Raw genomic sequence first — 260363 nt, forward strand, 5'->3', positions numbered from 1 at the left:
ATTCCTTCCTTAATATCCAAAACTAATTTAAAAAAGATTTGACTATAGTTATACTTTAACTACTTCTCAGTTCCTTCTTAGTGTGCAGCTTAAATCCCCTCAATAGATACAGCTTAGCCATCTGTATGAATGGAAGAGAATGCATTTTCTGTTATTTGGTGATTGTGCTCTCTAAAATACCTTTTGAATTGCTGCCACATTTTTCTTTTTCCACGCTATATGGCATATGTTCACATGGACTTATAAGTTAATGAAAAGTCACTGCAACAATTGAATCTTAATGCAGTGGTATGCTAAATTTGCTTGTGGTCATTACACTAATCCTACACTCAATAATAAATTGACACAACACAAAACTGAATATGCCACTGTGTAAATTTAATTTTAATACTGTACAGTGTTTGTTTTATATTAATTTATACTTAGACCTTTGAACATGAAAGCTATTTTTAATATGTTTAAAAAACTGGAATGGTGGTAGTGATCTGAATATTTGCTCTTTGGATAGATACATGTAATTTATTTGTTTTATCACAACACCTTAAAGTAAAGTCTATCTATTAAATAATTTACATATCAAAATTTTCTCCTGCAATTAGGGTATTACGGAGTTACTATGTACTGTGGTTTTGTGTAAATGCTGTCTACATGTCTATTTAAAGTGGGCCTACAGAATATTAAATCTTTGTCTGAACAGTCGAATGTTATTCTAGAAAGATGTTACTGTCTAAAGATTATGAGAGAAGGTCAAAATGGTTATTATTATGAGCAATAAGCACAGACACTCTCCACATTATGCAACACTGGGTTCATACACTGCTCAAAAAAATTAAAGGAACACTTTTTAATCAGAGTATAGCATCAAGTCAATGAAACTCCTGGGATATTGATCTGGTCAGTTAAGTAGCAGAGGAGGTTGTTAACCAGTTCCAGCTGCTTTGGTGTTATTAGAATTAACAACAGGTGCACTAGATGGACAACAATGAGACGACCACCAAAATGGGAATGGTTTTACAGGTGGAGACCACTGATATTTTTTTCCCTACTCCTCCTTTCTGACTGTATGACCCTAGCCAAATGCAAAACTAGTGAAAGTGTCACTGCTGGTAGCATGACGCAATATCTGGACCCTATAGAGGTTGCACAGGCAGCCCAACTCCTCCAGGCCCTACAAAGTTACCTCCAGCAGGCCACTGGTGGGAATGTCTCTAACCAAACCAAATTAACGTGTAATCTGTTTTTAATAACAGTATAGTGGCATTGGGCTTCTTACTCTCATTTAATGAAGCACTCAAAAAAAAAAAAAGGAACAGCAGGGAGAGGGTCCATTTAATGCAATGTTGCGGTTGACCTGGAAAAACTCCAACCCTTTACCCTTTGTGTTGCCCATTCTGTAACTACTACATCGTTGGTGGCATAAGCATGTAGACAATCTCTAAAGAGATCAGCTGGGAGTTTTTTTTTTACTCCCAGCTGCTCTATCATAGTGCTTTTGCCATGTCGATTGCCACTTTCTATGTCATACAATACCTGGTTAATCCTGCCTGTTCCTGTTCTCCCCTGTTTAAACTGATCACACTTATCATGGCTGCTGATCCATGTTAGCTTGGTCAGATTACGTGCCTCCATTATCCTGCTTTCTCCTCAGCGTCTCTGCATCTCTCCCTCCCTCTCTTGCTGTCACTTCCATAGTCTGTGTGAGAACCTGACTATGGAAGTGACAGGAAGAGAGGGAGGGCCAAAACTGAGTCCTTGGAAAAGCTATCTCAATTAAAGCAACCACTGACCACCCAAAAGTAGACCCTTTTCTAATGGGCCGAAACAAAAATAGCTCTTGTTGCCAAGAGTGGAGTATCTGATGATAATAAGAATGAGAAAAGGGGAAGTAACAAAGTAACAATGGCATTCCACATAGTAAAGTTATTTTGGTCACATTGCAGACTTTCAAGTGTCAAATTTTTGTACGACAAAAAGAAGACTGTGCCAGGCCAAATAGGTATCTGTCCTGCGTCAGAGGCCTTACAGCAGTAAATTGACATTTACAGTACATATATAAAAGCCTAGCTAGGTAGAGCTTTACCACTAGTTAATAATAAGTGGTTAATACATTCAAAATAATATCAACACGGTATAATTCAACCGAATTGCAGGTCTCTTATCATCTGTAAAAGAACAGAGTTAGCACACAAACATACACACTACAATTCAAGCTCAAAGCACTATCTCCTCAGAGATAACCCTCAAGCAAATCAAAGTGTAACATCCTAAATATAGTATAATAAAGCCTACTGACTTATATTGCCAGCTACAATCCTAAAGATTATTATTTAGAGACCAAAATGTACTCTATTATCTTGCCACCTTATGGCCTAAAGGCACTATGACACCCCTAGCAGGCATACCTGTAGATATGCACATAAAACCTACTTTGTAATAAACAGAATATGTACAATGAATACAACAGTCTTGACTTGTCATCATCCTTCCAGAGCTCTGGAGAAAAACAGAGATACATCCTACCTAATCTAAAAACTAACTACAGTATCTACATTTTCTGCATTACCAGTACTAATTCCTAAGGGCAAAAGATTGTTTTGCAGTAACAATAAATTGTCCATGAACACATTATCAAGTTCTTGGCTCTGCAAGCCCAGCGTCCAAACAACAGAAAAAAATGTAATGATGCAAGAAAACGGGAAATAAATTTTTTTACCTGTAACTAGGCATGAGCTTCGAGTTTGAGTCGAATGTATGTTCCACTCGAACATTGGCTGTTCGCTCATTCTTCGAGTGACGAACAAATGTGCTTCTTCGCGGGACGCGACGCGTGCAGTGCGTTACGTGATTGGCCAAAGCAAGCACCCTGACCTCCATGCTTTGGCCAATCAAATCATCTCTTCCATGATTGGACAAAGGCGGGCTGCCTTTAGCCAGTCATGGCTCAGGGGCTAAGTACACGCCCCACACTCGTACCAGTACCACAGCGTGTAGTGTGACTGTGCAGGCGTTGAGATAGCAAGTGATTGAGACAGGGAGAGGAACGTGATTGAAGCAGGGAGAGAGCAGTCATTTGCAGTTTGTTAGACAGTGCAGTGTAGTCTAGAGACATTGCTAGCAGTGAGTTAGGCAGGGAGAGAGATTTGTGCTTTTTATAGGTTAAGAGATCAGATAGTGAAGTATATTCAGTAGTGCAGTATATACCATAGACCATATAACATACATTGATCTCTATATATAGGGCAATTGATTAGATATAAGGCCATTGAGTATCTATCGGTCAGTTCCGTATACCCTATATTGATCTCTCTCTATATAAAGGGCAATTGATTAGATATAAGGCCATTGAGTATTTATCGGTCAGTTCAGTATACCCTATATTGATCTCTCTCTATATATAGGGCAATTGATTAGATATCAGGCCATTGAGTATCTATCGGTCAGTTCAGTATACCCTATATTGATCTCTCTCTATATATAGGGCAATTGATTAGATATCAGGCCATTGAGTATCTATCGGTCAGTTCCGTATACCCTATAGGGATCTCTATCTATATATAGGGCAATTGATTAGATATCAGGCCATTGAGTATCTATCGTTCAGTTCCGTATACCCTATATTGATCTCTATATATAGGGCAATTGATTAGATATTAGGCCATTGAGTATCTATTGGTCAGTTCAGTACATGTCATCAGTGCATTATATATATATACAGTATATTATATATTGATCAATAAACCCCCCCCCCCAAAAAAAAAAATTCACATCATGTCTGAAAGGCCAACAAGGAGAGGCAGACGCTCACAGCCCACGAAAAGAGGGCAAACAGCCTCTGTGTCCACAGTGAAAAGTGTTAGTCCCAGTCAACATGGTGCATCTCCTGCCGGCGGGATGCGCCCTGCCTTTTTTTCCAGTGCTGCCCGTCTTATTCAGCCACAACATGTAGAAGAGTTGGTGGAGTGGATAAATAAGCTGTCCTCATCTTCCTCTTTCTCGTCCTCTGACACCCATGCTCACACTAGTTTGCCTTTCACCGCAGCTACCAAAGTGGCCCGTTCCACAGGCTTCTTCTCCACAGCTACTCCTTCTGTCGCCCCACCATCATGCACGGAGGAGTCACCTGAACTATTCGATCATAGTGTCAGTGACATGCTTCTGGAGGATGTGCAGCAATTTGAATGCTGTGATGTTGGTTCCCAGCTTGATGAAGGGAATAACATGAGCCTAGAGAGAGGGGGTGACAATGATGGACAGGAAACTAGCAGTAATTTTGCCACAGCTGCAGCATACTGCCAAGTTTGCTCCAGTGACAAGGAGGGAGGGGATGATGAGGTCACTGACTGTACTTGGGTGCCTGACAGGATAGAGGAGGGGGAGGAGAAGGAGGAGACACAACTCCAACGAGGCAGGATGTGCTTCAGGGGCCGCCATAGGAGTAGCCAACCAATTGCATCACAGCACAGAGCTCCCCAGGTGCAGGGTGCTGAAAACTCCCCGCGGAATTCCAAAAGTTCATTAGTGTGGGCCTTTTTCAGCACATGTGCAGTAGACCGCAGCGTTGCTGTTTGCAACTTATGTTTGAAGCGGATCAAGCATGGCCAGAACACCAGCTGCTTGGGCACCACATGTTTGACAAGGCATATGACGACCTGCCATGCAGTCCATTGGCAACAGCACCTGAAAGAACCACAAGATAAAAACAAGCATACTTTACCTTGCTCCTCATCTGGGATTTCTAACCCTACTATACCTCTTGTCTTCTCAAATGCCTGCATTGAGAGGGATGATGGTATAGCAATGAGTGCCACAGAGATTTGCACCCAATCTGCTAGCAGTACACCACCGCTTGATTTGAGCAACAGGCAAATTTCACTACCCCAGTTGCTGAACCGTAGAAGGAAATACTGTCCCAGCCATACACATGCTCAGCTAATTTTTTATTTTTTTTTGAAAATCTGTTTATTATTTCAACAAAAAAAACAACATACAAACAACAGGTGCAAAAGGTTCACTAAGCAGCCGTACAACACATGGCCATCAACATGGAGAGCATTCAAAAGCATGGGGTGCCCACGCAGGGGCGAAATGACATTGGCATCAATAAATCAACAGCACAGTAATAAATAGCATGAGACAGAGAGTGCAGTACGGGCGGCAGTTCAGCCAACTCTCAGTCGGCGGCTAGGTAACCCCCGGGCCACCCCCACCAAGGCAGGCAGCAAGCAATGGGATGGAAGAGTCCGCCAACCACCTGGCCCAAACTCTGTCATGCTTCTTGGGGCACCTCCTATGAAAGTACGTGTCCGTGTACAGCGGTATCGCTGAAGCGGGGGGGAGGGGGGAGACCGCTGTCTCCAGTGAAGCAATATATTCTTCCTGGCAAAGGAAAGAAGGAGACCCATAAGAGTGTGGTCCGCCACTCTAGGCCATCCAGGAGGCCCAATAGAGCTATTTTAGGCGAGGGGTCAATTGAAACCTGCAAAACGCCGTTGGCAGCAGCAAATACCCGCGACCAATAATCTGACAGATCCGGGCGGGTCCAGAAGATGTGAATAAAGTCCCTGGGAGTGCAGCTGCACTGCCAGCGCTCCGGGGAGTGGGAACCATGTATCTTATGTAGGCGATGGGGGGTGAGGTAGGCCCGGTGAGCAATCTTATATTGAACCATACGATCCCTGAGAGAGACCAGGATCTTAAAGGGGGAGTCCCACACCTGCCGCCAGTCCTCTGCGTCCATGTCCGGGACATCCCGAGTCCACCGATCCCGGAGACCCGAGAGCTCCGGAGAGAACACCCGAAAGAGATGGGCATGCAGGACAGAGGCGGCACGAGCGGAGCAGTCAAAACGGAGGACCCGCTCCAGATCCAACTGCACTGCCCCCACCCCCCCTTGTGGGAACTGGGCTCTGAAGGCATGAGACAACTGTAGATAACGGAATAAGTGAGATGGGGGCACCCTGTGGGAATCTAGGAGCTGATCAAGCGTAGGGAGGGAGAGGTCCGAGGACAGATCCGAGATCTTTTTAATACCAAATTTGGTCCAGGCCGCTGGGTCAGGAAGGGAATACAGATGAGGTAGGGTAGGATTAATCCACAGCGGTGCATTAGGGGAGACCGCGGTGCTCGGGTACGCCTCTAACGCCAGGCCCTGAGCGTCGTTCACATGGAAGAAGTCAAGGGATATGAAGCCTTGGGGCCCCGGAATAACAGATGTGACAACGCTTCCATGGACCCCAACACCGCTGCCTCCGTCACCACTGCGGAATTGGAAGCGTCAGGAGACAACCACCATACCGCGGAGACCAACTGGGAGGCCAAAAAGTACTTATGGCAGTCCGGGAAGGCCAAGCCCCCCTGGGACTGAGGTCTCATCAGCGTGGAGAATTTGTATATGGGGGGGAGGGGCGGGAGCCCCACAGAAAGGAGGAGAAGATTTTGTTCAAATTAGTAAAAAAAAGATTTAGGGATCCATTGGGGCGAGTGGCGACAGAGGTAAGTCAATTTAGGGAGGATCTTCATTTTTACCAGGTTCACACGACCCAATAAGGAGAGGGGAAGGTTCTCCCATGCCTTCAGCTTGGCCCGAATGTCCCTCACCACTGGGTCCAGATTGAGGGATATGAACTCTGTGGGATCCTTGGAAACTCTCACCCCTAGATACGTAAAGTTGTCAACCCACTGTAGCGAGAGATCTGACGGGGCATCACTCCTGGCCGCCCCAGCGATCGCGAGCAACTGGGATTTGGTCCAGTTTACCCTCAGACCCGTCACCCTGGAGAAACCGTCCATTATAGCCAGAGCCCCCCGAAGGGAGGGACCCGCATCTTGCAAAAATAAAAGGAGGTCGTCCGCGTACAGCGCCACCCTCTCCTCCAGCCACGCCACCCGAAGCCCCCGAACCTCCGACGAAGTCCGGAGTGCCTCGGCCAGTGGCTCCATGGCAATGGCAAATAGGGCCGGAGAGAGAGGACAGCCCTGCCGCGTGCCTCTGGACAACGGGAATGAGGGGGATAACCTGCCCCCTAGTCGAATAGCCGCCACCAGAGACCTATAGATAGTTTGTAAACACCTTATAAACAGGAGGGGGAACCCCATCCGTCTGAGGACCTCCCACAAAAAGAGCCACTCCACTGAATCAAATGCCTTCTCTATATCCAGAGAGGCGACCACCCTCGTACCGGAGTTCAAGTGCTGTGTTTGCAAATTAGTAAAAAGCCTACGCAGGTTGACATCAGTGGACCTGTGGGAGGATGGGGCGGAGTCTGGAGGCAAGTATCTTGGTGAGAATCTTGAGATCGTTATTAAGTAAGGCTATCGGGCGGTAGGAAGCGCACAGTTTAGGGTCCTTCGGAGGTTTAGGAATCAGGATAATATGAGGGTGGTAGCGAGCCCATCTCCAGACAGTCATTATACAACGCTGCCAAAAGAGGGGCCAGCACACCAGAGTTGGTTTTGTAAAATTCGATGTGCAGCCCATCAGGGCCAGGGGCCTTGCCTCCAGGAATAGAACGAATCACAATCTCCACCTCCTCCTCCGTGACCGGCCGAACCAAATCAGAGCGCTCAGAATCTGATAGCCAACCCAGGGCCACTGGGTCAAGGAGCTGCTGCAGGTCCTCCGGCCGGAGATCAGCGGGCAGGGTAGTGGCATATAATTGGGAATAAAAGTCCCGAAAGGTCCCCAAGATCTCTGCCGGGAAGGTGACAGCCTCCCCAGTGGGGGAGGTGAGCTCCGGTACCAGGGTGAGGGGGGATGAGACATAACTGCCAATAGTTTCCCATTCCGATCCCTATGTTCAAAAAACCTTTGCTTAGATTGGTACATGGACAGCCTGGTGACCTCAGACAGGTGGAGATGTAAATCTCTTTTGGTCGCCTGCATCCCCTCGAAGTTGGCAGCCGAGGGGTCCTATCGGCCAGAAGCCTCCTCAACCGCCGCCTCCAAGGCAGACACAGCAGCAGCTTGCTGCACCCGGACAGCCTTAATAGCCGAAATGTAGTGGCCTCTAGTAACCGCCTTAAAAGAATCCCACACCAGTCCGGGAGAGGACGTACCCGCATTAATATTCCAATAGTCCCGTTTTACAGACGGAGTCTGAGCCACAATCTTGGGTTGGTTAATCCATTGGGTACCAAGACACCACATGGAGCTGCTGCGATCACATCCCGAACGGACGACGACCTGCAGGGGACTATGGTCCGACAAGCCGCTGGGGGGGTATGAAATGTCCTCCACATCAGTTAACATAGACGGGTTAGCGAAGCCATAGTCTATCCTGGAGGACGTCTTGTGGGTAGCGGAAAAGCAGGAGTAAACCTTCCCCTGGAGGTGTTTCCAACGCCATACCTCCTGGAGCCCTGCAGCCGTGGACCAGTGAAGAAGGTCACCGGAGAAAGCCTTGGGAGGCGTGGGCCTATCAAGATCCAGGGAGAGGATGGCGTTGAAGTCCCCCAGGAGAAGCAATTTGGCCGGTCAGTAAGCGGAGATCCTCTCCAGGATGGTGTATAAGACCTCAGCCTTAAACGGTGGGGGCACATAAATGCCCGCCACCACATACCTTTGCTGCCACATGGAGAGCACCAGCATGACAAATCTACCAGAAGGGTCAGTGTGAACTGCCTCCACCACACAGGGCAAGGACTTCCGGATTAATATGGAGACGCCTCTGGCATATGTAGAGTAAGAGGCATGGAAGGACCTCTGCACCCATGTTTTTTTCAGAGATAGGAGCTTGCTGCCCACCAGGTGGGTTTCTTGTAGAATCAGTATGGAAGGGATGTAACGTTGTACATATTGAAAGAGCAATGCCTGTTTGAACTTTGAATTGAGACCCCATACGTTCCAGGATAGCACGGAAAAGGTAGGTGGTTTATGTGATGCCATCATGGAAGGTTATGAGAATGGACACCCCAGAAGAATCACATGTAGGCTCTGTTACCTGGGGAGCAGCAAGGCAGAGCAAACCCATGAACCTAACAAGAACACACACAGACAATGTAAGCTCTCCAGAAGGGAGAGCACAACACCCCAAACACATAGTTCTTACCCTACTGTACCCCGACACCCCCAAAAACGTATGGGGAGGGCCCGGGGACAGTTTAAACCCAAAACTGAGAAGAAAAAAACGTGACTAGGCACCGGCCGTTTAACCAACCTGGCCTATCGCGGGAGCGAGTCCAGTGACAGTCCGTCCAAAATTGTCCACCAGCCTACAACAAGGCTAGCGAGCAGCACAGGGCAGAAAATAGTCCAAAAAACAAAATATATGGCAAAAAGGAGAGAAAAAAAAACACAGTCCACCCGAGCTCCTTGGTGAGTCAATAAGGACATATCGGGCGAAAATTGGGGAATAGATCTGCCACAAAAAATCGTTGAAAAGATGTCCAGCTGTCTCCATCCCTAATGGTATCGAACAAAAGGAAGGAAATATGGGACTTTACATGAGTACAGCTGGACATATGATATTTAAATGAGTATATAATATATAGCCTATAAGATCCCAAGTATTGGGAATCCGTCGGCAATTGGGAATTAAATAAATACTTAATTATATAGAGCCTGACAGATGTAAGTCTCAATAAGGACATCCATATAATAATAGGTATATAAACAGATACATGTAATAATAACATATCTAAAATTAATGTTCATAAATAACAGATTTATTGTGACAGCAGATTTTCCATGGGTACTCAGTCTTAAAACATATAAAATTTGATATACAAAATTTAATATGACCCAAAAAATGGGGACCCGTAGGATGTTGACACATTTAATCATTCAATTTAACATTCATAATCTAGAATATGACATATACAGATACACATATCGAATCTTGTACACAGAGTATATAATTGAGGATAAATACATTGATATTAAATCCATGAAAGATAGTATATAGAGAGCAAATTCAATATAAAACTAGATTCTTCATAGGTATAAATTTTTTTTTTTTTTTGGAATAACTGGAGCTTGAAAGAATATTTCTGATTGGAATGCTTGTAGGCTCGACGCGTTTCGTGGATCTACGTCCACTCATCAGGAGCATAAAAAATATATTGGTTGTGTATCTGAAAAAATGAATATATATTATACCAAAATATTAGTATAAGAAAAGAGGGGAAAAGGAAAATAGAATAATTATATATATAGAACAGTATGGAGTGAACACTACCTTAGGTGGTGTTATACTTCCAAAACAGTCCACTTCCAGAGAGGAGGTTTCGGGCCGAGCCGGGAGAAGCCTGACCCGGGGCTGAGGCATGGACAACATCCAATGGAATGGGATAAAGCAGCAGGGAGGTGTGAGCCCAAGGTGGAAATAGGAGGACATTGAGTTGGCATATATAAATTTTTCTCATCAGAGATTGACATAATAGGTGCTCCAAAGTCAATGAAATCTGAAATCATATATATCATATATACTGTATTATATTACATGTTAGTTATAATCTTTCTTATCAGAAAAGAAACTGATGTTCATAAAGAAAAGAATATTTGCCAGATGTTCAAAAATAAGACCAAAGGAACAGACCAACTAGAGAAATCTCTGTTATGAGCTAAGAAGAAAAGGGTGAAACAACAAGATAAGTACCAGGGATATACATGTATCGGGAAACTGGTCAGTTAGAGAGAGTGCCAGAAAAAGTGATAAGACTGGATAATTGTCTTAACCCAGGGGAATACCAGCGAAGGAGAGTAATATTAAGTGAGGAGAAATAATATGCTCCCGGTATGGAAGAAAAGAAGGGGAAAAGGATATAAGTGAGAGAAGAGGTCAATTGGAAGACCACAGTAAGGCTCACACCATAGAAAAAATTTGTGCCGTGAATGAAATAGTTATGTAAGGAAGTAGTGAGCCAGGTGAGCCCACATCTAATATAATCGCCGCATTTTGGACGCTATAGGAGACAGGTAAGATGGCGCCGGAAGAACACGTGACCCGTCCCTTTCCCGGGCGCTGAGGCTTCGGGTCTTTAGGTAGCTTACCCTTCGGTTTAGCCGACATGGCAAGAGGACCAGGGGGATCCGAAGGAGGAGGGCAAGCCTGCCAGCCAACTTGCGGGGACAGAATCGCCCTAGAACAGGAGGATGAACACGGATGATCACAGAGCTCTGTAGCCACACGTCCGTTCAGGCTCACATCCAGGCCACGCCCCCACATGCTCAGCTTCTTAATGCTAGCTTGGCCAAATTGCTAGCATTACAGTTGTTGCCTTATCATCTGGTAGACTGCTCCCTTTCGCAAATTTATGGAATGTGCTGTACCACAGTGGCAGGTACCAAAAAGGCATTTCTTTTTGCGTAAGGCCATTCTGGCTCTCTACCGTCATGGGGTAGGTAGTGTTTTGGCCTTGTTGGACAGAGCAGTCAGCACGAAGGTGCACATTATTGCTGACTCTTGGTCCAGCAGGCATGGACAGGGACTTTACATTTCCTTCACGGCACACTGGGTAACTCTGTTGGCAGCTGGGAAGGATGCAGGACAGGGTTCAGTGTTGCAGCTTGTTTGCCACCACGCCTTCAAAAAGCTGGTGCTGGTTCTGCCACATCTGGCTACTCCACCACCTCTTCTTCTTCCTCTTCTGCTCAATTGTCCTCTGAAGCAGCAGTGCTCCCTAAGCGTTCAAGGGGCTATGCAAGCAGTCAGGCTAAAAGATGCCATGCCGTGTTGCAGTTGGTCTGTCTAGGGGATAGGAGTCACACCTGTGCAGAGATTCTGTCAGCTCTGCAGAGGCAGGCTCAGAGATGGTTGACGCCATGACAGCTTGAGCCAGGAGTGGTTGTATGCGACAATGGCACCGACCTTCTCTCCGCCCTCCGACAGGGACACTTGACACATGTTCCATGCTTGGCACATGTCCTGAATCTAGTGGTGCAGCATTTCTTGACCAGATACCTGGGCTTCCAAGATCTCCTGAGGCAGGCCAGAAAAGTCTGTGGCCATTTCCGTCATTCACACAATGCCAGTGCTCGCTTATCTGACATTTAACAGGAAATCAACCTGCCCACCAACCGCCTCATTTGTGACATGACCACCAGGTGGAACTCAACATTGGCAATGCTGCAGTGGCTGCACACACGGCAGAGGGCGATCAATGAGTACCTGTGTGAGTATGGCAGTGGCACAAGGACAGGGTAATGGGAGCTTGGCTTTTTTTTCACCACACCAGTGGCTTTTGATAAAGAATACATGCACCGTCCTGTCACCATTTGAGGAGGCCACAAGGATGGTGAGCTGGGACGATGCATGCATCAGTGACACTATCACTCTAGTCTACCTGCTGGAGCATACGCTTCGTGGAATCATGGACAAGGCACTTGAGGCAGAACAGTGGGAGGAAGAGGAGGTCTTCCTTTCCTCACAAGACCCTCTTTATGCAGATATCATTCCTGCAGAGCCACAAACACACAGGAGGAAGAGAAGGAGGAGGATTGCAGCAGCATGGATGTAGAGGATAGCATACAGCAGTTTTCAAGGGATGGTTTTGATTCCCCAGAAACCCCAGAAGTTGTACATGGTTGGGGAGAGGTTGCTCCTCACAATGTCATCCTTAGTGATCCAGAGGACTCAGAAGCTCATGCCTCCTCCAACTTACGTTGTATGGGCTCCCTGATTCTGCAAAGCCTGCGAAAGGACCCGAGGATTCGTGGTATCAACAAGAGGGATAATTACTGGTTGACAATCCTTCTTGATCCATGTTAAAATGGTAAAAATGCAGAGCTCATCCTGCCTTCCCAGAGGGAGCAGAGGATGAAACATTTTGTGGCCTTGAAAAAAAATTGTGTACCACCTTTCCAGACACTGGGAGGTTAACATTCTCTGGACGAGTTTCTGAGGCATCGTTCAGCCAAAGGAGGAGCGGTGGAGAAGGCAGCCGGGTGACCGATGCCTTTTAAACAGTTCTTTAGTCCTCAATAGCACCCAGGGCTGTTAGGTTTAAGCAACCATCGGCAGCGTCTCCATCCTGCATGATTATCTAGGCGCAAGGGCAGACTTTGAGACCTTTCCAGCTGAGCATCCACTGGGTTACTGGGTCTTGAGGATGGACCACTGGGCAGAACTTGCTCAATAAGCAATAGAGCTACTGGCCTTTCCTGATTCCAGTGTGCTTTCTGAATGGACGTTCAGTGCTGCTGGAGGTTTTGTGATGGACAAAAGAGTGCGTCTGTCCACAGACTCTGTTGACCAGCTGACTTTTATCAAAATTAATCAGTCCTGGATCAACAAGAGCTATCAGGCCCCTGATGCTGATGTAACTGATTGAATTTGCTAGGGGTCTGCCATCCCTTGAAGACTGTGTATGCTGCCTATCCTATTCCTCAACCTTGATTCTGCTAGCTTCCAACAATGTTTTTGGCTTAGGTCACCACCAACCCCCAAGGCCAAATTTTTCTGCACTTGTATGACAGGTGCATACAGTTTAAATGTCGTATGTAATTTTTAACAGCTGGCCCTGTCCCTGTGCAAGAGTAACTGTGAGGGGTTACGGTGTTCAGGCACCACTAACACCAAAGGCCCAATTTTTTGCACCTGTATGACAAGTACATGAGATTTCAAATTTATATGGAATTCTTACCAGCAGGTCCTTTTCCTGTGCCCAGCAAGAGTAACTGTGAGGGGTTATGGTGTTCAGGCACCACTAACAGCAAAGGCCCAATTTTTGACACCTGTATGACAAATACATGCGATTTCAAATTTGCATGGAATTCTTACCAGCAGGTCCCGTTTCTGCACCCAGCAAGAGTAACTGTAAGGGGTTATGGTGTTCAGGCACCACCAACAGCAAAGGCCCAATTTTTGGCACCTGTATGACAAGTACATGCCATTTCAAATTTGTATGGAATTCTTGCCAGCAGGTCCTGCTCCTGCGCCCAGCAAGAGTAACTGTGAGGGGTTACAGTGTTCAGGCACCACCAACACCAAAGGCCCAATTTCAGTTTCAGTTCCTGACGATACTAACCTTCCAGGTTCCCATCACTCCAGCAGGTTTGCATAGGCGACACCCAACCTTGGCCAGGTCAGATGACAGCACAGCGCCCCCACTAGATCACTGATAAGAACACATACAACACTTGATCTTTGCCAATTTCAAATTGGTATGGAATTTTTAGCAGCAGGGCCCATTCCTGCGCCCAGCAAAAGTAACTGTGAGGGGTTGCGGTGTTCAGGCACCACCAACAACCAAGGTCCAATTTTTCTGCACCTGTATGACAAGTACATGCAATTTCAAATTTGTATGGCATTTTTAGCAGCAGGGCCTGTCCCTGTGCCCAGCAAGAGTAACTGCGATGGGTTGCGGTGTTCAGGCGCCACCAACAACCAAGGCCCAATTTTTCTGCACCTGTATGACAAGTACATGCGATATGAAATTTGTATGTATATTTGTATATGACATTTTTTCTTTTAGAAATGTCAGTATTGCTGCAGCAGGCTACATACATGTAGAGATGTGCTACTTTACAGGTACATTAAGGGGGCCCCCCCAGGCACGATATTTGAAGGAATTTTTCATTTTTTATAGTTTCACTTTAAGCCTCATTAAAATCAGTACTCCTTTAAAGACGATAATTTTTCAAAATTTTTTTTAGCATTGCTACATGTTCCCCAGGTCAGTACCCGAACCCCCATACACTTTTTTTGGGCAACAACTTGTAATTAAGCCTTCAAAATTAGGCCATTTGATTTTTGACGTTCAAGTCCCATAGACTTCAATGGGGTTCGTTTTCCCCTGTTCGTGGTGTTCTGGTGCGAACTGAACAGGGGGGCGTTCGGCTCATTACTACTGATGAGCCGAACACCCCCCTGTTCGGTTTGCACCAGAACATCTCGAACAGGGCAAATGTTCTAGCGAACATGCGAACTCCATTAAAGTCTATGGGGCACGAACATGAAAAATCAAAAGTCCTAATTTTAAAGGCTTAAATGCAAGTTATTGGCCCAAAAAAGTGTATAGGGACCTGAGTACTGCCCTGGGGAACATGAATCAATGCAAAAAAAAATGTTTTAAAACAGTCGTTTTTACAGGAGCAATGATTTAATAATGCTTAAAGTGAAACAATAAAAATGAAAAATTCCTTTAAATATCGTGCCTGGGGGGCCCCTTTAATGTGCCTATAAAGTAGCGCATTTGAGCAATGTATGTAGCCTGCTGCAGCAATACTGACATTTCTAAAGGAAGAAATTTAATTTAAACTTGCTCGCGGCTGTAATGTATTGTCGGCTCCCGGCAATATAGATAAAAAATGGAAAAAACGGCGCCAAAATTAAAAAAAAAAAAAGGCATAGGGTTCCCCATAAAATCCATACCAGACCCTTATCCGAGCACATAGCCTGGCTGGCCAGGATGGGGGTGGGGGCGAGCAAGCGCCCCCCCCTCCTGAACCATACCAGGCCACATGCCCTCAACATGGGGGGGTGGGTGCTTTGGGGCAGGGGGGCTATGCCCCCCCCACCCCAAAGCACCTTGCCCCAATGTTGATGGGGACAGGGGTCTCTTCCTGACAACCGTGGGCTGTGGTTGTGGAGGTCTGCAGGGGGGAGGCTTATCGGAATCTGGAAGCCCCCTATAACAGATCCCGCCGCCCCCCATGTGAATGGATATCGGGTACATCGTACCCCTACCCATTTACCAAAAAAGTGTACAAATAAAATGAAGACAAAAGCCAGTTTTGGAAAAGTCCTTTAGTAAAAAATAAAAAAATATTGTCCCCTGAAGATCAGTCGCCCACCGGAAAAATAGGAAAAAAATAGAAAAAGAAGCTCCTGCTTCTACGGACGCTTTCCACGCTCTGAGCTGTTTTGATTTTGACAGCTTTTTTATAGGGGCCTGACGTCACAAGCCGCCCCACTATGCACTGCTAAGGTGCAGTGAATAAATTACTGACGTCAGTAATTTCCTGATCATTGGGGGACACAATTTTTTTATTTTTTAATAAAGGTCTTTTCCAAAACTGACTTTTGTCTTCATTTTTTTGTACACTTTTTTGGTGGATGGGTAGGGGTACGATGTACCCCATATCCATTCACATAGGGGGGGCAGGATCTGGGGAACCCCTTGATAAAGGGGGCTTCCAGATTCTGATAAGCCTCCCCCTGCAGACCCCCACAACCACAGCCCACGGTTGTCGGGAAGAGACCCCTGCCCACATCAACATGGTGGCAAGGTGCTTTTTTTTTACATTTTGGCGCGGGGGGTCTGGTATGGAGTTTAAGGGGAACCCCACGCCATTTTTTCAGCAATACTGACATAAACTGATAGAAACTGAAGTGCCTATATATATATATATATATATATATATATATATATATATATATAACTTTGTGGTACACACGGCACTATCTGATCTCAACAAACTGCGAAAAGCAAAAATCTCTCTCCCTGCTAGCAATGTATTTATTAACAAAAGAATTTCACTTATAAATCTCCCGCTGACCAAGGGATTCGAACCCACAACTTCGCAATTAGGAAGGCTGGTGTTCTACCAGCTACACCAGTCGCCAAGCATGCCTAGGTTGAACACACTTTCCTGCCTAACTAACTAACTCCTATCTCACCCTACACACAGTGGATGAGATAAAAGTTAGTGTGTTGAGCTTAAGCTGGCTTAACGGTGGCGATGGTAGAACACCAAGCTTGTAATGAGATGACTGTGGGTTAGAATCACCTGGCCAGCAAGTGATTTATTGAAATCAGAGGTCAGAGTCTCCATAATAATGCAGGAACTTGAAGCCCATTTATTAGTTGAACGAGCGAACAGCCAATGTTCAAACTCGAAGCTCTTCCCTAACCACTACCTTTAACCAATGGTTTTATTCTTCCCGAATAAGTGCTGCAGTTTAGTAATAAATGCAGAGGATCCACCTCTGCAGGATTGAATAGCAACATAGATCAGAAAAGTAGAACAAAGGCAGAGGGTCTTCACCCCCCTGGTGGACTTGGTAAAATAAGTAGGTAGATAAAGATGCAGATTGCCCCCCATATTTTAGGCAACAGTTTAGTTCAGCACCAAAGTGCAACAAGAGGATCCCCTCTTCAGGGTTTAACAGAAATAATAAAGGACCTTCAAATGAGAGTTACTCCTACTTCAGGCAACAATTCTCTTCCAGGGGCACTTATTTACAATGTTCCTCATAAGGGAATGAGGTGGTAAAAAAAAAACTGTGTCCAGCTACCAGAAAAAATAGGGGTCTGGGATCTGAATCATTCTGCCATCCAAACCCCAGATATTTGCAGACCAGACTTAATCCTTGCATCTGACCTTTTTAATCACATCTCTGTCTTTATAAATGGAATGCCCCAAACTCCATTTATTCCTAATGTCCAGGTACCTTTTCCAGAACTTGGGGAATTGTGGATTCTGGCAGGGCTTAGGAATGTGCAATAATTCCCATATACTTTTGTTGCATCATTTTTGGCGACATTCTCCCCCTTTCTTCATAACATGACTGAGTACGTAAGGATACTCTTACCCATACGAAACTTTCTTCTGCACCACCCATTGTAGTCATGCCATGCAGGGAAACTTCTTGATATCACCTTTTCCTGGCAGAATACAGGATTCAGAGAACTTTGCCTGAGCTCCCTATACGCCAGAACTTGAGTGGCCACTTGTGCCCAGGAACTCAGTGGAGATAAATCAATTCTGTGCTCCCCTTAAGATTTTTCCAGGCACAGTCTCTGGGCACTCCACTCATTAACAGCTGACCAGTGGACTCTTGCTCTGCTATATCAGGGTCAGCAATGCTCTAATGCAGGCATGTCCAACCTGCGGCCCGGAACCGCCGGCAATGCGGCCCACTGCCCCCTGACAATTTTTATTTTTTTGCTGGGGAGGAAGGAAGGTGAGTCAGGGGCACAGCCACAGCGGGTTCCAACTAACTGTAGGTAGAGGCTGCCTCAGAGGTGAGGGGGAAGCACTGCTGGATTAAAAGCAGATCGGGGATCTCCTGCTTACCCAGCGGCCGCTGTCATACGAAGCCCCACTTCCTGAACCGGCTCCTATGATAGACAGCACATGAGTGACTACTGTCATAGGAACCGGTCCAGGAGGCAGGACTTCGTATGACAGCGGTCACCGGGTAAGTGGGAGATCCCCGCTCTGTGTAATCCAGAGGCTCTCCTCTCTCTTCATTGCAGACTGCATTGGATGGGCACACACTGGTAGGCTACATTGGATGGACACTGATCAGGCTGCATTGGATGGGCATGCACTTGTGAGGCTGCATTGGATAGGCACTGATCAGGCTGCATTGGATGGACACTGATCAGGCTGCATTGGATAGGCATGCACTTGTGAGGCTGCATTGGATGGGTACTGATCAGGCTGCATTGGAGGGGCACGCACTGGTGAAGCTGCATTGGATGGCACTGTTTGGGCTGCATTGGATGGGTACGCACTAGGCTGCAAGTGCCGTGCGATCCCCTGGCTTCCACGGGAGACTTAGGATGTCTGCAGTCAGTGACAGAGCCGCTGGTTCCTGTATAGTTCCAGCTCTGTCACAAGCGGAGTGATATGAAATGCACTCCGCCTGTGGCAGGAGCCATACAGGAAGCAGCAGCTCTGCTCTCTATTGCAGCTGCTGCTTCCTCCAGCAGTACCCAACGTCATGACCAGCAGTATCCGCATGACCAGCATTACCCACCAGCAGTAACCGCCAGCAATAACCACACCGGTCTGCAAAATAAATAGAAAAGGTATGTGCATTAGCTTGTGTAAATTGTTGCAATATGTTTTTTAATAACCAGTTGTGTTTTGTCATAATATGTCATGTCCTTGTTCATACATGTATGAATAAGGACATTGCATTTTCTGGCTGCCTAAATCATATGTGCTAGGGGTGCAACTAGCCCCCAGCACATAACTGTAAATATCCCAGCATGTGCAGTCTTTCTGACTCCTACCACCATGACCACTTCAAATCACTGAAGTGGTTATGGTGGTTAGAGTGTTTCTTTAATATCTCTCAGAAAAAGTAAACCTCTGTATACTGATTCCATTTAATTTGATCATCCTCTAGTTGTGTTAAATTAGTGCGGAGGGGGGTACGTGAGAAGGACGTGGCACTGTTTTATTACCGTATTTTCCGGCGTAAAAGACGACTGGGCGTATAAGACGACCCCCCCTCATTTTCATCTACTGGTAATACTTATACTTACCTTAGAGATATTATACTCGGTGTATAAGACGACCCCCCATTTTTGGGGGATTTTTTTGAGGTTCAAAAGTAGTCTTATACGCCAGAAAATACAGTACTTATATACCTTAACTATAGTATATATTTTATATGCGGCCCGAGAAAATTTCTCTACACTTAATGTGGCCCAGAGAAGCCTAAAGGTTGGACATCCATGCTCTAATGCTTTTCTCCAGCTATTGGTGATTCCCTATCCATAGTGTCACAACCGTCCCACTCCAACCTCCTACTCTAATGACTCAAACTCTGCCTGGAATTTTGGTGACCTAGGGTCAGTCTTTCCACAACTATCACTTCCCCCAGGCTCACCTTATTTTATCTGGACATCTGGCTCCTCTGGTACAGGGATGGCAAGAACTGAATCCTTGTAAAAACTATGTCCATTAAAGCTACTACTGGCACTTTCACCCAAAGGATAGCAACACACAGTCACTAGAGCCCTGAGCTCAGGTCAGTACTCCACAATGTCACAAGATCGCCGGATGTCTGCTTCCAGTATCTATCGGACACTCTTCAGTGAGGGAGAGGTTAATGTTTACAATGCCACAGGAAAGCTGAATGCATCCTTCCAACTTTTACCTCACACTCTTCAATGACCTCTCCAAAGCAGGTCCTTAGGTAAAATCCCTTGATTAGCTTAAGAAAGAATGTTAGAAATAGGCCCCTCTAGCTATACCACAGCTGGAAACTCGATGAACATGTAGCAACTCCAGCAATCTGCCCAGAGACGCAGAGCCCCTCAGACTGGGGACACCTCCTCAGAAAAGTACAACACACTCCTGCGCTAGAGTCAGTTGACTGTGTAGTGTCACTGGTGCCTAGTCAAATTGTGGATATAATCTCATAGATGCCTTGCTGCCCTCTAGGACTGGGGACGTCCTGATAGTGCTGTGAGAATAGAAAAAGAAAAGAGGGCACACTTGCCTAGTGCATTATCCAACAGACACCTCCTGCAGGACTAGACCCAGGACTTAGAAAAGGGCTGATCCAGGCCTTGGATTGTTTTTTGTGCTCCTCCTACTGAGCACACCTCCCCAGGGATTGGCTAATGCCCATAAATATTCAGGCTGCTCATTTTACTTTCCAGCCCACTATGATTCTAGAATCCTCTAGAATGCAGGGAAAAACAATCAACCCCACAGGCTGTGAAACACAGAACAGTGCAAAGCACCTAACAACTGCCCCAATGATTACACAGGAGCCAGAGAACTAAATTTACCTATCATCCCAACAACCTATCTAGGAGGGTGCTACAAAACTAACAAAACTAAAGCCTTCAACTTCAGATTCAACTACAGATTGGTTAGTGACAAATACATGTGTTGGTATACTTTATGAGCTTCCTTTTTCACAGTACCTAGTGCATTGTCTTAAAAGTTTAAAAAATATCTAAACAGAGTGCACAAAAAACTTCAAAATCATAATTCTATATTGCCTGAACCCTTTGCCAACCCCTTTTAGTGCAGCTCCAGGTAGCAGCAGGCATCAACCACTATCTGGAGTTTCAGAAAAAAGGTACATTATAACCATGCCTTAAGTCTGGATGTGCAAGCCTCACTTTATCCAACAAAATGTCTTTTTTAGCGTGATACTGTCAAAGGAAAGTCAGGCCTACAGGGATGTGGAAAATCACATCTACAGGGATTAAGAACCAGTAACTTTGCTAATTGATAATTATAAAACCACCCCCATACAGACTCACTGTGCACATGGACACAGGTAAACAAACAGCTGTTCCTTCAGAAAAACAAAAGGTAGGAATCTGCAACAAAGTTTGTTCAAATCCTTGCATTGTACATACTGTAGATCACCCAGAGGGGAATGTGTTTTTCTCAACAAAATCAGAGTTACTTTTTCATTTTTTTACATATGTATTTATATATTTTTTTCCCTTCATTTTGGTATTGATTCAGTTGCTGGCTGCATGCAGCAGAGGCTAGGCACATCTGCAATTCTTCTCCTCTTCTACGCTTTTCAATTCTTCTACTTCGCCAGCAAAATATTTCTCCTTCCAGGCACTCAGCAGGCAGTTGTATTTTTTGTTATTTATTTCCAATGATTTTTACTATGTATTTCAAAAGGAAATGCAAAGACGTCAAACATAATTACATATGACAAAAGGTAACATTTGTTGCATACAAAAAAATTGAAGCAAGTGCAGTAACAGGAGGCATAGGCTTGAAACATACAGGATATTTAAACATAGGCTCAGTATCAATGAAATGGTCCCTCCTGCACAATAGGTGAGTGGCAGGTTAAAGGCAGAGTACATGTTAGCTATAGATTATTTATTATCCAACACTCATACTGTTAGATCCAAACCTACCAATTTGAGGAGACACAAGAGCTCCAAACAGCCTGTCACCTTTGTCATGTCATACTCAGTTGAATATCATCAAATCACTAGCATCATAAAGCAGAATCTCCCTATTCTGTATTCTGATAAAACTTTATATGTTTTATCCAATGGTGTTAATTTCTCCAGTCGTCGCGCACCTACACTTAGGTCCATTTTATCTCCAAGTCTTATGTCCCTTGAAAATAAAAAGAAGAAAAAAAACGTGGTTATCCTATCTGGGTTCTTATAAATGTGGACTCAAGACTTTGCCCCACACATACTGTGTCCAAAAGTTTTGTTTCTGATAACACTAAGGAAGCGTTCAAAATACAGGAATACATCAACTGTGGTACAGATTGTGTTGTTTATCTAATCCAATGCACTGCATGTAATTTGCAGTACATTGGTTGTACGATTCATCCCCTTCGTTCCCGCATAGCAGAACATTACTTTGATAGTATAAATGAAAATGCTAAAAACATCTCCACCGTATCCAAACACTTCAGGGATGTGCATAAAGGCAATATGAGTTCTTTCAGTTTTAATGGTTTTGAGAGAGTATTACCGGTAACACTGGGGATAGATACCGTAAATTATTCAGATATTCAGATTACAGACCCGCATCCCTCTTGGTCTTGACCATAGATGGGATGTGGATTTGTATCTGAAATTATGTGTATTTATCCATATATATTGTAAGGGATTAGCTCGGTGGTAGGCGTAGATGACTCCTTGGGGGGTGCGTTTTCACAGAGAAATAGCCCAAAAGTGCTTGCAAACAACAGGTTTATTCTTCAAACAAGTGCATGCAGCAAAAACATCAAAATAAAATAAAACAAAATAAATCCTTGCCTCTGTGGGCGGCTACCTTCTCACAGCTGGAACCTACCTAAGAAGTCTTTCCAACCTACTGTTGGGCCGACACTGCTGATCCTACAGCAGACACTCAAATGTCCATTTGTTTGCTTTTCACACAGCACAAACATTGTCCATTGAACATGTCCCTTTGTTTTCTTTCACACAGCACATGTTCATTTATAACAGGATCCTTTACTCTTCAGATTCTTCACATTGAACACAGTTCATTTAACAGGTCCCTTTACTCTTCACACTCTTCACATGGAACACTTCTCTTCACACTCTTCACATGGAACACTTTGTCTTCTCACCTTTGAGACGTCTTCACTCGTGGTTACCCTCCTTAGCTTCACATCGCTGTAGGGGGTCTTCTCCCATGCTCACCAGCTTGTCGGGAGGCACACATCCGACTGTCCCCCTCTCCCAGCCCACACGGCGACAGGCGGCAGCAGTCCTTCTCCCATGCCCACACGGCGTCGGGAGGTACACGTATGTCTGTCCTCCTCTTCCCAGCTCACACAGCGACAGGAGGCAGCACTCAATAGATTTTCTCTGGACAAATTATAGAGGCCTTGATCTCCTCATTCTGAACAGCTGAATGGTTTTCAACTTCCTGCTGGCTCTTTTTGCAGCCAACACCCTATAGTATCAGTGAACTTTTCAAAGCAGGTGGGAATGTGTCTCCTCTCAGTGACTACATTCCCAGATTTACCTGACTTCCTGTCACATACCCCCCCCTCTTGTTTCAACCCTAGGGTTGGGACACATATTTCCAGGCACGCATGTGTCAGGCACTGCTGACTCACTGATAAGCCTCCTATTATCCTCAAGCTTCCGGATGAAACTGTTTCTGTCATCTTCACTGACAGATTTCTCATAAATGCCACACAGTTTGTCTCTCATCTCATATACACATTCTTCAACTGCATTTTTGGCATAATTTTGCTCCTTCTCGTTTCTGTCATCTTCATTGACAGCTTTCTCATAAATGTCAGACAGCTTGTCCCTCATAACCGTCTGTCCAATCCACCATGGAGGACCGTGATCCATAGGCAACTCAATTGGGCTAGTCTTAATGTCTTCAACATTCTTAAGACGCCTCTCTCTGCAATCCATAAATGTTTTCCACAAAACTTTGAGAACCTTTGCTTCACTAAGCTTTGTTCCAAGTAGGGACTCTTGACATCCCTCTGTGACTTGAGTTGCCTCTCCATACAGCTGTACACAATCATTGACTTTTTGTTGTAAAAGGGAATGATCTTCCTTCTTGAGCTTTGCTTGCTCTAAGATGCTGTGCAGAGGATTTTCCAATTGAGACAACAGGCTGTCACACATTTCTTCAAAGTGACCCCTGTTCCTTTTCCCAGAGATATCAATATCATTCAAACATTTCATATTCATAGGCAGATCTGAAGCATTTGCACTCATCAACTTCTTAAACTTTTCGCCCTCCTGAGCGAGTCGCAGTAAAGGCCTACTATTTGATTTGATATTCAGTTTATATTTCTTGCCAAACTCTTCACAGAAGTAGCCAACCAGAACATCATCAACTTTCCTTCCACCAACATAGGGGTTAAAGGCAACAACACAGTTGAACCCAGCGATCTGGGTGGTATCCATTATAGACCTCCTCTCTGCATCAGTGAAGAAGCATGGAACTGCAACACATTCTTTTACAGGTTTCTTCAATGCACTTTCTGCTGAACTATTTGACCGCTCAAAGTCACCTAGTTCCTTTTCTCTATCTGAATTCCACATGGAATGCATCTCAAGATCACGATCAAACTTCTGCCACCCGTCTTTCACCAGTTCCATTTTGGAAACACTCCCTGAAAGGCACTTATTCATTTGCTTCACGTTTTCATCAACAGCCTTAGTTTTCTCCACTAGGTGGCGTTTGCTTTTTTCTCCCAGATTTATATCACTTGCTTTAGTTTTCTCCGCTTTAGTTTTCTCCACTAGGTTTTCAGCCTGAACTGAGAAAACATCACATTTCTTACACAGCTCCTTTGTTTGCTGAAGTTTTTGAAGGAACGGTTTATTCCACAGGGGTGATTCAAGCCACATGTCATCACATTTCTGAGGCTCACTCAGGACAGACCCCAAAACACTGATCCTTTTAAAAACTGCATCAGGCACACTATCCCCTCTTTGGGACAGATCCTCTGTTGCCTGTAATTCCTCTTCCAGTTCCTGCAACGGAATCTTCATCTCTTCTACTTGCTGTTCTAAGGCTCGTTTAGACTTTTCTAGCTCCTGAACGCTTTTCACAACATCATCCTTGGAGCGGACCAAATCTTCCATTTCTGTACACAGCTGTTGGTTAACTCTTTCTAGTTCAGCCTTACACTCTAGAGCTTCCTCCAAAGAGCGAGCCAAGAACAGGGCTTTGCTCTCGTTATCACGCACCTCCGTTTCTGCACGTGCGCGTTCTTCTGCATATTTTGCAGACACATTCTTCTCTTCACCAAGCATCTGATCAAACTTCTTTTTCACATCTTCAACACACTGTAATGAACCAACGCTTTCTTCCATGCGTTTTTTCATAACCACTATCTGAGCTTGCAATGTTGCGACTTGCTCTGATAGGTTTTTCTTTGCTTCCGCCTCCTCTTTTAATTGTTCCAGGAAGCCATTTTTCTCATCTTCCATTTGTTTGAGCTTTGTGCTAAAACTCAGCCTTTGACACCTCTCTTCCTGTAAGAGTTCCTGCGTGTCTTGCAGCTGCGATTCCAAGATAGAAAAATCTTCCGCAATTTCTCTAGATTTGCTGTCTGCTTGAGAAAGCTGATTTGTAACATTGTCCAACTCAACCTGCAGTCGGTTTGCCTTCTCTGACAGCTTAGCACACAATCGGTCACCTTCTGACACCTTGACTTGCGATTCCAGAAGCTGTGCCTCTACTTTTTCCCTCTTATGTTCACAATCTCCTTTTCCCTGCATAAGAGCCTTCACCTCATTGGCTAGCATCTGGGAATAAGAATGTAATTCTGCCACACAGGCTTCTTTCTCCTTTAACTGCTGCTGGAAACGTTGGGCTTCACCTTTCCAACTTTCACAGTCTGCACGTAATTCATCTACCACATTGCTCAAAGTGGTGAGCTCATACACAGTACTCAGTAATTTAGCCTCTCTTTCACTTTTCTCTTTGTCGCTGAGAGACAATGTCGCTTTCAGAGCAACATTCTGTTCCTGCGACTCCTGCAGGTCTATTTTTGTAGCTCCCAAAGACTGAAGACTTTTTTCCAGCTGATTACGCAACTCCAACATATCAGCCATACTTTGCTTCTGCAAAGTCTGAATTTCACTTTCCTTTTCCATGAGGATGGTATCTTTCTCCATTATAGTCTCTCTGCGTTTTTGCAACTCGACCAAAAGAAGAGCAGTGGATTCTTCCCACTGTAACACATGAGACTTGAGTAGTTCATTCATTTCCTGCAAGTTTCTATGCTCCATTTTAAGCAATTCCAAGGCTTGTTCCTTTTCTTCCATTTTCCGTTGCAAGGCATCCAACTCAGCCCTGCACACATACTCGGTTTCCTCCAAACCGATGGCCTCCATTGGCTGCTGGCGTCTCTGTTTCCAGCCTGCCATGCTCTCTTGATGAGCCTTTTGTTGAGCTGCAAAGCTCTGCTGAAAATCCGCATTTGCCTGCTGTTGAGCTGCATTTGCTTGCTGTTGAGCTGCATTTGATATAATCAGATGTTTCAACATCTCCTCCATTTTGAGTTTACTTTTCATCTGAGCACACGTTTCATCAGTGTTGCTAGGGACAACAACCTTCCTCTTTAGTAGACTCTCTTTAGGCATGGATGGGGCTGGTTCAGACGGCAACATCCCCTCCATCCATAGAATCCGGTCTCTCATTTCATCTATCTTTGCATTTTTCAGGCGTTTGGATCGCCCCATCTTCAATAACTCCACAAACAAATTTTTCACAGTCCAGCAAACAATTTTCAGACCACTGTCTCTTCAACACATGTAGTTTTTCTCTCTCTTGCAGGATCTCTTTTCCTGCGCACACAGTTTGTGCAGTCACTTGCACCAGACACAACAAAGTTTATCAAAAAATTTTGAGACCCCTGTCTCTTTAAAACACTTTTTTTTTTTTTTTTTTTTCTGTCAGGATCTTCTCTCCTGCACACATAGATTGTGCAATCTCATGCACCAGACAAAGTTCATCAAACATTTGCACTTCCTTGCAGGGATCTTGCTGCTTCTGCCCACTGCATACCTCCACCATATGTAAGGGATTAGCTCGGTGGTAGGCGTAGATGACTCCTTGGGGGGTGCGTTTTCACAGAGAAATAGCCCAAAAGTGCTTGCAAACAACAGGTTTATTCTTCAAACAAGTGCATGCAGCAAAAACATCAAAATAAAATAAAACAAAATAAATCCTTGCCTCTGTGGGCGGCTACCTTCTCACAGCTGGAACCTACCTAAGAAGTCTTTCCAACCTACTGTTGGGCCGACACTGCTGATCCTACAGCAGACACTCAAATGTCCATTTGTTTGCTTTTCACACAGCACAAACATTGTCCATTGAACATGTCCCTTTGTTTTCTTTCACACAGCACATGTTCATTTATAACAGGATCCTTTACTCTTCAGATTCTTCACATTGAACACAGTTCATTTAACAGGTCCCTTTACTCTTCACACTCTTCACATGGAACACTTCTCTTCACACTCTTCACATGGAACACTTTGTCTTCTCACCTTTGAGACGTCTTCACTCGTGGTTACCCTCCTTAGCTTCACATCGCTGTAGGGGGTCTTCTCCCATGCTCACCAGCTTGTCGGGAGGCACACATCCGACTGTCCCCCTCTCCCAGCCCACACGGCGACAGGCGGCAGCAGTCCTTCTCCCATGCCCACACGGCGTCGGGAGGTACACGTATGTCTGTCCTCCTCTTCCCAGCTCACACAGCGACAGGAGGCAGCACTCAATAGATTTTCTCTGGACAAATTATAGAGGCCTTGATCTCCTCATTCTGAACAGCTGAATGGTTTTCAACTTCCTGCTGGCTCTTTTTGCAGCCAACACCCTATAGTATCAGTGAACTTTTCAAAGCAGGTGGGAATGTGTCTCCTCTCAGTGACTACATTCCCAGATTTACCTGACTTCCTGTCACAATATATATATATATATATATATATATATATATATATATATATATATATATATATACACACACACACACAGTTGTGCTCATAAGTTTACATACCCTGGCAGAATTTATGATTTATTGGCCATTTTTCCAAGAATATGAATAACACAAAAACTTTTCTTTCACTCATGGTTAGTATTTGACTGAAGCCATTTATTATCAATCAACTGTGTTTACTCTTTTTAAATCATAATGACAGCAGAAACTACCCAAATGACCCTGATCAAAAGTTTACATACCCTAGTGATTTTTGCCTGATAACATGCACACAAGTTGACACAAAGAGGTTTGAATGGCTATTAAAGGTAACCATCCTCACCTGTGATCTGTTTGCTTGTAACTAGTGTGTGTGTATAAAAGGTCAATGAGTTTCTGGACTCCTGACAGACCCTTGCATCTTTCATCCAGTGCTGCACTGACGTTTCTGCATTCTGAGTCATGGGGAATGCAAAAGAATTGTCAAAGGATCTGCCCGGAAAAGGTAGTTGAACTGTATATAACAGGAAAGGGATAAAAAAGGTATCCAAGGAATTGAGAATGCCAATCAGCAGTGTTCAAACTCTAATCAAGAAGTGGAAAATTAGGGGTTCTATTGAAACCAAACCACGGTCAGGTAGACAAACTAAAATTTCAGCCACAACTGCCAGGAAAATTATTACGGATGCAAAGAAAAACCCACAAATAACTTCAGGTGAAATACAGGACTCTCTGAAAACATGTGGTGTGGCTGTTTCAAGATGCACAATAAGGAGGCACTTGAAGAAAGATGGGCTGCATGGTCGAGTCGCCAGAAGAAAGCCATTACTATGCAAATGCCCCAAAGTATCCCACTTACAATACGCCAAACAGCACAGAGACAAGCCTGAAACCTTCTGACACAAAGTCATTTGGAGTGATGAGACCAAAATTGAGCTTTTTGGCCACAACCATAAACGCTACATTTGGAGAGGAGTCAGCAAGGCCTATGATGAAAGGTACACCATTCCTACTGTGAAACACAGAGGTGGATCACTGATGTTTTGGGGATGTGTGAGCTACAAAGCCACAAGAAATTTGGTCAGAATTGAAGGCAAGATGAATGCAGTATGTTCTCAAAAGATACTGAAGGAAAATTTGCATTTATCAGCCCGGAAGCTGCGCATGGGACGTACTTGGACATTCCAACATGACAATGATCCTAAACACAAGGCCAAGACAACCTGTCATTGGCTACAGCAGAATAAAGTTTGTGTTCTGAAGTGGCCATCTCAGTCTCCTGACCTCAATATCATTGAGCCACTCCGGGGAGATCTCAAACGTGCAGTTCATGCAAGACAGCTCAAGAACTGGAGGCTTTTTGCCAGGAAGAATTAGCAGCTTTACCATCAGAAAACATAAAGAGCCTGTCACTGATGTTAAAGGGGGCAATACACGGTATTAAGAACTGGGGTATGTAAACTTTTGATCAGGGCCATTTGGGAAGTTTCTGCTGTCATTATAATTTAAAAAGAGTAAACACAGTTGATTGATAATGAATGGCTTCGGCCAAACACTAACCATGAGTGAAAGAAACGTTTTTGTGTTATCATTTATATTCTCTGAAAAATGTCCAAGAAATCATAAATTCTGCCAGGATATGTAAACTTAAAAGGAAAACTGTATATATATATATATATATATATATATGTTCTCTTGGTCGTTTTTGTTTCATATTTTAAGCATTTTGGTTGGTATACACTTTTTTTCTAGCAGTTTTGCACTGACTGCAGCGGAGCGCAGCGCAGTCAGTGCAAAACTGCTAGACAAAAGCTAGACAGTGGAAAGGATTTGAGTGGAGTGGACAGTCACTAGTACTATACTACTACACTTTCAATACTCCCAGTTAAGTAGAACAATATTATAGTGCAGAAAGCATAATATTTCAGCATGTTTACCAGTTACACGGCTTCTTTTTTTTTCATAAATTGCTGCCACTTCACTAAAAACACACTCACTTGGTACCGAGGAAGGAGGAGCAGAAAGGTATCTTCTAGCACGAGAAGTAAGTCTAAAATGTTAAAAAATTTTGATTTTTACATTTTTTTTGAGGAATTTCATCTAAAAAAGTGTGAAAAATATTGTTATTTTTTTCAAAATTGACGCTCTTTTTTTGTTTATAGTCCAAAAAATAAAAATCGCACATGGGATCAAATACCACCAAAAGAAAGCTCTGTTTTTGGGGAAAAAAGGACGTTGATTACATTTGGGTACAGCGTCGCACGACCGCGCAATTGTCCGTTAAAGTCACGCAGTGCCGAATCGCAAAATAGGCCCTGGTCTTTGAGCAGGAAAATCCTCCAGGGCTTAAGTGGTTGCGCATATATGAAAGAGTATCATTGGAAAACATGGGGAATGACAAGTCGTGCAACTCTGATGTCCAAAGTTGCATGACAAGTTGCACAAATGTGAAAGAAAGCCTTAAGGGCTCTTTCACACTAGGAGTCCGTCAAACGGACTCCGTTTATCTCAGCGGGGGATCGATCCGTCGATCCCCCGCTGAGGAGGATGACAGCTATTCTCCGTGCTGTGTGCGGAGACACAGCTGTCAGGTCCCCATGCATCTCTATGAGGGAATCGGATGGGAACGGACCGTCTGTCCGTTCTCATCCAATCCCATCCAATTCGATCCGCTGGGCAGATGGAAAATAGGGTTTCCATCCGTCCAGATTTGACGGATCGGATGTCAGCGGACATGTCTCCGCTGACATATGAAGCCCCATAGAGATGCATGGGGGGACCGTTCAGATCCGCCAAAAAAAAATGACAGGCAGATCTTAACGGTCCGCCTGTGTGAAAGGGGCCTTAGAAGTCTGCATACTCTATATTTCTGAGCAAGTAATGAACTTGCTCCCACCTGCAGCTGATATAAATAAAGCCTCCTGCTCTTTTGGGAATTCATTACCTGGTTATGTTATTTTCTACATCATTATGACATCTTAGCCAATAAATAATACATCAAAAATTTAAATCAATGGGCACGATTCACTTAGCGATATGTGCTAACATATCGCACAAGTTAAAAAAAAAGAATTGGTGCAGTCCATAAAGAAACTCTTGTTATAAACTCGCATGCGTTATCTAGTCAAAAATACAGCATGAGATCGTGCAGTAAATTATGGCACACATCTAGCATGAAAGTCACATCCTCGCTAGAATCAGAGAAAAAGATGTAGTTTGCTGCTGCTGCAGGGAATCCTATTAGAACTTGGCTGAGACAGGAAAAAGAGGACTGGGAAATTCCCACAATCTCACCTGCAACCACATGGTATGACACCTTTCCAAAAAACTATAAGGCTGACAGAAACTTGGTCATAGCTGGTATGGCATGAGTTCTCCGTGTAGAGTAAGTTGACCAGATTTTTAAAATGAAATCCGGGGACATATTTTTTTTAAATATTGGCAAATGGCACAGCTGCATAATACACAGAGCGCTGGGCAGAGGACTGCATAATCCACAGAGCGCTGGGCACAGGACTACATAATACACAGAGCCCTGGGTACAGGACTGCATAATACACAGCGCACTGGGTACAGGACTGCATTATACACAGAGCGCTGGGTACAGGACTGCATAATACACAGAGCGCTGGGCACAGGATTACATAATACACAGAGTGCTGGGCACAGGACTGCATAATGCACAGAGCACTGGGTACAGGACTACATAATACACAAAGTGCTGGGTACAGGACTTCATAATACACAGAGTGCTGGGCAGAGGACTGCATAATCCACAGAGCGCTGGGCACAGGACTACATAATACACAGAGGGTAAGGGTACAGTCAAGGCCAGTGCAAGGATTTTTTTTTGCTCGGGGTGGGGGAGCGGCAGACGGACCTGGCCACGGATCCCCCCATCACTCCAGAGTCCAGTCCACACCATATCCCCCCCCGGGCACCAGTTCACTTACCTTGAGCAGTTAGCAGTATATGGGGGAGGAGCAATTGGCAGTATACATGGGAGTAGTTAGCGGTATATGGGGGGGCAGTGAGCAGTATACAGGAGAGAGCAGTGGCCAGTATGCAAGGGGGGAACAGTGAGCAGTATACAGGGAGAGAGCAGTGGGCAGTATACAGGGGGGGGGGCAGTGGGCAGTATATGGGGGCGCTATACAGTGGGGGTAGCAGTTAGCAGTATACGGGGTGGGCAGTGATCAGTATACAGGGGGAGAGTAGTAGGCAGTATATGGGAGGGAGCAGTTAGCAGTATACGGGGGGTACAGTAATCAGTATACAGAGGTAGAGCAGTGGGCAGTATACAGGGGCAGTATACAGTGGGGGGGAGCAGTTATCAGTATATGGGGGGCAGCAAGCAGTTAAAAGGGGGAGAGTAGTGGGCAGTATACGGGGAGAGAGAGCAGTTGGCAGTATACAGGGGAGCATTTAGCAGTATATGGGGTGCAGCCAGCAGTATACATGAGAGAGCAGTAGGCAGTATACAAGGGGGGCAGTGAGCAGTATACAGGGGGAGAGCAGTGGGCAGTATACAGGGGGAGGAGCAGTTGGCAGTATACAGGGGAGAATTTAGCAGTATATGGGGGGGGGAAGCGAGCAGTATACGGGAGAGAGCAGTGGGCAGTATACAAGGGGGGGACAGTAAGCAGTATACAGGGGTAGAGCAGTGGGCAGTATACAGGGGCAGTATACAGTGGGGGGGAGGCGTTATCAGTATATGGGGGGCAGCAAGCAGTTAAATGGGGGAGAGTAGTGGGCAGTATACAGGGGGGGAGGGGGAGCGGTTAGCAGTATACAAGGGAGCATTTAGCAGTATATGGGGGGCAGCCAGCAGTATACGGGAGAGAGCAGTAGGCAGTATACAAGGGGGGCAGTGAGCAGTATACAGGGGGAGAGCAGTGGGCAGTATGCAGGGGGGAAGAGCAGTGGGCAGTATACGGGGGGGAGCAGTGGGCAGTATACAGTTGGGGGAGCAGTTAGTGGTATACGGGAGGCAGCGATTAGTATACAGGGGGAGAGTAGTGGGCAGTATACGGGGGGGGGTACACTAAGCAGTATACAGGGGTAGAGCAGTGGGCAGTATACAAGGGCAGTATACAGTGGGGGGGGGGAGCAGTTATTAGTATATGGGGGGCAGCGAGCAGTATACAGTGGGAGAGTAGTGGGCAGTGTACAGGAGGGAGCAGTTAGCAGTATACAGGGGAAGAACAGTGGGCAGTATCCAGGGGCAGTGGGTAGTATATGGGAGGGAGCAGTTAGCAGTATACAGGGGGGGGGGGTTTCAGTAAGTAGTTTACAGGGGGTAAGTTGCACCCTAGGCGGTTACCTAGGTCACCTTACTGGTAGCGCCGGCCCTGGGTACATAATACACAGAGCCCTGGGTACAGGACTACATAATACACAGAATGCTGGGCACAGGACTACATAATATGCAGGTGGGTGTTAGGCATAGAGTGCAGGGTTCAGAAGTTTGCTATGCACAGAGGACACTTCTACCCCACATCCATAGCTCACCTCTGCAACCTTCTCTCACAGATTATCTCTACAGCCACCTCTTAGCCCTTCCCCACAACAGCTAAACTCTCCATCTCTCCATGCAGCTTCATTACCTCTGACCCCTGCTCCCCCACTGCCCTCACCTGAGTACAAACAGACCCCCCCATCTACTCATCTCCAATTCTCAGTCTTCCACACAGTCAATTTTTGTCTCTGCCTCTCCTCCACTGAACAGCAGCAGGAGCAGCAGTGAGATCGTCCAGCAGGGGGTGTCTGCATCTGAGCCACCAGGCTGTTTCTCAGCCAGCATGGAATGCTCTGTCTACATTAATCTGGCCCTGAATCCGGGGAATAAACCGGGGACAGACTTGGCCCGGGGACAATGTCCTCAATCCGGGGACTCTCCCTGGAAACCGGGGACGTCTGGTCACCCTAGTGTAGAGGGTTCAAGGAACCTGATCAGTTGAATATAGAGCTCCATTATCAGTTGCTTGGATAACCTGAAATTCTGCATGCTCTCAACTTCAGAGAATTGGTCCAGAAGTGTGCTCTCCTTCAAAGTTCTTTCCTTCAAAAGGACCACTTGACATCTCCTCCTCCTTTTCTGTATTCACTAAAATTCCAGGAGACTGCAAAGAGCTCCATTTAAATAAGATGTCCTCTGACAGCCTCTTAATAACACTCCTCACTCCTCTAACACTCCACACACCTCCAGCTTACGCTTTCCAGCATATGTGTCAACCAATCACTGGGGGGTTGATATTGATGTGGTTACCGCATAGTTATCACAAGCTCGGAGCAGTGCTTAACCACTTGCCGACCGCCGCAAGTAAATATACTGCGGCGGTCAGCCCCTCACAGGCAAAGTGACGTATATAAACGTCACTAGCCTGTGAGGCTCTGGGGAGCGAGGGCGCGCCGGCGGCGACGCGCTCCCGCGCGGCCACGGACCCCCCCGCGTGTGTGACCGGCGGACCTCATGTCCGCCGGTCACTCGGCGATCATCGGGGGGAGAGGGAGAAAGGCAGGCGGCTAGTGTCAACAAAGCCGCCTGTCAGTTCTCCCTGTGTAGAAACAATGATCAAACAGTTCTACTATGTAGGACCGTTGATCATTGTTCCTACAGCTCAAGCCACAGCCAATCACAGTTAGAATCACGCCCCTAGGGACACACACAGCCCCTCCCTCTCAAATAAAGTTAACCCCTTCTCTGCCAGTGTAATTTTACAGTAACAGTGCATATGTATAGCACTGATTACTGTAGAAATGTCACTGGTACCCCCAAAAGTGTCAAAAATGTCAGTCAAGGGTCCGATCTGTCCGCCGCAATGTCGCAGTACCGCAAAAAAAATCGCTGATCGCCGCCATTATGCGTTAAAAAAAAACAACAAAAATTACAAAAATCTTTCCCTTTGTTAGTAAACGCGATAACTTTTGCGCAAACCAATCAAAATACGCTTTTTGCGATTTTTTTTACCAAACATATGTAGCATAAAACAAATTGGCCGAAAATGTTAAAAAATTTAGATTTTTTTGGGGGGAATTTCATATAAAAAAATGTGAAAAATATTGTTATTTTTGCAAAATTGACGCTATTTTTTTGTTTATAGCGCATGATCAAAAAATCACACAGGTGATCAAATACCACCAAAAGAAAGCTCTGTTTGTGGGAAAAAAAGGACGTCAAATTCGTTTAGGTACAGCGTCGCATGACCGCGCAATTGTCCATTAAAGTCACGCAGTGCCGAATCGCAAAATACCCCCTGGTCAGGAAGGGGGTAAAATCTTCCGGGGCTTAAGTGGTTAATTACTGCATGCATTTATTTATTTTCTTTAGTGAATTGACTTTAATGCCTTTCTATACGTTATTTAAGGAACGTTTTTGATTTTCCTGTTAAATCCTGCATATGAGCGATAGTGAATTGACATTTATCTCATGCGTTAAATGATCACGTGACCGACATAACGCATGCCTTAAGCTTTGAGGAATTGTGCCCAATGTCTTTAATATTACATAAACATTAAAATCCTAGTTAAAAATACAATTCATGGTTGTCAGTGACACCAGAAATAAACACGTTATCAGGAGTTGGGTGACACCAGATACAAACACTGCATCAGTAGTTGGATGCAATAAATCAACAAATAAACTAAAAACAACAGAGGTGAAGTTATCAGCACCAGCTGGATCGAAGGCTGAAGATATATGGCCCTACAACAGAATTTACTGTGGCTGCTCTTACGTTAGACCTTGGGAGAGCCATATAGGTTCTCTGGATCTTGCTCATCCCTGCCCTCATCCAATTCATGATTTCGAAATTTAATATATAGGCCCCTTACTCCTTTCCTAAGTGGGGGGCCGTCCTTTTTTGAAGGTTCCCTGTAGGGATGCTGCAGGTCACCTGCACCATCCTTGGCTTTCCTAATAACTATACCTCTGTTATTTTTAGCTTATTCGTTGATTTATTGCGTCAAACTCCTGATGAAGCTATGATGTGAGACATGTCGAGTAGGAGGCGGTCTTTTATCAAGTTACCAGCTTATAATTATTTATATAGGGTTATATGGATATTGAATATATCTTTTGTTCATTTGTATCTATTGGTCCTTGATAGAGCCTCTTCAGGGTGTTTATTTCTGGTGTCACTGACAGCCATGTATTGTATTTTTTAACTTGGATTTTAATGTTTATGTAAATGTTTACATTTATGTAATGTTTATAATAAAGACATTGATTTTAATTCTTGATGCATGATTAATTTGCTGAGATATCATACCATAAAAGTCCTGTTCTCTATTTTTCATTTTAGGTTCACATCTATGCGGTTGCAGTTGATGCATCATTTTAACTGCGTTTTTGCACGCAATTTTCATGCATTTTGCTTTTTTTTTTTCTCTTTAAACACATTGTATAAAGCTGGTTGCTCAGGAGCGGGGCCCCGCATCCTTAACAACCGATTAATCGTCAAAAATGGAAAAAAAAAAGCAGAAAAAAAATGGCGTGGGTATCCCTTCCAAATACATTCCAGGCCAGACAGTACATACGTTTTTGACAAGTCCTTTTAAAAAAAAAAAATGTCCCCCCCGATGTTGATCCATCATCACAAATTACGATGCCTGCCGCCATCCCCAGACCCGATAAAAGAAAAAAAAAAGCTCCGCTTGCGATGAATGCTCCTTAAAGGCTCTGCCGTGTGACATTTCCTAAATTGCTAGGGGGCAGGGCAACCTGGCGACGTCACCTGGTGACACCGCCCCTGTAACGTCATCGACTGATGCATGCTGGTCTGCCGACGTCACAGGGGGCAGTGCCACTAGGTGATGTCACTGGGTGGTACCGCCCTTTAGCTATTTAGGAAATGTCACACCGTGAAGCAGGCAGACCATGGGAGAGTTCGTAACTAATAAAGATTTTTTTTTTTTTTTGTTTTTTTTTTTTGGTCTGGCTGTTTTCGCGGGCATTGTGATTGATGTTTCATCTACATCGGGGAACATTTTTTAAAAAATAAAGGACTTTTAAAAAACTCTTACTGTCTTTATTTGCTTTTATGCTTTCTTGGTAAATGGGTAGGGATACTATGTACCCCATACTCATTCGCATTGGGGGTGGGGGGGTGGGATCTGGGGGCCCCCTTGTTAAAGGGGGCTTCCAGATTCTGATAAGCCCCCCCTCACAAAACCCCCACAACCACAGCCCAGGGTTGTGTGAAAGAGAACCTTGTCCCTATGCTTTAGGGTGGGGGACAAATAGGAGGGCAGTCGAGGGCCTGTGGTGCTCGCTCGTCCCCTCCCTTTTCTGACCTGCAGGGCTGCATGCTTGGATAAGGGTCTGGTATGAATTTTGGTGGGGACCTGGTATGGATTGGGGGGGGGGGATGTAGTTTATTTTTACAGATTTTCTTTTTTGCCAGAAAATTCTTTTTTACATTCAGCTGTCAGTGGGAAACCCCGTGACAGCTGATGACTCATTGGTTTTTAGGGACACGCCAGCCAGCTTCCCGGCACACTCCTTAGCAACCAGCTATATACAGTGTGTTAAAGTGAAAAAAAAAGAATGCATCAAAAAATGCAACACTTGCGTTTTTTGGTGCTGCTCCATTGAAGTTCATTGCACGCAAAACGCAAGCCGCTGTGGGAAAAAAGTCCCTGTCCCTTTCCAAAAACACCCCAGCTGAAAAACACATAGATGTGAACGTGTACCATAGGAAACCATGTTCAATGGATTGTAGTGTGTTTCCGTAAACTGTAAAATGCACAAAAAAACGCATTGGTGTGAATGTAGGGTTATTATACATTGGGGTGTGGTCTGACATAGTGGCATTTCCATAAAATTCCTTATTCCTTAAGAATAGTTATAGTTGCATTTTTCTTCCACTTTAAATGTATGTGAAATTCTCTATCTGCTGTATATTGTGATGACCTTTCAGTGAATAGCGCTGTTCACATCTCTCTCTGCAGTTCCAGTGCCTATGGCTCAAATGGTACAGAACTCTTTATACACTTATCTTGGAATCATTTGTAATGTTAGTATGTAGAATTTGCCCAGGATCACAGGACAAGAGAGCAACACAGCATTTTTGGATGTAGGTATTTAATTCTAGCAAACAACCTTACACCAGACATAACATTTAATTTATTCTTTATCCCATATAATTATCTGGTAATGGGAACCTATTCATTCTCTTAGCCTTTTCAAGTTTTGAAGGGTTTGAAACTGTGATGGCCTGACCAAATTAACCAATATTACTATGGTTGGTTTTCTTATCCTTTTCTCTTTCTAATGCAGCCTTTTTCAACCAGGGTGCCCATGCATGCTGGGGCACTTTCAGGTTTCTTCAGGGGTGCCTTGGAAAAAGCCTAAAAATTGCCCCAAAATTGTATACAAGCCAGTGGGTGAATCAAGCCTTTTAGTTACACAAAGCCACAGGTTTTTATTGTGCACTATTACAACCTTTCAGCCGCCAGTGTCCTAACAACCAATGATATCATCCAATAATAAGGAGGATGTCAAATACCTGCACAGCATGCTTGTTTACATCTCTCCTGCCTCTCTGTCAGTGCTGAGGTCACATTAGCTGAGAAATGGAGGGAAAAGAGAAACATTGGAGTCATTTTGCGTACCAGTATGCAAAGGTGTATTTGCTTTGGAAGAATATGTAACCTGTAAAATTGGGTATCCCGTGTGTGGGTGTTGCTGTGTTATGTAAAACTGTTAGTTTAGATTTTCACATTTTAGAATGGGGTGCCTCCAGATTATGACTCCAGCATAATGTTAAAGGGTGCCTTGACCAAAAGAGGTTGAGAAACACTGTTTCAATGTATCCAAAACACAGAATCATTTCCTTACCAGACAAACTGGATATTTTTATTTCAAATCAAAAATGATCAAACAATGCATTTATAATTCCAACTTGATACTGGTGTACCAATTTAAATCAAACATTTTTTTGTGTAGGTTTTAATACGCATGATAATATGGCATGGTCAACAGGTAAGTGTATTTTAAATTTAGCACATTTTCTTCTTGTAATAGCTAGGTATAATTACCTAATCAATTAAGATAATAAAAATTGATAATGTTCCTAAAATGTAACTGTACCTATAATATAGTGGGGGATTGGGATGCAGGGGAAAAAATCAATTTCCCCCCTTATTTAGCAGTTTGTATTACAATCTGCTGCAATAGGAGAGAGAAGAATATGCAAAGTAACTGAAAAGTGTAGCATGTTTTGTTTCTACAATAAAAAATCAATTGACATCGACGACCCCACTCTTTTGTTGCTACCTTGCACTACTCTTTAACAAACTTCTCCTTGAATCCCCGCCCCCCCCCCCCCCCCCCCACATCGACCTCACCTATTCTGGGACCAGACTTAATTCTTATTATCAGTTAACTTTATTCAGGTATAAGATTACTGTTTTGCTTCAATAATATTATTGCTGCCCCCCCTTTGACAATTGATACTTCATGTTTGTTTGTTATATTGCATTACTCTCATGCATAATAACGCATATTTTGTTCAATGTCACTATTTAAAGTTTCTGTGATTGCTCTTCTTTTATCAATAAAATCTTTATGGAACAAAAAAAAAAAATAAAATCAATTGACAACCCAGACTAAATGATTGGATAAAATGTCAGCCATGGGCTGAGAAGGTATGTATGCATACAGAAGCACACTGTTTATATAACATCCTGTTGGCCCTGGATGTGTTCCAGGAGGATTAACAGTGGCTGGAATTAAGGGAGATAAACATTTCCCTGAACTGACAAAAACAAAGGTGGCAGCTGGATAGCACTTGCAGACTGCATTTTTCGGCCTGAAAATATTGGATAGTTTTCTCTTTTTTGATCTTCTAATGCTTTGAAAAGGTTGTCACAGCTCTCTTTTGGAATGTTATCTATACTGAAAAGGTTGTGGGAAGGTATAAAAAAATTTAAAAGAGAATACTTTTTCAGGCATTCCTGAAAGAATTTAACATATCTATTAAAGCAAACGTCCAGCTCTTCCAGCTTCCAATCTTCATCACTTGGGTACTTTGTGCATGTGTGTAGTAGAGCAGTCTTAGCATGGTATGAAATAAATTCATTAATTCCTTGCATTCTAGTTTTCTTGAGTTTTTCTAGTAGATTTTTCATCAGTTTAAGACATGGCTTCCTGAAAGACATTTGTACAGTGAGAACATGCTACAAACAAATTTCAAGAGAAGAGAATACTTCTCTTGAAAAAAAAAAGGTGAAAAGCAGGTACATATATCTTTTCATCCTTTGAGTGACATAGAAAATCTTAAACCTTTGGATCATACTATCAAATATATAAAGTAAGTGCTACTCCTTGAAGAATGAAAATCACAATAAAATAAAAGACATTCAGTGACACATGTAACCTTATATTAAATAGTAACCAGTCCATACAAATATTATCCCAGGGACCATGCCTTTAAACAATAGTGTTCAATAGTTCTTCCTTTTCCAAAAGAATGTGACCACCATGTGCAGGTAAAATGCTCACTCACCATTGAAGGTCTATATCACATTTCAGATGCAAACCAAGATGGGGATGGGATAAATCCATGTTCACCATGAACTCCCACACAGGTATTCTCTCATTACCAGTGGCGGCTGGTGAAGTTTTAAGATGGGGGGGCGCAAGACCCCGCCCTTCCATTTTGACCCCTCCCGTTTCTCAGAAGCCCCACCCCTTATAGACTCCACCCATTTTGTCCCCTGTATTTTGCTTGCGTGAACCAATTCTCCCAATATATCACATATTAAGGGGTCCATCAGTACTAGTATATCCCATAATAGGGAACAGGGGCCCTATTATGGGATATACTTTGAGAGACATCCTATTATGGGATAAATGGACTGAGAGTGGCACAAACCCCACAGTACAGACCCCCCCAGCACAAACCTCACAGTACAGACCCCCCCAGCACAAACCCCTCAGGCACAAACCCCGCACAAACAACTCAAGCACAAACCCCACAGTAAGGGCCCCTAGCACAAACCCCACAGTACATGCCCCCTTCAATATAGTGACCAGTATAAATGCCCCCTTTCAATGTAGTGACCAGCATACATGTCCCCAATGCAGTGACCAGTATACATGTCCCCAATGCAGAGCTATGCGTGCGTGGCTCCAGTGCAGCCAGTGACCACCAGTATACGTCCCCCAATGCAGAGCTATGCGTGCGCGCCTCCAGTGCAGACAGTGACCACCAGTATACGTCCCCCAATGCAGAGCTATGCGTGCGTGCCTCCAATGCAGCCAGTGACCACCAGTATACATGTCCCCCAATGCAGAGCTATGTGTGCGTGCCTCAAGTGCAGCCAGTGACCACCAGTATACATCCCCCAATGCAGAGCAATGCGTGCGTGCCTCCAGGGACCACCAGTATACGTCCCCCAATGCAGAGCTATGCGTGCGTGCCTCCAGTGACCACCAGTATACGTCCCCCAATGCAGAACTATGCGTGCGTGCCTCCAGTGACCACCAGTATACGTCCCCCAATGCAGAGCTATGCGTGCGTGCCTCCAGTCACCACCAGTATATGTCCCCCAATGCAGAGCTATGCGTGCGTGCCTCCAGTGACCACCAGTATACGTCCCCCAATGCAGAGCTATGCGTGCGTGCCTCCAGTGCAGCCAGTGACCACCAGTATACGTCCCCCAATGCAGAGCTATGCGTGCGTGCCTCCAGTGCAGCCAGTGACCACCAGTATACGTCCCCCAATGCAGAGCTATGCGTGCGTGCCTCCAGTGACCACCAGTATACGTCCCCCAATGCAGAGCTATGCGTGCGTGCCTCCAGTGCAGCCAGTGACCACCAGTATATGTCCCCCAATGCAGAGCTATGCGTGCGTGCATCCAGTGCAGCCAGTGACCACCAGTATATGTCCCCCAATGCAGAGCTATGCGTGCGTGCCTCCAGTGCAGCCAGTGACCACCAGTATACGTCCCCCAATGCAGAGCTATGCATGCGTGCCTCCAGTGACCACCAGTATACGTCCCCCAATGCAGAGCTATACGTGCGTGCCTCCAGTGCAGCCAGTGACCACCAGTATATGTCCCCCAATGCAGAGCTATGTGTGCGTGCATCCAGTGCAGCCAGTGACCACCAGTATATGTCCCCCAATGCAGAGCTATGCGTGTGTGCATCCAGTGCAGCCAGTGACCACCAGTATACATGTCCCCCAATGCAGAGCTATGCGTGCGTGCCTCCAGTGCAGTGACCACAAGTATACATCCCCCAATGCAGAGCTATGCGTGCGTGCCTCCAGTGCAGTGACCACAAGTATACATCCCCCAATGCAGAGCTATGCGTGCGTGCCTCCAATGCAGTGACCACAAGTATACATCCCCCAATGCAGAGCTATGCGTGCGTGCCTCCAGTGCAGTGACCACAAGTATACATCCCCCAATGCAGAGCTATGCGTGCGTGCCTCCAATGCAGTGACCACAAGTATACATCCCCCAATGCAGAGCTATGCGTGCGTGCCTCCAGTGCAGTGACCACAAGTATACATCCCCAATGCAGAGCTATGCGTGCGTGCCTCCAATGCAGTGACCACAAGTATACATCCCCCAATGCAGAGCTATGCGTGCGTGCCTCCAGTGCAGTGACCACAAGTATACATCCCCCAATGCAGAGCTATGTGTGCGTGCCTCCAATGCAGTGACCACAAGTATATGTCCCCCAATGCAGAGCTATGCGTGCGTGCCTCCAATGCAGTGACCACAAGTATACATCCCACAATGCAGAGCTATGCGTGCGTGCCTCCAGTGCAGTGACCACAAGTATGCATCCCCCAATGCAGAGCTATGCGTGCATGCCTCCAGTGCAGTGACCACCAGTATACACCCCACAATGCAGAGCTATGCGTGTGTGCCTCCAGTGCAGTGACCACAAGTATACATCCCCCAATGCAGAGCTATGCGTGCGTGCCTCCAGTGCAGTGACCACCAGTATACATCCCCCAATGCAGAGCTATGCGTGCGTGCCTCCAATGCAGTGACCACAAGTATACATCCCACAATGCAGAGCTATGCGTGCGTGCCCGACAGAGCAGTGCACTTACCTGGAGGCTCGGCTTCTCCCTCTCCTCTTCTCCGGTCTCCTCTCCGCTCCGCTCTCTGCAATGCCGGTCCACGCGACGTCAGCGGGGTCAGCATGGGGCCATGGGATGTCCTGGATGATGATTGGTCCAGGCTGTAGACTGGACCAATCACAGCCAGGATATCAGGAAAGTGGGGGTGCCCAAGCGCAATGACTTGCGCTCAGGTTACGCCCCCAGAAGGCAGCCAATCGGCGCCCTTCTGGGTCGTAAACCCCACCCCCCCCATAGCCACCACATAGGCCGGGGTAGCGGCGAACACAATTTTTTTTTTTTTCAAAACTTTATTTGTTCGTTTTGTAATTTTTTTTTTCAAAACTTTATTTGTTTGTTTTTTTTTTCTTTTTTTTTTTCTTTTCTTTAGAGGTAGGGGGGCGGCGCCCTGGCGCCCCTATGCACGGGCCGCCACTGCTCATTACCCAGAAAAGCCACAAGCACAATACCATCATAGTAACATAGTATAGTAAGTTTATTAAAAACTGGGAACATTCAAAAAACATACGATAGTGCACTCACATTTAAAAGGTGCTTGAGAAGCACCAACACAGACAGCCTTTGGAAAAGTCAGAGTACCAATGCTTGGATGACAAAGCCAACGTGCATTCCAAGAGACCGAATCGGATGCCAGAGATTACCTGGAAGTGACGATCACAGTAGCATTCACGCAGCCTCAATGCATTTCGCACATGGTGCGTCTTCCAGAAGCAGTGTAGACTGCTTGGTTTATTTAAAAAATGAAAGCTAAAATAACACTCAAAAAGGATCCTGAGAAAGCCTGAATTGGTGATAGGTGTCAGGTGGTCAGTGTAGAGTTATTATTACATGCTGGGCAGGGACTGGGTGCCATCTTGCCGATGCCGATGTCTAATCTGCCATTGTGAGATTATACTGTGCTTATTACCACATATGTGATGTGGCTTTTTATCCTGTGATATTTACTTTCATTTTTTAAATAAAGCAAACCATTAACACTATAAAGCACCTTTTTTTTGTGATTTACATGTTCATTATATGCTGAAGACTGGAGAGCTGGAAACGATATCTGCATGCTAACCAGCTGGCTGCACTCAAAAGCTTTTTCATTAAAGCGGTTCTCCAGCCCCCCCACAGGAAAATTAAAAGTCAATCAGTTAGACTCTTATTGATGTAGTGCATACCATACCACACCTGTTGTTTCTACCTGAGCTGATTCAAGTTTTAGGTCCATTAAGACACATAGGGCCACAAAGATTTTCCCTTTTGCACCTGCTTTTCCAGCTCTGGAGATTAGAAGACCCTTAAGGCTGGGTTCACACTATTGCGAATCGGGTGTGGGTTTCTCCGCATCCAATTCACATGTCAGGAGCCTGTGATGGGCTCTTAATAGAGCTGGTTCACACAGCCCTGGGACGGCTGTGGAGTGAACTGCACAGGAGTCCTGTGCGTCTTCTGGTCCATTTCAGGTCTGAATTCAGACAAAAATTTGGACCAAAATCGGACCTGAAATAGTGAACACCGACAAACCCGTGAGCTGCTCCGCACCGAGGTGTGAACCTAGCATGATACATTTTTTGCTCCCCCTAATTGCCCTACTTAGTATTTTAGTATTTTGTATATTATTATGAGGATTTGCTTCAGAAATGGCCTATTCCAATAATGGATTCTGCTGTGATCGCCTTAAGTGCTCTTTCACACAGGCGGATGGTTCAGATCCGCCTGTCCGTTTTTTTGGCGGATCTGAACGGTCCCCCCATGCATCCCTATGGGGCATCGGATGTCAGCGGAGACATGTACGCTGACATCCGATCCGTCAAATCTGGACGGATGGAAACCCTATTTTCCATCCGTCCAGCGGATCGGATGGGATTGGATGAGAACGGACCGACGGATTGGATGAGAACAGCTGTCATCCTCCTGCTCAGCGGAGGATCGGCGGATCGATCCCCCGCTGAGAAAAACGGACTCCGGCGGAGTATGTGAAAGGGGCCTTACAAGGCGAAAATCATACCAGTGGAGGATTCACTAGTTGACAGTATCATCAAAGAGGCTATTGGTGGAAAGTGAACAAACTGAAAGCAGATCCACTCTTGGCTTTCTCGCTACTAGTACACTACTAAGAAAGTGGAGTGGAGATCTTTTATCGTGCCAGTGTAGCAGCAGGGAGATTTAAGGCCCATTCACACCAGATGCAGTGGGATGCATTTTTGACTGCACTCCAACTGCATCGACCTGGCGACCAGGGGTCTTCAAACTATGGCCCTTCAGTTGTTCAGAAACTACAATTCCCATCATGCCTAGTCATGTCTGTGAATGTCAGTTTTACAATGCCTCATGGGATGTGTAGTTCCGCAACAGCTGGAGGGCCGTAGTTTGAGGATCCCTGGCATAGACAGTTCAAAATCTAGGTTATCCTATTGGATATTGGTATAGTTCACACTTTTGCAGTGCAGTAAAAAAAAGGACAGCAGGCTGCATTTTTCTGCAATGCAAATGTACAGAAATGTATGTAATTGCAGTGCACATAAAAGGCCAAAGAAGAAAGAAGATGGTGATCTCAAAGTGACCACAAAGAAAATGCAAGCTTAGGAAAAATGCACCGCATATGCATGTAAAAAATGCACATCAAATGCACTTGCAAAAACGCACAGTTTCTGGTGTGAATGAGCCCACATACAGTGGCTTGTGCGCTGTCAGATCCCTCTGCACAGAGGACTCGGAGCCAGACCACACAGGAGGACCTGAGATTGAGATATGGCAGTAGTGATATTAGCAGCATTGAGAGCTCTGTGTCAGACCACACAGAGAGAATCAGAGAGCAAAACATAGCAGCAGTGCAGTGTGAAAATACACCAGCTTCTATGCTGTTGCACATGCAGATGCAGTGACAGCGACACTCAGGGCCGCTGATAGGGGGGGACCACCAGCCCTCTTGTAGGGGGCCTGAGCACACAGGGGGGCCCACACAGAGAGGGGGATTAGTGATGGACAACAATTACAGAAATCTTCCTCCAGCACCTTAATCTGATCTGTCCCTCTCCCTGCTATCAGCTTTTATCTGTTGAGAAAGAGACAGTTGTCCCTCACTAATCCCCCTCCCTTGTGTGGGCCCCCCCTCCCAGCACTTATCTCTGCTCAGGAGTTTATTTGTAAATTGTAACTTTGTTTCTCTCTCTCTGTCTCTCTGATCACTGAGCTCCAACTGCCCAGCCTGTATATTTTTCTCATCTTATCTTCTTTTTTATTTAACATAGGTTTTTTTTTTTTTTAGATTTAGCAGGAATTATGTGAGTTATGTTATATTTGTGTCTGCTAATAGTGATTTTGTTGTAATTTTAGCTAAATATATCTTTAATATTTTCTTGAGGGGGCCCTTCCAAGTAGTCTGTACGGGGCCCCGCGATTTCTAACAGCAGCTCTGGCCACACTATCATATGAGGAGATTACTGATTGAGGTTGAGTTACTAAAGGCAAATATACTGTGCACTAGAAGTGCCCTGCAAATGCAGTTGCTCTAGATCTGAGGGGAAGGTCTGCTGATTTCTATCATTCAATTTTTTTTTTTTTCCCTGAGGCCCCTTTCACACTTGGAGTCCGTCAGGCGGACTCCGTTTTATCTCAGCGGGGGATCGACCCGCCGATCCCCCGCTGAGCAGGTGAATGGCAGCTGTGTCTCCGCTGTGTGCGGAGACACAGCTGTCAGGTCCCCATTCTTCTCTATGGGGGAATCGGATGAGAACGGACCGTCTGTCCGCTGACATCCGATCCGATCCGCCAGACGGATGGAAAATAAGGTTTCCATCCATCCGGATTTGACAGATCGGATTGGATCGGATGTCAGCGGACATGTCTCCGCTGACATCTGATGCCCCATAGAGAAGCATTGGGGAACCGTTCAGATCCGCCTGAAAAACGGACAGGTGGATCTGAATGGACTCCCTGTGTGAAAGGGGCATTAATATTACCCTCAGAACTAGAGCACCTGCACTTTCAGTGCACAGACCAAGTCTGGACCAGGACAAAAAATAGGCCCGGGCATTTTACATTAAAGAGGTTGTAAACCTCAGAATTAAAAAAAAAAAAAACGAACACCTGAAAGACAAACACATAATGAGCTAGTATGCATCGCATACTAGCTCATTATGAAATACTTACCTTAGAATGAAGCCTCGCAGTGCCGACCGCTAACCTGTCTCATGGGTGACATGTTCTGTCGCCCTTCTTCCGGGTTTGCGGCATCCGGCCATCTGATTGGCTAGAGCCACAATGAAGTCACTCCCGCACATGCGCCAAAGGTCACGGCACGGGGCTCTGAAGGAATGGCACAAGCGGCCGTTCCTTCAGAGCGCATGCGCCAATAATGTCACTGGCTGCATGCAAAGTAAATATCTCCTAAACGGTACATGTTTAGGAGATATTTACAGTACCTATAGGTAAGTCTTATCATAGGCTTACCTATAGGTACAAGTTGCAGAGAAGGGTTTACTTCCTCTTTAAGCAGCCCATTTTTAAATGTACTGTATTTTCTGGCGTATAAGACTACTTTTGAACATCAGAAAAATCCCCCAAAAATGGGGGGTCGTCTTATACGCCGAGTATAATATCTCCAAGGTAACCTAAGTATAAGTATTACCGGTAGATGAAAGTTAGGGGGGTCGTCTTATACGCCCAGTCGTCTTATACGCCGGAAAATACGGTATTTTATTTGTTTATACCAAATTACAAAACTATTTTTAAAGTAACTATCGGTTTACTGTGCACTTTAAAATGGTAGTAAACTCGGTAAATAGAAAAAAAATAAATAAATTATCCTGCAAGGCAAAGTTATAAAGTGCTAGTATGCATCGCATACTAGCACATTATGTGAAACTTACCTTAAAATGAAGCCCTCCAGCGGCATGCTGTCACTGCTGACAGGGCTTCCATCTTCATCTGGTCTTCCTTGCGGTTGCAAGGCTCTGGTCCTTTTATTGGACGAGCAGCACCGTCATGCTGCTGTTCATGGCATAGGGCTCTGAAGGAATGGCACAAGTATGCCTTTCCTTGAGAGCCCATGGACCGTTGACGTCACCAGCGGCTTCACAAGTAAGTCTCCCCTACATGATGCACGTTTTAGGAGATATTTACTGTATCTACAGGTAAGCTTTATTATAGGCTTACCTATAGGTAAAAATTAACCAAGGGAGTTTAATATAACATGGGATTGAGAAGAAAAAGTAATTGTAATTGGTTGGCAGAGGTTACAGCATTTTATTACCGCTCACTGACTGGTTGCTAGAGGTTACAGCACCCATTACGGATCTCTGATTAGTTGCTAGAGGTTACAGCACTTAATTTCTGATTGCTAATTGGTTGCTAGAGGTTACTGAACATCATTACTGCTCACTAAATGGTTGCTGAAGGTTATATCATCACATTATTTCTGCTTGCTGATTGGTTGCTAGAGGTTACTACACATCCATACTGCTCACTGAATGGCTGCTAGAGGTTACTGCACATTATTACTGCTCACTGATTGGCTGCTAGAGGTTACTGCATATCATTAGATTATTGCACATTACCGCTCACCCATCCCTTAGTTCCAAAACCCAAACAAACTCTCCATAGCCCTGCCCATCACCCCCTGTACTCTTCATAGCCCCACCTGAACCCCCCCCCCATTAGTCTACATTACTCCATAGCCACACCCCAAAATGTCACTTAGCTTTTCAAAAACCCACCCCCAAATGCCACTCAGCTCTCCATAGTCCCTCCCACAAAGCCCCCTCTACTCTCCGTTACTTCACCCCCAAATGGCATTTCACTTTCTTTAGGGATACCACCATTTAAAGCCCTCTAATTTCAATAGCCCCACCTACAGTGAGGACAACCAGTCAGTGAGCAGTGTACGGTGAGGACAGCCAGTCAGTGGGCAGTGTCCAGTGAGGACAGCCAGTCAGTGGGCAGTGTCCATGAGGACAGCCAGTCAGTGAGCAGTATGAGGTGAGGATGGCCAGTCAGTGAGCAGTGTGCAGTGAGGACAGCCAGTCAGTGAACAGTGTGCCATGGGGACAGCCAGTCAGTTGGCAGTGTGCCGTGAGGACAGCCAGTTAGTGAGCAGTATGTGGTAAGAACTTCCAGTCAGTGGGAGGGCTGGAAAAAGTTCTCCAGTTCTTTCTGTGCACTGTAAGGCATGAAGCAGCATAGATGGAGCATAGAGGAAATTCCTGCAGTGCAAGACTTCCCCTCTTCAGCCACTTACCCCATTACTGGAAGTACAAGACTCCCAGGCTGCCATCTCTGCTCCACCCCCTTTCCTAGCCAAAGCAGCAGCCCCGTGTAAGTGTAAAGGCAGGAGAGTTCCCCTGCCCCGCTCACCACCTCCTCAGCCTGGGATGATACCGCACAGCTGAGAGTACCCGCTAACTGCAATCCTCAGCGTGCTGTGTGCGGAGCACTAGAGGAACACTGCAGCTGGGGAAGAAAGTCAAAGGCCGACCTGGTGACAGAGATGGTCACAGAGATGGGAGTGAACCCAAGCACCCCCCTGGATTAGGGTGTGCCCAGGCATACCTGGCATGCCTATGCCCACTATATCTACAGATTTTTAAAAAGGACATTTTGCATCACGGAATGCTTACTTGTCATTCAAGAGGCTTTCAACACAGAAGCTTCTAGGTAGGAATAATTAATCTTCTCCTTCCTGCAGATAGTTCTTGACTAGTGTCTGGCACTCCCCACTATCACTGTTTGGGTTTCTGTCCTATTTTAGTTTCGGTTCACACTAGCACTGCTTCAAAGTCAACTTTAACAGAAGTCAATGCAAGTTACTCTGAAGTCACCCCCAAGTAGTGCAGGAAACTTTTTCTTGGGTCGCTCTGATTAGAACGGTTCCATTGCACTGATTGGGGTGTGACCAGGGCCGGACTGGCCATAGGGCAGACCGGGCATATGCCCGGTGGGCTGAACGGCGCATGTCACTTCCGTGACTGTCTCGACTCCCTCCGAGTCCCGACCGAGGCAGCTGCTCGCTTGCCGCTGGCCTCTCCACGGCCGATTCCGCGGAGAGGGCCGCGGCCGCATATTCTTTTGGCCGGCCGGGTATGTATGTCGCAGGCTCCCAGTCCCCACTCCCCACTAAGCAGCCAGGCTGATGCTGAGCCCAGCGCCGCTCACTGCGGCCGGCTCCGCAGCCATCCAGCCTTCTCTAGGCAGCTCAGGAGGGGTGGACCGTGCTATTGGATACGAGGGGTCAGGTGACTCATGACTGAAGGGGGTGGAGCTAGAGGGGACCCCTTCTGAGTTCTGCTTGATGTCCGGAAGCGGGAAGTGACCGGCGCCGCACCACCCATGGCCTGCCCTGCAAGGTAAGTGAAGTGACCCCCCCCTCAGCGCTGCTACTGACCCCCCCTCAGCACTGCCACTAACCCCCACCCCACATCACTGCTACTGACCCCCCCTCAGCACTGCTACTGACCCCCACCCCACATCACTGCTACTGACCCCCCCCCTCAGCACTGCTACTGACCCCCCCTCAGCACTGCCACTAACCCCCACCCCACATCACTGCTACTGACCCCCCCTCAGCACTGCCACTAACCCCCACCCCACATCACTGCTACTGACCCCTCCCCCCTCAGCACTGCTACTGACCCCCCTCAGCACTGCTACTGACCCCTCCCCCCTCAGCACTGATCCCCTCCCAGCCCTGTCACTGATCCGATCCCCTCCCAGACCTGTCACTGATCCGATCCCCTCCCTCCCAGCCCTGTCACTGATACGATTTCACCCCCCCCCACCCCAGACCTGTCACTGATCCGATCCCCTCCCAGAGCTGTCACTGATCCGATCCCCTCCCAGACCTGTCACTGATCCGATCCCCTCCCAGACCTGTCACTGATCCGATCCCCTCCCAGCCCTGTCACTGATACGATTTCACCCCCCCCCCACCCCAGACCTGTCACTGATACGATCCCCTCCCAGACCTGTCACTGATCCGATCCCCTCCCAGCCCTGCCACTGATCCGATCCCCTCCCAGACCTCTCACTGATCCGATCCCCTCCTAGCCCTGCCACTGATCCGATCCCCTCCCAGACCTGTCACTGATCCGATCCCCTCCCAGACCTGTCACTGATCCAATCCCCTCCCAGCCCTGCCACTGATCCGATCCCTCCCTCCCAGACCTGTCACTGATCCAATCCCCTCCCAGCCCTGCCACTGATCCAATCCCCTCCCAGCCCTGTCACTGATCCGATCCCCTCCCAGACCTGTCACTGATACGATTTCACCCCCCCCCCCACCCCAGACCTGTCACTGATCCGATCCCCTCCCAGCCCTGCCACTGATCCGATCCCCTCCCAGCCCTGCCACTGATCCGATCCCCTCCCAGACCTGTCACTGATCCGATCCCCTCCCAGACCTCACTGATCCGATCCCCTCCCAGCCCTCACTGATCCAATCCCTTCCCAGCCCTGTCACTGATCCAATCCCCTCCCAGCCCTGTCACTGATCCGATCCCCTCCCAGCCCTGTCACTGATCCGATCCCTCCCTCCCAGACCTGTCACTGATCCGATCCCCTCCCAGACCTGTCACTGATCCGATTTCCCCCCCCACCCCAGACCTGTCACTGATCCGATCCCCTCCCAGCCCTGCCACTGATCCGATCCCCTCCCAGCCCTGCCACTGATCCGATCCCCTCCCAGACCTGTCACTGATCCAATCCCCTCCCAGCCCTGTCACTGATCCAATCCCCTCCCAGCCCTGCCACTGATCCGATCCCCTCCCTCCCAGACCTGTCACTGATCCGATCCCCTCCCAGACCTGTCACTGATCCGATCCCCTCCCAGACCTGTCACTGATACGATTTAACCCCCCCCCCACCCCAGACCTGTCACTGATACGATTTCACCCCCCCCCCCCACCCCAGACCTGTCACTGATCCGATCCCCTCCCAGACCTGTCACTGATCCGATCCCCTCCCAGACCTGTCACTGATCCAATCCCCTCCCAGACCTGTCACTGATCCGATCCCCTCCCAGACCTGTCACTGATCCGATCCCCTCCCAGACCTGTCACTGATCCAATCCCCTCCCAGACCTGTCACTGATCCGATCCCCTCCCAGACCTGTCACTGATCCGATCCCCTCCCAGACCTGTCACTGATACGATTTCACCCCCCCACCCCAGACCTGTCACTGATCCGATCCCCTCCCAGACCTGTCACTGATCCGATCCCCTCCCAGACCTGTCACTGATCCGATCCCCTCCCAGACCTGTCACTGATCCGATCCCCTCCCAGACCTGCCACTGATCCGATCCCCTCCCAGACCTGTCACTGATACGATTTCACCCCCCCCCCCCCACCCCAGACCTGTCACTGATTCGATCCCTCCCTCCCAGCCCTGTCACTGATCCAATCCCCTCCCAGCCCTGCCACTGATCCAATCCCCTCCCAGACCTGTCACTGATCCGATCCCCTCCCAGACCTGTCACTGATCCGATCCCCTCCCAGACCTGCCACTGATCCGATCCCTCCCTCCCAGACCTGTCACTGATCCGATCCCCTCCCAGACCTGTCACTGATCCGATCCCCTCCCAGACCTGTCACTGATCCGATCCCCTCCCAGACCTGCCACTGATCCGATCCCCTCCCAGACCTGTCACTGATCCGATCCCCTCCCAGACCTGTCACTGATCCGATTTCCCCCCCCACCCCAGCCCTGTCACTGATCCAATCCCCTCCCAGCCCTGCCACTGATCCGATCCCCTCCCTCCCAGACCTGTCACTGATCCGATCCCCTCCCAGACCTGTCACTGATCCGATCCCCTCCCAGACCTGTCACTGATACGATTTCACCCCCCCCCCCCACCCCAGACCTGTCACTGATACGATTTCACCCCCCCCCACCCCAGACCTGTCACTGATCCGATCCCCTCCCAGACCTGCCACTGATCCGATCCCCTCCCAGACCTGTCACTGATCCGATCCCCTCCCTCCCAGACCTGTCTGTAGGGGGTCAGCCCCTTGAATGACTAACTTCAGTACACTGTAGTTCTATTGAGAAATTCCCACAGACTGTCATGCATCTTCCAGCCACAAGAGGTCACTGTTGTTGCTTTAGGTGAAGGGAGGAAACAGGAAGTTCCAGGAAGTGTGTGGTGTTCGGCTCTCTATGGCTGTGCTGAGCTGAGGAAAGGTACTGCATGCTGTGGCCTTGAGAGGGATATAGACTGTATAATCCTGGGACAGAACAACAGGATCTTGCCAGAGGAGACAGAACTGAACTGTGATACAACGGACAGTAGCTGAGAACCAGAGGAAGAGAGGAGAGAACATCCAAGAGCACCTCAAGCAAATTACAGAGCAAGGGGCCAGACTGCAGTGACCTCCAAGTGACAGAACAAGATAAACTACTTGCAAAGAAACCCAGACCAGTGCATAAGAGACTGCAGCTACAGACAGCAAGGGACAGATCCAGAGACCTGACTGCATCCACCATCACAGAGACTGAGATAAAGCAGCTGTACCTACAGAACTGTGAGTTGCACCGGTGCTAACCTGTGGTAGGGCATAGAACAGGTTTCTGTAGACAGAGCGTTGCAGCAACGTGTCCCGGTTAGCGGGAATCAGATAGGATCATATAACAGAGTAGCCTGTATCTCTGTGTGTGCATTGGCGGGAACGCCATTTTAAGTATCACGTTGCAGTTAACTTTGCTGTAAACCTATGTAATCTGTTTTTACTGTTAACATCATTCTCCGGCCATTATACTCTGTTGGTTAATAAAGCCGGTATCTGCTTCAGCCTCTCTGTCTGCTGTACCGTACTTGAATTCTGCATTGCGGTCCCCTACTCCTCTGACCGCTACAAGTGGCGCTGCGAGCAGGGTACGGTTACAGAGATGGAGGCGGCTGAAGGAAATGTGCATGATGCTAATGTGAGTACCTCAGGCAATGGTGGAACCCCTGCAAGGGCCCTCCCTATGGGCATGCTGTTTAACTTGCTGCCAACATTTGATGGCAAGAACATGTCACTGTCAGACTGGGTGACAAGATTACAGAGCGCTGCAAGAATTTACAATGTCAGCCCAGAGTTACAGGTAGAAATCGCTTTGGCTGCCCTGGAGGGTGAGGCCCGAAAGAATGTGTTTCTACAATCAGAAGCCACACGCAGCACCTTGCAAGAGATTGTGCGATTTCTGGAAGAAATATACGGTGAAACAGCTAGTGCGGGCCACCTCCGGGCGAAATTCTTCTACCGGGTTCAGCAAGAAAATGAAGGGGTCTCACAATATGCGATGGCTCTACAAGAAGTATTGGCTGAGGTACAGAAAAAGGAGGCAGACGCAGTATCTGGCATGGGATCTGCCGACCGAATATTGCGGGAACAGTTTATTCTGGGACTCTTCAGCTCTCCCCTGAGACAGGTTCTGCGGGAGCGAGTCAGGGTGGACCCTACTCTGAACTTTCGGCAAATATTGGCGGAGGCTGTGGCACGCAGTAAAGAAGAAAGTTATGCCTCCGGAGTGATACGGACCCAGACCGCCACACCCTTTGGGGTTGTGGGGAAGGAAGAGGTCCTAGTTAAAGTGGTACAAGACCTGCAAAGCTCCCTGAGTGCTATGCACGAAAAATTGACACAAATGGAAAGGCGAATGGAGTCGAGCTATTCCCCCGGGGCTGCCTATCCGGCCCAACAACCGCCCTATCAGATTGCCCCACTGGTTCCTACACCACAGCATCCTTACCCGAGTTCACCGTCACACCAAGTTCCTCAATATCTTCCAACAAGGCCAGCCAGGGCGCCTCCCGCGCGCAGGCGGAGAGACTATCGTCCAGGGACACAGTGCTGGCGGTGCGGAGAAGGAGGACACTTCGCCAGAGAGTGTCAGAGTGATCTATCTAGACGCTCAGAGCCGGCGTTAAACTACCGGCCCCCGCAGTAGTGGGGCGTACTGCGGGGAAGGTGGAGAGTCAAGACACCCAACACAGCTCTGAACACCTGGTCGCAGGGTGCCCCGTCATACAAGCTGAATTTGAAGGAATTCCAGTCAACTGCTTAGTAGATACCGGATCACAGGTGACGACCATGCCTGAGTCATACTTCAATCGTTACTTCCAAGCACTGGCTAAGCCAGAACGAGAGACATTGGTCCGAGTTACAGCTGCGAACCATCAGCAAATTCCAGTCACGGGAGTCGTGTGGATGAACGTACGGCTGTGTGGAAAGGAAGTGGGAAGAAAAGGCATTCTGCTGGTCCCCGAGACGTTCAAGGAGGATGTACCGGTGATAATGGGCATGAATATTCTACGAGAATTGGATCAGATCATGTTCACTAAACGGGGACCTGGCTATTGGAAGCAAGCCACCCCACACAAACCCACGCAAAAAGCTTTCCAACGGTTGATCCGGTTCTGTGGGACACAGAAGAGTGTCCCAGTACACCAGTCCGTGGGAACTATCCGAGTGCCGGGAAAGGCGACCCTCAGTCTTCCTCCGGGTCGGGAGACTATACTGACCCTGCCTGTGGGAACCTTCCGCAACCTTGAAGGTATGGAGGTGATCATCGAACCAGGGGGTCTAGGAGAACTAGGTCAGGATGCCCTAGTGGCCCGGACACTGGCAGTGGTCCAGAATGGACGAGTACCCATAAGAGCTGTGAATGTGGGACATCTGGAAGTCGCTTTGGCACCTGGAGTAGAACTGGCCCGTGTGTACTTACATCGGGGAGAAGTGCTAAGTCGGGAAGAAGTGACTTTAGCTCCAACAGGCAATGCTGCATGGACACTGGCAGTTACTGCCCGACCCGAAGAGGCTCCGACCCCAGAATGGAATAGGAGAACCATTGTGGACCAAATGGAGATAAATGTGAAGAATCTCGGTCCAGACCGTTTGCGGGCGGTTGAAGCCATGCTGTGGGAGAATCAGGCTGCGTTTGCCCGCCATGCCGATGACTTTGGCTGCACAGATGCTATCACACATGAGATACCGAACGGGGACGCTGCCCCAATCCGGGAGAGATATCGACAGATCCCGCCCAAGTTGTACCAGGAAGTGAAGACATTGTTGAAACAGATGATAGATTCAGGAGTGGTACGAGGTAGTCAAAGTCCTTGGGCAGCCCCAGTGGTGCTTGTCAAAAAGAAGGACGGCACTATTCGATTTTGTGTGGATTATCGGCGGTTGAATGCATGCACCACACGAGACTCATACCCTCTGCCACGCATCGAGGAGTCCCTGACAGCCCTAGGGCGGGCTAAATACTTCTCCACCCTGGATCTAGCAAGCGGGTACTGGCAAGTACCGGTGGCCGAGAAGGACCGGGCCAAGACTGCATTCATACTCCCCATGGGACTATTCGAATTTAACAGAATGCCATTCGGGCTATCCAATGCCCCGAGCACCTTCCAGCGGCTGATGGAGAAGTGTCTGGGAGACCTGAATTTTGAAGCAACCTTGATATACTTGGATGATATCATTGTATACTCCGCTACTTTTCAAGAACACCTAGACCGACTAGGACAGGTACTCAAGCGGTTGCGATCCCATGGCCTGAAGATAAAGCCAAAGAAGTGTCATCTCTTCAAGAGGAAGATAGAGTACCTAGGCCATACGGTGTCCCAAGATGGGGTGCTGCCATCTCAAGACAAAATGGCTGCCATACAACAATGGCCAGCGCCCAGAACACTGCGGGAGTTGAAGGCTTTCCTCGGTCTGACCGGATATTACCGGCGATTCATCAAAGACTACGCAAAGATAGCGGGCCCTCTGAATGAGCTGCAGAGAGGAACAGCTGGGAGGCCCAAGGGTCAAAGTGTCCCCTGGGGACAGAAGCAGGAAGAGGCATTCCAGGCCCTGAAAGAAAACCTGACATCGGCCCCCATCTTGGCTTATGCTGACTTTGACAAACCATTCCTCTTATCGACTGATGGCAGCCTCTATGGACTTGGGGCGGTACTGTCACAGGTACAAGAAGGACGTGAAAGAGTTATCGCTTATGCCAGTCGGTCGTTGCGGGATACAGAGCGAAACCCTCATAACTATAGTTCCTTCCGGCTGGAGCTCCTTGCCCTGGTGTGGGCCATGACAGAAAAATTTGCGGGCTACCTGACAGGGGCTAAGATCTTTGTACAGACCGATAACAACCCCCTGGCCCATCTGGATACTGCCAAGCTGGGAGCCCTGGAGCAGCGTTGGGCAGCTCGCCTTGCCAAGTATGACTTCTCAATCCGCTACCGCTCTGCTACAGAGAACACTAATGCCGATGGTCTGTCGAGGGTTACTTTTGAGACTCCAGTAGGGGATCTGGATGAACAAAAAGAAGAGGATGAAACTCCAGACTTCCGCAGGTTCACACCTCCAGCAGTTGCAGCACAGACAAGTGGGGAGGCCCGAGTGCTACCCAAGGCATTAGGAAGAACCAATGAAGAATGGGGCCGAAAACAGGATGAAGATGTCGGACTGCGGCAGATGAAAGGTTGGGTGTCCCAGCAAAGAAAACCTGACAGAGATGAAAGGACTGAGCTTGATGCTGAGATGAAGTCCATTCTACACCAATGGGATAGACTGGAAATTCATGGAGCTGTTTTGTACCGCAAGTGGCAGCAGCCTGCTGATATAGAGGCAAGGTGGCAGGTAGTAATACCCAGAAGCATGGCACGAGAAGTAGCCAAACAGGCTCATGAATTTGGAGCTCACTTCGGGCCAGTTAAAACCTTCCAGTGGCTGCAACGCTATGTATATTGTCCACGACTGGAGGCCACGGTTGAGGAAGTCTGCCGGCAGTGTCGAATGTGTGAACTCACCAAAAGCACCGAACAGAGGGCACCCATGCAGCCCATACAGACCAAAGAACCGCTGGAAGTATTGATGATAGATTATCTTCTCGTGGGACAATCCGCCAGAGGTCCACAATACTGCCTGGTCATGATTGACCACTTCTCTAAATTTGCAGTGGTCACCCCAACTCGAGACCAGACGGCTGAGTCTGCAGCTCGGGCCATCTGTCAAGATTTCATCCGAGTCTACGGGTGTCCGAAGCGGATCCATTCAGATCAAGGAGCGTGCTTTCAAGGGAAAGTGATGGAGGAGCTACATCGACTGTATGGCATTGAAAAATCCAGGACAACTCCATATCATCCCCAAGGGAATGGGGCCTGTGAGCGCTTCAACCGGACCCTGCTTCAGATGTTGAGGACATTAGAGGAAGACAAAAGGATGCACTGGCCAGACTACCTCCATGAATTAGTCTGGGCTTACAATAATCGGGTTCACAACACAACCGGGTATACTCCGTACATGCTATTGTTCGGCAGAGCTGGCCGGGAAATTGTTGAACTGAATTTAGAACAACCACAGGACTTAATAGAACGATCGACCACCTCATGGGTGAAAGAACACCGTCAGCGGCTCCAGACCATCCGCCGGTTAGCAGGCCAGCGTTTGCAAGAGAGAACTCATACTGACCGTCCTCCCCTCCAGGAGGTTCCGCTGCAACCTGGAGACCGGGTATTGGTGCGGGAGAAACGTCCCAAAGGCAAGTTGAGTGAGCGTTGGGAGGTACAACCTTACAAAGTGATCAGGAGAGTGTACCCCAATGGCCCGGTCTACGAAGTACGGGTGGAAAATGAGGAGTTTGCCTCAAGGATCCTACATAGGAATATGTTACGGCCATGCTGAAGATCCCAAACCTGCTGAAGAGACAACACTTCCTGTCCCGTCCTCAGAACTCATTATCTCCAATGAAAACAATGATGAAGACTGGTGGATTGTTCCTGACACTACGGAAGGTCCCCAGGCCACAGGGGATGAAGCTTATGCTACAGAACCACCACCGGCTCGCAATGAGGAGGAACCCAGGTTGGCAGCTCCCAATGAGGAAAGTCAGTCCCTCACAGATAGTCAAGACCTCCGGAGATCCAATAGGTCTACTGCAGGGGTTCCACCAAACAGGTACAATGCTGATCAGTTCGTTTGGTCCACCTGTATGTGTTGTGGACAATGTTGTGCTGCTGTTAGAGATTGTAATAATCACTTTCTTCCCTAAGGACTATATAGGATGGCCGAGGACGACCATCGTTAAGTGGGGAGGCATGTAGGGGGTCAGCCCCTTGAATGACTAACTTCAGTACACTGTAGTTCTATTGAGAAATTCCCACAGACTGTCATGCATCTTCCAGCCACAAGAGGTCACTGTTGTTGCTTTAGGTGAAGGGAGGAAACAGGAAGTTCCAGGAAGTGTGTGGTGTTCGGCTCTCTATGGCTGTGCTGAGCTGAGGAAAGGTACTGCATGCTGTGGCCTTGAGAGGGATATAGACTGTATAATCCTGGGACAGAACAACAGGATCTTGCCAGAGGAGACAGAACTGAACTGTGATACAACGGACAGTAGCTGAGAACCAGAGGAAGAGAGGAGAGAACATCCAAGAGCACCTCAAGCAAATTACAGAGCAAGGGGCCAGACTGCAGTGACCTCCAAGTGACAGAACAAGATAAACTACTTGCAAAGAAACCCAGACCAGTGCATAAGAGACTGCAGCTACAGACAGCAAGGGACAGATCCAGAGACCTGACTGCATCCACCATCACAGAGACTGAGATAAAGCAGCTGTACCTACAGAACTGTGAGTTGCACCGGTGCTAACCTGTGGTAGGGCATAGAACAGGTTTCTGTAGACAGAGCGTTGCAGCAACGTGTCCCGGTTAGCGGGAATCAGATAGGATCATATAACAGAGTAGCCTGTATCTCTGTGTGTGCATTGGCGGGAACGCCATTTTAAGTATCACGTTGCAGTTAACTTTGCTGTTAACCTATGTAATCTGTTTTTACTGTTAACATCATTCTCCGGCCATTATACTCTGTTGGTTAATAAAGCCGGTATCTGCTTCAGCCTCTCTGTCTGCTGTACCGTACTTGAATTCTGCATTGCGGTCCCCTACTCCTCTGACCGCTACATGTCACTGATCCGATCCCGTCCCAGACCTGTCACTGATCCGATCCCTCCCTCCCAGACCTGTCATTGATCCGATCCCCTCCCAGCCCTGCCACTGATCCGATCCCCTCCCTCCCAGACCTGTCACTGATCCGATCCCTTCCCAGACCTGCCACTGATCCGATCCCCTCCCAGACCTGTCACTGATCCGATCCCCTCCCAGACCTGTCACTGATCCGATCCCCTCCCTCCCAGCCCTGCCACTGATCCGATCCCCTCCCTCCCAGCCCTGCCACTGATCCGATCCCCTCCCTCCCAGCCCTGCCACTGATCTGATCCCCTCCCAGACCTGTCACTGATCCGATCCCCTCCCAGACCTGTCACTGATCCGATCCCCTCCCAGACCTGCCACTGATCCGATCCCCTCCCAGACCTGTCACTGATACGATTTCACCCCCCCCCACCCCAGACCTGTCACTGATCCGATCCCTCCCTCCCAGACCTGTCACTGATCCGATCCCCTCCCAGACCTGTCACTGATCCTATCCCCTCCCAGACCTGTCACTGATCCGATCCCCTCCCAGACCTGTCACTGATCCGATCCCCTCCCAGACCTGTCACTGATCCGATCCCCTCCCAGACCTGCCACTGATCCGATCCCCTCCCAGACCTGTCACTGATACGATTTCACCCCCCCCACCCCAGACCTGTCACTGATCCGATCCCCTCCCAGACCTATCACTGATCCGATCCCCTCCCAGACCTGTCACTGATCCGATCCCCTCCCAGACCTGTCACTGATCCGATCCCCTCCCAGACCTGTCACTGATACAATTTCACCCCCCCCACCCCAGACCTGTCACTGATCCGATCCCTCCCTCCCAGCCCTGTCACTGATCCAATCCCCTCCCAGCCCTGCCACTGATCCGATCCCCTCCCAGACCTGTCACTGATCCGATCCCCTCCCAGACCTGTCACTGATCCGATCCCCTCCCAGACCTGTCACTGATCCGATCCCCTCCCAGACCTGTCACTGATCCGATCCCCTCCCAGACCTGCCACTGATCCAATCCCCTCCCAGACCTGTCACTGATACGATTTCACCCCCCCCCCACCCCAGACCTGTCACTGATCCGATCCCCTCCCAGACCTGCCACTGATCCGATCCCTCCCTCCCAGACCTGTCACTGATCCGATCCCCTCCCAGACCTGTCACTGATCCGATCCCCTCCCAGACCTGCCACTGATCCGATCCCCTCCCAGACCTGTCACTGATCCGATCCCCTCCCAGACCTGTCACTGATCCGATTTCCCCCCCCACCCCAGCCCTGTCACTGATTCAATCCCCTCCCAGCCCTGCCACTGAACCGATCTTCTCCCTCCCAGACCTGCCACTGATCCGATCCCTCCCTCCCAGACCTGTCACTGATCCGATTCCCTCCCAGACCTGTCACTGATCCGATCCCCTCCCAGACCTGCCACTGATCCGATCCCCTCCCAGACCTGTCACTGATCCGATCCTCTTCCAGACCTGTCACTGATCCGATCCCCTCCCAGACCTGTCACTGATCCGATCCCCTCCCAGACCTGTCACTGATCCGACCCCCTCCCAGACCTGTCACTGATCCGATCCCCTCCCAGACCTGCCACTGATCCGATCCCCTCCCAGACCTGTCACTGATCCGATTTCCCCCCCACCCCAGCCCTGTCACTGATCCAATCCCCTCCCAGCCCTGCCACTGATCCGATCCCCTCCCTCCCAGACCTGTCACTGATCCGATCCCCTCCCAGCCCTGCCACTGATCCGATCCCCTCCCAGACCTGTCACTGATACGATTTCACCCCCCCCCACCCCAGACCTGTCACTGATCCGATCCCCTCCCAGACCTGCCACTGATCCGATCCCCTCCCAGACCTGTCACTGATCCGATCCCCTCCCTCCCAGACCTGTCACTGATCCGATCCCCTCCCAGACCTGTCACTGATCCGATTTCCCCCCCCCCACCCCAGCCCTGTCACTGATCCAATCCCCTCCCAGCCCTGCCACTGAACCGATCTTCTCCCTCCCAGACCTGTCACTGATCCGATCCCCTCCCAGCCCTGCCACTGATCCGATCCCCTCCCAGACCTGTCACTGATCCGATCCCCTCCCAGACCTGTCACTGATCCGATCCCCTCCCAGACCTGTCACTGATCCGATCCCCTCCCAGACCTGTCACTGATCCGATCCCCTCCCAGACCTGTCACTGATCCGATCCCCTCCCAGACCTGCCACTGATCCAATCCCCTCCCAGACCTGTCACTGATACGATCCCCTCCCAGACCTGTCACTGATCCGATCCCTCCCTCCCAGACCTGTCACTGATCCGATCCCCTCCCAGCCCTGCCACTGATCCGATCCCCTCCCAGACCTGTCACTGATCCGATCCCCTCCCTCCCAGACCTCTCACTGATCCGATCCCCTCCCAGACCTGTCACTGATCCGATCCCTCCCTCCCAGACCTGTCACTTATCCGATCCCCTCCCAGCCCTGCCACTGATCCGATCCCCTCCCTCCCAGACCTGTCACTGATCCGATCCCCTCCCAGACCTGCCACTGATCCGATCCCCTCCCAGACCTGTCACTGATCCGATCCCCTCCCAGACCTGTCACTGATCCGATCCCCTCCCTCCCAGCCCTGCCACTGATCCGATCCCCTCCCAGACCTGTCACTGATCCGATCCCCTCCCAGACCTGTCACTGATCCGATCCCCTCCCAGACCTGCCACTGATCCGATCCCCTCCCAGACCTGTCACTGATACGATTTCACCCCCCCCCACCCCACACCTGTCACTGATCCGATCCCTCCCTCCCAGACCTGTCACTGATCCGATCCCCTCCCAGCCCTGTCACTGTTCCGATCCCCTCCCAGACCTGTCACTGATCCAATCCCCTCCCAGACCTGCCACTGATCCGATCCCCTCCCAGACCTGTCACTGATACGATTTCACCCCCCCCCCACCCCAGACCTGTCACTGATCCGATCCCCTCCCAGACCTGTCACTGATCCGATCCCCTCCCAGACCTGTCACTGATCCGATCCCCTCCCAGACCTGTCACTGATCCGATCCCCTCCCAGACCTGTCACTGATCCGATCCCCTCCCAGACCTGTCACTGATACGATTTCACCCCCCCCCACCCCAGACCTGTCACTGATCCGATCCCTCCCTCCCAGACCTGTCACTGATCCGATCCCCTCCCAGACCTGTCACTGATCCGATCTACTCCCAGACCTGTCACTGATCCGATCCCCTCCCAGACCTGCCACTGATCCGATCCCTCCCTCCCAGACCTGTCACTGATCCGATCCCCTCCCAGACCTGTCACTGATCCGATCCCCTCCCAGACCTGTCACTGATCCGATCCCCTCCCAGACCTGCCACTGATCCGATCCCCTCCCAGACCTGTCACTGATCCGATTTCCCCCCCACCCCAGACCTGTCACTGATCCGATCCCCTCCCAGACCTGCCACTGATCCGATCCCTCCCTCCCAGACCTGTCACTGATCCGATCCCCTCCCAGACCTGTCACTGATCCGATCCCCTCCCAGACCTGTCACTGATCCGATCCCCTCCCAGACCTGCCACTGATCCGATCCCCTCCCAGACCTGTCACTGATCCGATTTCCCCCCCACCCCAGCCCTGTCACTGATCCAATCCCCTCCCAGCCCTGCCACTGATCCGATCCCCTCCCTCCCAGACCTGTCACTGATCCGATCCCCTCCCAGCCCTGCCACTGATCCGATCCCCTCCCAGACCTGTCACTGATACGATTTCACCCCCCCCCCCACCCCAGACCTGCCACTGATCCGATCCCCTCCCAGACCTGTCACTGATACGATTTCACCCCCCCACCCCAGACCTGTCACTGATCCGATCCCCTCCCAGACCTGCCACTGATCCGATCCCCTCCCAGCCCTGCCACTGATCCGATCCCTCCCTCCCAGACCTGCCACTGATCCGATCCCCTCCCAGACCTGTCACTGATCCGATTTCCCCCCCCACCCCAGCCCTGTCACTGATCCAATCCCCTCCCAGCCCTGCCACTGATCCGATCCCCTCCCTCCCAGCCCTGCCACTGATCCGATCCCCTCCAAGACCTGTCACTGATCCGATCGCCTCCCAGACCTGTCACTGATCCGATCCCCTCCCAGACCTGTCACTGATACGATTTCACCCCCCCCACCCCAGACCTGTCACCGATCCGATCCCTCCCTCCCAGACCTGCCACTGATCCGATCCCCTCCCAGACCTGTCACTGATCCGATTTCCCCCCCACCCCAGCCCTGTCACTGATCCAATCCCCTCCCAGCCCTGCCACTGATCCGATCCCCTCCCTCCCAGCCCTGCCACTGATCCGATCCCCTCCAAGACCTGTCACTGATCCGATCGCCTCCCAGACCTGTCACTGATCCGATCCCCTCCCAGACCTGTCACTGATACGATTTCACCCCCCCCCCACCCCAGACCTGTCACTGATCCGATCCCTCCCTCCCAGACCTGTCACTGATCCGATCCCCTCCCAGACCTGTCACTGATCCGATCCCCTCCCAGCCCTGCCACTGATCCGATCCCCTCCCTCCCAGACCTGCCACTGATCCGATCCCCTCCCAGACCTGTCACTGATCCGATCCCCTCCCAGACCTGTCACTGATCCGATCCCCTCCCAGACCTGTCACTGATCCGATCCCTCCCTCCCAGACCTGTCACTGATCCGATCCCCTCCCAGACCTGTCACTGATCCGATCCCTCCCTCCCAGACCTGTCACTGATCCGATCCCCTCCCAGACCTGTCACTGATCCAATCCCCTCCCAGCCCTGCCACTGATCCGATCCCCTCCCAGCCCTGCCACTGATCCGATCCCCTCCCAGACCTGTCACTGATCCGATCCCCTCCCAGCCCTGCCACTGATCCAATCCCCTCCCAGCCCTGCCACTGATCCGATCCCTCCCAGACCTGTCACTGATCCGATCCCCTCCCAGACCTGTCACTGATCCGATCCCCTCCCAGCCCTGCCACTGATCCGATCCCCTCCCAGACCTGTCACTGATACGATTTCACCCCCCCCCCCCCACCCCAGACCTCTCACTGATCTGATCCCTCCCTCCCAGACCTTTCACTGATCCGATTTCCCACCCCAGCCCTGCTACTGATCCGATCCCTCCCTCCCAGACCTGTCACTGATCCGATCCCCTCCCAGACCTGTCACTGATCCGATCCCCTCCCAGACCTGTCACTGATCCGATCCCCTCCCAGACCTGCCACTGATCCGATCCCCTCCCAGACCTGTCACTGATCCGATCCCTCCCTCCCAGACCTGTCACTGATCTGATCCCCTCCCAGCTCTGCCACTGATCCGATCCCTCCCTCCCAGACCTGTCACTGATCCGATCCCCTCCCAGCCCTGCCACTGATCTGATCCCTCCCTCCCAGACCTGTCACTGATCCGATCCCATCCCAGACCTGCCACTGATCCGATCCCCTCCCAGCCCTGCCACTGATCCAATCCCCTCCCAGCCCTGCCACTGATCCGATCCTCTCCCAGCCCTGCCACTGATCCGATCCCCTCCCAGCCCTGCCACTGATCCGATCCCCTCCCAGACCTGTCACTGATACGATTTCACCCCCCCCCCACCCCAGACCTGTCACTGATCCGATCCCCTCCCAGACCTGTCACTGATCCGATTTCCCCCCCCACCCCAGCCCTGTCACTGATCCAATCCCCTCCCAGCCCTGCCACTGATCCGATCCCCTCCCAGACCTGTCACTGATCCGATCCCCTCCCAGCCCTGCCACTGATCCGATCCCCTCCCAGACCTGTCACTGATCCGATTTCCCCCCCCCCACCCCAGCCCTGTCACTGATCTAATCCCCTCCCAGCCCTGCCACTGATCCGATCCCTCCCTCCCAGCCCTGCCACTGATCCGATCCCCTCCCAGACCTGTCACTGATCCGATTTCCCCCCCCCACCCCAGCCCTGTCACTGATCCAATCCCCTCCCAGACCTGTCACTGATCTGATCCCCTCCCAGACCTGTCACTGATCCGATCCCTCCCTCCCAGACCTGTCACTGATCCGATCCCCTCCCAGACCTGTCACTGATCCAATCCCCTCCCAGCCCTGCCACTGATCCGATCCCCTCCCAGCCCTGCCACTGATCCGATCCCCTCCCAGACCTGTCACTGATCCGATCCCCTCCCAGCCCTGCCACTGATCCAATCCCCTCCCAGCCCTGCCACTGATCCAATCCCTCCCAGACCTGTCACTGATCCGATCCCCTCCCAGACCTGTCACTGATCCGATCCCCTCCCAGCCCTGCCACTGATCCGATCCCCTCCCAGACCTGTCACTGATACGATTTCACCCCCCCCCCCCCACCCCAGACCTCTCACTGATCCGATCCCTCCCTCCCAGACCTTTCACTGATCCGATTTCCCACCCCAGCCCTGCTACTGATCCGATCCCTCCCTCCCAGACCTGTCACTGATCTGATCCCCTCCCAGACCTGTCACTGATCCGATCCCCTCCCAGACCTGTCACTGATCCGATCCCCTCCCAGACCTGCCACTGATCCGATCCCCTCCCAGACCTGTCACTGATCCGATCCCTCCCTCCCAGACCTGTCACTGATCCGATCCCCTCCCAGCTCTGCCACTGATCCGATCCCTCCCTCCCAGACCTGTCACTGATCCGATCCCCTCCCAGCCCTGCCACTGATCCGATCCCTCCCTCCCAGACCTGTCACTGATCCGATCCCCTCCCAGACCTGCCACTGATCCGATCCCCTCCCAGCCCTGCCACTGATCCGATCCCCTCCCAGCCCTGCCACTGATCCGATCCTCTCCCAGCCCTTCCACTGATCCGATCCCCTCCCAGCCCTGCCACTGATCCGATCCCCTCCCAGACCTGTCACTGATACGATTTCACCCCCCCCCCCCACCCCAGACCTGTCACTGATCCGATCCCCTCCCAGACCTGTCACTGATCCGATTTCCCCCCCCACCCCAGCCCTGTCACTGATCCAATCCCCTCCCAGCCCTGCCACTGATCCGATCCCCTCCCAGACCTGTCACTGATCCGATCCCCTCCCAGCCCTGCCACTGATCCGATCCCCTCCCAGACCTGTCACTGATCCGATTTTCCCCCCCCACCCCAGCCCTGTCACTGATCCAATCCCCTCCTAGCCCTGCCACTGATCCGATCCCTCCCTCCCAGACCTGTCACTGATCCGATCCCCTCCCAGACCTGTCACTGATCCGATCCCCTCCCAGACCTGTCACTGATCCGATCCCCTCCCAGACCTGTCACTGATCAGATTTCCCCCCCCACTCCAGCCCTGTCACTGATCCAATCCCCTCCCAGCCCTGCCACTGATCCGATCCCTCCCTCCCATACCTGTCACTGATCCGATCCCCTCCCAGACCTGTCACTGATCCGATCCCCTCCCAGACCTGTCACTGATCCGATCCCCTCCCAGACCTGTCACTGATCCGATTTCCCCCCCCACCCCAGCCCTGTCACTGATCCAATCCCCTCCCAGCCCTGCCACTGATCCGATCCCTCCCAGACCTGTCACTGATCCGATCCCCTCCCAGACCTGTCACTGATCCGATCCCCTCCCAGACCTGTCACTGATCCGATCCCCTCCCAGCCCTGCCACTGATCCGATCCCCTCCCAGACCTGTCACTGATCCGATTTCCCCCCCCCCACCCCAGCCCTGTCACTGATCCAATCCCCTCCCAGCCCTGCCACTGATCCGATCCCTCCCTCCCAGACCTGTCACTGATCCGATCCCCTCCCAGCCCTGCCACTGATCCGATCCCCTCCCAGACCTGTCACTGATCCGATCCCCTCCCAGACCTGTCACTGATCCGATCCCTCCCTCCCAGACCTGTCACTGATCCGATCCCCTCCCAGCTCTGCCACTGATCCGATCCCTCCCTCCCAGACCTGTCACTGATCCGATCCCCTCCCAGCCCTGCCACTGATCCGATCCCTCCCTCCCAGACCTGTCACTGATCCGATCCCCTCCCAGACCTGCCACTGATCCGATCCCCTCCCAGCCCTGCCACTGATCCGATCCCCTCCCAGCCCTGCCACTGATCCGATCCTCTCCCAGCCCTGCCACTGATCCGATCCCCTCCCAGCCCGGCCACTGATCCGATCCCCTCCCAGACCTGTCACTGATACGATTTCACCCCCCCCCCCACCCCAGACCTGTCACTGATCCGATCCCCTCCCAGACCTGTCACTGATCCGATTTCCCCCCCCACCCCAGCCCTGTCACTGATCCAATCCCCTCCCAGCCCTGCCACTGATCCGATCCCCTCCCAGACCTGTCACTGATCCGATCCCCTCCCAGCCCTGCCACTGATCCGATCCCCTCCCAGACCTGTCACTGATCCGATTTCCCCCCCCCCACCCCAGCCCTGTCACTGATCCAATCCCCTCCCAGCCCTGCCACTGATCCGATCCCTCCCTCCCAGACCTGTCACTGATCCGATCCCCTCCCAGACCTGTCACTGATCCGATCCCCTCCCAGACCTGTCACTGATCCGATCCCCTCCCAGACCTGTCACTGATACGATTTCACCCCCCCCCCACCCCAGACCTGTCATTGATCCGATCCCTCCCTCCCAGACCTGTCACTGATCCGATCCCCTCCCAGACCTGTCACTGATCCGATCCCCTCCCAGCCCTGCCACTGATCCGATCCCCTCCCTCCCAGACCTGCCACTGATCCGATCCCCTCCCAGACCTGTCACTGATCCGATCCCCTCCCAGACCTGTCACTGATCCGATCCCCTCCCAGACCTGTCACTGATCCGATCCCTCCCTCCCAGACCTGTCACTGATCCGATCCCCTCCCAGACCTGTCACTGATCCGATCCCTCCCTCCCAGACCTGTCACTGATCCGATCCCTCCCTCCCAGACCTGTCACTGATCCGATCCCCTCCCAGACCTGCCACTGATCCGATCCCCTCCCAGCCCTGCCACTGATCCGATCCCCTCCCAGACCTGTCACTGATCCGATCCCCTCCCAGCCCTGCCACTGATCCAATCCCCTCCCAGCCCTGCCACTGATCCGATCCCTCCCAGACCTGTCACTGATCCGATCCCCTCCCAGACCTGTCACTGATCCGATCCCCTCCCAGCCCTGCCACTGATCCGATCCCCTCCCAGCCCTGCCACTGATCCGATCCCCTCCCAGACCTGTCACTGATACGATTTCACCCCCCCCCCCCCCACCCCAGACCTCTCACTGATCTGATCCCTCCCTCCCAGACCTTTCACTGATCCGATTTCCCACCCCAGCCCTGCTACTGATCCGATCCCTCCCTCCCAGACCTGTCACTGATCCGATCCCCTCCCAGACCTGTCACTGATCCGATCCCCTCCCAGACCTGTCACTGATCCGATCCCCTCCCAGACCTGCCACTGATCCGATCCCCTCCCAGACCTGTCACTGATCCGATCCCTCCCTCCCAGACCTGTCACTGATCTGATCCCCTCCCAGCTCTGCCACTGATCCGATCCCTCCCTCCCAGACCTGTCACTGATCCGATCCCCTCCCAGCCCTGCCACTGATCCGATCCCTCCCTCCCAGACCTGTCACTGATCCGATCCCATCCCAGACCTGCCACTGATCCGATCCCCTCCCAGCCCTGCCACTGATCCAATCCCCTCCCAGCCCTGCCACTGATCCGATCCTCTCCCAGCCCTGCCACTGATCCGATCCCCTCCCAGCCCTGCCACTGATCCGATCCCCTCCCAGACCTGTCACTGATACGATTTCACCCCCCCCCCACCCCAGACCTGTCACTGATCCGATCCCCTCCCAGACCTGTCACTGATCCGATTTCCCCCCCCACCCCAGCCCTGTCACTGATCCAATCCCCTCCCAGCCCTGCCACTGATCCGATCCCCTCCCAGACCTGTCACTGATCCGATCCCCTCCCAGCCCTGCCACTGATCCGATCCCCTCCCAGACCTGTCACTGATCCGATTTCCCCCCCCACCCCAGCCCTGTCACTGATCTAATCCCCTCCCAGCCCTGCCACTGATCCGATCCCTCCCTCCCAGCCCTGCCACTGATCCGATCCCCTCCCAGACCTGTCACTGATCCGATTTCCCCCCCCCACCCCAGCCCTGTCACTGATCCAATCCCCTCCCAGACCTGTCACTGATCCGATCCCCTCCCAGACCTGTCACTGATCCGATCCCTCCCTCCCAGACCTGTCACTGATCCGATCCCCTCCCAGACCTGTCACTGATCCAATCCCCTCCCAGCCCTGCCACTGATCCGATCCCCTCCCAGCCCTGCCACTGATCCGATCCCCTCCCAGACCTGTCACTGATCCGATCCCCTCCCAGCCCTGCCACTGATCCAATCCCCTCCCAGCCCTGCCACTGATCCAATCCCTCCCAGACCTGTCACTGATCCGATCCCCTCCCAGACCTGTCACTGATCCGATCCCCTCCCAGCCCTGCCACTGATCCGATCCCCTCCCAGACCTGTCACTGATACGATTTCACCCCCCCCCCCCCACCCCAGACCTCTCACTGATCCGATCCCTCCCTCCCAGACCTTTCACTGATCCGATTTCCCACCCCAGCCCTGCTACTGATCCGATCCCTCCCTCCCAGACCTGTCACTGATCTGATCCCCTCCCAGACCTGTCACTGATCCGATCCCCTCCCAGACCTGTCACTGATCCGATCCCCTCCCAGACCTGCCACTGATCCGATCCCCTCCCAGACCTGTCACTGATCCGATCCCTCCCTCCCAGACCTGTCACTGATCCGATCCCCTCCCAGCTCTGCCACTGATCCGATCCCTCCCTCCCAGACCTGTCACTGATCCGATCCCCTCCCAGCCCTGCCACTGATCCGATCCCTCCCTCCCAGACCTGTCACTGATCCGATCCCCTCCCAGACCTGCCACTGATCCGATCCCCTCCCAGCCCTGCCACTGATCCGATCCCCTCCCAGCCCTGCCACTGATCCGATCCCCTCCCAGCCCTGCCACTGATCCGATCCTCTCCCAGCCCTGCCACTGATCCGATCCCCTCCCAGCCCTGCCACTGATCCGATCCCCTCCCAGACCTGTCACTGATACGATTTCACCCCCCCCCCACCCCAGACCTGTCACTGATCCGATCCCCTCCCAGACCTGTCACTGATCCGATTTCCCCCCCCACCCCAGCCCTGTCACTGATCCAATCCCCTCCCAGCCCTGCCACTTATCCGATCCCCTCCCAGACCTGTCACTGATCCGATCCCCTCCCAGCCCTGCCACTGATCCGATCCCCTCCCAGACCTGTCACTGATCCGATTTTCCCCCCCCACCCCAGCTCTGTCACTGATCCAATCCCCTCCCAGCCCTGCCACTGATCCGATCCCTCCCTCCCAGACCTGTCACTGATCCGATCCCCTCCCAGACCTGTCACTGATCCGATCCCCTCCCAGACCTGTCACTGATCCGATCCCCTCCCAGACCTGTCACTGATCAGATTTCCCCCCCCACTCCAGCCCTGTCACTGATCCAATCCCCTCCCAGCCCTGCCACTGATCCGATCCCTCCCTCCCATACCTGTCACTGATCCGATCCCCTCCCAGACCTGTCACTGATCCGATCCCCTCCCAGACCTGTCACTGATCCGATCCCCTCCCAGACCTGTCACTGATCCGATTTCCCCCCCCACCCCAGCCCTGTCACTGATCCAATCCCCTCCCAGCCCTGCCACTGATCCGATCCCTCCCTCCCAGCCCTGTCACTGATCCGATCCCCTCCCAGACCTGTCACTGATCCGATCCCCTCCCAGACCTGTCACTGATCCGATCCCCTCCCAGCCCTGCCACTGATCCGATCCCCTCCCAGACCTGTCACTGATCCGATTTCCCCCCCCCCACCCCAGCCCTGTCACTGATCCAATCCCCTCCCAGCCCTGCCACTGATCCGATCCCTCCCTCCCAGACCTGTCACTGATCCGATCCCCTCCCAGCCCTGCCACTGATCCGATCCCCTCCCAGACCTGTCACTGATCCGATCCCCTCCTAGACCTGCCACTGATCCGATCCCCTCCCAGACCTGTCACTGATCCGATCCCTCCCTCCCAGACCTGTCACTGATCCGATCCCCTCCCAGCTCTGCCACTGATCCGATCCCTCCCTCCCAGACCTGTCACTGATCCGATCCCCTCCCAGCCCTGCCACTGATCCGATCCCTCCCTCCCAGACCTGTCACTGATCCGATCCCCTCCCAGCCCTGCCACTGATCCGATCCCCTCCCAGCCCTGCCACTGATCCGATCCCCTCCCAGCCCTGCCACTGATCCGATCCTCTCCCAGCCCTGCCACTGATCCGATCCCCTCCCAGCCCTGCCACTGATCCGATCCCCTCCCAGACCTGTCACTGATACGATTTCACCCCCCCCCCCCACCCCAGACCTGTCACTGATCCGATCCCCTCCCAGACCTGTCACTGATCCGATTTCCCCCCCCACCCCAGCCCTGCACTGATCCAATCCCCTCCCAGCCCTGCCACTGATCCGATCCCCTCCCAGACCTGTCACTGATCCGATCCCCTCCCAGCCCTTCCACTGATCCGATCCCCTCCCAGACCTGTCACTGATCCGATTTCCCCCCCCCCACCCCAGCCCTGTCACTGATCCAATCCACTCCCAGCCCTGCCACTGATCTGATCCCTCCCTCCCAGACCTGTCACTGATCCGATCCCCTCCCAGACCTGTCACTGATCCGATCCCCTCCCAGACCTGTCACTGATCTGATCCCCTCCCAGACCTGTCACTGATCAGATTTCCCCCCCCACTCCAGCCCTGTCACTGATCCAATCCCCTCCCAGCCCTGCCACTGATCCGATCCCTCCCTCCCATACCTGTCACTGATCCGATCCCCTCCCAGACCTGTCACTGATCCGATCCCCTCCCAGACCTGTCACTGATCCGATCCCCTCCCAGACCTGTCACTGATCCGATTTCCCCCCCCACCCCAGCCCTGTCACTGATCCAATCCCCTCCCAGCCCTGCCACTGATCCGATCCCTCCCTCCCAGACCTGTCACTGATCCGATCCCCTCCCAGACCTGTCACTGATCCGATCCCCTCCCAGACCTGTCACTGATCCGATCCCCTCCCAGCCCTGCCACTGATCCGATCCCCTCCCAGACCTGTCACTGATCCGATTTCCCCCCCCCACCCCAGCCCTGTCACTGATCCAATCCCCTCCCAGCCCTGCCACTGATCCGATCCCTCCCTCCCAGACCTGTCACTGATCCGATCCCCTCCCAGCCCTGCCACTGATCCAATCCCCTCCCAGACCTGTCACTGATCCGATCCCCTCCCAGCCCTGCCACTGATCCGATCCCCTCCCAGACCTGTCACTGATACGATTTCACCCCCCCCCCCCACCCCAGACCTGTCACTGATCCGATCCCCTCCCAGACCTGTCACTGATCCGATCCCCTCCCAGACCTGTCACTGATCCGATCCCCTCCCAGACCTGCCACTGATCCGATCCCCTCCCAGACATGTCACTGATCCGATATCCCCCCCACCCCAGCCCTGTCACTGATCCAATCCCCTCCCAGCCCTGCCACTGATCCGATCCCTCCCTCCCAGACCTGTCACTGATCCGATCCCCTCCCAGCCCTGCCACTGATCCGATCCCCTCCCAGACCTGTCACTGATACAATCCCCTCCCAGCCCTGCCACTGATCTGATCCCCTCCCAGACCTGTCACTGATACGATTTCACCCCCCCACCCCAGACCTGTCACTGATCCGATCCCCTCCCAGACCTGTCACTGATCCGATCCCCTCCCGGACCTGTCACTTATCCGATCCCTCCCTCCCAGACCTGTCACTGATCCGATCCCCTCCCAGACCTGTCACTGATCCGATCCCCTCCCAGACCTGTCACTGATCCGATCCCCTCCCAGACCTGCCACTGATCCGATCCCCTCCCAGACCTGTCACTGATCCGATTTCCCCCCCCCACCCCAGCCCTGTCACTGATCCAATCCCCTCCCAGCCCTGCCACTGATCCGATCCCTCCCTCCCAGACCTGTCACTGATCCGATCCCCTCCCAGCCCTGCCACTGATCCGATCCCCTCCCAGACCTGCCACTGATCCGATCCCCTCCCAGCCCTGTCACTGATCCGATTCCCCCCACCACTGTCACTGATCCCCCCCCCCAGCACTGTCACTGATCCCCTCCCAGCACTGTCACTGATCCCCTCCCAGCACTGTCACTGATCCTCCCCAGCACTGTCACTGATCCCCCCCCCCGTACTGTCACTGATCTGATCCCCCCAGCACTGCCACTGATCCCATCCCTCCACCCAGCATGGCCACTGATGCCACCCACCACCAGCACTGCCACTCATCCCATCCCCTCCATGCTGCCACTCCTCCCCTCCCTCCATGCTGCCATGCCTCCCCACCCTCCATGCTGCTATGCCTCCTCTCCCTCCCTCCACACTCACACTACTCCCCTTTCCTCCCTCCCTCCTTCCATGCTGCCTCCCTCCACGCTGCCACTCCTCCCCTCCGTCCACACTGACACTACTCCCTTTTCCTCCCTCCACACTGCCTCCCCTCCCCTCCCTCCACGCTGCCACTCCTCCCATCCCCTCGCTCCAAGCTGCCACTTCTCCTATATCCCCACTCTACATTGCCACTTTTTTCATCCCCTCCCTCCACGCTGCCACTCTTCCCATCCCCTCCCTTCACGCTGCCACTCCTCCCATCCCCTCCCTCCACGCTGCCACTCCTCCCATCCCCTCCCTCCACGCTGCCACTCATCCCACTCCCCAAGCACTGCCACTGATCCCATTCAATTCTCCCAAGCACTGCCACTCATCTGTTCCCCCCGCACAGCCACTGATTCCACCTTCCACATATTGTCACTCATCCTATCCTCCCCTGCAGTGCCACTGATCCCACCATCCCTCCACACTGCCACTGATCCCATCCAATCCCCCCCAGCACTGCCATTAATTCCACCCCCCCAACACTCCCATTAATTCCATCCCCCCAGTACTGCCACTGATCTAATCCCCCTCAGCACTGCCACTCATCCCAACAACCCACCAGCACTACCAGTCATCTCTCGTACTGTCACTCATCCTATCCCCCCCACACTGCCATTTATTCCATCCTCCCTCCACACTGATCACATCCAATCCCCCCCGACATTCATTACACCCCCCCCCCAGTACTGCCACTCCATCCCCCCAGCACTGCCACTGACTCCATCCCCCCCAGCACTGCCACTCAATTCACACACCCCCTCCCCAACACTGCCACTCAATTCACACCCCCTCCCCAGCACTGCCACTTAATTCATCCCCCTCCCCCTCCCTCAGAACTGCCACTCATTCCTTCCCCCCAGCACGGCCACTCAATTCACCCCCCCCCCCCCCAGTACTGCCACTGATTACACCTCGCCCCTTCCCAGCCACCAATGGGTTAGTGCTAAAAATGTACAGTAACCTCTAGCAATCAGAGAGCAGTGACTGTAGCAGGCTAAATAGAGCTAAAAGACAATGAGAAACTGGTAGCTGTCATTATTTGTAATTTGGTTTAAATAAAAAAATAAAAAAAAGGCTGCTCAGTCTAAAATGCCCGGGCCTATTTTTTGTCCCAGTCCGGGCCTGGGTGTGACTTGTCAGGGGACTGACAGTGTGAACCAACTCCTAGAGACCATTGGCTTCTAACTTTGTGATAAAGATCTTTGAACAGGGGTCTCCTATGTGGCTTACCTGTCTGTTTTGCAGTCCTTCAGTGGAATCTAAATATGGTTCTCTCTAAACTTTAGAAATCACCATTTGAACTCATTAGATACATTCCTCCCCACTCTTACTCACTAGTTATTTTTTCTTGTAGCCCTCACCTTTGCGGGGAGTATCTGAACCATGGCCTTGTCTTTAGAGATGGGCTCGTGTGTGTCCAACTTCTCACATGCCTGATCCCGCCAGGAAGCCGACACTGTACTCCGCTAATCACAGGCACGGAGACATTTCCCGGTCCGCAGCTGCACAGATTGGGAAATGTCTCAGTGCCTGTGATTAGCGGAGTGCAGTGTCGGCTTCCTGGCAGGATTAGGCACATGGGAACTCAAACACGCCAGAGCCCATCTATACTTGTCTTGCAAAAAAAGATTTTAAAAAAGGAAAAAGTTTAAAAAAATTAAATAAAAAAATTATAAATACTGTCACCAGTCTGTGTCCCTGATCACTGCCACACCAGTCATATGATGATGCTGTGATGCACTGGTGGCAGGGGGGAAAATTATTTAGTTAATATCTTAATTTTCCAAACAAATGTGAAAAAAAAATGACAACTTCAAAAAACACACCATGCTTCTTGCCTTGCACTGTCTGATTTCCAAAAAAGGGTAATTTGGGAGGTATTTGTAGTTGTACTGTCCTAGCATTTTAGGGCCTCAAAAAATGAGATCAGTCAGTATTGATCGGGATTAATAAAATTTCAAATATACTGTATATACCATAGTTTCTAGACTCTATAAATTTCACACAGACTAAATAATATACAGTGATTTTGGTTATTTTTTTTACCAAAGACATGTAGCAGACAACATTTTGGCCTAAATTTATGACAAAAGATTGTTTGCAAAATTGTATAACAGAAATAAAGAAAAAACATGTTTTTTTAAAAACTTTTCAATTTTTTTTTGTTTATATAGCAAAAAAAGGAAAAAAGACCAGTGGTCATTAAATACCACAAAAAAAAGCTCTATTTGTGTGAAAAAAATGCTATAAATTTAATTAGCGTACAATGTTGCATGACTGAGCCAGTTTAACCACTTACCGCCCGCCCGCCGTCATATGACGGCGGGACGGTGCGGCTATTATCCTGGGCGGACGTCATATGACGTCCGCCCATTCAAGCACGGCAGGCGCGTGATCGCGGGCGCGCCGCCGTGCACTGCCGGTGTCGGCGTGTCCCCGGGACACAGCCGGTCACCGGCAGGGGGGAAACAGCCAATAGGCATGGCTGTTTCCCACGTGATCGGCTGTGTTCCAATGACACAGCCGATCACAATGAAGGCGCCCGGGAGATGACCGCGCATGCGCGATCGGGAGCGCGCAGCGCGGTCATGTCGGTGGCACTGTGTTCCGTAGGAACACAGCTGTCACCGGCGGTAGTAAACAGTCACTGACAGTGACTGTTTACTAAGTGATCGGCTGTGAATCCATTCACAGCCGATCACAAAATGTAAACACAGAGCAGTAACTGACTGTTACTAGCTCTTCTCCCCTCATACAGTTTCCAGTATGAGGGGAGAAGAGCTAGAAATAGTGAGTTACTGCTCTGTGTACCTGTAAAGTAAAAATCACACTAAAATCACACTAATAAAGGTCCCCACACAGTCCTCAGCCCCCCCCAATGTCACCTGTCACCCAACAGTCACCTCATCAGTGCCCAGAAATTGACACCCATAACGTTCACATGTGAGCGCAGCGATCGCGGGCAGAATCACCGCGATTCTGCCTGCGATCCGGAAATCATTGCAAATTGCGGGACGCCTGTGCGTTGCCCGTTTTTTGCAATAGCACCCCAAACACTGTGCGATGTTGCCGCCATTTCAGCCTGCCGAATCGCAGTAACATCGCGCAAACATCGCATGACGCCCAAAAAAGGTACAAGAGTTTCTTTGGGGCGTCATGCGTTGTTTGCGTGATGTTACCTCAATTTGGCAGGTGGAAATCGCAGCAACATCGCACAGGGGTGCTATTGCAAATCACGGGCAACGCACAGGCGTCCCGCCATTTGCAATGATTTCTGGATCACGGGCAGAATCGCAGTGATTCTGCCCGCGATCGCTACGCTCACATGTGAACGTAGCCTAAAGTTCACCGATCACCAGAGACTGCCATCAGTACCGCCGTGCACCATCGCCCGTCACCTGTCACCCATCAGTGACCATCGCCCGTCACCTGTCACCCCATCAATCACCGTCACCTGTCACCCCATCAGTCATCGTCACCTGTCACCCCATCAGTCATCGTCACCTGTCACCCCATCAGTCACCGTCATCTGTCACCCTATCAATCATCGTCACTTGACACCCCATCAGTGATCGTCACTTGTCACCCCATCAATCATCGTCACATGTCACCCGATCAGTGATTGTCATCTGTCACCCCATCAATCATCGTCACTTGTCACCTCATCAATCATCATCACCTGTCACCCCATCAGTCATCGTCACCTGTCACCCCATCAGTCATCATCACCTGTCACCCCATCAGTCATCGTCACCTTTCACCCCATCAGTCATCGTCACCTGTCACCCCATCAGTCATCGTCACCTGTCACCCCATCAGTCATCGTCACCTGTTTGCCATATACATGCAATCACTTACTGACCGCCTAACGACTATATGCGTCGGCCATTAAAAGCTAAATACTGGGGTTATGGCAGCAGATAGCCCCCGTAACCCCAGTATTTTTTGAAACGGCGGGCGGTCGGCTTTCAGATAAGGGTGGTCCCAGTGGCGGATTCGCCGCGGAATTACCCTTACGGTGCAGGGGAAGAGGTGCCCCCCCCCCTCCTGCCGCGTCCCAGACGTTTTCCCAGCTTACCGGACCCGCCGGCAGCGGGGAAAACTATCCGGTCCCGGATCCTCAGAGACAGGAAGTCGAGTGAGGGCAAGATGGCCCTCACTCAACTCTATGGTCTTGGAGGACCGGAGCTACGTCAAAAGACGTTGCCTAGCAACCGGTTTAAAGGGCCGCTTTTTTTTTTTGCTTTTTTTTTTTTTCCTCTTTCAACAATTTTTTTTTTTTTTCTTTTTTAGTGTAGTTGTGAGGTGTGAGGTCTTTTTGACCCCAGATCTCACAATAAAGAGGACCTGTCATGCCTATTTCTATTACAAGGGATGTTTACATTCCTTGTAATAGGAATAAAAATGATCAAAACATTTTTTTTTTAAACTGTGTAAAAATAAGAAAATAATAAATAAAATAAATAGGAAAAAAAAAAAAATTAAAGCGCCCTGTCCCCGTTAGCTCGCGCGCAGAAGCAAACGCATACGCAAGTCCCGCCCACATATGTAAACGGTGTTCAAACCATACATGTGAGGTATCGCCACGATCGTTAGAGCGAGAGCAATAATTTGAGCCCTAGACCTCCTCTGTAACTCTAAGCTAGTAACCTGCAGAAATTTTTAAAATGTTGCCTATGGGGATTTTTAAGTACCAATGTTTGGCGCCATTCTGTGAGCATGCGCAATTTTGAAGCATGACATGTTGGGTATCTAATTACTCGGCGTAACATTATCTTTCACATTATGGAAATTTTTTTTTCTAAATTTACTGTTTTCTTATTTTTTAGATCAAAAAACTGATTTTTTTTTCAAAAAAATCGCATTTGGAAGACTGCTGCGCAAATATGGTGTGATAAAAAATATTGCAATGATCTCCATTTTATTCTCTAGGGTCTCTGCTAAAAAAAATATATAATGTTTGGGGGTTCCAAGTAGTTTTCTAGCAAAAAAAATGATTTTAGCTTGTAAACACTAAGTGTCAAAAATAGGCCCAGTCTTAAAGTGGATAAATGGACAACTTTGTGTAAAGCGCTACTTGGATGTTAGGCCTATGTATGTGGCCAGGCTGTGAAAAAGTGTAACACATGTGGTATCGCCATACTCAGGAGGAATAACAGAATGTATTTTGGGGTGCAATTTTTGCTATGTACATGCTATGTGTTAGAAATATTGCATAAATGGACAGCTTTGTGTAAAAAAAAATGTGTTTTCATTTTCTTTCCACATTTTCCAAAAACTTGTGGAAAAAAATGACATATTCAAAAGACTCATTATGCCTCAAAAATTATACGTTGGGCTGTTTGCTTTCCAAAATAGAGTCCTTTTATGGGGGTTTCCATTGTCCTGGTGCTCCAGGGCCTTCAAAAGTACGATAGGTTGTCAGGAAATTATATGTGTAATTTGTGCTCCTAGAATGCCGGACGGTGCTGGTTGGATGTTAGGCCTCTGTATGTGGCCAGGCTGTGAAAAAGTCTCACACATGTGGTATCGCCATACTCAGAAGGAGTAGTAGAATGTGTTTTGGGGTGTAGTTGCAAGTATACATGTGCTGTGTGAGAGAAATAACCTGTTAATACGGCAATTTGTAAAAAAAAAGAAAAAAAAAAAAAATCTTCATTTTGCAAAGCATTGTGGGAAAAAATTACAACTTCAAAAAACTCACCATGCCCCTTATTAAATACCTTGGAATGTTTACTTTCCAAAAAGGGGTCATTTGGGGGGTATTTGTACTTTCCTGACTTTTTAGTGTCTCAAGAAATGAGATAGGCCTTCAGTACATCAGGTGTGATCAAGTGTGATCAATTTTCAATGATTCCCACCATAGCTTGTGGACTCTATAACTTTCACAAAGACCAAATAATATACACTTACTTGGGTTATTTTTACCAAAGATAAGTAGCAGTATAAATTTTGGCCAAAATTTGTGAAGAAAAATTACTAATTTGCAAAATTTTATGACAGAAACAAAGAAAAATGCGTTTTTTCACAATATTTTCAGTCTTTTTTTATTTATAGCACAAAAAATAAAAAACCCAGTAGTGAGTAAATACCATCAAAAGAAAGCACTATTTATGTGAAAAAAAGGACACAATTTTTGAATGGGTACAGTGTTGCATGACTGAGTAATTCTCAGTCAAAGTGTAAGAGCGATGAAAGCTGAAAATCGGTCTGGGCAGGAAGGGGGTGAAAGTGCACTGTAGGTAAGTGGTTAAGTAGAACAGTGCTGAATAGCAAAAAATGTCCTGGAAAAAGGAAATTTCTCCCCTGATCATCTCAGCACACAGAGAATCTGTCAATGACAGAAACAGAAATGACCAGTTTATAAAAGTGCTCATCTTGGCACCTTACTGTCGATCTATGTGACAATTCTTCCTTTGGGGAGAGACAGTAAAAAGGCCTCCTGCCTTTCACAAACCCCCCCCAAAAAATATATACACACACACTATATCATCTATTGTTTCAAACTATTTTGGTATTTTTCTGGAAAATTGTATTGTCTGCATCCGCCTAATAATCAAACTATTTCTGGTGTGAACATGACTTATTAAATAAATTTTATTCTATTTTCAATAGCCCAGTCCGTATTCACATTGATCCCAGTTATGTTCTTAAAGAATTCTACATTGGCTAGAAAATAACTAAAATTAATTAATTGTTCAGGCATTCCCTGATAGCTCAAAGCATGAGTTACACAAACATATGGTCAGTAGGTACGGGATATACCAACTGCAGTCTACACTTCCACTACCGCATTTTTTTGTTTGAAATTCTATTTTTAAATATGTTTTTGATTATGTTGCTTTGAAGGAAATCTGTCATGACTGACTTCAGCTTTGGAAAATACTAGTTCCCTGGTTGTCGTGCTGATCTACGTGCTTCAGTAGTCAGAGTCACAGACCTAGGACATGTATGCATAAAAGAACTTCTGACTTTGTCAATCTGCATGCTTGTCCTGGTTTGAAAACTGAAAAAGTACAGAGTCCAGTGGGTATGCAATAATAGCTGACAATTAGGCAGGCAGCGAATGCACACCAAAAGTATACTTGGAGTACAGTTAAATTACAATTGCATTTAAAACAGAAAGTGACAAAATTAATTTTTAAAGGATGTTAGGTACACTTATGGAACATTGGAGGTAGGAATGTGTGGAGAGTCAGCATTTTAGCCCACAATGGATGTCACGGTGAGATCAAAGTCACACAAAGCAATGCCCTGGAAGACTATCACATTCTGCAACATTTTACTCAGAGCTAGAAATAAAAACTGGAGTTCCACTGTAAGGAACTGTTATAAATAAGTCTGTAACACTATTTCCATTACCAACCTGCAGCAACTGGTATCTTGACAGTTGGTATTTTTTCTTTCATGATGATTGATCATGATATCCTTTTCAATATTTGAAAAGGAAATACGCCAGGTATCTGTAAAAAGAAAGCAGTCATCTACATGAGCAGGAAGAAAGGATGCTAGAATTATGTGGGGTGGGAGGTTTCTGGCATTTTAATATACAGTGCCTTGAAAAAGTATTCATATCTCTTAAAATTCTCCAAATTTTGTCATGTTACAACCAACGTAAATGTATTTTATTGGGATTTTACGTGATAGACCAACACAAAGTGGCAGTGCTGTATCTTGGCCTAGGCCAACAAGGCCCAGGCCTAGGGCAGCAGTTTGCAGGGGGGCAGCAAAAAAGCTGCACCCTGCACGATAAAAAAACAGCCTCCTCCCGTCTCCTGTACGAAAAGGGTGCCCGCTGGCTTGCGCTACACTTTTAGTATAGTGCCAGTCTTATGGGGCAAATTGGGCCAGAGGGCAGGGTCCAGGAGGCAAATCAGTCTGGCACCCCCATAAAGCAGTTACCCTACTACTTGCCGGTATGATAATACCGACAGGTGAGGACATTCGGACAGGCCACAGGCTGGTGAAATAATCCTATGATTAAAATCAGTGGAAGCAAACAAGTCCAAATATCTTAAAAGAAAGGAAAAATCTTACTAATCCAGTGGCATAAGGCTGCACTGATGGCCACTGATGAGGTGGCACTGAAAAGCTGCACTGATATGTTGCACTGATGGGCACCGATAGGCTGTGCTGATGGCCACTGATGATGCTGCACTAATAAGCTGCACTTATAGACTGCACTGGTGGCCACTGATGGGGCTGTACTGATGGCCACTGATGAGGCCGCAATGATATGCTGTACCGATGGGAATGACTGTGGTTGTGGTCTGTGGTTTACAGATGATAGGGTGGGTAACAGGAAGGGGTGTGGCCTTTACAGGAAGGTGTGGATCATATTTAAATGAGGGGGTGCCCAAGTTTAGTCAGGCCTAGGGCAGCACAAAACCTAAATACACCACTGCAAAGTGGCACATAATTATGAAATGGAAGGAAAATGATAAATGTTTTTCAAAATTTTTTTACAAATAAATACCTGAAAAGTGTGGCGTGCATTTCTATTCTGTCACGATTATTGGGGAGATTAAATAAAGAAAAATAGAATTATTTAAAAGCCATGTATACAGTAAAACCTTGGTTTGAGAGTAACTTGGTTTAAGAGCGCTTTGCAAGACAAGCAAAATTTTCAAATAAATTTTGACTTGGTTTACAAGCGATGTCTTGATATACAAGTAGCCTCAAGTCACAGCTGAGTATAAAAGAGAAGAGAGGCGCCTCTAAGTGTAGCAATATGGTTAAATTTAATGAAGGTACAACATTTAGCAACTCACATGGTTGATGATTGGAACAGGCACATCTAAGTATGCAGGCATCCAGGCTAAAGCTGTCCACATAGACCATCCTCCACACCGCCATCTACGTCATCCCTTCCATGCTGCCCCTCGCTTTCAGATCGCTTTACTGCAGGGTGGTCTTCCCGGTCAGGATTACAGACTGGCAGCCGGCAGTGCAGAAGATAGTCCCTGTGGACAGCTTTACCCCGGATGCCTGCATACTTAGATGTGCCTGTTTTATTCATCAACCATGTGAGTTGCTAAATGTTGTACCTTCATTAAATGGAACCATATTGCTACACTTAGAGGCGCCTTTCTTCTCTTTGATACTCTGTAGCTCCTACTGGATTTTGCTTCTAATCCCCTTGTGGAAGCGGCTATTTGTGGATGGACATTTTATGGTTATATAACCTATCGCAATGCTATAATCTTTTTATATGGACTATAAACTGAAGGATTTATGAATAAATGGTTGTGGAACGAATCATCTGAGTTTCCATTATTTCTTATGGGGAAATTCGCTTTGATATAAGAGTGCTTTGGATTACAAGCATGCTTCCGGAACGAATTATGCTCGCAATCCAAGGTTTTACTGTATTTAGTTCTATATAGAGATTCTGAACAGTACAGCATCCATTTTGTAAGGGGTGACTATCAGTTCATATTCTTTTTAAACAAAACGTCTCTTACAAAAAGGTCTTATATTTTCAACATAAATTTCTGTCTTTCTTTGGTTGTAAATAATGAGGCCCTTTTTACATCTCATCAGATAAGAGTCAGTTAGCCAGACACTATACCAGGCACTAATGACTTTTATGCTTATAATCTTATTTGTGTGAAACAATGAACAATAGTTAAGTTTTAAAGATACATTATAATCATGTGTGAGAAAATATTAGCAATAATTATGTCATTATATTATGTAAAATATATACATATTTAGGAATGCTTTGTATACCACATTTTGGTTTTATATTTTTGCACATAAGAATCTTACTTAGGTGAAGCTAATTACTTCATTTTAGAAACGTTTGTGTTTAAGTTTTTATGGCCGCTATAGATCCTCCATCCCAGACGCTTTTCTTGGCAGCATATGACATGGCCAAGTGATTTACTTACTGTTGCCCAGCCAGGTCATAAAGGTTATCAGTATAATAATAGTGTTATTATATGCTATATACTGAATCTAATAAGTAATACAATACTGCCCCCTTTGGTGACTGCTACTAAATGTAGTCTCTGGGTAAATCAGTAATTTCCAATCTATATATATATTGTATTAATAATATATCCTTATTAAATGGCGTTACCAGGTTCAATCCTTACCTAGATACATGATGGAGATATTAGATGGACACGTATGTACCATGAAAGTATGGATAGATTTTTATTTTGTTTTTATGATTATTCTTAAATGAAGAACTTATCATATAATTCTAATATCCAATATACTGGATGACTAGTAGAGGTGTCGCCCAATGACCTCACCTGTTAATGGATAAGTAATCCCAACCAATGGGGATAAAGTTCCTCCTTTTGGGTTCGGCTTATGGTAATTTTACTGCCCTTTTGTTCAACACAATATAAAAAGGGAAACCCAGATGTAATAGGACACACACACATTACGACAACATTCATTACACTTACAACACACACGCTACTCACATCCATACATATACTCATCAATACATACTCCATCTTGCTCCATCATTTGTCTGAAATTTTGAAGGATGCCAGACGAAACCCCTCCCTAACTGGCCACCATTTTGGAAAGGCAGCTCAAGGACTCTGGTAACGACCGTTTTAAGCTAGCAGCCATTTTAAATGTGTTAAATATACCTTGCTGTTGATCTGATTATTATTTACTATCGTTTATTTCCTTCCTTATATGTTTTATATTTCAAATTTAAGGGTAACGAGATTACAGTCCCAGACGTATAAACCATATTAGATTTTTCTTTAAAAACTGATTTTTGTTTTAATATGTTTTTATTAATATCAATTTTAGCGCAATATTAGCGATTTAGTCTCCCATTTTGCATAGCCTATTCTCACTCCAACTGCAGCGGAGTGACTGTTGGCTGCGCAATTCGCAGACAATTGTGGTCTGATTATATAGAACACTTATCTATGGTTTCTACTATACCTGAGGAAAACGTAATCTTGTTTTCTTTTTAATTTTATCATTGAGCTACATATCACATTGCATTTATCGTTTTAACTTTGTATTTATGTCAGAGTTATCTCTTTGTGTCACCTCAAGTCTAACCATTTATTGTGAATACATGTCTTGTTAATAAATATACTTATATATTCCCTACTGTAGACTGTTTTCACCAAGATTGGTATATGCTGTTAAAAATAAATTATTCGATTAAAAAGAACTCGTTACATATTGATTTGTGGAAATAAGTTGAGATTCTCCTACCTTACAGATCTTTGCTTATTTACATAAATGGAGACACTGTTATATCAGAGCAGTATAAATATTCTGACAATTCAGCCCCCCTCATTTAATACTTTGTAGAACCATCTTTCGTTGCAATTACAGCTTTTTGGGTATGTCTCTACCAGCTTTCCACATCTAGAGAGCAACATTTTTGCTCATTCTTCTTTGCAAAATAGCTCAAGCACTGTCAGATTGGGTGGAGAGCATCTGAACAGCAATTTTCAAGTCTTGCCACAGATTTTCAATTGGATTTAGGTCTGGACTTTGACTGGACCATTCTAACACATGAATATGCTTTGATCTAAACCATTCCATTGTAGATATGGCTGTATGTTTAGAGTCTTTGTCCTGCTGAAAGGTGAACCTCAGCCTAAGTCTCATGTCTTTTGCAGACTCGAAAAGGTTTTCTTCAAGATTACTCCATATTTGGCTTCATCCATCTTTACATCAACTCTGACTAGCTTCCTTGTCCCTGCTCAAGAAAAGAATTCCCACAACATGATGCTGCCACCACCACGTTTCACGGTGATGTGCAATGTTAGTTTTCGGCCACACATAGCGTTTTGCTTTTAGGCCAATTTTGGTCTTATCTGACCAGAGCACCTTCTTCCACACGTTTGCTGTGTCCCCCACATGGCTTTTCACAAACTGGAAAAAGGACTTCTTATGGCTTACTTTCAACAATGGCTTTCTTCATGCCACTCTTCCATAAAGACCAGATTTGTGGAGTGAGCGACTAATAGTAGTCCTGTGGACAGAGTCTCCCACCTGAGCTGTGGATCTCTGCCCCTCCTCCAGAGTTACCATGGGCTTCTTGCCTGCTTCTCTGGTTAATACTCTCCTTGCCCGGCCTATCATTTTAGGTGGATGGCCATGTCTTGGTACAGTAGGTTAACAGTTGTGCCATACTCTTTCCATTTTTGGATGATGGATTGAACAGTGCTCCGGGAGATGTTTAAAGCTTGGGATATTTTTTTATAACCTAACCCTGCCTAAAACTTCTCCACAACTTTATCCCTGACCCGTCTGGTGTGTTCCTTAGCCTTCATGCTGCTGTTTGTTCATTAAGGTTCTCTAACAAACCTTTGAGGGCTGCATAGAACAGCTGTATTTGTAATGAGAATAAATTACACACAGGTGGACTCTATTTACCTATTAGGTGACATCTGAAGGCAAGTGGTTCCACTAGATTTTAGTTAGGGGTATCAGAGTAAAGGGGGCTGAATGCATGCCACACTTTTCAGATATTTATTTGTAAAAAGTTTTGAAAACCATTCATCATTTTCCTTCTACTTCAAAAATATGTGCCACTTTGTATTGGTCTATCACATTAAATCCCAATGAAATACATATTTACGTTTTTGGTTGTAACATGACAAAATTTGGAAAATTTCAAGGCGTATGAATTATTTTTCAAGGCATTGTACACTGAAATGAAGAGAGAGCTGTGATATGCTGGCAATGTACCCATTCAAATGATGTCCCCAGCAATAACAGTGTCAAAATAACATATTTACTGTACCCAAGGAAACCTCTTGAACAAGTATAGAATATGGTGAAAAAAGAGTAAACTTGTGCGCTAAAATGGGGTAAGCGACTTGATGAATGTTATAAATGAGAAACTAGTGATGGACGTGGAACTCCTCCAAGCTAGCAGCTGATTTTGATAGTGTCCCCACGTATCACAATGTAAAAGGTAAGTAAAAATCAGCGCTATACTCTCAATGAGGGGGACCACTCGTTTTACCTACAACCGATGATCTCAAAGACTGTGGATAACATAAATAACATAATGAATAATTGTGTAGGTGTGTAGGTGGATGACTAATCAAAATAGTGCAGAATAAGAAAAGAAAATTGGTGGAGAAAAAAAATCTTCAAAACTTCATCAAATTATGAACAATCTCCTGAATCCAGATCTGCATGATCATAACCATCATGCAGGTTATGATCATGCAGATCTGGATTCAGGAGATTGTTCACAATTTGATGAAGTTTTGAAGATTTTTTTTCTCCACCAATTTTCTTTTCTTATTCTGCACTATTTTGATTAGTCATCCACCTACACACCTACACAATTATTCATTATGTTATTTATGTTATCCACAGTCTTTGAGATCATCGGTTGTAGGTAAAACGAGTGGTCCCCCTCATTGAGAGTATAGCGCTGATTTTTACTTACCTTTTATAGAATATGGTGGCCTCTACCAAGCAAGGAGATGCGTTTTGGGCACATGCCAATTAGTTAAAACAGTACTGCTTTGCTAAAACAATATGTTTAATCCACAAACCATGTGCACAAATGGCTAATGCTAAACAGAGAGACCATGAGTGATTCAATCTGAAGAAACTACCCCAAATTAAATATGGCTTCTAGCCTTTGTTCAAAATCAAATTAGTGTGTTTTAGATGCAGTAAAAAAACGGAATTTCTGTAAAATCTTACCTGTAAAATTCCTTTCTCTGAGTCCTCCGACAGTCGCCGCCTCTTCATATTCATCACATATGGGGACTTTGCTCCGAAGGAGTAGCTAGGCAACAGAATATGTTAACATTAAAGCTTTTAACATATCCCACCCTCAAGGGGTGGTCCCCTCAGTCAATACCCTCCTACTTCCTGCAACCATATCTCAGTTTTAGTGGAATAGCAGTAGAGTATACAACCAAACCCCAAAAGAGGGGCGGAGGCGGCGACTGTCGGAGGACTCAGAGAAAGGAATTTTACAGGTAAGATTTTACAAAAATTCAGTTTTCTCTTACGTCCTCCGACAGTCGCCGCCTCTTCATATTCGTCACATATGGGGACGTCCCAAAGCAGTGCAAACATGAGGGGTGGGAAACGCATCCGCGCCGAAAAGGCAACGCAGTCTCCGCATCAAAGAAAGGAACCTTACCAAAGGAAGGAAACCAGCTGGGCAACAGGAAAAAACAAGTGCTCAACAGGAGCAACAACCCAGGAAAAGACAAAAAACCAGGGAATGTAAAACATATCCCAACAGCCAGAGGTCCCCAACAAGGGACCCTAGGAAAGTGCCGCACTAAGAACCTTGCGGCCAAAGGAAGCAACCGCCGATGCCTGAACATCTACTTTGTAGAATCTTGTGAACGTGTGTACGGTCGACCAGGTCGCCGCCTTACACACCTGGGCTACAGAAGCCCCATGACGACAGGCCCAAGACGTACTCAAAGATCTAGTAGAGTGCGCCTTCACAAGGCATAGGCCTGTTCAATGGTCTGCCTGATCCATTTGGCAATGGTAGAGGCCGAAGCCGCCATGCCCTTCCGAGGACCCTCTGGAAGAACAAACAAGGAGTCCGACTTTCGAAAAGACTCAGTCGATTTAAGGTAAACCCTAATCGCCCGAACAACATCCAGAGAATGCAATCTCACCTTTGGATGTTTAGGCTTCGCGCACAGCGAAGGTAAGACAATATCCTCATTAAGATGGAATTCCGAAACTCGTTTCGGAAGAAAAGAAGGATTAGGTCGCAAGACCACCTTATCCAAATGAACAACCATGTACGGAGACTTGCAGGACAAAGCTGCCAGCTCCGACACTCTGCGAGCCGAAGTGATCGCCACCAAAAAGGCGACCTTTTTGGACAACATAGACAACGAGATCTCCCTGATCTGTTCAAAAGGAGCACGTTGCAACACAGACAGAACGAGATTCAAGTCCCAAGGGGGCAAGGGATCCCTCCTAGGAGGAACCAGATGCCGCACACCCTGAACAAAGGTGCCAACCAAGGAGTCGGAAGCCACGGGACGTTGAAACAGAACGGCCAGTGCAGACACCTGACCCTTTATCGTAGCCAGCCCCAAACGCTGATCAACTCCCGTTTGAAGGAAAGACAGCACACGGGAAACCGAGTACGTGCGGGGTGAAAACCCCCTGGACTCACACCAGGCAAAATAGGCCTTCCAAGTACGGTAATAAACCTTCCCCGAGGAAGACTTCCTCGCGTTGATCAAAGTATGAACGACCTCCGGAGAGAGACCCTTCTCCTTCAGGACCTCGGTCTCAACAGCCAGGCCGTCAAAGCCAGCGACTGTAAAGCAGGATGGTATATCGGTCCTTGAGACAGTAGATCGTTTTGAAGAGGCAGACGCCACGGGGCGTCGACCGCCAGATTCACGAGGTCTGCGTACCAGGACCGGCGAGGCCAGTCCGGTGCCACCAGAATCACCGTGCTGCGTTCCGAGTGTAACCTGCGAAGGAACCTGGACAGCAACTGAATCGGTGGAAACGCATACATCAGACTGTACTGATGCCACGGGGCCACTAACGTGTCCGACGCATCTGCCCGAGGGTCGCGCGTCCTTGCCACGAACCTTTTCACCTTGTTGTTGAGACGAGACGCGAACAGGTCCACATCTGGAAGACCCCACTTCGCGCACAACATCTGGAAGACAGCCGGGTGGAGAGACCATTCCCCCTGATCCAGGGTCTGGCGACTCAGATAGTCCGCCTGCCAGTTCTCCACCCCCGGAATGTGAACCGCCGTTATCGCCGGGACATGAGTCTCGGCCCAAGACAGAATGTCGGCCACTTCTCGAGCCGCTCGGGCACTCTTGGTGCCCCCTTGGTGGTTGATGTAGGCCACCGCCGTGGCATTGTCCGTCTGCACCCGAACCGGGCAGCCCCGCAGCTGGTCCGTCCAGCGATGAAGACAGAGACTTATCGCACGCAATTCCAGAATGTTGATCGGAAGGGAGGACTCCCCCTCCGACCAAGTTCCCTGGGCGGACAGAACGCCCAGAACACCACCCCAGCCCGACAGGCTGGCATCCGTGGTGATCACCGTCCACGAGACAGGACGAAACGACTTGCCCCCGGACACCAATGGGGACTGGAGCCACCACAGAAGGTTTCTTCTGGTGCGATGACTCAACGAGATTTGAAGATCCAGAGATTGAGGCCGCCCGTCCCACCTGGACAGGATCTCCGCTTGGAGACCCCGCGTGTGAAACTGGGCGAAGGGAATCGCCTCGAAGGCCGAGACCATCAATCCCAGACATCTCATGCACGTCCGCAGAGACGAGTGCGGAACGTCCCTGAGGGACCTGACTTCCTCCTGAAGAGTTCTGAGTTTGTCTTCCGGCAGGAAGACCTTCGCCTGCACCGAGTCCAGAATCAGTCCCAGGTGGGGAAGACGAACCGACGGACTCAGTGTCGACTTTGGAAAATTTATCGTCCAACCAAACTCCTGTAGAGTTTGCATCGTGACAGACAGGTCCTTCTCCAGACCCTGGCTGGTCGCAGACCGAACCAGAATATCATCCAGATACCCCAGGACAGAAATGCCCTGGGCCCTCAATAATGCCAGAACCGGTGCAAGCACCTTGGTGAAGACCCGCGGAGCCGAGGCGAGACCAAAAGGCAACGCCACGAACTGGTAGTGATCCTCCGCAATGGCAAATCGAAGGAACCTCCGGTGACCCTCGAAAATGGGGATGTGAAGATACGCATCCTTCAAATCGATGGAGGCCATGAATTCCCCCGGAACCAGGGCAGCCACCACCGACCGCAGGGATTCCATGCGGAACTTGCGAACCCGCACAGAGCGGTTCAGAGCCTTCAAGTCCAGAATTGGACGAACCTTGCCCTCCTTTCTGGGCACGGTGAACAGATTGGAATAAAACCCCCGAAATCTGTCCCGATGAGGCACCGGAACCACCACTCCCTGAGCCCTCAGGTCCCGCACCGCCAGGTGCAGGTCCCGCAAACGCTCTGGAGACAGTTGAAGATTTGAGGGAAAAAATCTGCTCTCCGGCCGAGAGAGAAACTCGATCTTGTAACCAGACCGAACGATTTCCTGAACCCATCTGTCCCGCACACGGGCCAACCAGGGCTGAAGAAAACCGAGCAAGCGTCCCCCCACCCCAAAACTGGGTGAGGGCGCCCCTTCAGGCCGAACTGTTATGGGCTGCAGATCCGGATTGACCGGACTTCTGTTTCCCAGACCAGGGCTTCTTCTGAGAGCCTTGACCTTTGAACGGCTTGCCCTTGTAGTGCAGCCGGAAGGCACGAAAGGACCCCTGAGGGGGCCGAAAATTAGCATGCTTCTTCCCAGAAGCCCCCTTAGCCTTGGGGAAATGGGGCAAGAGAGTGTTCTTACCCCCGGTGATCCCCTTAATCAACACATCCAAGGACTCCCCAAAAAGGCGAGACCCATCATAAGGTAGATTGGCCAAGGTCTTACGTGAGGACTGGTCCACCGACCAACATTCTAACCAAACCAGGCGGCGAGACAACACCGCCACGCTGTGCACACGTGCAGCCAACGGAACCAGGTCCAGGTCCGCATCACACAGATACATGACACCCTGGTGGATTTGATCCACCATATCCAGGGTCGCCGGCGAGGCCGAATCGGCCACTAGGACGCGCCTAAGCATCTGCGTCCAACTTGTGATCGCCTGGGCCGCCATGAGAGAAGCAAACAGAGCCTTAAGCATAGAACCCGTAACAGAATAAGTATGACGGGCAAGAGACTCCAATCTCCTATCCGTGGCATCACGGAACACAGGGGAATCCTCTGCAGGAATCGCAGTGGCTTTGTTTAAAACCGCAATTGCGTGATCCACTGGGGGAGGCACACACCACCTTTCATCAGTGGAAGGGGAGAAAGGATAATGTAGCTTGAATCTACTTGGTACAGCAAAAGGTTTGCGCAGATTGCGCCATTGTTCCTTAACAGCGCGCTGAAAATCATCATTGCAGGGAAAAACCTGCGGCGTCCTGCGTTTTCTCTGCGTCCCATAAGCCGCCAAGGCGGCGGGGGGACACACTTCATCCTGCAAACGCAGCGTTTGCTTTATGGAAGCAATCAATTCATCCATGATTGCAAGCTCTTCAGGCGAGCCAGGGGGAGAATTATCAACCCCCTCAACCTCAGCCTCCACCTCGGACCCCACTAGATCTAGGGAGGAGCGGGACCCCGATAAGGAGGCCCCCGCCATAACAGCCCCATCACCTTCACCCTCAGAATCAGAGGAAAGAGCAACTCTGGGCCTTTTAGTAGATTGAGCAGCCACCAGCATCTGTACCTGAGCAGCAAGGCCAGCCACAATAGTGGCTAAATCCCCCCCTGGGGGGGAAACAGCGGTCCCCTGGCTTTCCACCAAGGCGGTAGGAAATTTGCCCTCCTGAGAATCCATTGCCCCTGTAATGCTGTACAATAAAGGGTTAACTGCCCCTTTAAGCAAGCGCGGCAAGCGCAGCCCACCGCACCACACTCAAGCACAATGAGACCCCCACAGGGAATATGCAAACTGAACACAGGCAATGGATAGCAAGAACAGAAGGATAAAACCTGAGGAGACCCTCGCCGCTGCTGCTGCCTCGATCGGTGTTCCTGGAAAGAGGAAGTGATGCTGCCAGGGCGCTCTATGAAAGCCTATGGAGGCTACAAGAAAATGGCCGCCATGCATGTAAAACATGCGGCCGGAGCGAGTGTAGGCAAAATGGCGCCGTTTGGCGCCGAAACCGCCGCTCCACAGTGCAGTAATGCACACATGACATCCCTGTATAAGAATACATGTCAGATCGCCGCAGTGATCGCTGTATATGCCCAAACATGCCAAAAAAACATGCCCCACAGCACACAGCTTCACACACTGATCAGACTGACACACACAGTGTCACACAGCTCCCCCCCCCCCCCCTTGCAGCCCACAGCATGCAGCCGAGAGATAGGGAGACAAGCAGTGTGAATAGAGGCAGGTTACACAGTCCCAGACTGACACCCCCCCAGACAGACAGGCCCCCACATAGATACACTTACCTTACAATGGCGTGGGGGACCCGCACAGGCGAACAAGCCGCTGCACATGAGGCAGGGAGAGTCACAATTCAAGACGCACAAAATGGGGGTTAAGAAACCGCACAGCGTCCAGTGAGGTAGCCACCTCACCAATCATCCCTGCACCAAACAGGGATGGGTTGTTCACTGTGCCAGGAGCGTTACCTGGCTGAACGCTCGATGGCAGGCTGGGAAGCCACTGACCCACGACCTGCGACCAGGGGGATCAGCCCGAGACCCAGCCCGCATGATTCTCTTCATCAGAAGAACTAACTAACGCTGACAAAAATAACAGCTAAGTAAAGGTAGAGAGAAAACTCAAACAAAATTTCAAAAAGAAGAAAGAGTCTGGGGCAGAAAGCCCCAGCACAGAGAGAGCCATCCACTCCTGAAAAGCTAGACATTAAAACTGAGATATGGTTGCAGGAAGTAGGAGGGTATTGACTGAGGGGACCACCCCTTGAGGGTGGGATATGTTAAAAGCTTTAATGTTAACATATTCTGTTGCCTAGCTACTCCTTCGGAGCAAAGTCCCCATATGTGACGAATATGAAGAGGCGGCGACTGTCGGAGGACGTAAGAGAAATATGTTTTTGAAGCATTCATGATGCAGTTTTCCTCAAAACGTGCATAGAGTTTAGTAGAATGACATGTAAAATTTGCCTTACAATTAGCACAATGCACCACACCACACCTAAACTGCAAAACATGTCAACAAACGCTAGGTCGATCTTATATTTCAATCTGCAAATGTAATTTTATTGTAAATGGCATGGTGAAGGAGAAGGATAGGTTCAAGTAAACCTCTGACATTAAAAAAAAATAAATAAATAACAGCCATGTAGCCATACATTACTGGTCAATGACAAAGTAGGTAACAGAATATAGATGAAGCCTACTTATTTAAAAACAAGTCAGCAATGACAGATTCCATGGCTGTATCTTTCCCAGTTCACTCTGATGAATATTCCCATTTTTTCCCTCACCTTTCTGTCCTAGTGTATGCCATCCTTTTTATGTGCAGGTACAATCGGCACCTAAAGATAATTGTGGTTTGATATGTTTAAGCAATTCTCCATTGTCTAGGCACATATAGAGCCCCATATAATCCAGGTTTTTGTTAATTAAGAAGCAATTATTGTTACATAGTTCCATCAGCTTCCCATCATCTTTTGTACAGCAGCACTTAGACTGAGGGGGCAGCACTCTGAGACAATTAAAGCTATGTTTCTTTCCACAATTCTATCCTTCAAAGCGGTATTAAACCGAAAATCAAAAATGTAACACATTGCAGCTTACCAATCATTAGATGTGATGGCTGCATTAGTTTCCTTTTTTAGGCTTTTTTCCCCTCTGTTTTCACCTGGTGATCTGGCCAGTAACACACCTCCCATATTAGAGTACATAAATGAAGGAGCATAGGGACCTTTGGACAGCAGCATTGTCAGCCTGGAGGGTTGGAGAGTAGAGTTGAGCGAACACCTGGATGTTCGGGTTCGACGGTTCGGCCGAACTTTGTAAAAAAGTTCGAGTTCGGCACCCGAACTTAACCCGAACTTGACCCCAAACCCGAATCCCATTGAAATCAATGGGGACCCGAACTTTTGAGCACTAAAATGGCTCTAAAAAAGTAATGGAAAGGGCTAGAGGGCTGCAAATGGCAGCAAAATGTTGTTAAGAGCATGGTAAGTGTTCTGCAAACAAATTTGTATAGGAAAATAAATTAAAATAACATAAAATACATAAAAATAAAAAATAAAAATCTTGATGCAGCGCAACAAGGCACACAGGTCTCGCATGGAGGCCCAGTTATTGGTGGTGAGGTGGTGCTGTTCCACAGAGCCACTCACGCGTGCATGCTGCAGCTGAAACTCCACTATCACCTGCTGCTGCTCGCACAGTCTGGTCAGCATGTGCAAGGTGGAGTTCCACCTTGTGGGCACGTCATATATGAGATGATGAGCGGGAAGGCCGAAGTTACGCTGCAGCGCTGACAGGCGAGCAGCAGCAGGGTGAGAATGCCAAAAGTGCGCACAGACAGCCCGCACTTTCTGCAGCAGCTCTGACATATCGGGGTCATTTTTAAGGAACCTCTGTACCACCAAATTCAGCACATGCGCCAGGCAAGGGATGTGCATCAAACTGGCTATGCCCAGAGCTGCTACGAGATTTCGCCCATTATCGAACACCACCAGGCCGGGCTTGAGGCTCACTGGCACCAACCACTCATCGGTCTGTTGCTCAATGCCCCTCCACAACCCCTGCACGGTGTGGGGTTTTTCCCACAAACAGGCATGTTTTAAAACTGCCTGCTGCCGTTTACCCCTGGCTGTGCTGAAGTTGGTGGTGAAGGTGTTAAGCTGACCAGATGAGGAAGCGGAGCAGGAGGAGTTAGCAACAGGAGGCAAACTGAAGTGCCCTGCAATCCTCGGTGGTGGAAGGACATGCGCCAAAATGCTATCCGCCTCAGGCCCAGCCGCCACTGCATTTACCTAGTGTGCCTTTAGGGAGATATAACGTCCCTGACCGTGCTTACTGGTCCACGCATCCGTAGTTAGGTGGACCTTGCCGCAGATGGCATTGCACAGTGCACACCTGATTTTGTCCCCCACTTAGTTGTGCAGGGAAGTGATGGCTCGCCTGGAAAGGTAGTGGCGGCTGGGCACGACGTCCTGTGGGACAGCCACCGCCATAAGGCTTTTAAAACACTGCATCTCCACCAGATGGAATGACAGCATTTCAAAGGCCAAGAATTTTGAAATGCTGGCATTCAGGGCCAGGGATCGCGGGTGGGTAGGGGGGTACTTCCTCTTCCGCTCCAGTTTTTGGGAGATAGAGAGCTGAAGGCTTCCATGGGACATTGTGGAGATGGTTGGTGACCCAGGTGGTGGTGTTGCTGGCAGATCCTCTGTTTGCTGGGTGGCAGATGCCACTGTCACTACAGAGGTGGATGAAGAGGCCGAGACTGCAGCAGCAGAAGAGGAAGCAGGAGGAGCCAGAAACCTTTCTTGGTTTTTGAGGTGTCTACTCCACTGCAGCTCGTGCTTTGCACTTAGATGCCTGGTCATGCAGGTTGTGCTCAGGTTGAGAACGTTTATGCCTCGCTTCAGGCTCTGATTGCACATTGTGCAAACCACTTGTGTCTTGTCATTAGCACATTGTCTGAAGAACTGCCATGCTGGGGAACTCCTTGGAGCTTTAGTGTGCTCGGTCCCTTGCTGCATTGGGCAGTAGCAGGCCTATTGTCTAGGGGACAGCCACTCCGCCTTTGCACCCTGCTCCCTCTTCTGCTGAGCTGGTGGCTCTGTGCGACCACCACCTCTTCCTTCGAACTACAAAGGTCACCTGCATGACATTGATTCCATGTGGGGTCGAGGACCTCATCGTCCTCCACATCATCTTCCATCCAGTCTTCACCCCTGCCCTCCTTGTCGGTCTGCACAATTCCGAAAGCCGTAGCAGTTGGCACCTGTGTTTCGTCATCGTCCGAGACGTGCTGCGATGGTCCTCCCATGTACTCATCTTCAAACATAAGTGGTTGGGCATCGGTGCAGTCAATCTCTTCCACTTCTGGGGCAGGGCTAGGTGGATGGCCCTGGGAAACCATGCTCACAGAGACATCAAAAAGCAGAAGAGACTGCTGCATGACTTGGGGCTCAGACTGCTTGGCTGATTTGCAAGGGGGTGAGGTGAAAGACTGATGGACATCGGCTGCAGGTGCCAACTCTGATCTTTCAGCGGGAGACTGGGTGGGAGACAATGTGATGGCACTGGAGGCACTGTCAGCAACCCAATCTACTATCGCCTGTACTTGTTCTGGCCTCAACATTCATAGAGCCGCATTAGGCCCAATCAAATACTGCTGCAGGTTCTGTCGCCCACTTGCACCTGAGGTGTTTCACTTGTGCGTGTAGCTGGCACAGATCAACCACGTCCTCTCCTTGTAACATGAGCTCCACCAGCAGCACTACGACCGGGGGCCACGTCCCTTATTTGACGTTCTCCTCATATTTCTCAAATTTAGGATCTTACCCTAAATTGGTGTTTTTTGAATAGCAGAGTAGAACAACAGTATCTAAATGGTGTATCTCACAGTAACATATGCAGCAAATGCTGCAAAATTATTTTTTTTGCCCTAAATAGGTGTTTTTTGAATAGCAGAATAGAACAACAGTATGTTGTGTATTTTTCCCAAAAAGGGTGTTTTTTTTACTAACACAATATGACAGCAGCTTGAATTCTACACGTACAGATGCAGCAAGCAAGGGCTGTAAAATTGTGTATTTTGCCCAAAAAGGGTGTTTTTTTACTAACACTATATGACAGCAGCTTGAATTTTACACGTACAGATGCAGCAAGCAAGGGCTATACAATTATGGATTTTAGCCCAAAAAGGGTGTTTTTAAAAACCCAGCAAAATATAGCTATATATAGCTTAAAATGCGCACTGAATAATGTGGCAGAGCCCCAAGATGGAGGGTATTGCGAGAAATGGGTGTTTTTTCAAACCCTGAAAATTATTGCAGTATTTCAAGCTTGTTTTTATCACACATGCAGCAAGCAAGGGCTGTAAAATTGTGTATTTTGCCCAAAAAGGGTGTTTTTTACTAACAATATATGACAGCAGCTTGAATTCTGCACGTACAGATGCAGCAAGCAAGGGCTATAAAATGGTGGATTTTAGCCCAAAAAGGGTGTTTTTAAAAACCCAGAAAATTATAGCTATATATAGCTTAAAATGCGCACTGAATAATGCGGCAGAGCCCCAAGATGGAGGGTACTGCCAGAAATGGGTGTTTTTTCAAACCCTGAAAATTATTGTAGCGTTTCAAGTTTATTTTTATCACACATGCAGCAAGCAAGGGCTGTAAAATTGTGTATTTTGCCCAAAAAGGTTGTTTTTTTTACTAACACAATATGACAGCAGCTTGAATTCTACACGTACAAATGCAGCAAGTAAGGGCTATTAAATTGTGGATTTTAGCCCAAAAAGGGTGTCTTTAAAAACCCAGAAAATTATAGGTATATATTGCTTAAAATGCACACTGAATAATGCGGCAGAGCCCCAAGATGGAGGGTATTGCCAGAAATGGGTGTTTTTACTGTATAAACGCTGAAAATGATTGCAGTATTTCAAGCTTGTTTTTAATCACACATGCAGCAAGCAAGGGCTGTAAAATTGTGTATTTTGCCCAAAAGGGTGTTTTTTTACGAACACAACATGACAGCAGCTTGAATTCTACACGTACAGATGCAGCAAGCAAGGGCTATAAAATTGTGGATTTTAGCCCAAAAGATTATAGCTTAAAATGCACACTGAATATGCTGGTGCACTGAGCTTGCATAAAATGCCCCCCCCCCCCTGCCACCTACCTAACTAACAGACGGATAAAAGTATTTTTTCTCTGTCACTGGGATCAAGGCAGGGTAAAAAGATTGTGCACTGCACCCACACAACAAAATATATGTAGATCGCTGTGAGTTCTGATTAAAGATTCTGTCCTCCTCCTATTCTCTCTCTCAAAGCAGCAGCCGCAGCCGCAGCCGCAGCCTTGCCCTAGTACACAACAAAATCTATGCAGATCACTGAGTTAAAGTTCTGATTAAAGAATTATGAATATGATTCTGTCCTTCTCCTATTCTCTCCCTGAAAGCAGCACCCGCAGCCTTGCCCTACACTAAATAGAGGAGAGTGACGTGCGGCGCTATGTGACTCCAGCTTATATAGAGGCTGGGTCACATGCTGCACTGGCCAATCACAGCCATGCCATTAGTAGGCATGGCTGTGATGGCTTCTAAGGGCACACCAGTTAAATGCTTGTGGATTGGCTGCCCTGCATCTTTTTTTAACACGCCATTAAATTGCCGAACACCGAACTCGATAACGAACATACAGTAAGATGTTCGGGTTCGGGTCCGGGTACCAAAAAACCCTAAAGTCCGGTACGAACCCGAACTTTACAGTTCGGGTTCGCTCAACCCTAGTGGAGAGTGTTAGCTGGACTAGCATAATTAAATACACTAACAAACACTAACAAACTGAAGCCAAATTCTAGCTAATACAATATAGTCAGTTACAGCAAAGTGTTTTTTTTTTTCCTTTTGGGATTAAAGTTTTACATAATTAAATAAAAGCTGATCATTGTAAGCACCCATGTCAGTGCTAAATGGCTTGTTTTATTCTTGTAACTGCTACATCTGCGGGGGAGCTTGTCAGACTTACTGGCTTGATCACCAGGTGGAAATAAAGGAAAGAAAGCCTAAAAATTAAAATTGATACAGCCATTACAAATTTGCAAGCTGCAATATAATAAGTTATTGTTTTTAGGTTTAATACTGCTATACCAGTTTGAACATGGAGGAGGGAGCATGACCTCACCAGTGGGTCAATTCTCTTTCATTGTCCATTTATACAGAAGGGACCAGTTTGTGACCAAACTGTATTGCCTTATTGGATTGCAGAAAAGTGAAGTAAACAGCTTGGCTATGCTGCCTGATTCACAAGACTGTCTTTATTTTGGTATGTAAAATAATTATTGTGTATTAAACATTATTTGAAGATGTATCAACATAATGCCAATTAATATTTTTTAGTGCACCTAGGAACACAGGCAGTAGTTTGGTTTTTGTTTTCAAACTAGTTCTCATATGTATTTCTACTGATTCTTTATCTGAACTGAAGTTCAGCTAACATTAACCATAATATAGTATAAGCAAGCAAACATCTTACCTGTATTGTCATTTGTCACCTGGTTGGGTTTTTTGACTACCATGTAACATGGCTCTTTTCTATATTCTTGTTGTTTCCCTGTGCCAAGCCAGCTTTCAATATCACTTCCAAAACTTGCTTTTTCAGGCCATTGCTGTATTTTAAGAGCAAGAACCAGATCCACTGATATATCCTCAGGATCGTTAGAAATAGTGAGCGTAACAGCAGGACTTGAAGATTCTTTCCTCTTCAAGGAGACTGACTTACCTGTTGTAAAAACAGACATATTTGTGCTTGTTGAGTGGTGTCAGGTCGTCACATAAATTAACATATCACAATTGTCAAATTTACCTGAAGGGTCATCTATTGGCGGATTTGAGATTGCAGACCTTTCAAGTAAACATGAAAAAATAGTGCTAAATAATAAGATTAAAAGTTAAATTGCAGGCAAACAGTTAGACACATATGTTTGTGGTATTACCTGCCAAAAGGACTTGTCATTTTTTTATCTAGGCCTTCTAGCACATATGTCTATGTTAACCCTCCTTCTCTAGCTTGTTTACTGGACAAAATATCAGTATTGATCAGCTGTGACTGATTGCTGTGTAACTGTGCTCTGCGACTGATTGCTGTGTAACCGTGCTCTGCGACTAATTGCTGTGTAACTGTGCTCTGCGACTGATTGCTGTGTAACTGTGCTCTGCGACTGATTGCTGTGTAACTGTGCTCTGCGACTGATTGCTGTGTAATCGTGCTCTGCGACTGATTGCTGTGTAACTGTGCTCTGCGACTGATTGCTGTGCAACTGTGCTCTGCGACTGATTGCTGTGTAACCGCGCTCTGCGACAGATTGCTGTGTAACTGTGCTCTGCGACTGATTGCTGTGTAACTGTGCTCTGCGACTGATTGCTGTGTAACCGTGCTCTGCGACTGATTGCTGTGTAACCGTGCTCTGCGACAGATTGCTATGTAACTGTGCTCTGCGACTGATTGCTGTGTAACTGTGCTCTGCGACTGATTGCTGTGTAACCTTGCTCTGCGACTGATAGCTGTGTAATCATGCTCTGCGACTGATTGCTGTGTAACTGGGCTGCGACTGATTGCTGTGTAACTGTGCACTGTGACCGATTGCTGTGTAACTGTGCTCTGTGACTGATTGCTGTGTAACTGTGCTCTGCGACCGATTTTTGTGTAACTGTGCTCTGCGACTGATTGCTGTGTAATCGTGCTCTGCGACTGATTGCTGTGTAACTGTGCCCTGCGACTGATTGCTGTGTAAACGTGCTCTGCGATTGATTGCTGTGTAACTGTGCTCTGCGACTGATTGCTGTGTAACCGTGCTCTGCGACTGATAGCTGTGTAATCATGCTCTGCGACTGATTGCTGTGTAACTGGGCTGCGACTGATTGCTGTGTAACCGTGCCCTGCGACTGATAGCTGTGTAATCGTGCTCTGCCACTGATTGCTGTGTAACTGTGCCCTGCGACTGATTGCTGTGTAAACGTGCTCTGCGATTGATTGCTGTGTAACTGTGCTCTGCGACTGATTGCTGTGTAACCGTGCTCTGCGACTGATTGCTGTGTAACCGTGCTCTGCAACTGATTGCTGTGTAACTATGCTCTGCGACCGATTGCTGTGTAACCGTGCTCTGCGACCGATTGCTGTGTAACCGTGCTCTGCGACAGATAGCTGTGTAACCGTGCTCTGCGACTGATTGCTGTGCAACCGTGCTCTGGGACTGATAGCTGTGTAATCGTGCTCTGCGACTGATTGCTGTGTAACTGTGCTCTGCGACTGATTGCTGTGTAACTGTGCTCTGTGACTGATTGCTGTGTAACCGTGCTCTGCGACTGATTGCTGTGTAACCGTGCTCTGCGACAGATTGCTGTGTAACTGTGCTCTGCGACAGATTGCTGTGTAACTGTGCTCTGCGACTGATTGCTGTGTAACTGTGCTCTGCGACTGATTGCTGTGTAACCTTGCTCTGCGACTGATAGCTGTGTAATCATGCTCTGCGACTGATTGCTGTGTAACTGGGCTGCGACTGATTGCTGTGTAACTGTGCACTGTGACCGATTGCTGTGTAACTGTGCTCTGTGACTGATTGCTGTGTAACTGTGCTCTGCGACCGATTTCTGTGTAACTGTGCTCTGCGACTGATTGCTGTGTAATCGTGCTCTGCGACTGATTGCTGTGTAACTGTGCCCTGCGACTGATTGCTGTGTAAACGTGCTCTGCGATTGATTGCTGTGTAACTGTGCTCTGCGACTGATTGCTGTGTAACCGTGCTCTGCGACTGATAGCTGTGTAATCATGCTCTGCGACTGATTGCTGTGTAACTGGGCTGCGACTGATTGCTGTGTAACCGTGCCCTGCGACTGATAGCTGTGTAATCGTGCTCTGCGACTGATTGCTGTGTAACTGTGCCCTGCGACTGATTGCTGTGTAAACGTGCTCTGCGATTGATTGCTGTGTAACTGTGCTCTGCGACTGATTGCTGTGTAACCGTGCTCTGCGACTGATTGCTGTGTAACCGTGCTCTGCAACTGATTGCTGTGTAACTATGCTCTGCGACTGATTGCTGTGTAACTGGGCTGCGACTGATTGCTGTGTAACCGTGCCCTGCGACTGATAGCTGTGTAATCGTGCTCTGCCACTGATTGCTGTGTAACTGTGCCCTGCGACTGATTGCTGTGTAAACGTGCTCTGCGATTGATTGCTGTGTAACTGTGCTCTGCGACTGATTGCTGTGTAACCGTGCTCTGCGACTGATTGCTGTGTAACCGTGCTCTGCAACTGATTGCTGTGTAACTATGCTCTGCGACCGATTGCTGTGTAACCGTGCTCTGCGACCGATTGCTGTGTAACCGTGCTCTGCGACAGATAGCTGTGTAACCGTGCTCTGCGACTGATTGCTGTGCAACCGTGCTCTGGGACTGATAGCTGTGTAATCGTGCTCTGCGACTGATTGCTGTGTAACTGTGCTCTGCGACTGATTGCTGTGTAACTGTGCTCTGTGACTGATTGCTGTGTAACCGTGCTCTGCGACTGATTGCTGTGTAACCGTGCTCTGCGACAGATTGCTGTGTAACTGTGCTCTGCGACAGATTGCTGTGTAACTGTGCTCTGCGACTGATTGCTGTGTAACTGTGCTCTGCGACTGATTGCTGTGTAACCTTGCTCTGCGACTGATAGCTGTGTAATCATGCTCTGCGACTGATTGCTGTGTAACTGGGCTGCGACTGATTGCTGTGTAACTGTGCACTGTGACCGATTGCTGTGTAACTGTGCTCTGTGACTGATTGCTGTGTAACTGTGCTCTGCGACCGATTTCTGTGTAACTGTGCTCTGCGACTGATTGCTGTGTAATCGTGCTCTGCGACTGATTGCTGTGTAACTGTGCCCTGCGACTGATTGCTGTGTAAACGTGCTCTGCGATTGATTGCTGTGTAACTGTGCTCTGCGACTGATTGCTGTGTAACCGTGCTCTGCGACTGATAGCTGTGTAATCATGCTCTGCGACTGATTGCTGTGTAACTGGGCTGCGACTGATTGCTGTGTAACCGTGCCCTGCGACTGATAGCTGTGTAATCGTGCTCTGCGACTGATTGCTGTGTAACTGTGCCCTGCGACTGATTGCTGTGTAAACGTGCTCTGCGATTGATTGCTGTGTAACTGTGCTCTGCGACTGATTGCTGTGTAACCGTGCTCTGCGACTGATTGCTGTGTAACCGTGCTCTGCAACTGATTGCTGTGTAACTATGCTCTGCGACCGATTGCTGTGTAACTGTGCTCTGCGACCGATTGCTGTGTAACCGTGCTCTGCGACAGATAGCTGTGTAACCGTGCTCTGCGACTGATTGCTGTGCAACCGTGCTCTGGGACTGATAGCTGTGTAATCGTGCTCTGCGACTGATTGCTGTGTAACTGTGCTCTGCGACTGATTGCTGTGTAACTGTGCTCTGTGACTGATTGCTGTGTAACTATGCTCTGCGACTGATTGCTGTGTAACCGTGCTCTGCGACTGATTGCTGTGTAACTGTGCTCTGCGACCGATTGCTGTGTAACTTTGCTCTGTGACTGATTGCTGTGTAACTGTGCTCTGCGACTGATTGCTGTGTAACCGTGCTCTGCGACTGATTGCTGTGTAACCGTGCTCTGCGACAGATTGCTGTGTAACTGTGCTCTGCGACTGATTGCTGTGTAACTGTGCTCTGCGACTGATTGCTGTGTAACCTTGCTCTGCGACTGATAGCTGTGTAATCATGCTCTGCGACTGATTGCTGTGTAACTGGGCTGCGACTGATTGCTGTGTAACTGTGCTCTGTGACCGATTGCTGTGTAACTGTGCTCTGTGACTGATAGCTGTGCAACTGTGCTCTGCCAATGATTGCTGTGTAACCGTGCTCTGCGACTGATTGATGTGTAACTGTGCTCTGCGACCGATTTCTGTGTAACTGTGCTCTGCGACTGATTGCTGTGCAACCGTGCTCTGCGACTGATAGCTGTGTAATCGTGCTCTGCGACTGATTGCTGTGTAACTGTGCCCTGCGACTGATTGCTGTGTAAACGTGCTCTGCGATTGATTGCTGTGTAACTGTGCTCTGCGACTGATTGCTGTGTAACCGTGCTCTGCGACTGATTGCTGTGTAACCGTGCTCTGCAACTGATTGCTGTGTAACTATGCTCTGCGACCGATTGCTGTGTAACCGTGCTCTGCGACTGATTGCTGTGTAACCGTGCTCTGCGACAGATAGCTGTGTAACCGTGCTCTGCGACTGATTGCTGTGCAACCGTGCTCTGGGACTGATAGCTGTGTAATCGTGCTCTGCGACTGATTGCTGTGTAACTGTGCTCTGCGACTGATTGCTGTGTAACTGTGCTCTGTGACTGATTGCTGTGTAACTATGCTCTGTGACTGATTGCTGTGTAACCGTGCTCTGCGACTGATTGCTGTGTAACTGTGCTCTGCGACCGATTGCTGTGTAACTTTGCTCTGTGACTGATTGCTGTGTAACTGTGCTCTGTGACTGATTGCTGTGTAACTGTGCTCTGCGACCGATTGCTGTGTAACTGTGCTCTGCGACTGATTGCCCTGCGACCGATTGCTGTGTAACTGTGCTCTGCGACCAATTGCTGTGTAACTGTGCTCCGTGACTGATTGCTGTGTAACTGTGCTCTGCGACTGATTGCTCTGCTCTGTGACTGATTGCTGAGTAACTGTGCTCTGCGACTGATTGCTGTGTAACTGTGCTCTGCGACTGATTGCTGTGTAACTGTGCTCTGTGACTGATTGCTGTGTAACCTTGCTCTGCGACTGATAGCTGTGTAATCGTGCTCTGCGACTGATTGCTGTGTAACTGTGCCCTGCGACTGATTGCTGTGTAAACGTGCTCTGCGATTGATTGCTGTGTAACTGTGCTCTGCGACTGATTGCTGTGTAACCGTGCTCTGCGACTGATTGCTGTGTAACCGTGCTCTGCAACTGATTGCTGTGTAACTATGCTCTGCGACCGATTGCTGTGTAACCGTGCTCTGCGACTGATTGCTGTGTAACCGTGCTCTGCGACAGATAGCTGTGTAACCGTGCTCTGCGACTGATTGCTGTGCAACCGTGCTCTGGGACTGATAGCTGTGTAATCGTGCTCTGCGACTGATTGCTGTGTAACTGTGCTCTGCGACTGATTGCTGTGTAACTGTGCTCTGTGACTGATTGCTGTGTAACTATGCTCTGTGACTGATTGCTATGTAACCGTGCTCTGCGACTGATTGCTGTGTAACTGTGCTCTGCGACCGATTGCTGTGTAACTTTGCTCTGTGACTGATTGCTGTGTAACTGTGCTCTGTGACTGATTGCTGTGTAACTGTGCTCTGCGACCGATTGCTGTGTAACTGTGCTCTGCGACTGATTGCCCTGCGACCGATTGCTGTGTAACTGTGCTCTGCGACCAATTGCTGTGTAACTGTGCTCTGCGACCGATTGCTGTGTAACTTTGCTCTGCAACTGATTGCTGTGTAACTATGCTCTGCGACCGATTGCTGTGTAACCGTGCTCTGCGACCGATTGCTGTGTAACCGTGCTCTGCGACAGATAGCTGTGTAACCGTGCTCTGCGACTGATTGCTGTGCAACCGTGCTCTGGGACTGATAGCTGTGTAATCGTGCTCTGCGACTGATTGCTGTGTAACTGTGCTCTGCGACTGATTGCTGTGTAACTGTGCTCTGTGACTGATTGCTGTGTAACCGTGCTCTGCGACTGATTGCTGTGTAACCGTGCTCTGCGACAGATTGCTGTGTAACTGTGCTCTGCGACAGATTGCTGTGTAACTGTGCTCTGCGACTGATTGCTGTGTAACTGTGCTCTGCGACTGATTGCTGTGTAACCTTGCTCTGCGACTGATAGCTGTGTAATCATGCTCTGCGACTGATTGCTGTGTAACTGGGCTGCGACTGATTGCTGTGTAACTGTGCACTGTGACCGATTGCTGTGTAACTGTGCTCTGTGACTGATTGCTGTGTAACTGTGCTCTGCGACCGATTTCTGTGTAACTGTGCTCTGCGACTGATTGCTGTGTAATCGTGCTCTGCGACTGATTGCTGTGTAACTGTGCCCTGCGACTGATTGCTGTGTAAACGTGCTCTGCGATTGATTGCTGTGTAACTGTGCTCTGCGACTGATTGCTGTGTAACCGTGCTCTGCGACTGATAGCTGTGTAATCATGCTCTGCGACTGATTGCTGTGTAACTGGGCTGCGACTGATTGCTGTGTAACCGTGCCCTGCGACTGATAGCTGTGTAATCGTGCTCTGCGACTGATTGCTGTGTAACTGTGCCCTGCGACTGATTGCTGTGTAAACGTGCTCTGCGATTGATTGCTGTGTAACTGTGCTCTGCGACTGATTGCTGTGTAACCGTGCTCTGCGACTGATTGCTGTGTAACCGTGCTCTGCAACTGATTGCTGTGTAACTATGCTCTGCGACCGATTGCTGTGTAACTGTGCTCTGCGACCGATTGCTGTGTAACCGTGCTCTGCGACAGATAGCTGTGTAACCGTGCTCTGCGACTGATTGCTGTGCAACCGTGCTCTGGGACTGATAGCTGTGTAATCGTGCTCTGCGACTGATTGCTGTGTAACTGTGCTCTGCGACTGATTGCTGTGTAACTGTGCTCTGTGACTGATTGCTGTGTAACTATGCTCTGCGACTGATTGCTGTGTAACCGTGCTCTGCGACTGATTGCTGTGTAACTGTGCTCTGCGACCGATTGCTGTGTAACTTTGCTCTGTGACTGATTGCTGTGTAACTGTGCTCTGCGACTGATTGCTGTGTAACCGTGCTCTGCGACTGATTGCTGTGTAACCGTGCTCTGCGACAGATTGCTGTGTAACTGTGCTCTGCGACTGATTGCTGTGTAACTGTGCTCTGCGACTGATTGCTGTGTAACCTTGCTCTGCGACTGATAGCTGTGTAATCATGCTCTGCGACTGATTGCTGTGTAACTGGGCTGCGACTGATTGCTGTGTAACTGTGCTCTGTGACCGATTGCTGTGTAACTGTGCTCTGTGACTGATAGCTGTGCAACTGTGCTCTGCCAATGATTGCTGTGTAACCGTGCTCTGCGACTGATTGATGTGTAACTGTGCTCTGCGACCGATTTCTGTGTAACTGTGCTCTGCGACTGATTGCTGTGCAACCGTGCTCTGCGACTGATAGCTGTGTAATCGTGCTCTGCGACTGATTGCTGTGTAACTGTGCCCTGCGACTGATTGCTGTGTAAACGTGCTCTGCGATTGATTGCTGTGTAACTGTGCTCTGCGACTGATTGCTGTGTAACCGTGCTCTGCGACTGATTGCTGTGTAACCGTGCTCTGCAACTGATTGCTGTGTAACTATGCTCTGCGACCGATTGCTGTGTAACCGTGCTCTGCGACTGATTGCTGTGTAACCGTGCTCTGCGACAGATAGCTGTGTAACCGTGCTCTGCGACTGATTGCTGTGCAACCGTGCTCTGGGACTGATAGCTGTGTAATCGTGCTCTGCGACTGATTGCTGTGTAACTGTGCTCTGCGACTGATTGCTGTGTAACTGTGCTCTGTGACTGATTGCTGTGTAACTATGCTCTGTGACTGATTGCTGTGTAACCGTGCTCTGCGACTGATTGCTGTGTAACTGTGCTCTGCGACCGATTGCTGTGTAACTTTGCTCTGTGACTGATTGCTGTGTAACTGTGCTCTGTGACTGATTGCTGTGTAACTGTGCTCTGCGACCGATTGCTGTGTAACTGTGCTCTGCGACTGATTGCCCTGCGACCGATTGCTGTGTAACTGTGCTCTGCGACCAATTGCTGTGTAACTGTGCTCCGTGACTGATTGCTGTGTAACTGTGCTCTGCGACTGATTGCTCTGCTCTGTGACTGATTGCTGAGTAACTGTGCTCTGCGACTGATTGCTGTGTAACTGTGCTCTGCGACTGATTGCTGTGTAACTGTGCTCTGTGACTGATTGCTGTGTAACCTTGCTCTGTGACTGATAGCTGTGTAATCGTGCTCTGCGACTGATTGCTGTGTAACTGTGCCCTGCGACTGATTGCTGTGTAAACGTGCTCTGCGATTGATTGCTGTGTAACTGTGCTCTGCGACTGATTGCTGTGTAACCGTGCTCTGCGACTGATTGCTGTGTAACCGTGCTCTGCAACTGATTGCTGTGTAACTATGCTCTGCGACCGATTGCTGTGTAACCGTGCTCTGCGACTGATTGCTGTGTAACCGTGCTCTGCGACAGATAGCTGTGTAACCGTGCTCTGCGACTGATTGCTGTGCAACCGTGCTCTGGGACTGATAGCTGTGTAATCGTGCTCTGCGACTGATTGCTGTGTAACTGTGCTCTGCGACTGATTGCTGTGTAACTGTGCTCTGTGACTGATTGCTGTGTAACTATGCTCTGTGACTGATTGCTGTGTAACCGTGCTCTGCGACTGATTGCTGTGTAACTGTGCTCTGCGACCGATTGCTGTGTTACTTTGCTCTGTGACTGATTGCTGTGTAACTGTGCTCTGTGACTGATTGCTGTGTAACTGTGCTCTGCGACCGATTGCTGTGTAACTGTGCTCTGCGACTGATTGCCCTGCGACCGATTGCTGTGTAACTGTGCTCTGCGACCAATTGCTGTGTAACTGTGCTCCGTGACTGATTGCTGTGTAACTGTGCTCTGCGACTGATTGCTCTGCTCTGTGACTGATTGCTGAGTAACTGTGCTCTGCGACTGATTGCTGTGTAACTGTGCTCTGCGACTGATTGCTGTGTAACTGTGCTCTGTGACTGATTGCTGTGTAACTGGGCTCTGCGACGGATAGCGATCTGTGACTGATAGCAATCTGCGCTCTGTGACTCTGACTGACTGACCTGCTCTGCGACTGTTAGTGATCTGTGACTGACCGACAGCGATCTGCGACTGACTGTGCCCCGCGACTGACGGTACCCCTGCGACTGACGGTGCCCTGCGACTGACTGTGCCCTGCGACTGACTCTGCCCTGCGACTGACGGTGCCCTGCGACCGACGGTGCCCTGTGACTGACAGTGCCCTGTGACTGACGGTGCCTTGTGACTGACTTAGCGTACTCTCCGACTGAGTACCGGTGAAGACTGGTAAGTATCTTAGCGACTGGTGAGTATCTTAGTGACTGGTGAGTACTCCAGGCTTAGTACCAGGGGAGATAGAGGTAAAGTAGGTAAGGAATAGCAGGTCGTTACCATTATCCCCATAGAGTAGTGGGTAATAATGTCCGACAGGATTGCGGATGCCACTCAGTGCACTTCTTGCACCATGTATGCATTCCTTGATGAACCAATCGAGGGCGAATACTGCTGTGCAGGATGTGAGCGACTTGTTGCTCTGGGAGCCCAGATCCTGGATCTAGAAAACATAGTGGCAACACTGCGTTGCATCAACAACCTGGAAAGGAGCTTGGACATTACCCATCAGGCGCTGGCAGGGGCTGGCATAAAGGAGGGAGGAGTAGAGGAGACGCAGGCATCAAAGGAAGGCAGCTGGGTGACGTTTAGGAAGGGTAGAGGGATGAGGGTCAGGGAGGCCAGTCCTAAATTGGTACACCCTAACAAATTTGCCAAGTTGCAGGTTGAGGGGGATATCAGCTCAGGGGTGGCAGTGCTGGAGCAGGCGCCCTCCCCCAGCTGCCAGGGGAGTGGCAGCTCCAGGAGGAAGGGGGGCCGAGATTCAGGAAAGGTTAGACAGGTTGTGGTAGTTGGGGACTCAATTATCAAGAGGACAGAGAGGGCAATCTGTAGAAAAGATTGCGGTAGCCGGACAGTATGTTGTTTACCGGGCGCTCAAGTTCGGCATATCGCGGATCGGGTAGACAGATTATAGGGCGGGGCTGGGGATGACCCAGCGGTCATGGTGCATGTGGGCACTAATGACCAAGTAAAAGGAAGGTGGAGGATCCTAAAGAATGATTTCAGGGACTTAGGTAATAGATTGAGGAATAGGACCTCCAAGGTGGTTTTCTCTGAAATACTGCCGGTACCTCGAGCCACACAGGGGAGGCAGAAGGAGCTTAGGGAACTTAACAATTGGCTGAGGAATTGGTGTAGGAAGGAGGGGATTGGGTTCCTGGAGAACTGGGCTGACTTCTCAGTCGGCTACCGGCTCTTTAGTAAGGATGGGCTGCACCTTAATGGGGACGGTACAGCTCTTTTGGGGTGAAAGATGGCCACCAAGTTGGAGGGGCTTTTAAACTAGGAGATGGGGGGGAGGGCTCAGAAGTAGAGTCAGTCAGGGGGGAGCAAAGGACAGAAGGCAGTAGTAGAGTCAATTGGGGGGTCTGTGCGGGAAAACCTCAGACCAAACAGGTATAAACATAATCACCATTCACGATTAACTTCCACAAAACTAAGAGGGGTATATGCTAATGCCAGGAGCCTAGCTAATAAAATAGATGAGTTGGAAATGTTAGTACATGAGGATGACATAGACCTTGTGGGAATAACGGAGACTTGGTTCGACCCCTCACATGACTGGCTGGCCAATATCCAAGGGTATTCGATGTACAGGAAGGACAGGGTAGGAAAAAGAGGGGGGAGGGGTATGTCTCTATGTCAAGAACAATGTAAGGGTGACAGAGAGGAGTGATATTACGGAAGGGATGAGTATGGAGTTAGAATCCGTGTGGGTAGAACTCCATAGGGAAGAAGGAAAGGGAAAAGTAATTGTGGAGGTTTGCTATAGGCCACCCAACCAAAGGGAGGAGGTAGAGCTGGAATTTTTATCACTATTGGGTAAAGTGGCAAAACTGGGATCAGTCATCATATTGGGGGACTTCAATTATCCCAACATTGACTGGGAAGAGGGGACTACACACTCACAGAAGGCCCGTCTATTCACGGAAACCTTACAGGACAACTACATGTCACAGTTGGTGGATTCTCCTACTAGAGAAAATGCAGTCCTGGATCTATTGATCACTAATGACCCAGACCTAATCTCGGAGGTAGGAGTCCAGGATAACCTGGGCTCTAGCGATCACAGGATGATCACATTTAGTGTAAATAACAATATAACAAGGCAAGTGGGGAACATAAGAACCCTAAACTTCAGAAGGGCAAACTTTCCAAAATTGTGCTCATTGATGGAAAGGGTAAACTGGGACCAAACCCTGGGATCACTGACCCACTGACCACGGAGGAAAAATGGGAATGCTTTAGGAACATATTAAACAAATGCATCTTGCAGTGCATTCCTATGGGAAATAAATTTAGAAGTGACAAAGCCAAACCTGGCTGGCTAAACACCGTAACGTTAAAAAACTTATTAGGGGGAAAAAAATGGCCTTCAAGAAATATAAATCAGAGGGCACAGTATCGGCTTTCGAGCAATACAAGGAGGCAAATAAGAAAAGTAAACACGAAATCAAAATGGCTAAATTCAACTTTGAGAGACAAATAGCAGAGGATAGTAAAAAAACCCCAAAGAAATTCTTTAAATATATCAACAGCAAAAAAACTAGGGCAGAGCATATTGCACACATAATTAACGATGATGGGAGGATGGTTACAGAGGACACTGAAAAAGCAAGCGTGCTGAATGCTTTTTTCTCGTCAGTCTTTACACAGGAAAAGGAGGGGTACACTGACCATGACTGTATGGTTAGTAGTAATACACAGGTCTTGCCGCTATGGCTAACAGAGGGTGAAATCAGGGAAAGGCTGGATAAACTTAACACAAAAAAATCACCAGGCCCGGATGGCGTACATCCGAGAGTACTCAAGGAACTCAGTAAGGTTATATCTAGACCACTGTTCCCGATCTTTGCTGACAGTATTATGACAGGTAATGTACCAGAGGATTGGAGGAAAGCTAACGTGATACCGATATTCAAAAAGGGGCAGAGGCATGTCCCGGGAAATTATAGGCCTGTTAGTCTGACATTGATAGTATGTAAACTTCTGGAGGGGATAATAAGGGACTATATCGTAGAGTTTGCTAAAGACAACAACATCAATAGTAGTAGTAATCAGCATGGGTTTACAAATGGGCGTTCTTGTCAAACCAATCTCTTAACATTCTACGAGGAGGTGAGCTGTGAGCTAGATAGGGGCAGACCAGTGGATGTGGTGTACCTGGCAAGGGTGTAGGAACCCACACAACTGGTGCGACTGGTGAGTGTCTTTGCGACTGGTGAGTGTCTTTGCGACTGGTGAGTGTCTTTGCGACTGGTGAGTGTCCTTGCGACTGGTGAGTATCTTTGCGACTGGTGAGTATCTATGTGTCTGTCTGTGAGTGTGGTGCGACTGACCGGCGGTGTGTCTGTGAGGGTTGTGCGACTGTGAGTGTGGTGCGACTGACTGGGCGGTGCAACTGAGTGTTGGGCAACTGAGAGTGTTGTGCGACTGACCAGGCTGTGCGATTGTGAGTGTGGTGCGACTGACCGGGCTGTGCGATTGTGAGTGTGGTGCGACTGAACCGGGCTGTGAGACTGTGAGTGTTGTGCAACTGACCGGGTGGTGCGACTGGCAGTGTTGTGCGACTGACCGGGCTGTGAGATTGTGAGTGTTGTACAACTGAGTGTCAAGTTAGGGTAGCGGAGTACCAGAGGGTGAGAAGGTAGAGTTAGGAAGCCAGGAAATAGCCACATAGGATAGACTTAAATCACTGAATCCCCATTAGATTAGATTAGTAGGTACAATGCCCGGCGGGTGTGGAGATGCGACTCGGTGTATATCTTGTGATATGTATGCGCTCCTCAGACATGTGATCGAGGGCGAATACATATGCGCAAAATGTAAGCACGTTGTTTCCCTGGAAGCTCAGGTCCTGAATCTAGGGAAGCAGCTGGCAACACTGAGACGAATGTCCATACCGGAGGAGAGCCAGGATCGTACCAGTCAGGTGCAGGCAGGGGTCTGCACAGAGGTGGGCGGAGTATTGGAGGTGCAGGCATCAGAGCAGTTTAGAGGGGTGACAGTTAGGAGGGGTAGAAGGGAACAAGGCAAGGAGGCTGGTCCCGGGCTGGAGCACCCCAATAGATACGCCCCGTTGTGTGATGTTGGGGAAACCAGTCAGGGACCAGCATTGCTGGAGCAGAGTGACGCCCCTAGCTGCCAGGGGAAGAACTCCTCCAGTAAGGCCGGGAGAAAGGGAAAGGAAAGACAGGTGCTGGTGGTAGGGGACTCAATTATTAGAAGGACAGATAGTGTAATCTGTGACAAAGACCGTGTGTGCCGAACAGTCTGTTGTTTGCCGGGCGCTCTGGTTCGGCACATCACGGATCGGGTGGACAGATTGGGTGGGGCTGGGGAAGACTCAGCTGTCATGATACACGTGGGTACCAATGACATAGGCAGAGGAAGATGGAGAGTCCTAAACGATTTCAGGGACTTAGGCGCTAAGTTGAGGAGAAGGACCTCCAAGGTAGTATTTTCCGAAATACTACCTGTACCTCGAGCCACACCAGAGAGGCAGCGGGAGATTAGGGAAGTTAACGAGTGGCTGAGGAGCTGGTGTAGTAAGGAGGGTTTCGGGTTCCTGGAGAACTGGGCTGACTTCTCAGTCGGCCACCGGCTCTTTGGTAGGGACGGATTGCACCTAAATGGGGAGGGTGCAGCCGTACTGGGTGAGAGGATGGCCACAAAGTTAGAGGGGCTTTTAAACTAGGGAATGGGGGGGAGGGTACAGATGTAGAATTAGCCAGTGGAAAGCAAGTTGCAGAGGGCAGAATTGGGGGCGATAGCGGTAGGGTGCTCGGAGCTCCTATACCCAGGGTGGGTATGGGGCAAAATCAAGAGAGCAGCCTAAAAACATCAAACGAGGATATATGTAACCGATCAAAATTAAGAGGTTTGTATTCCAATGCCAGAAGCCTGGCCAACAAGATGGGAGAGCTGGAGCTGCTGATGTTTGAGGAGGACTTAGATTTTGTGGGGATAACTGAGACTTGGTCTCATGATTGGATGGCGACCATTCAGGGGTATTCCCTCTATCGCAGAGATAGAGAGGGTAAAAAAGGGGGAGGGGTATGTCTGTATATTAAAAACAGTATACAGGTAAATATGAGGGATGATAATAATAATGGAGCTATGGATGAGGCAGAATCCCTATGGGTAGAACTTCAAAGGGAAGGCACGGTGGGGAAGGTAATATTGGGCGTATGCTATAGGCCCCCCAACCTGAGGGAGGAGGGGGAGGCGGACCTCATTTTACAGATAGGATTGGCAGCAAGGATGGGAAATGTCATTATAATGGGGGGAGTTTAATTATCCAGATATAGACTGGGCAGAAGGAACAGCACACTCAGCCAAGGCTAGGCAGTTCCTAAATGTTTTGCAAGACAATTTCATGGGTCAGATGGTGAATGCACCGACGAGGAAAAATGCGGTACTTGACCTACTGATTACCAACAATACAGACCTGCTCACGGATATAGAAATACGGGACAACTTAGGAAACAGTGACCATAGGTCAATAAGTTTCAGTATTAATTACAGTTATAGGAAGCAGAGGGGTAATATAAGGACACTGAATTTCAAAAGAGCCAATTTCCCAAAACTGCGCTCGCTGCTAGAAAATATCAATTGGGATAGAACCCTGGGAACAAAGAACACGGAGGAAAAATGGGAGTGCTTCAAGAGCATACTTAACAAGGGGATTGACCAGTGCATTTCAAAGGGAAATAAATTTAAAAGAGCAAAACTAAACCCTGGGTGGCTAAACTCCAACATAAAAATGTATATTAGTGCTAAAGAAAAGGCCTTCAAAAAATACAAGACTGAGGGGTCATTGGCAGCATTTAAGCATTACAAAGAGTGTAATAAGAAATGTAAAGACGAAATCAGGGCGGCTAAAATAGAACACGAGAGACATATAGCGGAAGAGAGTAAGAAGTTCTTTAAGTATATAAACAGTAAGAAAGCGAGGCCAGAACACATTGGCCCCATAAAGATGACAAAGGAAATATGGCCACTGAGGACAGAGAAAAGGCGGAAGTGTTAAATCATTTCTTCTCTTCAGTCTTCACAAAAGAATCGGAGGGCTACATGAACCTAGCTTGTAAGGCCGGACTAAATAATACACCTCAGGAAATGCCGCCATGGCTAACAGAAGATAGACTTAGAACTAAACTAGAGAAACTTAACATAAATAAATCACCGGGACCGGATGGCTTGCACCCGAGGGTTCTTAAAGAGCTCAGCCAGGTGATTGCCAGACCATTATTCTTGATCTTTAAGGATAGTTTACAGACGGGTATGGTGTCAGCTGATTGGAAAAAAGCCAACGTGGTACCAATATTTAAAAAGGGGCCGAGGTGTATCCCGGGGAACTATAGGCCGGTCAGCCTAACATCTGTAGTCTGCAAGATTTTGGAGGGGATGTTAAGGGACCACATACAAGACTTTAGTAATGAAAACTGTATTATTAGTAGCAATCAGCATGGATTTATGAAAAATCGTTCTTGCCAAACCAATCTATTAACCTTCTACGATGAAGTGAGCTGCCACCTAGATAAAGGTAAGCCTGTGGATGTGGTGTATCTGGACTTTGCAAAGGCCTTTGACACCGTTCCCCACAAACGCTTACTGTACAAACTAAGGAAGGTAGGTATGGACCATAAGGTGAGTACCTGAATAGAGAACTGGCTCCAGGGGAGAGTCCAGAGGGTGGTGATTAATGGGAAGTACTCGGATTGGGCGGGTGTGGAAAGTGGGGTCCCCCAGGGTTCTGTCCTGGGACCAATCCTGTTTAATTTATTCATAAATGATCTAGAGGAGGGGATATCTAGTACAATCTCAGTATTTGCAGATGATACTAAACTAAGCATGCCAATATCTTCTATGCAGGATGTGGAAACCTTACAAGCGGACCTGAACAAAATAATGGGGTGGGCAACTACATGGCAGATGAGGTTTAATGTTGAAAAATGTAAAGTAATGCACTTGGGGGCCAAAAACCAGAAAGCAAGCTACTCACTAGGGGGGGAGCCTCTGGGTGAGTCTAGGATGGAAAAAGACTTGGGGGTACTGGTAGACAACAGGCTTGGCAGTGGCATGCAATGTCAAGCCGCTGCAAGTAAAGCCAACAGAATACTGGGATGTATAAAAAAGGGGATTCACTCCAGAAATAAAGAGATTATTCTCCCACTCTACAAGACTCTGGTCCGGCCACATCTGGAGTATGCTGTCCAGTTCTGGGCACCGGTCCTCAGGAAGGATGTGCTGGAACTGGAAAGAGTCCAGAGAAGGGCAACAAAAATAATTAGGGGAATGGAGGACATCAGCTATGAGGAAAGACTACAAGCATTGAACTTATTCTCTCTGGAGAAGAGACGACTGAGGGGGGATATGATATCAATGTTCAAATACTATACTGGCGACCCTAGCATAAGGAACAAACTATTCAGAGAAAGGAGATGCAATAAGACACGTGGCCACTCACTAAAACTAGAGGAAAGGCGGTTTAACCTTAAAATGCGTAAGTGGTTCTTCACTGTAAGAGCAGTAAGGATGTGGAATTCTCTTCCACAAGCAGTCGTATCAGCAGGGAGCATTGATAGTTTCAAAAAACTGTTAGATGGGCACCTTAGAGACCACAACATACAGGGGTATACAATGTACGGTTAAAAGCAAACACACACACACATCATAGGTTGAACTGAATGGACTGGTGTCTTTTTTCAACCTCACTAACTATGTAACAAATATGGGGGGGACAGCATTTTTACTCGCCAGGTATATGCTTTTTCAGTAAACTGCGAGAGAGAGAGAGAGTGTGTGTGTGTGTGCGTGCGTGTGCGTGTGCATGAAAAATCTCACAACAAACAAATATGCAAAAGGAACAGTTCTTTATTTATCTCCTTCTGCAGTCTGTACCGCGTTCCGCCCATGCTGAAAGTGAAACCGGAAGGAGACCCCGGAGTGCTGACTACGCTGTTCGTGTAATTAACAGCTACACACTGCGTGCATTCGCCTAACAGTAGGTGTTCGGAAGCCGAATGCACTGGACATTTTTACAGCGTAATCAGCACTCTCCAAGCAGGGGCGTACCTAGAGCATTTGGCACCCGGGGCGGATCCTATATCTGGCACCCCCCCCCCCGGCGTGCAGGCGACGAACCGCACATTGACCCGGCGACGAGGCCCCTCCTCCTCTGCAAAAACGGCACAGATTGACCTGAGGCGCCAGACAGAAGTACATGTAACTGGCAGTGGCATACTTACTGTGTGCTACTGTCAGTGGTGTCACTAGGGTTGGTGTCACTCCCCCCCAAAAAAAATATTTTCCTGTTTTCTGAAAGCGTGCCAAAGATGCAGCATGCAAGACTTTTGGTGCGCTTTCAGAAAATGCAGAAAAAAAACTATAGGACTGCAGTAATAACTGCGAGTAAAATGTAGGAAGACCCCCTTTACATTACACAGCCCCCATACCCCTGGACCCCTTTACATTACACAGCCCCCGTACCCCTTTACATTACACAGCCCCCCCATTGGAACCCTTTACATTACACAGCCCCCCCATTGGAATCCTTTACATTACACAGCCCCACCCCCCTCATGGAACCCTTTACATTACACAGTCCACACCCCCCTCATGGAAACCTTTATGTCACACAGCCCCCGCCCCCTATAGAATCTTTTACATTATACAGCCCCCGCCCCCATAGAACCCTTCACATTACACAGCCCCCGTCCCCCAATAGAACCCCTTACATTACACAGCCCCCCCATAGAACCCTTTACATTACACAGTTTCCGCACCCCCCCCAATAGAAACCTTTACATGACATAACCCTCTCCCCCCCTCAATAGAACCCTTTACATTATACAGCCCCTCCCAATAGAACCCCTTTACAATACAAACCCCCCCCAATAGAACCCCTCTACAATGCAAACCCCACCAATAGAACCCATCTACAATGCAAACCCCCCCAATAGAACCCCTTTACAATGCAGACCCCCCCCAATAGAACCCCTTTACAATGCAGACCCCCCAATAAAACCCCTTTACAATACAAACCCCCCCAATAGAACCATTAAACCCGTCTAAAATGCAGACCCCCCCCCAATAGAACCCCTTTACAACGCAGACAACCCCCCTCCAATAAAACCCCTTTACAATGCAGACCCCCTCCAATAAAACCCCTTTACAATGCAGACCCCCTCCCCCTCCAATAAAACCCCTTTACAATGCAGAGTCCCTCCCCCCTCCAATTAAACCCCTTTACAATGCAGACCCCTCCCCCCTCCAATAAAACCCCTTTACAATGCAGACCCCCTCCAATAAAGCCCCTCTACAATGCAGACCCCCTCCCCCTCCAATAAAACCCCTTTACAATGCAGACCCCCCTCTCCAATAAAGCCCCTTTACAATGCAGACCCCTCCCCCCTCCAATAAAACCCCTTTACAATGCAGACCCCCCCTCCAATAAAACCCCTTTACAATGCAGACCCCCCCCCCAATAGAACACCTTTACAATACAATCGCCCCTCCCCCTCCTACTTTATTAGGAGGAGAGCAGAGAAGGAGGAACTGTTCAAAGCAGAGCATGGGAGAGAGTCTCACTGTCACACTCACGGAGCCCTGCATACACAGCGGTCAGTGGGAAATGCCGAAGTTAACCTTGCTAGTTAAAGAGCAGGTGATTGGTTGCTAGGCGGTCCTAGCAACCAATCGACTTCTCATTATCTAGCACAGTCAACTCCGGCAGCGCCTGCTGTGTATGCAGGGCTCCGTGAGTGACAGTGAGTCTCTCTCCCATGCTCTGCTTTGACTTTGAACAGTTCCTCCTTCTCTCCTGTGTCAGTGAATGCAGCGAGCGGCGGAGGAAGTCCGGCGGCCGGCCCCGGATGTCACCCTGGTGCTCCCTGACACCCCCCCTAATGTGTGGCACCCGGGGCGGAACGCCCCCCGCCACCCCTGTTGGTACGCCACTGTCTCCAAGTACTAAACTGGGGGGGATTTCACAATACCTGCCCCCCCCGCATTATTTCCTGAGGGGGATGTGTGTCCCCCGTCCCCCCCGGTTCCTACGCCCATGGTACCTGGATTTCGCTAAGGCATTTGATACAGTTCCCCACAAGCGCTTAATTCATAAAATAAGGTCTGCAGATATCGACAGCAGGGTTTGCTCTTGGATACGGAACTGGCTAAAAGGGCGTGTCCAAAGGGTGGTAATAAACAGCGCATACTCAGACTGGTCTGAGGTGGTAAGCGGGGTCCCCCAAGGCTCAGTCCTGGGACCAACCTTGTTCAATTTATTCATAAACAGCATTGAGGGACGGGATCAGTAGTTCGATATCAGTTTTTGCAGATGACACAAAATTGGGCAGGGCAATAACTGCACAGCATGAAGCAGATATCCTACAGAATGACCTGGACAAAATAACAGAGTGGGCAACGACATGGCAAATGAGGTTTAATGTGGAGAAGTGTAAGGTTTTGCACTTAGGGACTAAAAACATAAAAGCACAATACACGTCAGGGGGGGGGAACCCTTGGGGGAATCAAAAATGGAGAAAGATCTGGGAGTCTTGGTTGATCATAGATTAGGCAATAGCATGCAATGTCAAGCGGCAGCTGCCAAAGCCAGCAGAATATTAGCATGCATAAAGAAAGGGATGTATTCCAGAGATAAGACTATAATTCTTCCACTTTATAAAACTCTGGTCCGACCGCATCTGGAGTATTCTGTCCAGTTCTGGTCGCCAGTCCTCAGGAGGGATGTGTTGGAGCTGGAGAGAGTCCAGAGAAGAGCAACTAAACTGATTAGGGAGTTGGAGGACCTTAATTATGAAGAGCGTCTGCAATCGCTTGATTTATTCTCCCTGGAGAAGAGACGCCTGAGGGGGGACATGATAGCAATTTATAAATATCTCAATGGGGATCTCGGCATAGAAAAACAGCTATTCAGTTGAAGGGATTGCATGAGGACTCGAGGGCCTACAATACGATTAGAGGAGAAGTGTTTTAACCTCAGGCAACGTGGGGGGTTCTTTACTGTTAGGGCTACACGATTGTGGAATTCTCTACCACAAGAGGTGGTTTCTGCGGAAAATATGGTGGCATTCAAAAGACTCTTAGACGTACATCTCAAGGATCAGAACATTCAGGGCTATGTGAGATGATTACAGCCACACACACCTACACAGGTTGAACTGGATGGACTATTGTCTTTATTCAACCTCACCTACTATGTAACAGAGAAACTTCTAGGAGATGATCCCTGGCCAGATCCTGTCCAAACAGGCCAGATCCTGTCCATTTTTCATCCTGCTTTTCAGTCACTGGCATATCTCCCAACTTTTTGAGATAGGATTGAGGGAGACCTATTAGCAAAAGTAGGATACACCCCCTGCCATGCCTCCTTAAAGGAGAATTTTACAAAAAAATGATTAGTTAAACCCACACATTTTTTTTAACCCTTTACTATTACTTTATACTGGCTTTCGACATTTTATATACAATTATATAGATTAGACCAAAATGAGGGACAATTGAGGAGGAAAGAGGGACGGAGGGACTTTGTCCCAAATCAGGGACAGTCCCTCAAAATCAGGGACAGTTGGGAGCTATGATCACTGGCATTAATGGCATGGCTGTTGAAACCCAGGTCTTGAGGGACAGGATTGCTGACTCCAAGTCCCACATTACTCAAAGCCAAAAAAAAAAAAAAAACACTTCCAGAAAAATCTATCATATCAAGAAATCCTTCTTTGTCCTTGTGAACACAGGTACTTCAACCCCAGAGACTACTCTGTGCCTCACCTTCTGGCCTTCCTAAAAAAAAAAAGATTGGGCCAGATTTTGGGTAAAGATTTGGCCTTGTTCATTTTATTAAAAACCTCTGGCTTTGCGTTCCCTTGTAAAAACCTTTTTCAAAGTGTTTCTCATACCAGACCACCCTTAAAGCAACCTGTTTTTTTCCATGGGATCTTAACCACTTCAATAGAGGGCCCTTTCACCCCCTTCCTGCCCAGGCCAATTTTCAGCTTTCAGAGCTGTCACATTTTGAATGACAATTGCATGGTTATGCTACACTGTACCCATATGAAATTTTTATCATTTTTTTTCACACACTTAGAGCTTTCTTTTGATGGTATTAAATCACCTCTGTTTTTTTTTTTTATTTCTTAATTAAAACAAAAAAAAAAAAAGATAGAAAATTCTGAAAAAAAAAGTTTTTCTTATTTTCTGTCAGTAAATTTTGAAAATAAGTATTTTTTTCCTTCACTGATGTGCACTGATAAGGAGGCACTGATGAGGTGGCACTGATGAGGTGGCACTTTTGGGCACTGATGAGGTGGCACTGATGAGGTATTAATATGCCACACTGATGGGCACTGATAGGTGGCACTGATAGGCGGCACTGATGAGCACTGATAGGCGACACTGATGGGCACTGTTAGGCAGTACTGATGGACACTGAAAGGCGGCACTGATGGGCACTGAGAGGTGGCACGGATGGGCACTGATAGGGGAAACTGACGGGCAGCACTGATGGGCACTGACGGGCAGCACAGATGAACAGGCACTGATGGGCAGCACAGATGAACAGGCACTGATGGGCACTGACTGGCAGCACTATGGGCACTGATTGTGGGCACTGATGGTGGGCACTGATGGGCATTGGTTGGGGTGACGTTTGGACACAGTTTTTTACTTTTCTGTAATCAGGGCACTGATGATCAGGGCCCTGATTAGCTGTCCTAGACTCCCCTTTGAGGAGGAACCACTGATTGGCTCTCCTCGCCACACACTCTGACAGCCGATACTCTCTGAGAGCCGATAAACGGCACTTCCTCATTTACATGTGACCGGCTGTGACTGGACACAGCCGATCACATGGGTAAAGAGCCACATCATTGGCTCTTTACCTAGATCAGGGTCACGCCGTGTCCTAGCAACACGGCGCAGCCACGAACGCTGCACTGTGCGTCCCCGAGGGCGCACGAGAGAGGCCGTTCTGGGGCGCTGTCATATAACGTCGTCCCAGAACGAGAGCCGCACCCCTCCACCGTCATTTGATGGTGGGTGGGCGGCAAGTGGTTAAAGTGATTTTAGTCCTTCATACTTTTTATACGAATAAACATGTCATACTTATCTGCTCTATGCAATGGTTTTGCAAAAGCAGCCCCGAACCTCCTCTTCCACTGTCCCCCGCCAGCCATCCTAGTTCTTCCTCTTCTGAGAGTGCTCCCATAGCAAGCTACTTACTAAGGGGCACTTGTGGGGGCTCAATTCCTCGGACATGCTTCCTGTTCCCTCATCACAGGATTTGATTGACAGCAGCAGGAGCCAATGGTTACGCTGCTGCTTCTATGTATGTCCTGTGATGCAAGAGAGAGAGGAGAGAGGCACTGCTCTTGGGCACAGAGCTGGATTGAGACTGGGTTCAAGCAAGTATTGAGGAGTGCTGGAAGGAGGGGGGGGGGGGAGCTAATCACAGAAAGTTTTTTTTAACCTCATGCAGAGTTTTTTTAACCTTAAAGTGATTGTAAAGTCTATTTTTTTTTTTTTTTTTAATAACAAACATGTTATACTTACCTCTTACAATACTTACAGTTGTATTTGCACAGAGCAGTCTGGATCCTCCTCTTCTTGTGTCCCTCGTTGCTGCTCCTGGCCCCTCTCTCCTATTGAGTACCCCCACAGCAAGCAGCTTGCTATGGGGGCACCTGAGCCAAGCTGCAGCTCCAAGTGTCCATTCAGACACGGAGCTGCCACTCGGCTCTGCCCCCTCTCTCTTCTGATTGGCTAACTGACTTTGAATGTCTCAGCTAATCAGGAGGGAGAGTCCCGGATGGCCGAGGGACTCCTGGACATCGCTAGACAGAGAGGGACCTAAGGTAAGTGTTTGGGGGTGCTGGGGAGGCTGCTACCCACAGAAGACTTTTTATCTTAATGCATAGAATGTATTTAGTTAAAAAAACTTCTGTCTTTACAACTTCTTTAAGCCTTTAAAACCACTTAAATTTTGTTCTCTCTGCCCTGCAGAAACCACCTTTTGAAACCATTAGGTAACTCCCATTGAGTGATCTCACCTGTAAGGTGGCTATTATGTCTGTCAGACATATCTCTGAGTTATAAGCGCTCTTGTAAGGAGCCATTGCTGATTCTTCACAAGCATAAAAGTAGTGTTGCACCCAAGACCCTCCTTTATACTTAAAGTGGTTTTAAAGCCTTAAGGTTTTTCATCTTAATGCATTCTATGCATTAAGGTGAAAACCCTTCTGTGCTGCTGCTCCCCTCCAGACCCCCCCTTTTTCTTACTTGAGACCTATCCAATCCAGCGATGTGCATGAGCACAGTGGACAGAGTAATAGCAACAGGAGCTATTGGCTCCCCCTGCTGTCATTCAAAAACTGTGACATAAGATCAGGGGCCGGGGCCGAGTTCCTCTGTCGGTGTCAATAGAGCGAGCGGGGGACCCCAAAAGAAGAGAATCAGGGCTGCTCTGTGCAAAACCATTGCACAGAGCAGGGAAGTATAGGCATGTTTGTTATTTAAAAAAAAATGCATTTACAATCACTTTGAGGTGGTAGTTTCAACCTTCTACCTCAATGAAAACATAGTCCTTCATTCTTTGTGCCCTGCTCCTAAGCAAACAAAATAGATTGTTCTTCATTTTCTGGACATTGCCAGAGTTTATCTAAAATCTACAGCTTCCATCAGAGAAATAGACTTTGTCCTACCCACAGGGGCTCACATAAGGATAAAGTACTATTGTGGTCAGGGAAAAAAGCAGAGTAAGCTTTAACCATTATATTTACTAAATTTGGCTGTGGTGTGCCCAAACCGTAGTTCAGGCAGGCCTGTAAATAAAGAGGGCCCACCAAGATGGAATTTGTAAAAAAGGGAGTAGTGGGTGGGGTGACCAGTCGATGTCAGCCCTGTATAGAGGTAGGCATGGGCTTATATAGGCCGGATCATCCCCTCCCACAACTCCAGGAAAAAAGCAGAGTAAGCGTTAACCGTTATATTTACTAAATTTGGTTGTGATATGCCGAAACCAATGTTCGGGCAGGCCTGTAAATAAAGAGGGCAAAAAGAGATTTAACAATGCAAACCTTAATACGTATGTAACCGTTAACAACAACCGTGTAGATATGACATTTTTATAATTATTTGGCTAACTCTTTGAATGCTTGTCTGAGTTCTTTTTCCAGTTGGAGTATGTAGCAGTTCTATGCTGACAATTTCCAGTTTTTTGATTAAGTGTACAGGAATGTTTTGGCTAGAGGCTGCGGTTGCTGCCCCTATACCGGTGAAGGCTGATGGATTGCAACCTATTTTTGATATCAGAGTTCATTTGTACAGTTGGGATCGAAAGTTTGGGCACCCCAGGTAAAAAATTGTATTAATGTGCATACAGAAGCCAAGGAAAGATGGAAAAATCTCCAAAAGGCATCGAATTACAGATTAGACATTTTTATAATATGTCAACAAAAGATTATTTACATTTACATCATTTACACTTTCAAAATAACAGAAAACAAAAAAATGGCGTCTGCAAAAGTTTGGGCACCCTGCAGAGTTAATATCTTGTACTGCCCCCTTTGGCAAGTATCACAGCTGGTAAACGCTTTTTGTAGCCAGCCAAGAATCTTTCAATTCTTGTTTGAGGTATCTTTGCCCATTCTTCCTTACAAAAGTCTTCCAGTTCTTTGAGATTTCTGGGCTGACTGTCACGCACTGCTCTTTTAAGGTCTATCCATAGATTTTCAATTATGTTGAGGTCAGGAGATTGTGAAGGCCATGGCAAAACCTTCAGTTTACGCCTCTTGATGTAATCCCCCGTGGATTTTGAGGTGTGTTTAGGATCATTATCCATTTGTAGAAGCCATCACTCTTTAACTTCAGCTTTTTCACAGATGGCATCAAGTTACCAACCAAAATTTGATGAAATTTTATTGAATCCATTTTTCCTTCTACTCGTGAGATGTTCCCTGTGCCACTGGCTGCAATACAACCCCAAAGCATGATTGATCCACCCCCATGCTTAACAGTTGGACAGAGGTTATTTTCATTAAATTCGGTGCCCCTTCTTCTCCAAACGTACCTTTGCTCATTCCACCAATGTAACTGAGACAATTAGCCTGCATTCACATTTATTGTGTCAGGAAAACATGCAAAATTGCTTTCCTGACACCACAGAAATGTGCTGCCCTTCGCCCGGTACACAGCAGTGGCATTAATTGTTAATGACACCTTCACGCATCTGCTGAGATGTGCGTATTCACATCCACCATGTGCCACTGGCTGCAATACAACCCCAAAACATGATTGATCCACCCCCATGCTTAACAGTTGGACAGAGGTTCTTTTCATTAAATTCTGTGCCCCTTCTTCTCCAAACGTACCTTTGCTCATTCCAGCCAAAAAGTTAAATTTTAACCTCACCGGTCCACAGAACTTGTTTCCAAAATGCATCAGGCTTGTCTATATGTTCATTTGCAAAGTTCAAACGCTGATTTTTGTGGTGAGGACGTAGAAGAGGTTTTCTTCTGATGTCTCTTCCATGAAGACCATATTTGTACAAGTATCTCTTTATAGTGGAATAGTGTACCACAACTCCCGTGTCTGCCAGATCTTTCTGGAGGGATCGTGCAGCCAAACGTGGGTTTTGAATTGTTTTTCTCACAATCCTGAGAGCTGCTCTTTCTGATATTTTTCTTGGTCTTCCAGATCTTGCTTTAACTTCCACTGTTCCTGATGACTGCCATTTCTTAATTACATTCCGAACAGAGGATACTGACATCTGAAAACGCTTTGCTATCTTCTTATAGCCTTCTCCAGCTTTGTGAGCGTCAACTATTTTCAGTTTCAGTTTTCTAGACAACTGCTTAGAAGATCCCATGGTGCTAATTGTTGGGGCAAGGTCAGATGAGTCTGGGCATTTAAAACCTTTGAGATTGACATCACTTGGTCATCCCAGATGATGATTGAGAACAATCCATGACACTGGCAGGTCTCAGCCTTGCAAAGGGGGCAGTGCATGCTATAAATTCTGCAGGGTGCCCAAACTTTTGCAGACGCCATTTTTTTGTTTTCTGTAATTTTGAAAGTGTCAATGATGGAAATAAAATCGAACTTTTGTTGACATATTATAAGAATGTCTAATCTGTAATTCGATGCCTTTTGGAGATTTTTCCATCTTTCCTTGGCTTCTTTATGCACATTAATACAAATTTTTACCTGGGGTACCCAAACTTTCAATCCCCACTGTATACCATGCATTTTGAGGTTATCAGTGGACTACCGTGTAATCTCAGTAGGGGAGCGCTTTTGTTTTGACCTATTAGGGTCAGATGAAAATGGTTGAGTAATTGAACTGGGCACAATTTGTTGCCTCTGGAGTATAGTGGTATGTCAACCGGCGGGCCCATTCGATTTGTTTTAGATTGCCATAGTGTCAAGACATAGTTGTCCCTAATTTGTTTAGGTCAGCTATTTTTAGCCTGCTGTTGGTAGCAGTTGTCTTTCCTACTGAGAACTCATTTGGTTTTAAGAACCCGTAGAAGGCCAGAAATATAGCGGTTTTGTTTGTTCCTGTTTCGAATGGTTGCGTATCCAATATGTCGGATAATGCTCTGAACTTGTTACCGTCTATAGGTTGTCATTTCGTGGGTTTGTGACCTTCTAATTGTAGGATGCCTTTTAAGATGATGTTCTTTATTGGGTTTGAAGCAGAGTTGTATAAAGTACTCGAAACCCATAGTTGAGTAAAAGTACAAGTGCTCGATCAAAAAGTGACTTGAGTAGAAGTGGAAGTGCTCGATCAAAAAGTGACTTGAGTAGAAGTACTAAAGTATTCAACATTTTTTGTACTTAAGTATTGCAAGTAGTTTTTTAAAAAATTTTGCTACTCAAGTACTGAAAGTAAAAATACCAGTAGTTTTGAAAAAAAATTGCTACTCAAGTACTAAAAGTAAAAGTACAAGTACTGTGTTATGTAGTTATTAAAGAAAGAAGTCAAAAGTTTGAACATTATATTGTTTTTTATTATTTCAAATGCAGCTTTTATTTATACATACAGTAGCATTTATTTTCGTATGCGCTGATAATACACATGTTTTGAGCTTAATGAAACCTGCCATCTACTGTTCTGGCAGTGGTAATTTTTATATTAGTAATGAGTAACTATGCAGCACAAAAAAAAAATATTGGAGTAGAAGTATTGAAATCATCGAAAAAATGTAGTGAAGTAAAAGTGGAAGTAGGAGAAAAAAATTAAACTCTAGGAAAGTACAGATACCGCCTTTCGGTACTTAAGTAATGTAGTGAAGTAGTTCTACTTAGTTACTATACATCTCTGGTTTGAAGACATGAAGGTACTGTGACTGGGGTATGTGTTTATGACGTGGTATTGTATGCCTAGATATAGTTTTATCATGTTGTGCGCAAGTTTTAGATTTAGGTGGCAAAAAAGAGGTAAATGCCACCATAGTATCTAATAAAAAAAAGGGTTCGCAATTTTGTATTCCCTAACTAATCTGTTGAAGATGGTTAGAGCTTGATTGTACGAGCGAATTGTGTTAGCTAAAGCCCCGTACACACGCACAGATCGTCGTCATACAAACGTCGGCGGACGAAAGATCTGCCGATTGTACGCGTGTTAGTATGGTGCCTCCGACAGCTGTCTGCACACAATCCGCGGACAAGAGTCTTTCTTGCAAACATGAAAATTTTTGTCTGCGGACACCAGAACGGACGATTGTTCGCCTGTCAGTACAGAAATCAGCCGACAGACCGCAGATTTGCAAGACTGGGCATGCTCAGAAAATAAAAAACACAGGGAAAGTTAACCATTACATGACATCACTTCTGCAGTCAGCTGAAGTCTGCGGACAAAATTCTTGTGCTGTCCTTGTGCTGTCTTTGCACTTTTCAACAGACACCGACATCCCGGGGAGAAAAGACGAACATTTGTATGACGACGATCTGTGCGTGTGTACGGGGCTTTAGAGAGACATTTGTGCTAGCATTCTCCTGTGTGCCATGAGCATTGCTAGTCCAGGATGAGTTCCTAGAACAGTTACAGCGGTGGTCTGTTCAGGATTATCTCGACTGTGGGATGTACTTGGTAGAAAACCTGTAGGTTAGGGCATCAGCTGCTGTGTTGTGAGTGCCTGGTACGTGTTTGCAAATCAAGTGGAAGTGTTATGTTGCTGCCAGCCACGTGAGTCTCCTGACTAGGCTCATGATTGTGAGGGATGAGGACCTGCCTTTGTTAATTATGTCGCATGCCGGTGTGTTACCTGCATAGCATTTTACTATTTGTCCTTTCCAAAGGTGGCCCCCACACCCAGGCTTCTGCCACTATGGGTTAAATTTCAAAAAGGGCAGAGGTGCTGTTGAACAAAGGCAAATTTACTGTCTCCGAACCATTTATCTCCAAAGATAGCTGCGAACCCCAAGTGGGCTGCCGCGTCTGTCCATAATACTGGGGAGGTTCCTGTAAAAGGTGGGATGAACATGTTTATGCCATTCCAGTGAGCCAAAAACTGGCTCCACATAGACCACATAGACAAATCTGCCCTAGCCTGTCCATCCAGTATGACTATGCTTTCGTTGCTTGGTAGGTTTGGTAGCAGACTATGTAGTCTGGAGACGAACCTTGTGGGATTATTTTCATGGTGTTTCAGGAAGTTCAGAGAACCCAGGAGAGATTGGAGGTCTTTCTGAGATGTAGTACCTCTAAATGTAAACAACTCGACTTCTGCCTTGATTCACTGAAAACTTTGTTGACAGGGAGACACGCTTGCATTGTGACTGAGTCTAGGCAAATGCCAAAAATGTCAGTTTGGTGGTGGGACCTACTGTCTTGTCCGTGGCTACCGGCACCCCTAGCGTGGAAAAAAGTGCTACTGTTTTGGCTATACTTTGAGGAGTATGGCGTGGGGGTCTCTACTGTCAGAAAGTTGTCAAAGTAATGAATAATGACTGGACAGCAGCTGATATTTAATAGGAGCCAACACAGCATTTCTGCAAACAAATTGAATAGTTTAGGGCTACTGTTGGCTCTGAAGGTTAATCGGTTGGCGAAGTAATAAAGACCTTTCCATTTTGTTCCATGCAGAAGCCACAGTGATGGGTGTATCGGAAACAACTTGAAGGCATTGGAGATATCAGTTTCCCAAGCCAAGCTGCTTCCCTGGCCTTCAAGATTGCCTGTATGGCATTGTCAACCGTGGCATACTGCAAAGAAAATTCTTTGGAAGGTATTAGTGAATTTAGGCTTGCTACAACAACAGCATGAGGAGCCGAAAGGTTGATTATTAAACATTTTTTATTATTGTATTTGTAAGTTGCTATGCCCAATGGGTTGGTTCACCAACATGCGAAAGGTGGTGTTTGAAACGGCCCAAGCATGAAGCCTTTCTCAACTCCCACAACTCCAAGCTCCGCCTTTCCATTTACATACTCACCACCCCAGGTCTGTTGGCATTTCATTAAGCCTCTGTTGCCCAGTTATGTAAGGCTGTCACCTAGTCTTCAGTTTATATTTTTTCCAAGTTCTTCAAGGTGATCATTCAAGCTTCTGCAGATGTTACCTTTGGCAGCAAGATTCTTGCAGAAGCACACTGAGTTGGGTCTTTTGATTCTTTCTGTTTTGTTGGGTCTGTTGGCACAGTTCTGCTTTCTTCATTGTTGTCCATCCTTATAATTTATTGCTTGGGGACATCCAAGGGTCTATGAATATGCAGTCAGTGTTTTGTACTGTATGATTAAAATGAAAAATTAATTTTGACTTTGCTCCTCTCTGCCTTCAGCTACTTCTCGTCTAGCTTTCATCGCTGAAAATTGCCTGCCTAAGGGACTTGCCAACATGCCTGGGCCTGCTGAGACCTGTAGTCCTCCCTGCAGAACACCAACTCTGGAGATCTGACACTGTGGACTCTGCTGTATACAGACTTTTGCCTGTGCAAGTATGCTGGGGCAGAAGCAAACCTAAGTTAGGGATTAGGGATGTTAGGAAAAGACAGAATTTTATGTTGACTGTTATCATGTGAATCTCATCATGCCATATTGTTCAAGTAAAATGTTTAAAATTTTGTCAAGCCTAGTCTGAAGTTACATAAAGGGATGCATGGTGGTAATGGCCTATGGAAGAATAGCGCCTGTAATGCACACACACGAGGTGAATTAGTGACAAGCCATGGCTAGGGGCAACAAGTGCAAGAGAAGGATGATGTGACACCCATATAGCAGGAAAACGGTACCAGCAGGGGTGACAGGTCTCATGTATAGTGTGGGAGCGGTCGGTGCCCCAGCAACTGGGACCGGACCCGTGTGGCAAAGACCCTAGGAACCTAGCCATATGGTAGGGAAGAGAAAAATAGTTAATTGTTCGTGCCCATGGAGTCCACGCTGTTTCCCGTTGGGACCCATTCTGTCACTGGGGGATAGGTAGCAGAGTTAAGTTGGACTGGTTGAACAGGACATTGCTATGTGGTATCTCCTTCAAAATGTTGCATCCTGAGCAGGTGTATGTATCATGGGACCAGGAGGCCACTGTATGACAGTTTCAGGTTACAAAACGGAGACACCATGTACGGCTCGCTTCTAAGTCGGGGTGCCCCCATAATGTTGATGTCACATGAACTCGGCCCTGGGCATTAGCGAATGCATACACCAAAAAGTCCGGAGGAAGGAGAGAAATGAGAGAAAGCAAAAAGGCCTGGGTGAGTCGGTGTAACGCTCTGGTGAATTTTAGGTAGGACTGGATCTACAGCTGCAGAATTCCACTCAGTAGTCTTGCAGAGATATGTTAAATCACCTGACTTAACTCTCTTGACTCATCATAGTGGGTGAATTGTCCCTGAGCAAGCATGAGACATACACAAGCAGAAGCACAGATGATATAGCACAATGAATAGTGTATGGCTATAATATATCTTCCAGTAATGAACAGTACTCAGCAGAAGCAAGCAATAGACATAGATAGCAACTACTTCACTGCAGTGTGACACTGAGGAACATGCACTTGTAGCAACATATATCAGGTCAGTGATTTAGTGGAAATAGCGAGGGATAGCACAGGTATGATGGGATCCCCTATGGGGTACTTATCCTTGTAGGAGATTGATGCAGAGAGAGATGGATATCCTCATGAGACTCCAGAAGGCAGTATAGTGAAGCTGGCTATCCTGGTTAGCAGAAGCAAGGTAAGGCAGGCAGGTGTAAGATTCTGGTACCTCCGGTACCCTTAATCACCACTTTCTCTGTAATGCGTCCCACCTTTCTCTTCAGGTGGTACGCATATACCTTTAAGAACGATGATGTCACTGCTGAGCGCCGCAGAGCGGCTATTTCAACCACCGGCGGTCTCACTCACGTTGTTCGTTCAACCGCATGGTTGGTTCGATCAAGCCATGCCTGAAGCAGCCATACCTGATGTTACTCGCTCATGTATCTCGCTACCTGGACTTGTTTCACTCACTGATCTTGTATCTCGCTACCCGATCACTCTTGGAATACTGCTTCTACTTATGGCTATCTCACCCTGCTTTCCTGCCTTGTTATCAACATGCTTTCAAGCCTGTCTCTCGATCGGAACCTCCAGCTATTCCCTTTACCTGGAGCAGACCGGAACCTCGCTACTGATCCCTGTATCTCACTACCGGATCATTCCTTATCTACTGGACCTCTCTAAACTACTAACATTACAAGTGATAAGTACCCCGCAGGGGAACCCTCCATAACCTTATTGCACTATCTACCTATGCACATTAAGGACTGTTACTACCTATCCATACTATCCTATCATCTGCACTGTTACATAGATTGCTAGCTCTTGAGCCTACTACCATCTATCATCTGCACTGCTGCATAGATTGCTAGCTCTCCTGTCTACTACTATCTATCCTTGCACTGGGTTAGTTTATCCTGTATTTGTCATCTGCTGTCCTCACCACCTGTTAGCATACTCGATACTAACCTATCTGCATTCCTAAATACCATCTTGAACTCTCCTATACAAAACCTATCAAGTGATTACCATCCTTGTCACTGTTCACACCTGTCCCTTCAGCACATCACCTTCATACTATCATATACATCCTATCACTCCAGGAACATCTCATTGAGTGCGTATATATCTGTATGTTGAAGCTGACAGGCCCACGGTGATGAGTCCTGGAGAGTTGGATCTGGTATTCAACACATCTCTACATGACTACTGAGTGGAGATTCTGCAGCTGCAAATCCAGCCTATAATAGAAACGCAGGAGCGTTACAGATTGAACGAACCCTAAAAATGGATTCAGCAGAATTACCCACTCAAGTGACACAATTAACACAACAAGTAAAAGCGTTAATACTTGCTCTGACTGACGTACAAGAAAAGAATCAGACTCTGACACAGCAGGTAACCCAGCTCTCACGGCTTACTGCTGTTCAGCCTCCTGAACCTAAAATAAACACTCCTCTAGTGTTTACAGGTGATCGGAAAAAATTTAGTGAATTCAAAAATGCATGTCAATTGCTTTTTTTGTTAAAACCTCGTACATACCCCACTGATCAAATAAAAGTCTGTACCGTTATTTCATACTTGACGGGTGATCCACGGGCCTGGGCAGACTCTCTCTTTGAGAATAATGATCAGATTCTCAACACCTATTCCTTATTCCTAGCAGAACTCGCTAGTTTATACGATGACCCCAATAGGCAGAATACTGCTGATATTCAGTTGAGGGCCTTAAAACAAGGAAGGAGACCTGTAGAAGACTTTGTATCTGAGTTCAAAAGATGGACCCTTGATTCAGGGTGGAATGACACATCTTTGCGAACTCAATTCAGACTCGGGTTATCGGAAGCTGTTAAAGACGAGCTCGCCCGAGCGGATTTACCTGGCACCTTGGAGGCCTTGATACAACTTAGTATCAACATCGACAGACGACTGCGAGAAAGAAGGGCTGAAAAGATGGGAATGCCATTGTCTAGTCCTTCTCAGATTTCGGCCGTTGACCCTACTCCCATGGATGTAGGAACCATACGCCCACCTTTAACGACTACTGAACGAGCTAGAAGAACATCCAGAAATCTCTGCATGTACTGCGCATCCTCGGATCATTTGATAAGCACCTGTCCCCTTGTCCGCAAAAAAGAGGGTGAGTGTTCACATGTCTTGCTGGGAGGATTAACGACTTCCTTTTCTAACCCCTATCTTTTGTTCATTTAATATTACAGTGGGACCAAACTAGGATCACCACCAAGGCTATGGTCGACACTGGATCTTGTGGAAACTATATTGATACACGCTTTGTTACCTTAAATAAAATACCTATTATTTCAAAATCTAAGCCTGTTTCTGTTAGTTTCATTAATGGTATTCCACTGTCTTCTGGTCCAATCACCAACCAGACACAGGCACTCCTTGCCACTATCACATGTGGAGACCATCACCTTTGACATACTATCCTCACCCCATTTTCCTATTATTTTGGGACTTCCCTGGTTACACACACACCAACCAATCATAGATTGGAAAAAACGGACTTTGGTTTTCCCTTCTCACTATTGTGAGAATACGTGTAACCTCCCATCTTATGGGAAGATTCTGTCTGTGGTGTCAGATGAAATTGCACCACTATGCTATCAGGATCTGTCCGAAGTGTTCCTTGAGAAAAATGCTCAAGTGTTGCCTCCCCATAGGGATTACGATTGCACTATCGATCTACTCCCTAACAGCAAATTGCCTTTCGGTCATGTTTATCCCCTTTCACAGGATGAACTTTCTCATCTCAAGGAATACTTGGATGAGAATTTGACAAAAGGGTTCATTAGACCCTCTACTTCTTCCACTGCTGCAGGACTTTTCTTTGTCCGCAATAAGGATTCCAGTCTCAGGCCTATTATCGATTATAGGCAATTAAACACGATTACGATAAAGGATCGCTATCCTTTGCCGCTCATCCCTGAACTTATTGAACAGGTGCGTGGGGCTACTTATTTCACCAAATTAGACCTGAAAGGGGCATACAACCTAATCCGAATCCGTGACGGGGATGAGTGGAAAACAGCATTCAGAACCAGATACGGACTATTCGAATACCTTGTGATGCCATTCGGGCTATGTAATGCTCCCGCGGCTTTCCAAAGATTCATAAACGACATCTTTAGAGACTTACTTGATGTCTGTGTTGTAGTATACCTAGACGATATACTTATTTATTCTCGATCTATGCCTGAACACATAAAACATGTAAGACTTGTGTTGTCCAGACTGCTCTCACACAGACTATATGTGAAATTAAAAAAATATCTATTTCATAAAGAAGAAATATTATTTCTAGGATACTTCATATCCAAAACTGGAATTAAGATGGATATGAGTAAGATATCCTGTATTCTAGACTGGCCTATACCAACAACTCGTAAGGCCCTACAGCGATTCCTTGGATTCTCGAACTTCTATAGGAAGTTCATCAAGAACTTTTCCGCTATTGTGAGACCTCTCACACAACTGACAAGTATAAAAAAAACATTCAAATGGTCAGAAGAAGCAAATCAAGCTTTCTGCTTGTTAAAATCAAGCTTTACTTCTGCTCCCATACTACGCCATCCAGACCCATCCCTCCAATATATTCTAGAGGTAGATGCGTCAAATATGGCAGTAGGAGCAGTTCTCTCCCAACGACCAACAAACACTTCATCACTCCACCCAGTTGCTTTCTTTTCAAAATCACTAAGCAGCCCAGAGGTGAATTACCCAGTGGGTGAAAAGGAGTTGCTTGCCATAAAACTGGCACTGGAGAATTGGCGACATCTGCTCGAAGGTACCTAGTTACCAATACTCATATATACAGATCATAAAAACCTTCAATACCTCCAGACTAACAAGACTCTCTCTCACCGGCAGGTACGATGGTCATTATTCTTTTTAAGATTTAATTTCCTAGTGACCTACACGCCTGCAGACAAAAATAAAAAAGCGGATGCGCTATCACGATTAACCGAAGATAACTGCGCCGAAATCCCTTCCATTCCCATAATACCCTATGAACGCATTATTGGTGTTGTCCGTTCCTTGAAGGAAGAGATTTTGCACAGTATAAGAATGGATTCACCTCCACCACAACTAAGTACTGATGCAGAAGGCTTCCTCTATTACAATGACAAACTCTACATACCCCCTACTATGCGCACCAAGATCTTGGAGTTATCGCATGATGTGCCCATGGCAGGACATATGGGTATAACGAAAACCTTTAATTTGCTCACCAGGCAGTTTTGGTGGCCTGATATGAAGACGTCTGTACAAAAATTTGGTTCTTCATGTGACATCTGTGCAAGGTCCAAAATCGACACTACAAAACCATCTGGACTACTTTGTAGTCTACCAATACCCCAGGTTCCATGGGAAGTTGTGTCCTTAGATTTCATAGTAGAACTACCACCCTCTAAAGGATTTAATACCATCCTAGTGTCAGTGGACCACTTGACAAAGATGGCACATTTCATTGCTATCCGTAGACTACCTTCATCTAAACAAACAGCGGAACTACTGATGAAACATGTGTTTAAGTTGCATGGAATTCCAAAAACTCTTTTGTCCGACCGTGGTTCACAATTCATCTCTAAATTTTGGCAAGCACTTTGTCAAATTTTACGCATTGAGCGAAAGCTCACTTCTCCCTACCATCCTCAGACCAACGGACAGACTGAAAGAGTCAACCAGTGCATTGAGCAATATCTACGTTGCTACACATCATACTTGCAGGATGATTGGGTGGATCTCCTTTCTCTAGCAGAATTTGCTTACAACAACACAACCCACAGTACTACGAAGCAAAGTCAGTTCTACTTGAACTATGGGTTTCATCCCACTCTTCTTCCACCACGCATCCTGCCATCGAGTAACCCAGTAGCCTCGGATTACCTTACCCAAATAAAAGACTCTTTGGGTTTACTCAATACCACTATATCACACGCTCACAGTCAACAAAAAAAGTACTACGACCTTCGTAGAAAACCTTCTCCTCAGTATGCTATTGGGGACCTTGTTTGGCTATCGACAAAGAACTTAAGATTAAAAATCCCTAGCAAGAAGCTTGGACCTTTATTTTTGGGACCCTTCCCAATTAAAAAACTTATCGGAAAAGCTGCAGTACAGCTCACCCTACCAGCAGATCTCAAGATCCATCCCATCTTCCATGTGTTGCTACTGAAGCCCCATGTTCCTAACCAAGGAATAAGGCCTACCATCTTGCCTCCACCTCCAATACAAGTTGAAGGCGGAGAAGAGTATGAGATCAAGGAAATTTTGGATTCTCGCATCCATAGAGGAAGACTCCAGTATCTCATAAGATGGAAGAACTATGGACCCCAAGACGACACCTGGCTAGATACCTCTGATATTCATGCGCCTAGACTTATACGGAACTTTCACTCGAAACACCCAGAGAAACCTGTCCTATAGGCCTTCCGGAGCCGGCCTTAAGGGGGGGGTACTGTAAGATTCTGGTACCTCCGGTACCCTTAATCACCACTTTCTCTGTAATGCGTCCCACCTTTCTCTTCAGGTGGTACGCATATACCTTTAAGAACGATGATGTCACTGCTGAGCGCCGCAGAGTGGCTATTTCAACCGCCGGCGGTCTCACTCACGTTGTTCGTTCAACCGCATGGTTGGTTTGATCAAGCCATGCCTGAAGCAGCCATACCTGATGTTACTCGCTCATGTATCTCGCTACCTGGACTTGTTCCTTATCTACTGGACCTCTCTAAACTACTAACATTACAAGTGATAAGTACCCCGCAGGGGAACCCTCCATAACCTTATTGCACTATCTACCTATGCACATTAAGGACTGTTTCTACCTATCCATACTATCCTATCATCTGCACTGTTACATAGATTGCTAGCTCTTGAGCCTACTACCATCTATCATCTGCACTGCTGCATAGATTGCTAGCTCTCCTGTCTACTACTATCTATCCTTGCACTGGGTTAGTCTATCCTGTATTTGTCATCTGCTGTCCTCACCACCTGTTAGCATACTCGATACTAACCTATCTGCATTCCTAAATACCATCTTGAACTCTCCTATACAAAACCTATCAAGTGATTACCATCCTTGTCACTGTTCACACCTGTCCCTTCAGCACATCACCTTCATACTATCATATACATCCTATCACTCCAGGAACATCTCATTGAGTGTGTATATATCTGTATGTTGAAGCTGACAGGCCCACGGTGATGAGTCCTGGAGAGTTGGATCTGGTATTCAACACATCTCTACATGACTACTGAGTGGAGATTCTGCAGCTGCAAATCCAGCCTATAATAAAAACGCAGGAGCGTTACAGCAGGGCTCCAGGAGGGGAGCGTGGCAGCAGGCTGTTAACCGATGCGAGAATCGGATAGGTAGGCAGCGATGCGGGGTCAGAGATAAGCACAAGCAGCGTTGCAGGGTAAGGCTTCTGGCTTGAGCGGTTGCACGAACGATTTGTTTGTGCAAACCGCTGATTGAAATAGGCGCCCAGAGTGGCGCCCGAAAATGACGTCAGAAGCGACGTCAGCGTCATGAGTCATATGCGTTCCACCGAGGGGGTGGAACGCAAACAGGAAGTGGAAGATACCGAAGATTCTTACAGTCGGCCCCTCTCTAATCCTATTGAGGATATTTCTCTTCACTTCCATGTTCTCAATGGTTTCAGCAGGGATCAAGAGATTGGCACTACTTGGACCCATTTCTATAGCTTTAAATGCTCAGGAGAATGGTACCTAGACCCTGCATTGATGAAAAAGTTGAGCTACAGGGATTTCCTGTAATGGAGCCAGTTGGCACAGGACCCTGTGTGCACAGAACCCTGCTCAGTTACACCTGACAAGGCATTTCCGCCAGGGTGCTATTGTCACGCCCCTCATGGCTGAGCCTGACGTGCAGAGGAAAGCCTCACAGGATCCAGTGGTGTGGAAACACAGACAGGTCACCTTGGCAGAAGACTCTGGCTAACCTGAGGTGCGGAATCTAAGTGCCAACCGGTATTCACTTTAGCTCCTGATGGTGGAGATGGATTTCACTGTGTGTTTAGCACCAGGTCGCGGCCCTCAGGGTCGCCCCACCAGGGGGCGAGCAAGTCCAGATCCAGTAGCAGAGAAACAGATGAGGATGAAGCAGAAGAGCAGTCACAGGAACAAGCCGAGTTCGGGGCGGGCAGTAATCAAGCGAGGAAGGAGACAGGCCAGATCCTCAATCAGTATACAACAGGTTCAGGTTTAGGAATACAGGAGCAGCTGCAGACAAAACAGCAAAGGACAAGTGTGCCTACTGCCCATATATAGGCCACTAGGCACCAAACATAATGGCTGTTGCGTGCGCATGCACGCATCTGTGCATGGTCGCGTGTGCGCACCTTTTGCGCATACGCATGTGCACTGGCAAACACTTGTTCGCGACTAAACAGGCACAAGCGAGTTTGCGCCTGCACACTCCAGTGCGCCTCTCAGATGTTACAGAAACATGTCTGGTGTGTTCCTGACATTGCCCCCACCTTTTATACTGTATGTATAGATGATATTGTAATGGATTCCTCCTTTTCCTGCAATATTCGGCCCAAACTCATGCTCGGCCCCAACCGTTTGCCCGTCACTAGTAACGACCAGTGGAACTTTTATAAACTGGCTATTTGTGACAGAACGGTTGTGTGCTGTGATGAGAAGCCGAGAACATGTTCTCTGCTCCTCATCTCAACTACATAAACTGATACACACAAGAGATCAGCCATAATCCTCAGGATCACAGCATTTCTCTGTTTCATAAACAGACACCCAAGACTGAGCTGGTACACATACTAATAATTTGATTTTTAGCATGGTTTGCCTACCCATCACATCTGACAGATTCCACCTGATGGTCCATGGGAACTTTGAACATATGTGAATCGATAATCACTGTGAACATGTAATACTGTCTGTGTCTCCAAGGACTCTAGTGGGCATTAGGATAAGGTTCCACTGCGCTGTTTTTTTTTATATTGACATGATAGGATCAGGCAGTTGTTGCAGATTTGTCGGCTGCACATCCTTGATGCAAATCTCCCGTTCCACCAAATCCCAAAGGTGCTCTATTGGATTGAGATCTGGTGACTGTGAAGGCCATTGGAGTACAGTGAACTCATTGTCATGTTCAAGAAACCAGTTTGAGGTGATTTTAGCTTTGTGACATGGTGCTATATCCTGCTGGAAGTGGCCATCAGAAGATGGGTACACTGTATTCATAAAGGGATAGACATGGTCAGCAACAATACTCAGGTAGGCCGTGGTGTTTAAACAATGCTCATTTGGTACTAAGGGCCCAAAGTGTGCCAAGAAAATATCCCCCACACCATTCAGGGCTGCTGATAGAAATCATGGGGCCCCATACAGCCTACCTGGCAAGGCCCCCTGCAAATATATCAAAATAACAATTTTACTAAGAGGTGGTTCACACTTTGAAGCAACTTCAGGGAATGCCTGGGTTATCTTCCTGTAATGTCGGATTCAAATCACATCAATTAAGATAAGGATCTGACTTAGAGGCAACTTCCATTTAAAATCTGTGTGGGAAGCGAGCCTAAAAGTTTACTAAAATCGTTCTTAGAGAACACAAAGATAACAAAGAAGCTGTGTGAATTAACCCTTTTTTTGTGTAGCATCCTTGTCTTAATGCAAGGTTGCTATCAAAATTTAGTTGCTGGGCAGTAACTAGCCTGGCTGTAATTATACTGTGGTCAATTGAACTTCCTCTCTTAATCTGGGTTTGACTGCATTTCTCCCTTCCGTCAGTAGGTGGCACTGTTGCCTCTGACACTAGAGTGAGAATTACAGTTAAACAAACTGTTAATGTACATGTCTCTCTTAGCCAATTACAGTGTGGCTGCGGCATTCTGGGAGACCTTATTTAAGTGAGGGGAGGTCCAATAATCATTCTCTTCCCGCCCGGACCCCTTCGGGGAGGGTGTGTGCTGCTGTGCTTGTGCTGGCTAGGCCTGAAGCCTGGGGCCTAGTCACATGCCTGGGATTCTGCTGAGGAGAGCCAGCGACCCACATGGAAAAGAACATCCACAGACATCCAGTAACCTGTGTGAGGTACCTGCCTGTTTCATATGGAAGACAGCTGTCCAGCCAGTACAGACCGCAAAAGAGATTGAATCTGGTGGAGAGGAGTTGCCTCCCAGAACAATCTGAAGCCTTATGGATACTGAATGAATCTCAAGGTCTGTTATCCTGTACCGCTGTCTGAGTACCTGTCTTTTTGTAATCAGAGTCTGCCTAATAGACTGTTCTCCAATGGTGTCCTGAGCCCTACCCCTCTCTCCTCCAGTTTATTCTTGTCCTGTTGAGTAGAAATAAACTATTTTGTTACTTCAGCATAAAAGTGACTGGCGCCCATCGTTTCTTTTACCTGCATCACTACTTACCATGCCTGACAATCCACACCCACAGGAGGTATGTAGGCCCTCTCTGCCTCTGAGGGTCATCACTAGGCCCTAGGGGGTTTCAGGGGTCCGCTACATCTGGCGCCCAACGTGGGGCTTGGTGGTATTTTTGTGGTGGTTGCCCCTAGCAACCGCGCAGGAATCACCGTCTGGCTCCGTGGGAGAGTGGCAAGTAACATCCTTTGTACCTCAGAGACTGTGTTTTGTCCTTTTCAACAATGTGGGGAAGAACCAAATTGTCTTTTTGCTCTGGGGAGAGTGTCAGCATGGTCTTTAGTCACTTTACGCCAGGGCTGAAGGGGTTAAGGCAGACTCCAGAAGATTTTTGGCGCGCTGCAAAGAGAAAGAGGCGGGCGCTGAAGATTTTTGCTGAGCAGCCAGACCAATCCCTTGGCAGGGGTCGCTGTTCCCACGCGGAGGAAATTAAACCGCGGCTGTGTGCGCAGTTACCTGGCTGCACGTGTTGGAAGAGTGAGAAGATGGTGCACTTTGGAATTCCTTCTTCTGACTTGAGATTTTTTGTGCCAGGCATCCGTTCTAGCTCCATTGGGCTGAAAGAAGTCATCACTGACACCGGGGTGCGGTACACTCCTAAAGGGAACCTGATGCTGTACACGGCGGGAGGCTATGAAGCAATCGGGCTGTCATGTTTGAAATGTTCTGGACTTGCTACTAATATTCGGCCCTGGATCACCTGTGGAAGTTGCGGGGAATCGCTGCTGGAGGTAGTCTCATCGGCCTTATCACCCCGGGTGCTGCAAATGGACTGGCTCAAATGTGTTGCAACTGCTGATTCCGGACTGGCTCCAGTGGTCACTACTACTGTTGCTCTACCTGCTGAAGCTACTGCTACTTCTACTTCTTCAGCTACAGTGACCGCTGCAACGCCAGACATCCCAGTGACCTCCCGCCGTGGCCGCGGTAGAGGTCGCCTGCTTGCTTTACTGATGGGATCACCTGAAGAGAAACCGTCTGAACCCGGTAAGCCTGATGTGGGTGAGGGTGGTGTACCTGTCGGGACTGTGAAACCAGTGTCTTCCTTGGGGGCAGAGTCAGGAGAGTCTGTTACTATAATCCCCCGGCCTAACCTGCTCCCCGCTTCATTCTCCACAGACAGAGTCAAACTCTGATATAATGTCTGACCGAATCTCAGAACTGTTCTCTGACACTGTGTCTTTTTGTGAAAATTGGTCTGATAGTAATAGTGAACCGCAAGTTGAGCCTACAAAGGAGGATGTCCATTCACCCACTATTACCTCCAGTATCAGGCCTAACCTGCCTATGCCTGCACCCCATGCTTCTGGTCCTGCAAGTGTTTCTCAAAGACCAGATAAGGTTGCAGGATACCCTGTCAAGTGTGCTCCAGACACGCCTGTGCTGCCTGGCTATGGAGACCCTAGGAACCTGTCAAAATTGTCCAAGCTTCAGCGAATTGTGATGAAAAAAATAGCTGAGAAGTATGGCTACTTGCATCCTTATGTGCCAGAGTCCCTTGTAGCTGAAATTCAGAAAAAACGGGCCCAATGGATTGATGTTGCTATCAGAGATTACCTGAGAATTCATGTGTGTACCATAAAATCACTGAGTTATCACCTAGACAAGCAGAAAAGTACACTAAACTTCTAAAAACCTAGGACTATGGTCGTCATATATACCCGGACTGTGTCATTATAAGAATGCCCAATCAAGCTGATGTGAGGCATTACATCACCACCATTGGATTTTCTGGGAAGCCTATTCAACTGCCTGATCCACGATACTACTGGTGATGTATAAAGTTTGAATTTCTGTGTCAAAGTCATATGGAATACAGCTATGTGATGTCAAGTTTAAAGCTGTATCTTTCTCACCGGAAGCTGTTCCTTTTTTGAAAAAAAAATTGCTTTGGGGATACTCCTGTCTGTGCTGTCTACTGCTGGACTGTGCTCTTGATACCAGCAGTTACAGGAGATGCCCTGAAAAGTGACCTGTTGCTCTTCATTGTCAGTGTGTCCTGCTATTAAAAAGGTGAGACGTGATTGCCTATGCAGTGGGACTTTGTTGCTCTGAAAAATGAATCAGCAAAGTTCATCATGATTACAGTCCTCTGCATTTTTGTGTGGCTGTGTTGCTTTCTGGAAGTAGCCATGCAAAACAAGCTCAAGCATAAGTACCTGCTGGCTTATGTCTCTGAATGGCCAGCATGATTCTCACCCAGGTGTGAAGAAAACCAGCCTCAGCCTCAGCCTCCTGAAAAAAAAGGGCTGATGCTATCTTTCAGTTATTTGTGTTGCCTATTGTTTGCAACACTACAGTGCAGTTTTTGGAACTAAGCGTTAAATTATGGATGGATTTACTGTAAACAAGACAGTTTTGGTACAATTACTGAACTCGAACTTTCATAGAAAGGAGTGTGTTTTCTTATTTTTGAAACAAGTGCTACAAGTGAAGTGCCTGTTGGACTTTGGTGTGACAGAGCCAACAAGAATCCAAGATTTATGAATGTAACAGTTGCTATAAGTTAAGTGCCTGCTGAACTTTGGTGTGACAGAGCCAGCAAGAAAAGATCTTCGCTAGCAAAAAAATCGGTGGTGTCATGGTTATAGACAATGTACTCCAAAATAACTACTGGACTCTGGGTTTACAGAGACCTTGTAATATAGTTAGTCAGGTAGGCAGTGCTATGGGAAACCGGCAAGTCTTTTTCCTGCATTTTTGAAATTCATGGACTGAAAAGTTTTTTTTGAATGCTGAGTGTTTTCTGTTTCTCCACTAGATGTCGTGGGAGTGTCTATCTCAGTGAGCAGTAAAATTCTATGCTACCGTTATAATTGTTTAAAGTGGATCATCTTCTCAAGTGTGTTGACATGTTTCAGGGGATGTGCCCTTGGCTGGGGGTTGGCACTTCTTCCTAACCCCTGGGGATTAGCACCTTCTCTCTGACATGCAATATTTTGTATATATTCATGGTAAAATGAGCAGAGTATTAGGATGTGATAATATGTGTTTGTTTACTACAATCTTGTCTTCCCTCGGCTGAGGTTAGACAACATTTCAGATGTATATATCTATCCTATAGTAGTTGATATAAGTATGCTGCTAACTCTTCATACCCACAGCAGTCTCCCTCGGCTGAGGTGAGACAGTGCCATTTGGTGAGTATGGTATTGCCTTAAAACACTTTAGAATGTACTGACAGTTAGTTAGTCAGTTAGGAAATATTGTAACTTGTATATTGGTTTCTATTTTTGCTCCGTGTGGAATGCCACACGTATTTGTACACTAAAGTTTATCCTTTTCCTTTTTTTCCCTTAAGCCCCGTACACACGTACCGATCGTCGGCCGAACGATCGGCCGTCTTTTGTCCGAGGGCTGTCGTGTCTGTTGAAAACTGCTAAAGACTGCACACGAATTTTGTCGGCCAACAACAGCCGACTGCAGAAGTGATGTCATGTGATGGTTAACTTTCCTTGTCTTTTTTCTTTGCTGAGCATGCCCAGTCTTGCAAATCTGCTGTCTGTCGGCCGAATTCTGTACTGACTGGCGAACAATCGGCCGTTCTGGTGTTGGCCAACAAAAATTTTAATGCTTGCAAGACAGATTCTGTTCGGCCGAAAATGCGCTGTCGGCTGTCGGAAGCATTATACTAACAAGCCTACAATCGGCCGATCGGTCGTCGGCCGAATCTTTACGGCCGACAATCGGTACGTGTGTACGGGCCTTAACCCATCCATTTTTGCCAGGACATCCACGCTCAGGCTTGAGAGTTTCTGTCTCTGCAGACTCCGAGGACGTAGTCTCCTTGGCAGGGGGAGTGTGTAGCACCCTTGTCTTAATGCAAGGTTGCTATCAAAATTTAGTTGCTGGGCAGTAACTAGCCTGGCTGTAATTATACTGTGGTCAATTGAACTTCCTCTTTTAATCTGGGTTTGACTGCATTTCTCCCTTCCATCAGTAGGTGGCACTGTTGCCTCTGATACTAGAGTGAGAATTACAGTTAACCGCTTGCTGACCGCCGCACGACTATTTACGGTGGCGGTCAGCCCCTCACAGGCAAAGCGACATAGGTCCCGCACGGTCACGGACCCCCCCCCCCCGCGCGCGTGTGCCCGGCGGACCCGATGTCCGCCGGTCACTCGCGAATGTCCGTTAGAGCAGGAGAAAGGCAGGCAAGCCGCCCGTCATTCTCCCCTGTGTAAGAATAGTGATCATACGGTTCTATTATGTAGGACCGTTGATCACTGTTCCTACACCTCAAGCCACAGCCAATCACAGTTAGAATCATGCCCCTAGGGACACACTTAACCCCTCCTTCTCAAAAAAAGTTAACCCCTTCACTGCCAGTGTCATTTTACAGTAACAGTGCATATGTATAGCACTGATTACTGTAGTAATGTCACTGGTAACCCCAAAAGTGTCAAAAATGTCAGTCAAGGGTCCGATCTGTCCGTCGCAATGTCGCAGTACCGCAAAAAAAATCGCAGATCGCCGCCATTACGCGTTAAAAAAACAAAAACAACAAAAATGACAAAAATCTTTCCCTTAGTTAGTAAACGCAATAACTTTTGCGCAAACCAATCAAACTACGCTTTTTGCAATTTTTTTTACCAAACATATGTAGCATAAAACAAATTGGCCTAAAATGTTAAAAAATTTAGATTTTTAAATTTTTTTGGGGAATTTCATATAAAAAAATGTGAAAAATATTGTTATTTTTGCAAAATTGACGCTCTTTTTTTGTTTATAGCGCATGATCAAAAAATCGCACAGGTGATCAAATACCACCAAAAGAAAGCTCTGTTTGTGGGAAAAAAAGGACGTCACATTCGTTTAGGTACAGCGTCGCACGACCGCGCAATTGTCCGTTAAAGTCACGCAGTGCCAAATCGCAAAATAGGCCCTGGTCAGGAAGGGGGTAAAATCTTCCGGGGCTTAAGTGGTTAAACAAACTGTTAATGTCCATGTCTCTCTCAGCCAATTACAGTGTGGCTGCGGCATTCTGGGAGACCTTATTTAAGTGAGGGGAGGTCCAATAATCGTTCTCTTCTTGCCCGGAGCCCCTTCGGGGAGGGTGTGTGCTGCTGTTGGCAAGGCCTGAAGCCTGGGGCCTAGTCACATGCCTGGGATTCTGCTGAGGAAAGCCAGCAACCCACATGGAAAAGAACATCCACAGACATCCAGTAACCTGTGTGAGGTACCTGCCTGTTTCATATGGAAGAGAGCTGTCCAGCCAGTACAGACCACAAAAGAGATTGAATCTGGTGGAGAGGAGTTGCCTCCCAGAACAATCTGAAGCTTTATGGATACTGAATGAATCTCAAGGTCTGTTATCCTGTACCGCTGTCTGAGTACCTGTCTTTTTGTAATCAGAGTCTGCCTAATAGACTGTTCTCCAAGGGTGTCCTGAGCCCTACCCCTCTCTCCTCCAGTTTATTCTTGTCCTGTTGAGAAGAAATAAACTATTTTTTTACTTCAGCATAAAGGTGACTGGCACCCATCGTTTCTTTTACCTGCATCACTACCCACCATGCCTGACAATCCACACCCACAGGAGGTATGTAGGCCCTCGGGCACGGGTGGCAAACACAAGGCCCGCGGGCCGAATCCGGCCCGCCAGGCCTTTTCATGCGGCCCGCGGCTGCCTGCCACCTCTGTGTCATTGTCCGCAAAAAATACATCCTCCGGCACCCTCTTGGCGCATGCGCGGCCGGCCGGTCTCCAAGGAAACATCTCACGCTTCCTCTCCTGGCAGCGCCGCTGTGTTTGTGCGCATGCGCGGCCGGGCATGCGCACAGCTCAATCTGCCGGCGCCGCTAGGACAGAGGGAGCGTGAGATGTCGCCTTGGAGACCGGCCAATCTCCTGCTCTCTCTCCTCAGTCCCTCTAGCGGCGCCGGCTATTAGTGTCAGTGCCTTTTTTTTTTTTTCCTGTCAGCTAGCTGCACCCTGAGAGCGGGCTTTTTGCCCAATACACAGGCAGGGCTTGTACCAGAGCAGGGACAGTTAGGAAGGTAGGATAATGCACAGATGTGAGAGTTTTGGGTTTTTTTTTTGGGGGGGGGGGACCGGGGTGGGGTGGTGAGGGCTGTGGAGGCAGGTGGGAGGATGGGAGCAGAGCACACTCCTGAGCCCCGCACGCCAAAACTCTGCACGCAACCCGGCACTCCATGCGCAGCGCACTCCTGAACCCCGCACTCCGTACCCAGCGCACGCCAAAACTCCACACGCAACCTCGCACTCCATGCGCAGCGCACTCCTGAACCCGCACTCCATAAGCAGCGCACTCCTGAACCCCACACTCCGTACCCTGCGTACGCCAAAACTCTGCACGCAACCCCGCAATCCATGCGCAGCGCACTCCTGAACCCGCTCTCCATATGCAGTGCACTCCTGAACCCCGCACTCCATACCCAGCGCACGCCAAAACTCTGCACGCAATCTTGCACTCCGTACGCAACTCTGCACGCAACCCTGCACTCCATGCGCAGCACACTCCTGAATCCCGTGCTCCATATGCAGCGCACTCCTGAACCCCGCACTCCGTACCCAGCGTACGCCAAAGCTCCGCACGCAACCCCGCACTTAATGCGCAGCGCACTCCTGAACCCGCACTCCATATGCAGCCCACTCCTGAACCCCGCACTCCATACCCAGCGCACGCCAAAACTCCGCACGCAATCCCGCACTCCATGCGCAGCGCACTCCTGAACCCTCTCTCCATATGCAGCGCACTCCTGAACCCCGCACTCCGTACCCAGCGCACGCCAAAACTCTGCACGCAATCTTGCACTCCATACGCAACTCTGCACGCAACCCTGCACTCCATGCGCAGCACACTCCTGAATCCCGCGCTCCATATGCAGGGCACTCCTGAACCCCACACTCCGTACCCAGCGCATGCCAAAACTCCGCACGCAACCCCGCACTCCATGCGCAGCGCACTCCTGAACCCCGCACTCCGTACCCAGCGCACGCCAAAACTCCACACGCAACCTCGCACTCCATGCGCAGCGCACTCCTGAACCCACACTCCATAAGCAGCGCACTCCTGAACCCCACACTCCGTACCCTGCGTACGCCAAAACTCTGCACGCAACCCCGCAATCCATGCGCAGCGCACTCCTGAACCCGCTCTCCATATGCAGTGCACTCCTGAACCCCGCACTCCATACCCAGCGCACGCCAAAACTCTGCACGCAATCTTGCACTCCGTACGCAACTCTGCACGCAACCCTGCACTCCATGCGCAGCACACTCCTGAATCCCGCGCTCCATATGCAGCGCACTCCTGAACCCCGCACTCCGTACCCAGCGTACGCCAAAGCTCCGCACGCAACCCCGCACTTAATGCGCAGCGCACTCCTGAACCCGCACTCCATATGCAGCCCACTCCTGAACCCCGCACTCCATACCCAGCGCACGCCAAAACTCCGCACGCAATCCCGCACTCCATGCGCAGCGCACTCCTGAACCCTCTCTCCATATGCAGCGCACTCCTGAACCCCGCACTCCGTACCCAGCGCACGCCAAAACTCTGCACGCAATCTTGCACTCCGTACGCAACTCTGCACGCAACCCTGCACTCCATGCGCAGCACACTCCTGAATCCCGCGCTCCATATGCAGGGCACTCCTGAACCCCACACTCCGTACCCAGCGCATGCCAAAACTCCGCACGCAACCCCGCACTCCATGCGCAGCGCACTCCTGAACCCCGCACTCCGTATCCAGCGCACACTAAAACTCTGCACTCCATGCGCAGCGCACTCCTGAACCCGCACTCCATATGCAGCGCACTCCTGAACCCCGCACTCCATACCCAGCGTACGCCAAAACTCCGCACGCAACCCCGCACTTCATGCGCAGTGCACTCCTGAACCCGCACTCCATATGCAGCGCACTCGTGAACCCCGCACTCCGTACCCAGCGCACGCCAAAACTCCGCACGCAACCCCGCACTCCATGCGCAGTGCACTCCTGAACCTGCTCTCCATATGCAGCGCACTCCTGAACCCCGCACTCCGTACCCAGCGCACGCCAAAACTCTGCACGCAATCTTGCACTCCGTACGCAACTCTGCACGCAACCCTGCACTCCATGCGCAGCACACTCCTGAATCCCACGCTCCATATGCAGCACACTCCGGAACCCCGCACTCCGTACCCAGCGCACGCCAAAACTACAGATACCACCGGCCCCTTGAGGGCAAGTATACTGCTGATGCGGCCTCCGATGAATTTGAGTTTGACACCCCTGCCCTAGGGGGTTTCAGGGGTCCGCTACATTTGTTTCTTACATTTTTTTAAATATTATAATTTAAAAAAAAAAAAGTTTGAATGTTTTACAATTACCGTATATACTCGAGTATATACGGTATTTAATTTTACACTTTTTTAAATTAATTTTTTTGTACAATTTTTCTTTTTTTTAATGGGACGGGGAAGCCAGCAGCTTCCACGGGAGGGGGGGGGGGGGTGCTGTGTCTACGTCTCTCCTTGCAGCAGCTGAAAGCCAGCGGGAGGGAGAGAAATCAGTTTTCAGCTGCTGCAGAGAGCCACACAGGGCATCCTGTAATTGCCCCTCTGTCCAACCACACTTATTCCCTCTGCTGTTCGGGCCCTCTATGTGCTCGGGCCCTCTACAGGAGGTCTGGTGGTCCCCCCCTATCAGCGGCCCTGAAACTATTATATCACCAGCCTGCACCATTGATACAGGGATGGATCCATGCTTTCATGTGGTTTACGCCAAATTCTGACCCTACCATCTAAATGTCGTAGCAGAAATCGAGATTCATCAAACCAAGCAACGTTTTTTCAATCTTCTATTGTCCAATTTTGGTGAGCCTGTGCGAATTGTAGCCTCAGTTTCCTGTTCTTAGCTGACAGGAGTGGCACCCGGGCCTTCTGCTGCTGTAGACCATCTGCATCAGGGTTTGAGGTGTTGTGCATTCAAGGATGGTATTCTGCATACCTTGGATGTAACGAGTGGTTATTTGAGTTACTGTTGCCTTTATATCATCTTGAACCGGTCTGCCCTCGTCTATATATATATATATATATATATATATATATATACACACACACACACACACACACACACACACACACTATATTAACAAAAGTATTGGGACGCCTGCCTTCACACGCACATGAACTTTAATGGCATCCCAGTCCTTGTCCATAGGGTTCAATATTGAGTTGGCCCACTCTTTGCAGCTATAACAGTTTCAACTCTTCTGGGAAGGCTGTCCACAAGGTTTAGGAGTGTTTCTTTTGGAATGCTTGACCATTCTACGCAGTCATGTTGGAAAAGGAAGGGGCCATCTCCAAACTGTTCCCACAAAGTTGGGAGCATGAATTTGTCCAAAATATCTTGGTACGCTGACGCCTTAAGAGTTCCCTTTACTGGAACTAGGGGGCCAAGCCCAACCTCAGGCCTTCTCGTCCAAAGTCAGTGCCTGACCTCACAAATGCACTTCTGGAAGAATGGTCAAAAATTCCCATAGACACACTCCTAAACCTTGTGGACAGCCTTCCCAGAAGAGTTGAAGCTGTTATAGCTGCAAAGGATGGGCCAACTCAATATTAAACCCAGCAAGCTAAGAATGGGATGCCAATAAAGCTCATGTGTGTGTAAAGAAGGCAGTAGGCGTCCCAATACTTTTAGTAATATAGTGTGTGTATGTGTACATATAGTATATATATATATATATATATATATATATATATCTTTATACACACACACACACACACACACACACAGTATCTCACAAAAGTGAGTACACCCCTCACATTTTTTTAAATATTTTATGATATCTTTTTATGTGACAACACTGAAGTGAGTGTACAGCTTATATAACAGTGTACACATTTGCTGTCCCCTTAAAATAACTCAATACACAGCCATTAATGTCTAAACCGCTGGCAACAAAAGTGAGTACACCCCTAAATGGAAATGTCCAAATTGAGCCCAAAGTGTCAATATTTTGTGTAGCTATCACTGTTTTCCATCGCTGCCTTAACCCTCTTGGGTCTGGAGTTGACCAGAGCTTCACAGGTTGCCACTAAAGTCCTCTTCCACTCCTCCATGACAACATCACAGAGCTGGTGGTTGTTAGAGGCCTTGCGCTCCTCCACCTTCCATTTGAGGATGTCCCACAGATGCTCAAAAGTGTTTAGGTTTTGGAGACATGTTTGGCCAGTCCATCACCTTTACCCTCCGCTACTTTAGCATGGCAGTGGTCGCCTTGGAGGTGTGTTTGGGGTTGTTATGTTGGAATACTGCCCTGCGGCCCAGTCTCTGAAGGGAGGGGATCATGCTCTGCTGTAAATTTGCTGTCCCCTCAAAATAACTCAACACACAACTAAACCACTGGCAACAAAAGTGAGTACACCCTAAGTGAAAATGTCTAGAGTTGAGCGGACACCTGGATGTTCGGGTTTGAGAAGTTCGGCCGAACTTCACGAAAATGTTCAGGTTCGGGATCCGAACTCAACCCGAACTTGACCCCAAACCTGAACCCCATTGAAGTCAATGGGGACACGAACTTTTGGGCACTAAAAAGGCTGTAAAATAGCCCTGGAAAGGGCTAGAGGGCTGCAAAAGGCATCACAGTGTAGGTAAATCCCCTGCAAACAAATGTGGATAGGGACATTACTCAAAATAAAATAAAATAAATAAAAATTAACCAATATCAATTGGCAACTTGGAGGAGGAGGTGGAATAGGAGGTTGATGTGGCGTCAGGTGCTATGGGAGTTGAAGTTCTCATCCCAGCCAAAAAGGATTCATGTCTGCCTGCAATGCCACAGGCCTCATTCACAGACTCAGGGCGATGGCAACCATACATGGGAGTTGAAGTTCACATCACAGCCAAGAAGGATTCATGTCTGCCAGCAATGTCACAGGCCTCACTCATAGACTCAGGCCTATGGCAACCATACATGGGAGTTGAAGTTGTCATCACAGCCAAGAAGGAATCATGTCTACCTGCAGGGCCACAGGCCTCATTCAAACATTCAGGCCCACTGGACCCACAAAGAGGAGAGTTAAAATCACGCCAAGACAGTATTGATTTAACCCAGCAATGCCACAGGCCTCATTCACAGATTCAGACCCATGGCACCCACAAAGAGGAGAGTTACAATCATGCCAAAACAGTATTGATTTCACCCAGTAGTGCCACAGGCCTCATTCACTAATTCAGGACCATGGCACCCGCAAAGAGGAGAGCGGTCCCGTAACAGCAACACAGGCCTCAAGTCAACCTGCAATGGAACAGGATATTATAATTTATGTAGGCCCCTGACACCCAGACAGAGGAGAGAGGTCCCAGAGCAGAAAATCAGGCTTCATGTCACCCAGCAATGGAAAATGCCACTTTCAGTTATTTAGGCCCCAGCAGCCAAACAGAGGAGAGAGGTCCCATAGCAGAAAATCAGGCTTGATGTCACCCGCCAAAGCAGCTTGTGATTAACTGAATTTTAGGCCCCTGAAACCCAGACAGAGGAGAGGTCATTTGACAACAAAAAGAGGTTAATGTCACGCACCAAAGCAGCAGGCGAATAACTGAATTGTAGGCCCCTGACACCCAGACAGAGGAGAGGTCATTTGACAGCAAAAAGAGGTTAATGTCACGCACCAAAGCAGCAGGCGATTAACTGAAATTTAGGCCACTGACACCCAGACAGAGGAGAGGTCATTTGACAGCAAAAAGAGGTTAATGCCATGCACCAAAGCACCGGGAGATTAACTGAATTTTAGGCCTCTGACACCCAGACAGAGGAGAGGTCATTTGACAGCAAAAAGAGGTTAATGTCACGCACCAAAGCAGCAGGCGATTAACTGAATTGTAGGCCCCTGAAACCAAGACAGAGGAGAGGTCATTTGACAGCAAAAAGAGGTTAATGTCACGCACCAAAGCAGCAGGCGAATAACTGAATTTTAGGCCCCGGACACCCAGACAGAGGAGAGGTCATTTAACAGCAGAAAGAGGTTAATGTCACACACCAAAGCAGCAAACGATTAACTGAATTGTAGGCCCTTGACACCCAGACAGATGAGAGGTCATTTGACAGCAAAAAGAGGTTAATGTCACGCACCAAAGCAGCAGGCGATTAACTAAAATTTAGGCCTCTGACACCCAGACAGAGAAGAGGTCATTTGACAGCAAAAAGAGGTTAATGTCACGCACCAAAGCAGCAAGCGATTAACTGAATTGTAGTCCCCTGACACTCAGACAGAGGAGAGGTCATTTGACAGCAAAAAGAGGTTAATGTCACACACCAAAGCAGCAGGCAATTAACTGAATTGCAGGCCCCTGAAACCCAGACAGAGGAGAGGTCATTTGACAGCAAAAAGAGGTTAATGTCAGGCACCAAAGCAGCAGGCGATTAACTGAAACTTAGGCCCCTGACACCCAGACAGAGGAGAGGTCATTTAAAAGCAAAAAGAGGTTAATATCATGCACCAAAGCAGCAGGCGATTAACTGAATTGTAGGCCCCTGACACCCAGACAGAGGAGAGGTCATTTGACAGCAAAAATAGGTTAATGTCACACACCAAAGCAGCAGGCGATTAACTGAAACTTAGGCTCCTGACACCCAGACAGAGGAGAGGTCATTTGACAGCAAAAAGAGGATGCACAACAGTTTTTTCAGCCTAAAACGCAGCTTTTTTTAAATAACACCCCAAAATACAGCTTTTAACTGCTGTACATTAACAGTATATATTTATACTATGTATGGACACCAGATTTGGGGACCCAGAGCACAGATTTGGTCACCAAAATTCACAAATGCAGTAGTGAACTGCTATATATTGGAAATAATTATTTAAACGCTGGATGCACAACTGTTTTTTCGGCCTAAAATGCAGCTTTTTTAAATAACACCCCAAAATACAGAGAAAAGAGAAAATGAATGGTACAACAAAACGTTGTCCAAGCATCTGTTGGCGGACTTTATGGGCACATACTGAGTGAACACACTTATTGATTTAAAAAATTTTGCTTTAATAATTAAGAAAGTTTTAAAAGAAAACAAAGAACACTATGCAAATATTGACATATATATAGTTTCTTATACATTCAAAGTTGATATGCAAGCATTCTTGGCAATAGGTGAGGATTGTGGTTGTTATACCAATCTGATATAGTCAACGCGTTTCGCATTTGCGCTTCATCAGGACCTCAGATGATGAAATAACCTCTTAATAAAACAGAAGCATATCATACATTATTAGTTTATACATATCTATATATATACAGAAATGCATTTACAATCGTATTAACATACATAGATGTTTATTACATATGCATATATGTCGCCATGTGGCTATGAGGGCAATAGAAGAACGGGTAAACCCACCTCCTCAAGATGCAGTGCACGATACCGTACGACCGGGGGCTGAGCTCAATGGCTGAACACCTCAGACTACGACCACCTGAATTGGTAGATTATCAAGTAACATTTATATTGTTTTCCTTGTTGTTTTTTAAAAGATTTTTTTATATTTAGAGTATTTTTAGAAAAAATAAAATTTTGACATCTGTTGTAGAATATTCTATCACACAATGATAATTACCTTGAACTATATTTGATGGATATGGGAACAGGTAGGACGGCTGGATGGAGAATGATATGTGGAACGCCTGAGCGTCTTACACCTGAATGTAAAACAGTATGTTGGTATTTCTATTATAATAACAGTATGTTGGTATTTATATTGTAATGAGATTCCTCAATTATATTATAGTATGTACCTCCCTTTCTCAGGGCATGTACGTGAGCATATTTATGCGCCGTTCTGTGATATAGATATGTCACACCAAAGTGAGAAAATAGAATACGAGAGGGCAGTAGGGAGGAGGTGGAGGGGAAGGGAGTGAGGGATGGAAAAAAGGGGGGGGGGGGGGAAAGGAGGGGACAAAAAGGGCGGGGTGGGGGTTTAATAAAGGAAAAGTAAGGTAAAAGAAAAGAGAGAAATAAAGGATAGGAGTGGAAAAAGGGGTGGGAAGAAGAGGAGAGTGAGATGGGGAAGGGGGGAAACAGAGACAGATGGTTGGTGTGCATATATATAGTCACAGGTATACGATATAATTTGAATATATATTTACTAGTGTTTTATCTCTGTATACCTCAAAGAGGCAGAGGAAGGGATGTCAGTACAAGTCCAAAAAATTCAATTTTATCGGGTAACATAATCCCCCAAGAGGCCCCACCCACTCTATTTCAGGGGGAGGGGGGGGGAGGGGGGAAAAAGTTTTTCTCTATCTATATATACTTACAAATGACTTGTATTCTTATACATCAGACAAAAAGATGTCACTGTTATAGATAGTCTCTGATATCTTGTTATTCTAGGGAATTGGATAGACTCTCATCCAACTGATAGTAGTAAAACAGATCGATTTGTGCTAAGGATAGAAGGTAAACATATGTTTTCTGTTGGTATTAGCTATGCTAGTAAGTAGTACAAATCATATTCAGGAATGCAGTATATTCTGGCTCTGTTACCCACAAAGGGTCTGTGTACTCACATGCTGCTACGTCCACATTCATATTCCAGCCGCCTCATCTTGCTCCCTGGTGGTCTGTGGTCTAAATAGGGTCAGCACACCGGCTGCTAATCAGCACAGGTGTTCGACATCGGCCGCGGTGCCCCGTCCTATGCCAACCTGTACCTGGGGGGGTGGGAGCGGACTCTTTTTTCTGACGACGGCCTTTCCTGTCACTTTCCGCACGTCCTCCTCTGGCTCCGCTACATAGACGATGTGTTTATGTTATGGACGGGGCCGGAGGAGGACCTGCGGAAATTCCTCAATGCCCTCAATACTAATCAATATAACCTCAAATTCACTCATCAAAAAAATCACACATCCATACCCTTTCTAGATATAACTATATCTATTACAAATACTGGGAAAATCGAGACAACCTTGTACCGCAAACCAACCGCAGGTAACACTGTGCTACATGCACAAAGCTTCCACCCAAAACAACTGGTGAGAAGTATACCATACTCTCAATACCTACGACTGCGACGCATATGCTCAAGTGAGGGGCAATTTCGAATGGAGGCCAATAACCTACGTAATAGACTGTTGGAAAGAGGCTATACAACCACAACATTACGTAAGGCCTTCAATAGAGCGTGCCAAAAAACGAGGGAAGAAATTCTGTTCAATAAAAAAACTAGGAACAAGGAGGGAAATGTACGTATTGTCACCTCATATCACAAACAGCATCAAACAGTCCGAAATATCTTGCAACAACACTGGTATCTGCTCAGGAATGATGACATTCTGAGCAAATATCTAAAAGAGTATCCAGAAATAACATACAAAAAGGCAAGATCAATTAGGGACCAAGTAACTAAAAGTCACTTTGAGGATAAAAGGGCTATAGAAGAAGAAAACATATCGGGTACCTGGCGATGTGGCAGATGTGATTTCTGCGATTGGATATACGAAAATCAATCCCTCTATTTACCCAACAACCAATTATATGCAATTAAACATTACGTGGATTGCCAAACCATAGGCATAGTATACATTATGTTCTGTGAGTGCGGCGCCTACTATATAGGCAAAACCAAGAGACAGTTTTGGCGCCGCATCAAGGAACATATAGGGTACGGTAAAAATAACCTCCTATCTACGCCTATTGGAAGACATCTTGGCGTCTACCACAAAAACAACATCAGAGTGATCAAATTCGCCGCCCTCGAACGGATTTTAGAAAATCCAAGAGGGGGCGAATTTGATAAAATTATACTTCAACGAGAGGCTAGATGGATTTATAACCTTAAGGCCACCTCAGGTCCAGGCTTGAATGAGGCTCTTAGCTTCAAACCATTCCTCTGAATTGGTATATATGTATATAAAAAATCTCAATTGCTGTTGTGATATCTGGTGACAATGACAAACTTCAACTTCCCAAATGACCCAACAAAATCTGCACCCAAAAAGATGCCACCATACCATCATAAGGCATATACATACTTGCCTCCTGTCTTCCTCACATGATAATTCGCAGTTATGTAGTGAAAATTGCAATAGTGGATACAAGATCTAACACTTCAGTAATCTTTCTAATATTTCTTTAAATTGAATACTCCCCTCATATGGGTCATCTTAACCCACTTCTCTGCACACAATATAGGCATAATAACCTAACCAGGATGTAATAGACGTCTGCCAAAACGCTCATTAGATGAGCGGTCCTACTCATTACTATCTTAACCATTATAAATATAAAAAAATATAAATAGTGGTATAACAAATAAACTGTTATAAAAACTCCTCTACAAAATAATTTATGATAAAAAAATGAACGAATATTTCTTGATGACAGAAACAAAAATGAAAATGGTGTAATTGTTTGAATATAACTGTTTATATACCGTATTGCATAAAAAAATGTGTCGCTATTTGGCCGTGATGGCTTTGATCGCGGGAATATTCATCTGCTTAGCGGTGTAAGGTACCTCCTCTGGGTACAGTTCAGCACCATGTCGGGGGTGGGGAGGGCCTCTTAGAGGCGACAGGGCGGCGATGACCCACCCCTTCCGGGTCATTGGTGAGCACCCTGCGCCTCCATTGGCTCCCTCTTACCTCCGACATGTGATACGTTCCATTGAACGTCATATCCGGCGACGACCGATGACGCACATCCGGTGCGCCGCGGCCGATGTCGAACACCTGTGCTGATTAGCAGCCGGTGTGCTGACCCTATTTAGACCACAGACCACCAGGGAGCAAGATGAGGCGGCTGGAATATGAATGTGGACGTAGCAGCATGTGAGTACACAGACCCTTTGTGGGTAACAGAGCCAGAATATACTGCATTCCTGAATATGATTTGTACTACTTACTAGCATAGCTAATACCAACAGAAAACATATGTTTACCTTCTATCCTTAGCACAAATCGATCTGTTTTACTACTATCAGTTGGATGAGAGTCTATCCAATTCCCTAGAATAACAAGATATCAGAGACTATCTATAACAGTGACATCTTTTTGTCTGATGTATAAGAATACAAGTCATTTGTAAGTATATATAGATAGAGAAAAACTTTTTCCCCCCTCCCCCCCCCTCCCCCCCCTCCCCCTGAAATAGAGTGGGTGGGGCCTCTTGGGGGATTATGTTACCCGATAAAATTGAATTTTTTGGACTTGTACTGACATCCCTTCCTCTGCCTCTTTGAGGTATACAGAGATAAAACACTAGTAAATATATATTCAAATTATATCGTATACCTGTGACTATATATATGCACACCAACCATCTGTCTCTGTTTCCCCCCTTCCCCATCTCACTCTCCTCTTCTTCCCACCCCTTTTTCCACTCCTATCCTTTATTTCTCTCTTTTCTTTTACCTTACTTTTCCTTTATTAAACCCCCACCCCGCCCTTTTTGTCCCCTCCTTTCCCCCCCCCCCTTTTTTCCATCCCTCACTCCCTTCCCCTCCACCTCCTCCCTACTGCCCTCTCGTATTCTATTTTCTCACTTTGGTGTGACATATCTATATCACAGAACGGCGCATAAATATGCTCACGTACATGCCCTGAGAAAGGGAGGTACATACTATAATATAATTGAGGAATCTCATTACAATATAAATACCAACATACTGTTATTATAATAGAAATACCAACATACTGTTTTACATTCAGGTGTAAGACGCTCAGGCGTTCCACATATCATTCTCCATCCAGCCGTCCTACCTGTTCCCATATCCATCAAATATAGTTCAAGGTAATTATCATTGTGTGATAGAATATTCTACAACAGATGTCAAAATTTTATTTTTTCTAAAAATACTCTAAATATAAAAAAATCTTTTAAAAAACAACAAGGAAAACAATATAAATGTTACTTGATAATCTACCAATTCAGGTGGTCGTAGTCTGAGGTGTTCAGCCATTGAGCTCAGCCCCCGGTCGTACGGTATCGTGCACTGCATCTTGAGGAGGTGGGTTTACCCGTTCTTCTATTGCCCTCATAGCCACATGGCGACATATATGCATATGTAATAAACATCTATGTATGTTAATACGATTGTAAATGCATTTCTGTATATATATAGATATGTATAAACTAATAATGTATGATATGCTTCTGTTTTATTAAGAGGTTATTTCATCATCTGAGGTCCTGATGAAGCGCAAATGCGAAACGCGTTGACTATATCAGATTGGTATAACAACCACAATCCTCACCTATTTGCATAGTGTTCTTTGTTTTCTTTTAAAACTTTCTTAATTATTAAAGCAAAATTTTTTTAAATCAATAAGTGTGTTCACTCAGTATGTGCCCATAAAGTCCGCCAACAGATGCTTGGACAACGTTTTGTTGTACCATTCATTTTCTCTTTTCTTTGTATATTACTAGGATTATGGCACCTAAGGGGTAGCTCTTAATTTATATCTACCCCAAAATACAGCTTTAAACTGCTGTACATTAACAGTATATATTTATACTATGTATGGACACCAGATTTGGGGACCCAGAGCACAGATTTGGTCACCAAAATTCACAAATTTATATAGTTAAATAGTTTGTGAGGTTGAAAAAAGACATCAGTCCATCCAGTTCAACCTATGATGTGTGTGTGTGTGTTTGCTGTTAACCGTACATTGTATACCCCTGTATGTTGTGGTGCCCATCTAATCGTTTTTTTAAACTATCGATGCTCCCTGCTGATACCACTGTTTGTGGAAGAGAATTCCACATCCTTACTGCTCTGACAGTGAAGAACCCCAAATGCAGTAGTGAACCCCAAATGCAGTAGTGAACTGCTATATATTGGAAACAATTATTTAAAAGCCGGATGCACAACTGTTTTTTCGGCCTAAAACGCAGCTTTTTTAAATAACACCCCAAAATGCAGCTTTTAACTGCTGTACATTAACAGTATATATTTATACTATGTATGGACACCAGATTTGGGGACCCAGAGCACAGATTTGGTCACCAAAATTCACAAATGCAGTAGTGAACTACTATATATTGGAAATAATTATTTATATGCCGAATGCACAACTGTTTTTTCGGCCTAAAACGCTGCTTTTTTCAATAACACCCCAAAATGCAGCTTTTAACTGCTGTACATTAACAGTATATATTTATACTATGTATGGACACCAGATTTGGGGACCCAGAGCACAGATTTTGTCACCAAAATTCACAAATGCAGTAGTGAACTGCTATATATTGGAAATAATTATTTAAACACTTATTTAAACAGTTTTTTCGGCCTAAAACGCAGCTTTTTTAAATAACACCCCAGAAAATGCAGCTTTTAACTGCTGTACATTAACTATAGTACTATACATAGTATAACTATATGTACTATTTGATAGCTGAAATGGAATATACGGTTTAGTGCATTGTATACAAAAGTGCTCTGTGGCACCACAGATCCCAGCCTAGACAAATGGACTTTGTCACCCCTTAACCACTTGCCGACCGCTCACATGGAGCGTACTGCGGCAAAGTGGCTCGTTACCGTCCAGCGACGTAGACCTACGTCGCTGGACTCCTCCCCCTGTAGGCGGCGCTCGTGCGCCGCCGGAGGCGCGCTCCCGCTGTTTTCATTCACAGCGGGAGTCGGGCCAGGGGAGGAGCAGCGGCGATCGCCGCTGCTCTGCCCCGATCGTCGGGGAATCTAGTGAGGAGATCCGCCCGCCTGTGTAAACAAAGCGGGCGGATCTCCATAGTGACAGGGACTGACAGATCGGAGTGTTCAGCATAGCTGGACATCCGATCTGTCCTTCTGTCACTCAGTCACCTCCCCTCCCACACGTCAGTAAGCACCAGGCATACATTAACCCCTCCCTCTCCAATAAAATTAACCCCTTCCCTGCCAGTGTCATTTTTACAGTAACAGTGCATATGTATAGCACTGATTACTGCAGTAATGTCACTGGTCCCCCCAAAAGTGTCAAAAATGTCAGTCAAGGGTCCGATCTGTCCGCCGCAATGTCGCAGTCCCGCAAAAAAAATCGCAGATCACCGCCATTACGCGTTAAAAAAAAAAAAAATGACAGAAATCTTTCCCTTAGTTAGTAAACACAATAACTTTTGCGCAAACCAATCAAAATACGCTTATTGCGATTTTTTTTACCAAACATAGGTAGCAGAAAACAAATTGGCCAAAAATTTTAAAAAAATTGATTTTTACATTTTTTTTGGGGGGGGGGGGGAATTTCATATAAAAAAATGTTAAAAATATTGTTATTTTTTCAAAATAAACGCTCTTTTTTTGTTTATAGCGCAAAAAGTAGAAATCACACAGGTGATCAAATGCCACCAAAAGAAAGCTCTGTTTGTGGGAAAAAAAGGACGTAAATTTCGTTTGGGTACGGTGTCGCACGACCGCGCAATTGTCAGTTAAAGTCGCACAGCGCCGAATCGCAAAAAGTGGCCTGGACGGAAGACAGCAAAATCCTCCGGTGGTCAAGTGGTTAAACATACAAAAGGCAATATAGGGGACTTAACCTCCCTGGCGGTATGATTCTTTTGGATTTAAGGTGCTGAAAGCAGTACCATTATTTTGCATGTAATTCTTGTGACTGAGCAGCCCAAACCAACTGTATACATTTATTATATATATACGTATATATATATATATATATATATATATATATATATATATATACATACACACACACGTATACATATACACACATATATATATATATATATATATATATATATATATATATATATATATATATACATATATATATATATATATATATATAAAAAATGTACAGTAAAACTGCAGGAAAGGGCACTGGGGGGAAAACTAATATGATTTTTTTTTTTTATTTTGAATAGTATCAGTGTGTTTGGTGTGTTTTTACATTTGAATTTGCCGCCGGTTCCACCCCCCTGCGAACGTCACGTTGCAGGAGACGGAAGCCGGGGCACGAAGAGGATCGGGAGGAATATCCGCAGCGAGACACCGCCGGGACACATCGCTGGATCCCAGGGACAAGGTAAGTAACCCTGCTTACAGGATCCAGCGATGCTTCTGGCGGTACCCCGAGTGTGGCTCGGGGTTACCGCTTTTGGCTCTGATATTTAACCCCGAGCCACGCTCAGGAATACCGCTAAGGGGGTTAAGCAGCCAGAAAAAAAAGGTTTGTTTCCTTTACTGAGCTATGATTAGGCTGATGTCCCTGGTTGGCTGGGCTGATATGGCCGCCAAGCACCACCTCAGTAACAGATGGATTACAAAAAAAGATTTCCCTTGCAGTGGCTGGGTACAGAAATGTTGGATTGCTGAAGCTCCCTCCCTCCCTCTCCATTTGCTGTATCTTGTGGATTAAAGTAGCACAGGTTGTTCTGATATGTGCCCTATTCTGTCCCTGATCGCGGCAGCAGAATCCTTTCCCTAAGCTTGTTGCAGAGTGCGATCACTGGGTGCAGCGGAGTCTATTCAGATCAGACATTGTGGAGTAACAGGAACTGGCTTCTTTATTAGAACATAACACAGATAGCAAAGATGTCACCTTCTCATGGTGAGGAAAAACAGAGACAGTAAGAGGTAACCAACAAGTAAAAATGTATAGCAAATCACTGAGCATTAGCGACATCTAGTGTCCTATTTGTAAAACTGCAGTTAATCGGCTAAGCTGAAAATTGTTGTATCTCCAACAAAGCTCACAGCAGCAGAGTGATGTGCGGCAGTACGTGACTCCAGCTTATAAAGAGGCTGGGTCACATGCTGCACTCAGCCAGTCACAGCCATGCCATTAGTAGGCATGGCTGTGATGGCTTCTTAGGGCAAAAAGTAAAATGCTTGCTGATTGGCTGCCGTGCAGCCCTTCAGAAAGCGGTAAGAAATCACAGAATAACGGACCCGGACCCAAACATTTTTGGTCCGTGTCCCTAACACCCCAAAATTCTGTACGGACCCGAACTATACAGTTCGGGTTCGCTCAACTCTAAAAATTTCCAAATTGGGCCCAATTAGCCATTTTACCTCCCCACTGTCATGTGACTTGTTAGTGTTACAAGGTTTCAGGTGTGAATGGGGAGCAGGTGTGTTAAATTTGGTGTTATCGCTCTCACTCTCTCATATTAGTCACTGGAAGTTCAACATGGCACCTCATGGCAAAGAATTCTCTGTGGGATCTGAAAAAAGAATTGTTGCTCTACATAAAGATGGCCTAGGCTTTAAGAAGATTGCCAAGACCCTGAAACTGAGCTGTAGCATGGTGGCCAAGACCATACAGTGGTTTAACAGTACAGGTTCCACTCAGAACAGGCCTCGCCATGGTCGACCAAAGAAGTTGATTTCACGTGCTCAGCGTCATATCCAGAGGTTGTCTTTGGGAAATAGATGTATGATTGCTGCCAGCATTGCTGCAGAGGTTGAAGGGTGGTGGGTCAGGCTGTCAGTGCTCAGACCATACGCCGCACACTACATCAAATTGGTCTGCATGGCTGTCATCCCAGAAGGAAGCCTCTTCTAAAGATGATGCACAAGAAAGCCCACAAACAGTTTGCTGAAGACAAGCAGACTAAGGACATGGATTACTGGAACCATGTCCTGTGGTCAGATGAGACCAAGATAAACTTTTTTCGTTCAGATGGTGTCAAGCGTGTGTGGCGGCAACCAGGTGAGGAGTACAAAGACAAGTGTGTCTTGCCTACAGTCAAGCATGGTGGTGGGAGTGTCATGGTCTGGGGCTGCATGAGAGCTGCTGACACTAGGGAGCTACAGTTCATTGAGGGAACCATGAATGCCAATATGTACTATGACTTACTGAAGCAGAACATGATCCCCTCCCTTCAGAGACTGGGCCGTAGGCCAGTATTCCAATGACCCTAAACACACTCCAAGACGACCACTGCCTTGCTAAAGAAACAGAGGGTAAAGGTGATGGTGAGGTGAGGGACATCCTCAAATGGAAGGTGGAGGAGCGCAAGGTTTCTAACATCCACCAGCTCCATGATGTCGTCATGGAGGAGTGGAAGAGAACTCCAGTGGCAACCTGTGAAGCTCTGGTGAACTCCATGCCCAAGACGATTAAGGCAGCTATGGAAAATAATGGAAGCCACACAAAATATTGACACTTTGGGCCCAATTTGGACATTTCCACTTAGGGGTGTACTCACTTTTGTTGCCAGAGGTTTAGACATTAATGGCTGTGTGTGTTGAGTTATTTTGAGGGGACAGCAAATTTACACTGTTATACAAGCTGTACACTCACTACTTTACATTGTAGCAAAGTGTAATTTCTTCAGTGTTGTCACATGAAAAGACATAATAAAATATTTACAAAAATGTGAGGAGTGTACTCACTTTTGTGAGATACTGTGTATATATATATATATATATATATATATATATATATATATATATATATATATATATATAAATATACAGGGGCGGACTGACAATTCATGGGGCCCCTGGGCAAGAGGAGATCATGGCCCCCTGTGTCCCTGCCCACTCTCAAGCCACACCCATGTAAAGCCCCACCTACATACATATCTTACTGCCCACATTACAAACGTTTGTCACAGAATTTCACTACACTATGTTCAAAATAAATGTTTAATAAGTTAAGAGAATAAAGAAAATTGTGACAGAAATTCCTATAAATCTCAGAAACCTATAGTGTAAATGGGCTCTGGGTGTCAGAGTCCAACACTAGGGGTAAAAGAACAAAGAAAATAAGAGGGGGGGGGGAAGGAAAAGAATGTGCGGGGGGGAAAGGGAAAAAGGGGGGGAAAGGATGGGGAAGAAGGGGGGAGGGAAGGAAAAAGGGGGGGAAAGGGGGGGAGGGAAGGGGAGGGGGAAGGAGAAAAAGGGGAAAGCGAGGGATTGGGAAAGGAGGAGGAACAATTCTCCTTTCCCAATCCCTCCCTTTCCCCTTTTTCTCCTTCCCCCTTCCCTTCCCTCCCCCCTTTTTCCTTCCCTCTCTCCTTCTTCCCCATCCTTCCCCCCCCCCCTTTTCCCTTTCCCCCCCCGCACATTCTTTTCCTTTTCCTTCCCCCCCCCCCCTCCCTTCCTCCCCCCTCTTATTTTCTTTGTTCTTTTACCCCTAGTGTTGGACTCTGACACCCAGAGCCCATTTACACTATAGGTTTCTGAGATTTATAGACAGATTTGGGATGACGGTACCTTCTTATACTAGATACAACAAACAAAACATTGTCAATTGACAGAAATTCCTATTAGAAGCTAAAAGAACTGATATATTTCACCCTTTTGCTGCCAAGTCCATATGTTGTATGGACCCGACAGCGAGGGGTTTCATACACAATCCGGTGGCCTTAGCCACCGGAAAGACATGTCAAACTGACTTCTGCCTGTCAGGTGAAAGCATTTTGGTGGCTGCGCTGCCGCCCGATGGCTCACACTACCAGTACCGGTGCCCCCCCCACCCCCTCTCACCCCTCCATATTTTCTGGGCTCCGCTTGCCCATGTGTGGGCACAGGAGTGACATGGCAGGTACCCTGCTCCCCTTCTTGCTGTGACCTTGAAAGTGACATCTATCATGTCACTTCCGGGTTAGCATCTCTTTGTCCATGGCTAACTTGGCCGGAAAGTAATGTTTTGCAATGCAAAAATTTAGTAGAGCCCAAAAGAGACATGCAGGGTCTTTTACATATAGTTACATAGTAGTTGAGATTGAATAAAGACAACAGTCCATCCAGTTCAACCTGTACTGGTGTGTGTGTGTAGACCATGCATATCTCAATAAAGAGAACCTGTCACCTAAAAATCATCATAAAGGGGACTTTTTAACCACTTGCGGACTGCTGCACGACTATATACTGCGGCAGTCAGCCTCTCCTGGGCAAAGTGACATATGGGTACGTCACTCGCCCATGAGCCTGTAGGGGGCGAGTGCACGCCGCCGCGCTCCCACCACCGCTCGTTCACTGACATTCTCGCACGTGTGACCAGTGGCTCCGATGTCCGCCGGCCACTCGCAATCTCCCGCAGGAGAGGGAGAAAGACAGACGGCTGATGTAAACACAGCCGTCTGTCATTCTCCCGTAGATCATGACAGAGGCTATGCGATCCTGCTATGTAGGATCGTATGTCTCTGTGATGATCGAACAAGCCACGCCCCTTGACAGTTAAAATCACGCCCCTAGGGACACACTTCACCCCTTGATCACCAATAAAGTCAACCCCTTCCCTGCCAGTGTCATTTTTACAGTAACAGTGCATATGTATAACACTGATTACTGTAGTAATGTCACTGGTACCCCCAAAAGTGTCAAAAATGTCAGTCAGGGGTCTGATCTGTCTGCCACAATGTCGCAGTCCTACAAAAAACAAAAATTGCAGATCGCCGCCATTACTAGTTAAAAAAAAAACAATAAAAATGACATAAATCTTTGCCGTAGCTAGTAAACAACATAACTTTTGCGCAAACCAAACAAAATACGCTTATTGGGATTTTTTTTACCAAAAATATGTAGCAGAAAACAAATTGGCCTAAAATGTTAAAAAATTCTGATTTTTACATTTTTTTTTTTTTTGAGAATTTCATATAAAAAAATGTGAAAAATATTGTTATTTTTTCAAAATTGTTGCTCTTTTTTTGTTTATAGCGCAAAAAGTAAAAATCGCACAGGTGATCAAATACCGCCAAAAGAAAGCTCTGTTTGTGGGAAAAAAAGGACATCAATTTAATTTGGGTACAGCGTTGCATGACCGCGCAATTGTCCAATAAAGTCACGCAGTGCCGAATCAAAGTGACATATGGGTACGTCACTCGCCCATGAGCCTGTAGGGGGCGAGTGCACGCCGCCGCGCTCCCACCACCGCTCGTTCACTGACATTCTCGCACGTGTGACCAGTGGCTCCGATGTCCGCCGGCCACTCGCAATCTCCCGCAGGAGAGGGAGAAAGACAGACGGCTGATGTAAACACAGCTGTCTGTCATTCTCCCGTAGATCATGACAGAGGCTATGCGATCCTGCTATGTAGGATCGTATGTCTCTGTGATGATCGAACAAGCCACGCCCCTTGACAGTTAAAATCACGCCCCTAGGGACACACTTCACCCCTTGATCACCAATAAAGTCAACCCCTTCCCTGCCAGTGTCATTTTTACAGTAACAGTGCATATGTATAACACTGATTACTGTAGTAATGTCACTGGTACCCCCAAAAGTGTCAAAAATGTCAGTCAGGGGTCTGATCTGTCTGCCACAATGTCGCAGTCCTACAAAAAACAAAAATTGCAGATCGCCGCCATTACTAGTTAAAAAAAAAACAATAAAAATGACATAAATCTTTGCAGTAGCTAGTAAACAACATAACTTTTGCGCAAACCAAACAAAATACGCTTATTGGGATTTTTTTTACCAAAAATATGTAGCAGAAAACAAATTGGCCTAAAATGTTAAAAAATTCTGATTTTTACATTTTTTTTTTTTTGAGAATTTCATATAAAAAAATGTGAAAAATATTGTTATTTTTTCAAAATTGTTGCTCTTTTTTTGTTTATAGCGCAAAAAGTAAAAATCGCACAGGTGATCAAATACCGCCAAAAGAAAGCTCTGTTTGTGGGAAAAAAAGGACATCAATTTAATTTGGGTACAGCGTTGAATGACCGCGCAATTGTCCAATAAAGTCACGCAGTGCCGAATCGCAAACTAGGGCCTGGTCTTTGAGCAGCCAAATCCTCCGGGGCTTAAGTGGTTAAACATTTTTGAGGCCTCCCATCCCCACACATATGCATGCACAAACGTAAACGTATGCGTCGGGTTCGGCCTACGCGTGAAAACGTCGATACAAATGTTACATATCGCAGCGCAAGCCGGAGTGAGAGCAATAATTCTAATACCAGACCTCCTCTGTAACACTAAACTGATACCTATAGGGGGCTTTTGAAGCGTCGCTTATAGAAAATATAGGGTGCTGAAGTTTTTTGCCATTTAACAGACGCACACAAATTTAAGGTTTGACATGTTGGGTACTATATCTATTTACTCGGTGCAACCTTGTCTTTTAGATTTTACCAAAATTTGGAGAGTTTATTGCGTTTGTTTGCCCAAATATTACTTTAGTGTGTTTTTTACTGAAATTTTGTGTTTCCTAGACCTTTGCGGTAATAACGTTTGGCATAAAAAATTGGAACTACCGCTATTTTTTTTCTCTAGTCTAGGGTGTCTGCTTTCAGAACATATATAATGTTTGGGGGTTTTGTCAGGGCCGATCCTAGGGCAATAGACGCCTGGGTGCAGAAATATTTATGGCGCCCCCTGTGTGGGCGTGGTCATCTTACTAACTCCTCCCCTTTCCTAATGGGACCTGGAGGGGGTCTCTCCAAGGAACACAGAGAGGGCCTCTGTTAGAGAGTCTGTTAGAAAGAGCCTCCACCAGGCCCCATTAGAGACTACAATGGGGTTGTATCATGGGACCTGGAGGGGGGTCATCTTTGTGTGCATTTTAAAGTCTATGTTAGAAAGACCCCCCACCAGGCCCCATTAGAGACTACAACGGAGTCTAATGGGACCTGGAGGGGGGTTTATCTTACAGAAGCCCTCTCTGTGCCTATTGGAGAGTCTCTGATAGAAAGAGTCCCCTCCATCCCCGATGAGAGACTACATTAGAGTGTCACCGAACAATAGAAAAATAAACAATATTATATTAATAGCACTTTGATGCCCAGGCCCAAGACTAGAAGACTTCACTTATCTTAAATAATGGGTACTGGGGCTGGCTGCTGGTCCTGGGGCCTGGCTTCTGGGGCTTTGCTGCTGGTCCTAAGGTCTGGCTGCTGGGGCTGGCCTGCTGGTCCTGGGGTCTGGCTGCTGGTCCTCCTGATTCCTGGCTGCTGGTCCTGGTTTTTGGGGCTAGGCTGCTGGTCCTGTATTCCGGCTGCTGGTCCTGGGGTCTGGCTGCTGGTCCTGATTCTTGGCTGCCTGTCCTGATTCCTGGCTCCTCTGTGGTGTGCCGGGCTCTGTGGTGCTGGGCTCTGTGGTGTAAAGCTCTTGTGTGACATCTCAGCGGGGCTGCGGATGTCACTGTGAGAACGGCGCCTCCATAGTCCCGGCTCACAGGCGGAGTGACATCAAATGCACTCCGCCTGTGAGAGGAGGAGCCGTACAGAGAAAGTAGGCGGCTGCAGTAGAGAGCAAAGCCATTGCTTCCTCTGTATGGCTCCTCCTCTCCAGGGCTGGTGCAAGGATTTTTGGCCCCTAGGCAAAATAAAAATTGCTGCCCCCCCATATGCTCGTGAATGTGCGGTACAATGCGCATTATTAGTACACATACACTTCCATAAGCCTAAAACGTTTTACTATGCATTAAACTTCAGTCTAAGTTACAGTCAGAGCATGTAATGTACACTACACATACACTTCCATAATGGTAATGTGACATCACCGTCATGTTATGGAAGTGTATGTGTAGTGTACATTACATGGTCTGACTGTAACTTATCAAACCCAGTGATCACACTGTGATCAGCCCATACACAGGCAGGCACTTTAATTCATCTGTCAGTGTGGGACTGAGATGTCCTCTGGTGAAGTCTGCCTCCCTCCCAGGCTCTGCTAATCAGTGTCACAAACTGCCAGCATACACTAAAACTTCAGCAGGCTCAGGCTGTGGGATCGCATGGCCGAGTCACACTCACACTCATGCCATGAGACTTCTTCCTCCACAGCTCCGCATGGGAAAAAGGGGCTGGACTGGAACTCTCTGAGCAGCCCCCAGCCTGCTTGCAGTAACAGACAGAGGAAGATTGTAAGGAGAGGCAGCTGCTATACTACACTCAGCGATCCATCCGATCAATGGTTACACCTCACCTGATCATCTGTCATTGTCATGTGCTTGCCTTTTTAAAGCTGGAACTCTCATCTGGCATCTCCCTCTGTCCTGTCTTCCTCCCCCACTGTCGCCCCTTCCCTCAGCTCACAACTACAAACATAGGCGTGCGCAGCCTATGGCATTAGGGTGCGCACCTCAAACCAAAGCTCAAACACTCACAGTGTATACACACACAGTACACAAACACACAGTGTATACACACACACACAGTATACACGCACACACACACACAGTATACACGCACACACACACAGTATACACGCACACACACACAGTATACACACGCACACACAGTATACACACGCACACACAGTATACACACACACAGTATACACACGCACACACAGTATACACACGCACACACAGTATACACACACACACATACACACAGTATACATACACACAGTATACACACACAATATATACACACAGTATACACACAGTATACACACACACAGTATACACACACACAGTATACACACACACAGTATACACACAGTATATACACACACAGTATACACACACAGTATATACACACACAGTATATACACAGTATATACACACACAGTATATACACAGTATATACACACACAGTATATACACACACAGTATATACACAGTATATACACACACAGTATATACACAGTATATACACACACAGTATATACACACACACACAGTATACACACAGTATATACACACACAGTATACACACACACACACACACACAGTATACACACAGTATACATACACACAGTATATATACACACACACACACACACACACACAGTATACACACACAGTATACACACAGTATATATACACACAGTATACACACAGTATACACACACACACAGTATACATACACATAGTATACACACACAGTATATATACACACAGTATACATACACACAGTATACACACACACATACACACAGTATATACACACACATACACACACACACACATACATACACACACACACACACACACACACACACACACACACACCAGCACTTTCCATCTAAATATCAGCCTGCCTGATTGAACACACTGCTGCTGCCTCCATTTCCTGGCATGCTGGTACTTGTAGTGCTCCAGCAGTTCACAGACATTGCATGTGGTAATGCAGAAGAGAGGGAGGTGGTCAGGTATGGAGTAGGGAGGTGCAGTAGAGATTGGAGGAGAAGGTTAGAGTATATCCTCCCTCCAGAAGCAGTGCACTGCTACTCACGCAGAAAAAACAACAGACTCAGAGACAGGAAGAGAAAACACAGCCCTCCCCCCTCCTCAGCAGGGGAAGCACTGACAAGAATACATTTAGTTTATTTTCCCCAGCTCACCTTCTTCTATAAAGGCTGCAGCCCGTCCCACACTGCAGGCTGTGTACTCTCCTCTCTTCTCCAGGTCGGCATCTCCTGCTGAGATATCAAACAAGGCGCGCTGTGGAAGGGGGCGTGTCCACTGTGTTCCCATTAGCTGAGGAGGCAGCAGAGAGGCGGAGCAGCTATAACCAATGTATTTTTTCAGTGAAAGGCGAGGCTGCAGTGAGAGACTTGCAGCCGGGAGAGGATAGTGCGCCCCCCACCTTGCGGCGCCTGGGCGCACTGCACCCTAAGCACCCGCCTCGGACCGGCCCTGGGTTTTGTGTAATCATCAGGCCTAACATTATTTTTAAACGTGTGATAAAAAAACAAAAAAAAACACAAAACGGCTCTGGCAGCAAAAGGGTTAATTTAAACAATATGTATATATTAACGCTGCCAGTAACAAGCAATCTGCTTGGTTTTACAATAAAAAACTAAAAAGAGTGAAACAAAATGTGAGCATGTCTAGGATCATGAAGGACCTGGGAAAACCTGGGATGGAGCCACAAAACAAGTCCCGTGGCACACATAGCATGTTGTGGCAAACAAAGGTGATGGTCAGTTTGTGCGTAACAATGGGACTGGCTTAAAAAAGAAGTATGGGAAATTTATTTTAAATTATACTTGTGACAGTACTCACTGTCACTGGGAATGAAAGACAGACAATATGCTAATATCATGAGCTTAACCACCTGTCTTCCAGACATCGTTGAATATGCTGATGTACTCAGCTGTTATCTGCAATAGGTTCTGAATTTACACCTACTGTTTGTGTATTGTATTGCAGGAGCTCGAGAACTTAATTGGCTCATGTTGATTGAATCACTGTCATCTATTGCTGAGTGGAAATATACTGTTTGTGTTGGTTGTTCTTTAGATATGTTAATTCTATTTCTGTATAAATTTCATCTGCATAGGATAATGTAATCAGGCAACCCCTAACCTGCGTGTAGTAATTTGATCAGGAGGGGGATGTGCTCATGTGTGTATAAATTAAGTGTGAAACTGTTCAATAAAGGAGAAGGTTCCAAAACTTGTACGAGCTAAGTTGTGGCTAGCTTTGTATGAGGGCGGCTGGGAAAATCTATATATGTTCAGGACTGCAAGAAAGCCGTATACTGACGGAAGACCGCAAGTACAGTATGGGTTGGCGGCTCCGTTACAATCCTTAGGTGTTCTCCGCTGGCTCTAAGGCCCCTTTCACACAGGCAGACCGTTCAGATCCGCCTGTCCGTTTTTTTGGCGGATCTAAACGGTCCCCCCATGCATCTCTATGGGGGATCGGATGTCAGCGGAGACATGTCCGCTGACATCCGATCCGATCCGTCAAATCTGGACAGATGGAAACCCTATTTTCCATCCGTCCAGCGGATCGGATGGGTTCAGATGAGAACGGACCGATGGTCTGTTCCCATCCGATTTCCCCCATAGAGATGCATGGGGAACTGACAGCTGTGTCTCCGCACACAGCACGGAGACACAGCTGTCATCCTCCTGCTCAGCGGGGGATCGGCGGCTCGATCCCCCGCTGAGAAAAACGGAATCCGTCCGAAGGACGGATAGTGTGAAAGGGGCCTAAGGGTGAGAACTGAGTGATCAAACAGCGCTGATCACTCAGTTCTCCCCTCTGCTCTGAGCAGAGAGCTAGTGACTGTCAGTAAACAGCTCTCTGCTCTGCCCCCCGCACTCACTGGAACGATGGGCTGTGGGGATGGGAATGGCTGGCCCAGGTTCTAAGCGGTTTGCTGAGAGGCTAAACCAGGTGCTGGTCCAGACTTTTGGGTAGATCCAGACTTTAAAGTCAGGATCTTTCCCCAGCATGGACCAGCTCTGTGATGTCAGCCGACAGCGGGCCATAGCCTGCTGTCGGCTGAAAACGGGTCTTATGAGTGCAGAACCAACTGCACTCCTCTGATTCACAGGAGAAGTACAGCTAAACAAGTTTTAGCTGTACTTCTCCTTTAAGGTCCTATGTACTAGGTTCACCCTTATGCGATTGCAGACATCGCATGTGATTTGCACCGCATTCCTGTGATGTATACAGGAATGCGGTTCCTTTGATGCGCATCACATGCGATTTCTGTGCGGTGCGATGTCAGCCATACAATTTGTATGGCTGAAATTGCACCGCATTTGCACCAAAATGGCGCAGGACCCTCTTTTGTCCTTGCACCCGATTGCATTGCATGGGTGTTTACAGCCATGCAACGTGATTCTGGCAATTGCACTGCATTTTGCAATCTGTTTCAGGGTGTTGTTAACAATGACACCGCCACAAATCACATGGACGCCGTGCGATTGCAATGCGATATGGGAAAAACACAGGATTCACTGCGTTTCCCGCATCGCACAAGTGTATCCTAAGTAGAGTTATGGGAATAAGTTCAAAGTTAACCGTGTCATTACCAGCAGGGATTTGCATTTAGGTGGTTTAGGCTTGGTTCACACTGGTGCGATGCAAGAACCACAGCAGGTTCCTGTGTGGGTTCCCACATCGCATCTGAATTGCAGGCAGTTCACACTGCTCTTTGCGAACCGCTGTAGGTGTCAATATAAAGGTAATGACACCCCCAAATCTGTTTACAGAACACAATGCGAACTGTGGAATTGGGTCACATGGGTCTGAACACCCATGTAAAACGATTCCAGTGCGGACAAAAAAAGGGTCCTGCATCATTTTGGTGTGAATGCAATGCGATTTCAGCCATACAAACTTCATGGCTGAATTCACATCGCACAGACATCGCATGTGATCTGCACAGGAATGCGGTGCAAATGACATGTGATGTCTGCAATTGCATTAGTGGGAACCCAGCCTAAAACAGGAAGTGAGGATACGCAATCACCTCCTTACTGCCTGTCAAATGCCTCTGAAAAGTGACCTGAGCATAGATCACTCTTCAGTGGAGTGGCACTGCCTGCTGCAAGCATTAAAATGCCTTTGGGTTCACACTGGTGTGCTGGAGTTTTTGTCGCAGTGCTGACGTATACACAGTTTTCCTACATTTTATCCCCATTTTTAGCCGCAGTCCCATAGACTTCTATTAGATTGCGTAATTTAACTGTGTTTTCTGAAAATACACCAAAGATGCAGCATACATTTGGTGCACTTTTAGAAAACACATTAAAATTACCCAACCTAATAGAAGTCTATGGGACTGCAGCTAAAATAGGGGTAAATGCAGTAAAACGGTGTATATGCCAGCACTGCGACTGAACCACAGTGCATCAGTGTGAACCCACCTAAAGGAACATGATGGGGCAAACTACTAGCATAGGCTGGTTAAAGGAAAAACGGCTTCTAAATTGCCGCTGTGGGCTACTTCTGTGGGCTACTCATTTAAACTTCCCGCCCCCCACATCCTCTTCAGATGCAGAACACGGGGCTGCACAGAGTGTGGACAGACACAAGGGGAGGGAGGAGGCAGACCCATCCAGACTCTCCCATTTGTGTGGAGGGGGAGCTGTGCTCGCTGGGCTCTGTTACAATGTAACAGAGACACACAGCAGTATAACAACTACAGCCGACAGCTCTATATTTATGGATGGCTGGCAACACGGAGGGGTCCCCCTACTGGCCCGGGCCCTCGCGCAGCGCCTGAGTGCCCAATGGGTCAGTCTGCCCCTGTATATATTTAGATTTTTTTATGGTGCGGACGGCAACACATCATTTTGATATGCACTTACCAAGAACTCGTTTGTGAGTACTTTTATCTCTTTGTCTAATAAAGCTTTTATGGAGGATAATGCGCTAGGCCGGTGTGCCCTTATGTTTGTTTTTTGATTGCAGTGGTCCCAGACTACCCTGGTCTTGAAGGTGCTGCAAGGCCGAAGCATCCAGGAGAAGCCAAGTGTAAAGGTCTCTGGAGGCCGCATGTGTGTGGCTCGAGTTGGTCAGAAGGTCACCTCTCAGAGCCCAGGAGATAGGTGCATTGCACTATTATTGGTTGGGCACCTGTATATATATCTGTCTGTCTATTTTTTCTTTTTTCCAATAATGTTTTCATAATTTATGCACAGGCATATATGTACAGGGTATAGAAATTTAGCATACCTGAACTTTCAAGGACATCCTTGACCAGATTTCTGAAGTCAGCCAAAATTCTTTGGGCCACAATATTTCCTTTATCATCAATGTATTTATCCATGGTTGGTGGTTTGTGTTGTTTAAATGTTAGCATGTAGAATGCACCACTCCTATCAATACTTGTCAGCTCAATTTCCTGGTAACTCTCAAATTTAATTTTCAGCATGATGTCAAATTCATTTGGTCTTGATAGCTGAAGAAAAAAAAAAGCAGGTCTTTTATTTTCAATGTTCTTTTTAAAATTTAACAAAACGCAAATCTTTTTTATTTATTTTTTATTTTTTTTTGGATAAAGTGGAAAAGGATGAGAACCCAGGTCAGGTTTTATTTTTTCTGCCCTTATCCCTGTCATTCACCCAATCCTTTTGTCCTGTTATCATTATCACCAGTCACAGTGGAAGTGAAACAAAATCCCACATTTTGGATTGCCACCAGAACAGAAATAGAGGGGAAATCTTCCAATGAAGACACTTGTTTGGTGACCGACAGGGATTTCCACACTTTAGAAGGCTTTCCTTTCACCTCTGGCTATAGGTCCCACTAAAAGCTGCCACCACCCCAAATGGTTGGGAGCTATACCCAAAGGACAATACATGCGGATCAGACGAAATTTTAGGAATGAGGATGATTATATCACCCAATCAAACTTACTAATGTTTAGATTCGTGGAAAAAGGGTATAAACTGGAAGAGATTCAAAAAACACGAGATGAAGTATGCTGTATGCCAAGAAGTGAGTTATTAAAAACTAAAAGAAAAGAAAACGAGAATAAGGGTGAAATGGCCTTTCTGACCAATTTCAACAGAGATTACAGACAGGTAGAAGGCATCATCAGAAAACATTGGGCCATCCTGCAGAAAGATAAAACCTTAAGCAAAGTGTTGCCATCCAAACCCACATTTATCTACCGAAGGGCCCCTAATCTAAGGCATAATTTGGCCCCCAATATACCAGATCCCCCAAATAAAAAAGTCACATTCTTGGATTTAACAGGTTTTTTTCCTTGCAAAAGGTGTAATGCGTGTAGAACCACTAAGAAAAATCCTAGGAAAATAACCAGTTTCCAATCAAAGTATACCGGTCAAAACTTCACCATTAAAAAGTTAATATCCTGCAGATCCACTCATGTAACTTACATGATAACCTGTCCCTGTGGATTACAGTACATCAGGAGAACCACTAGTAAATTATCCGTTAGAATCAACGAGCACATAAAGAATGTGAAAAAAGGGTTCCCCAAACACAGCCTCTCCAACCACTTTCGTCTGTACCATAATAGAGATCCCACCCTGATGTCTTTTTGTGGGATAGACAAAGTGGAGAATCATTGGAGAGGGGGAAATATGACACAGAAGGTTTCTATGAATGAAACAGAATGGATCTATAAAATGAACACTCTATATCCGGCAGGTATGAACGTTGATATCGACCTAAATTGTTTCATATCCAACTTTTAATCAATCCCACAAATTTTATTCCGTAGTACTTCAGTTCATTAAAAGTGCCTTCAGTCCATTGGAGAGATAAGATCCTATTTATTTATTTTTTTAGATAATAAATTTTAGATAATTTTTTAGATAAATTTGAAGCTTTTAATATTCAGATTTTAATATTTAATAAAGATCTCATCTATTAGGATGATTTTTTATAGTAATAATATATTGTTCCATTGTGTTTAATTTCAATTTTAATATGTTCATTTACCCCCCATTCACTTCCATAACTTGATTTTATGGCGTCTGGCACCTTATATACTAAATGATTGTAGTGCATTTGATGTTCGCTCTCAAAATAGTAATGTTGATGCCAGCAATAATAGATTATTTTGATTCAAAATGTCCCTAGCGAGCATCTGTATTATGGGGGTTGAACCTAACAAGCCGAGAGGTTTGGGCGGTTCAGGTAATCTACAGTACAACACGGAAGTGATTGGTGCAGATATGGCCACGATCTCCATAAATACCACGTAGTAAGGTACGGTCACATGATCCCCTGATGACGTCAGCCGCGACTGACGAAACGTACGCCGGGAACATGAGACCATACACTTCCGGGTCTGAGGTCTGAGGAGCGCAAGCGTGGAGCGGCGTCTCCTATTCCCAGCCACCGATTCTAATCCAAGGCTTTACCTACACTGCTTGTAGTAAGTGCAATATGTCTTAAATAAATGCTTTCCTTTTGAGAAATACTGCACCATGAGAGCGTGTTTATTATCTTCCCATTTATGGCTTGGCTCCTGAATGTGTCATCGTTCTGGCTGTTGTACTTTTACCTATGAGAAAATGGGATGCACAAGATTCTAATGTGGATCACACAGCGTGTCTGACCCCCTATAATTAAGGGGTCTAGTGGCTCTGGTAAGCGGTATCTATACATCTCACTGGGTGATCGTGTGGAGGTGAAGGCTTTTTCTAAGGAATCACTCCTATCAAGTCTGTGTTTCCATTATTGGCTGTTTGGTTGACCCAATTTGTTTGGACACTAGAGACTATTATTTGCACGATTGTCTTTGATTTCATTAAGAATTCACTGTGATTTATTTGTTGAGTGCTACAATTTTATTCCTTTTTCACTTATCACGTTTTTCACGTTTATGTGGCAGCTTGCATTGTGGGAGATATTCCACCTGAATCACGTTTTATATTATTTACTTTATTCATTTGCGCAGTTTTTTGGTTCACCCATTTTTTCACATACATTTCACTTAATTGTGTTTAAACTTGCAGCAATGGATATCTTTGAGTTTATGAATAATAGAAACACCACTGATTTATTTTCAGCTCTGAGTACTGTTTCCAAAGATATGGAACAAAATATCAAATTTCTTAAGAACACTCTTGAGAAAAAAATCAGAGTCTGGTGGGATTTGGCCACCTTGGAACAGTATTCCAAAATGAAAATGACCCCCAGGAGGTTACGTTGGGACTTGGGCCCCAATGATGGGCTCTTAGACCCAGACCTCAATAAGGAATGGTTCAATTTTTTCAACCAAAGTGAAGCCAGGTTGCTTAATTTAATTATAGCACGTAGAAAAACCAAAATGGCTAAACTAGATGAGAAAATTAAGGAGCTGAAAACCGCTTTAGAACCTTTTAAAGAGACCACTGAATTTATAGAAAAATTGCCTCAACACAGAAATTTCTGGATAAAGTTGACAAAGATACCAGGCATAAAAAAATGACCAAGTACCAAAGGGATGTGATAGATTATAAAGAATCAAAAGTTTATAGATGGCAGGAGATCCCAGACGGGCAAAATGTAAACCCCACCCAATCACCAGCTGTAAGGGAAATTGGGATTGAGAGATTTACTAACCCGAATTTCACACCGATAGGAGGAACACCTAATTTTGACTCAGTAAGAACACAAAGGAATCCAGAAAATAGACCTAATAACTTTCAATATCCTAACCCACCTCCTTCGGAATACGCTGTATCGACCTATAACAGTTGTTCACCTTTGGCCTATACCCCAGAGCAGTACCAACAAAGGGAGGTTTTTCAGAAGAGGGGGAGGGGTGGCCCCCCTGGTCAAAGAGGGAGAGGGAGAGGGAGAGGCTCTGGCCACCCAAACTGAGCACCCCGAGGACACAGAGGGGGAAGGAGAGGCCAACCGTGGTACCGGGGAGGTCACCAGTATTGGGGGAGACCCCACCAACCCTGGCCCAAGAGAACCATTGGCAACAATGGGAAGGGGATATTTATCCCCAATATCAACAGAGGGATACCCCACACAGGAATGGTCCTCCACCAGGAAGGGTAGAAAACAAAGAAGGGGATGTAGAGGCGGACGAAAGAAACAAAAGGAAAAGAGAGTTCTAGGTGCTGGGATTTTCAATCTAAGTGACGTCCAATTCACCCATGATGAGTTAAAAATACTAGAATTGGGCTTAAAGTTTGCCCCAGATAAGGGTGTTGATAAGTTCAATACGTTTATTGACATAGAGAAATATATCAGGAAACTTAAAATAAAAAAACATTTCCTGGAGAAACCTATGAGTCAAAATAATATTACTACAGAATATCAGCACAGTGTACTGAGAAACCGATCTATCTTCAACCCTCCTAAAGCCTCTAACCATTGCTTAGAGGTCTTTAAAAATATGGTTGAGGATGATGTCCGTAAACTGAAAACAAACAGACACCCAAACAAGGACAATCTACATACTGTAAAGGACTGAAAGAATTGGAAAAACGGAAAAACATTGTAATTAGGGGAGCAGACAAGGGTGGAGGTATCGGGGTTCTCAATAAATGTGATTATAAACAGGAACTTGATAGACTTGTGGGAGACCAAGTTACCTACCAAAATTTAGACAAAACCCCACCTCAAAACTAAAATTGAAACTAGAGAAACTAGTTAAGAAGGCTAAAGACCAGGGAATACTTAGCAAAAAAGAAGCAAAATATCTCGTACCAAATGCTCCTAAACTACCTACCATATATCAACTGCCAAAAATCCATAAAAATAAAACAAAACCACCTGGCAGGCCAATAATTAGTGGAATTGGATCCCTCTTCTCACGGATTGGAGAATATGTGGATCACTTCCTACAGCCAGTGGTGCCCCTCTATCTGTCTCATTTGAAGGACAGTAAACACCTGATTAATATATTGGAAGACATAGAGGGGCAATCGGAAACATTCTTAGTTACAATTGACGTTGAGTCATTGTATACTAGCTTGAAGCAAAAGGATGTGATAGACACCACTATAGCGGCTTTAAATGCTAAAACAAAAATAAAACCTGCCCAAAAAAAGTTTATATGTGACGCCCTTGATTTGGCTATGAGCAACAACTATTTTTGGCATGATGGTTGTTGTTACAACCAAATCAAGGGCGTAGCGATGGGAGCTAAATATGCACCTAGTGCAGCAAACTTACTCCTTGGACAATGGGAAGAGGAGGACATTTTTCGGAGACGGGAGCCTTCCCTAATCCTTTACAAAAGATTCATTGATGACCTCCTAGTCCTATGGAGTGGATCAGAAGACTCTCTTATAGAGTTTGTAGAGAGAATAAATAACAACAAATATGGCTTAAAATTCACTGCATCATGGGACAGAAAGACGGTTAATTTTTTGGATTTAACTTTGGAGAAACAGGGTAACGTTGTCTCCACAAAAAGCTATTTTAAGGAAACCGATAGGAATAGCTATATTCCCACTAAAAGCTGCCACCACCCCAAATGGTTGGGAGCTATACCCAAAGGACAATACATGCGGATCAGACAAAATTGTAGGAATGAGGATGATTATATCACCCAATCAAACTTACTAACGTCTAGATTCGTGGAAAAAGGGTATAAACTGGAAGAGATTCAAAAAACATGAGATGAAGTATGCCGTATGCCAAGAAGTGAGTTATTAAAAACTAAAATAAAAGAAAACGAGAATAAGGGTGAAATGGCCTTTCTGACCAATTTCAACAGAGATTACAGACAGGTAGAAGGCATCATCAGAAAACATTGGGCCATACTGCAGAAAGATAAAAACTTAAGCAAAGTGTTGCCATCCAAACCCACATTTATCTACCGAAGGGCCCCTAATCTAAGGCATAATTTGGCCCCCAATATACCAGATCCCCCAACTAAAAAAGTCACATTCTTGGATTTAACAGGTTTTTTTCCTTGCAAAAGGTGTAATGCGTGTAGAACCACTAAGAAAAATCCTAGGAAAATAACCAGTTTCCAATCAAAGTATACCGGTCAAAACTTCACCATTAAAAAGTTCATATCCTGCAGATCCACTCATGTAACTTACATGATAACCTGCCCCTGTGGATTACAGTACATCGGGAGAACAACTCGTAAATTATCCGTTAGAATCAATGAGCACATAAAGAATGTGAAAAAAGGGTTCCCCAAACACAGCCTCTCCAACCACTTTCGTCTGTACCATAATAGAGATCCCACCCTGATGTCTTTTTGTGGGATAGACAAAGTGGAGAATCATTGGAGAGGGGGAAATATGACACAGAAGGTTTCTATGAATGAAACCGAATGGATCTATAAAATGAACACTCTATATCTGGCAGGTATGAACGTTGATATCGACCTAAATTGTTTCATATCCAACTTTTAATCAATCCCACAAATTTTATTCCGTAGTACTTCAGTCCATTAAAAGTGCCTTCAGTCCATTGGAGAGATAAGATCCTATTTATTTATTTTTTAGATAATACATTTTAGATAATTTTTTAGATAAATTTGAAGCTTTTAATATTCAATTTTTAATATTTAATAAAGATCTCATGTATTAGGATGATTTTTTATAGTAATTATATATTGTTCCATCGTGTTTAATTTAAATTTTAATATGTTCATTTACCCCCCATTCACTTCCATAACTTGATTTTATGGCGTCTGGCACCTTATATACTAAATGATTGTAGTGCATTTGATGTTCGCTCTCAAAATAGTAATGTTGATGCCAGCAATAATAGATTATTTTGATTCAAAATGTCCCCAGCGAGCATCTGTAGTATAGGGGATGAACCTAACAAGCCGAGAGGTTTGGGCGGTTCAGGTAATCTACAACACGGAAGTGATTGGTGCGGATATGGCCACAATCCCCATAAATACCACGTAGTAAGGTACGGTCACATGATCCTCTGATGACGTCAGCCGTGACTGACGAAACGTACGTTGGAAACGTGAGACCATACACTTCCGGGTCTGAGGAGCGCAAGCGTGGAGCGGCGTCTCCTATTCCCAGCCACCAATTCTAATCCAAGGCTTTACCTACACTGCTTGTAGTAAGTGCAATATGTCTTAAATAAATGCTTTCCTTTTGAGAAATACTGCACCATGAGAGCGTGTTTATTATCTTCCCATTTATGGCTTGGCTCCTGAATGTGTCATCGTTCTGGCTGTTGTACTTTTACCTATGAGAAAATGGGATGCACAAGATTCTAATGTGGATCACACAGCGTGTCTGACCCCCTATAATTAAGGGGTCTAGTGGCTCTGGTAAGCGGTACCTATACATCTCACTGGGTGATCGTGTGGAGGTGAAGGCTTTTTCTAAGGAATCACTCCTATCAAGTCTGTGTTTCCATTATTGGCTGTTTGGTTGACCCAATTTGTTTGGACACTAGAGACTATTATTTGCACGATTGTCTTTGATTTAATTAAGAATTCACTGTGATTTATTTGTTGAGCGCTACAATTTTATTCCTTTTTCACTTATCACGTTTTTCACGTTTATGTGGCAGCTTGCATTGTGGGAGATATTCCACCTGAATCACGTTTTATATTATTTACTTTATTCATTTGCGCAGTTTTTTGGTTTACCCATTTTTTCACATAGGTCAGAAAGTGATGGGAAATATCCCCATGGCACACAGATGGCAAAAAAAAAAAACACGACGACAAGGGTTCGAACCCTCCTTTGCTCTATCCAAAATGAAAAAAAGGTTTTGCCTTTAGAACAACTATAAGACTTTAACAGTCCACATTTTTTTCAAACATGGCAACTTATTCATTCTTAAAATGATGCCTAGGAACAGTAAAAGTGATGAAAGTTTTTGCTACAATACTCCACTTCAATCCAGACCTGTCCCCTGCTGTAATTCCTTTCCACCACTTGATGCTGGCAGTCTTTCAGGTAGAATGAGGGGCAGCATCATTCAACCTACTTTCTGTGGACTGAAAGGAAGGAATTCACAAAAACTGTTGGAGACAGAATCTTGAGCAGCTGCACTGGCATACTAAATGGGGAAGGGGGGGGGGGGGTGGGTGCTGAGGACAGTTGACATTTCTTTTTTGAGTTGCTATGTTTTACACTGCAGCATCGTGTACTCAAACATTAGCTGGCTGCAGCAGCCCCAGCTGAGTAAGAGGAAGGCTCATCCCCTCTCTGCCTATATGACAAAGCTAAAAAGGCTTCAACTCACTGCGAGATCCTGCCCCTTCTGTTGAGAGAGTTTACGTGGGGGGGGGTCTTTATTTTGGAGGGGGGATTATGTGGGGTGTCTGTACTGAGAAACCTGTATGAAATGAGGGGTGTCTGTACTATTAATTCTGCACGGGATACTGAGGATTCTGCACTTGAGTGGGGGAATAGGGGGTATCTGTACTCTGGGTTGTGTACTGCGGGGGGGGGGGGGGAGGAGTATAGGGGTGTGTGTGCTGAGGGTTTTGTACTTGGAAGGCTATGAGGGGCTATCTGTACTAAGAGGTCTGTACTGAGGAGTGGGTGGCTGGGAGGGATGATTTTGGAATGTTAGGGGGATCAGCCTGTACTGAGAGGTTTGTGTTAGAGGGGCGTCTGTACTGAGGGGTCTGTGCTGGGGGAGGTTGGTCTGTGCAGGAGGGGGTTGATCTGTACTGAGGGGTATGTCTGTACTAAGGATTTGGGGGCTGGGAGAAGGGATTTAGGAATGTTGTGGTGGGGGGGGGGGTGTCAATCTGTACTAAGGGGTTTGTGCTGGTGGGGAACTGTACAGAGGTGTCTGTGCTGGAGGGGCAGGTCAGTCTGTGCTGAGGGCTTGGTTTGTGCTGGGAAGGAGAGTCTGTGCTGAGGAGTCTGGAGCAGCTGAGCACAGCAACCAGCCAGCTTCTATATTTTATTTTCAAAGCTTAACTGAACAAGCTGACAATAAAAGCTGATTGGTTGTTATGCACAGCTGCTTCAGATTCTGGCTGCTCAAGTTTGGAAAAATTCCACTCACTTTGTTTTATTTTTCATAATCATGACTACTACACTATTAGGCCCAGGGCTCGAGTCCTGCGGGAACGCATGGGAATGGCGTTCCTGTACTTATTCTACAACAGGAACGCCGTTCCCGTTCCCCCCGAGCCCCAACATGATCCCGGCACCACCTCCTGCTCTGGGATGGCGGGTCGGTAAGCCCAGATTGCGGGTCCCCGACCTGCTATCCCCGAGCATCTCTGTAAACATAGCCGGAGGCACTACAGGAAGCAGAGCCGATACTTCCTGTATAGCGCCGACTTCTGTCACAGGCGGAGTGATATCAAATGTACTCCACCTCCGCCTGTGACAGGGCACAGGAGCCATAGAGGAAACATCGACTCTGCAGATGGGAGGGAGGTAAGGAGAGACATGAGAGGACAGGGTGAGAGAGACATGAGAGAGCGAGACATGAGAGAGAGAGACATGAGAGAGAGAGACATGAGAGAGAGACATGAGAGAGCAAGACATGAGAGAGCGAGACATGAGAGAGCGAGACATGAGAGAGAGAGAGACATGAGAGAGAGAGACATGAGAGGAGAGAGACATGAGAGGAGAGAGACATGAGAGAGGGAGAGACATGAGAGAGAGAGAGACATGAGAGAAAGAGACATGAGAGAGAGAGAGACATGAGAGAGAGAGAGACATGACAGAGAGGAGAGACATGAGAGGAGAGGCATGAGAGAGAGAGACACGAGAGAGACATGAGAGGAGAGACATGAGAGAGAGAGAGACATGAGAGAGAGAGAGACATGAGAGGAGAGACACAGAGAGGTATATACGGTATACAGGAACACACACTTTTTTTTATTTTTGAGGTTGGGTGTGGTAATCTTGGGTGAGTTCCCACACTGTATTTCCCAAGACTTGACCCCTGATTAGGCCCCTTTCACATGGCTCCCTTCTGTCGACCGAGCCGTGCTGCTCAGTGGGAGATCGATCCGACGTAGGTGTCAGACAGAGCTGTCAGATCCCCGCTCTCCTCTATGGGGGAATTGGATGAGAACGGACCGCCAGACGGATGGAAAATAGGGTTTCCATCCATCTGGATATGACAGACAGGATCGGATCGGATGTCAGCGGACATGTCTCCACTGACATCCGATGCCCCATAGAGATGCATGGGGCATCTGTTCAGATCTGCCTGAAAAACTGACAGGCGGATCCGAATGGTCCGCAAGTGTGAAAGGGGCCTTAGTCTTGAAGTCCTGAAGTTCTTTAAGGTAGGCTGTGTGTAGAAAAAGACGTGTAGCGCTCCTCAGTAGGCTACTAGGAGCAGCAATCCTTGTTTAGTGTCTGTTCTAGGTTCTGCTGGTGCAGCCTCAGCTAGTTTTTCCTGCATCCCACTGAAATGGGATATAGTGGGTGGAAGAGCTTTGACCCTGGCCTGCATATTCATGCATTCATACCCCTCACCGCCAGGTCCACCCGCAGCAAGGTAGCCAAAGGCTCCAGGGCCAATGCGAACAAACCCAGGGATAACGGACAACCCTGCCGCGTCCCCTGCCCCAACGGAAGGAATCTGACAAGATACCATTAGTCCTGACCCTCGCTCTAGGATGGGCATATAACAGCTGCAACCAGGACAAGAAGCTGGGGCCAAAGCCAGCCAGAACCACCCAGGGAAAGCCCCATTTCACTGAATCAAATGCTTTCTCAGCATCCAATGATGCCACAACCCCTGGGCAGTCTGGAGTAGCCACATCCATATGCGTGTGGAGGTGTCTGATATTGATACTTGCACCCCTCCCAGGCATAAAGCCAGACTGATCTGGGTTGATCAGCTCAGTAATAACGGTATTAAGTCTATTGGCCAGGATTTTTGACAAGAGCTTCATGTCCGCATTTAGCACCTCTGCCCTTTCCAAGTCCGCTCTACAGGATTTATGTGTCTGAGTAATAAGAGAAGTGTACTGACCCCTTGTGAAGGCCTTAAAGGTGTTACAAACAGTGGAGTCAGAGTCAGAGGCAGAGCCCAAAATGTCTCTCCAAAAACAACCATTTGCACGGCAAACTCTGAAGCAACTGCTTCATCAGTTATCCAAAACCTGGAGAGCCTCCATAAACCAGGCGAGTGGGCTTCCACAGCTTGAATTTGAAAGAAAATGGAGGCATGATCAAATATTCCCCTCTGTAAGATAAAAATCTCCCTGACCATGGGCAGGGCAGGACAGCGCCCCCCCCCCCCTCCCCACACACAAAAGCTGAATCAATGCGAGAGAACGTTTAATTCGAGGCAGAGTGGCAGATGTAGGCCCTGTGACCAGGTGTCTCCCCCTACCCACATCAGTCAAGTCGTATGTTTATGCCCACACCAAGAGATCTGAGGAGGGGGGACAAACCCCCCGAGGAGAGCCGATCCATACCCGGGTCAGGGACCATAATAAAGTTTCCCATAATTATCAAATTATCGAGTGTATGTTCGGCCACTATCACTGTCTAATAGAGGCAAAAGAATGTAGCCGTAAAGACCATAGCCTGGAAATTAAAAAACTGATTTGACCCGGAGAGACTGACAAGGAGCATGGAACAATAATAGTCAGACAGCCACACACTGCACAATATATAATGCATTAAACAACCAGAACAGCATAATATGAGCTAAAGCAAAACTAGACCAAACACACCAATCACCCCCCACGCCACTAACAAGGGGTGCAAAGCGCAAGAGGCGCAATCAAAATGTCAGCTCCAGGGAAACAGATAGGCCTTCCGGCAGATAATTGTGGTGATAGGCATTCCGGCAGATAAATGTGGTGCATGCAGATCTACATAACCCGTTGGATCCAGGGCTCTATCCCACGGAAACGCCCACATATATACTCTTATTATTTAGAATGGTCTGCCTAGCTGGTGTTTAAGTGCAGAAGTTCCCTTTTTTGTTTTGGTTTTGTTTTTGTGCTTTTGATATACTGAGACCGGGATAACATTTTTGTTTACTTCATCTAAGAATTCTTAAGCTGCTTCCCCTATGTTGGTAGATGTACCTTTCCATAATCAAAGTGTTCCCCATGTGTAGTATCCAGGAGGCTACAGTGGGTGGTGCGATAGATTTTCATCCCAATAGGATGAGTTTACGTGCCTAAAATAAAGTTGTAGAGAAAGCTATTCAAACCATCTCCTCTGGGACAACCTCCTCCAGGACACCCAAGATACAATGAATTGGGTCTAAGGGGACGGTCGTCTGGAACACCGATTAAGTGACCCAAGTACTTTGCTCGAATACCTATGGAGCTTTGGGCAGCACCAGAGCAGATGAATGAGATCTTCCCTGTGGTACCCACATTTTACTGAACGCGCCGACCTAACGCGTATAGGGGCAGAGCCTGTTTGTCGAACTTCACATCCTCTCCGGAACATTTGCGGAACTGCGCCTTACATGCATTATTGAGTGCCATTTTTGTAAGTGTCATTTGCCTAAAAAATTATTGAGATTATCCATCAGAGAGCATTTGATTTATTTTGCATTAATCTTTTCTATTCCTGGGATTGTTCTTGTGAATGAGTGATACCTGGTCCTGGAATATCTGCCGTTCTCCCCAGTGTGATCTTTCCAACCATCCATTAACCCCTGTGGGGTACAGCTGTATCTGACCCTTGGTGATTCTTGGGTCAGATAGTGACATGAGAGGCTATCATTTTCTGGTGGTGGTGAATCGAGGAGTACGTTCACAGAGGTGCAGATTATTGGACACACTTGTGATTATTGGGACTTTATTATCACAATTCACATGGGTTTCATTTATAATATTTATCTCAATGGCTCATTGTAAGAAAAACATAGTAGTGAGTTTGAGGTACCACATCCCAATTAATTCAGAAAAGATTGGAGTCATGTGGGGCATAAGTCGGGACTTTTATGGTACCGTCTAGGACCAATAATGGTGGTATAACTGATACAATGGATTGTATTAAAAATATTTATTTATTACACATAAATATATCCAAAAGGAAGATAAGACAAAAAAAAAAAAAAAGACAGGAGAACAAATAATATACAAAAACCACTAAATATAAAAACATCAAGCATAATCGTAATCCTCATGTATTACTAGTGGAATCACCGGGAAGTACCGCTGGGCCAGACTAATCCAGTACCAATCGTGTACTTCCTTAGGTGCACCACTACCCTACATGTTTCACGGTGCGAACTGCTTCTTCAGGGGTACAGGGGTACATGTAGATGTTCAAGAGGATAACTGCAGAATAATTGAAACAAAAAATTAATTACAATACAAATTTACTCCAAACATCATATAAACATTGTTTAACAATATATTAATCCATACTACGCGCATTGGGAGGGGGATGAAGAACTTCCCCAAAACCGTGTCCCCATACGTGTATTACATGTTGGACGATGTTTGTAATTATACATTTATATCAATTATAGATCACAATATATCACATAGACAAAGAGGCCAGGAAAAAACATGGATACTCCCACCTGAGCGGCTGCTGGTGTGTGGATCGGGAGGCGGATCCCGCTAGAGGCAAACCAAGTCCCCCAGGCGGACATGGACAGTCCAAAATAAGCCCACAAACACAGGGTAGGTATGAGGCCTAAATAATGTATAACAAAAAACATTGAATTAGAATGGGAAGGTATAGTGGACTAAGAGCTATAGTTGATCCATCCTGTCGGTAAACAGGGAGGATCTATGTCCACAGAGAATACCATGACCCTATCTATATATTGAGTACAATTCATAAACTATATGTTAGGGAAAACAGTAGTGAAATCCCAAAATAATAATCATCGTAAGAAACCTACCAGTAATTGCAGCCTAACAATCGTGATGGTCATATGGTGGGATGGATGGATATAGGAACAATAATATAGTCCCAGAACATCTGGAAAGAGTTGGAAAATCCAGGGAACTCAGAGGTTCCTGCATGTATGTAAGGAAAAATGGAGTGTCACTAGGAAATTCCTATATATAATTAGAAAGTATATATGAAGTTACATATGAAAAAAGGGTAATATAATTGTCAAATATGACCAGACAGATAGAATATAATTGCTGTCTGCGATATAGTAAAAGTAAAATGGGTAAAAAAAGCCATCAAAAGTATCGGCCAATGTTTGTCAGTCCCTTTGGTACAGAAAAGAAAGAGGAAGAAAAGGAATCACCATGTAATCGGTGCCGCAATATACCTGACATGTCCGCTGTCTCCAGCATCCACCATCTGCGACCATTCTGCGTGCTGTATGGGCTCTATGACCATCAGCTGGGCTTCCATTATGCCCCCAATTACCTTTCAGGGGGGATGGGCCACCTCCAGGCTCACCTGCCCCCTATCTATCCATTAGCTTGCATGTGCTTCCACTGTGAAGACTCTTATAAATTCTTAAGAGTTAGGCCTGCAGGTAACACAGGGAGCCGTGGAGTGGCCCTGCAGCTTACACATGCGTTTGCAAATGTGTGCTAACTAAACCCCTGTTTTGACGCAAACTGTTAGACAGGTTAATTTGGTTGGTAAGCAAACTGGTTAGCAAATTGAACTGGGAATTTTATTTTTGTTTGTTTCATGTGCGTTGCCCTTCCATGTGTTCTTTGCTATGAAGGCCAGTTATAGGTGGGGGTAGAGGCCATTTTCTTTGTTGTTTAGAATATAATTGCTGTCTGCGATATAGTAAAAGTAAAATGGGTAAAAAAAGCCATCAAAAGTATCGGCCAATGTTTGTCAGTCCCTTGGATACAGAAAAGAAAGAGGGAGAAAAGGAATCACCATGTAATCGGTGATATATATATCTGACATGTCCGCTGTCTCCAGCATCCACCATCTGCGACCATTCTGCGTGCTGTATGGGGCATAAATGGGCCATCATCGACGGGGACGACGCAGTCTGTGTATCGGACTCCGGAACGTCATCACGGGGTGTCGTCCCCATCGATCACGCCGGAGTTGACGGCCCATTTATGCCCCATACAGCACGCCGAATGGTCGCAGATGGTGGATGCTGGAGACAGCGGACATGTCAGGTATATTGCGGCATCGATTACATGTTGATTCCTTTTCTCCCTCTTTCTTTTCTGTATCCAAGGGATACAAGGGCCACCTCCAGGCTCACCTGCCCCCTATCTATCCATTAGCTTGCATGTGCTTCCACTGTGAAGACTCTTATAAATTCATTAGAGTTAGGACTGCAGGTAACACAGGGAGCCGTGGAGTGGCCCTGCAGCTTACACATGCGTTTGCAAATGTGTGCTAACTAAACCCCTGTTTTGACGCAAACTGTTAGACAGGTTAATTTGGTTGGTAAGCAAACTGGTTAGCAAATTGAACTGGGAATTTTATTTTTGTTTGTTTCACAAGCAATTATATTCTATCTGTCTGGTCATATTTGACAGTATTTTTTCATATGTAAATTCATATATACTTTCTAATTATATATAGGAATTTCCTAATGACACTCCGTTTTTCCTTACATACATGCAGGAACCTCTGAGTTCCCTGGATTTTCCAACTCTTTCCAGATGTTCTGGGACTATATTATTGTTCCTATATCCATCCATCCCACCATATGACCATCACGATTGTTAGGCTGCAATTACTGGTAGGTTTCTTACGATGATTATTATTTTGGGATTTCACTACTGTTTTCCCTAACATATAGTTTATGAATTGTACTCAATATATAGATAGGGTCATGGTATTCTCTGTGGACATAGATCCTCCCTGTTTACCGACAGGATGGATCAACTATAGCTCTTAGTCCACTATACCTTCCCATTCTAATTCAATGTTTTTTGTTATACATTATTTAGGCTTATTTTGGACTGTCCATGTCCGCCGGGGGGACTTGGTTTGCCTCTAGTGGGATCCGCCTCCTGATCCACACACCAACAGTCGCTCAGGTGGGAGTATCCATGTTTTTTCCTGGCCTCTTTGTCTATGTGATATATTGTGATCTATAATTGATATAAATGTATAATTACAAACATCGTCCAACATGTAATACACGTATGGGGACACAGTTTTGGGGAAGTTCTTCATCCCCCTCCCAATGCGCGTAGTATGGATTAATATATTGTTAAACAATGTTTATATGATGTTTGGAGTAAATTTGTATTGTAATTAATTTTTTGTTTCAATTATTCTGCAGTTATCCTCTTGAACATCTACATGTACCCCTGTATCCCCGAAGAAGCGGTTCGCACCGCGAAACATGTAAGGTAGTGGTGCACCTAAGGAAGTACACGATTGGTACTGGATTAGTCTGCCCCAGCGGTACTTCCCGGTGATTCCACTAGTAATACATGAGGATTACGATTTTGCTTGATGTTTTCATATTTAGCGGTTTTTGTATATTATTTGTTCACCTGTCTTTTTTTGTCTTATCTTCCTTTTGGATATATTTATGTGTAATAAATAAATATTTTTAATACAATCCATTGTATCAGTGTTATACCACCATTATTGGTCCTAGACGGTACCCTAAAAGTCCCGACTTATGCCCCACATGACTCCAATCTTTTCTCATTTATAATATTTGATTCTTATAGCACTTTGGATATTTATTGCACATTTTTTTACATTTATGGTCTGGCGCAGCACTTTTTGGTTTGTCATATTGTACTTTATTGTGAAGTGGGAACGCAGTCGGTGTTAGCAGCCAGACACTGAAATTGGTTGATATTTGTTTGATATTATTTCCTATTGAATTACTGTATCACTATTATATATATCACCTTGCACTTTTTTGCACAGTTTATTGCGCTGATAGTTTTCTACACTAGCATATAGCAGCTTGACCCAAGCTGTAAACTGATCAACAAGCCCAAATTTGGACAAGACCACCCACAAATACCGCCAACCAACACTGTTGAATATTTTGTTGGTGTCTAGGGACAGTAGAGCCCAACGTCCCCCATTATCCGCCAGTAGTTGCATGTTCAAAAAAAGGCGTCTAAGGTTTGTGGCCGTGGATTTTTGCGGCATGGTCTGAGTGTATTATAAAGGCTATAATCCCATTGACCTGAAGCGCCAGGACCTTAGCAAGGATCTTCACATCACTCTGCTTGAGGGAAAAGGGTCTGTAGGACCCCGGGTCAACCGGATCCTTCCCAGGCTTAAGATCACATTAGCTCTAGTCATCGATGGCGGAAGGTGACCTCTTCAATAGAGGCATTAAACACCTCCAGCAATCGTGGTAATACCTGCTCACCATATTGGGTATATACCTCCATGGGCAAACCATCCTCCCCGGGGGCCTTGCACATCGGAAATGAACTTGCAGCCATCTGCAGCTCCTGCAGAGTTAGAGGAGCACCCAACATTTGCCTGGCCCCCTCGGATAGGGAGGGTAAGTCGATACCAGAGAGGTACCCCTCAAGATCAAGATCAGAGTAATCATCTCTCGACCCATGCAAGTCCCCATAGAAGGACGCCAGTTCAGTTATAATTTGTTCTGCTGAGAGCTAGCTTTTTTTGCCAATAGGCTCCCTGTTTTTTCCCCTTCCTCATAGAAAGAGAGCTTAGGGAAAAACCTCTTGCATTCCGCAGTTGAGGATCGCAGGCGGTCCAATGAATCCTGGGCCGACAACCATGCCTCCCTCACAGAGTCTGTTGGGTCTGTAACATACAATAGTTCCAGCCGTCGTACCTGATCGCCCACCCACTCCAGCAAAGCGGAGGAGTTCCGTTTAACATTTGCAATTTCAGTAATAAACACCCCTCTAAGGTAAGCCTTGAACATTTCCCACTTTTGAATGGCATTGGTGTCCTGGCTATAGGATAGGAAAAAATTCTCAATTTGGGTCTCTATGCGGTCTGGTGAAGTAAACAACTTTAGCCAAAAAGCGTTGAGTTTCCAGGGGGCCCTAGGCAGGGAGGCGGGGGGGCTGGGAAAGCAGCCATAGGGCCACTGGGGAATGATCCGACACTCTACGATGGAAATATTCCACTCTGGAGGTATAATCAACCAAGTAAGGTGTGCCTATGCACAAATCAATACTTGATAGGGAGCCATGGGTTTTGGAGAAAGTAGGCGACTAAGAGCAGTACCCCTACCACCCCTAGGGGGAGATATTGGGGGATGCCTATCCAAGCCCGGGTCTAAATAGCAATTAATATCCTCCATGATCAACAGTGGAATGTCAGGTTTGTTCGCCAGGTATGCCAGGTATGACAGCAGCAACTGCAAAACATCCCATGAAAATGAGGGTGGGATATATACAAAAGCTTCAGCAGAGTTAGAGTATTCAATTTACAGTACAAAAAAAACAAATCTACCCGAGACATCCACCAGCGAATCGAGTTCCTGATAAGCCAGGTCCCTGTGTATCAAAACACTCACCCCGCGGGAGTAAGCGGAGTGAGTGGAGTGATATGCCACACCCACCCAAGAGTACTGAAGGAACCCCGCATTGGCTCCCGGGAGATGCCTCTCCTGCAGGCCAATGATGGCAGCGTGAAACTTGCGTAAACAGGATAAAATCATAGTCCGTTTCAAATGATTGTAGCGGGGTTAAATATGCCTAAAGATACTGTTGACATGTGAGAAGGAATTAGGCTCCCTCTAGTGGTAGCTGTATGGAATTTCCCGGGCTGTGACTTCCTTTTTGGCAAGATGAAGAGACTACATTTCCCAGTGTGCATTGTAAGATCCAGGGTGCACGGCTGCACCGCACAGCTTTATGGGGGAGGTTATTTAAAGGAAGGGAGGAGCCAAGCTCGGGCCTTCTGCGCTGGACTCCGAGGAACCAAGAAGCTAGAGCTGAGGACTGATGCTGGATATTAGGTCAAAGCCTCTAAGCCTGGAGTGACGACGTTGAACCGTCCTATCTCAAGCCCGAGACACATTCCCGGAGCTCATACCACTGTTCGCAGAGACCGGAGTCATCCGCCAGAAAGACCTCGCGCGGCTGACATAGAGCAAAAGGACTGAAACCGCAGTGGAGCGCGCGAAGGAGAAACTCCTGTTGGTGAGAGGGCACATGCCCAATAACTGACTTTATCTGCCAAAGAAGTAGCTTTATTTACAGATAGCGGTAGCGTAACAGGAGGTGATAAACCCCGGGGTAGAATAGTATATCATCTCAGGATATTCGTAGACAAACAACAGAATCTATAAAATAGGCGCCAGAGGTATACCACTCTCACAGAAGTTATTGCTCAGCCACACAGACACCCTGCAGTGACAACCAACAGCTCGCTGTATTTCTCTCTCTTGATCTTCATTCCTAATTTGGATTACAAATGAGCTCTATTCAATACCCTTGCTAGCGAAGAATCAAGAAGACAGAAGAGAACTCTGGGGGAGGGACTCAGATAGGCCTACCTGTCTGGTACCGTGTCTAGCATAAAGGAAGGGAGAAGTGTGGGGTATTTATTTTATCTGTTTTAAAGCTGATTTAACCCATTTTAAGGAACTGTGTTTCAATGTATCTTCCTTGTTCAATTTGAAGCATAGTAAACTAAGTTTTGGTCAATTACAATCCTGTGTGTTGTTCCATTGTGTCACCCAGAAGGACTATCATTGAAAAAGGTAACAAATCACTGTCGCATATTGAAGTATTGTATTCTAATCTGTGTATCCATTTGATAGTCCAGTCCTATTCTGGGTCAGTTGTGTCTGAGGAGGGATCGAGCCAATTCTGTGGGTTGTTAGGCAGGGTGTAGACCCAATAACATAATCAGCAGCTCCTGCGGGGGTGGTGCTACACGTGGGGGCTCGTCCGGGATTTCTACAGTCCTGCAACACAACCCTCTCAGCCACAGAATCCCCTCCCACGCAGAAATGGATCCTGCCGCTGCAGCTGAGTGGTGCAAGGAAGAGAATGTCACAGTGGAAAATGGCCTGGTGGTTGAAATCAAAGGAGAAGTCTGGACTGAAGAAAAGCTCCTCCCTGTTTTAAGGGCACTATCCACAGACAGGAAATTCTGGGTGATTGACATAAAAACCGACACCACCGTCCCACACACGTATGCACTGTGTGAGTGGAGGAAAGGGGTCCCTGACTATTTTAATGGAAACAGTGTAAAAACTACTGACCAAACAGAACTTTTCCTAATACATCCAGGAGTTCCTACTACAGGTCCCTCATCCACCACTCCTGGGGTATCCAGCCAAGAGAAAGGTGTCCAAGAAGGGCAACCCGAGTCATCACCTTTGTCGACTTTTAGCTCAGAACTGTGTGCTGTTCTTGGGGAGATTGTAGCAAAATGTAGTAAGGACTCCCCAAGCTATCTGATGACGGGATATAGGAAACTCCGGACATTCTCTGGGAAACAGCCTGTGCCTTCAGCAGAAGATGGGTTCGAGGAGTGGTTAGACACCGCCACTCAGGCTTTGGAGGAATGGGAGGTACCGGAACAGCACAAGAAGCAGAGAATCACAGAGAGTTTAAGGGGACCTGCATTAGAGGCTGTACGTAATCTAAAGCTTAGCAAGAAGAACTGCACTGCACAGGATTATTTGGACATTCTGCAAGATGTGTTTGGTCGGACGGAGAACGTGGCTGAACTTCTCTACCAGTTGGACCACTGTTATCAAGAAGAGGAGGAGAAGTTGTCTGAATTCATTAAACGCCTGGATAGGATTATCCACCAGATCCTGTTAAAGAAAGGAATAGACCCCCGGAAAGTAGATGAGACTCGTGCACAACAGGTTCTGAAAGGGGCTCAACCTTTAGATCCCATTGCCATACTGTTACGAACTCGTCAAGATGGCAGCATTCTAGAATACCCTGACCTGATTCGAATGGTCAGAGAGGAAGAGGTCATGTTGGATAACAAAAAGAAAAGTCGGCAGTTTGACTCAACTGCCCGAGTTAGAGTGATAAGTGTAGAAGAGGGTGTCTCTCAAGTTGAACTCCTAAAGACCCAAGTGTCTCAGTTAATAGAAATGGTGTCCATCCTGACTGGTCAGGTATCCACTCTACCCAAGGGGGGTATATCGGAGAAGCCAGGTGAACCTGCTAGCCTCAGCGCAGATCCAGAGCCAAGACCTGCAAGATTGCTAACTTGTTTCAATTGCGGGGGAATCGGGCATGTTAGAGGAGTATGTCCCAGCCCAGGAAAGGTTGCCACGAAACCTCGCAAGCCAGCGGGAAACTTCAGAGGACACCGGTGAAGGAGTCAACCGGGTGTCCGCCAGTCTTAAGGGACTCCAGGAGGCTCGCTGGTTCAGGGATACTGAGTCAGGGGGTCAGGCCCAAACACAATACCCCCAGTTCTAGACTCCGGGTTACTGAGGGAAGGAAAATCGATGCACACCGGGTTCAGCGGGGGCCCATACCAAGGAAGAAAAAGGAGAAGAGGGCCTGGGTACAGAGAACTGAATCAGACAACAAGGCTACATCAAGAGAATTCCCAACTAACTTGGTCGGGCCCTCCCCAGTGGTCTCAGTTCAGGTAGAAGGAATCTACACAAGAGCCCTCCTTGACACAGGGGCCCAAGTGACTCTTTTGTATAGAGACTTCTATGATAGACATCTTACCCATCTACCTTTGCAGAAGTTGGAAGATCTGGAGATATGGGGCATCGGGACTCAAAGTTTTCCCTATGACGGGTATCTGCCAATCAAGCTGACCTTTGATCCATCAGTGGCTGGTGAATCGGAAACCTTCGACACCTTAGCGGTGGTCTGTCCTCGTCCACCAGGGGCCAACAAAAGCTCTCTTATCGTAGGAACAAACACTGACCTGGTAAGGCGCCTTCTGATACAGCTGGTCCAGGGACAAGATGCTCCAGCGCCAAGGATCCACCCCATGCTACGGCAGGCCTACCAACGATTAGTGTTGGAGCAAGAGACCCCCGCAGAAGGTGTTGGACGACTCTGGAAGTTGGACAGAGCGGAAAAGGTCCTACAGCCAGGAGAGGTGGCCTGTCTTAAGGCTTCTGTTAAACTCACATGGCAGCAACCGGGTCCTTTTATCATCTTTGAATCAGGTCAAAAGGAGAGAGAGAGAGGGATAGAAGTGATCCCTGAAGTGATCCCTTTTTTTTTTTTTTAATTCCAATATTTTATTATTTTTCCACACAACACAATCACATACAAACAATATCTGATGTTCATAATATTCAGAAAGCTTACTGCATAAATGTCCATTCTGATCAACATATAAATCCCTAAAGGAGATTCTCCCAAGTTTCTACAGAAGTGGGGGAGAGAGAGAGGGAGAGAGAAAAAAAAAAAAAAAAAAAAAAAAAAAGGGGTAGGATTGAACAAAATCCTACCCCTTTGTTCTTTCTCCCCTTCACTTCAGTGAGTAGTGATACCCTTCTTTCAAAACGCAATCCACCCGGTGAAAATTACAAATCTTAACAAAACATAGATGTGGTTACATATTAAACCATAAGTCAAAATGTGCTCTCTCTTTCTCTTCCATATGTTTGTTATTTAGTTACCCCTAGTGCTCAAAAAGTGAGCAAAAAAAAAAAAAAAAAAAAAACGGGGGGGGGGGGGTAGGTCAAACAAGCACCTACCCATTTGTTCCACCCCCCCTCCCTTCACATCAATTATTAGTGATACACTTCATCCTTACCACATTCCACCCAGTGGAAAATACAAATCTAACAGAACATAAACGTGATTACATATTAAAACCATAAATCAAATATACTATCTCTTCCCCTTCAGTATATTACTATTCAGTTACCCCAAGTGTTTAGAAAAAAAAAAAAAAAAAAAAAAAAAAACTCCACCTTCATATTCCCCCAGACACTTTGAATCTCCTATCCTCCATAACTATTCTCCTAATTAAAATAATTGATACACTTGATATATCCCATCCTGCAAAAAGAGAGAAAGAAACAAACAACAAAAGAACAATAAAAAAAAAAAAAAAAAAAAAAAAGAAGAAAAACGACATTCCCCCCTACCCTCCGTTTCCCATCTCCTCTTCTCGCAGTCTCAGGTACTCTTCCGAGGCTGTATAAATGGTCCAGGGCTGCCAGCAGATGCGGGCTTTTTCCTCCCTACTGTTACGTGCTGCTATTAATGTCTCCATCCGGTATATTTCGTTTACCTTAGCGAGCCAAGTTTGTAATGATGGAGGTGTAATTTGTCTCCATACCCCAGGGATGCACGCCTTGGCCGCATTAAGCAAATGGATCAACAGGGAATTTCTATATTTCCTGGTTGATAACTTTGTCAAGTGCAATAGGCATAAAGCCGGATCTTCTCCCACCTCGATTGTAGTGAGATCCTTAATCACTCTCGCTGTCTCTGACCAATAGCCTCTGATCCGGGGACAAGACCAGAAGATATGAAGCATTGATCCCCCCGTTTCTCCGCATCTCCAACAATTGTCAGGGTTTTTTTTTTTGTCCATCTTATGCAATACTACTTGGACTCTGTACCATCTCGTCATAATTTTATAACTAATCTCCTGGTATCTATTAGCTATAGAGGCCTTATGTGCGAGTGCTAATATTTTTTTTATTTGTTGCGGGTTAAAATTAGTTCCTAGTTCTCTTTCCCATTTGACCATAAAGGGTAATGCTTGTTCGTCCTGTTCCTTAGTCAGAAGGGAGTAAAAGAACGATAGAGCATGTGGAATTGTATTTCCTCCTTTACATAGAGTTTCGAAAGATGTCAGGGGCCGAGGGGAATATCCCTGTTTCTGTAATTTCACCAAATAATGTCTAATTTGGAACGCAGAAAATATATCCATCGTTTCCTCTGACCCGGTCATAATCTCTCTCACCGTAGGGGGATTCTCTTGCGTCCATATATCTACCAGTCGTGTTTTCCCTCTCTGTGATAGGATTCTGATCATGCCCTTATTATGACCCGGCAGGAACTCTCTATTTCCTACTAATGGTAACATAGGGGATATTGGAGGTGCAATCTGTACTTTTTTTTGTATACTTCTGCATACCTTCATTGTAGTCCCTATCGTCGGGTGCGAGAAGATAGGGTCGCCAGAAGATATCGGTACCCAAGGGCCCCAGGGAACTGGGCTTTCTGTCAACGCATTTTCCAAGCTTACCCATTGTTTAACTTTCTCATTACAATGCCAGTCAAGCACCCTTGTAAGATGTATTGCCCTGTGATAGCGTTTCAAATCCGGCAGACCTATCCCCCCTTGGATTTTAGGCCGGGTAAGAATGTTTATTCCTATTCTTGGAGTTTTATTAGCCCAGACAAAAGTTCTCATCAAGGTATTCATTTGCATAAAAAAATATTCTGGAATTTCTATTGGCAGAGCTTGTAATAAATAGAGCACTCTTGGGAGTATATTCATCTTCCAAGAGCTGCTTCTACCAAACCACGTCAAAGCCAGGGTCTGCCACTTCAAAATATCTTTTTTAAGTGTTCTCAAGAAAGGGGGAAAGTTAGCCTCAAATAGATCTTCTGTTCGGGGTGTGATATGCACTCCTAGATATATAAATGACTTTGTTGTCCATTGAAGGGAAAGAGAGGGCTGCAATTCCCTCCAAATCTCCGTTGGAATTGTAATATTCATTGCCACTGATTTTGCTAGGTTTACTTAAATTGTGAAAATTTCCCATATTTCTGCATTGTTTCTAAAATTAAAGGCAGCTCCTGTACTGGGTTTGTTATAAAGAAAATTAGGTCATCCGCATAGGCCGCTAATTTATGGTACCCTCCCCCCATGTGTAACCCCTTGATCTCTGTGTTTTTGCGGATTAAGCACAAAAGAGGCTCTAGCGTCAGGATGAAGATTAACGGCGACAGCGGGCAGCCTTGCCTTGTTCCGTTTTTGATTTCGAAAAAATCTGATCTCCATCCGTTTACATTCACTGCAGCTGTAGGTCCAGAATACAATGCCATGATATTTGTTCTCATTCCCTCTCCCAGCCCAATATGTGACAGGGTGGCCTCGATAAAATCCCAGGCCACCCTGTCAAAGGCCTTCTCAGCATCCACCGATAGGAGCATTAGGGGCCTATGTGTGCGCTGGGCGTAAGATATGAGATCGATTACTCTGGTTGTGTTGTCCCTTGCTTCTCTTGAGGGGATAAATCCCACTTGGTCGAATTGTACTAGCTGTGGGATGTATGTTATAATTCTATTTGCAATGATCTTAGCAAAAAGTTTTGTGTCCAGATTCAATAACGCAATAGGGCGGTAATTTCCACATAAGGAGGGATCTTTACCCTCTTTATGTATTAAGGAAATGTATGCTCGAAGGCTGTCTCTAGGGACCTGATTTCCTTTAGAAATGTTATTGAAGTGAGCTAATAAGGGGGGTTTTAACTGGGACCAGAACCGTTTATAGTATGGTAAGGTTAAACCGTCCGGGCCCGGAGCTTTGTGGGGTTTATTTTGATTTATAGCATAATCTAATTCTTCCTCTGAAATGTCTCCTTCCATTGCCTCTATTTGTTCTTTCTTTAGTGAGGGCATCCCAGAAGTTTCCACATATTCCCTTGCTCTTATAACTAGATCTCTGTCTCCTTTATCTACTTCTCCCCCTGTGTTTATATTGTAAAGAGATTGGTAAAAATTACCAAACTCCTTCACAATTTCTTCTATCCTTACAACTTTCTCACCCTTTTTTGTTTGTATCTGAGCAATTGTTGTTTTTTTTTGAGGTCCACGTAGCGCCCTTGCCAACATGGCCCCCGGTTTATTGGAAAATTCATATATTTGCCTCCTCATGAGTGTTAAACTTCTGATTGTTTTTTGATATAGAAGGGTATTTAGTTCTTCTCTAGTTTTAGTAAGATCATGCAAATGTACCTGCGCTAATGATTTTTTATGCATTGAACTAAGTTTTCCTAGCTGTGTCAACAATTCCGATATTCTCTTTTCATATTCTTTTTTACGCCGTGATCCTAACATCATTAACGTCCCCCTAATAACACATTTATGTGCTTCCCACGTCATAGACGGTGACATCTGCGTTCCATTATTTTCTTTGAAGTAATTTGTCAAAGCGAGTTCTACTTCTGTTCTTATTTCCGTGGATTGTAAAAGGGATTCATTTAATCTCCATGTGGGGGGTTTTGATGGTACAGAGTCCAGATCCAGTACTATGTGTACTGGAGCATGGTCCGACATAATAGGCATTCCAATTGCAGTAGCTTTAACCCTTCCCAGTTCACTCTGAGGGATCATGAATCTATCTAACCTTGAATACATGTTATGCGATGCGGAGAAATACGAGAAGTCCTTTTCGCCTGCATGCATAATCCTCCACGGATCAATCAAATCGAGAAGAGAAAGTTCTTTTCTCAGACCATTGAGTTTTGCATAAGACAGGTGGGAGGAGCCTCGTGAAGTGTCTAGTAGGGGTTCTGCCACATAATTCCAGTCTCCGCCCATTATCAGTATTCCTTCCCGAAAATCAAGGATCATCGGTAATAGCTGCTGTAAAAATGTTAATTGATTCACATTTGGGAAGTATACATTGATCAGTGTTATTACCTTTTGTCCCACTGTACCCTTTATCATAAGGTATCTTCCCTGTGGATCTATCTTTGATTCCCGGTGTATCCAGTCTACTTCCTTCGCTATAACCATACTGACCCCTTTTGATTTTGATATTGGTGAGGGGGCGTGGTATGCCCATGGATAAAATCTATTGCACAGTTTAGGTATATTATCAGTTTTAAAGTATGTCTCCTGGAAGAAGGCTACCTGCGTATGGCCCTTTCTTATGTCATTCAATACCCGCATGCGTTTTTCGGGGGTAGATAGACCCCTTACATTTAATGAGGTCATCTTTAAACCTGCTCTGCCAGCCCTGGCCATTTTACCTCCCCCTCCTCAATCCCCAGTAACTTTAACTTATTCCACCTTTTCAATATAAGGGGGCGGGGGGGGGGGGGAAAAGAGGGGAGGGAGAGAGAGAAAAAAAAAAAAAAAAATGGAGGGATGGGATATATCAATGCTCGATCCTCACTGTTAATCTCCTGTTTTCCCTAATTGTCAAACCTTGACCGAAGCGCAACTATGCACTTATCTACTCTCGGGGCGAGTGAGAAGGTCGTTCCGTGGGACCTATACTATTTATAGGAAGCGAGAAGACAAAAGAGAAAAAATGAAAAAGAAATCACAGGAAAAAACAACCCAATACAATAGTCTTCCCACTTCAAACTATAAGCGTTGCTCCCTGAGGACCGGCGAGCAGCCGCTCCGACTTTACTTATTTATGAAGAGCAGGACAGCACGAAAGATGTCTATATTGTTTAAAAGATTGATTTAAGCCCAATACGTATGGTCCCTCATTGAGGGGGAATTATCCAATTGTTTATATGGCCAATTAAAGGTCTATCCCCCCCTTATGGTCGGTACAAAATACCCAATTCTGGTCTGTTTCGTGCTATTCCTGCTCCCCAAGCCATATTACCTGTTCCCTCTAGGCTAAAAAGGGAAATCAAAAAACAGAAAACACAACATTTTAGGTCCCTCTATTCGGGGGTGAATCCCCCTCGGTGTGTACTTCATTTCCACGGCCCAATGTGGGGTCTCACCCCTTTCGGGGTGTTAGCCCCTTCTTATAGGCCCTTCCCGGGCATATGGAGCCCCAGGGAGTCTTTGTATCCCTGCAACTCCAGCCAGTCCGGTACCACTACAGGGGGGGTTCCGAGAAATGTAAAAAGACCCGGTAGTTGATCCGGCCACCGTAGAATGTAAGAACTATCTTTTTTAGCCACAATTAAATGGAAAGGGTGGCCCCAATAGTATTTGGCCCCAGCGTTCTGTATGGTTTCCAAAACTGGTTTTAAGGTTGCTCTCATCCTAAGTGTCTGTCTTGATAGGTCCGGTAACAGCCGTATTGTTGAGCCTTCATAATCAAGTGGGCCTTTTCTCCATGCGTTTTTCATAATTCTTTCCTTAATTGAAAAGTAATGGATCCTTATAAGGACGTCCTGGGGAAAGTCTGTTCCCATGCTTCTGGGGGCTTTAACCCGATGGACTCGGTCTATTTCTATCTCCTCATTTTGAGTGGTTTCTAAGAATATATTTAATATAGCCATTACTTTAGTTTTTAAATCTGGGCCTTGCACTGCGTCCGTTAACCCCCGAAGGCGTATATTGTTCCTTCTGTTTCTGTTCTCCCCATCGTCTTGTTGGAGTTTCAAGATCAGTAATTGCCTAGCAAAATTTTTATGTGTGTCTTCCATATGAACCACTCTAGCATTTAAAGCGTTTGTCTCCACTTCCACCGTTTCTATTTTTTTAGACATTGCATCCATCTGTCCTTTAAGAGAATTGATTTCTTGTGTCAATGCCAGGACAATTGAGGATGCCATTTCCGACATGTCCTGTTTTGTGGGTATAGCTGCCAATAAGTCTTTCAACTCTACGTTTAAACTGTCCTGTGTTCGGGAGTTTTGGGGGGTAGGGGAGTCAGTTCTCTGCGTGTTTTTGTCCGTCCCTTGCTGATTGAGATTCCCTAATGGGATTTCAGCAGGTTCCCGTTGATTACTGCCAGTTTTTTTTGAGGCATTTATATTAGCCGACCCCGAGCGTGTCTGTGCCATTTTGGAATAAGAAACACTTTCTTCTTGTGTGGGGGGGGTTCGAATAAAGTACTGAGAAATGTCTGTATGTCTCACCGGCGTGTTAACAGCCGCTCTCTCCCCTTCCCCACTCATAGACCAGAATACAGCTTTTGTCCACCCAGTGTATTGCTTCGGCTGTTTTCTCAGGAGTCAGTTCCCCCTTTTAGAGAAATATTATTTTAAGGAAATTCACTTACAGTTCCGAAGTGATGTCTGGGGCTGCTTCTGATCACCTTGGCATCAGACTCTCCTCTAACTAGGTACGGCTCGCTGCGGACCTCCAGGGATCGATTCGGCTCTGTGTTTAACAGCAGGGCGATACGGATCCCGGGTTGCTCCTTTGGCTCGCCAGGCTGTCTGACTCCCGTTCTCTCCCCTCACTCCTCTGGATTGAGCAACCGCTGTGTCCTGTAGGGAACGCCGGCTTCTTTCCCCAGAGCGGCCGCTCACCAGCGCACACGGAGCCTCGCCACGAGTTGTCTCACGGCGCCATATCCTCAGCCACGCCCCTTACAGGGAGGATCTCCGAAGTGATCCCTTTGAAGGTGTTACAGAAAAACCGTGGAAGGGTTTTAGTGAGTGTCAGAAACACCTCCACTACACCGGTGAAGGTACCGGCCAGAGTGCTCCTGGGCCAAGTTAACCCGGCTACCCCAGTTGCCCCCATTGATCTTAAAGAAAAGGAACAGGGCGAAGCTGTCATAGAGGAGCTCTGCTCTGGAAACGCTTCCCTCCCACCGGAATGGGTGAAGCGGGCCAAGGCACAACTTGCTCGATGGAGGGAAATATTCTCTAAGGACGAGTTTGACGTGGGATGTGCCAGGAGTGCCACTCATAAGATCCGCCTGAGTGAGGACAAGCCTTTCAGGGAAAGAGTCCGGCGAGTCCCCTTAGGTGACTTAGAAGATCTACGTCAACAGCTGGCAGAACTCAAGAAGACTGGGATTATCCGAGAATCCAGGAGCCCATATGCTTCTCCGATAGTGGTAGTCCGGAAGAAAAATGGATCTCTGAGGCTTTGTATCGACTACCGAACGCTGAACAGAAGAACCATCCCAGACCAGTATACCACTCCTCGAATCGAAGATGCCCTACAGAGTCTGTCAGGGGCGAAGTGGTTCAGTGTGATGGACTTAAAGAGTGGATATTATCAGATCCCCATGCACCCTGAAGATCGGGAGAAGACGGCCTTCATCACCCCCGTGGGGTTCTTTGAGTTCAATCGCATGCCTCAGGGGTTGTCCGGGGCCCCTGCTACCTTCCAAAGGCTGATGGAAAGGACCGTTGGAGATATGAATTTGATATAGGTATTGGTATACTTGGATGATGTTATCGTGTTTGGCAGAACTTTGGAAGAACACGAGGAGAGGTTGGAAAAGGTCCTGAAGAGGCTACATGAAGAAGGTCTGAAACTTTCTCCTGAGAAGTGCCAATTCTATCAGTCCTCGGTCCATTACCTGGGCCACATCGTGTCTGAAGAAGGGGTGGCCACCGACCCGGACAAGCTGGATGCTGTTGCTTCCTGGCCGAGACCCACAAATGTGACCGAGCTTCGGTCGTTCTTGGGCTTTTGCTCCTATTACAGGAGGTTTGTAGAGGGGTTCGCCCAGATTGCCCGACCCTTAAATGAGCTCTTGAAGAACGAAGAAGATGATGTTCCTGAGTTGGTAAAGCCGGCAAAGTCCACCATGGGACCCCGGAAGGCTAAGGAATCCATCCAGGATCAGTGGACCCCGGAATGCGAAGAGGCCTTTGTTCAGCTGAAGAAGACCCTAACCACTGCCCCTGTGTTGGCCTATGCGGACCCCACAAAACCATATGAACTGCATGTCGACGCCAGCCGAGATGGGCTGGGGGGGGTACTCTACCAGGAGCATGAGGGTCATCTGCGACCTGTCGCCTACGTGAGCAGAAGTCTACTACCTGCTGAAAGGAATTACCCTACCCACAAACTTGAATTCTTGGCCTTGAAGTGGGCAGTGGTTGACAAACTGAAAGACTACCTGTATGGAGCTGAATTCATTGTCAAGACGGATAATAATCCCCTCACCTATCTGTTGACTACGACCAAGCTGGATGCAACAGGGCACCGATGGTTGGCCGCCCTCTCTAGCTTCAATTTTAGCCTGAAGTATCGGCCAGGAATTGGAAACAGGGATGCAGACGCCCTATCAAGAAGGTTGCATGCTCCACAGGAACCTGAGGAAGAATGGACTCATTTGGCTCCAGAAGGGGTGCGTGCCCTATATCAGGGAACGGAATTTCAATCCAGAGGAGGGTCAAGAGCAGAAGAGATTGGGGTTTCGGCTGTCGGAGTGCCCAAATACTATTGCAGGGTGACCCAGGTTGAAGGGGATGATTTGCCCCGGCTGTCCAAAAGGGACTTGCGGAAGGAGCAGTTGGAAGACCCTTTGGGAAAACTTCTGTTGGAAGCCTTGGAGATCCAGCGCCCTGAGTTGCTTCTAACTGACTCCCCTCAAGGGGCCCGTCTGTTACATAAAGAGTGGACCCGGTTACAGATCAGAGAAGGAGTGGCCTACCGGAGAGGTCCATCTGAAGATCTGGAGAAGTGGCAACTGTTCTTACCAGCTAAATACAGAGAGGGAGTTCTGGCCTCTCTTCATGATAATCATGGCCATCTGGGGCCCGAAAGAACCTTTCAGCTTGTCAGGGACAGGTTCTACTGGCCTTGTATGAGGGCCGAAGTTGAAGGATACTGTCATTCTTGTGTCCGGTGTATACAAAGGAAGACTCTGCCACGTCAAGCAGCCCCAATGGGCCATCTGCAAAGCCAGGGACCCATGGAGCTGGTGTGCATTGATTTCCTTTGCTTAGAGCCTGATCTGAGTGGCCAAGGGAATGTCCTTGTGGTAACAGACCATTTTACCAGATACGCTCAAGCATTCCCAACAAGGGATCAGAAGGCCTCAACGGTAGCCAAAGTTCTTGTAGAGAAGTTCTTTGTACACTATGGGCTACCACAACGCCTCCATTCTGATCAAGGAAGGGACTTCGAAAGCAGACTGATCAAGAGACTGTTAGAAGTGTTAGGCATTCAAAAGACTAGAACTACTCCCTACCATCCACAAGGGGATGCCCAGCCTGATCGATTTAACAGGACTCTTTTGGACATGTTGGGAACTTTGAGCTCAGAGAAGAAACAGCACTGGGGCAAACATGTAGCTGCCATTGTGCATGCTTACAACAGCACTGTCAGTGATGCTACTGGATATTCCCCTTATCGGCTGATGTTTGGAAGGGAGGCTCGGTTACCAGTGGATTTGGCCTTTGGCATTTCGTCTGATCATACCTCTTCAGCATCGCATAGAGGATATGTGGACCGACTGCGGAAGAGTCTGAAAGCGGCCTATGACAAGGCCCAGGCCACATCTGATCAACGTGGACTGCGGAATAAAAAAAATTTCGACCTAAAAGTTCGGATCCATGACTTGCAACCAGGGGACAGGGTTTTGTTGAGAAACTTGGGTGTCCCGGGAAAACACAAGTTGGCAGACCGCTGGAAGTCTCAACCTTATGTTATCTGCAAGCAACTACCAAACCTTCCTGTGTACCAAATTCGGCCTGAAGGAAGTGTGGGTCCATTGAAGGCTTGGCATAGGAACCATTTGCTGCCTCTCTCTGAAGCAGTTCGTATGCCCCCTGTGGAAGACTTGTCAGAGGCCCCTTCGACTTCTCGCCGGTCCAGACCAGTTACCAGATCTCAGACGACGCTCCCAGATGAGGGAGAGGGAAGTTCTCCATCTGAAGATTTGGAAGATGAAGAGGAGGTACCTGACTGGTTGTGGTCATCTCAGTTGCCAGAACCCACACCTGCCTCCCTGTCTTCATCTGTCTTGGCTGACAGAGGGGCCCTTCGGGCAGAAGCCCCTGAATTCATACCCTCTCACATGCTTCCAGAAGAAGTAGCTGAGGATGAAGACCCTGAAGAGGAGGTTGCACCTTTCTCTGAAGAAGAACTCACTGCTCTTGAACCATCAGATTCCTATGTGTTGGGACATGAAGAGGTGGGCATTGATGAATCCGCTGAATTGCCTGGTCCTAGTACCTCTGAGAGCATGCCTCCACAGGAACAGAGGGAAAGGAGAGTCATTCACCCACCTAAGAGATTGACCTATGATCAATTGGGTGAATGTTCAGAAGAAGCTGTCTTTACTTCAAAAAGATCTCCTGACCAGCCTAGCTCTTCCACCGCCGATTTGGTGGAAGACAACCCTAGCTCACCCCCAGGCACATCTGTACAAGCCACCCAAGTGTCGGGGGTCTGTGACCAGACTTGTCTTCCCTCCCCCGACAATTGGTGGGAGGTTCCCTTGTCGAACCTGTGTTGTAATATGCAGTTGTTGAGTTTGGCTTCTGCTCCTGAAAAGCCAGATAACTCCCTGTTAGGCATATGTTAATGTTTTTGTTGTATAATGCCAACCTATGCACTAGGGTACATACTGTTGACCTCTTTGGGGACCAAAGTTTCTCAAGTGGGGGGAGTGTGTAGCGGGGTTAAATATGCCTAAAGATACTGTTGACCTGTGAGAAGGAATTAGGCTCCCTCTAGTGGTAGCTGTATGGAATTTCCCGGGCTGTGACTTCCTTTTTGGCAAGATGAAGAGACTACATCTCCCAGTGTGCATTGTAAGATCCAGGGTGCACGGCTGCACCGCACAGCTTTATGGGGGAGGTTATTTAAAGGAAGGGAGGAGCCAAGCTCGGGCCTTCTGCGCTGGACTCCGAGGAACCAAGAAGCTAGAGCTGAGGACTGATGCTGGATATTAGGTCAAAGCCTCTAAGCCTGGAGTGACGACGTTGAACCGTCCTATCTCAAGCCCGAGACACATTCCCGGAGCTCATACCGCTGTTCGCAGAGACCAGAGTCATCCGCCAGAAAGACCTCGCGCGGCTGACATAGAGCAAAAGGACTGAGACCGCAGTGGAGCGCGCGAAGGAGAAACTCCTGTTGGTGAGAGGGCACATGCCCAATAACTGACTTTATCTGCCAAAGAAGTAGCTTTATCTACAGATAGCGGTAGCGTAACAGGAGGTGATAAACCCCGGGGTAGAATAGTATATCATCTCAGGATATTCGTAGACAAACAACAGAATCTATAAAATAGGCGCCAGAGGTCTACCACTCTCACAGAAGTTATTGCTCAGCCACACAGACACCCTGCAGTGACAACCAACAGCTCGCTGTTTTTCTCTCTCTTGATCTTCATTCCTAATTTGGATTACAAATGAGCTCTATTCAATACCCTTGCTAGCGAAGAATCAAGAAGACAGAAGAGAACTCTGGGGGAGGGACTCAGATAGGCCTACCTGTCTGATACCGTGTCTAGCATAAAGGAAGGGAGAAGTGTGGGGTATTTATTTTATCTGTTTTAAAGCTGATTTAACCCATTTTAAGGAACTGTGTTTCAATGTATCTTCCTTGTTCAATTTGAAGCATAGTAAACTAAGTTTTGGTCAATTACAATCCTGTGTGTTGTTCCATTGTGTCACCCAGAAGGACTATCATTGAAAAAGGTAACAAATCACTGTCGCATATTGAAGTATTGTATTCTAATCTGTGTATCCATTTGATAGTCCAGTCCTATTCTGGGTCAGTTGTGTCTGAGGAGGGATCGAGCCAATTCTGTGGGTTGTTAGGCAGGGTGTAGACCCAATAACATAATCAGCAGCTCCTGCGGGGGTGGTGCTACATGATCATTCACTCCACGGACGTTCCAAGACACAATGGGTGTGGAAGACATTGCATATTCACAGTGGTAAACTGGAAAAAGGTACCATCGGGGATCAGCAGTCCCCTGGTTGTCCATCTAGCCTGGGCACAGCAATAACCTGGAGTAGTCCTTTGAAGTTGTTAGAAGCAGAGCATGCCCCTCAAGAGGGCCGTACATTGGAAAGACATGGTGAGTGGAAAATAGTCAGTCTTGTGCAACTGCACGGCAGAGAGGTTAAAGAGAGAACATAAAACGATGAAAAGGATACCCTGGGACAGGGCCACGGTCAACCAGACATAGCTCCACACTCCCAGGCGCAGTAAAGTAGTCGTTCCAGAAGAAGTTCTAGTGCCAACCAGGCACAAAACCTTAGGCCATGTAACCCATGACCACAGGAAACACACAAGCAACCAGCACACCAGTAGCAGAGTCATTTGGCGGTGCTAGCATTCACTGCAGCAAAAGATGAAAAGGTTGTTGTCACACGCTGTGTAGAAATTTGCATGAATAGTTCCTCTTCAGAAGTAGACTGTAAAAGGGAAAATATTGCCCTAAATTCCCCTGGATCCAGTAGATTCAAATAGGATTCATCCTGCCCCATATTCACGGCCATGGCGGCGGAGGTCCTACTCATTGAAGTCTAGCCAGGCGATTGCATCCTGTGCACTTTCAAAGAATTGATTCTGACATCTGGCTGTCACCCTCAGCTTAGCCGAGAATAACATAGCATAGGATAACTGCAGCCGTTGAAGCCTCCTCTTGACTTCCGCAAATTTTGATCTCCTGCGTTGAACTTCTGCAGAAAAATCTGGGTAGAATGAAGTTTTTGGCGCCATTATAGTGTATGGCCCCCTTTTCCCTGGCCAGGCGAAGGACCACCTCACGGTCCTTATAGTTCAGGAGTCTGGCTAATATTGAGCGAGGAGGGTTGCCAGGCAGGAGGGGTCTCAGGGGTACCCTGTGTGCTCTTTCCACAGTGTAAAGAGGAGAGAAGGCCTCCTTGCCAAATACATCTTGCAGCCACCCTTCAACAAACGACGTGGGGTCCCTACCCTCCACCTTCTCCGGGAGTCCCCCTTATGCGCACATTATTTCACCACAGGCGGTTCTCAATGTTGTCCCTTTTGTTATAGGCCTGGGAGTAGCCACCCTAACATCCCTAAGCAAAGGGGGCAACTGGTCTGCCACATCACTCACCCTGCCCTCCATTACAGTTGTTCTCTCTCTGATTTTCTGGAGGTCTTGATGCAGGGACACCGTTTCCCGCAGCCCCCCCAAACTTTTCTTTAAAGTCATCCACAGAGGCTGTGCATTTATGTATGGCATGCAGGATCTCACTTACTGAGGGCTGAGCAGTGTCCTCTGATGTTACAGTATATCAAAGATATCAGGCATGGGGTCAGTCTGAAAGTCTAGTGGCCCTGTGTCATCCAGCAGGCCAGTATCATCCCCGCCTGCAGGCTCAGGGGAGAGAGTGTGTCTCTGGAGAGCACTCAGAGATTAATCAGCAGAGGGAGGCAGCTTTTGGGTATAATATAACATGTCTCTGGGTTGACATTTGTGCTTCAGGGGCTTTGTGGACTTACCCCCCTGCTCAGGTTTCTTCTCCATGCCTCATGGCATCTTAGGAGGCTGCGACTGCCCGACACCATCTTAGCTAGCACGGGATGCACCGGCTTCTCCTCGGTTCCCCCGGGTCATCATCGGCTCGGTTCCGGTCCCCAGCAAGTCCTGACGGGTCAGAGCACTGACGGACACTAGATGCGGTGGAATCCGGGAAAAATTTTATGTGAGGACAGGATAGTTCACAGGATCAACAGCGGGAGCTCCGTGCAGCACGTCTGCTCACATGCCTCATCAGGCCACGCCCCCCTTTTGGGTTTTAATGGTTTAAATGGTTTGTCTCAACCATTAAAGTGGAATTCCAGGAAACACCTAACTAATCTTTAACCACTTCAATACAGGGCACTTTCACCCCTTCCTGGCCAGGCCAATTTTCAGCTTTCAGCGCTGTCAAACTTTGAATAACAAATGTGTGGTCATGCAACACTGTACGCAAATGAAACTTTTGTATTCAATAGTTTTTATTGAGTTTTACAAAACAACAATATAGTAAAACAAAGAGAAGGGAAAGCATACAGAAAAGTACCATGCACCACAACAGTGTGTGTTAGTATATAAAACCATGACATATTGGCAACAAAGAATACAGTATTAAGATATACAACATTATGATATACCAAATCTCAGAACTGAGGTTCTTCAAAAGGAGGTATGTCTAGAGTAGTATTCAAACATAACCAATGTACATGGTGTGTGTAGAAACAAGAAAGAAAGAAAATCAGTGGGCTCCCTCCAATAGCCAATAATGCACAGACCCATATTTGGGAACCTAAGCCAAAGCTCCGCACCCGGAGCAAATGTCGTCTCTCCAGCAGCCAGACCCCCAAGAGAGAAAGAAAAGGAAGAAAAAAGAACAGAAGAAAAGGAAAAGAACAAATTGAGCAAGCGTCCCCCCACGCCGGACCCCTTCCTCCCGACCGCAGCTATGGAGCCTACAAATACGCAATCCAGGTGCTCCACACGCGGTCGAATCTATGTTGCCTATCTAAACGAATGCCAACCAACTTTTCATTAAGCATAATCCACGACATTTTATGTTTCACCTGCAATATATTGAGTCCAGGCGTCTTCCAAGCTATAGTAATTTTTTCCGCCAGGAGAATAAAAAAAATAATGGAACGGGTATGTTTTGGTATCTTAACGAACGGACAAATCCGAAAACAGCACCGTCTTGGCGCCTCTACCTATTCTCTGGCCTGTCGCCGAGTGTATTAGATTAATCACCCGAATCCAGTAGCGCCGAACCTTCGGGCAGCTTCACCACACATGATACATATCCCCATGCTGCCCACATTGTCGGAAACACAGGGGGGAAGTTCCCGGAAACAAATTAGCCAGTCTCGTTGGCACCAAGTACCACCGGGATAGCACCTTATAGTTTGCCTCAACTAAAGAAGTGTTGAGTATACCCCTGTGCACCATGGTCGACCATCTATTCCAATCCTCCTCATCAAGAGATTCCCCCAAGTCAGTCTCCCATGCCAGCTGATAGGAAGGCTTAGTAGTCAGGTTGGTAAATAGTCCATACAGTGTTCTTGCAGCAGTTTCAAGGGATAAAACAAAGAAATGTGCATGTATTTTGTTTTTGTACAGATATTCACTTTAACACTAGAATTTGTATGAAATGTTCCTTTTGGTGGCTGAGCCTCTTCTGATCGTATAGCTGTATATTTTACATGGCGGTGCTATATTTTATTTCTCATTGCCTTCAATATGCCTGCATATAAGGACAATTAAAGGGCTCTGTCTAGTCTACCATGCCTCATGTATGAGATTTCAATGGATCTTTGTATGTCGGTCGGCAGTGTTAAGCAAGTGGCCAGTGTTCAGTTTAGTCCAGCCAACCTAATCCACAACAAAAATGCTAATAAGTTGTAACACTAAAACACTATTCTACCCCGAATGGCCATATATCATAAACACTACCCTTCATCTATGTGGAAACCACCCATCATCTATGGTGGAACCGCCCTTCATCTATGGTGAGGCCCCCCTTCATCTATGGTGAGGCCCCCCTTCATCCATGGTGAGGCCCCCCTTCATCCATGGTGAGGCCCCCCTTCATCCATGGCAGAGCCGCCATTCATCCATGGCGGAGCCGCCCTTCATCCATGGCGGGGCCGCCCTTCATCCATGGCGGGGCCGCCCCTTTATCCATGGCGGGGCCGCCCCTTTATCCATGGTGGGGCCGCCCTTCATCTATGGTAGGAAAGGAATCTTGTGTCTCGTAACCAGAACTGCATGGAAAATGTACATTTTAGTTCTGCATGCGGTCACTCCTCTCCCCTCCAAGCATGTGATAGCTGAGCAGTTCCCATCCAGGAAAATCATGTCGTTATTTATGATTTATCAGGATCTTGTGCTTTGCTCATATACACGCTGTGCTGTTAGCCATCATGATGTTTTAAGGGGGGAGAGAATAAGCAATTTGGGTGTCTGCATCCGCCCAAAAGGTTTCAGATTGCAAGGAAAAAGAGGAATTTATCGGCTGATTCATAATAATGGTAGCCGGCAACTCTTAGGCTTCATATAATATATAAATTCTTTATTGGTTACATGGATGCTGATTCAGAGTTCAAAGTGCTAACACGTTCCTCATAGCATCAGCATATAGGCTGATTGGTTAGACCTGGAGCTCCTCTTAAGGTAAAAATATTTTAACTTTAGAACCACTTTAAAGCAACAGCATAAAAGCATATAAATCCATGTTGTGTGCAGCATGGATAATGAAAAGATAGTAAAGACTGCTGTCTCTTCTTGTGCAGGGTGACTGGTCTTGTCTCCGCCTCCCTTCCTGTAGTAATCTGTGGTGGGTGGAGTCTGCTGGGACCCTCCCACAGCTCCATTCTCTCCTTGTGCAGGGTGATTGGTCTTGTCTCTGCCCCCTCCTGTATAGTATTCTGTGGTGGGTGGAGCCTGCTTGGTCCCTCCCACGGCTCTTTCTGCAACGGCTATGTACAGCACAGTGATGATGTCACTGCAACATTTACATACTTTGCAAACTTATGTGGCACACACAAAGTGGATTTATATACTTTGGAGCTACTGAGGAATTTCTTTAAATTAACATTTTTAAATCATTCCTAAATGTAATGAACATGTTTGCAGAGGAAGCAAAGTAATATTTAGTCCAGTTTCCAAAACTGCAACAGTTCTGTGCCCACCCCCTCTAATACATCATGCACAGAGCACAGGAAGAATTCTTTATTATGGGACCTAGACTTTCTTTTTTTTTTTTTTTTTTTTTTCTTCCTTTTGGGAGGAGCAATCATGTGCAGATCCTAATCCTTGTAAATTCTTCCACATGCATGAGCAAATTGTGCTTAATTGCTTTTTCCCCCTCCCTATTGGAAATGTAGCAATCTTCTGATGAAATACATTACCCAGACTTTGCTCCAACAAAATGGCTGCCCAGTTGACATATTTATTTAAAGTAATTGAGTGAAGACCCCATATAGGTCAGAAGGAATGCGAAAGCAGCTTGAAGCAGGTCAAAAGGTGGTTAACTTCATCCAGGTCAGATGCACCTTTCTAATTCTAAACTCAAATGTCAAAAACAGACTGAGTTTGCCCATTGCCATAGGCCCTACGACTGCTTCCAAAGCTTTGGGGACACTGGGTTAGAGGGATAGCCTTGGCCATAGGTGAAGATAATTATGAATAGGGGTGTTATGTGACGGGGGGGGGATGGGGTTTGGTCTGGTGTGTATGCTGTTGACGTTCTGTTCTGCTTGCTGTGTTTTGTCACATGGAGGTTCTTGGCTATGTATACAAGTAAGTGTTTTGTGACCGTTCAGTGGTGCTGTTTTTGGGTGGGGATTTAGCTGTGTATATTGTGCTGATTGTTTTCTAAACTTTCTTTTCTAATTTTAAAGAGTACCTGCCATACTGCATGGAAGCTGCTTTTTCAAGGGTTTAGTCGCCAAGTAGTGGGCAACCCCAATGGACCTAGTCACCAGGTAATGGGCATCCCCAAAGGGTCTAGTCATCCAGTAAGGGGTATCCCCAAAGGGTCTAGTCATCCAGTAAGGGGTATCCCCAAAGGGTCTAGTCATCCGGTAAGGGGTATCCCCAAAGGGTCTAGCATCTGGTAATGGGCATCCCCCCAAAGGGTCTAGTCATCCGGTAATGGGCACCCCCCAAAGGGTCTAGTTACCCGGTAATGGGCATCCCCAAAGGGTCTAGTCATCCGGTAATGGGCATCCCCCAAAGGGTCTAGTTAAAAAATAAATAAAAAATAGTCCATACAGTTCTGTAATTCCCCCCCTCATTCCAGACCTCCCCATACATCTATTCTCGTACAGAGTTCTAGTCGTAATATCAGTATGGTCATCCTTCAGAGTCCGTAGGAAATGGGTAATTTGGAGGAGGTGATAGGATTCCCCGGGGGGCATCTTCAGTGTCTCCCTGAAATAAGTAGAAGGCCATACCCCCTTGTGGTCGATGAAATGACCTATTCTAAAAAGTCCCCTGTCAATCCACCACTGGAATTGAGAAACCTGAAGCCCTGGGGGGAAGTGAGGGTTATTAAAGAGGGGAGCCACCAGCATGTGGGGAGACCGAAGAGGATATATCCTACATGCTACGTCCCACAGTCTCAATAAATGGGACAGAGCAGGGCACAACACTGCCCTCCGTTCCCTAGCGGGAAGCCACAGCAGAAGATCCAAAGGCACGGGTCGACAAGCCTGCGCCTCCAGATCCACCCAGTGCAGCCTATTGGCGGTAGAAAAAATCTGATAAAGTTGTGCCAACTAGGCCGCCCTGTAGTATCGCAGCCCCCCCTTCCACTTAGATCTGTACATAGTGGAACGGGCCAGCTGGCTCCCCCCCCCCCCTATGCCAAATAAATTTGTAAATAAGGGCCTGAAGATGCCGCAAGAAAGCCATCAGCAATGGGATCGGGAGAGTCCTAAAAAAGTAGAGCACCCGCGGAAGGACCATCATCTTGACGGCCGCTATTCTGCCCATCCAGGAGAGATCATGTGCCCGCCATTGTGTCAAATCTTGAGCCGTAGCGTCAAAAAGAGGTTTAAAATTCACACTAAACAGCGAGGTAATGTCGGGAGTCAGCCTAACCCCCAAATAGGGAAGTGCCCGCGGACACCACTGAAAGGGGAAGGAAACCCGCAGAGCCGCCACAGTCACGGCGTCCAGGTTTATATTTAATGCCTCCGACTTGAGTTGGTTAACCCCTAGGCCAGACACCCCCTCAAATCGCGATAGAAGCACAAACAGGTTGGGCAAGGTGGAGAAAGGGTCCGTGACAAAGAGCAATAAATCATTGGCAAACAAGCCGCACTTATGATGTCTACCAGAGCTCTCCACTCCATGTATATTAGGATCAGATCTGATGGCTATCGCCAATGTCTCAATAGCAATAACAAAGAGAAGAGGCAATAGAGGGCTGCCTTGCCTAGTTCCCCTCACGATTTTCAACGAATCCGAGACACCACCGTGCCCAACAATAATGGCCGACGGGTTGGAATACAATGCCCCCAAAACAGTGAGGAAAGTCGGGTCACAATTCCACCTCGAGAGAACACGAAAAAGAAAAGTCCAAGACAAAGAATCAAAGGCCTTATGAAGGTCCAATGATAATAGCATTCCCCTGCAGGGGGAGCCCCCGTCCCAGTTAGATCGTAACACCGTGGTCAAATCCACCGCCCGTCTGATCTGATCCGCCGCTTGTCTCCCGGGTACAAAACCCACCTGATCAATATGAACGAACATCTCCCACGGTATAGTGTGTCTTGGTAGCCGGCTGTTGGGGGCGTGGTTACGTCACGTCTGACTCACCCAACTCCTTCTGGTAAGCAGCCAACTTATTATTTTATCTGGTGATTTGCACATCGGTGTCCTCCTTATCCTCAAAAAGTGCCGTGTGGATTTAATGATCTCTGGGACTTGTGGCTGATCTTCCTAATTTTCTACACCTTATCACCATGGACTTTATTTGGATTTAAATATCCTCTGTGTTTTTTCACTTTCTATTTTGCACGGATTTTTTTAATATATGTGATAATTTGTAAGCAATAATTGTTTTGAACACATATGATATATTTTTAGTGATATCACGATCACGGACGGTTTAGATTTGCTTTTGAAGTTTTATATGACCTTTCAATAGGATTTGAATGGTATAATTAGGTGATTTCAAATTCACTATTTTTAGCGCAGCACACTCTTGATTTCAACATGAGACATATGTTTGCCCTGTTGGCACCTGCGTCAAGAGGTGCCCCCTCCCGCAATGCCTGGAAAAAATTAAGTAAATGTGGGGCCAAGTGGGCTGTAAATTTTTTATAATAAGCGGCGGAAAAGCTGTCCGGGCCCGGGGTCTTAGAGGGTTTCGCCTGCTTGATCACCTGTAAGATCTCTGCCAGCCAAATGAAAATTTTACCAATTTTTTTCACACAAATAGAGCTTTCATTTGGTGGTATTTAATCACAGCTAGGTATTTTATTTTTTACTAAAAAAAAAAAAAAAAAGAAAATAGACAGAAAATTAAAAAAAAAGAAGTTTTTCTTAGTTTCTGTCGGTAAATTTTGTAAATAAGTAATTTTTCTCCTTCACTGATGTGCGCTGGTGAGGCAGCACTGATGGGCACTAATGGGCTGCACTGATGGGCACTGATGAGGTGTCACTTATGGGCACTGATGAGGTGGCACTGATGAGGTGGCACTAATATGCCACACTGATAGGTAGCACTGATGGGCACTGATAAGCGGCACTGATGGGCGGCACTAATAGACACTGACTGCCGGCACTGATGGGCACTAACTGGTGGCACTGATGGGCAGCACTGGTGGCAACTGATGGGCAGGCACTGACAAGCACTGACAGGCACTGACTAATGGGCTCTAATTGGGTGCACTGATTGGTACTGATTGGTTTAACTGATGCGCCATGTTTGATGTCATTCTTGTGCATTTATTTTACTGTATTGTAATCAGGGCACTGATCATCAGTGCCCTGATTACTTGTCTTGTACTCCCCTTCGAGGAGGAGAGCCGAATGACGGCACTTCCTCATTTACATGTAACCGGCTGTGATTGGACACAGCCGATCACATAGGTAAAGAGCCACATCATTGGCTCTTTACCAAAATTGGGGTCCCGCCATGTCCTAGTAACGCAGCGCAGCTGCGGTCGCGCGAGAGCGGGCATTCTGGGGCACCGTCTCAAGATGTTGTCCCAGACGGTGGGTGGGTGGCAAGTGGTTAAAATGCTGACCATCCGCTGACATCCGATTTGTGTCCTTTCAGTTCTGTTCTGTTTTTTGGAACAGAACAGAACCCTATTGTTCTTCCGTTTAAAAAACAGAACGGATGCAAAATCGGATGTCAGCGGTGTCATCCGCTGACATCCGCAATCCCCATAGACATACATTATGTCTGTATATCATCCGCAAATGGATGGGATGATATGCGGTCATAAGGAGCAGATGACACAAGTGTTATTCGTGTCCGTGAAAAAAAAAAAAGTGCCGGAGCGGAAGAAAAAATCAAGGCGGCCGTGTGAAAGAGCCCTTAGGCTCCGTTTCCACTATTGCGACTTGTAGTGCGACTTGTCACATGTCAAGTCGCATAACAAGTCAAAACCCATTATTTTCAATTAGGCCCGTTCTAACTGCTGCGACTTGAGTCGCAGCGACTTGTAAAAAGGTTTTTGCACTACTTTTGGGCCGACTTCAGTGCGACTTGTCCCTCATAGAAGAAAGTCTCACTGAAGTCCCCAGAAGTAGCCGCAAACAAGTCACAATACAAAGTCGCGCTAGAAGTAGTGTGACTTTGTAGCTGCAATAGTGGAAACGTAGCCTTACACGCCTCTGTGCATAGGCAACTGATGGCCTGTATTTTAGCTCAGTAAAAAAAAAAACCAAAAAAAAAAACCTTTACTGAGCTTTTTCAAGCTGCAGTGTGCAAAAGGCCTAATACTTATCTATTTTCAGGTTGCTCCGGTTCAACCATGTGATCCAGAGCAACATGTGTCAGCCAGTGTAGCTTCAGGTGAGAGGAGGGAGTGCTGAAAACGGATAGGCCATAGTAAGCTTATTGCTAATGTCAGTGCTCTAGGCTTTAATAGCCATAGTCAGAGTGTGCTCTCCTCTTCCCTGCAAGCTGACTCAGGGGAGATTACGTGACTGGACTGGACTAGCCTGTAAATAGCTAATCATACACATTTTTGTTACACAGGTTAGTCAGAATAGGTGTCAAAAAGAGGGGAGCGTTTTTATGATTAGTTAGTTTTCTTTTGGTGGCATTAGATTACCACTGGGGTTTGTTTGTTTTTCTTTTAAATATAAAACTATTTTTTATTTTTTTAATAAAAAATGAACAAAGGTGGAAAATTTTGAAAAAAAAAAAAAATATATTTTTTACTTTCTATTTTTACTTTCTGCCATAAAACATATCCAATAAAAAATCTCCATAAATTTAGGCCAATATGTGTTCTGCTACATGTTTTGAATTAAAAAAAATATTAAAAAAAACCCAATAAGTGTTTATTGTTTGGTTTGCGTGAAAGTTATAGCGCCTACAAACTATGGTATATATACTGAAATGTTTTATTTATTTCTTTTTTTACACTACTAATAGCAGCGATCAGCGACTTATAACGGGACTGCAATACTGCGGCAGGCAATCTGACACCAGTGATGGACGAACATCTGCCGGGACAGTTCGCTAACGCGATCGGTGAACTTGCTCAAATGTTCGCGAAATGAAAAACCTCCAGGTCATATTTGCAGCCACAAAATACTTACTAGCTGTGCACACATAGTCCCACAATATGGACACTGACATACCAGAAGTATTGCTATTGGAAAAGTTGCCATAACATTTTTATTTTTTTTTTTCAGCCAAAAAATGTATATTTTTTTTCTAAATCAGCCAGAACTGACAGCAGCCGGTAAATACATGTCAAATACATATAGGGTCCATTCACACGTCTGTAAAATGGGTCTGCATCCGTTCCACAATTTAGCGGAACGTTTACAGACCCATTGATTTTCAATTCAAGTCTGAAAAATTAGGCATTCACAGGATAAAGAAGTAAGTGTCGGCCAGTACAGGACCCAAAAATTAGCCGACAGGCGTACACCTGACAGCAAAGAACTTTGTATTCTGTGGCTGGAGGTACATTAGGCATTTACAGGATACAGAAGTAAATGTCGGCCATCACAGGCCGCAAAAATTAGCCGACAGGCGTTCACCTGACAGCAAAGAACTTTGTATTCTGTGGCTGGAGGTTGCTGTGTGGAGCAGGGACAGAGAGTTAGTGACACAAATCGCTAGCTAATAGGTCCACAAAAGTCTTTTGTCAGTGTAGAGAGAGGTTGCTGTGTGGAGCAGGGACAGACTGTAGCAATTAGGCATTCAACGGACATAAAAGGCCTTTTATGCCGCTGTATTTACCTAAGACAGGGACCATGAATTGTTATGGGTGGTGGCGGATATTTGTGGCCTGTCATGAGGAATTGGAATCAAACATGGTCTACTGGTCACATGTATTGAATTCCTCCGAGATCCATGCCTCATTAATTTTAAGACATGTGAGGTAGTCATAGTCAACACTGTCGTGAGCTAGGCGAGTGCGCTTATCGGTCACAATCCCCCCTGCTGCGCTGAACGTCCTTTTGGACAGGACACTGGACGAGGGGCAAGCCAACAGTTCCATTGCAAATTCTGCAAGCTCTGGCAAGAGGTCAAGCCTGCCCACCCAGTAGTCCAGGGGTTCATCACTTCTCAGAGTGTCCACATCGGCCGTTACCCGATGTTGTCGGACACCTGTTGGTCTAGGAGCTCCCTGATTGCTGGATCCAGAGGACAACTGTAGATGGGTCTGCTGAAAGAATGATCTCATATCAGAAGTGACCAACACATCTTCAAACCGCCCTCTTCTTGCAGCTGCTGTTGGATTGGTACCCACAATCTGTGAGTGGAAATTCCTCTGCCAGGACACGCAAAAGCAGAATGCAGCATTTCTCGAAGCAAGGCCTGGAAGTGCTGCATTCTGACAGCCCTCTGTGATGGTGGTAACATTTCCGCCATTTTTTGTTTGTACCGGGGGTCTAAGTACGTTGCCACCCAGTACTGGTGATTTTGTCACAGGGTCATTAAAAAAATGACAGGCATAGGAAGAGGCAGGCCCTTACGCAGGGGTGGTAGGGGTAGGGCAGGAGCACCAGGCCGGAGCCAATGTGGGAAGTTGCAGAAGGTGCGTTCGATTATGTCAAAGGACGCACCAGACTTGGTTGAGTGGCTCACTCAGCCTTCCTCTTCTGCACCCTCCTCATCCTCTCTATCTGCACCCTCTTCACTCTCTGCTGTGTGCACCCCCAAAGACACCAACACCACCACAGCCATATACCCTCCGCTTAAATCACAGGAATTATTTTCCGATCCATCACAAGACATTTGCGATGCGCAGCCATTCTTGGCATCGGATCAGGAAGAGGAGGTAGCAACAGCCGCCACTCAGCAGTCTGACGACAGTACCCAGATCAGCCCAAGGAGGTTTGTCCCCGCTGTTGCTGCCTACTCCAAGATGTCAAATGTTAGTGGTGGGGAAGGTGACGTCGATGATGACGTGTCTATGGACGTCACGTGGGTGCCCACAAGAGAGGAAGAGGAGGGGAGTTCAAAGGGGGAGATGGACCAGCACATAGGAAGGAGAAGCAGGCTGAACTTACATTGCACAGGAGGGACAAACCAGGCTGCTAATGTATCAGGAGCGAGCCATCAACCATGTACGGTCACATCTGGCGCTACCAGGACGCCGGCACATGGCTCCGCAGTGAGGCCTTTCGAAAATTTGTGGCCATTGGAACACCATAATGGAAGGTCCCAGGAAGGAAATATTTCTCACAGAAGGGCATCACAGAGCTATATGGCCATGTTCAGCGGCAAGTGAATGTATCTCTGGTACACAGTGTCGGTGCCAAGATACATCTGACCACAGACATGTGGTCTAGCAAACACGGGCAGGGAAGGTATATAACTTTTACTGCCCACTGGGTGAACCTTCTGATGGCCATCCAGCATGTAACCTGTGGCACCCATGTAAATTTGGTTTTACTGCCACGGATTGCATGCAGGCCTGCCTCTTCTTCTCCTCCTCCTACTCCATCCTCCCTCTCCTCCTCAGCTGACTCCTCCTTTTCCGCTGCTACCGCCCAAGATCCCCAGAACCTTTTCAACATGCCAGGTGAGACATTGCCATGCTGTGCTGTGTCTGTTGTGCCTGGAGGCCAAGAGCCACACTGGTCCTGCACTCCTTTCAGTTTTGCGTTCACAGGCAGATCAGTGGCTAGCGCCGCTTAATTTGACAGTTGGTAAAGTGGTGTACGACTACGATGCCAATCTGCTGAGCGCACTGAAAGAGGGAAAAATTACACGTGCCATGCTCAGGCACACGTACTGAACTTGGTCACGCATTGATTCGTTGTCAAATACCCTGGGGTCCAGGATGTCTTGCGGTAGGCCAGGAAAATCTTGGGCCATTTCAGAAGATTTTCCACAGCCATGGCTCGCCTTGCTGACATTCAGCGGCGACACAACCTGCCCGTCAGACATCTTATTTGTGACTGCCCGACGCGATGGAACTCAACCTTGTATATATGCTTGATAGGCTGCTCAAGCAGAAACGTGCAGTTAACGACTACCTGTATACGAACTCTGCAGCAGGACAGGTTCTGGGGAGCTTGGGTTTTTTTCACCGCGCTAGTGGCTGCTCATGCGCAATGCATGGAGACTTCTGTGGCCATTTGATGAGATCACCAAACTGGTCAGTCGCAGCCAGGGCACCATCAGTGACATTGTACCTTATGCCTTCTTTCTGGAGCGTTCATTGCTTCGTGTCATTGATCAAGCCGTCGAGGAGCAGGAGCAGGAAGATGAGGAAGTCGCAATGCTGGACGAATTTAGAAAGCATATTATAGTGGATTTGTATTGTGCAGCATTGTGACTGATGAGCGGTTCTACAGCGATACTACAACTACAAAGAGTGACAAGCACAATTAGAAAAAAGTATTATAACTGGTGTGATAGACCAGTAGCCCCCCAAAATGACAGATTGAAGCGGGGTGTTATATAACAATATACTTTCATAATAGTGTATTTGGGTACTGCATCATCGACTTCACCTTCCCCACCGCTAACATTAGAGATCTCAGAGTGGCAGCAATAGCGGGGACCAACCTCCTTGGGCTGATCTGGGTACTGTTGTCAGACTGCTGAGTGGTGGCTGTTGCTACCTCCTCTTCCTGATCCAATGCCAAGAATGGCTGCGCATCGTAAATGTCTTGTTATTGATCGGAAAATAATTCCTGTTACTCAAGCGGAGGGTATATGGTGGTGGTGGTGGTGTCTTTGTCTGTGACAAAAGTCTCTAGAGAAGCTCAGTATATGTGGAAGAAGGTATATAACACCCCGCTTCAATCTGCCGTGTTAGGAACCACTGGTCTATCACACCAGTTATAAAAAAAAATTCCCAGTAACTTTTGTTACTGTGTGTAGCAGAGTTAACGCAGCAAAAGAGGCAAAATTTCTGCAGTACCCAAATACACTATTATGAAAGTATATTGGTATAAAACACCCTGCTTCAATCTGTCATTTAGGGGGGCCACTGGTATATCACACCAGTTAGAATGCTTTTTTCCAAGTAACGTTTGTCACTGTGTGTAGCAGAGGGAACACAGCGAAAGAGGCAAAATTACTGCAGTACCCAAATACACTATCATGAAAGTATATTGTTACATAACACCCCGCTTCAAATCCACTATAATATGCTTTCTATATTGGAAAGTATAATATAAGTGTATTACACCCCTATATACTGCACACCAAACAATAGTACACCTATACACCAGTCCTTAAAAGGACTTTTGTGTACCTATTACCTAGCGCTTTGTGTCACTGACACAAATCAGTGTCCCTGCTCCACACAGCAACCTCTCCCTACACTGACAAAAGACAGAATATAGGCCAAACAAGAGTACACCTATACCAGTCCTTTAAAGGACTTTTGTAGACCTATTACCTAGTGATTTGTGTCACTGACAGTCTGTCCCTGCTCCACACAGCAACCTCTCCCTACACTGACAAAAGACAGAATATAGGCCAAACAATAGTACACCTATACCAGTCCTTTAAAGGACTTTTGTAGACCTATTACCTAGTGATTTGTGTCACTGACAGTCTGTCCCTGCTCCACACAGCAACCTCTCCCTACACTGACAAAAGACAGAATATAGGCCAAACAATAGTACACCTATACCAATCCTTAAAAGGACTTTTGTGGACCTATTACCTAGCGATTTGTGTCACTGACAGTCTGTCCCTGCTCCACACAGCAACCTCTCCCTACACTGACAAAAGACAGATTATAGGCCAAACAATAGTACACCTATACCAATCCTTAAAAGGACTTTTGTGGACCTATTACCTAGTGATTTGTGTCACTGACAGTCTGTCCCTGCTCCACACAGCAACCTCTCCCTACACTGACAAAAGACAGAATGTAAAATGGAGCCAGATCAGGTCTATTTATAAGGTAGGGGGTATGTCCATGTGCTGAAATGTCTCAATTGGCTGTCCTGTACCACCTGATGGATGGGTCATGGGTCAAAGTTCTTCACAATGTAAACTAATATGGCGGTCGCGAACATCGCCATATGTTTGCATGTTTGGCGAATCGCGAACGAGCAAAGTTCACCGCGAACCGACCGTCGGGCGAACCGCAAGGCCATCTCTATCTGACACTAACTCACGCTGGGGGGGGACTAACTGCCACTGACATTAATACAGTGATCAGTGATAATACTATACACTGTCACTATACACTGGCTGGGAAGGGGTTAACATCTAGGGCGATTAACCACTTCCCACCCAAGGACGGACCCATCTACGTACCCATCAGCCAGCGATTCTGTAGAAGGTAGAAGTGATCTGAGTGGCTAATTAGCCACTCGATCACTCCTGCGGGTGGCGGAAGCGGGTCCTATCCCCCTCCTGCCACCGCCGCTGCCTCTCCCGAGCTCTCCGGTCCCATAGAGACCGGGAGCGATGCAGCCAGTAGTGATGGCTGTTTGAGACAGTGATAGAGGAACTGATGTTGTTCCCCTTTCTCTGTAACCCTGGAAACCGGTAGCAACGAGTATTCATCACTTTTGGTTCCGCCTCTTTGTTTACCTGGCCACCAGCAGCCAGAGAAGCAGCCGATCGGACCGATTTCTACAATTTGCTGCATTGGGGCCAGAGGAGAGATTTGGGGTCTAATAGACCCCAAATCTCTCCATAAAAAGAACCTGTCAGGGCCCATGCTATCACAAAGGATGTTGTTCATCCCTTGTGATAGTAATAAAGTTTGTATAAAAAAAAATGTAAAAAAAATTTTTGGGGATAAAATAAATAATCAAAAGTAAAAAAAAATGTTTAAAGTGCCACTGTCCCACTGTGTTTACGCATAAATGCGAACGTTTACGTTACTCCCGTATGTATTTGTAAGTGGTGATCGCACCACACATGAGGTATTGTCGCGAACGTCAGAGCAAAAGCAATAATTCTAGCACCAGACCTCCTGTGCCACTCTAAACTGGTAACCTGTAAAAGCGTTTAAAGCGTCGCCTATAGAGAATTTTAAGCACCGTAGTTTGCCCCCATTCCACGGGCAGATGCAATTTTAAACCATGACGTGTTAGGCATCTATTTACCCATGTAACTACATTTTTCACATTATACAAAAAAAATTGGGCTAACTTTTTTTCTTTTTTATTCATGAATGTTTTTTTTCCAAAAAAATTGCGTTTGAAAAACTGCTGTGCAAATACCATGTGACATAAAAAATTGCAACACACCATTTTTTTCCATAGGGTCTCTGCTAAAAAAAAAAAAAATGTATAATGTTTGGGGGTTCCGAGTAATTTTCTAGCAAAAACAAAAGTACATTTTTACATGTAGGAGCGAAGTGTCAGAATAGGTTTGGCAAGGAGGTGGTTAAGGGGTTAAAAGTGTGCCTAACTATGTGTGTACAGCATGCTGCTTTTCAGTAAGGCCCCTTTCACACAGGCTTTCCGATCAGGTCCACCTGTCAGTTTTTTCAGGAGGACCTGATTAGATGCTCCATGCACCCCTATGGAGCAGCGGATGTCAGCGCTGACACCCGCTGCTCTCTGATCACATCCAGTCTGTGAACCCTATTTTCCATCCGTCTGGAGGATTGGTTTGGATGAAAAAGTCCATTATCATCTGATCTTCATAGAGGAGAGCGGAGATCTGACAGGCCTGTTTCTGCAAAGTAAGCGGAGACAGACCTGTCATCCGCCTGCTCAGCGGCGATTGGCGGATCGATCCCCGCTGAGAAAAATAAAGTCCGCTGGGCAGAAAGCCCATGTGAAAGGACCCTAAGGATCTCTCTATTTCTCATTCCTGCTTTGCAGGGATGAGAGCTGGCAGATCACTCCCTTTGTTCAGAGCTCTGTATTGTTAACCATTAGCTCTGGGCTGTAATTGCACACAGGCAATCAGCAGGTCCTGCTCATGAATCATTAAGCGGGGGGCACGTGCATGCGCCCTAAACCCAGAAGTAAGCAGCAACATACAGGTAAGTTGCTTTGCCTACAGCTGCCATTTGCCTGCAGTACATTGTGGGCGGTTAACTGCCAGTTTTGGAGGATGGCGTGTTCTGCTGAAAAACAACAGACTTACTGGCTGTATCACCAGATGAAAATAAAAGAAAACAATGCCCCAAAAAAAGGAAAGTAATGCAGCTCCACATATAAGAATTGTAATCTGCGATATAATAAATATTTGCGTGTGTGTTTCATACTGCTTTAAAGTGTAAGTTCACCTTTTCAGAAAAAAATGAAAAGATTACCTAAAACCCTACAGTGTTAACCTCTAGGACTCCAAGGCAACTGTTATATCTATAAATATGCTTCTTCAGGGATTGCAGTGATTACTCTCTAAACATCTCACCGCTCTTAAAAAAATATTTTGTGTTAGGAAATATTTTTGGCAAAAACTAAAAGTATGTTTATTGTTCATGACGATCCTTAGAGACCTCATCATTCTAACCTGTTCGTTTCTTATCTACTGTATTATGCTAAAAAAGAGATTCTCTTTACATGGAACTCCTCTGCTCTTCCTGCTGTGCTGCCCTGGAAGGCCACAATCAATGCTGCTTTACTTCTGTATAAACTGACATATATTACCACTTGCCGACCAGCCACCGTACTTATACTGCGGCAGGTTGGCTCTGTCCCGCAAAATGATGTACCTGTACATCGTTTTGTGGGACAGCTAGTGGGGTGACAGGCTAGTGGGGGCGTGCTAGTGTGGCCCGATTGGCCACAAGGGGAGCCAATCAGCGGAGACAGAACGTTGGTCTGCCAATGTAAACACGGCAGACCGCTGTTCTGTCAGTAATGAACACAGGCATCCTGTGTTCCTCTTAGGAATACAGGTCTCTGTGTTCATGCAGCAAGCCCATCCCCTCCAGTTAGAAAGCACCCCTAGGGACACATTTAACCCTTTGATCGGCCCTGGTGTTAACCCCTTCCCTGCCAGTGTCATTATCACAGTAACAGTTCATATTTTTAGCACTGATTACAGTAGAAATGTCACTGGTCCCCCCAAAAGTGTCAGTTAGTAGGTGTCCAATCTGTCCGCTGCAATGTCACAGTCCTGCTAAAAATCGATGATCGCTGCCATTACTAGTAAAAAAAATGTAAATAAATAAAAATGACATAAATCTTTCCTCTAGTTTGTAGACATGATAACTTTTGTGCAAAACGAACAATATGCATGTATTGTGTTTTTTTTTTACCAAAAATATGTAGCATAATACATATTGACCTAAAATGATGAAAAAATTTGATTTTAATTTTTTTTTTTTTTTTTATTTGGAATGTTTTATAGCAGAAAGTAAAATATATATATATATATATATTTTTTTAGAATTGTCGCTCTATTTTTGTTTATAGCGCAAAAAATAAAAATCGAAAGTAGGTGATCAAATACCACCAAAAGAAAGCTCTATTTGTGGGACAAAAAGGACATTTATTTTATTTGGGTACAGCGTCGAACGACCACGCAATTGTCAGTTAAAATAATGCAGTGCCGTATAACAAAGAATGGCCTGGTCATTAAGGGCGTAAAAAAACCTTTCCCGCCAAAAGTGGTTAATCTTGATTACTTAGTAGGACAACTGGATTTCAGGAATTCTCTTTAACTATTCTCAGAGGAAATATTTTTTTCTGCCCGCCTTTTTTCTTCTCCTCCCCCCATATGACATTTTTTTTCCTTTCTCAACTGTACCATTGCTGAACTGCTATCTGAGTTGTGCTGTGCTTTTTATATTACTGGTTTTCGTGCCTGGATCGTGTATTGCATTACAACTTATTTGTATCTTTGTAATGATCGTGCCAAGTTTTGTGAAACACTGCGCTGCTTTTATTATTTCATTAAAAGCAATCCTGATGAGTAAAGGAATAATTATATTTATTACCTTGACGCCTTCATAGTAGCTCCCTGTAGACAATTTCTCCATGCTTTTAAACAGAGGGTGGCTTTTAGCATTCTTAGACTCAATAATTTTGTCTATGACCTTGTTAACTTTCTCTGCTGCTCTGGTAATGTCAGCCATTTTCAGTTTCAAATCCTCTACTGTGTCTCTCAAGTGCTTGCAAAGATTGGAGTTTGATGCTGTTGAATCGATACGGGGTTTTTTTGGAAGAGTTGCCATTTTGTGCTGTCCGTCCTTTGTTGTCTGCCTTGTGTCAAGTCTCGCTTCTTCCGGATGAATGTACAAGCACACTACAACGCATTCTCTTTTATATTCATTTTCTGGTAAAGGTCACTCCCACCTCAGAGGCATAGGTAAGAGAGAAACGAAACTGAAAAGGAGGGAATTAACTGCAAAAATATGCTTTAGACGTTTGGTAATTATTTTACTGTGGCAGTTCCTAAGCTGAAATCATTATTTAAAGCGGAGTTCCACCTAGAAAAAAAAAACATAAAAATACCCCCGGGACAGTCAGGGCTAGTGCATTCCACAATGGCTAGCCTCTGATCTGTCCCGGGTTGCACTTACCTGCAAGAAGAAATACTTACCTAGAAAATGTCCTGTCCAGCACTGCCATCTCAGGTGTGGGCAGCTTGAAGCCAGCGCGATCCTCTTCTGTGTCCTCTTCCGTCCTCTTCGGTCCCACGATGCACTGCACCGGCCCCGCCGTCAATTCTGGTGCTTCAGCGTCATCCCTGCACAGCTTCTGGGCATGCCCAGAAGCTGTTTGGCAAGGTATGACGGCACCTGCACCTGAACTGACATCGGGGCCGGTGCAGGCGCATTGATTCCTGGGAGCGATGACGTTCAGCTCCCAGGAATCATTGCAAGACAAGAAGTGACGAATCGCCGTGGCCGCCGAGGGGAGGAAGAGGAAGTAAGGTAAGTATATTTTCTTCTAAACGAGGTAAGTAAAAAAAAAAAAAAATTGCTATTATCCATTTATTTTTCAGGTGACCCCGGGCATGAAGATGGACCGAAGTCACATTTTAGGGTGGAACTCCACTTTAAAGAAAGTATTAAAAGCAACAAAGAAATTACTTAAGCACTAAAAATGTACACCAGAAATGATATACTAAGCACTTTAAGTCTTGCTTTCTCCTGACAAATGTATAAGCAACCTTCAACCATATGAACAATATTTTACATGTGCTGCACTAGTGTTAAAATATAAAACTAAAAAATATGAACATATAAAGTGAAATACATTATATATATCATCCACTGTGTAATAAACAATATTTGTTCCATGTAAATTTGAAAATCAATTAACCACTTCAAGACAGGGCACTTTCACCCCCTTCCTGCCCAGGCCAATTTTCAGCTTTTAGCACTGTTGCATTTTGAATGACAATTGCGCGGTCATGCAACACTGTACCTACACGAAATTTATGTCATTTTCCCCCGACAAATAGAGCTTTCTTTTGGTTGTAATTGATCACCGCAAGGTTTTTCCTTTTTTGCTAAACAAATAAAAAAAAGACCAAAAAGTTTGAAAAAAAAAATTTTTTTGTTTATGTTATACAATTTTGTAAATAAATATGTTTTTTCCTGCACTGATGAGCACTGATGAGGCTGCACTGACAGGCACTGATGAGGAGGCACTGATGGGGTGGCACTGATATGCGGCACTGATCGGCGGAACTGATGGGCACTGATATGTGGCACTGATAGGTAGCACTGATATGCAGCATTGGCGGGCACTGATAGGCGGCACTGCTGGGCACTGATAGGCGGCATTGATGGGCACTGATAGGTGGCACTGATGGGCACTGATAGGCGGCACTGATGGGCACTAATGGGCACTGATAGGCGGCACTGGTGGGCACTGATGGGCACTGATAGGCGGCACTGATGGGCACTGACGGGCGGCACTGATGGGCACTAATGGGCACTGATAGGCGGCACTGGTGGGCAATAATGGGCACTGGTGGGCGACACTGATAGATGGCAATGATGGGCACAGGTGGGCAGCACTGATAGGGAGGGCACTGGTGGGCAGCACTGATGTGGAGGGCACTGGGGGGCTCCCTGAGCCCTGATTGCCATCCCTGGTGGCCATAGTGGGCATCCCTGGTGGTTCTAGTGGCACCCCCCCCGAGGGTCTGCACTGGTAATCAATGATCTGATTACCAGTGCCGACCCCCCCCCCCCTGTCAGGGGAGCCGCCGATCGGCGCTCCTTTACTCGTGCCTGTCAGGCACGTACTGAGGAAAGCCGATCAACGGCTCTTCCTGTTTACTATGTGACCAGACGTGATTGGACACAGCTGGTCACATGGTAAAGAGCCTACAACAGTAGGTTCTTTACCGAGATCGGAGATGCAGGGAGTCAGACTGACACCTCGCATCACCGATCGCCGCAGAGCGCATTATCCTGCCGACGTCATATGATGTCTGGTCGGGATAAAACAACCACAATCCTGCCGTCAATCGCCTATAGGGCGGGCGGGATGTGGTTAATGTACAAAGTGACAAAAAAGTAACCCAAAACATTACTAGAATTACCATAACACCATCAATTATTTAATGGCATTCTCCATTCACAAATCTACCAATAATTGAACATATATATGCAGCTACACTTTGTTTAAATGTAGTCCCTTTAAAAAAGTGTGTCTCACCTTGCCTCCAGGACTCAACTCAACTCCAGTCCAAAGATAACTTTTTATCAAGTAGTCCTTACACAGTCATCATCCAAGGCGGAGGTTCCCCATCCGGTGGGGACTGTGCGGAAGCTGGGAACAGCGTGGCAAGGGCCTATATACAAGCAGAGGAGACATACTCCCTACATTAAGCTCTCGCCCTTTCCAGATAATAGACATGGAGTGATCACCCTCACTACTATGTCACTATATAAGTGCCTATCTTTGAGCTTCCCAAAACGCACAGTCCTCCTCGTTAAAGAATTTCTCACGAAAATTGAGATATGTGCCTGATTACTATATGTACAGACAAAAGAAATGATATGCTCCAGACGAAGCTTTTTGCCTAAGAAAGCGAAACATGTTGAGCAAAGGTCATATATTATATGGTGAATGTTAATCTATACTCTCAGTTGACCCCGCTGACCGGCACCTTATTGTTTGGGTGTCCGCCGACGGTTCTCTTCTGATATTGAGTAAACGGTTTCCAGAATTATATGACTATTAATGATCTTGTACTCTGAATTGTATGAAAATCACTGCCTTAAGTCTTATGTACTGAGATATTGTACAGTATAGACCATCTATTGGTCTCACTGTGTCCTCAATATACAATTATTTGCCTGTATTGTTTCATGATTTTAAAATATTTTTGTTGAATAAAATAACAATTTTTTAAAAAAACTCTTGTGCCCAAAATCCCTGTTTCCCAATCCTTCCAAATAAATTAGTCAATTGACAATAGGGGCACACCCTAAGTGGATACGTCATGGCCCAGATGGCTGCTGTCTGTGGACACATGACCTGTAAAATAATTCTTATTTTATAACATTGTATTTTAGTCCTGCAAAAATTTGGCCTCTTTGGCTGCCTTAACTGTGCTACACACAGTGACAACAGTTACTGGCCAATTTTTTGTAGAACTGGTGTGATAGACCAGTGGCCCCCCAATACCACAGATTGAAGCGGGGTGTTATATACCTTCTTCCACATATACTGCGCTTCTCTAGAGACTTTTGTCACAGGGTAATTTAAAAGATGACAGGCAGAGGAAGAGGCAGGCCCTTACGCAGGGGTGGTAGGAGTAGGGCAGGAGCACCAGGCCGGAGCCAAAGTGGGAAGTTGCAGAAGGTGCGTTCGATTACGTCAAAGGACGCACCAGACTTGGTTGAGTGGCTCACTTAGCCTTCCTCTTCTGCACCCTCCTCATCCTCTCTATCTGCACCCTCTTCACTCTCTGCTGTGTGCACCCCCAAAGACACCACCACCATATACCCTCCGGTTGAGTCACTGGAATTATTTTCCGAGCCATCACAAGACATTTGCGATGCGCAGCCATTCTTGGCATCAGATCTGGAAGAGAAGGTAGCAACAGCCACCACTCAGCAGTACCCGATCAGCCCAAGGAGGTTGGTCCCCGCTGTTGCTGCCTACTCCGAGATCTCTAATGTTAGTGGTGGGGAAGGTGACGTTGATGATGACGTGTTTATGGACGTCATGTGGGTGGCCACAAGAGAGGAAGAGGAGGGGAGTTCAGAGGGAGAGATGAACCAGCAGAAGTTACATTGCACAGGAGGGACAAAGCAGACTGCTAATGTATCAGGAGTGAGCCATCAACCATATACGTAGGGTGTATGTAGTTCCGCGCTTAGGATGAGGGGTATATATGTACGATAGAACACCGCACCTAGCTGCTGCCCACTTCAAAAATGCGACCCTAGAAGGGGAGCACTTAAAGAAATAAAAGGGGAAGGGAAGTGATTGGCGCTGCCTGGTGGGATGTTATGGGAATGTATATGTAGGATACTGTACTTCTAGTAAGATATCCTATAGAGACATGTGTAGTAATTTGATATTGGAATCAGTGAATCATCAACTTAAAGTCTGATGAATGACAAACCTGTGTAAAACCAAAGTGGGTCTATGTATAAAAAATATAATATAATAAAACCCTATATACATAACATCAATAAATCAATTTCATACGTACAATAATGTGCAAAGAGAAGTGCAAAAAGTGAATCAAAAAGTGAAGTGCTAAAAAAATAAATAAAATTAATCCAATGAAATCCAGTGGTAAATATGTGACCATAAAATAACAATAGGTAAGTATGCTATAAAAATTCTTAATAAATATAAGTAAAGTAATAAATAGCGTATATATGACCGTAAAATAACAATCGATGGGTATGTTCTTAAAGTGCCAATAAATACGAAAATGAATAAATAATTCTCAATAAATAAATAGATAGGTGCAAACGGTGCTAAAGGTGAACCAATTAATTGGTGAAAATATCCGTGCCGAACTAGCGATACATAAATGAAAAAATGCAGACTAAAAAGTCAATACAAATAATCCCACAAATGAATCCAAGTATATGTGCCGTCTCAGTGGTTTAAAAAGTCCAAAAAAAGTCCTAAATAGGTGAAGTCGATATATGGTGGATTTCTAGTGCTCTTTTCTCTATGCCCAAAGTATAGTGGGTGGGCAGAAGGAAGAAGTGTTCCCCTGAGCCTGGGGTCCTGCGCTTACCAGATTCCCTTACCCCTACAGGGGTAAACAGCGGGTCGATAATTAGGGGATCGCTCCCACACACTGGCAATCAGGATCTCCTATGGCCTTGGTATCACTCCGTAGTAGTAGTGCAGATGTCAGCTCAATAGGTATAAAATAGAAATCCAGTACAGTGCCCGAATATGTAGGAGAAAAAGGGAAGGAGCCTCCAATAGTGTAAAATTGTTTCACAGAACAGCTTTATTATATAAAAAAGACATGTACTCACAAGGTATAAAATACAAAGATATGCCCGTCTGGCATAGGAGCCGCAACCTCCTCTCTTGCGGTGCACGCCAGGAAGTAGCGTGCGAGCCAACCGCCGGATGTGCGTCCCAAGCCTCGGGTTCAGTGGACGGAAATGACGTGGTCACGCTCTCTACCGGTTTCGTCTTGCTGACGTCATCTGGAGAAGCATTGACCACGCCGTCTCCGTCTCATTATGTATAGAGTGGTTACCAGGCAACCCGGTCCGGAAATGGGATGCTAATTTATGTAGCCAATCAGGCCGTAGCTTGTCAGCTGTTGCTAGGCAAGCAACGCCTAGGGAATTGGAACGTGCATGCTATTAATCTGTAATTTCTATGTAGCCAATCTAAAGATAAGGGGATGGAATGGTCAGGAGTTGCTAGGCAGAACTTATATGTTAGATGGAAACTGGGGGAGTAAAAGCGCTTCCCGCACTAGTAATATATATAAATTAACTGTATCATCTGTAAATGTTACATATCAGTAATTAAGAGACCAGAATCAAATATGGGTATAATTTAAAAGAAAGGTACAATTAATCAGAAATGGTAATACAATTATGTGGAGCTGATGGTGTTGTGTTTATTAAAAGAATTGAAGGATTAAATATAAATGGTGAGGGATTAGAAACAAAAGAGGAATAAAAATTTGAGGAATAAAAAATTCAAGGAATAAAAAATTCATGGGGAGTAGATGATTAAAAAGCCAAAATTAAGGAGCTGAAAGGTGTAGTTAATTAAAATTAGTGATTGTTAATATAATTTGAGTGGAGCTGGTAGTGATATGCTTATAAAAAATTAATTAAAAATTAAAAATAACGGGATTTAGAGGATTAAATATAAATAGCGAGGGAATAGAAGAGTCAAAAAAATAAAAATAAAAATATATATAAATTAATAAAAATTATTAATAAAAATCAGGGAATGAAAAATCATAGGAATACATATGTTATATTTGGTAGGTGTAATCACCAAATAGGGATATTGGCTGGTTATTGTGTATTAATATATATATGCAATGGGATGTATATCATTATATGTACAATAAGATCCTGATTGGTAAATTGAAAAAATTCTAATTCTAATAAGGTGCTCTGGAGTCTAGGAGAAGTATATTCATATATATGGATTTGTTGACCTAGGGGATGATAGAACGATACTGAATAATAGAACTAGTTAGGTTATAAGGAGAAAGGTAAGAGAATATATAAAAAATATAAAAATATATATATATTGTTCCATATACCCGGTGGTCTGGCATATATAGAGAAAGGTAAAGAACTAGGCATTCTTACGGAAAAGGAAGCCAGATATTTATTACCATCCTCATCCAAAACACCTGTGATGTACTATCTTCCGAAGATCCACAAAAGATTGGACAAACCCCCGGGTAGACCTATTATAAGTGGGGTTGACTCCCTCTTTTCTAGATTGGGGGAGTATCTAGATAAATACTTACAGCCCTTAGTACCAAAAGGGAAATCCTATTTAAAAGATAGTGCACAACTTATTAGGGAGTTACAAAGTCTGAAAGTTGATGAACAAAGCTTTTTAGTAACAGTGGATGCCAATTCATTGTATACTAGCATTAAGCAAAATGACGGACTGAAAGGAGTAAAAAGAGCACTACACCTGGATTCCGATCTCAAACAAACACAAATCAAATACATTCTGGAAGGTCTGTAATTAGCTATGTCCCATAATTATTTTTGGCACTCTAAAGATTTTTACGTCCAAACAAAGGGCGTAGCAACGGGAGCGAGATATGCACCAAGCGTAGCAAACGTTTTCATGAATTTATTGGAGGAAGAACTCATATATTCCACACACAGACCACACCTGAGCTTCTACCGGAGATATATTTATGATATCTTTATGATATGGAAAGGACCACAAGATACGCTAGAAACTTTTATTAATGAGCTCAACAATAATCAATATGGCATTAAATTCACGGGACATCAAGACTTAAGACAAGTCGATTTTTTAGATCTACAGATTTTTAAAGAGAATGGGAAATTAAGCACACGCACTTTTTTTAAACCCACTGATAAAAATGGGTATATCCATACATCTAGTTGTCACCACCCGAAGTGGAAACATAATATACCCAAAGGACAATACATGAGGTTGAGGAGAAATTGTGGCAATTTAGAGGAATACGATACGCAAGCATGTACACTGACCGAGAGATTTATTGAAAAAGGATACAACAAGGAATTATTGGAAAGCACAATGAAAAATGTCAGAAACATGAAGAGGGAGGAATTACTAAAAGAAAAATCTAAGGATACCAACAATGCATTTGAAATGGCTTTTATCACTGGTTTTAATCAACAACATAGACAAATGGAAAAGATTTTTAAAAGATACTGGCCTATTTTAAAATCAGACAGGACTTTAGCTAAGATCCTACCTAGACAGCCGAAGTTCATATATCGGAAGGCCCCTGCACTTAGGAACCGGCTTGTCCACAATGTGGTAGATCCACCTAAATCTGTAAAGATTTTTCCAGACCTGAAAGGTTTCATAAGATGCAGGAAATGCCTAGCTTGCAGGAACAACATATTACAACCAAGGAAAATGACGGAATTCAGATCCTGTTCCAACAAACGGAAGTTCAAGATCAACCAATTGATCACCTGCTCTAGCACACATGTGACGTATGTCATAGAGTGTCCTTGCCATAAACAATATGTGGGTAGAACCACCAGGCCGTTATATGTGCGAATAAGGGAGCATATAAAAAATATCAAAAAAGGCTTCCCCAAGCATGGTTTATCAAGACATTTTCTTGAGGTGCATAATAAAAATCCCAAAGGCCTACTATTCTATGGCATTGACACCATAAAAGCTCATTGGAGAGGAGAGAATAAAACTAGGAAGATTTCGAGAAACGAAACGAAGTGGATATTCCAATTGGAATCACTCCAACCTGGGGGATTGAATCTTGACATAGATCTTAACTGCTTCATCTCCAACTACTGAATACACACTTTTTTAGACTAGGGCGATCAACAATATTTACTATATTTATCATACATCTCTTTATATATATTATACCAAAACTTGCCTTATACAAGAACACCCTGAAGGGTTAACCAGATATCCACTTTTAATAAAATACACATGAGCATCTAACTACAAAGGCAGGCACTCTTCTATATCACTTCTAACCACTGCTGTGGATTATATATAGTGGAATAGGGATACAATTTTTTAATGTTCAGAACAAATATGTACTTTTTAGTTTTTGATTTATTTTGGATGTCTTACACTGAATCAGATGGCCTGATTATATATCAAGGTTTATATTATTCCACTAGACTGACTATGGACAATGTTATATATCTGTAAATCATGTGTAGAGTGCCTGCCAGACCACCGGGTATATGGAACAATATATATATATTTTTATATTTTTTATATATTCTCTTACCTTTCTCCTTATAACCTAACTAGTTCTATTATTCAGTATCGTTCTATCATCCCCTAGGTCAACAAATCCATATATATGAATATACTTCTCCTAGACTCCAGAGCACCTTATTAGAATTAGAATTTTTTCAATTTACCAATCAGGATCTTATTGTACATATAATGATATACATCCCATTGCATATATATATTAATACACAATAACCAGCCAATATCCCTATTTGGTGATTACACCTACCAAGTATAACATATGTATTCCTATGATTTTTCATTCCCTGATTTTTATTAATAATTTTTATTAATTTATATATTTTTTTATTTTTATTTTTTTGACTCTTCTATTCCCTCGCTATTTATATTTAATCCTCTAAATCCCGTTATTTTTAATTTTTAATTAATTTTATATAAGCATATCACTACCAGCTCCACTCAAATTATATTAACAATCACTAATTTTAATTAACTACACCTTTCAGCTCCTTAATTTTGGCTTTTTAATCATCTACTCCCCATGAATTTTTTATTCCTTGAATTTTTTATTCCTCGAATTTTTATTCCTCTTTTGTTTCTAATCCCTCACCATTTATATTTAATCCTTCAATTCTTTTAATAAACACAACACCATCAGCTCCACATAATTGTATTACCATTTCTGATTAATTGTACCTTTCTTTTAAATTATACCCATATTTGATTCTGGTCTCTTAATTACTGATATGTAACATTTACAGATGATACAGTTAATTTATATATATTACTAGTGCGGGAAGCGCTTTTACTCCCCCAGTTTCCATCTAACATATAAGTTCTGCCTAGCAACTCCTGACCATTCCATCCCCTTATCTTTAGATTGGCTACATAGAAATTACAGATTAATAGCATGCACGTTCCAATTCCCTAGGCGTTGCTTGCCTAGCAACAGCTGACAAGCTACGGCCTGATTGGCTACATAAATTAGCATCCCATTTCCGGACCGGGTTGCCTGGTAACCACTCTATACATAATGAGACGGAGACGGCGTGGTCAATGCTTCTCCAGATGACGTCAGCAAGACGAAACCGGTAGAGAGCGTGACCACGTCATTTCCGTCCACTGAACCCGAGGCTTGGGACGCACATCCGGCGGTTGGCTCGCACGCTACTTCCTGGCGTGCACCGCAAGAGAGGAGGTTGCGGCTCCTATGCCAGACGGGCATATCTTTGTATTTTATACCTTGTGAGTACATGTCTTTTTTATATAATAAAGCTGTTCTGTGAAACAATTTTACACTATTGGAGGCTCCTTCCCTTTTTCTCCTACATACCCGGGCACTGTACTGGATTTCTATTTTATACCTATTGAGCTGACATCTGCACTACTACTACGGAGTGATACCAAGGCCATAGGAGATCCTGATTGCCAGTGTGTGGGAGCGATCCCCTAATTATCGACCCGCTGTTTACCCCTGTAGGGGTAAGGGAATCTGGTAAGCGCAGGACCCCAGGCTCAGGGGAACACTTCTTCCTTCTGCCCACCCACTATACTTTGGGCATAGAGAAAAGAGCACTAGAAATCCACCATATATCGACTTCACCTATTTAGGACTTTTTTTGGACTTTTTAAACCACTGAGACGGCACATATACTTGGATTCATTTGTGGGATTATTTGTATTGACTTTTTAGTCTGCATTTTTTCATTTATGTATCGCTAGTTCGGCACGGATATTTTCACCAATTAATTGGTTCACCTTTAGCACCGTTTGCACCTATCTATTTATTTATTGAGAATTATTTATTCATTTTCGTATTTATTGGCACTTTAAGAACATACCCATCGATTGTTATTTTACGGTCATATATACGCTATTTATTACTTTACTTATATTTATTAAGAATTTTTATAGCATACTTACCTATTGTTATTTTATGGTCACATATTTACCACTGGATTTCATTGGATTAATTTTATTTATTTTTTTAGCACTTCACTTTTTGATTCACTTTTTGCACTTCTCTTTGCACATTATTGTACGTATGAAATTGATTTATTGATGTTATGTATATAGGGTTTTATTATATTATATTTTTTATACATAGACCCACTTTGGTTTTACACAGGTTTGTCATTCATCAGACTTTAAGTTGATGATTCACTGATTCCAATATCAAATTACTACACATGTCTCTATAGGATATCTTACTAGAAGTACAGTATCCTACATATACATTCCCATAACATCCCACCAGGCAGCGCCAATCACTTCCCTTCCCCTTTTATTTTACATCAACCATATACGGTCACATCTGGCGCTCCCAGGACGCCGGCACATGGCTCCGCAGTGTGGGATTTTTTTAATGTGTCCGCTGCTGACAATAGTGTTGCCATCTGCAGCCTTTGCAGTCAATGCATAAGTCGCGGTAAGCCCAACACTAACCTAGGGACAACCACCTTAAGAGGGCACCTGGACTCCCATCACCGAGCCCAGTGGGAGCAACGCCGTCAGAACCCACAAAGCCCAATTCCAGGCTCTCACCGTCCAGCCTCTTCTCCTTCTCCTCTCTCCTCACAATTGTACTTCACTCCACCTTCCATCATGCTGTCCTCACGTTGTTCTGGAAAAAGGCAGGCTTCCGTGGCCCAAATGTTGGAGCGTAAAAAAATGATGACGCCGAATAACCCTCTTGCCCAACTATTGACTGCTGGCTTGTCGGAACTGATAGCCCGCCAACTACTGCCATATCAACTGGTGGACTCGGAGGCCTGTTGGATATTTGTGGCCATTGGAACACCACAATGGAAGGTCCCAGGCAGGAAATATTTCTCGCAGAAGGGCATTCCAGAGCTGTATGGCCATGTTCAGCGGCAAGTGAATGTATCTCTGGCACACAGTGTCGGTGCCAAGATACATCTGACCACAGACACATGGTCTAGCAAACACGTGCATGGAAGGTATATAACTTTTACTGCCCACTGAACCTTCTGACGGCCGTCAAGCATGTAACCCGTGGCACCAGTGTAGATTTGGTTTTACCGTCACGGATTGCATGCAGGCCTGCCTCTTCTTCTCCTCCTCCTACTCCATCCTCCCTCTCCTACTCGGCTGACTCCTCCTTTTCTGCTGCTACCGTCTCTTCCGATGCGCTGCCCAAGATCCCCAGAACCTATTCCATATGCTAGGTGAGGCGTTGCCATGCTGTGCTGCGTCTGTTATGCCTGAAAGCCAAGAGCCACACTGGTCCTGAACTCCTTTCAGCTTTGTGTTCACAGGCAGATCAGTGGCTGGCGCCGCTCAATTTGACAGTTGGTAAAGTGGTGTGCGTCAAAGTTGCCAATCTGCTGAGCGCGCTGAAACAGGGCAAAATTACACACGTGCCACGCATGGCACACGTCCTGAACTTGGTCGTGCAGTGATTCGTTGTCAAATACCCTGGGGTCCAGGACGTCTTGCAGCAGGCCAGGAAAATCTCAGGTCATGTCAGAAGATCTTACATAGCCATTGCTCACCTTGCTGACATTCAACGGAGACACAACCTGCCCTTCAGGCGTCTTATTTATGACTGCCCGACGCGATGGAACTCAACCTTGTATATGCTTGATTGGCTGCTCCAGCAGAAACGTGCAGTTAACGACTACCTGTACGAACTCTGCGGCAGGACAGGTTCTGGGGAGCTTGGGTTTTTTTCACCTCGCCAGTGGCTGCTCATGCGCGACGCATGCAGACTTCTGCGACCATTTGATGGGCTCACCAAACTGGTCAAACACGGCCAGGGCACCATCAGTAACATCGCACCTTACGCCTTCTTTCTGGTACATGCATTGCGTCGTGTCATTGATCAAGCCATCGAGGAGCAGGAGCAGGAAGATGAGGAAGTCGCAATGTTGGATGAATTCCCAGGGGATGCTACTCCATCTGAGACAAGTCAACAACAGGAGTCTGAAGAGGAGTCAGAGGAGGATGGTTCCGGGGCAGATGAGGAGGAGCAAGAAGAGCATGCTTTAAACTTTTCTGGGATCCCTGGTGTTGTCCGTGGATGGGGGGAGGAGAACGAGGACGACATTATCCTGGATGATGAGCTGGAGCCAGGCCACTACACCGCTTCCAGTTTAGTGCGAATGGGGGCCTTAATGCTCCAGTGTTTTAAGGGGGACCCCCGTATAAAAAGCATAAAGGGCAAGGACCAGTACTGGGTGGCAACGTACTTAGACCCCCGGTACAAACAAAAAATGGCGGAAATATTACCACCATCCCAGAGGGCGGTCAGAATGCAGCACTTCCAGGCCTTGCTTCGAGAAATGCTGCATTCTGCTTTTGCGTGCCCTGGCAGAGGAATTTCCACTCACAGAGAAACAGTTGCAGTTAGCAATCCAACAGCGCCTGCAAGAAGATGTGTTGGTCACTTCAGATATGAAATCATTCTTTCAGCCGACCCATCAACAGCTGTACTCCGGATTCAGCATTCAGCATTAGGGAACGCCTAGAGCGACAGCTGTCCGACTACATCGGGTTAACGGTCTATGTGGATGCTCTGAGGAGTAATGAACCCCTGGACTACTGGGTGGGCAGGCTTGACCTCTGGCTGGAGCTTGCACAATTTGCAATGGAACTGTTGGCTTGCCCCCTGTCCAGTGTCCTGTCCGAAAGGACGTTCAGCGCAGCGCACTCGCCTAGCTCATGACAGTGTTGACTACCTTACATTTATAAAAATGAATGAGGCATGGATCTCTGAGGAATTCAAACACATGTGACCAGTAGACCATGTTTAAATACAATTCCTCATGACAGGCCACAAATATCCACCAGACAATTCATGGTCCTTGTCTTCGGTAAATACAGCGGCATAAAAGGCATTTCATGTCCATTGAATGCCTAATTAATAAAAAAATATATTTTTTCTGTCAATGCCTAATGTACCTTCAGCCACAGAATACAATGTTCTTAGCTGTCAGGTAAACGCATGTGGGCTAATTTTTTGGGCCTGGAATGGCTGACACTTACTTCTGTATCCTGTGAACGCCTAATGTACCTTCAGCCACAGAATACAACGTTCTTAGCTGTCAGGTAAACCCATGTGAGCTAATTTTTGGGGCCTGGAATGGCCGACACTTACTTCTGTATCTTGTGAATGCCTAATGTACCTTTAGCCACAGAATACAACGTTCTTAGCTGTCAGGTAAACCCATGTGGGCTAATTGTTGGGGCCTGTAATGGCCGACACTTACTTCTGTATCCTGTGAACGCCTAATGTACCTTCAGCCACAGAATAAAATGTTCTTAGCTGTCAGGTAAACCCATGTGGGCTAATTTTTGAGGCCTGTACTGGCCGACACTTACTTCTGTATCCTGTGAATGCCTAATGTACCTTCAGCCACAGAATACAACGTTCTTAGCTGTCAGGTAAACGCATGTGGGCTGATTTTTGGGGCCTTTACTGGCCGACACTTACTTCTTTATCCTGTGAATGCCTAATTTTTCAGACTGGAATTGAAAATCAATGGGTCTGTAAACGTTCCGCCAAATTGTGGAAGGGATGCAGACCCATTTTACAGATGTGTGAATGGACCCTATATGTATTTGACATGTATTTACCTGCTGATGTCAGTTCTGGCTGATTTAGGGGGAAAAAAAATAAAAAATAAAAACATTTTTTAGGGCAACTTGTGGTGGGACTATTTGTGCACAGCTAGTAAGTAGTTTGTGGCTGCAAATATGACCTAAAGGTTTTTAATGTTCGCCTCCCATTAACCACTTAAGCCCCGGAGGATTTGGCTGCTAAAGGACCAGGGGTTTTTTTGCGATTTTTTACTGCGTGACTTTAACGGACAATTGCGCGGTCGTGCGACGCTGTACCTAAACGAATTTGACGTCCTTTTTTTCCCACAAACAGAGCTTTCTTTTGGTGGTATTTGATCACCTGTGCGATTTTTTGATCACGCGCTATAAACAAAAAAAGAGCGTAAATTTTGCAAAAATAACAATATTTTTCACATTTTTTTATATGAAATTCCCCAAAAAAAAAAGTAAAAATCAAAATTTTTTAACATTTTTCGGCCAATTTGTTTTATGCTACCTATGTTTGGTAAAAAAAATCGCCGGGGCTGGTCAAGTGGGAACGGGATCTACGGCTGCACCTTACTCCGGCGCAGCGCCTCAAGGTGTATACCCTGGCTTTGAAGACTCCGACCTGCGCGAAATTGCAGGAGTTAAATTATAAAATTCTCACCCGGTGGTATCAGGTTCCCTCTCTTTTGGGCAAATTCTACCCCGGCACGTCGAACCTCTGCTGGCGGTGCCAGGGTGAAGTAGGCACCATGCTCCATGTCTTTTGGTCCTGTCCCCTTCTGGCGGGACGTCCGGGCCCTTTTGGGGGAATTGTCGGATCGGGAGATCCCGGATACCCCGGAATTCTTCCTGCTCCAGGTTTCCCCTATGCCTATCTCGAAGTGCAAAAAATCAATTATCCCTCATGTTCTGAGCGCCGCGAAGGCTTGCATTCCGGTACTTTGGAAGACGACAGGAGTGCCGACTATTGGGGACTGTATGCGCAGGATGGAGGATATAAACAGGATGGAGGACCTCACCCTCACGAGGCAGCATCGCAGGGAACGATATACTCAGATTTGGGGTTTCTGGAATGCCTTTGTGCTATCCGACAAGGGCAGGTCTCTGATTTGCGGTTGATTACTGCTCCGGGTGTGCCCGTGGGTTCGTCCATGCGGGGAGTTTCCCCATCTGGCCCTCTCACCCCCCTTCCCCCCCCCTTGTCCTTTCTCTCGTCCTCTTTCCTCCATTATCCCTTCTTGTGGTATTTGTTTGTGGTCCCGTCTGGGACCCCGTTCTCTTTCTCTTTTTCCTTTTCTTTCTCTTAGAAAAAAGTAGGGAGCGGCGGTTGGGAACGGTTCTTCCTTTCTCATATAATACGGTTTTCTCGCATAGTTGTGTGGGGCCTGGTCATTCATGACTTAGGGTGGAGGTGCCCGCACCTTCCCCGAATCTAGGGTTGGTTATTGGATTATATCGGGTCATCCTGTGTATCTCGATGTGATGTTATTGTTCACCTATCTGTGTTATGCAATTTCAGTTACAAATATCTGTATGGAACGTGTTTCAGCTTGTTTCTCAACTGTGGTTCCTTTTCTAAAATAAAATATTTGAAAAAAAAAAAAAAAAAATCGCAAAAAGCGTATTTTGATTGGTTTGCGCAAAAGTTATCGCGTTTACTAACAAAGAGAAAGATTTTTGTCATTTTTGGTGTTTTTTTTTTTAACGCGTAATGGCGGCGATCTGCGATTTTTTTTTCGGTACTGCGACATTGCGGCGGACAGATCGGACCCTTGACTGACATTTTTGACACTTTTGGGGTTACCAGTGACATTACTGCAGTAATCAGTGCTATACATATGCACTGTTACTGCAAAAATGACACTGGCAGGGAAGGGGTTAACTTTATTGGACAGGGAGGGGTTAAGTGTGTCCTAGGGGCGTGCTTTCTACTGTGTAGGGACATTCCTATTGGTGTAAAAGCAAAGATCAACCGTTCTACATAGTAGAACGGTCAGATCTTTACTTTTACACAGGGAGAACTGACAGGCAGCTTGTATACACAAGCTGCTCTGTCTTTCTCCCTTCACAGGAGCGATCGCAGTGTGACTGGCGGACATCGAGTCCGCCGGTCACACGCACTGACTTGCCTGTGAACGAGCCGCGGCGGGCGCGCGCCTCGGCGGGCGCGCGCCCGCCCGCGATAGGCTCGCAAGTCAGTGACAGGCGAGTGACGTACCGATACGTCACTCTGCCTGGCCGGGGCTGACCGCCGCAGTATATAGTCGTGCGGCGGTCGGCAACCGGTTAAAGTCAATGGGGCCCGCTGCGAACTTGCGGTTCGCGAACATTTGAGAAAGTTTGCGGCTAACGTTCGCGAACCATCCTGGCCAATGTTCGTCCATCACTATTTCTCATGATCTAACTCCAAGGTTCCCAGCAGAATATGCTCAGAAACAAATAGAAAAAATCTTAGTGCTTTCTGTTATAATAAAACCTAAAAATTTTAACCCCCACCAGAACACTCACTTTAATCCAGCCTAAACTATATCTTCAGATAAAAAATAGGGTTTTACCTCTTGCACAGTACTCCAATCGGTGACACCAGTGCTAGATACACTATATTGTCAAAAGTATTGGGACACCTGCATTTACACACACATGAACTTTAATTGCATTCCAGTCTTAGTCCGTAGGGTTCAATATTGAGTGGGCCCACCCTTTGCAGCTATAACAGCTTCAACTCTTTTGGGAAGGCTGTCCACGGGAATGTTTGACCATTCTTCCAGAAGCACATTTGTGAGGTCAGACACTGATGTTGGATGAGAAGGTCTGGCTCATAGTTTCCACTCTCATTCGTCCCAAAGGTGTTCTATCAGGTTAAGGTTAGGACGCTGTGCAGGCCAGTCAAGTTCCTCCAACCCAAACTTGCTTACTTTTTGCACTGGTCCAAATCATTTGGTGGAGGGATTATGGTGTGGGGTTGTTTTTCAGGGGTTAGCCCCTTAGCTCCAGTGAAGGAAACTCTTAAGGCACCAGCATACCAAGACATTTTGGACAATTTCATGCTCCCAACTTTGTTGGAACAGTTGAGGATGGCTCCTTGTTTCAACATGACTGCGCACCAGTGCACAAAGCAAGGTCCATAAAGACATGGATGAGCGAGTTTGTGGTGGAGGAACCTGATTGGCCTGTGCAAAGTCCTGACCTCAACCCGATAGAATACTTTTGGTATTAATTACAGCGGAGACTGTGAGCCAGGCCTTCTCGTCCGAATTCAGTGCCTAACTTCACAAATGCGCTTCTGGATGAATGGCAAAACATTCCCATAGACACACTCCTAAACCTTGTGGACAGCTTTCCCAGAAGAGTTGAAGCTGTTATAGCTGCAAGGGGTGGGCATACTCCAGAGGCGTAACTAGAGCCTTCAGGGCCCCGGTGCAAGAAACCATTAAGGGCCCCCCTGACCCCTGGGGCAACCCAGCCCCATGCGTCACCTTTCTAAACCTGGATAGAAGGGGCAGCATATTTTCTTCCTGCAGAGGAGAGGAGATTAGTTCCTCTATATGCCACCCCCCCCCGCTTCTCCTATCCAAGTGTACAGGGGTGAGGCATTGGCCCCCTGGAGCTTGGGGTTGGAATGAGTCACAGCGGTGGTGGTAGTAATGGGGGATGGAATGGGATGAGTGGCAGCGGTGGTGGGGGGATGGAATCAGTGGCAGCGGTGATGAGATGGGATGAGTGGCAGTGGTGGGGGGGAATGGGATCAGTGGCATCAGTGGTGGTGGGGTAGATGGGATGGGATTAGGGGCAGTGGTGGTGGTAGTGGTGGGGGGATGGGATAAGTGGCAGTAGTGGGGGGAAAGGATGGGATCAGTGGCAGCAGTGGTGGTGGGATGGGATCAGTGGCAGCGGTGGTAGTGGGATGGGATGAGTGGTGGTAGTAGTGGTGGGGGGGAATGGGATGGGATAAATGGCAGCAGTGGTGGGGGGGATGGTATCAGTGGCAGTGGTGGGATGGCATGATTGGCAGTGGTGGTGGTGGGATGGGATCAGTGGCAGCTGTGGTGGTAATGGGATGGGATGAGTGGCAGCGGTGGTGGTAATAGGATGGGATGAGATCAGTGGTGGTGGGATGAGATCCGTGGCAGCTGTGGTGGGATGGGATGAGGGGCAGTGGTGGTGGTAAAGGGGGGGGATGAGTGGCACTGGTGGAGGTAAAGGGGGTGGGATGAGTAGCAGCAGTGGTGGTGAAGGGGGTGGGATCAGTGGCAGCAGTGGTGGTGGTGAGGAGGGTGGGATCAGTGGTGGTATTGAGGGAGGGTGGCATCAGTGGCACTGGTGGTGGTGAGAGGGGGTGGGATTAGTGGAAGCAGTGGTGGTGAGGGGAGGGTGGGATTAGTAGAAGCAGTGGTGGTGAGGGGGGTGGGATAAGTGCAGTGGTGATGGTGAGAGGGGGTGGGATTAGCGGAAGCAGTGGTGGTGAGGGGGGTGGGATTAGGGGCAGCGGTGGTGATGAGGGGGGTGGGATTAGTGTCAGCGATGGTGGTGAGAGGGGGTGGGATTAGTGGCAGTGGTGGTGGTGAGGGGGTGGGATTAGTGGAAGCATTGGTGGTTAGGGGGGTGGGATTAGGGGCAGCAGTGGTGGTGGTGAGCGGGGTGGAATTAGGGGCAGCGGTGGTGGTGAGGGGGTTGTTACATAGTTACATAGTTACATAGTTAGTGAGGTTGAAAAAAGACATCAGTCCATCCAGTTCAACCTATGATGTGTGTGTGTGTCTACTGTTAACCGCACATTGCATACCCCTGTATGTTGTGGTCTTTAATAGTTACATAGTTAGTGAGGTTGAAAAAATACATCAGTCCATCCAGGGTGGGATTAGTGACAACGGTGGTGGTGAGGGGGGGGGGGATTAGGGACAGCGGTGGTGGTGTTGGGGGTGGGATTAGGGGCAGCAGTGGTGGTTAAGGGGTTGGATCAGTGGCATTGGTGAGAGGGGGTGGGATTAGTGGCAGCGGTGGTGGTGGGGGGGTGGGATCAGTGGCAGAGGTGGGATTAAGGGCAGTGGTGGTGGTGGGATTAGTGGCAGTGGTGGTGGTGAGGGGGGGGGATCATTGGCAGTGGTGAGGGGGGTGAGATCAGTGGCAGCGGTGGTGTCATCCTACCACCCACCACCACCACAGATCTCATTCCTATTCCTACCTGTTGTTGAGGTGATGGAGCTAATAGGGATGAGATCTGGGTGGGTTTAGGATCAGTTGCACTAGCAATTACTCACTTTGTCTGTCAGACGATTTCCCCCATAGCATTCAAGACAAGCGCCTCCAGGGATGCCTGCCTCCTTGCAGAGGGGAAAGCTCCTCCCCCTTAACTCTATTGGTGTCAGCTGACATTTTTTTTTTTTTTCATTTTCAGTGTCCACCTCTGCCTCCCTGCACTGCTTCTGTCTCTCTCTCTCTGGAGAGGATAGACGGGCTCCAGTGCTCAGCCTCCCCTCAGTGCCACTGTGCGCACCCCCTGCAAGGCGGAACGAGCGGAGGAGCGGCCCCTCACAGTAGCGCAGCCAGGACGGATGGGCCCCCCCACAGTGGCGGAACACCAGTCACAATGGCAACTGCTGCAATTCTGGTAGTTCCGTCACTGGACGTAGTACTACCTTGGTTCGCAAAACAGGGGCTGCCTGCCACAGTAAAACTGTGGCGGGCGGTCCTTAAGCAGTTAATGTTAGTCATCCTCTAGAACAGCCTTTTCAACCAGGGTGCCCAGGCACCCTGGTGTGCCTCCATATTTCTTCAAGGGTGCTTTGGAAAAATGCCTAAAAATTGGCTGAAAATATTACACAAGCCACAAGGTGGATCAAAGCTGCCTTTTAGTTACACAAAGTCGCAGGTTTTCATTGTGCACCATTACAATCTTCCAGTCGCTGGCACCCTAACAACCAATGACGTCATCAGTAAATTGGTTGAAACATCCTTGTTTGCTCCTTCCCTGTCTTCCTCTGCTAGCACTGGGGTGACATTAGTTCAGTGAGGGAGAGGAGAAACAGTGGAATACTATTCAGTATCAGAGTGCAAACGTGTATTTGCTTTGTAAATAAATCACCTCAATCTCAGGTGTCCTACTGGTGTGTATGTTGCTGCAGTATTAAAAACAATTTGTTTTGTTTTTTTTGCATTGTAGAATGGGGTGCCTCAAGATTGTGCATACATTTAAAGTGTGCATTGACTGAAAAAAGGTTGAGAAACACTTCCCTAAAACTCCTTCAAGACCCTCAACCTCTCACATGCTTGTAAGGCCCCCTGGACACTGATGGGGTACATACAAAAAAAATACTACTGTATAAGTGTATATACTTATAATATTCTTTCATTAAAGTGAATGTGAACCTCAACAATTAATTTATTTGATTTACCTCCTTAGGATCGGTAAAATCTGACCTGGGGAATGAGATCAGTAATACTGCTGGTGAGGAGAGGGGGGAATGGGACCTGTGGCAGTGCTGGTGGGGAAAGGGGGAATGGGATCAGTAATAGTGCTGGTGGGGAGAGGGGGATATGGGATCAGAGGCAGGACGAGTGGGGAGGGGGGGAATGGGATCAGTAATTGTGCTGGTGGGGAGAGGGGGGAATGGAATCAGTGGCAGGGCTGGTGGAGAGGGGGGAATGGAATCAGTAATACTGCTGGTAGGGAGAGGGGGGAATGGGACCTGTGGCAGTGCTGGTGGGGAAAGGGGGAATAGGATCAGTAATAGTGCTGGTGGGGAGAGGGGGGAATGGGACCTGTGGCAGTGCTGGTGGGGAGGGGGTAATGGGAGATGGGATCAATAGCAGTGCTGGTGGTGAGAGGATAGGATCAGTGGCAGTGCTGGTCGGGGGTTAGGATTAGGGATAGACCGATTATCGGCAAGACCAAAATATCGGGTTCCGATATGCACTTTCCCCTATATATCGGTATCGGCCCCGGAACTGACCGATATTGCCGATATTTTTGTGACATCATTCTTCCTTCTTAGGCTGCCTCCCTTGCCTTGGACAGCCTTGTCTGGAGCCAGGACTAGTCTTGCGGGAGTGTATTACAGCCATACACCCACCCACAGCAGCCCAGTGCCAGCCAGCCACCCACATCCACAGGCCCTGTACAAGCCAGCCACAGGCACTGTACCAGCGAACCAGCCACCCACAGGCTAGGGTGACCACATTTTCAAACTACCATTCAGGGACAACCCCCCAGCCTGCACAGGTCGGTGACATCACAAGGGGACGGTGCTATGTGACGTCGCTGGGGTGGCCCCGCCCCTTACCTATTTAAGCATTTGTTTTATGTATGTTAGCCCAACATTGCAGCTGCAGGTGGCCACTTATATTGAAAGAGTGTCATTGTTCTTTCAACGTTTTACTAACATACATTGAACAAATTCTCTTAATATCTAAGGCACTAAAGTTGTAAATAAAACCCTGTACTTTATACTACATAAGGAATACAAATGACCTAAGGGATCTGGGGTAAAAACTGGACATACATTGACCTACCTGTCCACTACACTGAATCTTACACTGACCTACCTGATTCCTACACTGACCTACCTGACCACTACACTAACCTACCTGACCACTACACTAACCTACATGATTCCTACACTGAAATACCTGACCCCTACACTAACCTACCTAATTCCTACACTGACCACTACACTGACCTACCTGGCCACTACACTGACCTACCTGGCCACTACACTGACCTACCTGATTCCTACGCTGACCCACCTGACCACTACACTAACCTACCTGATTCCTATACTGACCATTACACTGACCTACTTGAATCCTATCCCCTCCACTGGGGGGGGGGGGGGGGCTGTCACAACCTCAGCTCTGAGGGGCTCATTCTGGAACCTGTAGTCCTTCACTTTTGGGGGGGTCACTGCCCCCAAAAATGAAGGACTACAATTTCCAACATGAACACCTTAGATCTAAGGATGTGACTTCCTCCAAAACTGAAGGACTAGAAGTCCCAGCATAAACCCCTGAGATCTAAGGATGTGAGGTGGGTGAGAGAGAGGGGGGTGGGTAAGAGGAAGTAGAGGTGGGTGAGAGAGAAGGGGTTGGGTGACAGAGAGGGGGGTGGATTAGAGAGGGGGGGGGGGGTGAGAGAGGGAGTGGAAGAGAGAGAGGTGGGTGAGTGAGAGGAACCCCCTAACCCTGCCTGCAGTCCCTCCTGTGCCCCCTTGCCCCAGCCCTTGTCTGTGGGTAGGTGTTTGTGTGATGCACCTACCTCCCTCCCATCCTCGTCCTCTGGTCCTCGGTCAGCTTGTCTTCCTTCTTGTTGATGATAGTGACAGCTGGGAGTGAAGGTTGGAGAAAGAGTGCAGGCTCTGACTTGGAGGCGCTGGGGATGCTGCGCCCACTGCTGCTCAGGTTAGGGTGGTGGTGAGGTCTTCTTGTACAGCCCGCCCTCTAACATGGTACAGCCCAGCCATCCTCCCTCATCCAGCGGACTGTCGGACATGGTACAGTCCAGCACATGTACTATGAATGCTCGCGCACTTCCTCTTCCTTTCTGCCGGTTCGGTGGGGGAGCGGAGCGGCAGTGCGGCAGCAGCGGCACGTGTTCTCACGGTCGGCGGACGTCGGCTCACAGGCTCAGATCATTCCGGGACACTGCATTGTCCCGGAATGAGGGTGACCGGGACCCGGGACAGACTCTACAAATGCGGGACTGTCCCGGGCTATCCGGGACACGTGGTCACCCTACCACAGGCCCTGTACTAGCCAGCCACCCACAGGCCCTGTACCTGCCACCCACAGGCACTGTACCAGCCAGTCAGCCACCCACAGGCACTGTACCAGCCAGCCACCCACAGCCCCTGTGCCAGCCACCCACCCACCACAGGGTGCCAGCCACCCACCACAGGGTGCCAGCCAGCCACTCACCACAGGGTGCCAGACAGCCAGCCACCCACAGACAGGGTGCCAGCCAGCCAGCCAGCCACCCACAGGCCCTGTACCAGCCAGCCACATGCACTGTACCAGCCAACCGCCCATCGGCCCTGTACCAGCCAGCCACCCACAGCCCCTGTGCAAGCCACCCACCTACCACAGGATGCCAGCCAGCCAGCCATCCACCACAGGGTGCCAGCAAGCCAGCCACTCACCACAGGGTGCCAGACAGCCAGCCCCCCACCACAGGGTGCCAGCCAGCCACCCACCACCGGGTGCCAGCCAGCCACCCACCAGAGGGTCTCAGCAAGCCAGCCATTAAGCATTAAACAAAAATTAACATGTTCAGTACCAGATTTGTGTCAAAAATTGTCTTTATGGTGGTGGGGGGTGGGATTAGTGGCAGCGATGGTGGTGGGGGGGGGTGGGATAAGTGGCCGCCATGGTGGTGGGGGGTGGGATCAGTGATGGTGGTGAGGGGGGGGAGGGGGGATCAGTGATGGTGGTGAGGGGGGGGATCAGTGATGGTGGTGAGGGGTGAGAGGGTGGTATCAGTGATGGGGGGGTGGTGAGGAGGGGTGAGATTAGTGATGGTGCCATCCTCCCCTACCTCTGCCTCTTACTGATCCCATTCCCCCCACCACCAAGGATCTCTGTTGTAGAAGTGATGGGGGGGATAGGGATGAAATCTGTGGTGTAGGATCAGTAAGAGGCAGTAATGGTGGAGGTTGGGATCAGTGGTGGAGGTTGGCAATTTGTCACTTACATAGCGACCGTCAGTCGATTCCCCTCAGTAGTCACAAAAAGGGCCTCCAGTCCAGGGATGCCTGTGAGTCACATACCGGAGTCTCCTCGTAGAGAGGAGAGCTCCTCCTCCTTCTGGTAAGCTGACTCTCCTTCAGTGTCTGTCAACCTCCGCCTCTCCACTCCCTGCTCTGTACATGGATTCACTGGCTGGCTCTCTAATTCATCATAGTAAGAGCTCAGCCCAGCCTCCTCTTAGCAGCCGGCCGCAACATCCCCCCCCCCCCCCGTGGCGCAACGATCTGACAGGAGGGAGTGCACTCACGGCATTAGCACACCCACGGTAGGAGAACGGAGGCCGGCAGGCCCCCCCCCACAGTGGCGGGACTCCAGGGCCCAGTGGCAAGCGCGACTGCTGCGACCCTCATAGTTCCGCCACTGGCACACTCAATATTGAACCCCACGGACTAAGATTGGGGTGCCATTAAAACTTATGTACAGTATGTGTAAAGGCAGGCATCCCAATACTTTTCACAATATAGTGTATATGCTCACCTTAACAAGTGAGACTCACATTAGCTTGCAAGTCCAATGTGCTCTTAAATGCATTCACAGACCAACATGCTGTTACATAGTAGGTTTAGTGTCGGTTCACACTATGGCGATACAACTTCGGGGCAACTTGAACAAGTCGCCGTGCACCGCAACTTCAATGCGGCTTGCACTGACTTCACATAATGAAAGTCAATGCAAGTCGCTCCGACTTCGGCCAAAAGTATTGCAGGAACCTTTTTCTAAGTCGGAGTGACTTAAGTCGCTCCTATTAGAACGGTTCCAATTGCACAGAATGGAGCACGACTTGTCAGGCGACCAAGTTGCCTGACAAGTCGGAGTAGTGTGAACCGGCACTTATATGAAATTTCCATTAAAAGCTATAAATATTATTGTAAATAGAAATATATTTCCTGTTAGAAGGAATGGATGAAAAGCATGGAGTGTTGTGGTGGTGTTACTGTAATTAGTTCCACTTCAAAGGTTGGCCTTTTGTTTACCCTGATCACTACATGGGTAGTAAATAGCAGCCTTTTTTGACTCATCCAATCAGGCTGTGCCCAATATACATTTGCTAGGTACAGTGACCAATTAGGGAGAGTTATATTAGCCACAGTACAGAAAGGAGGAGGATATAATGTGGGATCACATGGCAGGCACCATGCCCCGACCTGAAGTGGAAAGGTAAACTAACTCCATGCTTGTACATACATTGTATTGTAAATATGGTTGTTGTGGGTAATTTGTAAATATATAAGCCAAGGGACTTATACTGTTAATGTGTTGTAAATACTGTTTACTGTAATTTTTATTTATTATGTAACCTTTTCAATAAATGTGTATTGCAGATGGAACTCTCTCTTTTGTGTAAGATCTCTCAGGATCTAGATGTGTATAGGTACATACTACTACAATGATTGGGGTGTATGCACATTTACACATAACCTAGGCAACAAATGGTGACCACGAAGGGACATAAATTTGGTGGTCTTTTTCAGCAATATCTCAAGGGGTTGCAATATCTACAAAAGGCACACTAGGAAGGGTTTTCATTTGTATGCTAAAAATGTACAGGCATACCCCATTTTTAAGTACACAATGGGACCAGAGCGTGTATGTAAAACGAAAATGTACTTAAAGTGAAGCAATACCTTTCTTCATTTCTCAATGCATGTAAATACACTAGCTCCATAGGAAATCTTGGTCAGCTTAACATGGCATTGCTCCCAAACCATGTGACAAGGACACCAAGCTTGGGGAGCATGTTAAGGGGGATCCAGGACTATGACATAGTAGATTACCTATGCAAGCTGGCCAGCCACAAACAGGATATGTTGTAAAAAAAGAATTTTGTGTATAATCGCGCCTAGGTGCTGAAAAAATATATAATAATTCGGTATCTGTGGGAAGCTGCAAAGTATCAAGTGCACTAATGTTAGTGATCTGGGAAAAATGTGAAGAAGAAAAATACTGCGCTACCCTGGGTGTGTAGGATGAACAGCTCTATACCACAAATTGATAAACAATATATATATAGCAATACATATGTGAAAATAAGTGAGTGTGGATCACTCCAATATCTCAAATAAAAGAATATAAAAATATAAAAATGGCACTGTATGCTAGTGTATACAGTGCAAAAATAAACAATATAAAATGATACAGTAAATATATAACACTGGTGATGATGGTGACAGTCCATAAAATAGCGTGACTAAAGTGCAAAAAAGTGCTGCATTGAAAGTCTCTTTAGTGCAATAACATTCAGTGGTGACTCCTGTGACCTCCTGCTTCACCCTTCAGTGCTCAAAGGTAAGGTAGCCCACTTACCAGATGTAGTTGATTCTTATGGCGTACGCCAAAAAGAATCAGAAATCGCTTGTGTGTTACTCCTGGTATCAGATGACCCAATTCCGTATTGAGCCCATAGGCACTCGGGATAAACAAGAAGAGAAAAAGCTCCTCATAGTGTGAAAAAGTAACGTCCTTTATTTTCACTCGAACATGGTAAACACACTCTTCATTATAAAAAACATCCAGTATAAAAGTCCATAAAACACTGTGGTAAACTCCAAACGTGATATTATAAAAAACTTGTGCAAACTCGCAAGTAAACAGTGAGGGATCACAGCAAAAAAGGGGGGTACCCACTGAGGGGTCCCCTGGTAGATGTGTTGCCGCTACTGAGCTCCTGTGGTGCCTCGCGGCACGATACAACAGGACGCTGGTAAACTCCGCTGTTGGCGCCTTACCCGGAAATTGTGTAGTCGGCGTGCGGTCCAGCAGTAGCTCAGAGCAAGGCAGCGTGCGTACCAGCTTGACGCGTTTCGTCAGAGAAGTGAACTTCCGAAGACGTCATATCTCTGACGAAACGCGTCAAGCTGGTACGCACGCTGCCTTGCTCTGAGCTACTGCTGGACAGCACGCCGACTACACCATTTCCGGGTAAGGCGCCAACAGCGGAGTTTACCAGCGTCCTGTTGTATCGTGCCGCGAGGCACCACAGGAGCTCAGTAGCGGCAACACATCTACCAGGGGACCCCTCAGTGGGTACCCCCCTTTTTTGCTGTGATCCCTCACTGTTTACTTGCGAGTTTGCACAAGTTTTTTATAATATCACGTTTGGAGTTTACCACAGTGTTTTATGGACTTTTATACTGGATGTTTTTTATAATGAAGAGTGTGTTTACCATGTTCGAGTGAAAATAAAGGACGTTACTTTTTCACACTATGAGGAGCTTTTTCTCTTCTTGTTTATCCCGAGTGCCTATGGGCTCAATACGGAATCGGGTCATCTGATACCAGGAGTAACACACAAGCGATTTTTGATTCTTTTTGGCGTACGCCATAAGAATCAACTACATCTGGTAAGTGGGCTACCTTACCTTTGAGCACTGAAGGGTGAAGCAGGAGGTCACAGGAGTCACCACTGAATGTTATTGCACTAAAGAGACTTTCAATGCAGCACTTTTTTGCACTTTAGTCACGCTATTTTATGGACTGTCACCATCATCACCAGTGTTATATATTTACTGTATCATTTTATATTGTTTATTTTTGCACTGTATACACTAGCATACAGTGCCATTTTTATATTTTTATATTCTTTTATTTGAGATATTGGAGTGATCCACACTCACTTATTTTCACATATGTATTGCTATATATATATTGTTTATCAATTTGTGGTATAGAGCTGTTCATCCTACACACCCAGGGTAGCGCAGGATATGTTGTAGTCCTGGGTCCCCACTCGGTGCTCCCTAAGTTTGGTATCCCTGTCACTTATGGTTTGGGAGCAGTGCCATGTCAAGCTGACCAAGATTTCCTATAGACGCCAATGTTAAAAACCGGGAGTAGTGTCATGCCAAGCTGAACAAGCTGTGTCCTTACTCGCGAGTGTACTTAAAGTGAGTGTACTTAAAGCGGGGTATGCCTGTATACGCTTAATATAGAAATGGGCTATAATTAATAGCTGTGTTGTACAGTGTGTAATCAATAGGGAGCCTATTGTTAATATACTGAGGAACACATAACTTTAGGGGTATACAGTAAGTCAAAAGCTAAATATAGTAAAGAATCTGTACATGAAGAGTCCAGATGCATGAGAATGAGATGAAAGAGCTGTTGCCCAAAGTTTCTATGCATGAAGATTTAGTCTATTAAAAAAAATAAAATAAAATAAAGATGTTCCTACATCTGAGGAAGTGCAGGTATGCAGATCTGCAGGGATTAAGAGCATAGCACAAAATATAGATAGGGAGGACAGATAATCTTTAGAAAATGTGCTACTTGTAGCTAACAATATTGGCAAACTATTGCCAGGAGTGCACATAACATTTCATGCAGACAATGTCTTGCAAAGATGTAAATTGCTGGGGGTTGCCAACTCCAGAGATCAGGTGAAAGTTTTACTATTAACAGTTAATTTAGACACATGGTCTTCCTTACCAGACCACGTTAAAGAAGAAAGAGCAGATTACAATGAAACTGTAGATTTATTGCAAAAAATAGTATATCCCTTTGACCTGGGCTTAATAGCAGCGTATAGAACAAAACAGGAAAATAATGAGAATCCACTTCGTTATGCAAACAGGCTATGGTCAGCCTACTATGTAGGCAAATGGAGAAACGGACACAGAGAGGACCCAGAGTATAAAACCCTCCTAATATCTAATGCCCGTCCAAAATATAAAATTAAATGTGGATTTTTTTATGAATCCTCTTAAAGATTCATATCAATACATCATGGACTGTATGCACAAGTATTTCCATGTATTCAGAAGGTCTAAGTCTGTAAAATCAAAGATATGCTCCCAGAGTAGAAACAACAATACCTGTTTAGCAAGTCACACTACAGGAGAATCTCCCACCTTTTTAAACAGAAAGAGGCAACAGAAAGAGGCCACGTCAAGCAGATGTGGTACAGTGTAGGAAAGAACTGAATGAATATAAAACAATCTTTTGATCAAATTGTTAAGGTTCCACAGAAAACAGTTTGTTCCATTCAAACAGAAAATACAGGAGGGAAGCCCAACCTATCTATGGTATCTGCAAGAACTCCTTACTGTAAACAAAACTTGAATATAAGCAATAGGGATGAGCTTTGAGTTTGAGTCGAGGCTACGTTCGACTCGAACATTGGTCGTTCGATCAATCGTCAGACGAACAAATGTGCTTCTTCGTGGGAAATTCGAGTTTCCCATAATGCACTGCACGCGCGCCGCGCATTATGTGATTGGCCAAAGCATGCACCCTGACCTCATGCTTTGGCCAAGCAAATGATCTCTGCCATGATTGAACTAAAGGCAGGCTGCCTTTATCCAATCATGGCTCAGGGGCCAAGTACACACCCCACACTACATAAAGGGCTGCTCGTGCAGCCGCAGCGTGTAGTGTCATTGTGCGGCGATCAGACAGGGGCAGGCACGCGATTCAGGCAGGGAGAGAGTAGTTGTTTTTTTGGAGTCAGACAGTGCAGAGAGACATTTGTAGCAGTGTAGAGAGGGCCAAGGTTCCTATGTGAGGTAAGGATAGATTGATTTCTTTACATCATATCAGACAGTGTAGGGAGGGCCAAGGTTCCTGTGTGAGGTAGGGATGGATTGATTTCTTTACATCATATCAGACAGTGTAGGAAGGGCCAAGGTTCCACACACCCCTGAAAATGACAGTGTGGCTGACATGCTGACAGAATTTTATAGTGTAAGGTTAGTATGAGAGGCAAATGTGCAGTGAGTGGATTGTGGACTCACACTGCCAGAAGAAAACTGCAGCAGTCAGAGGAGCAGGCTGGCCTTAGAAAGTGGCACAGTGGCACTGTGGCAGCCTGTCTGGGAGGTGAGTCACTGGAGCATTGAGTCTCCACAGTCCACTCACTGCACATTTGCCTCTCATACTGTCCCTCACACACCCCTGAAAATGACAATGTGGCTGACATGCTGACAGAATTTTACAGCTGAACTGCTCCACTTACCTTACCTGCCACTTCTAAAATTGATGTCCCCAGGCCTGCTCCTTGTGTGCTGGCTGTGTCTGGCTCCTCTGCTGCGTGCTGCTGCCTCGCCTTACCAGTGACTCCGCTGATGCTGTCTGCACACACTCTGGGCCTTCAAATGCAGAAACATGAAATATTTGTGAATCGTGACTGATGCCCTTTGTCAGGAATATTTAATGTTTATGTGTTTATTTGGCCAATTTGTCACGAATGTTTCATGTTTAAGCATTTGAAGGCCCAGAGTGTGTGGACAGCATCAGCGGAGTCACCGGTAAGGCGAGGCAGCAGCACGCAGCAGAGGAGCCAGACACAGCCAGCACACAAGGAGCAGGCCCGGGGACTTCGATTTCAGAGGTGCCAGGTAAGTGGAGCAGTGAGTCCACTGCACATTTGCATTCTCGTGCCACCCTCACACCCCTTACAATAAATATTGCATTTTCTGTGAAATATATGAGTGTAATTTTTTTTTTTTTGGGGGGGAGGGGGGCGCGGGTGTATCTTGGGTGAGTTCCCACACTTTCTTCCCCAGGACTTGACCCCTGGATATCAGCCACAGTAACCTTTGTGCTCAGTTGTGCTTTTTCTATAGGGGTCACATAGCTGTGGGAATAGACATCACTGCAGATATCAGCCACAGTAACCTTTGCACTCAGTTGTGGTTTTTTCTATAGGGGTCACATAGCTGTGGGAATAGACATCACTGCAGATATCAGCCTCAGTAACCTTTTCTCAGTTGTGGATTTATCTATAGGGGTCACATAGCTGTGTGAATAGAGATCACTACAGATATCAGCCACAGTAACCTTTGTGCTCAGTTGTGGTTTTTTCAGTAGAGGTCACATAGCTGTGGGAATAGACATCACTGCAGATATCAGCCACAGTAACCTTTGCGCTCAGTTGTGTTTTTTTCTAAAGGGGTCACATAGCTGAGGAAATAGAGATCACTGCAGATATCAGCCACAGTAACCTTTGCTCAGTTGTGGATTTATCTATAGGGGTCACATAGCTGTGTGAATAGAGATCAGTTCAGATATCAGCCAAAGCAGGCCTCCACAAAACCCGGGCTCCAGGTCGCATTTGCGACTAGAATTAGCGACCTGGCGCCTGGGGTGCCCTGCAGAAGGTGTCCTGTCATTTTTGCACGGACTTCCGCGCACGGAGTGCACGGACTTCCGGGCCGTCCGAAAATTGAGGCCCTGGCTTTTCGGCCTACTTGAGATGAGAGGCTTCCAATGGGGAACTGGCGCCCTCTTGTGGTGGCCGGGAGTAATGACTGTTGACTGCCTGTTTGTTCACAATGCCATCTCCCTGTCCAGTTAGTTACCTTTGACAGGGAGTGTGGTTATTTATTATTCATTTATTTTATTTTTTAAATGTAAAAACTAAATAATATTTTTTTCTTTTAATTATTAAAAAAAATAAAAAAAAAAAATTTTTTTTTCCAATTATTATTATTAAAAAAAATTAATAATATTAATTAATATTAATAATATTTATATATATATATAATCTTTTTTTTTTCCTCATCGCCATGCCACAGCCGAAGGCCCCTTTCACACGGGCTGTCTGATCAGGTCCGCCTGTCAGTTTTTCAGGCAGCCCTGATCGGACCCTTCATTCTCCTCTATGGAGCAGTAATCTGCCGCCATCTGATCCTGTCTGCCAAAAGCAGACGGATGGTGGTTCTATTTTCTATCCATCCATCTGATGGATCGGATCAGATGGCATCGGATGGAAAGAGACAGACAGTCTGTTTTCATCCAATTGCGTTAGAGGAGAGTGGGGTTCTAGTCGTATTTATGTGTAAATTTAGTATCTGTTTTATTAAATAAAGCTTGGTTGCTAGTTTAAAAAAAAAAAAAACTGGCTCCTAACTTTTTTAGCTGGCTCCTAGATTTCAGAAAAATTTGTCAAGCCCTGAGCCACAGTAACCTTTGCGCTGAGTTGTGTTTTTTTTCTATAGGGGTCACATAGCTGTGGGAATAGAGATCACTGCAGATATCAGCCACAGTAACCTTTGCTCAGTTGTGGATTTATCTACAGGGGTCACATAGCTGTGTGAATAGTGTGAATAGAAATCACCACAGATATCAGCCAAAGTAACCTTTGCAC

At 46.7% G+C, this 260363-nt stretch overlaps 1 protein-coding gene across 1 annotated transcript; it reads right to left on the reverse strand.

Moving 5' to 3' along the window:
- Window positions 1–39275: 39275 nt before the first annotated feature.
- Window positions 39276–234852, reverse strand: LOC309550576 (cyclic GMP-AMP synthase-like; the record flags this gene model as incomplete). The annotated part of the gene is made up of 6 exons (XM_082250924.1): window positions 39276–39693; window positions 81506–81602; window positions 99897–100142; window positions 175035–175260; window positions 228061–228344; window positions 234810–234852. The coding sequence occupies 6 exons, from the start codon at window positions 234850–234852 to the stop codon at window positions 39276–39278; spliced, it is 1314 nt and encodes a 437-aa protein (XP_082107050.1).
- Window positions 234853–260363: the final 25511 nt, after the last annotated feature.

Source organism: Pelophylax lessonae (assembly GCF_965119305.1).
Source record: "Pelophylax lessonae genome assembly, chromosome: 3".
Classification (NCBI taxonomy): Eukaryota; Metazoa; Chordata; class Amphibia; order Anura; family Ranidae; genus Pelophylax; species Pelophylax lessonae.